The sequence below is a fragment of the Misgurnus anguillicaudatus genome, chromosome 18 (assembly GCF_027580225.2).
Source record: "Misgurnus anguillicaudatus chromosome 18, ASM2758022v2, whole genome shotgun sequence".
Taxonomy (NCBI): domain Eukaryota; kingdom Metazoa; phylum Chordata; class Actinopteri; order Cypriniformes; family Cobitidae; genus Misgurnus; species Misgurnus anguillicaudatus.
Window position 1 is genome coordinate 34,441,536 of NC_073354.2, and position 288,358 is coordinate 34,729,893.

The 288,358-nt window shown below is 37.5% G+C and overlaps 10 protein-coding genes and 4 long non-coding RNA genes across 19 annotated transcripts; 6 read left to right on the forward strand and 8 right to left on the reverse strand.

Annotated features, from left to right (window-relative positions):
• Window positions 1-447: 447 nt before the first annotated feature.
• LOC141349236 (uncharacterized) lies at window positions 448-11,318 on the forward strand. Of its 2 annotated transcripts, XM_073856375.1 has the most exons (6): window positions 448-552; window positions 823-910; window positions 2,688-4,891; window positions 9,408-9,551; window positions 10,231-10,401; window positions 10,756-11,318. In XM_073856375.1, exons 3-6 carry the CDS (start codon window positions 4,663-4,665, stop codon window positions 10,950-10,952), a joined length of 741 nt encoding a protein of 246 aa, XP_073712476.1. In that variant the 5' UTR covers window positions 448-552; window positions 823-910; window positions 2,688-4,662; the 3' UTR covers window positions 10,953-11,318. The 2 variants fall into 2 exon arrangements, with proteins under 2 accessions (XP_073712476.1, XP_073712475.1); XM_073856374.1 differs by having other exon boundaries at window positions 823-4,891.
• A 16-nt stretch (window positions 11,319-11,334) lies between these two features.
• On the forward strand, window positions 11,335-16,816 carry LOC129429263 (serine/threonine-protein kinase pim-3). 2 transcript variants are annotated; one of them, XM_073856373.1, is made up of 8 exons: window positions 11,352-12,764; window positions 12,931-13,031; window positions 13,191-13,241; window positions 13,362-13,752; window positions 13,836-14,012; window positions 14,340-14,469; window positions 14,576-14,683; window positions 15,051-16,816. In XM_073856373.1, exons 4-6 carry the CDS (start codon window positions 13,446-13,448, stop codon window positions 14,441-14,443), a joined length of 588 nt encoding a protein of 195 aa, XP_073712474.1. In that variant the 5' UTR covers window positions 11,352-12,764; window positions 12,931-13,031; window positions 13,191-13,241; window positions 13,362-13,445; the 3' UTR covers window positions 14,444-14,469; window positions 14,576-14,683; window positions 15,051-16,816. The 2 variants fall into 2 exon arrangements, with proteins under 2 accessions (XP_073712473.1, XP_073712474.1); XM_073856372.1 differs by lacking the exons at window positions 13,836-14,012; window positions 14,340-14,469; window positions 14,576-14,683; window positions 15,051-16,816 and having other exon boundaries at window positions 11,335-12,764; window positions 13,362-13,593.
• Window positions 16,817-18,995: 2,179 nt separating this feature from the next.
• On the reverse strand, window positions 18,996-28,927 carry napbb (N-ethylmaleimide-sensitive factor attachment protein, beta b). Of its 2 annotated transcripts, XM_055186528.2 has the most exons (11): window positions 28,722-28,927; window positions 27,618-27,697; window positions 26,497-26,613; window positions 25,295-25,341; window positions 24,154-24,231; window positions 22,368-22,423; window positions 21,834-21,918; window positions 21,627-21,731; window positions 21,481-21,549; window positions 20,135-20,185; window positions 18,996-20,053 (listed from the first exon to the last, which is right to left on the reverse strand). In XM_055186528.2, the coding sequence occupies exons 1-11, from the start codon at window positions 28,817-28,819 to the stop codon at window positions 19,952-19,954; spliced, it is 888 nt and encodes a 295-aa protein (XP_055042503.1). In that variant the 5' UTR covers window positions 28,820-28,927; the 3' UTR covers window positions 18,996-19,951. The 2 variants fall into 2 exon arrangements, with proteins under 2 accessions (XP_055042503.1, XP_055042504.1); XM_055186529.2 differs by lacking the exon at window positions 25,295-25,341 and having other exon boundaries at window positions 28,722-28,782.
• A 2,330-nt stretch (window positions 28,928-31,257) lies between these two features.
• gpcpd1 (glycerophosphocholine phosphodiesterase 1) lies at window positions 31,258-58,329 on the reverse strand. 2 transcript variants are annotated; one of them, XM_055186087.2, is made up of 20 exons: window positions 58,152-58,329; window positions 57,426-57,500; window positions 55,652-55,742; window positions 55,465-55,549; window positions 53,626-53,701; window positions 52,911-52,952; window positions 52,635-52,758; window positions 45,496-45,727; window positions 44,912-45,074; window positions 44,517-44,646; window positions 42,408-42,462; window positions 42,226-42,318; window positions 41,966-42,043; window positions 41,841-41,880; window positions 38,004-38,062; window positions 37,844-37,909; window positions 37,621-37,757; window positions 37,362-37,497; window positions 37,043-37,203; window positions 31,258-32,423 (listed from the first exon to the last, which is right to left on the reverse strand). In XM_055186087.2, the coding sequence occupies exons 2-20, from the start codon at window positions 57,472-57,474 to the stop codon at window positions 32,228-32,230; spliced, it is 2,013 nt and encodes a 670-aa protein (XP_055042062.2). In that variant the 5' UTR covers window positions 57,475-57,500; window positions 58,152-58,329; the 3' UTR covers window positions 31,258-32,227. The 2 variants fall into 2 exon arrangements, with proteins under 2 accessions (XP_055042062.2, XP_055042061.2); XM_055186086.2 differs by lacking the exon at window positions 58,152-58,329 and adding an exon at window positions 57,624-58,089.
• Window positions 58,330-66,593: 8,264 nt separating this feature from the next.
• LOC129420884 (uncharacterized) lies at window positions 66,594-69,551 on the reverse strand. Of its 2 annotated transcripts, XM_055176040.2 has the most exons (3): window positions 69,455-69,550; window positions 68,981-69,290; window positions 66,594-68,400 (listed from the first exon to the last, which is right to left on the reverse strand). In XM_055176040.2, exons 1-3 carry the CDS (start codon window positions 69,455-69,457, stop codon window positions 67,355-67,357), a joined length of 1,359 nt encoding a protein of 452 aa, XP_055032015.1. In that variant the 5' UTR covers window positions 69,458-69,550; the 3' UTR covers window positions 66,594-67,354. The 2 variants fall into 2 exon arrangements, with proteins under 2 accessions (XP_055032015.1, XP_055032014.1); XM_055176039.2 differs by having other exon boundaries at window positions 68,981-69,551.
• A 765-nt stretch (window positions 69,552-70,316) lies between these two features.
• LOC141350349 (uncharacterized) lies at window positions 70,317-71,387 on the forward strand. The gene is made up of 2 exons (XR_012358460.1): window positions 70,317-70,639; window positions 71,092-71,387. It is a non-coding gene; the product is annotated as an uncharacterized lncRNA (long non-coding RNA).
• A 5,671-nt stretch (window positions 71,388-77,058) lies between these two features.
• chgb (chromogranin B) lies at window positions 77,059-84,642 on the forward strand. Its single transcript, XM_055186526.2, has 5 exons — window positions 77,059-77,235; window positions 77,440-77,486; window positions 77,622-77,715; window positions 78,250-79,508; window positions 84,013-84,642. The coding sequence occupies exons 1-5, from the start codon at window positions 77,190-77,192 to the stop codon at window positions 84,070-84,072; spliced, it is 1,506 nt and encodes a 501-aa protein (XP_055042501.2). The 5' UTR covers window positions 77,059-77,189; the 3' UTR covers window positions 84,073-84,642.
• Window positions 84,378-92,443, reverse strand: trmt6 (tRNA methyltransferase 6 non-catalytic subunit). The gene is made up of 11 exons (XM_055186527.2): window positions 92,010-92,443; window positions 91,081-91,220; window positions 90,888-90,997; window positions 89,805-89,896; window positions 89,645-89,728; window positions 89,431-89,555; window positions 89,011-89,336; window positions 87,229-87,314; window positions 86,392-86,494; window positions 85,820-85,906; window positions 84,378-85,027 (listed from the first exon to the last, which is right to left on the reverse strand). Exons 1-11 carry the CDS (start codon window positions 92,117-92,119, stop codon window positions 84,860-84,862), a joined length of 1,431 nt encoding a protein of 476 aa, XP_055042502.2. The 5' UTR covers window positions 92,120-92,443; the 3' UTR covers window positions 84,378-84,859.
• A 1,093-nt stretch (window positions 92,444-93,536) lies between these two features.
• On the reverse strand, window positions 93,537-142,741 carry fermt1 (FERM domain containing kindlin 1). Its single transcript, XM_073856377.1, has 15 exons — window positions 142,596-142,741; window positions 140,627-140,785; window positions 106,935-107,168; window positions 104,295-104,426; window positions 104,002-104,191; window positions 103,792-103,894; window positions 99,750-99,857; window positions 98,640-98,771; window positions 96,763-96,812; window positions 96,391-96,515; window positions 96,200-96,307; window positions 95,855-96,078; window positions 95,632-95,756; window positions 95,232-95,373; window positions 93,537-95,084 (listed from the first exon to the last, which is right to left on the reverse strand). The coding sequence occupies exons 2-15, from the start codon at window positions 140,775-140,777 to the stop codon at window positions 94,911-94,913; spliced, it is 1,998 nt and encodes a 665-aa protein (XP_073712478.1). The 5' UTR covers window positions 140,778-140,785; window positions 142,596-142,741; the 3' UTR covers window positions 93,537-94,910.
• A 38,864-nt stretch (window positions 142,742-181,605) lies between these two features.
• bmp2b (bone morphogenetic protein 2b) lies at window positions 181,606-186,731 on the forward strand. Its single transcript, XM_055186858.2, has 3 exons — window positions 181,606-182,029; window positions 183,037-183,410; window positions 185,496-186,731. The coding sequence occupies exons 2-3, from the start codon at window positions 183,050-183,052 to the stop codon at window positions 186,368-186,370; spliced, it is 1,236 nt and encodes a 411-aa protein (XP_055042833.2). The 5' UTR covers window positions 181,606-182,029; window positions 183,037-183,049; the 3' UTR covers window positions 186,371-186,731.
• A 20,432-nt stretch (window positions 186,732-207,163) lies between these two features.
• LOC141350350 (uncharacterized) lies at window positions 207,164-215,637 on the forward strand. Its single transcript, XR_012358461.1, has 3 exons — window positions 207,164-207,293; window positions 208,802-208,962; window positions 214,405-215,637. It is a non-coding gene; the product is annotated as an uncharacterized lncRNA (long non-coding RNA).
• Window positions 215,638-230,366: 14,729 nt separating this feature from the next.
• Window positions 230,367-245,973, reverse strand: LOC141350616 (uncharacterized). Its single transcript, XR_012358733.1, has 4 exons — window positions 245,937-245,973; window positions 241,643-244,180; window positions 241,456-241,537; window positions 230,367-230,645 (listed from the first exon to the last, which is right to left on the reverse strand). It is a non-coding gene; the product is annotated as an uncharacterized lncRNA (long non-coding RNA).
• An 11,358-nt stretch (window positions 245,974-257,331) lies between these two features.
• LOC141350617 (uncharacterized) lies at window positions 257,332-260,949 on the reverse strand. Its single transcript, XR_012358734.1, has 4 exons — window positions 260,870-260,949; window positions 257,994-260,351; window positions 257,790-257,879; window positions 257,332-257,706 (listed from the first exon to the last, which is right to left on the reverse strand). It is a non-coding gene; the product is annotated as an uncharacterized lncRNA (long non-coding RNA).
• A 12,891-nt stretch (window positions 260,950-273,840) lies between these two features.
• LOC129429440 (trace amine-associated receptor 4-like) lies at window positions 273,841-274,787 on the reverse strand. Its single transcript, XM_055186142.2, has one exon. It carries the CDS (start codon window positions 274,770-274,772, stop codon window positions 273,858-273,860), a length of 915 nt encoding a protein of 304 aa, XP_055042117.2. The 5' UTR covers window positions 274,773-274,787; the 3' UTR covers window positions 273,841-273,857.
• Window positions 274,788-288,358: the final 13,571 nt, after the last annotated feature.

Genomic DNA, 288,358 nt, shown 5'->3' on the forward strand with positions numbered 1-288,358 from the left:
CTACTAGGAGCAACAGAAAGCGGCAAAGCTCCGCGTTTCTTATGGTTTTCTTCACTTTTGGGTAAGTTTTGTCCCTCAAATTACAAAAATAATACACACAACTGTGGTTGACACCTAATTGATACGCTTTTGTTGAATATTTACCTCATTGAAATTGCTTGTGTCTTGGAGAAAAGTCCGTTAGCATCTCCGTTAGCATGGCGCTAACGCTTAGCGCTTGTTTATGAGCGAAAGGTTGGGCGATTGAGAACATCTAAACGTGTCTTTGGGAGGTTTTAAAAGTGTTGTAAATGGTGTCAATGCATTATTGGAAGTAGGTTAATTTGTTTATCCTAAAAATATGCGATGTACTCACACAGTCTATGGATGTACTAACATGGGACGTCAAAATTAGCTGAAAGAATTACAATCAATGTTGTATCGTAAACCAATATTGATAAAAGTTGTTCTCTGAATTCAGGAGTGACAAAATAACCCCTCTATAATAAAAAAAGAAGCTCAAGATTTCAGCATTTTCGAAGGGAGCTGCTGACAGAGATGTTGAAAACTCAGGTGAGTTGAAAAAGCTACGTAACCTTGCATCTTGTTATTTTCCTTTAAAAATTGTATTACAGTTTTTTAAAGAAGGTTTTGACAAACATGAGTGACACTGCACAATATTAAATGAATAAGTCAACCTAAAACACAAAATTCAGCTATTTTTGTATATTCTATTTTTTATACCATCCTTTTTAACGTTTCAACTCTACTCTTGCTTGGTTCCTTTTGTACTGCATCCTAAATAATGTTTGCTCTGTGACAAGTTGCATGTTATGTTTGTAGATTTGTCCATGCTGATGGCCATGCAGCAGAGTTCAAGCAAACCTGTCAGAAAGCATCTCTAAGGGGCTATGTGTGAACCATATGGCTAGTAAGTAAGACCTCAAACTTAAACACTACTGTTCAAAAGGCTGTGATTTATTTATTTGACAAAAATACAGTGAAAACAGAAATGTTGTGAAATTATCACAATTTAGATGAGCTGTTTTCTTTGTGAATATGCAGTTAAGTGTAATTTCTGTGATGCAAAACAGAATCTTTACTCTCACTTATAACAAACAGAAGTCCAACTTACCATTTTAAGGTAACACTAAAATAACACTAAAATATTTCTTAACACAACAATCAACTTTGATAATAATTGGAAATGTTTCTTGAGCAGCAAATCAGCGTATTAGAATGAACTTTGATTGATTATGAGACACTGAAGACTGGAATAATGATGATGAAAATTCAACATTAATCACGCCTATAAATAAATTACAACTTACAATATATTCATATAATAAAAGACGTAAAAAAAATCTGAACCTAAACCTTTGAATGGTATTGTAAATTATAGTTATGATGGCTTGTTCCTCCAACTTAAAGGCGCAAAAGAGGATGTTTCCACCGACTGAGAATGCAAAGACCGTTACTGAGTTTTTTAAATAAGCGCATGCGCAAGAACACCCTCCCTCCTTCACAGCTCATTTCTAGGGAACACCTTCCAAAAGTCGTGCACGAGTATTTGAACACAAGTGTTTGTTTACCACTGGCATATTGTGTCGGGACTCGCGTCAGTGGATTCATTATGTGAAATGATATGATAATAAACACATAAGACGTAACGTTAGATCGGTCAACACTACTCCCATTTCAACTAGCATGTAGCAGACTGGTCACTTACAACTACAGTACAAGAACAACTTCGATATACCGGAATAACAGTACAACAATAATTAATCCCACAAAGAAAGATTAATCACTGTTACCTGTCAAAGAGAATTTTTGCGATATGTGCGTCTGTCTTGATACCTCTCTGTTCCTTCATTGCTCTCTCTAACGTTGAAATGTTTCTCCAATAACGACTCTGGTTTGTTTACGTTATTCTGACAACTTTCTCCTCTTCTCAGCGACTTAAAAACTCTTTCTTTTATGTCCTCCTTCGGCAAATTCGAGGAGGAAAGCAGGAGCAACAATGAAAACAAACCGAAACTAAAGACGGAGTTTCATGCGCATGCGTCACTCGTGTAAAGTTACTGGAGCTTGCACGTTTCTCACAAGGAACGTAATGGCAGTGATTGACAAGCCAGAGGGCCAATCGTTGATGTGATGATTGCATCAACGATTGGCTGATGTTTTTAAGGCCCTACCTTATGCACAGATGACATATATTAATTTTATTACTTTCAGTGCACCTAATAAATAGCCTTTTAGTAAAGACATTTTTAAGTAATATTGCAAAAATGTATTAAACAAACATCCTCTTTTCCACCTTTAACGATACTATTGCATATGCAGTTTGTTCCATATAGACTGTCTCGGTTCCCCAAATGATGAGGCCAAATTTACTAAGGGATCCAGAAAAATCTGATTGTGATTTGAACCAGATAATTGCTTAATAATGTCACAAAATTCTTGGTAGTACCCAGGATGTCAAAGTCCACAAAAGGAGGCAGAGCTTTTTCACCTTTTACTCCCAAACTCTTCCAGTGTAAATCTAGAAAAAGTCCTACCTTTTTAGCTAAGCATTCACATAACACTTTTTATAACCTTGTTCTTAAGTAATGAAAAGTATTAAACAAGTGCACATGATCATCTTTTGCTTGAAATAATATGAACAGCAGCTATGGTAATTCTTTTGCTTTCCTGTTTTTATCCATCAGGATACCCATACAGGTTACAGAAGCTCCAGTATGGATCCAGCCTCACTTGTAAAGACATCAGATGACACCTACACTCTCAGAGACTTCACTGAATTTTCTTAAGATAGACACTAGTAACAATTTTTTCTAAGGCATGTTTATTAAATATATTTAAACATCTTAATTTAAGGCATAGTCTAGCTTTAGCTAAGCCTTGTGTGTTATAAATACGTATTTTTACAACGTTGCAAAAACGTTTAGATTACGTTATCAAAACGTTTTTGCAACATTGTGAAAATACGTATTTATAACGTTCAAAAAACCCGACATTTGGTCATATTAAGTACATCGGAAAATAACGTTATCACAATCTTTTCACAACGTGAAAAAAGTTTTTATAACGTTTTTGTGTTTGCTGGGATGGTACAGTGCTTTATATAGATTAATGGTATATGGTACAGTCGTCTTTGCTTAAAGGTAAATATAACAGTGAATGAAGATAATTCTTAAACTGTGTTTAGATGTAGTTTAATATCTTTTAGAGTATCAGTGAAGCAAGTTTGAGAGATATCTACATAAAATCTATAATGTAAAAAATATAATCTTGATATCTTTAATAAGGTAACATTTTTAAATAAGGTCTATCTCTATTTACAGTTGTATTATGCCACATTTAACCTCCTAAGATCTGGATGTCACATATGTGGACATCAATGTTTTTGTTGTTTGCACCTTAATACTTAATTCTGTGTAACTGGAACCTGTTATACACAAACATGGACAAATACACTGCTTCATGTTCAAAGAAAAATATTTGGTTATTATATTTATTGGTTCCCAAAAATAGCTGGTGGAAATCTGAAAAAAAAAGACAAATCAAAGCTCGGGTTCAGGAGGTTAATTTAGGCTTTATGATATCTAACCAAAGATAGGAGATTGTTGCATAAAATTGGTTTGGGGCAGACAAAATAATTTTGGTAGTGGAAACATTTTTTAAGATCTTTTCCTCTCATCTCATACAGTATTTTTGTCCACCACCATGACCCTTTAGTGTCTGTGGTGGTTCTTCATGTCAAATGTCCTTTAATGTGTTTGGGAATTAATATTAAGTAGTGTTTAGTGAATTTAACCCTGCAGTAAACCCAGCAATATGTAACTAGGTTGATGCTTTAACTGCTGTAAGGGATGAGGGATTATTATCTAACCTAATGTCTGTTTTTGACTGACTGCCTGTGTTTAAATATTTGATATGTGTGAAGGATTTTGAACAATGAAAAAAACGTTCGTATGTATCATGCATATATGACATTTGATGCTTTTTGATGATTTAAATAAAATCTCCATACAATCTGAGCTTGTCTGTGTTTTACTCTCGACTAATACTCTCTTCTTTTAACATTACTGGTAATTGACATAGCGCCATCTAGTGGTTGTATATGAATAACACAATAGGTCTAAATATATGAATACAAAATAGCATCTATACATACTGTAAAATACATTTTAAAAAGTAGTAATAAGCTAAATAAGACATGTTAAAGAGTTTTGATATGATATTCATATATATCTACAATAAAAAGTCCAAAAGTTGTTAATAGTTTTAATTAAACATCACAGGGGACATAAAAAATCAATAAAAAAAAACTCATCAGAGTTGAGCAGTAATCACAGAACAATCACTGAACTCAATGACATCTATATAGAACGCGCCGTTGTCATGGAACCATTATGACATCACATAACATTATGACATCACATAATGGTTATAAAAGGGCTCAGCCAGATGAGACCGGTATCATTTGACTGATCTGAACGCTTGCCTTTGGTTGACTCCGAACGCTACTGTACAGATTACCAAGTGAATTTGCAGACTTTGCATAAGTTCGCAACTTTAAACTGCTCGACGCACTGTGTACGGACAGACAGTTTACTTAGATTTCAACTATCTGTGAACCGAGTCTAAGCACAGTTAAGTCTGCAGTTATCTTTTCACATCATGTTTCGTCCTGTAACACCATTGTCCGACAAGGACATGGAAGGAACAGATGTCGAGAATATGGATTTTATTCTGCCGAATGCTGTGCTGAACTTTGACTATGTCCTTGATATCGGACTTTCGTCACAAGTCGGGCGCGCTGCCGGTGGTTTAAATCCATTTGAAGGAGAAGAGGAGGAGGAGGAGATGGTGGATGTTTATCCAACACATGAGGCGAAACGCCAAAGAGGTAAGATGCGAGTTAAAGCAAAAAGTCTGACTTTCATGCTGATAAATTTACATACAGCAGGGGTCTTCAACTGCTTTTCTTCGGGGGCCAGATTTTAAAAATCGTAAATATGACGCGGGCCAAACTTTTACCCCTATTTTTACTTTTGATATATTTTTTACTTTTACCATATATGTGTGTGTGTGTGTTGTTGTCGTTTTTGTTACTTTTGTTGTAGTATATTTGAAAAAAAAAAACATATTAAAAACATGCATTTTCAAAAAAATTGAATTTTAAAAGCCTTTTAATTACTGAAAACTCATATTTTGTTTATTAATATTTTAAAACAATTGCAGTTTAACATGTAAGAGCCAAATGTTAATAGTAAAGGTGTAAAAGATCAACACTCCTTAACATATTTTGTTTATAACTGTTTACTTTCATTAATTGTTACATGTCAACTACTCACAACATATAGCCAGTCTTCTCCTAATGACTAAAATTGCACTAGATGTTTTCTTTTTTAATATTTTATAGATATATAGGCTAAACAGCCTTTCCATTGTACATTACATACAGATATAACTGTCGGGAGTGCGCCCCCTAGTGGCGTAATGAAAATGTAGTTTAATCGTAAATCTGTCATGGGAGAGAACCTTTAATCTACGAAAATATGCATAGTTAATAATTTACTTACCAGTAATTAAAAGATTCAAGTGTTACTTATAAAGTAAAACAAACAATAATTAATAATTTTAACTTTGCACACAGTTTTGATTGGAACACACTGAAATACATCACTTCCGGTTGCCGCGTCACATGCGGTGTAGTCGCACAAGTTTATTTTCTTGAATGCATCCAAAGCTCGAATTGGATCAGATAATTACGCACCCGCAGATGGTTGGCACCCCACACAGCCCCTTTCTGTGTTGTCTTGTACAGTGGGAAGGTAAAAGTAACCACGCTGAATTTATATCAGACTATAGTCGTTTCTCAATAAGGCTGCAGCCTCCGGAGGTCGCATTTCCAGGCTGCATACGTCATTAAGTCTTATTTCAGAATTTTAACAATTATAAAGTTGACTATTATTCTTAGTTAATCGTAAATTGTTGTAATATGCTTATGATTTGTGAATGTAATGCTCAGTTAACTTAATCTTGATGACGTATATGCAGTCTGCATATGCGAACTCCGGAGGCTGCAGCCTTCTGATTGAGAAACGGCCAAAGGTGACCGGCGGGCCGGATAAAGATGATTGGCGGGCCGCACTTGGCCCGCGGGCCGCCAGTTGACTAGTCCTGACATACAGTTATTGTGTTGTTAATGCACGTGTACATGTAGACACACCAGGTGGTGCTCGTGTACTTGACATTTTACCCGCCGTTTTTCTTGACCGGCAGAATACGCAGACAAATTTTGACTGCATTAATTTAACAAAAACCGATCAAAATGAATAAAACATCCCCGCAATTTAAGATAAGAATTACGCCTAATGAGGCATTGTTTTTTAATATCCCTCACGAAAATTAACTATGGTTTTATGTGGTAAAAGTACCATGTTTATTGGTGTATTGAGTACTATTATTATTTTGTGGTAACAATGGTTTTACTACAGTACAGTTAACCATGTTTTGTTAGATGTAACTGTAGTAAAACCATGTTAAATTTTCATAAGTGATGTATAACATAATAAATAGTTAGCAGTGCATACGACTGTTGTTATCCAGACTGTTTTGTTCATTTACGGAAGCCGAGGTTGTGTACTATTTTTATTTTTGCTTGCTTGTTTTCTCATGATCACAACTTTATTTCTCGTTATCTCAAGTTAAAAAAGTTGTATTTTTTGTGATGTGATGAAAGCTGTGTGTACTTTATATGTATGTACATGAACGGGTTGTATTGTTTGAAGACAGCAGAGGTATATTTTGTTAAATAAGTGGATGAACAAATTACGTTTTATTTGGATCAGGGATTCGTTTAAGATGAAATCGATTCGACAGTATGTAGTTGAAAATTTGATAGTGGTGAATTTAGGGACCGTCTCTAAAGTTACTCCTTAATATACACGTTTCTACTTTATACAGCATTTAAATGGAATGACTTTTAGTCAACAAACAGTCACAAACCCAGCCGTGTTCATATGGTTGTCGGCTATAATGTACACTTTTACTTTTTTTATATATTTGTTAATATAAACTCTTAAATACTATTGAAGATAGAAACGTGTACATTATTACTTTAAAGATGGTCCCGAAATTCACGCACATTATGGGGTGGTTTTCCAGGAAGAGATTATCTTAAACCAGGATAATCTTCACCAAATAATTATTGATGTGACTTGAGAACTATCCAGAATCAATCAATGGTTTGACCGAAATAAATGATTTTTTAATCCAAGTAAAACTAAGTATATTATATTCGGTAATCGACAAATTGAAACTAGCATGAGCTTAAAGATTGATGATGTGGCACTAGAAAGGGTGAATGAAAACAAATTTCTTGGAATAATATTAGATCCTAAATTATCCTGGAAACCACACATCGCTCATGTTCAATCAAAACTGTCCAAAACAATTGCTATATTACATAAAACCAAGTATCTTCTAAATACATTTTCTTTGTATATCCTGTATTGTTCTCTTTTTGTTCCATATTTGTCTTACTGTGTTAAAATATGGGGGCATGCTTACATCACAAACACAGAGCCTATTTTTATTTTACAAAAAAAGCCATAAGGATAGTCAATCACTCACCGTATAATGAACCGACAAACCCAATATTCTGCAAATTTAAAGCAATAAAATTCCCTGATTTAGTTAGTCTGAATACTGTTGTTTTTATGTTCAAAGTTAATAGGAAAGTAGTGCCTGAAAATATACTATACTAAATAAAAAGTTGACTTAACTTAAATTTTCAAGGCAACTTGCTGCACAGCTTTTTGAGTTTACTCAACTCTTGGATGATGTAGTTCACCTAACTCAATTTACTGAGTAATGTCAACTTACACCAAAAAGTTGAACCAACTTAAACTGATTAGGTAATAAGCAAATTTTTATGTTTACTCAACTAGTGGCTAAGTTGGGTAAAGAGTAATTTAATATATCCAAATTTAACTAATCTACATGTTTTGGACTGTGGGAGTGTACACAGAAAGGTCTCATTAACTAAGTCTTTGACTTAAACCAGAGACCTTTTTGCTGTTAGGCAACAATGATGCGCGCTAACTCATTGTGCTGCCCTCTACACTGAACACACACTTCTCAATCATGGTAACAATGAACAAACATAATTCTTTAAAAATTACTCTAAATACAACATATAACTAATATTAACAACATAACAACATAAATAAATCCAGCAAACATTAAAACAGTCATCTTTTTTTAGTAAATATTAACCAAAGAAGTGAACATGTTGCAATGCATGCTGGGAAACATTCCGACTATTGTTTTTTATAAATTGCTTGTTCAGAATACTCAGTTTGGCAAGTTGGGTGAACGAATTGGACAAAAACTTATACATCTAAGTCCAGTCAAAAAAATAATATTTGTTAGCTGAATGATTATTCTCTTTTCATTCAGTGAACACAAAATAATCAATTGACGCCCTTCAACAAAGAAATCTTTGTTCAAGTTACTTAATGTTCTTTGTTGAATGAACATTTTAAAGTTGGATTTTTTACAGTGTATGTTTGTTTGAAAATAGGGACCTGAAATATAACCTAAGAGGGAGAACATGTTTAAAAAACAAATGGTCAGAACAAATCTTATAAGAAATACTATTTCGGTAAAAGGGGTCAACTTGTGGAATGGTCTCACCGATAAACTCAAGAGGAGCAATTCCATTCATTATTTAAAAAAACAATTTAAAATCATATCATTTTTGATAAATATATGAATACTTAAGAAAATTTTTATGTATAATTGTTGTGCATAAATTAAAACAATGCAAGCAATGTATGTGTATGTAAATGAATATCTGTATAAATGTATGTATATACAGGTATATATATATATATATATATATATATATATATATATATATATATATATATATATATATATATATATATATATACACGTGTATGTATGTGTGTATGTACGTATATGTTTATGCAGGTATTGTTTATGTTTAATTTTGATGGGTAGATGTTGTTTTGTAAATAGGGTAGGCGCAATAAGCCGCGGCTTCAGCCTACACCTGTTCGGTTGCCATATTTGTCTGTCTGTAATGAATTTTCTGTACATATATTTTGTTTAGTAACCGAATAAACAAACATTCATTCATTCAGGACTAGACCTTCATTTATTTAGGAAATATAACTTGCCTTACTAAAAGCATTACTTGTGTGCATTTTGAGGCAAAACAAAGGGCACTGATGTATTTTAAGATATGTCAGTGCAAGTCATGATCATGAGAAAACAAGCAAGCAAAAATAATAGTAATGCATGGTCTCTCTCGGCTTCAATACAATTTAGACAAAAAGAAAAATGATCATTTCAAATGAAGGCATTAATTTATTGAATTGTAATTGCAGTGTTTGGAGGAAAAATGGATTCATTCCTACCGAATGCTGTGTTGACCTGTGACTTTGTCTCTGAAATCGGACTTTCGTCAGAGGTCGGATGCGCTGCCGGGGGTTTGAATCCAAGTGGAGGAGGAAAGGAGAAAATCCCAACAAGTAAGATGAAAATGAAAGCAAAATGTGGCTTTACTGCTGATAGGTTTACATACATTATTCTTAATGCACGTGCACATATAGACACTGGGTGGTGCTCGTGTACTTTTTACCTCATTTTACTTTTCCTTTGGCACATGACATCACTTCTCACCTAAACAGAAAGCCAAATTTTGACAAAGCCTCAATATAAAAACAAATCCAATCTTTATCTTATGTTTAGTATGCTAAAACAGCTTTATTATTGTTATTGTTTCATCAGATTTACAATAACACAATACACAACATCATGTCATTGTTTGCATGCCTTTATGTTACTGTCTGATGTTTATCATTTCTGCTATCTAAGAGATTTTCTATATTTTGAAAATGCAAAAGTACTAAACTAAAATACAGATTTTAAATACATCAGCTTCATAACAAGACGTTAACATGAATAAATTGTCCCCAAATTAAAAATAAGAATTGCCACTGTATGAGGTCTTGTTAGGTCTGTATGAGGTCTTGTTTTATATATATATATATATATATATATATATATATATATCAGCATGATTGCAAATGTGATATTTATTTTATACAGTTAAATAAATAATACATTAAAATAAGTGACAAGTTTTAGACATATATTGATCAATTCAGTTAAAGCATTCATTTCATAACATTATTTATTGAATTGCAGTGTTGGGATGGAGATGTGATGATGGAGGAATGGATTTTGTCCTTCCTAGTGCTGTCCCTGACATTGTCGCGAACAACGGACATTTGTTAGACAGACGCGCCGGGAGTTCACATCCACGAGGAGGAGTAAAGGAGTTTACTCCTGCATTTGAGGAGGCGAACAGCCCCACAGGTCAGATGGAAATTTTGTGTTCTTGACAATCTTTAAATCTGTACCATCTTTGTTCCTCAATAGTTGTGTTGGCCCTTGCAGATACTGATATCTTATTACATTAAAGTCAGTAAAATAAAGCATCTTACAATAAGAAATTAAGTTTAGACCATTTTTCTAGTGTGTTTTAAATTCTTATTTTAACAGCATTATTAATGCAAAAATCATTGATGTATTTTTAGGAATTTGATAAAATAGTATCTGGGTGGACTGGTTGTTAAATGTGTTTATTAAGGATTATTACTGACCACGGTTTTTTGTCATTCTCTTTTGTCATAATGAATCATTTGTTTTTGTTTTTATTTTTTGGTGTAGAAAAATGCAAGAATAAAATATTGAAATCATTAATGAAGGGATGGAATAAAGTAAAGCAGCCATTCCTTCATAATGATAAAGTGGAAACACTGATTCCTTCAGAGGTTTGTTACATCATTACATTTTCTACAACTATTTCTCCATTTATAGACATGTTTCCATCTAGGTTTTGTTATCGACCAAGTGAATATGCGTAAAAAAGGTTTTCTATTCAAACAGTGCTAAAATGGTGTCCGTGGTGATGTCACGAATGATGAAAGCAAATTGTCACATACGTTTTGGTGTATCGCAAAAAAATCTGACCTTGAGCAAATTATTTACCTAACTTCACTAATGCTCTTAGAATAAAAGCTTAGCGAGGTTGAGTCTGATGTTTGTGGTCTCTGTAATTTAAAATAAATGTGCTTTCACCAAAGAGACACGATTATGAGGAGAAAAAATTGAATATTTTGGAGAATAAACATGAATCATTTTATGGATAAGTGATTGACATTTCAGCGCTTCATGAAGTAAGTTCAGTGCAGCTTGCGTACCCTCTGTGTATATGGAGGATCGACTCTGCAAATCAAAACAGAAAGTCTCAGGTTGCAATAAGAGCGCCTATTCTTTGCTCTTATGCCCTTCAGAGGTTGCGCGTGATGAAGATCTATCATGTGACATCACATTTGTTTGCGTTAAAGCTTTTTTTTTTGAGGTATTGACATTGCGTTTATGTGCTAAAGCTTTTTTTTTGCTAAAAAGCCTTGGATGGAAACATGGCTTCTAAACATGGCTGGAAACATTTATCTGTCTGTCTGTCTGTCTGACCCACCTCTGGTCTTCTCCACAGCTTAATGCGGATTCAGCTAATCCTAATCTAAAGGATGATGCTGGTCTGGCCAGCTCTGAATTAAACAATAAGATAAAACCGGAAAAACAACGAATGGCATTCTTTGACTGTCTCTGGAGGGGCAAGGTGGAGTCAGTGCCGACTCCCCTGCTTAAAGCAGATCCAGCTATCCCTGATGTTAGGGAAGTTGTTGATCTTGCATCACAGTCAAAGACCTACGTTGGTCCGAAGAAACAGAAACAAAAGGCTTTAAAGAGCCGCAAATCTAACCTCCAGGGAGAAAAAGTGACTGTTGTGCCAACTCAACAGCCCAAGGCTATTTCAGATATTCCTGTTGGCATGGATGTTCCTGCTCTGGCCGGCCCCCAATCAAAACCAAAGATTCGTCCGGATAAACGCAAGACACTGAAGCAATGCATCTTTGGATGCACCCGGAGGGGCAAAGTGGAGTCAATGCCGACTTCACAGATTGAGGCCGATCCAGCTATCCCTGATGCCAGGGAAGTTGTTGATCTGGCAGATTCTCAATCGAATAGTGTTGGCTTAAAGAAACAAAAACAAAAGGCTTCAAAGAGCCGCTCATTTCACAACCCTTGGGGAAAAAAAGGGAAGAGTAAAGTGAAAAAAGATGCCGATCCAGCCATTCCTGATGCCATGGAAGGTGCGGATCTGGCCAGTTTTGGTGGCATCGCTGTAGCTAATGCCAGGCTACAGATGTTAGGTGCCATTCCAGAGAATATTGGGTTAAAAGGTGGTGGAAATCCTGCCCCAAATAAAGCAAAAAATCCTGAGTCAAGAGATGTTGGAAATCCTGAGGCAAAAGCTTTTGAAAATCCCAGAGATCCCTCGCCAGAAGATAAAAAAGTTGTCAGGCCAAAAGCTTTTGAAAATCCCAGAGATCTGTCGCCAGAAGATGAAAAAGTTGTTAGGCCAAAAGCTTTTGAAAATCCCAGAGATCCCTCGCCAGAAGATGAAAAAGTTGTCAGGCCAAAAGCTTTTGAAAATCCAAGAGATCCGTCGCCAGAAGAATAAAATGATCTCAGGCCAAAAGCTTTTGAAAATCCCAGAGATCCCTCGCCAGAAGATGATAAAGATGTCAGGCCAAAAGTTATAAATGTTGTTCAACAAGCTTTTGAATCTCCAAGCGAGAAGAAACCAGCTGATCCCTCAGTGCCTAAAGGTGAGTGTACTGACTTCATTACTCCTACGGTGGGTTGCACCAATATGTGAAATGGTTTCTTCATCATATTCTTCTGTATCTGGAAATGTATGCTGTACCTTTCATCTGTGAGTATATGAGTGTTAACATGTACTGTCACCTCATGATTTGTCTGTGTGTTTTTCAGAGCCTTTTGATTCTAAATATGAACTATTGGAGGATGAATTGCTTGGGCAAGGTTACTGTGGCAAAGTGTACAAAGGGTTCCTTATATCGGATGGCACTCCGGTAATGCACTCGTATTTTTATCAAACACAGTGTTTGCTAAAATTTGTATGTTCACTTGATCTAAACCATGTTTTAAAGTTTGTAGATTCTGTGCAGTGTCAGGTGAACCGCTTTAGTCAGCTCAAGAGAAATGAACTTTTCTTGTTTTTCTCTTTACAGGTTGCCATCAAGCGAATAATCAAACGAAAGAATGAATGCAGTCTTCAGATTGTAAGTTGTCATAAAATTTGATGAAGTGAACTAAACAGAAAATAGACAGTATAGCGATTACGCACCAATACAAGATATTGGTTTTATCTAATTGTAATTTGTTGACCATTTTTTCTCCAGCCTGGATACCCCAAACAACCTATTACAGAAGTGGTGCTGCTGCTTAAGTTAGGAGATGCGCCCTTTTGCCCCAATGTCATACAGATGTATGACTGGTACGAGACTAAACACTGTTACATGCTCGTGTTGGAGTACCCACTGCACAGCGAATCCTTGTTGAAATTTGTTCTTCGGGAAGAAAAACTAAGTGAAAATACAGCAAGACATCTCATGCGTCAGGCAGTACTGGCAGTGCAACACTGTCTGGATAATGGAGTTTTCCATAGCGACATCAAACCCGGAAACTTCTTGGTACAAGAGTCAACAATGACACTGAAGTTAATTGACTTTGGGGTTGGATATACTCTGTCGCATGACGCCTATAATTCCTATGATTCCTATTACTTTATGGGTGAGCTGCATTTTTTATATAGTGGAGTATTGAAATCTGTTGTTTCTTTTACAAAATGACTCAACATGATGTTTTGTGTACAGGAGCTCCATGTCGCACACCTCTTGAGATCGAAACGGCTAAGAAATTGGACATCGTGCCAGCAAGCGTCAGGGACTTAGCTACTGTGCTGTACTTCATGGTGGTTGGATGTTTTCCCAGTCTTTTAGACGACTTTAATTCCGGGTATCTGAATACAACTGAGAAGGATTTATCAAAGGGTGGGTGAAAATGACTGATCAACATGCACACACAAAGCCTCTGATCAAATCCACAATAAATATTATCAGAGGATACGGTCTGTCTGGCAAGATGTTAGATTTTATTGTGTTTAGCTAATCAGTCATTTAGTGGCTCGCCGATGTATTACATCACTGTGCCATCATCTTAACCTGAGGTACTGTCTGTCTGTGACCCTTTAGATGATAGACAGACAGACTTTTTTGCAGTATTACTAAATGACAACAAAAGCGTCTCTTTATGCCCTGATCATTATTGCCATTTGTGTGTCATGATGACTAACAAGCTCCCTCCTATATCTTGTACAGAAATCTGCGATCTGTTAAGATGGTGCCTGGCTCTGAATCCAAGTGATCGTCCGACGCTCAAGCAGATCTTAGATCATGATTGGTTTAAAACTGAGTCTGACTAAGAAGAGATACTCGTATACTAAATGAGGTAACAGACCAAGTAGGAAACTACATTTTACAGATTACATGCTTTTTATTTTGTGAAGTTAGTTGTATAGTAAGATTGTTTTAAATGTACATTTTCATCACTACAGGGCACTATCCACACAAATATAAAAAGGATGAAGCTGAATGACTGAAGGAGAGGGGAATGATTGGAGATGCTGTTTTCATCATCCTGAGACATATGGAGTTTGAAGGAGGTATGAATGAATGCTTTTTTAACTATAATCGCAAAATCTCGTTCATAATCAAAGTTTATTGTTAATGGAGTGTCTTGCTTGTATTTTGTGAACATGAGCGTCTCTTTTATCATAAATGGTTTAGACACCTGTGCAGCAGCTTATTTTGGCAAAACACGTGATGCACATGGTTCACATGACGCAACAAACAAATATTTTAAAAACGCAAGCAACACACATGACACTCCGATCACTTATTTTGAATTAGCGTCCCTCGGATGAGCAGTCACGAGCCGGCACTGATATTGTGGCTTTAAGGTTCTAGATATACTATAAATATGATGACTAAAATTAAATGTTGACATTTCCTTTTTTTTGTCATCTTCAGGTTTTATTTCAGCCTCAGACTTCATGAACACAGACCGCTGGCTGAACGTCTGATGCAGATCCTGTCTCATCCTTGAACACATTAAAAAAAAATTTAATTCTTAATGTTTTTATATTTTAAAGTTGTATAATATAGTTTCTAATACATAGTAAGTCCTCTATAGAATTAGCTATGTCTGGCTCTCTCTTTAGGGTTTTTTTTGTCCTAGGAGTTTAGAGAGTCAGGTTTAACTTAGATCTCTCTTCTATACATTACATTATCACAACGCTCGCTAGTTTAGTTTAATCTGTACTTTGCAACTTTTGTTGTCCCTTGATTTTTCTGTTTTTTTTTATTAATGTAAAGCTGCTTTGAAATAATTAAACAATTCTGAAAAGTGCTACAGTATATAAATGTAATTGAATTGAATATGGAAGACTTTTCTTTAGCAGATGTTTTAATTTGCTTTTTTACATTTTTTTATTTGATCAAACTGATTAACTTGGGTTGCTTGTGTAAATGTTTTTCATATGCAATATCAAACCTTTGACCTTGGTATAAAATACTGGGAGTTAACATAGTACATCCAATCAGACACAATGTTTAACCTGATGCTGTTTTAACCCAAATAAATTAGTACACTTGACCTAAACCTTAAAATATACTCTTCATTACTCTGTGTTTTAGTTTAATTTGCATGATTTCTCTCAATCATCAAGACATTTTGATTAATTTATTTAATTTGTTCCCACAGCAAATTTGGAGTCTCTGTGTCTAACCCGCTAGCGCCACCAACAGTCCAAAGTTGCACTTATGTTTTTACTTATAACTTCTGATCCGTAAGTCCTAGAAACAAAATTCTTGCTGATTCCTTGGCTCAAGACGATTCGATTAGACCCTATGACGTCAGTTTCCGTCATGAAAATGTTTCCGCCATTTTGAATTATTTGTAAAACATACTTTTTCGAACTCGTCCTAGAGCTTTTGGCCGATTTCTATGAAAATTGGTAAAGAATTTCAATAAACCAATCCGTTGTCGTATAGCGCCTTAACAAATTTTACGTAGAGCGCAAAAAAACTGATTTTAGACTGTACCTTCGTCAAACTTAGGCCTATTGACACGACACTTGGTACTTGTGATGCCAATCAGGAACCTAGTGGCCAGACAAATATTTCATACACCTATAACTTCGGCTGCGATCAACGTATTTTGGCGGGACTTGATTTTTAGGAGTCCTGAGTAGTCGCCGAGTCCAACGATACCAAACATGCCAGATTTCGACTTACGGTTAGCCCTGCGCAGCAAAACAGCACTTAAAAAACACACGCGAATATCTCCGCGTGCGTTATTCTGATCGACTCGAAAATGCAATAGGAAGACCAATGCATTACCTTCTGAACAAAAAACTCCATTGACTCTATATTAAAATTTTGATCAGAAATGGCCGAAATTTGCGAAAAACGAAAAATGACCTTTAAATTTTGTGTTTTTTACACATGAATGGTTAGAACTCCGCAACGAAATTGAATTTTTTCACCAGATTTGATACGCTGATGTATGAGCAGAGTCTGAGGCCACACAAAAAAATGGTATGCCTGCACCACTAGTTGGCCTTATAATTGAGCAAAACCTTTCATATCAAGCAAGCCCTATGGTCATACAACTATATCTTTGTTAAACTAAAGTGTATAGTCATGAAACTAGCTAGATGTAACACAGTCATGACCTGATGTTGCATGCACAATTTTGTCATTGCCCCACCTACTGGTTTTGAGATAGAATATGGTATTTTTGCCTAAAACTACTGCAACTACACATCTAAAACCATAAGTCATCATGGATTATTCCTTTCATGGCTTGAAGTATAATCACTGGTGGATATCAATTCACGCCCTAGCAACCAATGAGAATACTATATCAACCGTTTTTGCAAGAGCTTTATCTGCATCAGAACATAGTAGAGACATGGGGATGGTCTCTTTTGACTCATTTAACTTGTTGTAACATGTTGTGACACATGTTTTGCCACTCACATGTTCTTCAGTGCTCTAATGTTCCATGATTGTCAATAACAGAAGGACGATTGCAGTAGACAAGAACATAGATTTTTTTGTTGATTACTTTTGCATTTTTTCATCTAAAATCATTAAGTATACCTAAGTTCTCTAGTCTGCTTATCCAAACTCAACTTTACACCCTTCTGTGCCCTTTTCGGCTTGCAGCTATATTTTAAATTATTAGCTTGATGGGGAGACATTCTGGAAGGAGGCTGATGAGTTGGTTCAGGTGTTGTAAATAAGGAGACATCTAAAACTTTCTGGAAGGGGGTCCTTAAGGACCAGGGTTGAGAAACACTGATCTAGTCTATATTCCGATTGGTTGCTGGCATCTTGCTGCTGCACTGCGTCATAGCTCATTACCATATAGTTGAGCTTCTTTCAACTTTCTGATTGACGCTTGGTCGTTCAAAACGCGACACAGATGGATTTAATGCTCCTTGCAGCTGAGAGAAGCCAGCTTTGGAAGCTCAAGTCTGCGGCGGTGTGAACTTAGTTATTTTGTAAAGACTGGAGTGGTAGTTTTGCATACTCATTGCGTGACCTTTCAACTTGGAGCTGGAGCATCACAACTGCTAATGCAAGATGAGATGATTTCTTTTCTTGGCAAAAATGAGAAGTGTTTTGTTAGAAAAGAGCCTTATGTCTCAGTTGGGATAGTTTTGAGCCCTTTGAAGCTGCATTGAAACTGTAAACTATATAAAGTCCACTATATGGAGAAAAATCCTGGAATGTTTCCCTCAAAAAACTAAATTTCTTCTGACTGAACAAAGAAAGACAAAACATCTTGGATTACATGAAGGTGAGTAAATGATCAGATTTTGTTTATGAAAGTGGAATATTCCTTTAGTCCATTTTCTTTAAAAAATCCAGATAATTTACTCACCACCATGTCATCCAAAATGTTGATGTCTTTCTTTGTTCAGTCCAGAAGGAATTATGTTTTTTGAGGAAAACATTCCAGGATTTTTCTCATTTTAATGGACCCCAACACGTAACCGTTTTAATGCAGTTTAAAATTGCAGTTTCAAAGGCCTCTAAACGATCCCAAACGAGGTGTAAGGGTCTTATCTAGCAAAACGATTGTCATTTTTGACAAGAAAAATAAAAAATATGCACTTTTAAACCACAACTTCTCGTCTTCCTCCTGCTGTGTGACGAGTCAGCGCGACCTCACGTAATTGCGTAATGCCGTGGAAAGGTCACGTGTTACATATGAAACACACATTTGCGGATCATTTTAAACAATAAACTGACACAAAAACATTAATTAGTTTCATTTGACATAAAATAACATCATAACTCTCCTCTTTCTCCACACTGGGGCGTAGTTTCGCATGTGACCTCTTGACGTGATGACGTATTACGTGAGGTCGCACTGGCACGTCACAGGACCACAGATAGACGAGAAGTTGTGGTTAAAAAGTGCATATTTTTTATTTTTGTCAAAAAATGACAATCGATTCACTAGATAAGACCCTTATGCCTCGTTTGGGATCATTTAAAGTCCTTTGAAACTGCCATTTTAAACTGCATTAAAACTAAAACTAATAAGTGTTGGGGTCCATTAAAATGAGAAAAATCCTGAAAGGTTTCCCTTAAAAAAACATAATTTCTTCTCCACTGAACAAAGCAAGACATCAACATTTTGGATGACATGGTGGCGAGTTAATTATCTGGATTTTTTTAAGAAAATTGACTAATCCTTTAAGTGCCTTGGAACGCACAGCATTATTCAATGTGGTGACATAATTTCCACTGAAACAGGAAGTCAGTGCGGAACTATCAAGTAGACCCTCCCACTTTTTAAAATAACAAATCGCATTTTGTTTATGGCACAGTCTAGCAAAGCTGCATGACAGCTAGAGAGCACCAGTTTTATATAAAAAAAAAATTAATACTTCAACGCGTTTTGAGTGTAGTTTTTTATTATTTCTGTACATTCTCACAGACATATACAAAGAAGACAGCAGTTGCTCTGTGTGAAAGTACATTGTTTGGTAAGTCTTAATGGCTTCTTAAAAATTCTAGAATATGATAAAACACAGACAATCACACAACAGTTAAACACACATAATGACATGCGCTGCTAAAGATCACATGAGTGAAGAATATGAGCTACGCATTCATAACATTACAAACATATATAGAGCATAGCATTAAAGGTTACATATGGATTTTGTAAACGCCTTCATTTCAGTGCCGATGAAGTGATGGTTTGTCTTCAATAGTGTATTAAAAATTTTTTTGGGACTACTAATAATTATTAAATAAGAAAACAACACCCTAAAACAACAGAGTTATTCAAAAATAATCATCTTGGGGTTCGGCACACAAGACATTTCAGAATTTACATCGCATGTGGACATTTTGGATGTTTGGTTAACATCTTGTAGAACAAAACAGCTTCATGTAGAGGCCTGCATGCCCAACGCACGAACACAAATTAAACAACTTATAGTCTTAAATAATAACAATACACAATTCTCTTGCACTCGATTACATCTGTACATTTCATGCGTCTTTAGCATGTCGCAATCCAATGACTATTACAAAAGAAACGAGGACTAAATCCTTATCGCATCTTTAAACGTTTCTCTCTGCTGAACCTCCTAAAAAGTTTTCGAGGTTCCAAAGCAAAGCACATCTTTGAACTGGAGTGCTAAATTTTGATATGTGCTATATTACTTAATATATCAATGAAGTACAGGCTTATATATATTTATATTGTCTAGAAATATCTGCAGCAATACATTTGGACATACTGTATTGGGAAACCTGGACTTGGCCATTGCACAAAACTGAAGTGAAATGGGAGGGGGGAGAAAGGTGCCATGCAGTGGGTGATGATCCCACTGTGTGGATCATTTCAGGTCACCCTCATCTCCCTGAATAGTTTTCTTGATACGCAGAAGCATGGTGGTGTGCCATTGGTCCAAACGCGAGATGGAGTCAAACTCCTTCACCTAAGAGACACAGTAACAACTGAAAGACACGTCGAAACCATGATAGCATTAAATGGATGTTGCTGATGATAAAGGACTTACTGCTTCTGTAAAAGCCTCTGCATTCTGCTCCTCGTGAGCCTCGAGAAGTTTCTGTGTGAACAAAACCGTTTTGAGTATAAAGCAACAAATTAACTCTTTCCCCGCCATTCACTAATTAAGAGAAACGCTTTCCTGCTAATGACGAGTTTTTACAGCAATCTATATTTCCGCTATTATCCACTAGGTGGGGCTATTACCCAACTTGTAAAACATAAAATTATCTACGAATCCAAAATCAGTAAATACTCGGGTGTATGTTTTGAATATTGCTCCGAATCTGATCTCTAACAAAAGTCTTTTACATAAATGCAATTATCTCAGCTTTTTGTTCAACACAGGTTCCCTTATTTGGAAGTCGCCTTAATGTTTCTACAGCAATTCCTCCCTACGTTGTCTTATGCCGAGTTTACACCAAACGCGTTTTGGGCGTCAAAATCGCGTCTACCGCGCCTAGTTTGACGCTTGAACACTTTGAATGCATTCGCGCGTGTAGAGCGGAGTAGACGCGCGGAAAAAGCAAGCATTTGACGCGCGTCCGAGGCAAACTCCGCTTCCTGTGGGAGGGGCAACTGCTGTGCGAGTGTCTGTTTGCAAGATGACTGATGTTGATTGTGCATTTATCAAGAGAGTTACCAGTTTGTATTGGGTAACCTTACTATAGGGGGAAAATAAACGGCGCGGGTCGATAAACGTCACGTGACTCAAAAGTGAAGTGTGTATTACAACTTAGCAGGTTGCCCAAAGTCCTTACTGACACTTTTCAAAGCGAGGTCCTTTTTATTCCTGTATCCTATAGAAATAAGAACTTGTGTCATATAGCTCCGAGTGACTGCTTGAGTGAGTGACTCCGGGCGGGGCTGCCACCACAGCAGCAGGCAGGCTCCTGATTGGTTAACGCGGCGCAAAATTCCGCCAAAGTTCAAATTTTTCAACTCGCGCATCAGCCGCAAATTCGCGTGAACCGCAAAATCCACAAAAGCATCATTCGCGCATACAACGCTCAATTCGCGCGAGCTTCACGCGCGAATGAGGCGGAAACGCGTCTTCTGCTCCGCGCCGAACGCCTCTTCCGGGCCGCGGGACCTCCTGACGCGCGTCAACGCGTCTGCACATAGACTTAACATTGAAATCACTCGCGCTTCACGCCTCTATCGTGGTTGGTTTAAACGTACCATAAGACAATGACATGTTTGTCCTGGAGCGGCTACCGTAGCTTCTCTTTGCGTTTTGAAATTGAGGGGTGAGCTGTTGACGGAGATGTTGGTTGCAATTCGCAATCTCACCACTAAGAAACCCACACTGGACCTTTAAATGATAAAACATGATTTATAAGTCACATGACAAACCTTCAGAAGTTTGCACTCTCTTGAATCCGAGTAGGCTGGAAACATCTCTTCATACTTTGCGATAGCGAGCTACAAGAGAAAGAAAAGTCGGTGTCATTTACAGCAACTCCTCACATCGGTCCAAACATCCAGACCATCCGACTGACCTTTGCGTTTAGCTCATCGACGATAAAGTGACACAATGAAGCTTTAAAGAAATATTCCTTGGCGCTGTATTTCAGCAGGGGGTTGTCCATGGTGTTGGTTCCGACCTGTTTACGGACAGTAATTTCAGTGTGACTTGGTGACCGTGGATGAGGAAGTTATGCTGAAACAAGGTTATAAAGTCTGCTGGAGATCAACAGATGGTATACCTGCTCATAAATCTCTATTGCCTTCTGGTACTGTTCTAACTGAGCGCTGTATGACGCCACCTTCAGAAGACACTTGTTTGCAGAGCTATAAATTAAACGAACCGTGTCAAAACATAAACCATCATTTAATGTGCTACAAGTAAACTGTCATCGGGACCAAATGGGGAATTTTCCATTGCATAGTACCCCACGGGTCAGATCATGCCAGCTCACCTTACTTTGGCAGCACATGCACAAAGGTAAAGCTAATCTTGCGTTAGCAATGACGCTGGCAGTGACGATTCTCTCAGACCAATCAGTGATCTATAATGTTTTCACATCACGTTTTAGTATCAGCTCAGCTCGCTTAGAATCGAGGTGATACTAAGAAAAAGTATTGGTACTACGTACTGTACCCATTGAAAAAGCCCCCAAAAATTTGCTTACTTGACCCAAACCTAACCGTGGGGTGCTATGCAATTAAAAAGCGCTGAAAGAGGATAAACGTTGTAAAGGCAAAAGCAATGGGAGAAATCATTGGTTGAGAAAGTTTACCTGTTCGATTCCTCTCCTTTGTAATAGTCAGCAGCTTGTTCGTAATGTGCGATCGCCTGTAGGTGACCAAACACAGAATAATCATAACCGGCCGAATGATATTCTGTTCTCATGTGCAGTACAACAGAACAATATGCTCATAGCCATCAAACTTCAACTATAGCAGCAGTTTAATAAGTATTAAGAGCATGTATAAGCTAATGTATAAACCAACAAGAGAATTTTTGTTGGTATTTAATTTATATATGTCGCACACCTGAAGTCCAAATATAGACTCAAACAAATATAAAAATCCCGCACACCATCTGTTTGCAAAAAACGTATCAAAATATCTTTATTGGCTTGATCTTCACCTGCAGGTGTTGATGCCTGATAAAGATCATACTGTACAGTCGAAACATTGCCAATAAAGATATTTTGATACGTTTTTTGCAAGCAGATAGTGTGTGGGATTTTCCTTTGTTTGCTTTTAGATACAAAAAAGTGTTTTTGTTTGGTCTTTACATTTCCATGTCGAACTAAGTTTTATTAACTTTATAGTTATTTATCACCTTAAGCAAGCAAGAACGTACGAGAGGCTGTGCTGTATTGTAAATAAGTCAACGCTAAATGCTATTGTTTTTAGGCACGACAAAAAGCATAAAAGATCAATGCAACCCCTTCAGTTGTGGTTTATATATATATATATATATATATATATATATATATATATATATATAGCACAACCTCGAGTACTTTATTGCTTTTATAAAATAGTTAACACACAATACAAATATTAAGTAAGGAATCATTGACGACGGGCCATTGAATTATAAGAAAATAATGCACATCCAAGGTGGTATTTTCAAATGATTCAAAGGACCGGAGTCAATTATTACGCTTAGCCACGGTTACCACAAACATTGCTCTGGTGGCTATTTTTAAGACATTTGACAAGTTGGTTGTGCCACTTCATAATTCATACTCATGATTATTTCTCAACCAATCTGAATACAGCATTCAACAGACCCGTGGTATAAAGCAAAATAAATATGTATCAATATATCTTTCATGACACAAAATCACTAAAAGTCTTCCTTTCACTGAAAAAAATAGTCCCTGACCGACTTTGAACACGGTGTTTATAAATGAAGGCTGCTCAAACTTGCATTTTAGTCTGGGACTAGGATATAATGTTTCACATATGTTTATTTTGCTAAGGGCAGTGTTCAAATTGAGGGGAGCTGGGGTGGTCTCAGCCAGGGGTCCCCTGGTTTTTATTTAAATTAAAATGCTACATAAATTTAATATCCTTGTGCTGCGCTGCCACAAAGCGATACTGTACATTTGTCCCAATTTTGCAATTAACTAATCCAAAAGATTTCGGTTTTCTAGAGGAATTAACAGATTGTTAGATTTAGGATTGGGTTGGGGCTTTTAAAAAATTATTCTCAAACTATTATTATTTTACACTAATTTGGGGGTAAAAATGGTTAGGGTTTGAGTTAAGGGTAATTTGGGATTCTTTGATTAAAACGTGGATCCAGGACCAACCAAAAATTTTATCCAGGATCACATCGTACTTTGTAAAATCCCGGCGACCCTATAATGACGGGAGGGAGGCTTGGCTAGGGGACCCCCATAATCTTTGAAATAATTCGAACACTGGCTAAGGGTGCTGTGATAAACTGAATCATTAGGTGCAGGGGACTTATAAATAAAACACAATATTCACCAATCAGAATCAAGAACTAAAACTAACTATTTCATAAGTATGAATAATTTAACATATTGTGCGGTTTTATACCTTCTCAATATCCACCAGCTCTGACTCGTACACCTCTGCGATTGTGATATGATGCTTGGCTGCGATGGTGAATCTTCCCTATAGTCAAAACAAAAGAAACATAAAACAACAATATTTAATTGTGTATGTATAACACATACAGCAATGATTTAATATGAATGAATATATGATTGTGGCTGGCTGAGCTCTCAATTCAGCAGGGCCCTTACGAAAATTACCATGCTTTTTGTGGTAAAAGTGTAGTAACCATGCTTTTTTGGTGTATTGATTACTATAAGCAAACCATGGTATTACTACACTAACCATGGTTGTCAACAAAACTATGGTATTTTCGTGGTTAACCATGGATACTGTAGTAAAACCATGGTTAATTTTCCTACCCGAGCTCGGTCCTGGAGGGCCGGTGTCCTGCAGAGTTTGGCACTGTCCCAAATGGCTCACTTCATGTGGACTTTCGGTCTCTAGGCCATCAATTGCACGTGCTCGCTTAGTTTACGAGTCCATAGGCTGTCCCATCTGTTATTTTTACGCTCCGAAGTGTGCTCATCAGTGCCCCCTTTGCACCCTTGATGTGGTCTTTGGCAAAGCCCGCACTGCTGCAGAAGTCAACCCAGAAGTCCTTGCAAAAGACCAATCAGACGAAGGATGGGAGGAGTTCACACTGATGGGCAACTTCTTTTCATATTTCCGGCGTGACGCTCGAGTCTGTCCCAAAATTCGACTCCAGTGGACTCGCATCAAGGGTCCCTAAAGTCTGCACTACATTATGTCATCAAAGCGTGGACTATAAGGAAGTCCACAAGTCCGAAGTGTGCCATTTGGGACAGGGCCATTATCTCCAACCCGAATTAAACACACTTGGAGCAGCTGATTAAGGTCTTGCTGAGCATACTAGAAACTTCCAGTCAGTTGTGCTGAGTCAAGTTTAAGCTAAACTCTGCAGGACACCGGCCCCTCAAGACCTAGTTTAGGCACCCCGGAATACAGATTTCTGCACATACTCATTTCTGCACATTTTGTTTTACTGCCTGGTGAGAGGATCTGCTATAACAGCTGGTGAAGTCCCGGAGGTCTCGCAGAGCGCAAATACAACACTTCCAGATGAAAAAGTACAGAAACCAAACCTGCAAAAGCATCTTACCATATCTGTGTAAATATCAATGGCTGCGTTTAAGCACTTGATAGCCTCTAATCGCAAGCGTTAAAGAGAAGAGGGAGGAGAGAGTTAGACAGATGTAATGCTTAGAAACCTGCAGGGTTACACATGTACTTTCTGACACAGACATAAAGCGGCATGTTAACCATCATATCTTTGAGAAACGGTATATTTTAGATTTCTGTTTTTTGCAAAAAAATTCTGAGTGCCCAATGGCATCATTATTAACCCTCTATCAGTATAATCTGACTAACCTTGGCAAAACCGACACAATATTATGTGCAATACAGTATTCTTCTGTGACTCTGGACCACAAAACCAGTCATAAGTCACACGATTATATTTGTTATTAGGGATGCATAACCATTAATCGTGATTAATCTATAGCAGAATAAAATTTTTTGTTTACATCATATTAGTGTGTAAACTGTGTATAATAATTATGTATATATAAATATGCACACATGCATGTATAATGTAAAGAAAAAAATATATTTTATTATTAAGTATTTATATTTATATATAATATAAATTATACATAAATGTATATACACATGTAAACATATCTTAACTATATACATGCATGTGTGTGCTTTTATTTATACAAAGTTATTATACACAGTTCATATATGATGTAAACAAAAACCTTTATTCTGCTATAGATTAATCGTTATGCATCCCAATTTGTTATTGTTATAGTAGCCAATAATATATTGTGTGGGTCAAAATGAACTTTATTTATCTTTAATTTTCTTTATATTTCCTACCGTAAACATATTAAAATGTATCTAAATGTACTAATTATTAGTAATATGTGTTGCTAAGGTCTTCATTTGGACAACTTTAAAGGCGATTTTCTCAATATTTTGATTTTTTGCAGCCTCAGATTCTAGATATTCAAATAGTTGTATCTCTGTCAAATATTGTCCTATCCTAACAAACCATACATTATTTATTCAGCTGGTATATACATTTTAATTTCACAAGGACCCTTATGACTGTTTTTGTGGTCCAAGGTCATATATCACACACAGCATTATCTCCACTGCTTTCACATTTTTTAAACATCTGCTATAGTTCACAGTCATGTAATCGAGTAGTAGCCTACAACACATTGTGTAATTAGAATCAAGAACCCGTTTACATGACAGCATCAAAAAATTTATAAAAAAAATTGGTCGTCTCACCATGTGGATCTGCTTTTTTGAAGGCATTTCCCGCATCAACGTAGCTTGTGGCCGAGTCGTGTTTATTTTGGAGTTGCATGTGAAGTCTGGCCGCCTGACAGAAAGCATTTCCTGCAGCTATATACAAACACAACAGTACATCAATTCATCCCTTACAAACAAAGCTCATTTATTATTCCAGGAAGCATTTGACAATAACTTTCATTAAAGGTAAAGCGTGTCCTTCTGCATAATGACAGGGTTTAAAAAAGGTTTCCTGGACACTCCTCTAGTATATATTATTGATCAGTCCAACAGACAGTCCCGCCCTAAACTCACCCCGTTTGGACCAGTTGAGAAGCTCTGACTCTGTATATTAAAATAATAACCACTGAAATGTCTTGAAACATGCCGTGTTGTTTAATGCGTTGATATGGGTGAATTTCAAATGGCTATTTTGCACCCTTGGAGGGCACATCGAAATAGGAACACAAACAAAAAGTCATTACAGATAAAGAAAAAAAACATTGTCTGACTTTTTTTATCATTGCTTCATTCACCAAGTGTATTTTAACTCTTTCCCCGCCAGCGTTTTTTTTAAAAAAATTGCCAGCCACAGCGCCAGCATTTTTAAGATTTTCACAAAAGTTTAATGCCTTACAGAAAATGTTCTTCTTTAAAAATATTAAATATATTCATAATTTAATGAAAGAACAGACATCTGCTTTAAAAAAACAAACGTTTTTAACCCTGGAAACCTTTAGATTCAAATGCTTTTATCTTCTACATGCAAACTTGGTCAATGTTTTTGAGCAAACTGGTTTTGAGATGTTATCAAGTCTGCAAGTTACAGTATTCAATCATTGTTTTTTATTCCCAGTGAGCATCTTGATATCTATTTGATGTCAAATATTGGACTTAATCAAGATGCAATAAAATCATTTTAAGATCAGAATGGGTAAAAACAGGAAGTTAATCCCACACTGAAATTTGGTTTAATGTATGTAGGTCAATATGTGATTTACATTAAATCAATGTTTTGACTCTCCACCAATAAAACTCATTCTGATTTGCATATTTGACCTGTATTTGATCAACTTCCCACTGGGTTTTGTGTTATTTTGTGTGAAGTAAGTACATACCACTCCAGTTTTTAGCCATTTTGAACATGTTGGCCGCTCTGGCGTACATCTCACACGCCTCTTCCACTTTCTGATTTCCCCTGAAAGACGTGAAAACAGTCATTAGATTTAAAATGATAATTATTGTGCACCCTTGTTTACATAATGCTACATATTATCAGGGTTTTAATATCACAGTTATGCTGCAAAATATAATGGTTGCATAAATTTGATATCTTTTGGCAGATGACACTGGCGTATATAGGATATCGGGTTAAATTATGAACACTTTTAGCTGGTGTTTCACACAAAAGTCCCAACTGAGTCCTGGTGGTCTATTTTATTGGGTCAGTGTCTCATGTAATTTTAATCAAACCTATTTACATACATTTTATTTTGCAGCATACTACTAGGTCAGATAAAGATTGACTAATAATCTGTTGGATGGAAATTTACTAATTACTACTAATTTACTAATTTACTAATTATTTACTAATCTGTTAAAAAGTGAATTGTTGTGCAAGCATAAAGCAGTAATGTTTTTCAATTACTTCCTTATAAATGTTTATAACGTTACATTCAAATTAAAAGTGGTCCTTGAGATTTTATTCATGTGTCTGATTTCCATCCAGCTGTTGGATGCAACAGGGAATTTACTGACATACTTATAAGAAATTATTCATGTTTAATTATTATTGACTGCATGCATTACACGTGGATTTTACCAAAGAGGAATAAAATAAGATTTAAACAAGACAAGCCGGTGTAAATACCGCAGCGCTCCTGCGCCACTAATGCACCAAACACCCTTTCACAGATCCAACACCGTAACATAAGATAGAAAAAATATTATTTAACTATTATAACCTTATATACAGATATCTAAACAACTAACCAATGCAATACGATTTCATCAAGACATGTTTATATATAGGCCTTCTCTATGGTCTAATGCGCAAATCGGCCTGTCACAGTTTGGGTCCGGACAGCAAATAAGTGCTTTCTCTTTATGAATGGAAAGGACGACATGGAAAATCTAAAATTAAAGTTTGCAATGTTTTATCCTGCTAAATTGTTTAATATAAAAGCATTAGCATTGATCAAATCAATAAGAGAACATCTTACCCAAACATTCCTCCTAAAAAGGAGCCCGATGACTTCACTTTCTTGTCAGCTTCAGCCATAAGTTGAATCGCCTCTTTTTCCTTTCCTGAACTGTCCATTTTTATAGCGATAAATGAAGCAAAAGCGCACTAAAATATATATTTCGTTTATTTGCTCGCTTCTCTCGCCGTTTATGGCAGCGGGATTACTGTCAGACGGTTTATTAAGCGTAGGCGTTCGAAACACTAACGCATTGCATCATGGGATTTGGAGTTTAAAGTCCGCGCTGGGACAAGCGCTTTTCAGAGAAATCAGAAACAAATAAACTACAACTCCCATATATACACAAACACAAAACCTCTTACGTAAAACTGCGATGTTTACATCGCAAGAGCATTAAAATTATTATATTTGGAAAGTGATTTACAATATATTATACAGTTATTCATTGTATTGATAAAGTAACATATACACAAAACAAAATTTGCCCTTTGTAAACCAAACCTGTCACATTTTGTGAATGATTTCAAATTATACAATACCCATTTCGAAAAAATAAAAACAAAAAAGCTCTGAAAACATATTTTATAGGTACTCATTTTTTTATTCTCTCTCTTCTTTCTTTTCTGGTATCATATGTGACTAATACCTCATGTTCATGTGGCATTCATGTGTTTTATAGCCTACTTGATGTTGTTATTTAATAAAAAAAAGCATTGACATTATGATGACTTTGAATGGATTACACTATTCACTGTAATCTGCCTTTTTTAATTATGTCACAAAAATAACAACAGAAAATGTATTATTATATTTACTTTAATATTTTATAATAAATCTAAATACATTTTTAGCTGTGGTGCAGTGTGCTTTGCTTTATTTAAATGCTTAACTATTTATTTGTTTAGATTTAATTTTACTTTAATTGTATTTATTTATTTCATATCACGAGACACATCAACACTGTATTAAAGGAAGTATTGTATAAAAATCTGAGTGTGATCAAATAACTTTATAATCAATTGTATTTATATTAAAAATAAACACAGAATTTATATAATCTGCAACAATTACCTGCACTGTAGGAAACGACCAAAATAAATAAATAGTGGGCATAAAGTGTATATTTCTCTTTCAACACTAGATGGCGTCATACTTTACCACCTAATATACCGTCTGTGATTGACTGTGTAATGCAGTGGTTCTTAAACTGCAGGGCCCTGAGATGGTGCAAGGGGGGCCCCAGTTTTATAACATTTTATCAAATAAATGAATGTGTCATAAATTCTGTGTAATTGAATAAAAAAATGTAAGGCTACTAACCAACATCACTACATTTAATTCAGATATTAAGTTTAGGAATGTTTTATCTCATATATATTTTCTTTGGGCGGGAGGCACGTAGGGTTGCACCATATACAAGGAGGGCTGCACGCCGAAAAAGTTTGAGAACCACTGGTGTAATGTATGCATACAGGTGCAGTATAAAAAACTATAGCTAATAAAATAGAAATAATAAAAATGACATTCACTGAGCTTCAAGAAATATTTCATAGCACGTGTCACTTAATTTAACCTGAAAAATCTCAATTTTTTTAGTTCTAGTTCTAAAGACACAACAGTAAAATAAATTGTGTTGATGGTAAGATGATCTACGAAAACTTAAATTGTTTCCAAAGTACAATAAAAGCATCACATTTTCCTTTGTATATTTAAAACATTTCATTTCAGGAAAGGGTGGCTTGCTTTGTTTCCTTTGTTCTCGCCTTTGTTGCATTGTGTGGAAAACAATTACAGGTGCCTTTAATGTAGGCTGTGTCTCAAAACCTTATGACCTGCCTACCTTGCATTATGGGGCAGTTATCCAAACAGGGGTTAAGACCAAAATGCATTTTTTTTGAGCTGCCTTAACTAAAAACATCATGCACTGACAAATCATAAAATATATCAATTCCATTGTTTTGTCTCAAGATGCACACTGGTCAAAATTGTATAAGTTATGTAAAAACTACTTAAAAGTCATAATATTAAGGCCTATAGTCCTGGCTTATGGGCAGTTTCCTGCACAGGGTTTAGATTAATCAATCAGGACTATGTCTTTTAAGTATGCATTTAAGTAGTTTTTAAAAATATAGTGAAAAATATAGTGATGTTCTGAAATTAAAGCAGCTTAAATATTCATTTTAGTCTGGGAAACCGCCCCATACGTCCAGAATGTTCATAGCTTAGTGTGTTATGTAAAAGGGAGTTTTTGTTGGTTAATTTCCATTGATGCGTATGTATAAAGTGGGAAAACAAACATGAGCTGCTCGAATGCTGCAAGAGGAAAACGTTAAATAGTAAAGACCATGTCACAGCTGCAGAATCACATTAACCATTGAAGACCACTTCAGCTGTTTAAGATAAAAGTGTTAAAATTTTGAAGATCAGCAATCTACTGCCCTTCATTAATTTGCAACTAGTGTCACAACACCTAAAAGTTTTAAAGCATTCTTTTCATGAAATGTTTGTACCCGAAAAGCATTTTAGTTCACACACTTATGAAAGACAACCAGAATTTGTATTAAATACGTTTATTATGGCTCTCTGTTTTCTATATTGGCACAGTGATGTATGCCTATTGTGAGTTTGGTTGAATTCATGCAGCAAGTTGCTTGGTCCAGTGTGGTGCTTGCCAGCAAATATGAATGATTTCGATTTCTCTGCATTGAGGAAAGCAAGATTAATGCATGCACAATGCGCATACAGTCACACTGAAGCTTAGTAGATACATGTACAGATTACAGGCACATTCATTTAATTTAAACAGACACCATATATTCAGTATACAGTTTGTCAACTGCACTGGTTAAATTTTGTTCTGATGAAACCATCGTTTCATTTACAAACGTGCGTCTGCATTTTTAGTTTTTATAATGCCACAAAAACCAACTTCACTGTAAGCTATTGAAAATTGCCAAATTATAGCATTAATACATAAAACAAGTTCTTGTAAATCAATGTTTAAATATTAATATTTATGTTTCTTTTTGAAAACATTTCAGTCAGATTTGTATTCAAGCATAGCATGTAAATATTAATACCCGTATATAACGTATTTGTTTTCTTGTTATTTTAATACTACTTGCATAATTGATGGTCAATACAAATTTTGCAAATAAAATGAAGAGAAATGAATAAATATCCACAGATAAGAAACTGGTGGGTGTTTTCAAGACACATCAGAATATTAAGAGTTTTTGAAATAAAATTAAATTATATATACGGTGTATATATAAAAAACAGATTATTTATATATACACACACACACAGCATTTCTGCATTCAAATATCCAGCAATATGTATAAAATGTTGCAAAAAATGTTACCGGTTGTGAAAGCTAGTGTATGTCTACTTCTCAATGTCATTTAGTCATCTATCTTTTACCATAAAAAAAGATTCAAGTAAAATCTGGCTAAATGATGGAGTGTATTGGTGCATTGGTTAAGTTGCATTGTCGGAAAGAAAGTGGATGAGATGAGTGATTCTCAACAGGAACTGAGGCTTGAGTCCGACTCCCCGTTTGCGTCCCGGCTTTTTCCCGCACAAGGTGAAGAGGAGCAGGGAATGCTGTAGGTGGAGCAGGCACACGTTTGTAGCGTCTCCTCAGAGATGACGTCCTTTATAGAACTCTGTTCCTCTACTTTGAAAATGTTTGCCTGCTCGGTTTTGTCTTCGCAGATTCTGTGGATACAGAAAAAAACTGATTAATTAAACTCTTGATAACTGGGAGGACAGAATGACCATGATGACGCATCCCATAACAGCATTGCTTTATTGCACTCAGTGTGAAAGGGCTTTAATAATAATGTTATAAAATCTAAAATGATAAATAAACCATATAAATTAAGTTTCACTGTCACTGCAATAAAGTTTACAGCAAAATCATTCATATCAGATAAATGCATTCCAAAGGAAATAACTCTTTTCTGTCATGCCGTTATAAGGAAACTCAATCATGCTGATTTTGAAAGCAGAAGTGATTTATTTCATTCATTCTTCAATGATTAAATAATTGAGGCCCATCAAGGGGACATTTCACAAGACTTTTTTAAGATGTCCAATAAATCTTTGGTGTCTCCAGAGTACGTATGTTAAGTTCAAGCTTAAAATACCATAAATAATTTATTATAACATGTTAAAATTGCCACGTTGTACATGTGAGCAAAAATGTGCCGTTTGGGTGTGTCCTTTAAAATGCAAATGAGCAGATCTCTGCATTAAATGCCAGTGCCGTGGCTGGATAGTGCAGTTAAGGGGCGGGACTATCCCCTTTTGACATCACACAGGGAGCCAAATTACAATGAGCTATTTTTTACATGCTTGGGAAGAATGGTTTACCAAAACTAAGTTACATGTTTTTTTCTTTTTCACTTTTTCCAAGGTTGATAGAAGCACTGGAGACCTAATAGCAGCACTTAAACATGGAAAAGTCTGTCCCCTTTAACGGTGACATAGAATGATTAAACGGAGTATTTATCCTTGTTCTGTGATGTGACATGTAGACAAAAACATTTTTGTTTGGGTCTGTAATGCCTTAGAAGCTTCCTAAAAACCTCTCCCAGATAGCTCTATTAGGGTGGGGGATTTTAAACAAGTGGTTTTGCACCTATTTGGCTCCCCCTACTGGCTTAACTTGCAATCTCATTACTGATTGGCTGACTTTGCTGCCACTCAAAAAAATGTAGCCAATTATTTTAAAATGGAAGGGCAGTTAGATGCCTGTGATGTCATAAGCATCAGTTTTTCAGATTGGGCCGTTTTCTGGCTGACATTTCTAAAAGAGGAATTTCTATGAGACTGAGATGTTTAGCATGTTTAGCACTTTTTGTATGTTTGTGAATGCGGGTAGACTACCATTATTCAACAAAGACAAGATAAAAATGTTTTTTCATTCTCTGTCCCCTTTAAGTGATTTAATGCACTTTAATACCCGGATATACGCGTCCATCTAGCCCGCACAGCTATAATTAACCAGTACAAATGATTTTTTTACACTATAAATAATTTACAGGACATTTGTAAATTTAGAATAGATAAAGAAAAGTAGCAGATCATCCACCATTGCAAAAAAGTTAGTAACAAACAACAGGAAAACAAGGAAATGGGATCAAACATTACAGAAAAAGAAAATGCTTTTTAGCTTTCTGTCCCGGCAGGAAATAAAAATTAAAGAAAGAAAAGATGATGATGTGTGCCACCTCTATGTATTGTGTATGTGTATAGTGGACTCATCATTTTTCACTTCTACCTTGAATATTTGGGCAACCACAGACCCTCCTGATGATGACAAAAAATCACATCATGTGGGTGGCACGCCAAGGCGGACGGACGAAGTATACTTTGGGCTTTAAACTCAGCAAATACTGACAAAATTAGCATACAAATGGACATAAAAATACATGTTCCTGAGAATTTGAGTTTTGGCAGGAAAAATAGGTCACCCAGACAAAGAGGAAATGATGCAACGAGCAGCTGAACAGTAAATACAGGCCTGAAAGCTTACAGCCATTAAAAAAAGGCATGACGCTCATGTATTTTAGCTCCACTGCACTGTTTTCACAGTTTTACTGCCTCACATCATTTCTGTTAAAAACTATAACATTTTCTCCCTGCTAGCTTGTGAGTGAAATCTGTCGGGCAGCAGCCAAATGACAAAGACCAAAGACAACAGGAAGACATTACTGGGATCAGAGGAAGCTGAAGCATTGAATTTGGGCACCAAGCATTCATCTATTCTGAAAAAAAAAAATGACCAGAAAATGACATGACAATGTAAATGAAGCTTGTAAATATTTGGTGACTTATAGATAGGAGTGAAAGGTTGCTTGGTGTTAATATCATCATAACCTGTGCACATTTAGAAAAAACTAATAATTAAAGGTGCAGTGTGTAACTTTTAGAAGTTCTATCTTTTGACAGAAATGCAATATAATATACATACTATATAACTATATATCAGAGGTGTATAAAGACCTTTCATAATGAACCGTTATGTTTTTATTACCTTAATCAGTTTTTATCTACACCACTATACCGCGGGTCCCCTTACATGGAAGTCGCCATTTTGTGCCGTCATGTTTCTACAACAGGACAAACTTTCTTTACTAAGTTGTCTGTGGCGGCTACAGTAGCTTCTCTATGCGTTTCGGTGAACGGTGGACTGAGCCGTTTGTTGCAATTCGCAAACTCACCACAAGACATCGCTAAAAATTACACACTGAACCTTTAAAGTAAAAAAATAAAAAAATCAATGAAGTTCATGAACCTCACCACAAGCCACCACACAGAACTGAGTGCTTAAATGACTCATGGGTAATTTACATTTAAGGTTAAGCAACCTGTGCTTAGACACACAAAACATTCGCAGCTCTGAAATAAGCGAATATAAATCTTATCTGCTAACACAGCATGACTAAAAAGATAAGTAAATAATAACCACCAATTTTATCACTGTTTAATGGTTTTCCAGATTGATTTGTTGAACAATGACCCTTGAACCAATGATGTATTCATCTCAGCAAACTTTTGCTTCGTAGCATTATCATTATCATCACTATTAAGTAGGTCTAAAATATTTTAAAATAGACATTATGAAATCTAAACATATGATTAGTATTACACATTTTTAATATAGTAATAAGAAATTATCATAGGTAACATGCCAATATTTGGGCAGTCTTAATCAATAGTCATATTAGTTGATCTTAACATAACATTAAAAAGATTTTATAATTAACTCTGCTGCACATCCTGACTACATAAAAATATTTGGTTACACTTTATTTTAAGGTGTCACTGTTACATTGTAATTATATATTTAAGTACCAAGTAATAATCATCAACAACATGTACTTACTGTAGGGTTTGGTTTAGGATTAGTTGCATGTAATTATGCATAATTAACTGTTATTACTATAATGATTACATGTAACATGTGTAACAAAGACACCGTAAAATAAAGTGTTACCAAATATTTCTTACAGTACTGAATGTAAGTTATTGAAATGTGAATACATGGTATCTGTTGTCTTCCTCGAATGCAGACCATCATTGATCAGTTTAACCTTTAGCCAGGCTTCACATTAAAATGTGCTGATACGCCAGTGTACCCACAGCATTTAATGGCAGTGTCAATTACCCAGAAATCCACATGAACTGAATAACATGAGCACTCGTGATGTTTAAAGAGTCAACAACTATAAGACGTCACCCGTAATAATGCATTATGGTTTAAAAATATAACCATACCACAATACCATAGTCACATGTCATTACTTTAAATGTTTTTGCCCTAATATTGACAAAGATTTACTAGACATCAGACTGAAGCCTTTTGCCATTTGCCTTGCATAGGGACCCACACCTTAGTTAACTCCAAATTCAAGGACCTTTCAAAGACTTTCCAGGTGCAATACTTTCAAAATCAAGGACGTAATGTGGGGGCACATTTCAAGTGAGAGCAAGGTTACATTGTGTTACCTTTTAAGATACATTGTTACAGTTCCCTTTCGAGGGAACTCGCGCTGCGTCACTGTGGTGACACTTTGGGGACGCCTCCAGGGGTAAGTGCGTCTGAATGTCTATATCAAATTCAACCAATGTGAGGCTTAACGACAAAGACAGGGTGACGCAGGAACCAGGAAGTATGTCGCTATCTAAAATATTGCCAAAGACGGCGTTACAGGGATGTAGGAAGTATGGCAAGGGAGACACAGTGTCTCGTTCCCTTCTCAGGGAACAACAGTTACATACGTAACCTGAGACGTTAACACATCTATGCAAAAAAGCATTGTGGTATGAATCAACATTCGCATACAGAAGATAAAAGCATTAAAAACAAACAGTTTAGCACATGTGCTTAAAAAGTCTAGAATTTTTATGATATTATCCTACACTACACAGGGAATAATATGGATTTTTTTCCAGAAAACTCCTTGCATAAGATTCAAGCACTTTCAATGACCAGTATCTATGTATGTATATTTTCACAAACTTCCCAGGGCCTTGAATTCCTCCCCAGATTTACAAACTTTCAAATATTTAAAGTACCCGTGGGAACCCTGTACAAAAGCAGCTCCAATGCAATAAAACTCGCATTTCAGCAAACTCCCTTTCTCAGAAGCACTGACACTATCGATCTAAGTTTAATCTCGTAAACATGACTTTGTCTCCAGGCAAACTGATAAAGTCCTGCGCACATTGACTCCTGGAAATGTGCAAAGCAAAACAATCAGATCTGACATTGGCAGATTGTCAAAGCTGCTGTCACGCTTGTTTGCAAAAAGCTGTTTGACACTAACCTGTCATATATGAGCCCATCAATGCCATGTTCCCTTAAGTTCCTTCTGTTTTCGTGGTCATTGTTATCATCACCCCAGCAGAAGACAACCAGCCCTTTGCACTGAGCTTCTCTGATAATCTCCATGTGTCGTAGGAGGTCATCTGTGTGGGCGCTGATTCCCTGTGAGAAGATGCAAAAACTCATCTATTAACAGAATAAAGAAACTCATACCGGTTTTAAGCAACATTTTTCAGTAGAAAAACAATTTCACAGCTTTGTTCTGTTATATTAGCTACCACAGATGTGTTACTACACCATCTCGCCGTGTGTGATCTCACCAGAATGTTCTCGCTTTGAGCAAAGCTGATGGCAATCTTTGTGTTCTGACAGCGGATGTCCATAAACTCGGGGTAGATGTCCGTCACTCCCTGGGTCAGAAACAGGATGGGATATTTGTTCTGCTTTAGCCTGACCCTGCAGAAGAAAGTATAAACGCGTACCCTCTTTAGACATACCACATTTAAAGGTATATTATAATGTTATAACAATGTTTTCCTTAGCAAGACCCAAGATGTTTATTTATCATGGTAGACTTACATCGTGCAAACATCAGGATCGAAACAGGAGAAGACTATCCTCCTGTTGTCAGCGTTCTGTAGCACACATGTCAGGATGATGTCCAGGAACTGATTCATGTTGAAGTAGGATGAGAGATTAGCATCCCAGGAGCCGTTCTGTTGAGAAGACATCAAAAACAAGGAGGTTTACTTCTCCATTGAAACTGAGATCAAACCAATGCACACATTGCTTGCAAACAAACCTTGAACTGAGTGATCCACTTTAGCTCAATGTTGAATCCCACATGTTCTGGAAGAGCCTGAAATATCTTGAAACAGATAAAAGAGAGGTTTATATAATCAGTTTCTGTTTATTTGCTATTATAACAATTTGAACAATTGATAAAGGAAAGGTTGGGATACCTGTGAAAGTGACGGGAAAGGCTGGTGTTCATATATGTACTCCTCTTCATCCTGCAAGTCTGGACAAAGAAACACCGGAAAAAAAACATGTTTAAACATACTCCTTTATTAGGAATGCATTTCTGATACAGCTCGACATTTGATTCTAAAAGTAACTTCATAACTTAGGTTAAAAAAAAATGCTAGCTAAACAACACCTAGATATGTTCCATTAACCTGTAGAAAGTGAATCCTTTGGAGATTTTTAAAGTAAGGCTAGAAGTATAGTTCAGTTTTTACGCATACCCAATGTCCGCATGATGCACATTTCATCATCAGAATAGTATGCGCGTACTGTACACGCCCTGCCAAACCTACTTTGTACGCGTAGGTCACATATGTACAGGAGAAAGTAATATGTAGCCCTGGATAGGGCTGCTTAATTATGGGAAAAATCCCAATTATTTTTGGCAAAAATTATAATCCCGATTAGTTTGGTAAAAATCATAATCCCGATTATTTTGGTAAAAATAATAATCTCAATTATTTTTTTGTAAAAAAAAATCCCGATTATTTTGTTACAAATCATAATCACGATTATTTTGGTAAAAATCATAATCACGATTGTTTTTTTTATTATTTTTTTAATCATAATCACGATTATTTTTTTAAACATCTTGATCCCGATTATTTCGGTAAAAATCATAATCCCGATTAATTTTTGTAAAAATTATAATCACGATTATTTTATTTTTTTGTAAAAATTATAATCCCGATTATTATTATTTTTTAAAAATCATAATCCAGAATTTTTTTTGTAAAAATCATAATCCTGATTATTATTTTTTTGTAAAAATCATAAAACCGATTATTATTTTTTTTTGTAAAAATCACAATCCCGATTATTATTTTTTTTTTTTGTAAAAGTCACAATCCCGATTATTTTTTTGTGTAAAAATCACAATCCCGATTATAATTTTTTTGTTAAAATCACAATCCCAATTATTTATTTATTTTTGTAAAAATCACAATCCTGGTTATTATTTTTTTTTAAATCACAATCCCGATTATTTTTTGTAAAAATTATAATCCCGAATATTTTTGTAAAAATCATAATCCCAATTATTTTTGGTAAAAATCATAATCCCAATTATTTTTGTAAAAAAAAATAATCTAGATTATTTTTGTATTAATCACAATCCCGATTATTTTTGTAAAAATCCCAATCCCAATTATTTTTGTAAAAATAATAATCCCAATTATTTTTGTATTAATCTTAATCACGATTATTTAACACGATTACTCAATGACTTTGAAAACAAGCATTTATTTTACCTTTTGTGTAGGGGATATATATATATATTTTTTTTTTTTAATAGCTTGATGACTAGAGGGATTTATGAAGTTCAGGGGGGACTTAAAGAAAAAGGTTATCTCTGTGCTACTAGTACTTGTTCACTCTAAGAAAGGATGTGTTAATTTTTTACATTTTTTTGTGTTATGCTAATACATTATGTGTAATTTTGTGTTAAAATAAAACACAAGTTGTGTTAAAAGTTCCAAAAATAACACAGATACTGTATGTATGGACTCTGGGACATTGCATTTAGTGTGTTGTCCCCAAACCAACACTGATTGTGTTGCTTTTAACACATCCGTTATAAATGTGTATAGTGTTGTTGCAATAGGCTACATGTGTCAAAGCAGTGGTGCCTTTAGAAGTGCCTCACAAACACATCGGTCATAGGGATAGTTTTGCCTCAGCTTGCTAAAACTTTACAAATATAAATAGGTTACTTAGCAATCTGACTTCGGAGAAATGCTAGAGCGCAGCTGCTGTATGTGTGAAGTGATAGAGAGAGAGAGAGAGAGAGAGAGGGAGACAGAGAGAGAGAGTGCAAGGGAAAATTCCAATTGGAAGTGATCATCCCTATTCCCTTGACAGGTAAAAATACACTTGGCAAACAAAGTAATAAAAAACAACATCATTTTCTCTTTATCCGGAGTGACTGTTTATGTGCCATCTCCTTCTCGAAGTGCACTTTGGAGGGGAAAATATCCTGTTTTGAACGCACTGGTCAACGCACTGCATTTATAATAAAAGCTTAACAACAAAAACAGCTGTTTCTCAATTCCAAGAACGCAAAGAACGGACTTGCGTTCTCGTGGAGATCGGTTTTGCCAGGCGACCTTAAAAGAATGAACTCAGAAGGTCGCGAGAACACAGAACGCACTTGGCAGAATTGAGATGTGTGCAATATCCTGTTGGACCTCCCCAGATTCAACATCGCAACATTCATAAAGTGACAAACATACCATTATCTGCATTATTATGTACATTATTTTATATTTTATTGTGTCATTTTGTAATGGGAAATACGTAAATATTTCAGATACCTTAATAATAATATAATCTAAAATAAGAAACTCAATTAAGATTAGTTGTTCTTTGCAATTAAAACATACATTTAAATATCAAATTTGCGTTTTTTTATGTATTTAATACTTAAAATGTTTACAAACAAACATTTACAGTTGTGCGTGGCACTTTCTTCCTCCGCCATTGTTTTGCCGCAATGACTTCTGGGGCGTAAAGCGATTTCAGTGCACAAGTCTGCACTCAATGCATCCTTGATAACACATCCGGGTATTTTCATGCATCCTCTGTACTTGCGTTCTTGAGAATTGAACTTTGAAGGTTAATGATGACGTAAAGCAAGAACAAAAGGCCGCAATATCGCTGAAGAACGCATATTGAGAAACAGCCAAAATGAGCGACATTAATCGTTTCCCTCGATTATCTTGTTTTTGTAATCATTTGAATAAAAAAAATCGATAGCCCAGAAGAGGTTTTGCGCATGTGCCAAACATCTGTGTACACAAATGGGTCAAATCAACTATGCTTCGCGTTCGACCGTGCACATACGTTTACATACACGTAAAAAAAACTATACTTCGGGCTTAAGAGTCAATTCTCTAGATTGGTTAATAATGCAAAACGTCAGCATTCAACACAATTTTGATGATCTGTGACCCTGTCTGTGAAATCCAGGTTAAAGTTTCATAATCTAATGATGAGATTAGAAGCATTAAAGTTTTATTTCTATCTTTGACATGATCTTAAGCCCAGTACACACTGTGCGATTTTAAATAGTCCCTCAGGATTGTTTGCTTGCCACAATGTGCGATCAAGATCGTAGTTATGTCCATGTCACACTGTATGATCTCAGTTTCAGACTGTACGAGTTTAAAGATTTTTAAAAATCGAACACACGCAAACAGGCGTGTCCGAAGTTTTACGTCATCGTTCGACGACAGCTGGGCAAACACACGCTTTTCTACCGTTCATATTGAATCATAAAAAGAAAAAAAAAACGAAGGAGACGAGTACCTGGAATTTGTCTTTCCAGCGCGATTTCTCTCCAGGCTGCTTAATTTTTATCCTATCATGGTACAGTGGCGATGACACAAACACTCTTTATCTTTCCATAACTCCAAAAGTTTCTCCTCCTCCTGTACAGTCTACCTGGCTCTTTTTGACATTTGTTTGCGTTGATTTGTTGTTGTGGCACTTATTGCGTCGAGTTCTGTGCTTCTATTGATTCTTGATCTGCCGGTTGTCGTAGGGAGATGTCACACAGGATTGTGTCTCAAAATCGTCGGAGGATATTTTTTATCGCAACGGTCATTAATCGGTTGTCTGTGAACAAGTTAAACTAGAAATCTTTTAGGATTTCAAAATTTGTCCCAGACAGCTAAATCGTGGCTGAAATCTCACAGTGTGCACTGGGCTTTAGTCAGTCAATATTAAATATGTATCATGGTTAGTTTGATGGATATGAAAATTAAGCATGTTACCATTATGGTCATCAACTACCATGGCAGCTGTATGGGCCAGCTGAGAAAGACAAACAAATTCACACACAGAATACCAAATTGTATATAATTCATCATTTACTCAATCAATCCAAAAGGTGTCTTACTTTCAGCAGCTGAAGTTGATTAAAAGTCAGATCCTTGACGGGAACTTCAAACAATTCCATTGAATTCTTGTCATTTTTCTAGAAAAGTACACAGGGAATGCAAAGCATTTGTTCATTTTAATCAGTGTTTACCACAATTTATGTGGAACATTCAATCTCTGATCTGAGCCAAAACAACTGAAGTAGACTGAAAAATTGCCTGTTAGAGGAAATGAAATAAAATTTTAACATTTGGTCTTATTATTAGGTGATGTTGTTACCTTCTTAGTAGAAATACAGCAGGTGAGATCGTGGTAAATGATAGGAACTAAATCCTTGGAGAGATGAACGTCAAACTCTACATAAGCGGCTCCCTGCAATAAAAAAACGAGGATGTGTTTGAGTCTTCATATCTTGTAAAAATAGTAATGTACCAAGATTAAGTGATTTTATTTATACTAACATGGCTGGCTGCACTTAGAAATGAGGCAATTGTATTTTCCCTGATCTTGTGATGTCTGAAACAAAAGAAAACATTTATGACCAAACTCAAAAGAAACACATTTGTTTTTGTTCAACACATGCAATGTTTTTTTTATACAGTACACATCTGTCTTTACTGTATAAACAGTGTGTTATACAATGTGCACAAACAGGTTCAGGCAAAGCCAGCTAAAATAAATCCACAAGCCTTTACATCACCATACTTGCCATGTTTTGAAACATCCTTAAAGGAATAGTCTACTCATTTTCGATATTAAAATATGTTATTACCTTAACTAAGAACTGTTGATACATCCCTCTATCATCTGTGTGCGTGCACGTAAGCGCTGGAGCGCGCTGCGACGCTTCGATAGCATTTAGCTTAGCCCCATTCATTCAATTGTACCAATCAGAGATAAAGTTAGAAGTGACCAAACACATCAACGCTTTTCCCATTCAAGACGAGTAGTTATACGAGCAAGTTTGGTGGTACAAAATAAAACGTAGCGCTTTTCTAAGCGGATTTAAAAGAGGAACTATATTTTATGGCGTAATAGCACTTTTGGGAGTACTTCGACTCGCCTGAAAAGTCCGCTCCCCTTCTCACTCTCATCATGGGAGAGGGAGGGTGTTACTGCCCCGAGTCGAGGTGCTCACAAAGGTGCTGTTGCGCCATAGAATGTGGTTCCTCTTTTAAGTCCGCTTAGAGAAGCGCTACGTTTTGTTTTGTGCCACCAAACTTGCTCGTATAACTACTCGTCTTAAATAGGAAAAACGTTGATGTGTTTGGTCATTTCTAACTTTATCTGTAAATGGTACCATTGAATGAATGGGGCTAAGCTAAATGCTATCGAAGCGTCGCAGCGCGCTCCAGCGCTTACGTGCACGCACACAGATGATAGAGGGATGTATCAACAATTCTTAGTTAAGGTAATAACATATTTTAATATTGAAAATGAGTAGACTATTCCTTTAAGTCCTCCATACTGCAAAAAGTACACGTGACCCTAGACCACAAAACCACTTAAGGGCAGAGTGCACAATGTTTGAAAGCCAATGTTGATATTTGAAATCACCTAAACAAACACGCCCCAACCCCAATAGAATCTGGACCTTCTTTTAAAAGACCCGCCCCACACATATGCAACCCGGCAAGTATGTCGGTTAGTAGACACGCTCCTTACTGCTGATTGGCTATAAGTGTGTTATGGTAGTCGGCCCGTCTCCTTTTCCAAAGCGTTTTTCAAACATTGTGCACTCCGCCTTTAAAGGAGCATTTCACCCATACAAACATTAATCTTTATTGAAAGTGTGTCATATTTGTAGTCGAAATGTAACATACATTTAGAATTTGGTGGCTATTTGACCGAGAAAAGGGGTGTTTGTAGTCTCACTCCCTCAACAAAGATATTGGACTTCCTTCTTTCAATGATGCAAAATGATGATTTTTGCATCATGGAAAGAATGAAGTGCAACACTGAAATCTATATTTCTCCTGTCTCAGCGGCAACTGAGAAAATTATGCATGACCATTCAAACACATGACTGGGGTTCTAACTATACACAGCTTAATGCAAATGGGTGAAGTGTCCCTTTAAGGGTCGCTTTTTTGAAATTGCGATTAAAAAAAGCTGAATAATTAAGCTTTCCATTGATGTATTGTATGATAGAATAGGACAATATTTGGCAGAGATACAACTATTTAAAAATCTGGAATTTAAGGGTGCAGAAAAATCTAAATATTGAGAAAATCACCTTTAAAAATGTCCAAAGAAACCCCTTAGCAACATATACATATTACTAATGAAAAATACATCTTAAATACATCCAACTTTACTTAATATCCCAATGATTTTTTTTGCATAAAACCCATAAAATGTAGTTTTTGCTATTGCTACAAATATACCCGTGCTACATATGATTAGTTTTGTGGTCCATGGTCACATATGTACTTCTGTAGGCGCTTTTGTTGAAATTAATTACATTTATGCTTATTCTAACATTGACAATAAGATTTGCATGACACCAAGTTATTTTTGCATGACATTGATTGATTTCTTTTTCTTTTTACTATGCTTTCCGTACTTACTTGGCGGCATGTGTGCTGCCTGCTCCTCTATGTCCAACATCAAGTGCACTTCTCTTCTTCCAGTACTTTGAGAAAGATCGGCTCATGTCACACTGAAGGCCCCGGATTGGCCGTATCACCAGATAATCCACTTGAAATCCAATCAAGAATAAAAGCATTTACATTACTAAACACATCAATGAAAATCACATTATCTAGCTACCAGGCAACAATGCAGACATTAACTATTTACTGTGGCGAGTAACTTCACCTTTATTTACACAGCCAGCCTGTAACAGGTTTACAGAAGCAAATGCAGCAGAAAGGACATAACATCATAGGCGGAAGGAACCCATGAGGTAAAACTAATGAAAGGTTTCGACTCTAAACAGCAGGACATTAAGATTTTATGATACCTTGAAATTTTCCAAGGGTCTGTCTGGAGTTACGGCTCATGATGGGAAGGTTAAGTGCACCAAAATCTTTTCCGTTATCCCTGAATGAAGATGACAGGAGACACGCTGTGCCCACGTGGCCTGGGTGGACGTCTCCCTGAACCACGGTCTCACTCAGGTCCTCCTAAACCACAAAGACATGCCACCATTAACTTTAATGAATAACCAGCAATATTCATGAAGAGATTGTGTCATTTTAGAGCTTTAAACTTGTTGATTTTAAAAGGGCATTTCACCAACATCTATCATAATTTATTCTCCTCAAAAATACAAAGAAGCACCACTGCAATGTAGATGTCTATGTAGATTTTCAATACTACTGCAATATATATTATATTCAATACTATACATAGCATTCTTAAGCCATGTAATAGCTGTGTGTAAGCAACAGACATGAAAATCTCTCTCTTCAATATTATTCAAAGTCACATTTAGGACACATGCATCATAATTACTAAATTTCACCTTATTAAGAGGTTCAGAACAACATTAAGATAAGATGATTAATTATTTCTCTTTTTTGTAAAACAAAGACATTCACACACTTCAAAGAACTCAAAAACAAGCTCCAGGTTGTCAGGGTCCATGGTGTGAATGATGTACTCGGTCCAATGTGAAGGGTCCAGGGCGTAGCCACATTCCGGCTGGGAATGACGAGACTTGTATCCGTCACTGCTGATCATACTGATCTCTAATGTAGTGGCCATTTTATGCCATGGTGAAGGGCTCTCCTCCTCCTCTTCTTCTTCTTCAATACCTTCAATCATCAATTTCAACCTAAAAATCACCATTAATCAATAAGAAATCTTTTTGCACACAATAATCAAAATTGTACAGTCAAAGGGTCTCTAACCACCACCACCATATGGTTCAAGGCTGTGAAACACCTAAAGCCTTCTATACATTTTACCCAAATGTAAATAAATTATTCAATATAAAATAAACAGTAAACTGTCAGGTGATTTCATGCGGTTTGTTAAAGGGACACTCCACTTTTTTGAAAATAGGCTCACTTTCCAGCTCCCCTACAGTTAAACACTTGCTTTTTACCGTTTTGGAATCCATTAAGCTGATCTCTGGGTCTGGCGCTAGCACTTTTAGCATAGCTTAGCATAATCCATTTAATCTGATTAGACCATTAGCATTGCGCTCAAAAATGACCAAAGAGTTTTAATATTTTTCAAATTTAAAACTTGACTCTTCTGTAGTTACATTGTGTACTAAGACCAACGGAAAATTAAAAGTTGTGATTTTCTAGGCAGATGTGGCTAGGAACTATACTCTCATTCTGCCGTTATAATAAAGGACTTTGCTGCCGTAACATGACTGCAGTAGGCGTAGTGATATTACGCAGTGCCTGGAAATAGTACTCTGCTATTGAAAGTTACCAAGGGGACTATTTCTATTTCATCCCTACTGACCGCCAGAGGCGGTGCTTAAGCACTGAATGATCCATCTCGCGCATGCGCAGGTCGAGTGTTTATACCAACAAAGTCACCCGTGACCCCTGATGCCTACGGAGAGTCTATAACTTCCGGTGACATCAGAGGATCTGTTCCTTTTCATCTTCTCGCTTCGCAGGTTGTTTTTTCCGCGCTAGCAAAAGACTACAGGATATTGTGTTTCATTCGTTGCTGGTGGCCTTGTGACATTTTATTGTCGGAACAGCGAGTTGCTCGCCCTCCAAAGGCCGCAACGAAATCTACCGACAGGTGAGTTACAAACTTTTTATATAACTGCTCGTTTGGTGCATTTGTTGGTGACGGCTGTGTTTTCGCTCCCTCTCCCGACATTTGTAATCTAACGTTAACAGTTACCTTTATATTATTGATTCATCTGCGATTTATTGTTGTAACACGGACGAGTTTTTTGGTTGATTGTTCAACTGCGCTCGTGTAGTTACTTTGTGCCAACTCGGTTGTGCCGGTTTATTTTGTTAAACGTCTTTTTGCGCTTTAACTGCACTTTTTGTATTTAGTACCAACTCGGTTGTGTCGGTTTTTTGTTAAACGTTCGGCGCTTAACTGCGCTTGTGTATTCGTGCCAACTCGGTTGTGCCAGCTTTTTGTTAATCGTTCGGCGCTTAACTGCGCTTTGTGTATTTTGCAACAACTCGGTTGTGCCAGTTTTTTGTTAATCGTTTCGGCGCTTAACGGCGCTTTGTGTATTCGTGCCAACTCGGTTGTGCGGGTTTTTGTTAATAGCGCTTACCCTTAACTGGCTTCACAACGTTTGCGGTGACGGTTGTGCTTTCGCTCCCGGCACCGGTACTGCGTTTAGTGTCTTATTTTTTCGTTACCCTAAGCTGGTGAAGGCAGTGCTTTCGCTCCCGTTACCAGCATATTTGTACCTCAGTGACTAGATTGGTGGCAGTGTTCCCGCTGAAGCTAATCTTTTTTCTTTTTTGCTACATTTGTTGGTGAAGGTTGTGCTTTCGCTCCCTCTCCTGGCATCTGTACTGCATTCTGTGTCTATTTTTTCGTTGGGATAGTTTACCCTTAGCTGGTGAAGGTAGTGTTTTCGCTCCCGCTCCCAGCATAGGTGTGCCCCTGTGACTAATTGGTGGCAGCGTTTCCGCAGAGGCTACCTTTTTTCTCAGTTGCCAGCATGGTTGGCAACCACTCCTGCTCGGCCTGTATGGCTCCTCTGCAGCTTGAGGATGGCCATGATTTATGTCCCTCATGTCTTGGCTTCGAACATTTAAAGGAGGGTCTTTCTGACGACCCCTGCATGAACTGCGGTATCATGCCTCGGGCAGTGAGGGTAGCTAGACTGGCTGAGGTGGAGCAACTGTTGGGCTCTACTTTGTCGATTGGACATTTGACCCCAGCCCAGCGACTGGTTCCAGATCAGTCTGGGCAGTCTAAACGTCGGGCTGCTGAGGCTGCAGGCCCCACTCCTGCAAAAAAGGCTAAGGGACCCCGGCTTGCCTCTAAAGTGGACCAACTAACAGCGGAGCTCAATACTATGAAGTCCCTCTTCCTGGCTTTCCAGTCCGGTACTGGAGCAGAGCCGCCAGATGATTTTGTCCCCTCGGCAGCCTCCTTGGAGTCGGAGGACGATGTGCTTTCCATGGCAGCGTCAGCTGGCCAGTTTAATGAATATGAGCCAGAGGTACTTCCACAGATGGAAGCCTCCCAACCTTCTGGGGCCTGCTCCCGTTCTTCAACCCATAGCTCTACTGGTGGTGTTGAGGACTGCTCTATGGGAGCCATCATTCGTATGGCTCTTGCTCGTCTCCAGTTGGACGTCCCGCAAACTCAGCCGGCTCCGGCCAGTGCTTTTTTCAGGCGTGTCCCAGCCTCCATCAGCTTTACTGCGCCCCCATCGGAGGAGTATTTGAGGGAGTTGCAGGCATGTTGGAGGGATTCTAGGGCCCTCTCTCATGCAACGTCCGATGGCCGGACCCTGGCAGCCATGCAGGACGCCCAGAAGTTCGGATTGGACCGCATGCCAGCAGTTGAGCGACAATAGCGGCTCTTATCATCTCACCTGATGAGGCTTTGAGGCCGGATGCTAGGTGCCCTCGTCCCCAGTGCCGGGTTACAGATGACCTGCTCTGTAAGGCCTATGATGCAGCGGCCCGCATGGGACGCATCGGTAACTCCATGTCCCACCTGATGCTCGCTTTGTCAACTTCCCTGCAGGAGACTGAGTTGGATGCCTCTGTCCACAATTTTAGCGATGCTTCACTACAGGCATTTGCATTGATGTCTAGGGACTTGGGGCGGTTGATGTCTACTCTTGTGCAGGCTCGCCGCCAGGTATGGTTGGCACAATCTCCTCTCACTGAGGCCTGTAGGAGAACCCTCCGCAGTGTTCCGGTGGAACCAGGGGAGCTGTTTGGTTCCGCAGCTCTGGAAGCGCTTGAGCGCACGGTCCAAGCCGGACGGACTCGACAGCAGCTGTCCGGGCTTCAAAGAAGCGTTCCGCCTCCTAGCAGGCCTAGAGGTCCTCCAGCTGCCCCACAGCGCAGCTCTCGTCCACAGGCTCACCCTAGGGGCTACCTAAGGTCTCTGCGCCCACGTCCACAGCCTGCTCAGCAGCAGGCACCGACCTTTCGGGTGCCTGACCGGCTGCCCTCAGGACAACCTCAGTCCTTTCCAACCCGTCGTGCCTCTGGAACCTTTAGAGGCCGGGGACCCCGGCGCTGAAGCCCGGGGGTCGGCCGTCGGCTGTTTTTCCCAGCAGCAGCTCAGCTATGGGGCTGCTTCCATCAGGGACCCATGGGTGCTCTCAACCTTAACCCACGGGTACAAACTTCAGTTCCGACGCCGGCCCCCAGCCCATGGCCGGGTCAAGATGACCATCATAAGCGACCCGGCAAAAGCCCAAGCCCTCACCCAGGAGTTGTCCGCCCTCCTGGACAAGGGCGCCATCGAGCCAGTAGATCCCCTATTGCACCCCGGGGGGTTCTACTCAACTTACTTTCTGGTAGCAAAGAAAGATGGCGGACTCCGTCCTATCCTCGACCTAAGGGGTCTCAACAGGTTCCTGAAGGTTCTGAGGTTCCACATGCTGACCACTGCAGAGGTTCTACGTACAATTGCCAAAGGAGAGTGGTTTACGTCAGTAGACCTGAAGGATGCCTACTTCCACATCCCTATAGCTCCACACCATCGGCAGTTTCTGCGGTTTGCCTTTCAAGGGCGTCATTTCCAGTTCCGAGTGCTCCCATTCGGTCTCTCCCTTTCCCCTCGGGTGTTCACCAGGTGTGTGACGGCAGCCCTCTCGCACTTGCAGTCGCGGGGCATGAAGATTCTCCCATATCTGGACGACTGGCTCATCTGTGCGCCATCCCAGTTTCAGGTGGCACTGGACACGTCGTGTCTTCTCTCTCATGTGGCCCGCCTGGGCCTCCGGGTGAATTTTACAAAGAGTTGCCTGGTTCCATCGCAGGGCACGCTTTTTCTCGGGATGACTCTCGATGCAATCACCATGAAGGCTCGCCCATCACCACAGCGGGTGGACGACATCCTCCGCCGCCTCCTCCTGTTTCGGGGGGGCAGGCAGTTATGCTATGTGGAGTTTTTGCGCCTCCTAGGGAAACTCACAGCTGCCGCTACCGTGATTCCTCTAGGACTGCTGTCGCTGCGTCCCCTCCAGAGGTGGTTGCACGGCTTTCACCTAGATGTCAAGTGGCACCGGCACAGGAAACTCAAGGTGTCACGTCATTGCCTTCTTGCTCTGGCCCCATGGAGAGTAAGGTCATTTCTCCTGCAGGGCATGCCCTTGGGTTCCATCGCATCTCGTCGGGAAATCCTCACAACAGATGCTTCCCTCTCGGGATGGGGTGCTGTGTGGCAGAATCGAACAGCTCAGGGGCTGTGGTCTGTGCAGGAGCGCTCACAGCACATCAAAGTCCTGGAACTGCGGGCTGTGCACAAGGCATTGCAGGTTTTCCTTCCCTTCCTGGGAGGCCGGCATGTGCTTGTGCGATCAGACAATGTCTCGACTGTGTCTCACATAAACCACCAAGGAGGCACCAAGTCTGCACCACTGCTGCAGGCATCCCAGGATCTCCTGCTGTGGGCAGGGCCACACCTGGCCAGCCTGAGGGCGATGTATTTGCCTGGGGAGCAGAATCAGGCGGCAGACTTACTCTCCCGTTGCAAGCCTCCGCCGGGGGAGTGGCGGCTTCATCCGGATGTGGTCCTCAGCATCTGGGACATCTTCGGCAGGGCAGGGGTGGATCTCTTTGCCTCAGAGGAATCGACCCATTGCCCCCTTTGGTTCTCCTGGACGGAGAAGAGCAGCCCTCTGGGCCAGGATGCTCTCGCACACGATTGGCCAGAGGTTCTCCTCTATGCTTTTCCACCAATCCCTCTGATTCTTCCAACACTGCAGAGAGTCCTCCAACACGGTCACAGGCTACTGTTGGTAGCCCCCTTCTGGCCGGGAAGAACATGGTTTCCACTGTTGTACAGTCTCTGCAACGGTTCACCGTGGCGCCTCCCAGACAGGAGGGATCTCCTGTCTCAGTTACGGGGCCAAATCTGGCATCCCGATCCTCACCGCCTGCAGCTGTGGGTCTGGTCGCTGCAGGGCCCGACCCGCTGCTGACTGAGTGTTCAGATGGCGTCTGCAATACCATATTGAATGCAAGGGCGCCTTCTACCCGGGCGCAGTATGAGAACAGGTGGCGGCTGTTTACTACATGGTGCTCAGACAGGAATGTGGACCCTGTGCACTGTTCAGTTCCAAAGATTCTAGAGTTTCTCCAGTCACTCTTGGATGGCGGCCGGTCCCCGGCTACCTTGAGGGTATATGTGGCAGCCATTTCCTCTCGACATGCTCGGGTGGACAACGACACGGTGGGGTGTCACAGATTGGTGTCCCTTTTTCTGAAGGGTGCATGGCGGTTACGCCCCCCCACGAGCACAACGCGCTCCAGCCTACGATCTACACCTGGTGCTTGATTCCCTATGTTCACCTCCCTTTGAACCCCTGGCTCAGGCAGAGCTGAAGTGGGTCTCTATTAAGACTGCCTTTCTCCTTGCTATCACGTCAGCGAAGCTTGTTGGGGACCTTCATGCGCTCTCTGTGAGTGACTCATGTTTGAGGTGGAACTCCGATGGCTCGGGGGTTACCCTTTGGCCGAATTCAGCTTTTCTTCCGAAGGTTTTGTCATCAACCAACCTTAACCAACCTATCCACCTGGCACAATTTACTCCCCCAGAAGGGGAGGACAGATTACAGCTACTGTGTCCCGTACGGGCTCTCAGAGCCTACGTTGTCGCGACTGCAAGTATAAGGCAGTCAGACCAGCTCTTCCTCTGCTATGGTGGTCCTAGGAGGGGCTGTGCTCTCTCCAAACAGCGGTTGCCTCATTGGGTGGTGGATGTAATCACCCAGGCATATAAACGAGGTGGTCACCCCCTGCCATCCGGGGTGAGGTGCCACTCTACCAGGGCAGTCTCAACTTCATGGGCGGCCCTGCGCGGCGTGCCCCTGGAGCGCATCTGTGAGGCGGCATCATGGGCATCCCCGAGTACCTTCTCCAGGTTCTACCGGGTGAATGTCGCCACCCCCCATCCACTGGAGGTGGTCCTGTTGCCAGACTCTGCGCTGTCCTCTCAATAAGGTACGTGCTAAATTCCTCGTGACTTTTCTGGTATGTGTCATCCAGTGCTTAAGCACCGCCTCTGGCGGTCAGTAGGGATGAAATAGAACGAGAGTTACGTATGTAACTACGGTTCTATGAATCCCGGATGACCGCCAGAGCGTTCTGTCACTCAGAATTCCCGTGTACTCGCGAGAAGATTCTGTAGGAACAGATCCTCTGATGTCACCGGAAGTTATAGACTCTCCGTAGGCATCAGGGGTCACGGGTGACTTTGTTGGTATAAACACTCGACCTGCGCATGCGCGAGATGGATCATTCAGTGCTTAAGCACCGCCTCTGGCGGTCATCCGGGATTCATAGAACCGTAGTTACATACGTAACTCTCGTTTCGGGCACTCTTTTTAATATCGAAACTCTGGTTATTTTTTAGCGCGATGCTAATGGTCTAATCAGATTATGGATTATGCTAAGCTATGCTAAAAGTGGTACTGCCGGACCTGGAGATCGACAGAATGGATTCCAAAACGGTATAAATAAATTTTTAACTGTAGGGGAGCTGGAAAATAAGCCAATTTTTAAAAGTGGAGTGTCCCTTTAATTAGTTTTTTGTGAAATTACCTGAATCGAGCCTTCTTAAACTTCTTTTTAGTAATAGATACTGGAGCCTTCATAGAGAAATGCAACCTGAGACGAATTTCTGTCTGGCACGTCAACCAGCCAGAGTCCAAACATTCAACACCATCTGCAGATCACAGACATGCACAATTGCTTTAACTGCAAGTTTAATCGAAAAGATATGACATTTTATCTTCAGTTCGGGATAGAAGAACATAACAGTACAGATAAGCTTTCAGAGAATGAAAATGCAAAACAACATCATCCTATTTAACTTACTATGAAATCCAAAATTTCCATCGTCAATCACAAATTCTGGCTCTGCAAGACAAAACCACAATTTAGTATGAAAGGTCATTGATACAGAGCAATTGTCACTTACTCCTATACTTTGAGATTTTTTCTGTAAGAGATCTCAACAGCACTGAAACATGCTGGTTTATCAAATCAAATAAAGCAAAATTTTGCTCTGTACTTGATGGTGCAATCATCAAGAACATGCAATATTTTTTTTTTTACAATTTACAATAACAAAGTTGCCAAAAATAAAATGTTAAAGTTTTCAAAGCACACACACACAAAAAATAAATTTTAAAAAAACTTTTTGCAAACAAGCTTAAAAAGATAAATTGTATAAAACCTGCCTAACAAAAAAAAAGCGAAATAGCCTGATACATTTTTGCTTTTATTAATAAAAATGTGAAGTTTTGAAATAGCTTAACTGTTCAAATAAATGAGTGCATAAAAGATGTAAGAGGTTTGCAACACAACAGAAACTTAGCTAAACTGAAGAGGGGTAATAGCACACTAAATGAAACTAGTTATTTTGGGTTATTTTGAGTCCTTTATGTCTTTCAAATAAAGCAAAACCATAAATAAAGTAATAACTGCATGTATTAAACATATAATCCTGGAGTTAAGTGGGCGCACTGATCTGAAAGCAGGGCCTCTATGAGGTGTACTCAAACGTGTGCACTATTCCGGGGTAAGATACCTGAGGGGCTCATTGAGCGTGGCAGTTGATGGGTCTCCCATCTATTGACTACGACTTGACATGGCCCACCTGCGCTCTGTAATTCCAAATGGGGGTTAAGATTTTGGACAAATTTGCAAAAAACAAAACCAATTTTGGTCACTTAAACCAAAGTTTCACTTCTGAAAAGAGAATACGAGTTGGTATAGTCACCACTTTTCTGCCAGCAATCTGTAAATTGGATTGGTTAGTCAGGACAACATTGGCATTACATTTTTGACAGTGTTTAACTAGAGCTCTCCAGGTGGTTTACAAGCTTAGGAAGTTATGAGATTTAAATTATAACTAAAAAGAAACTGGTTCTAAATTCTTATAAACATGTTGGCTAATGCAAACACGTAAACAATTATTATTTCTGACCATGATATAACACTGCATGCCTGGGTGAGGCCCTGCTGGGTGGCTTGTAGAAAACTACATTTTCTAGAAAAACAAGCTAAGCTGAGTTCAAATAGAGATTTACTCCCAAATCCCATAACCTAATATCCTTAAGGACCAACATCAAATAAAAAAACTAACCTTTAAAAGACAATAATACATATCCCACACAATCACATCCCTTAAGCTAGTATTGTTTCGTTTTTACATGTTGTTACACGAGGGCTGGCGTACCGCAGAACTTTGTACCAGGGCTTTGAACCAAAATTTTCCCCAATTAATTCGTTCCGAACAGAAACAGTATTTTAACGTTTCCGGTTTTCGGTTCAACCCTAAAATTGATGTTCCTGAACCGGTTAGAGCAAAAAATAAATAAAGTTCCCGAACCGGTTAATAACGTTCAATGTCAGCTGTGGGACATACAAATAAGTAGGCTGATCATTAGTCTACATAATTTTCCTTAAATCTCTATCTTGTAATCTAAAATTAAAAAAGGCTACATTATGTGAGCGACATAACTGTAATTCTGACATGCCTATATTTGTTTCAGCATTATACATGAATTAAGACAAGGACAATTTCTGCCATGTCGTATATTGGCAAACAACTTAAACAAATGTTTTTATTGGAAAAAAAATACTGTGGTATTTCTAGATCATTTTGTTTGTATATGTCCTGTCAAGAACAGAAAAATAGTTTGCTTGCTATTTGAAACGCGTCTCTCCATGTATGCACTTTTGAGTGCACTTAAACACGTGCACACACAGACGGAGGACGAATTCCAAACGGCGCATCGGGAAGAAGACGCAGCATAAACAGTCGCTCCACATAAAGTGAAAATCATGCTGTTTTATTCGCCAAATGTATTTTAATGAACTACAGTATAAGACACTGTAGCTCAACTCTCTCTCAAGTTTATACATCAAGAGTTCTGATCTTTGAAGGGCATAGGGATAATCACGTTTGATTGGAGTTGGAGCGGACACATTTAACCACATGTGCGTCTGTGCATACAGAAAATTGCTCACTTTAGCGCCTTTTTGTGGTTAAATAGTTTAAAATCAATAGTTTAAAAAGTGTTAACATTTGCCTTTGAAACACGTGCAAATTATCAACTTTCACCTTATTTAAATTTGTGTACTGATCCGCGAATCGCATGCGAGCCACCGAGTCATATTGCACAAAATCTTGTCAAAGACCAAAAAAATAACGGTATTAACCGGTTACCATCATTTTAAATAAACGATTCTGTTCCGGAACATATATTTGTTGAAAGTTTCTGGTTTCGTTTCTGTTTCTTGCAATATATCAAAAGTTTCTGGTTTTCGTTTCGTGAACCGTTTCAAAGCCGTAAAGATCAATTTATGTGAACCCTCACTAGCTTTCTCCTAAATGTTAACTTGGAAAAACATCCGATCTCACCTTAGCCTCTAAAAAGTAGCCTTTGAAATAGCGATATTTGATTTCAGCTCCTCGTGGAACTTGAATGGTAGTTCTCCAAAGGGTGCTGACAAGACAAAACAAGCAAAACAACAACATTTAAAGGACTGTGTCAAAGGTGAATGTGATGGGGTAGGAAGCCAAATATAAAATGGCATGCAATATATACCCATCTTCCTCTGCTGGATGTAAGGTTACTGCTTTTTGATGACACCAGTTTCCCAGGGCTTCGCAACTGCCAACTACTGCTATCACCTCACCTGATCCAAAAATAATAATACATCGCTTAATGTTAAGAAAGTATGGATACATGGTGTACACACTGATATTGTTGATGCTGTATTATAGGCAGATATTATAGTTTAAAGAAATACTGATTTTACAGGACATTTTATAGGTTATTTTTGGCCAATGATTGAGGATGTATATATGTAAAGGAGATAACTCCGTTTTTAACATTTTTTGTCAAAACATGTTTATTATTTTGTTTTATGGTGCCAGTTATAGTAAGGATGGACCGATGTATCGTCCGCCGATATTTATCGGCCGATTTTTGATGAATTTGAAACCATCGGCATATCGGCAATAGCACGAAAAAGGCCGATACCGATTGTTTATTAATTAACCGCATAAAGGCAATGAGTTGCATGTCTGTTGTTCATTTAAAATGATTTAATGTTCTGGTGTGCACTATACTTAAGCACCGACAGAATACCTTTGTTGAGCTGGCTCAAATGTCTGGGACAATAAAAGAAAAACTGCACTTTAGTGGGGGAAAAGAAGTACTTTTTTTGAAGTAGCAATATTTATATGGTCAGTTGAATGTTAATTAGATCCAATCCATGTTCAGTAAAAATAATTTGATGCAGATATAAACAAGCTAATTGGCCAACTGTATAGTATTGTACACAAGTGTTTAATATCGGTATCGGCCAGAAGTTGTTTGTTTAAATCGGTATCATCCCAAAAAAATCCTATCGGTGCATCCCTAAGTTATAGTTGTATTTTTTAAGTTATGAAGGTTTTACATTAAAACAAACCAACAGTTGAATTGATATTAATTGGAATCCACAACCAAAAAACAAGATTTCTGAAAAATTTAAAAAACTAAGTTATTTCGTTTTGCAACAAAACTCTTCATATATATATTAGAGCTGGGAATAGATTAATCTCATAAAAAATAAAAGTATTTTTTTGCATAACATATAAGTTTGTGCTGTGTGTAATTATTATGTATATATAAATACACACACATTCATGTATGTATTTAAGAAACATTTACATGTGTATATACATTTACTTACAACCGGGGTAAAACAAGAGTATAGGTTAACAACGCTTCATTTGTTGCTGTAGCTGGTAGAGCATTGTACAAGCACTGTCAAGGTCATGGGTTTAAGTCCCAGTTAACACATATATTGATCAAATGTATATATTCCTAAATGAACTGTCGACTTATTTAAAACTAAATAACTTATTTTAACACTATTTTTTACAAAAAATAACATATTTGATTTTGGTGCAACTTTACTGCTGACCTAACCTAGGGCACACAAAAAAGTAAAATAATAATAACTAACAATAACAACTGTCCACCATTTATTTAAATCATAACTTAAATGAAGTCCGGACTGTACTGCATGAAATTATTAATCAATAAATGCATGCAATAAATGAATTGCATTACACTACAAAAGTCGAATGCTGTTTCTGTTGTTTAATTATTGATAAGTCCAGCATATAGGTATAATAAATAGTAGGGCCGTGTGTATTTGATACAATTAATAAAGATTTTGGCAATTACTCCTATTTAAATAACAACCAATTATTTACATGGTCCATTACATGGTTCGATCACATAAAATGAGCACTTTTTAATACTATATAAAACACACTTTTAACAGAATTACTTTATCCAAAACTATCTATCCAAGTGCACTCACCCAATGCTGTCGTCCCTCTCACAGTCAGAGTGACTTTAGTGCACTCCATGACCGACACTGAGGGGTATGATGAACCTACAGACAGATGAACACAAACTCATTTGAACCCAAAGCAAAATTCAACAAAACAAATCATGTAAATCCGCATCATGGGATCTGCAAAGAGTGTTTGGATCTCGTGTGTTCCGCTAACGTTACCTGCTGATCTGACGTGTACGTTACGTTAAACCTTCTCCTTCATTAACAATCCAGTACACATCTGTAGTAACGTAACAAATTCAATCTTGCTTCAAATATCAACACGCGTAACGGACCCTAGCCGATCCGGACTGCACTGCGAGAACAATGTGTCCAGAGTGTTTAGGCTGCCAGCGATCTGAGACGTCAACCGGTTTCTTTTAACACATGATGAGAAACCCGTCGGAATGGAGGAAGCGATGTCAACATGACCAAAACCGGCTGTAGCCGGTTACTGTCAGTGACAACAAACCACTCACACCCGGTGAAAACAAAATACGCTGGCTGTGTCTCAAAACCCTGGTTATCTGTCTTTCCAGACAGCACTGTTACGTTTGAAATTAAAAGTTCCTAGAAATGTTTTTTTAGTTGGCTTATGACACGCGGCCACTGCCCGCGCGAATGTAATGTAACGATAAGGGTACGCGTGCTAAAGCACACGACTGCTAAAATAACTAAACAAAACAGCAGTACAAAGTAATTTATTACCTGAGTTTAAAATTAATCGCTCATCTTTTGTCGTTAAAGCTTTAAACGCGCTGACGTGACCATGTTTACATGGAAGCGCGTGCCCGCCTCAGTAATGCGACACCGTTAACCGGTGGACGAAACCATTGTGAGACGTAAACTTAGACATGTTTTTTGAGCTTTGAGGCTTTAAAGTGTTACGAAAATACATCTGTATTGTGTATGCTAGAAAAAAATAAATATATTTACGAATTGAGATAAACTGAGAAAAAAACTGTTTTTTGTTATTGTCGGTAAAGGTGGGGCAGAGTAGTGGAACATGCGGCTCCGCCTCTTTGCGCTTTCTGTAGGAATGTGATTGGACAATGAGGCGATCGGCGTGTAGTGGGCGGGTTCTCGTCACGTACATAGGTAACAGCGTGCATTGCAAGTCTGATAGTACAAAACGGTAAATAAGTTTTAACACATTTTTTATTGTTTAATTATATATTAATAAATAATTTATTAAGAAAAGTATACAGACTACAGGGGCACAGTGACTGAAGTGAAGTATATAAACTTTAAAGATTTAGTTAAAAAATATTGAATACGTTCTGTATCTTTTTTACTTTATTGATTCATAGTTTTTGACACTTTTATGATGACTGAACATAGATTAATTTGTTAATTATTATTAAACAGAAAAAATATAAATACATAGTAAATACATAAAATCAGCGAATCTGATTAACTATTTTTAATAATTATTTTATAAATTAACAGACCCAAACAGAGAAGCAAAATAAAGCTATTTATATTTTACAGTTTTTACCAAAATATTCTAAAAAAAGTCAAAGGTCAGAAAGCTCAAATGACCATGAAATGATGAAAGTGGGGGCATCGATTTTTCCAGTGAACTAACTTTCACTATTGGTTTTGAACTAGTTGCATAATGGTTTATCGCACACAACACCTTCTAAAACAGATTGCATAACAGAGATACGTGCTTCAGAAAAAGTTTAGGGAATATATAGTGATAATGAGGAAACAACACAACACATTAGCATAGACAAATCTTTGTTTTATTTGGTTTGGATTTGTGTTGCCCTTAATTTCTTTAAGATGGATGTTTACTGCCATGGTCTTCCTGTTGCCTGGGTGAGCCATTGAATGGTATAAAACAATGGATCTTTTGAACTGAATCCTATTGCTCCCAGAATGGTGAATGCTGGGTATTTGGAAAGTGATTAGCACATCTGAATGAATGAGAATGCGGTATAATACATATTTAATGAGGCAGTTTGTTGCTGAATCTTCCTCATGCTGGTTTATCCTTGTCTTGATGTGTCTAGAACAGCTTTTAGTACATTACACCCCCACACCCAAATCAACACTTAAGAAAACACAAACCTTTTCAAAAACACTTGGTGGTTTTCCTTGCTTATTTGTATTTTGCAAAAAGAGAAGTAAAATAGAAACCTTATGTTTTCTCTGTAAAAGAAGCTTTGTGTGATAAAGAATTTTGACTAGTTGTGTGCAATTTTCTTTTCTTCAACAATCTTCAGCAATCTTCAGAAAGCTGATAGATTATCTTTTTTTACTATTAGCTAACTTCTGTATTTCGAAATTAAATGCATACAATAAAACTTAAAACCTTAGAGTGTGACTTGACAATACACATTTTGTATGTAGCAAGTGGAAAATTAAAAAATTGGTGTGAACATGAAAGAGTTGCATTTGTTTAAAATCATTTAACAATGCATGCAAAATCATTTTAATATTTGTATTTAATTTTAAATACATTTTCTCTGAATGTTCAAAACCATCATTTGCAATTCAACAAATATAAATTTGACCATTGGCCTATGCATTTCATGCACTGGTAAAAACAGTGAAACAGCTCCGCCTAGTGGCCTGATGTGAATGTCACTAATTCCATTAAATCTCTGCTGTTTAAAAATATCAAATGAGATGGTAAAAATATGATTTAACTATTTGAGTCAACTATTTGAGTCATTCTAATAACGCAGATTTTTTTCAATATATAAGAGAGTAAGCACATATCCTCATTTTGGGGATAAGCAAATTTGGATAGACTTTCAGTTCTCAAATGTAAAGAAAAAAATGCTGAAACAGTCAAAAAGCTCTTAGACATTGTGTGTGTTTGTGTGTGTCTGCGTGTGTTAGGCCATTTTTCAACAGATAAACAATAACAGTACGATTAAAGCGATTCTTCAAGTGAACTATTGTGTGTTTAAGCTCTTTAGATTTATTTGGTGTGTTACAATGCAGAGAAATCTTATGGGAGCAATTAAAGCCCATGCATTTAGTTATATCAAAGATTCCCTTAAGGCCAATGTAAACAAACAATCTAAGTATATTCGGTGTAAGACAATATTATGCGTGATTGATCTTGAACTTCACTGCTTAATTAGGGGTTGCCAAGCAATCATTAATAATTCTATTATTATTGCTATTAGTTTTCTAAGCAATTATACATGCAATTTTTCCTGACGCACATTTAAAATGAACCAGATCATTCTAGTGCAGTCTAAGCTACAAATATCCAAAACCACTTTATAACTCTTAACAGGCTATTCATAGATGAGACTGATGGACCGATGTGCATAATAACATCAGGGGCTCCACCCGTGTGAACAGCAGCATAAGAGTTTAATGTAAATCAGACTGCAACAATTATAATGAATCTGACATCATTTGTGGGCCATTTGCATTTGAAAATGTCCAGGGCCGCATACGGTTCCATTCATTTGCACATCAGACGCTGGGCCTTGTTGAGCCTTTGTACATATGAGACCTTCACATTTCGATTATTTTGAGCGGAGAGGAGGCTTTAAACTATGCTTGCGAACAAACAAACATGTTCGCCCTACACAGAATAACACAGAACCGAAATAAAAGCACAGGTGCTTTGCTCTTCTTATAGGTGGCCAATATAAAGAAGAACTACAAAAACAGATATGCGAGATTTAATGAAAGATCTTATTATATACAGTTTACTTTAATTTACATCAACAAGTGATGTGATTCATTCTGAATGTTTTCATTTACATGTTTAGGACTAACTGATGCTCTGAATTACATGAAAATCAGTTGTATACATGTAATGAAATCAATAAGAAAAGCCAGCAGGGCTAAATTCAATCTTAATTTTGTTTTGGTAGGTTAGGTTGAATAGGCAAGAGTCGTTTTATTTGGGTCAGTGTTAAACATTGACTTTAAGAAATGATATCTGTGTTATAGTATTTGAGTCCCAGACTTGAATGATCCTTGTATTAAAAGTTTAATGTTTACCTGATGGTATAGCATTGTTGACTTTAAATCCTTTTCTCTTTTTAAAGAAACCACAGCACATTGGATCAGACTCACTGACAATCCTCATCTTCACCAAAAGATCTTGGCACATGACTGAATGATGAAGTCTAACATTTTCTTCTGTCCTCATTTAGTTTTCCACAGTGCTGTAGGTCACCCGAATGTTTATACCACCATCAGACCATATTATCCAAACTGGAGACTTATGCTTCATGCATCGCCCTGTGGGTTCGGTCTGCTGAACAGTTCAACTCCTTTGTCACAGTGAATTCTCATTGTGATCCATTGAGAACAGAGGTACCTGTGATGTCTGATTGATTTCAGATAGGGCAGCTGGGTACGATCAGTTGACAAACATGGCCCATGGGCTCATTAATGAATTAAAGTGGATCAGTAGGTCATTTTGATGTGGAAACATTTGGGAACGATTGAATTAAGTCAAATCATTGGCTGATATTGTCTGTCAAGGCAGACAACAGGTATCAACTTTACTTTTCCTTGATTGTGTCTCTAGAGAACTGAATTCATCAGATTATCTGAATGACCGGAGGCGGAGGACATCAGATGTCTGATATCAGTCAGTTAGCTTGTCAATTCTCACATGGTTCTTTACAAGTCTTTGACCTTTGCATCAGAGGTTTGCTTATACAACGTTTTCTTTAAACCTGTAGGTTAAGCAGTAATGTATTCATGGATTAGATCTCTATTAAGCATACATTTTTATATAACTTCAATTATATAGCTTCCCTTTTATATACAACTTCACTTGAAGTGCTCAAAATGCTTAAACATAAAAAGGGACAAACCCATGCCATTGGGTTAAATAATTAACCCAGAATTTTTTTACATTTGACCCAACAATAGGTTAAAACAACACTGCATTTTGATTACACAACCCACACTGTTAATTCACAATTGATAACACCTAAAAAAATTGACATTTTTTCAACTTAAATTTCTCAATTTATGTGAAAATTTTAATTTGATAAATCTCAAATATTTTAGGTGTTACCAATTGAAAATGTTTTGTAAAGTAGATCCAAAATTCACTTTTAATAGTGTGGTTTCAATTACAAGCTGGCAGGTTGCACTGTAAAAAAAATCCGTAGAAATTGCAGCTGAGTTGCCGGTAATTTACCGTAGATTTAAATTTATGTTATTTACTGGCAACATTTTGTTCAAAGTTAAATGAACATTAAACATTTACAAGTCTTTGTCTTTACAGAGTAAAACTAAAAAACAGCATCAAGCAAAACATTCTGGGAAACAAAATCTGAAGCAAAAAACAGAAAAAGGTTGATGATGATTTCTGGTTCCCAGAATGCTTTGCATGAGGCTGTTATTGTATAGTTTTATTCTGTAAAGATAAAGACTTGTTAATATTTAAAATTTATTTAACTTTGAACAAACTCTTGCCAGTAAATAACATAAATGTAAATCTATGGTAAATTACCGGCAACCCAGCTGCAATAACATTGAAATTTTTACGGACTTTTTTTACAGTATGGGTTCATCCCTTTTTGATCCAAAGCTGGGTTGATAAAATGAAGAGTTTAGTTTCAAAACGCAATAAATTCATTTTGACCAATTTGGGGAAAAATGTGTTTTCTATACCAAGAAAGTGACATGATGAAAACCACTATTTGTTACAAACTTTCTCATAGCATCTTTAGGTTATAATAACATTAAAAATTCAAATCCATAATTTGATTTTCAAAGATTTATTATAAAAACTGATTATTTTTTTTCCCGCAAAATGCAATAAATTCATGATGTTTTTTCCAAAATGCTATAAATTTATTGAATCAATATAAATGTGCATTCATCTTTGCCATGTTATATTCATTTAGTTGACTAGTGGTATACACTGATTAAAAAAAATAACATTAATGGCATTAATCAAAACACTTACTTTGTCATATTAAAAACACTGTCATTGCTGCTGTAATCCTTGGGACGTCGTCGATGAACTTTGACAGCGATCAGCTGTAAAATGTTTTGGTTCTGCTCGATTTTTGTTGACTTCACGTAAAATAATGTAAAGTTTTTCATAAGATCCCCTGAGGTCAATGTGTTAGCATGACAGAAGCTTGATGCTGTCGGGAGAACAAGCGACAGCCGGCATTTTCCTTTGCCTGAGTGCCTCTCATGTAAATTATTTGATTTTGATGGCTTACGTTTTTTCTGCACCACAGAAAACCACCACAGGTTTATCAACGCCATCAAAAGTATTATTTTGTTTTTGTTTGTTTGTTGATCATGAAGTTAAAAGTAGATAAGAAGAACTAGGATTCAGTGTGTATTCAAAGCGCAGCTATTATTGTTTACAATGCATGAAATGGTGCGCTGTGATTTGTTAAGCAGATTTATTGCATTCTGCAGAGAAGGAGGACTTCCATTTATTGCGGTTTGGAAAAAATGGAAAAAAGATGACAGAATAAGGCGGCGGATATTGGATTTTGCGTAAAATGAAGAATTGGCGTTTTAATACTGACCTGATACAATATCGATTTTGGCGGTTATTTTTTTTTTTAGTGCCGTTTATCGTGGTTTGGAACCAAATTCTTTAAGTTGAATTTATGTTTCTTAAGCATAGTTTCAAAAATATTTACCTTATGATACATCTAAGCATAAAATTGTATTCAAAACAAAGATAATAAGACTACTGTCATACACTAAAGTAAAAACTAGGGTACAGATATATTTTACTGCACTTCTTAGTATTTGGTGATAAATTGCCTTGTCATACAGTAGTCTGATAACATATGTTTAATCTACTCTGCATAAGAAAAATAACAAACGTCAAACATTCAATTCTTCATGATAGATTGTGACTTTAGAGATAGTTTCTGCTGTATTTCAAAAAGTATAATAACATGATACAGATCTAACAAAAACAAATTATAAATGTTATAAAATCCATAAAAATGTAATTCCCAAAGTAATAGATATTTTTGTTTTGGAGAAAAACAAAACAAAAAACATAACATTAAAACTTTTCTTTATGATTGAAAAGTTGATTAAAAGTTTTTTTATCATCAAAATATTTTACTCGTATATTCCTCATTATTTTTGTTGCAGAAGTGCTAAATTATATCTGCCACCATTTCTTTCATACCCTTTTATCCACAGTATTCCTACGCCCCATGACGCTTTGCGCGAATTGTGGGTGCGACTTCCGGCGCGTTCTGTCACTTAACCGGAACCGGCGTTTTTCATGGTCACGGTCACAAGCGTTAACCTAAAAATGTGGGAACATAGCTTGTTACACCTCAAAAATAATAATATTATTATACCTCTACCTTCTTCTGTTGAGGGTTGGGAGGACGACCTGAAGAAGTGGCCTCAGATAACATACACTAGTATATTTAGCTACTTTATTGACTCCGTTGCTACGGACGGTGAAGCAATGAACAATCTGAAAAGCTCCGAGGCTTATCAGTACTTACACAGCAATAAAGTCGGTCGCGTTTTGTTAAAGGAGTTAGGACATAATCTTGTCTATCTTAAAGCAGACATAGTGCCTAGTCAGAGCCTTAAAGTTCCACATCACCAGGCCTGGGTTTTAGTTTCATCGTCAGGTGAAATACAAACGGCAGGGTGTTCATGTGTTGCGGGACGAGGGCGATCTTGCAGCCACGCAGCTGCAATACTTTGGAAGGTAAAATGTTGACACTTCTGATAGTTTTGTAATGTCAGTTTGCCTGTTAAATCTTAATAATGTTAACAATTAAAAAATAATTTTATCAACAAACATGTATTCATTACTTAAGTGAGCTCAGTTTCTGCATTAAATATGTATATGCACATTTATGAAAGACATTACTTGTACACAGTCACCTTTGATAAAAGCTCACTCTAAATTGTAATGCAGGCATGCATTTTCTGTAAAGCTGCTTTTAAATGATTTGTATTGTGAAAGGCAAATAAATAAATAAATGTGGATTTTACATACAAATAAATGTGAATTTAATTGAATCAGCTTGCAACTGCTGAGTGTATTTTGTAATGTAACATTTGCTAATGTAGGTTAAAATGCAGTTAGACAGGGAAAGACAGGGATATCATGTACTGATGTGCAGAGGAAGTGGAATGCAGGCACAAGGAAGAATGTAGAGCAGAAAAAAGTGAAGCACATTAATTTCAAACGTCATAAAACAGACCACATTCATCCAGGCTCATCAGCACCAGATCCTTTAAGTGTGTCATCCACAGAAGCAGCCCCCAAACTTTTCAAGAATCACTCAGAATTTAAAACTTATGTCAGTTCTTCTGTGATGGCCCCACTTTTTAATCTACAGACAAATGGTCTCCTTCAGCTGTGTTATAGATTAGATGTAGAGAATAATGACTCTTCTCAGAGCCAGTGTGATCTACAGATACCACATACAGAACATGAAACAGCACTAACCTGTAAGAAGTGTCTCACTTTTTATGAAACCTATATTCAACTAAGCCCTGCTCAGATGGAAAAGTTGACCGAAGAGACACAGGTCCAGAGTGCATCACAACTTTGGCATGATGCAAGGAAACTGCGATTAACTGCGAGCACAGCAAAGAGAGCCCCTAAACGAAGCACTACTAACCCACAAAAATTCCTGAATGAACACTTGCATCCCACCTTCACTGGCAATACTGCAACTAAATATGGAAAAGAAAATGAGGATATAGCCATACAGCTCATGGAGGCTCATGGGCACACTGTGGAGAGGAAAGGCCTGGTGGTGTGTCCTGACCATCCCTGGTTTGCAGCCAGCCCAGATGGAATTTTGGACTCCACACAGCTTCTTGAGATAAAGTGTCCCCTAAAGAGTGCCACGTCACTTGCAGAATTTCTTAGTCGGCCAAATGGTGACATCAGATGCTTAAGTGATGGGAAGTATCTCATCCTTCCCAATGGGCAAAGTGGATACTACCTCCAGGTGGCTGAAATTATTATTATTTTTTAAAGATTTAAAATACTGGGAGAAATACTTGTTGATACTCATAACAAAATGTAAGCTATTTTATTTTACATTTATTCTTCCAGATCCAGCTGACAATGATGTGCCTGGGGCTGCAGAGCTGCAAGCTGGTTATCTGGACATCAACTGAGCACCTGGAGTTAGACATTTCATTTGACAAAAAATATACAGATGCACACATGAAACACCTCCAGAATTTTTATTTTTTACACATGCTTCCAAGATTAGTGGATGATTTTGTTGCAAAGAAATTGAAGCTCTGCCCCAAATACCTGGATCTTTTGAAAATACAGTAAGCAGATACCAGGTGTTATAACTAGTATACATCACAAACATTAAGAGTACTGAATGAAAGCATCAATATGAAAACAAAAATGTAGTTAAAGGGATAGTTCACCCAATAATTAAAGTTCTGTCATCATTTACTCATCCTCATGTTGTTCCAAACCTGCATGAATTTCTTTTTTCTGATGAACACAAAAGAAGATAGTATGAGAAATGATGGTAAACGCACAGCATATAGTGTCCATTGACTTCCAATAGTAGTAATTAAAAAAATATGATGAAGTACATCAAGTGTGTGCTTACCTTCATTTTTAATGTTATCCTTTATTACAATATTTACAAAATAGTTTTTCCTACTATGGAAGTCGTTGACACTATATGATGTGCGTTTACTTTTGTGTTCATCAGAAAAAAGAAATTCATACAGATTAAAACAACCCAAGGATGAGTAAATGACAACAGAACTTTCATTTTTGGGTGAATTATCCCTTTAAAATAAAAATTAGTATTACAAAAATAAGTATTAAAAATGCAAGGCATTAGAAAGGTATATTAATTACATATGTAAGATACAAAAGTTATACATTGTGTCATAAAAAATTAAATGAATGTGTGTGTGTGTGTGTGTGTTGAAATGCAATAATAAATATCTTCTCGTTCTCACTTTTCACTTGAAATAAGCTCACTTCTTAAATTCACTAGACCAGCACAGATCTTGAGAATTTTATCAATTTTTGGGATCAAGCTAATTGGCACTGTTTGTGAAAGAATCTTGTACACCTTCAGACGCCTTATTGCCCGTTCAACATGAATGCGGGCATGAGCAATGCGCCGTGTATGTGTTACCTCCTCGTTGGTCAGCTGGCATCCTTTGCGTGTAAATGCTGGAATGATTAAGTTCACTCTACGCTCCTCCAGCAAATCCCTGATTGTGAAACCCCGATCCCCCATAACCTCATTTCCAGGACGCAAATAGTCCAAAAACCCTGAGTTCTGTGTTATGTACCGGTCACTGCATTTGCCACCATATGCATCTGAAATAAACATGATTATTCCAGAGGGAGAAATTGCCACTAAATATTTCACAGTGTTGTTGGCATAGTAGTGGCTGTATGATTCACTTCTAGAGTCCAGGTTTTTGGCTTTCTGTAAAACAGTCTCCGAGCAGTCAATTACACAGGTTGTGTTGGAAAAGTGTTCTTTAAAAGCTTCCGGCAACATAGCTTTGATTGTTTCACAAGGCAACCAGATAACAAGATCCTTGGTGTGTTCAGCCATTATGTCTATCCAGATTCCAACAGTCTTGCTTACCTGACCTTGCGATGTTTTAAATCTGCGTGCTAAATCAGCCATGACAAGGTTTAGCCTAAGTTTCATTAAGGTCATTAGGATTTGGTCCACAACAGGCATGGATGAAGAAGAAGGAGCAAATGGTTGTAGGCAGGTTACAAGGGTTTGAAACGCAATGTGTGGAATCCCTGTATACAAGAGGGAGTCTGCATCACTCTTCAAAATACTATCTGCGACAGGGCATGATAATCTTGGAATTGGTGTAGTGCTTGCTCTGCAGATGATGGTTTGCCTTTTTGAATAGGTGTGGTCCTCCATCTCTGGGTCTAACCACTGTGTTTGGACATCACAAGAGGGCTTTAATGTAGTGCACGACTCCTCATCTCCATTCATCTCTTCCGACCCATCACGCTCATCTGAGGGTAACAATACAGTTTACAGTTTTAGGGTATTACAGATATTTTTAATTCATCATTATTGGATTGTGCTTTATGATATGCAGTTTAGCTTTAGTTTTTGAGAAGGGTCATTCTGTATCAAATCAACCAAATTTCAGAAACTTCCCCGGCTCAATTTTTTATTTTGTTAATATTTTTTTCTGAAGAAAACAAAAACATAAATAGTGATTAAAGTAAAAATATTAAATGTCACAGATGTATATTTTCTGAATAATCTACTATTTTGTACAGGGGGTCATTTTTTTAAAATCTGAGAATAGGAGCAAATTTACAGGGGTGTAAAAACGACTATATAAAGATGGCAGCATCATATTATTTTTACACAGAGATTAGTAGGTCGATCAATTTTATAAATAACAGTGAAACTAGAATTGTTTCTTGTTTCTTTCTCTATTAAAACTCCATCAGCGTTTTTTCTACATTCTAAAAACTGTCCACTGTAAACATACTGCCCTGCAAACTGTATCAATCAGTCAAACTAACTGGTTGCCATTTACTGACAAGCACTACTGTGTTCTCCCTACATATGAAATCATACCTGATGTTCTCGTGGGACTGCTGTAAATCCTTTTGAGAACCCGGCGTTTCTTCTCTGGTGGTCTTTCGTAGCCCAACCACAAAGTAGGATGCGGGTTTTCCTCCGTTGGTTTTTTGTCGACAAAATGAAATGAACACACATACAGTGTTTTGGGCGGTTTCTTCAAGTTTAGGTTTTTCAGCCAGATTCTTTTGAATTCCTCGTCTGTTGGTAGGCGATGGAAACTGTACCGTTTGTCACAAGGACAATCTCTTTTTGTTTTTGGTACATGTTCAACACACTGTTGTTGAAGCCACATATTTAGCTTAGTCTGGTTGTTCGTACAGCCGCGAACAGCGCAACAGGTACCAGAGGAACGCAACGCCATCGAAAATAATAAAAACAAAATAAAACAGAAATTGTCAAATTGCAGTACTTTTCAATCTAGAAACACTTACTTCAGAAAATAACGGCTTATAACAGTTAGCTACGCACCATACACCTGTGACTAACTCGCTTACTTCTGCTTCCGCTCTCTAACCGGAAGTTCCACCCATAATCATTTCTACAGCAGCGCCCCCAGGAATAGTGTGGATAATCAAATAAACTTTTTATCACTACAAATAAACACAAAGTCTTTGTTTGTTAAAACTTGTTAACACGCACCGGCCCGGCGACGGGCCCTAGGGGGCGTTTTTACGTGTTTTTGTACTTTGTTTAACATCAAATATTCAATCAACAATCATAAACTTTGCATTATTTGAAAGTTTAAACACTCCAAATTCATGTTCTGAGCTTATTTTTGCAATCAATACACTGGTGTGGAAAAAATTAAATGAAATGCAGACGGAATGCATATAAAAAAATTTGTGGGTACTCACATGGCTTGCCATATGGTTCTGACAATTTCTGACAATTCCCAAAAACTTCAACGTACATTGCAAGGTAAGGGTCCACTCTTCAAAAAGCATCCCACGTTTAAATCCAAAACAATGAAAAATAGTGAGAAATCCAGCAATATCCTCCTTTGTTTACATCCGCGCGTCCGCTAAGTATGATCGATCATGTTTATTTTCTATCAAATATCGATTTTTATCAGTGAAAATCCATCTCTTCCTGCTTCGTTAGACTGTTCAGATAAATATCCCGCCCTATTTTTCTGTTTTGTCCTATCAGAAAAGGTTTGACAACTCAAAATCTCATGCGATCAATGATTTGCCTAGATAGATGTCCTTCAGTTTACCATAGGCTTTTGACTGGATTACACCAAAACAAAGCCAGCCAATGCATAGTGAGCAAAGCTTTGATTGACAGAGGAAGTAACCAATCATGAAACGATTACAAGGATTCCACTTACGTCAGTAAAGTGTACTTCTGCGCAAATCTACAGAAGCGCATGGAGAGAAATGCCCACGCCCCCTCCGTGCGCGTTTGTTTGTTTGGGTAGCATAGCAGCCGGCTAAGCTCTCCGGAGCCGCTGAGAAACCTCTTCAAATGTTAGATATAACATCTCCATTGTGGATCGTGGACTACAGATGACTTTTTTGTGTTGAAAGTGTTTTGGAGAAGTTGATAAAGAGCATGATCGCGGATCAACAATGCAAGACTGGATGTAAACAAAGCGCGTCGTCGAGGAGAGATGGACCGGATTATGAGCTCAGCTGCGCTCGCTTGGATAAAGTAAGTGGATTCTTTTGTTGATTTACGTTACATTTCTTGTTTCATGTTAGCTGTTTCGATTATAAAGTAACACTGGAGATGACTAATATACGAGTTTTACATGGTTTCGTTTTTGTATGACATGTTATATAAATGCATCATATTTATAGCTATATGAATCAAATGCACAGAATATACAAACTAAAAACTAGAAAATAAGATATGTGGTGGAAAATATGAGTATTACCAGCTGAGAAATATAGGTTATTTGGCAAACATAAGACATTTGTAATTATAAATAAATATATTCATGTAATGTGTGTGTGTTTGTGTATATGTATTATGTTCATGTATATTACATCATAGTTTCTCATACAAATAGTTGTATGTCTCTAACTTTTGACTCAAACTAAAATCCTCTCTTGCTTTGTGTGTGTGTGTGTGTGTGTGTGATGTGATGTGATGTAAAACAGGACTTCAGCTGATACAGGAGGACTGGAATCTGGAGTGCATTCATGAGCGACCATATTCAAAATAGCAAGTATTTTGATATAATGTGCAAATGTTTTTTTCTGAAATAGTTTTTTCTATGTGCTTTGGTGGGCAGAGAAGTTCTGAATTGATATACATAATGTAATATGTAGTCCTGACTCATTTTCTTTTTATAATCATGTCATATTGTTATCATGTGTATATTTGGAGTTTCCAAGTGCACTTTTTCTGAAAGGACGCCTGGACTTTTTTGAAATAAAAGCTCACAGAAACAACATTTTTTGGAGTATCATTCTCAAATTTGAATCACAGCATGGTCAGACATTCAGTTCACCTATATGGTGTCCCCAGGTGTCTCACATGACCATTTCATACCTTTTTTGCTAAGTGAATGTTATTTAAAGAAAAACGGAAGTAATTTAATGTATATTTTACCTTGTTTTACTCTGTTTCTTTACTACTCTGAGTTGTTATGACTATTAGGCAACAATATGTCAAGTGTCTAGTTTCAAACAAGACCAGAATTATGAATATAGACCATAGGGTTTAAGAGCTGCAGATGTTTTAGTTTGGAGTTGTCGTTTTTCAGAAAATGCTCAAAAATATAAGTGCTAGCTAACACTTCTTTAAGGAACCGTTCCTCTAGATACAGCAGAAATTCACATCATTGTATTAAAGAGATATTCACCCGAAAATTAAAATTCTGTCATAATTTTCTCATGTATAAATATATATTTTTTGATGAACACAAAAGAAGATATTTTAATTGTAACCAAACCAATTATGAGCCTCATTCACTTCCATAGTAGGAAAAAAGAATACGGTGGAAGTGAATGGGGCTCATGAACACAAACATTCCTCAAAATATCTTGTGTTCATCAAAACAACGAAATTTATACAGTTTTGTAACAACATGAGAGTGAGAAAATGATAACACAATTTAGAATTTTGGGTGAACTATCCTTTTAACGTAAAACTGTCTATTTCTCACAATCTCTCGGTTACATCTGTGCCAAAGTGCATGCAATGTATAAAAACTTGCAATCGGTCTTACATAACACCTACAGTCAGCTAAAGATTTGTGATGTACTGCGTCAAAAGACTTTTTGGTTGGCCTGAAACATGCTTTGATGAATTATAAAGCTGTTTCATTGAATGAAGTGAGAAAGAACTGAACATTTCAGTCTCTATTACAGTCTCTGTTATCTATTCTGTCTGAAATTTTTTATTTTCACACATACAGTACAGTATAAGCATCTCTAGAGCTTTCCCAATGAGAGCAGAACTCAAGTACTGAAGTCTTTGTTAAATTAGGGTCCAAGAAAACTATTTTAATGACTCTCTATTCTTCATTTTATGAAGCATTATCATGCCCCAATTTTCATTACGCTAATGCAAAACCATCTCATACTTTTTATTAGTAATTGCTAGGATGGACAGACCTTTATTCCAGCTTTAATTCAGATGATGGGTTTGTTTGGAAACACGTAGCATTAGTCCCGACTATATTTGTGCATCAGACAGCTCATCCAACGGCACACAAAGAGCGAGTCATTCACAGCAGCCTTTCTTATGCATAAACTGTAATGAAAAGCAGAACGCTTTCAATGCACACCTGCAGGAACACTTGTGAGCGATATAATAGGCTGCAGTCGTGTGTCTTTGTAGTGCACCCTTTTAAGAGACCTTAAAAGAGTGCACTGCTTTTTAACACCTTTATTTTTTAAAGTTGTATGTTGTTCATTTTCCCCTAACTTCAGCTATATATACCTAATTGTAAACATAGTGTTAGACTCTGCTTTTGTCGTCTTCTTTTATGTTTTCTCATTTTTAAGTGCTTTGGTTAAAAGCATCTGCTAAATGCATAAATGTAAATGTACATAGTGCTTACCCATATTCTTTCCATTGTTTATGTGTCTACATATGCACAGTGACAGTCTAAAGCTTCAACACCCGTTGACTGAATAAATTATGAGCAGGGATTTAGAGGAAAGATGCCTTTATAATTCATTGGATTCATGCTTTACAAGTTTCACAGCAGAGGAGAAACATGATGGATACGCTATGCACCACAGCGTGACAGAGTCCGGTTGATAATAACCATGATAAAATATACTGAGACGCTGCAGAAACTAATCTGGTTTAAATATTAATCGTGGGGTAAACCGGCATCATGTAGCAGCAAACAAGTGGATGTTTCTATTTGGTGAGAATAGTCAGGGCTATGCATACTGTATGATTCAAAAGATTTATGATGTTGTCTTTTAATTAAATGCATTTATCATTGCTTGGTCTGACAATATCATAGATTATTTTTCAATAGAAGATTTTATTACAACGCATTGAGCGATTACAGAAGAACAAATTATGCAAGATTTTATTTGCAAATCATTTATCATACATGAAAAGGAAATGTAGTCACATATTCCTCTGTTTGATTTTGAACATGTTGGCCAATTCCCTCTTTGCTTTTCATAGTACAGTAAATCTTTTCTTCTAACGTTCTGCAGCATCCAGTTACCACAGCAACTACAACATCCCAGGTGCAGTACTTTTGCTGAAATTTGCAACACCTGTTGTCTACAGTTTCACTGTAATTGCACAAAGTAAAATTCATCTTTCGATTCATTTTTGTAAACAAATAAACAAACTTTAGTGAACTGAATGAATAATATTGTATTGCACCGTAATAAAATCTTTCCCAGTTATGAATATTTAAATGTTATACTGTACTTCCATTACATAAGTCAATTTTATTCACACAGCGCATTACATGCACTGTAAAAAAAATCTGTAGAAATTACAATGTTATTGCAGCTGGGTTGCCAGTAATTTTCCGTCGATTTAAATTTATGTTATTTATTTGCAAGAGTTTGTTCAAAGTTAAATACATTTTAAATAGTAACAAGTCTTTATCCCTACAGAATAAAACCATACAATAACAGCCTCATGCAAAGCACTCCGGAAACCAGAAATCATCATCAACCTTTTTCTGTTTTTTGCTTCAGATTTTGTTTCCCAGAATGCTTTGCTTGATGCTGTTTTTTTAGTTTTACTCTGTAAAGACAAATACTTGTAAATGTTAAATGTTCATTTAACTTTGAACAAAATGTTGCCAGTAAATAACATAAATTAAAATCTACGGTAAGTTACCGACAACCCATCTGCAATTTCTACGATTTTTTTTACAGTGTGATGTTACAAAGCAGTCTTACAGTGTGGCAATGAAAAAGGTGCATTGTGTAACTTTTAGAAGGATCTCTTGACAGAAATGCAATATAATATAAATAACTAAATTATTAGTGGTGACCTTATATAATGAACTGTAATGTTTTTATTACCTTAAAATGAGACGATTTTATCTACATACACCACGCGTCCCCTTACATGGAAGTCTCCGTCATGTTTCTACAGTAGCCCTAAACGGACAAACTGATCTAGAAAGCGCGTTTCGTCCTTACGTCGTCTTAGACGAAGACATGTTTGTCCTATGGCAGCTACCATATGTGTTTTGAAATTGAGGTTAGCTGTTGGTTGCAATTTGCAATGTCACCACTAGATGCCGCTCAAATTTACACACACCACCTTTAAAAAAACCCACAATACATTTAAATGTATTTACTGGGCATGCACCGCTACAAAATTTCAGAATCAATTATTCAGAATCTTCTACCGATAGTTTTGCTTTTTACGAGCGTACGAATTTCTAATTTTTGTTATCTAGGGCTGGGTAAAAATATCGATTCATCAATGCATTGCAATTATTTGTTTCTCAATTCAATATCGATTCATCAAATCCTATGAATCGATTTAGCCCCCCTGGCCAGTGGCGGCGCTGTGCGCAACACTCTAGTGAGAGCGTTCAGCGTTGTACAAGACGTACTTTTTCAAAACAGAAAGATCAAAGATGGCCATCAAGCCTGCATCATCAACGTGATCAAACATTAGTAATACTACACACATTATTTAAAAATATACTCAGATACTTAATTGCTTGTGCATCTACTTATTATTGAATCGATATCGAAGCAAACGAATCAATATCGAATTGAATCGAAGCCTCAAGAATCGAAATTGAATCGAATTGTGAAATTCCTAACAATACCCAGCCCTAATTGTCACTCAATTCAAAATAATAACATGAGTTCTGATGCCCAGATATAATCTGCCCTGATCATCGCAGCTGTTTAAAAAAATCAGCCAATGTCCGTTAGTGGGCCGATACTAATTATAGGCTGATATATCAGTGCATCCCTGCACTGTAAAAAATGCATAATTTTTGTCAAGTCAACATATATTTTTATGTTACTTTAACTTAACAAGTTATGTCAACTTTTTTAAGTGAAAACCCAAAATAGTAGGTTAAATTGACTTGAAAAACAAGTTGTTTTAACTTCATGCTGCATTTAATTTTTTTTTATTGCCACATTGTAAAACTGCTATAGCTTTAATGAAATATCACAACACTAGACTCTTACATTACAAATTTGGTTTGTCTTTAGTATTTAGCCAACTATAGGACTATATATTGTATTGTATTGCAATAATTACTAAACTTTGTTTATGTATACTATAGCTAATATTCTGTAGTATTAACTGTAATGAATTGATAAAACTGTAGTGAAAGTATATTTATCATGGTAAGGTTCAAAATCAGTGTAGTATCTATGAATATTTTAAAGAATACTATAGTAAATAAAAGGGGACATTTCACAAGAGTTTTTAAAGCTGTCAAATAAATCTTTGGTGTCTCCAGAGTACGTAGGTGAAGTTCTAGCTCAAAATATAAAATATAATTTATTATAGCATGTTAAAATTGCCACTTTGTGTCCTTTTAAATACAAATGAGCTGATATCTTCACTAAATGGCAGTGCTGTGGTTGGATAGTGCAGATTAAGGGGCAGTATTATCCCCTTCTGACATCACAAGGGGAGCCAAATTTCAATGACCTATTTTGCAGAGAATGGTTTACCAAATATTAAGTTACTGGGTTGTTCTTTTTCATGTGTTCTAGCCTAGGTTGATAAAAGCACTGGGGACTCAATTATACCACTTAAACATTTTTTGTTTAATTTGTAAACTATAGTAACCACATATAAACAATGGTTTTACTACAGTAACCATGATATTTGTAATAAAAACGACTTTTATAAAAATGGTAATCAATATAAAAAGAATATTTTTGATATTACTACACTCACTGTCAAAAATGTGCTGTAGTTATGCAGCTGTTTGCCAGCAACTTACTGTAGATTTAAATGTACGTTATTTACTGCCAACAGTTTGTTCAAAGTTAAATAAACATTAAACATTAACCAGTCTTTGTCTTTACAGAATAAAATAACAGCCCTTATGCAAAGCATTCTGGGAACCAGAAATCATCATAAACCCTTTTCAGTTTTTTCCGTCAGATTTTGGTTCCCAGAATGCTTTGCATGAGGTTGTTATTTTATAGTTTTATTCTGTAAATACACAGAATTGTTGTTAATGTTTAATGTAACTTTAAACATAATGTTGCCAGTAAATAACAAACATTTAAATCTACAGTATAGTTACTGGCAAACAGCTGGTCTACAATTTTTAACAGTGTACAGCATGGTTAAATTTCCTAACTTTTAAAGGATATTAACATTGCAAAATATTATGATACACGACATAAAATAAAAATTTATGCAATAGGCTACATTTCGTTTTATGTAAAAGATGCCTAAACAACGTTAGCCTAGTAAAGCACGGTGACAACTTGCCCCATTCTCCGTTTACTGTTTTATGTAACTAAACACATTAAATCACACATAACATGAAGGTTAAATCCATTAAAGGCTAATGTTTCGTCTTCAACCTAATCACGCGTAGGTTAAGTGGCAAATCAAAAACAATTTGGTCATTCAATTCACATGGGCTGTGACGTAAGCAGCCCACGAACTCACGAGCTCAAGTCCTGCGTGTCCCAGGGATCGCACAAAACAGACGCAGCGCACGCTCGGAGCAGCAGTACGCGGAGATCCTCTCTTCTGCTCGAGACTACAAAGAAAACCGAAACCCATCTGGACAACATTGAAAACATCGGTGTGCACCATGAAGTTGGTGGTTTTGGTCTCTTTGGTCGTTTTTCTCTCTGCAGGTAAGCGAGACTCGTGCACATTAATCATTATTTAACCATCATTTCAGCACCATGGTCAGCAGCGCGCGCGCGCCAGTTTGCTGCAGAAGAAATACAATAGTAGCTTATTATGGAAAATTATTATTGACTTGAAAATATATTGATGATAAACGATAAAAATTAAATATATGGCATTAACCTTTCCACACATTCGTACTATTTTAGATGGAGAGTCCGTACCAGTTGAGCAGGACGTCAGGAGAGATGACCTGGTATGCTGGAGTATAGTATGCTTTGGCAATGTTTTTACTATGCCAATAAAGCTAAATTAAATCTATATATTTTTTTTTAACTATACAATGCATTTCTCTTTCCAGTTGTAAAAGTTTATTATAATTTCATTTCAGCTTACCAAGTGTTTGGTTCAGATCCTTTCTACGGCATTGTATAAAACAGACACTACTCCACTGCATCCAGAATGTAATAACATCCTTAAGACAGGTATGTTGTGGGTACTTTGCTCAGTTTGCGGTGTATTGCTTACTGTAAAAAAAGATATTTTAAATACTTGAACACATTTGAGACTTTCTTTTTGCTTATCAACATTATTTTGCCATAAAAGTGCAGTCAGACTACAATAAGTTTTTATTTATTTATTTTGGTTAGAATGCATCTCACTTTTATGCAACATTGCACGTCTTTGCATCCTTTGTAGGTCAATCTGTGAATCTGGATGTTTTTAAATGAAACGTAACTCAAAATCCTATCTGACTGCACCTTTACATTCTTTGTAGTGTAATCTTGCATGTAAATGTATTTCAATTTTCATTAGGACATATAGTGTTTGAACAGTCAGACTTCATTATCGTCATCATTACTAAACTCAGTACACCATTCTTGCTGGCTGGGTCAGTGGTTTGACTCTAAGTCGAATAAGTGCCAAGCACAAGCAATGGAAAAAAATTGGGTCATGACTCGAGGTATCTGAATATGCATGTGTGTTTTGTTCCCATTGCTTTTTCTTTTTGATTTTAGGTTCAGGTCGTTCCTCAGCTGTAAAAATGAGTGAGGATAAAACTGTTGAATCATCTCAGGGGGAGCAGATCAAACCAAGAGGAGAGTCTAAAGGCAAGGAGGAAGATATAATTGAGGATCTTCTCAAAGCTCACGCATACAAACGGGAGGACATGCATGAAGAACGAAGCCAGGAAGAATTTCCAAGTTTTCTTAAAAGAAATATCCAACGTGAGGAAGCGGATGACGAACGAAGCCAGGAAGAGTTTCCGAGTTTTGTCAAGAGACGAATCAGAGAAAAGCTTGACGAACCAGAAGATGAACGAAGCCAGGAAGAGTTTCCGAGCATGTACAAAAGAACCAGCAAATATAAAAAAGATACAGAGTATGACAGAAGCCAAGAGGAGTTTCCTCAGAAAAGACATTTCCCCATCTTCCACCTCGAAAAGCGCGATAACCCTGATGACGAGCGCAGTCAGGAGGACTTCCCCTCATACCCATACAAAAGAAGTCACCTGACAGCCAAAGAAAAGCGTGAAGATCCGGACTATGACAGAAGCCAAGAAGACTTCCCAAGCTACAACCACAAAAGAAACCCTGAGGGGGAGGAAGAGGAGGAGGAAAGCAGAGAGAAGCGCATCTGGAAACCATCCCACAGATACCACTACAAGAAAAAGCACCACAAACGAAGCGATGACTTACAGAACCAGGATTTACAAGATGAAGACTATGAAAGAAGTCAAGAAGACTTCCCAAGCTACCCCCACAAAAGAAACCATGGCACATCCGACTTTCTGGAAAAGAGGTCTGAGGAGGTGGATGAGGACATTGAGAAAAGATACTGGAAACCCACGCACAGATACCATTATAAGAAGCACCACAAACGCAGTGGAGACTCATCTGAAGACGATTATGAAAAACCGTATGAGAGCAGAGAGGAGAACGAAGGAGCGGACAAACGGATCTGGAGGCCGGAGGAAGACGAGCTGAGGAATCACCAGAGCTCTGCGGAGGAGAAGGAGAGGGAGGAAGCGTTGAAGTATCTCACTGAGAAAAAGAAAGAGCTTGAAGAACGTCTACTCGACAAGGGTGACGTTTACGACAAACGCTCGCCCTGGATTTACAGAGGATATTATCATCCGGCCTGGTACAAGAGAAACCAGGAGGAGAGCGACCAGCATCCCTATCGTAAATTAGAGGAGCTCGCCGAGACCCTTCGGTACAAAAGGAGCATGCACTCTCAGGAGTCACCTGACCAGAGGCTTCCCACACCCGAAGAGGTACAGTATCAAATACATTTATTTATTTAGCATACACTATTTTAAAGCAACTTACTCCATCAATGAGAGACCCTGATTGCAGATTTTGACACGTGCTTGTAGTGATAGCATTATGTTAAGCTTAATGCCTTGCTCCAAAATTTACTAGGAATCCACATGTGACCCTGGACCACAAAACCAATCATAAGAGTCAATTTTTTGGACATCATCTGAAAAGGTGAATAAATAAGCTTTCCATTCATGGTTTGTTACAATATTTGGCAGAGAGGCAACAAAAACAGGAATCTGTGGGTACAAAAAATTAAAAATACTGAGAAAATCACATTTAAAGTTGTCCATATTACTAAGAATAAATAATTTTTTGATCTATTTACAGTAGGAATTTATAAAATATCTTCATGCACATGATCTTTATTTAATATAATGATTTTTGGGATTAAAAAATCTACAATTTAAAGGCAATATACCCATGCTACTTGTAACTGGTTTTGTGGTCCAGGGTCACATACATTCGCGGACAGTGCTTATCCTTGTCCCAGGCTAAAATGCATGTTTGAGATTCCTAATTTAAAAACATCTTGCACTGACGTACCCTAACACAGTGTTTCTCAACCCTGGTCCTCAAGGACCCCCTTCCAGAAAGTTTTAGATGTCTCCTTATTTAAAACACCTGAACCAACTCATTAGCCTCCTTCCAGAATGTCTCCCTCCCAAGTTAATAATTTAAATCAGGTGTGTTAATTAAGGAAACATCTAAAACATTCTGGAAGGGGTCCTTGAGGACCAGGGTTGAGAAACACTGCCCTAACATATATGGGCGATTCTCACGAAATCCAGACTTAAAAGGTGTCCTGCATCAGATTTTTTTAAAAGCCTATGAAGCCAATTTTTTGAACATATAAGATTAAGTTCTGAACTTACCATAACCATTATTTTTAGAGGATTTAAAAAATATTTCCTATAGAATTATTTACATTTTTTAGATTATTATTATACAAAATGCTCATTACCGCAACATGATATTGCATTAAATATATGAGTTTCGGTAATGAGAACTAAAAAGTTGTCTAGGTACTATGACAAACAAACTTTCAACTTTTATCTGGAGAGAAAAAATAAGAACTGCTTACCTGGTAGCCTTCTTGAGTGTCACAGTCAATTATGTCCCTTCCAACTATTTTTGTTGAAAATGTTAGTTCCCTTGAGGGCTTAAACAATGATTGAAAATTGTTGTGGAGGATGAGAAAATTGGTCTTGGACACATTTATATTCCTTATTATTGTCTCTACATTTACTAATGATCACCAAATACCATGTTTCTTTATTGTAAATGTTTATATTATAACATGCACTGAAGCGTTTTTTTTTTTTAAAGATTTTTTAATTATAAATATTTCCATGTCAAAGAACCCAAATCCAGTCATAGACACATTGCGGTAATGAAAATTTTACCCTTAAATGAGGAAAAAACAACAAAATTGGTTTGTATGATGTCATTTGAAATCATGTGCAAAATAGTACGTGAAGAGATGTTTATAACTGTATGCTTCTTATTTTTAATACTCTTACTTTGCATTTACGTTATTTAATCACAATGTTATGACACATCATAAGTCTAATTTTGTGAGAATCACCCATATCAGTGCCATTGTTTTGTCCCAAGATGCACATCAGTATTGTTTTTTGTAAGGTTTGTTTTTGAAAACTACTTAAATGTCCTTATATAACTAAGGTCTAGTCCTGTCCCCATAGTCTTTCAAAGTCATATGGCTTTCTTTGTGTAAAGCATTCAAACATCTGCATTTGACGTGTTGTGATCACAGGACAAAAAAATCCATGATTTGCTTCACTGACGTCAAACCTGATGTGACTTCAAAATAATTGGAAATATGGAACCATGGGTGAGAAAATGATATGATCAATGGATATTGACTCAGACCTTTGTTCATCCCTTACACAAAAGCACTGCATTGTGTAGTTTTTGGTCATTTCTAAAGCAGTTTGCTCTTAATGAATGAAAAAGAAAAGCAGAACAAAGCTAAACATCTTCCACACAAGAAAGAAAACCATTAAAAGACAATCATATAGCGAAACATCAATATCCTACTACATCGAGCAGTTAAAAAAACAAGCAATAGTCGGGACTAGACATGAATTATAAATGTAATGCATGCTATAACTGCAAATAACTGTAACCATTAGACAGAAAATCAAGGGCAGATTTGCTGCCTGAAGTAGTTTATGTATCTCTGCGTGGATGTGGATAGGCTGTAACTCTCCATCTCCTTTAGCGGTGATTACCTTCTCACATCAATATCTCTCCGATGACTACTTCTGCCAAATGCTCCCCTGATGCAAGGACATTTAAGTACCTCGATAAGTCTTTATAACAAACTATGCAGAAATCACAATTATATAAAAGTATAGACTAGAGAGACAGTTTAACTCCACGGCACGCAAAGAGAATCATTTCACATCGTGGCAAGGAAATTGCATAATTTTCAGCAATTCTCTACTGAGAACTGCGGTAACAGTATATTCATGGCCTAAATGTTCTCACATTTCACAATAAAACAAACTGTTCTGTAGTTTCTGTTACTAGATAGCAAATATACAAATGCAGGGATTGTACTTGTGTTTGGTATTAAACTATTTCGTACGTGAATAAAGAAAGTATGCAGGGACAAGTCAACCAATGCAAAAGAAATGAAGCGCTCAAATGCAAAACCCTCTAAGTGCGTCTGACATTTAGCACTTTTTTATGAGACTCCTAATGAATTCGACCAACAAACTGGTATTTCTGAACGACCTGAGGCTGAGATTAAGCGGATTTGATGCTATAGTGAATTTAAAGGCAGGGTGCATGATTTTTGAAAAACACTTTTGAAAAGGGAGTAGGGTCTGGTACCAAAACACACTTGTAGCCAATCAGCAGTAAGGGGCGTGTTTAATAACCGACATCGTTACCTGGGTTGCGTATGTGTGGGGTGTGTTTGTTTAGGTGATTTCAAATGTCAATTCAATTTTATTTATATAGCGCTTTTCACAAGTGTTAATTGTTGCAAAGCAGCTTTACATGAGAAGATGTAGAGGAGGACACAGAAAATCAATAGATAATATAAGAAGTAGAGATAGCGGCTAAGGTTAAACCATACAAGCGAGCATATTAATAATGTAACGTATACAGTAAAGTGCTAAGTTAAGCCAAAGTTGGCTGACTCTCCCTGGGACGAAAAAACCCAATGGGAAAAACTCCTAGAAGAACAAAAACCCTTGGGAGGAATTAATATATATTTATATATAGATACGGTAGGGATAGGAGGCGGGTAAGCGGATTAAACTGGTTTAGCTGGTGGTCGTTGGTCGGGCATCGGCTGGTCATCACATTGAAGGACAGCCAGAAATGTCAGAGATCATGCACCCCACCTTTAAAGGGACACTCCACTTATTATTGAAAATATGCTTATTTTCCAGCTCCCCTAGAGTTAAACTCTAGGGGAGCTTTGATTCTTACCATTTTGGAATCCATTCACATGATCTCCGGGTCTGGCGCTAGCACTTTTAGCATAGCTTAGCACAATCCATTGAATCTGATTAGACCATTAGCATCGCGCTAAAAAATAACCAAGAAGTTTCAATATTTTTCCTATTTTAAACTTGACTCTTCTGTAGTTACATCATGTACTAAAACTGACGGAAAATTAAAAGTTGCGATTTTCTAGACAGATATGGCTAGGAACTATACTCTCATTCTGGCGTAATAATCAAGGACTTTGCTATTACGCACTGCCTGAAAATAGTCCCCTTGGTTACTTTCAATAGCAGGGGACTATTTTCGGGCACTGCGTAATATCACTACGCCTGCTGCCGCCATGTTACATCAGCAAAGTCCTTGATTATTACGCCAGTTTGAGAGCACAGTTCCCAGCCATATCTGTCTAAAAAAAAAAAAAATCGCAACTTTTAATTGTTCGTCGGTTTTAGTACACAATGTAACTACAGAAGAGGCAAGTTTTAAATAGGAAGAATATCGAAACTCTTTGGTTATTTTTAGCGCGATGCTAATGGTCTAATCAGATTCAATGGATTGTGCTAAGCTATGCTAAAAGTGCCAGCGCCAGATCTGGAGATCAGATGAATGGATTCCAAAACGTTAAGAATCAAATGTTTAACTCTAGGGGAGCTGGAAAATGAGCATATTTAAAAAAAAAGTGGAATGTCCCTTTAACATCATCATCTGATTTTTAACTCTTCATTTATATTCACGCATTTGGCAGACATTTTCATTCAAAGTTTGTAATCTCTGATAGTCGAGCCTAAAAAACCTTTGCGCTGCTAACGTAATGCTATACTAAGCTACAGGAACATCCTGATCCATCTCTAAATCTACCACAGAGATGTTGAGAAAGGTCACCAATTTCAAGGGATGTTTTCTATTGAAAAGAGCTGTTAAGATTAAAGTTACGAGACAAAGCATCACAAAATTTCTCTTTTGTTCCTTTAGTTGAAAGAACTGGAGAAACTTGCCTCTGTGGATCAACAGATGAAGGAGAACCAGGCATGAACCTTCAACACCATCATCTTTCTCCGTTGCTCGTTTTACTTCCTATCAGCTTGACATGTGCCGCCATGGGCTACTTTAGATATTAAAAAGATCGTTCACCCAAAAATGTAATCATTTTCAGTGCAATTGCCTTTAGGGTGAATAGAGGGGAACTAAACTTTTTTGGGCGACTTTCCTTTCAATGCATTATTTTACATCATATCTGTATTAGATTTTAACTATTGATGCAAGTCAGTGTATGTTTACTGTGAAAGTCTGAGAAACAAAGAAAAGTCTGAGAATAAAAGACAACATCCTACAGACACTTAATGCTTGATAATATATTTTCTCTCTTTATTGCATAACCTAAAAGAACATAGAAAACAAATTGCTTGCTTATTATAAATTGCAATCTGAAATGATGCATTTGATAGCATGCTTCTCGATGTTAAAGTTACAGTACGTGTTTTACGGTTGCTGTTGTTCTTAATGACTGTTTGCATTTAATAAAATCTGTTATTATGGGACCAAAGCTGATGTATGTGATGTTGGCATGCTTTCAAACACATTATTAAAAACACATATACTGTGTTTACAGGTGCTTCATCTTTTTGTGAACAAAACTTGATGTTTCTGAAAAAGTAATATCCTGTTAAAAAATAAATAAGATGAGGGGGAAATCCCTTTAGCTCAAATCTTGGAAAATATAAAAAGAAATGACGACTTTAAATAAAGTCTTAAACCTATGAAGCCTGAATGTGTGATTCAACACCAATTTGGTTTCTTCTCACTTAAATAAGTTAAGCCGCTAAACTGAGCTGTCACATGATGGACTGCTCTCATCCAGTTTCATCCTCTTGGCAGCGGGCTCCTCCGATTTCTGCCGATTCCCAGATTTGTCCACAGTGGTTCCGGATAGGAGATATCCTCCACCTCCGCTCATCAGCAGCACTGGATGAGTTCTGTTCGGCAGCACCTGAAACATTCATTCAGCATGAAATAATGGGCATAATACTATACGTTTTTTTAACATAAGTCTGTAAATGACATGAAGCAGACACTGGCAGCCATGTAGATATACAGTATTTACCACCGTCACGGTTCCCACACCTTAGTTAACTTCAAATTCAAGGACCTTTTAAGGACTTTCCAGGTCCAATACCCTCAAATTCAAGGACTAAATGTGGGGACACATTTCAAGTGAGAGCAAGGTTACATCGTGTTACCCTTTAAGATACATTGTTACAGTTCCCTTTCAAGGGACACTTTGGGGACGCCTCCAGGGGTAAGTGCATCTGAATGTGTATATCAAATTCAACCAATGGTGAGGCTTAACGAAAAAGATGTTTAAGAAGTATATCGCTATCTGAAATATTGCCAAAGATGGCATTACACGGACTCAAAACGTATGGCAAGGGAGACGCAGCGTCTCGTTCCTTTCTCATGGAACAAAAGTTACATTTGTAACCCGAGACGTTTTCATGTCTCAAACACAACTATGCCAAAAAGCATTTGCATACAGAAGATATAAGCATTTAAAGCGAACAGTTTAGCACGTGTGCTTAAAAAGTCTAGAATTTGTATGATATTATTCTACACTACACAGGGAATAATATGGATTTTTTTCCAGAAACTTTTTGCATAAAATTGATTCAAGCACTTTCAAAAACTTTCCAGAGCCTTGAATTTCTTCCCACATATTCACAAACTTTCAAGGGTTTAAAGGACTTGTGGGAACCCTGCACCACATAAATGTATGTGATATTACCTGATAATGTCTGAGCCAGGAATCTGTTAATCTGAGGTTAATCGCTCCTCCTTGTTCCCTGAGTTTTGTATAGCACTCAATCAAAGGCTGTGAAAGACAGATCACATACTAAATACAGCAGGAATCCAAACTTCAGATTCATTTTATTAAAAAACCTTTTAAAGGGACTTCTTGTAGAACGGCAGCTCCTGCTCACAATATGCTTTGTTTTTTAGGTAAAAAAAGACAATTCATTTTATTCCTATAGCAGAATTCCTAAAATGGGGTTCGGGAACCCCTAGTGGTTTGCAAGAGAATTGCAGGGGGTTCGTGAGTTGATAAAAAACATAAATATCAATCACAAACTAACAAAGCATATATGAGGCTGACAAAAAGTCTAAAAACCAAAAACTAATAAATGTTACAATACATGATAAGGGATGGATATTGTAAGAATGGCGTCTTAAACAGGACAACATGTTAAAGCAGATAAAGAAAAAACCTGAGAAGGAACATCATCTTAATTTTATATAAAGCATACACGCACAACTGTCTTCGTTTTACAATCAAAGATTATAAGACTCGGTTTTTACCTCTCTGTACTGGCAGTAGACAATGAACGGTCGTGATGGTGCTACAAACTTCAGCAAACGCATTAATACAGGACATGGATGGAAGCGACTTGCAATAACCAACCTGAAACAAACAGTCCAATCACAATATAAACCAGTGGGTCAAAGCTCCTGTCAATCACTAGAAGCAAAGACGGCTTAAAGGATTAGTCTTAAAAAATAAATAAATAAATAAACAGATAATTTACTCAGCCCATGTCATTTCTTTGTTCAGTCGAGAAGAAATTATGTTTTTTGAGGAAAACATTCCAGTTTTTTTCTAATTTTAATGGACGTTAATGGACCCCAACACTTAACAGTTCCAATGCAGTTTAAAATTACAGTTTCAAAGGACTCTAAATGATCCCAAACGAAGCATAAGGGTCTTATCTAGCAAAAAGATTGTCATTTTTGGCAAGAAAAATAAATAATATGCACTTTTAAACCACAACTTCTCTTCTTCCTCCAGTTGTGTGACGCACCTGCGCGACCTTACGTAATTGCGTAATGCCGTGGAAAGGTCACGTGTTACATATATGAAATGCACATTTGCGGACCATTTTAAACAATAAACTGACACAAAGACATTAATTAGTATTTTAATATTAAACTGTTAAGTGTTGGGGTCCATTAAAGTCCATTAAAATGAGAAAAATCCTGGAATGTTTTCCTCGAAAAACATAATTTCTTCTCGACTAAACAAAGACAGAAATCAACATTTTGGATGACATGGTGGTGAGTAAATATCTGGATTTTTGGACTAATCCTTTAGTATATAAATAAGTATATTAAAATGAGTATAATGTTAAAGTAACATACCCATCTGCATTTTGACCCTGCAGTAGAGCTGAAGCTGAGGTTAATTTTCTCCTCTTCTCCTCCAACTTCACTTTCTTCTCTTGAGCCTGTAAGATTCAAAAACACCAATTAAACAAAAGCTTTGAATCTTATTCATATGCTTTGGGTCAGATCTCATGACATTGGCCCTTTGGAATTAATTAAAACTCCCTTTTAACACTTTTAACTAGTTTATCTGCTTACTTATCTCCAATAGTGTGTACAGTAAGCATGCACCACCAGAGATCAGTGTCATGCAAAGCTGCACAATTATGACAAAAATCGTTACAAATATCATTGATATTGTGATTATTAGTGTCGATTAATAGATTTTACATTGAAGTTTTGAATGTTTTATAACTTTTTGTGACACAGCTGCATGGGAAATTCTTAAACATCCAAAGCTAAATAATATATTGTAAATAACAAATAATTATGGGAGTTATGTGGTTAGTAAAAATCCAAAACAAAATGGCTAAAGGACACGTCAACTTTTCAATTTTAAAATCTCTTATTCACCACTGTACTCGGTGCACAAACATACTGGTGAAACGCATAGAAATAAGCACAAATGAGCAGCTGTAATTGAGGCTTTTGGCCAATATGTAATTGTTTCACCAGTAATTGAATTTCGGATTAGTTTTTCGATCAATTGTGCAGCCCTAGTGTCATGTCTGGTTGTTTTTCCCCACTGAAATATTAAGCACAAATTTTAAAAATACATCTCATATGATGTATTTTACTAGAAATAAATTGCTGCCTCAATTTATTTTACAATCACACTGATCCTCACTAAATTTGTTTAAAATGTCTAGTGTTTACTTCTCTTTATTTTTTTAGATTATCACAGTTTTTTTATTTGTTTTATTTAGATTATCATAGTATTCATTTATTATTTCACAATTACATTTTTTTTGTTAAGATTATCATAGTTTTTTGTGTTTTTTTGCATTTCATTTCTTTAGTTTAGATATCGTTTTTTTGTTGTTTAGATATCGTAGTTTTTTGTTTTCATTTATACTCTCATTTATTTTTTATTAACATTTTTTGTTCAGATTATATATTTTTTAATATATCTTTTTTGTTTAGGTTATAGCTTTTCATTTGTTATTTTTCATTACATTTTTTGGTTTATCATAGTTTTCATTTATTTTTTATAATTTTTTTGCTTAGATTATCATAATTTTCGTTTTGTAAATTTTGTTCAGATTAACATCAAACAATTTTTTTTATTTTTTTATTTGATTTGTTTGTTTAGATTATTATAGTTGTCGTTTTTTTCTTAATTTTTTGTTAAGATTATCATATTTTTCGTTTTTTTCCTTACACTTTTGTTTAGATTATTGGATTTTCATATTTTAAGATAGGTCAAAGTTGAAATAATAAAATATATAAAAATAAGCAGAACTATATAACTAAACATAAAATGGTAATGATAAAATAGTTTTAGTGGCAACTTTTTTAAATAAAGAGAAAAATCAGTTCTTGGGACACAAAAGTGTCAGAAGTTCACGTTGTGATAAAAATACAATAAAGTTCAACTGACATATATCAAAACAAATATCATAAATGGACTGTATGTTACACAATTATTTCTATATCATTATTCTGACCAATCGTTTTTTGTATATTAAATTTTGTGATTTCTAGACATTTCTTTTAAGCTGCTTTGCAACAATGCACATTTTAAAAATAAGCTATATAAATAACATTTTATTGGATAGAAATACACAGATATCTTAAAAAAAAAAAAAAAACTCATACCCGCTGTTGTCGCAGTTGTTCTCTCTCTGTTCTCTTTATTTCCTCCTCTGGATCAATGCTGACTTCCATGCTGTGAGTTTCTGAGTTCCTCTCCTCCAAAACACCTGAAGTTTCCTGAGAAGACTCCACCTGTCCATTCCTGCCTCCATCAGCCTGAGAGTCTGTGTCCTTCTCGGATAAATCCAAAGTTCCCGCCAGCAGAGCGTTAACCTTACACATAGGAAACTCATGCAGCGTCTCATGAAAGTGTGACGGAAAACCAAAACTCTCCATGCCGGCTCTTGTCGGCCCACCACCGGGATACATCTGAATAACTGAGCCATAACCTGAGAGAATGAAACACGGTCACGTTCACTGGTTCCAATAAATGCTATGACATCTAGATAACACAGAAAGATGAATGAATACTAGGTTGAATACCTCCCATCCTCTCCATTACAGAGCCTAGAACAAGTCCAGCACAGGTCTCAAAAACAATGATCTTACTGCCAGCGTGAATGTTACCCAACGTGAGCATCTGAGCCAAAGTATCATAGCGCAGATGACTAGAAGTGGTGTGTAGAAGAAACTATTTATTAAATTAATTTAATTTGCATATACAGTGTGTTCAGTTTGGTTTCATCAAACTACATACCAGATTTTCCCAGGTTCTCTGCCGTGGTACATCAAGGCCAGGAGTCGAGTGGAAGGTTTGAGGATTGTGATATCGCTTTCATACCTGCACAAATGAAGGAAAACCAATTATGTTTTACTGTAATTATACAATCATCAAATATTTCAGTTTTTAAACTCACTTTTTCTTTTTTTTCTTGATGTATTTTGCTTGAGCAAATTCAGTCTTGTCCTTAAATGTCGTGCTGTTGTCTATTAGTTGCTGAACAATCTCCTTAAAACACATGAATGAACATATAAACACAGGGTACGAGTAGGGCACAAATGGTTCTCACAACGCCCCTGTCCCAAATGCCACCATGCGGTCTTCCTACAAGTTTGCACTTCCGTTACGTAACGTCGCTTTGACTGTTGGGAAAAAGTTTGCGGCGACGCTTGCACAAATGAGGGCTAAAAGACATATCATGAAAATTTGACTTTTTTAGGTGCTATATTTGGTTCCCCAGTGCTTCTATCAACCTAGAAATTGTGTAAAAGATCAACCCAGTAACTTAGTTTTGGTAAACCATTCTCTGCAAGCATGTCAAAAAATAGATCATTGAAATTTGGCACCCCTTGTGATGTCAGAAAGGGATAATAATGCCCCTTAATCTGCACTATTCAACCATGGCACTGCAATTTAGTGCAGAGATCAGCTCATTTGCATTTAAAAGGACACACCCAAAAATGGCATAAATAAATTATCTATATGATATTTCGAGCTTAAAATACATACGTACTCTGGCGACACCAAAGATGTATTCAACATCTTTAAAAGCCTTGTGAAATGTCCCCTTTAAGAAAGGATGGATATGAAAAAAATGAAGAATTTTTTTCTAAAATTTACACATTTTTTTGGGATGTGAATCTTCACTGGCGTGTGAATCTCATTGAATTTGTGTGTGGACACATGATTGACGATTTGTACATTCAAACTGCATGATAAACTTGTAAATTTCAAAATGTTTGTGCATAGTTGTACATCTATATTTAGTGTTTATGAAACATAATTAATGAGAATATAATTGTATTTTTTTTGCATGTGAATTGTTTTTGGTGAATGTATATATATACTCTGTACATGTGAATTAGGTCTTAAGCATATAAAACTGGCTATGCATGTGTGCATCGTGTGCAACACTGTGCTATTAATATTTGGATATTTTAATGCAAAAATCGTACATATTGTACTTTTAATGATTTTGAGATATTTGTACGAAACACACCTGGCCCTTTAACCCTTGCTCTTTTAGTGTTTCAATATCATCTCTGGTCAGTTTTTGAGATCGGCCATCATCCACTATATGCCGGTTATCTTGGCCCGCTTCCTTAGAATCTAAAACATACAAAAAGACAAACATCATCTCATCTCATCAAGAAAAAATGAAATTAAAAGATCACAGCAACAAAAAACCTTACCGTCATTACTCAAAGAGCTTCCGGCGCGTTTCACTGTCTTCAGTTTGAGCGAACCACCGGACTCAATCTCAAATATCGACCCGTACACATGTCCGACTGCATTGTCCAAGAAGAACCACTGCTTCTCAAATATCATTTTCCTGAAAAACACAGAATAATGCCAACAGGCACTTAAAGGGATAGTTCACCCAAAAATTTTGATTCTGTCAATATATACATAAAGGAAGATATTTGTAATCAAGCAGGAAACAGAAGCACCATTGACTTTTATAGCAGGAAGAATGAATAATATGGAAGTCAATGATGCTAATAAATGGTTTGGTTACAAACATTGCTCAAAATATCTTGTAAATTACGACAGAAATTACTTTTTTTGGGGGTAAATTATCCCTTTAAGAGTAATATTATTTAGTACTTTATTTCATCAATGACAAATATAATACCCTCAATCTTTTGTGCTTGATTACATTTAGTGTTATAATTTATTACATACAGTATTTGCATTATAAACATCCCAACAATAAAACCACTTTTCAAATCACAATTTAAATATTTATGTTACAGTTTTAGTAAAAAGATTTTAAGAAACGTTCAGCAAAAGGTTGACAGCAAATACTTTTATAGGTATAATCTTATAATAATGACAGCTGAACGTGAGCTGGTACCGACATTTGTTAAAAGCTTTAAATGTCACAAATTTCCTCCTTCTGGTTAGTGACATAAAAACCTGAATATTTTCTAATACTTATTCATCTTTTTTGCGTCATAGCGCTTCGTTTTCAAAATCAAATGAGATTTTCAACGTGACTTTTGGAGTCCAGTGCATTTATAACATCAAAGCCTTGTCTGTCTGTACAATGAATGTGGCAAAGCTAAATTTATGAGAGTGACAATAATTACGTTGTGAACAGGTCACCAGTCACACTCACTTTTTCTTCTCGATCTGCACAGATTTGAAGACCTCTCCTTTCTTTAGCATAACATAATCTCCATAACTGATCTTGCTCTCCGCATCGTTGTCTTCTACGCACTCCGCCATTTACAATAAATAACGGGGCTGAGAGGATTTTTGAAAATATCTGGCACGATGTTTTCACACTAATGTAGTAAATTTAAAGAGGGGCAACAAAACAATAATTTCATACAAGCGCTGCTCCCGTCTGCACGTGTGTACAGTCACTTCCTGCTCGAATAGGCCGATTAATCGATCGCTGAAGAGCCACAGCCAGGAAGATCAATCGATAACAACAACAACAACAAAAAACATATAATTAAAACGCAAAAATAAACAAAGAATTACACTTAATGAAAAATTATAAACTGTACACTGGGTTTACACAAACATGATGTGGCAAAGCATAGCTACCATGTTGCCAACGGTACCTTTTTTAACATACATAATAAAAGTCACTTTAAGTACAGAATTCATACTCGGTAGGATATTTGCACCGCGCGCTGGGCAGCAATTTTAGTCATACGTCCACTTGAACAGGGAAAAAAGTTTTTTTTTCCAAAAGCTTGCTAGTGTTACAATATACCAGTACTGTTTTCACCAGCTGTTTAACTTGATATCAGCTGTACCATTAATATTGTTTCTTAAGCTCAAATTGCCCAAAACACTTCTCCCCAAGGTCACTATAGTTACTGCGCATGCGCACATTTTGGCAAATACCACACATCCATAGACATAATAGGCTACATATGGTTATATTTTAATGCAATGCCATTAAGTACTATATGATTTCAACTCAACTTCAACTTAACTAATTATAAATTATATGGTAAACAGACTAATATGTTTACATTTACAACTAAATAATGCAAAACATTAAAGTACATAATCTTTATTGAGCCCGTAGGCTCTCCTGATTTTGCCTAGTGGTTGATGTCCTCAGGGCAACATTATCTTGACCCTGGAAAACATTTCAATCAACCAATCAGATTTTAGTAATAAGTTCACAGTTTGTTTCAAGTTTAAGCTTAGAACCAGGATTAGCTGCTTCAGGGATCTCCAATTTTTTGTGAGCAAGGGCTACCACGATGGATAAAACAATTTGGAGACCTATATAGTCTACTCAAAACTTTTTTATTTTACTTGTTGATATGTTTTAGTATTGTTTAAAATGTGAACATACGTAAAAAGAAGCTAAGCTAATAAAAAATATGCTATAAATAAATATTACAATTGAGATTATTAATAAAATGTGTTTTGGCGCGGGCACCACGTTGAGACCTATGTTCTAGACCATTATTCTTCACTTATCATTTCCCTCTGATTTTAAGGTTTAGTTATTTAGTTTTTTTTTTTTTTTTTTTAAATATTGTCCTTGGGTCAACACAATATATTGCCCTGAGGACATCAACCACTTGGCAAAATCAGGTCGATCTATCCTAAATGCTTACTGCCTGACTATGAAATGAAAAATAAAACAAAAGCGGTCCTACACATGAAATATTTATTTAATTTTCATGTCAACATAGGCAATAAACAAAAAATTACATTAAACAGAACAAAAAATTACAATGTGACACATTGTTGTTGTGAATAAAGTAGACATCAAACTGTTAAAAGCACTTGGTCTTAGAAAAATCTTTAAAGAAATTTACTAAAGTTTCACCTGAACCCCACTGTATATCATATCAAAAACATCACTGATCTACAAATTTTGGGAAACTATCGACCTCTGAGATAAAAGTATTAATTTTTACATATTTCGATTAGAAATATTATGAAATCTTCATCAAGATGACGATTTATAATGATCTATACACAGGTGAGTATTTGTCTACAAGGGAGGGGAGTGTCTGATCATCATGATGCATCCTAACTTCTCGACAAATGTTAGAACGATGAAAATGGTACCATATGAAAGATTTATTGAAGATAAAACACTAAAGATGAATAACTTATTGTAATTTACTGCTCTTTTATTGCAGAGGACATTTGTCTTAGCCAGATACTCATTATACAGTTACATTTGGAGGCTTGTGAAATAAGTATCATCTTACATGAAATAAAACCAATAAATTAATAGACAATTATATTTTTGGGCCGATACCGATTTAAACAGACAACTTCTGGCCGATACCGATATTAAACACTACTAATACAATACTATACAGTTGGTCTATTAGCTAGTTTATTTCTGCATCAAATTATTTTTACTAAAAATGGATTTGATCTAATTAACATTCAACTGACCAACATAATAAGAGAGGCACAAATTAAGCTAAAACAAATATAATAAGACTGCATGACAACCTTCAAAGGTGGTTTTTGCTCTTCAGCATTTATTTTATTAACAACATTAGCTCGGTTTTTTTTTTACATATAATGGATTTCTTTATGCAGTTAAGTAATAAACAATCGGTATCGGTCTTTCTCGTGCTATTGCCGATATGCCGATGGTTTCAAATTCATCAAAAATCGGCCGATAAATATCGGCGGCCGATACATCGGTGCATCACAAGTTTTTGGTATCAATAAAAAGATACATTTATAATGACTGGTGTGGTACCATTCTCATTGCTCATCTTATGGAGCATAATTGCACAAAATAAATTATTTTGGTGCAATTTGACCTGAAGCTGTATTTTGAAAATTTGAGCCAATTAACACTCAGGACTTAATTTTCCTTCATTACTGATGCAATTCTGGCCAAATGTAGCTACTCTTTTTTTGTTTGTACATCAATGTTGGTGTATGGCAGTGTACAATGTTTAAACGTCAAACAAATCATAAAAGGGTCAGTCACTGAAACAAATAATAATCACGAAATCCTACATCCATTTAGATTAATTACATTTCAAATACAGTGGTGATAATGCGGTCAGTCTTGTCCTCCCGTAAGTTTGTGGAAGAGTTCTTCATCTAAGGTTTCATTTTGGTCTTTTGAGCGCGTCGAAAGGAAAATGTAGCCTCCGATGTACTCGTGAACCACTTTGCAGTCACAGCTTTGGCAGGAAAAAGCCACCGAAACATTCTGATCAAATTCGATGGCCACCTGTTACAAATCCCCCCCAAAAAAGAAGCGGTCACGGATTGTATTTGATTTGCAGACACAAATCAAGTTTTTCTTAACAGCTGCTGACAGTAAAATAGTCACAGACAGACACTTTATAAAGTTGTAATTCACAAGGGATTATTTTACCTGTCGGATTTCCCAGTTGACGTTCCATTGTTTCATGTTGGCAAACCTCCAGGTGGTCACCGGCAGACGAGTGGACATGTCAATGCGGATCAGCCTGGTAGAGGAGATTCCCAGTATTTCATCTTTCCTGCTCCCTCTGAATCTGTGGCACATAAAAACAAAGATAAATGACATTAATGATTTTCTGACCAAACCCAGATGGAACCTGCAGACATTTCTAGAATTTTGGAAATAATGGGTTTTTATATTCCCATGACCTGGATAAGAATTAACTGCCATTTGCCAAGGTTATAGTCAGGACAACCAGGAACACTGTGTAATAATGAAGGATGCCCTATTATAAAAAAAGTTACCCAATGCTGAGCAATGGCAAGAACTTTACATTTTTCAGCAAAAGTACCTGACAATATAATACTTGATGCCAAATTCTGGCAGGGACTGCCATGCTTGGATGAAACGCAGTTTGGCCTCCATAAGTGAGAGCTGGGAAATGTTGTGATGTGCCTCTAAGATTCGTGATGTCAGCTGAAATTAGATGAATATGAGGATAATACAAATTATTTTTTGTATGAATAATACTAGTACAGATACACAAGGGTGGTGCACCAAAACTGTAATTGTACCTGTTTCGGCTTGTACTTCTTTGCGTATCGAGGAGAAACAAAACACTCCGCGTTCATCTCCATGGACTCCACGTCAGGTGCTGCTTGGCCAGGAGGGGGCGCTAAACTCTTCATCTGCAGGAATGACTGGATGTTCTTCACCTCTGTGCGGTACGAACTGTAGGCCATCGTCTTTCCTTTAGAGGCCAACATGCAGGCAGCTTTCCATCTGGCGTACTGCGTTTCGTTTTGAGGTGAAATTTCCTAATAATCAGGAGCCGCGAAATGCAACTACAAATCCTAAAAACTCATATTTTTTTTCTATTGGATATGCATATAAAACATTAAAAGTTTAAGGCCAACTCACGTTTTCACAGCGAATGTAAACCTCGTTCATTCCGTCGGCCACCGGGAGCAGAAGCTTCATGCCGAACTTCCTCTCAGTCACGTTGACATCGGGGATGACCTCACATCCTGTATAATTTGTAAGGTGTGTTATCACCCTAATAGCTCATCTGTAATAAAATGGATTATCTTCTCTCTGATTGGTCGCTCACCTCGTAGATGAAGTTGCTCAATGGGTTCTTTACAAGCGGCCTGTTTGTTTTTGTAATAAGAAATGGTGGTGTCTTTAAAAACAAACCAGTACTCCTTATACGGCTTTAACGTCAATCGTTTGGGCCTGTAGTAGGGAAAAAAAATGGATACGAAAAAAGTTGTTCAAATGCAGCTTAACATGAAAGAAGAAAACAACCCACAGAAAATGGGAAAAGCGCTAAATAAATAAATAAAATATAAATGCACTTCTTCAGGAACGCACGTCGGGCGTTACCGGAAACTACTGTATTGATATTTTTCTTACAAAATCACATTGATTGCCCTCAGACGGCCTTTTTTAACACACAAATTTTATACAATTTCAAACCTACCTAAACAATTTAAGTGTATCCTCCAGCTTTGGAATGTCTGTGATATCTTCCTGGGAAAAGAAAAGCTAAAGTTAATAAATAAATACTGATGTCATGGATGTTCTCCTAGCAAGTTTACCTGTTTTTACCACTTAAAATATGAATGTATGAAGAAAATTAAATTGCATAGAGATTGAGCTACATCATGCCTGGGTAGTACTTATAGTTTCAATTTGAAATACATAAGAACTGCATTTATTCAAAGTCGAATAAAATGAAACACTGAGCCGAATACTATCGAGCCCCTAAGGTGACATTTGAGTAAAAACAATCTAAAGTTTGGTTTCATGTGCTCATGTGAAACTTTTATGTGCAGAATTTTTTTAATTTAGTTTTGCGTGCTCACGTGAAACTTTCGTGCGCCCACGTAAAAGCGAAAGTTTCACGTGCGCACGCGAAACTAAACGCGATAGTTTCACGTGTGCATGCGATAGTTTCACGAGCGCATGCGATAGTTTCACGTGCGCACGCGAAACTAAACTTAAATTAAATTTTTTCTCCATGGGCTCTTTAGAATACCAAACAACCACAATGTATTTTTTTCTTATTCCTAATTATTTTGCCAATTTTCTTACCACTGCATAAGTACAGTAACACTTTCAGAATGTCATTTTTACTGTATTTATTTCACATTTTATTTAAAAATTATAAGGGCATTTTTACACTTGGTCACTTCTCTGATTGGATAGCTATCTGATTTGTTCAAACTGTTCAATTTACATTCAACCACATAAGAGAGTCTTGACTTAAATCATATTAATTTGATCTTTTATTCCCGCACAAAACGCAATAACACTATGGCGCGATAACAGGAGATGACAGAGGAAAAAGTCCAACAAAATGCTTTTGTTAATAAATGTTTTATTTTTTCATTTAATATAAGCGTCTTTGTCATTGTAGGACGTTACTCGTTCTAAAAAGTTTTTTACATACTGCCTTCACTCTTTGTCATTCCTCTTCTCATCTATAAACAGTCTCTCGCTCTCAAGTACCCAGAATCGCCATCGTGCCTTTCTCATATGTTGCATGTTGTTCAGGATGTTTTGTTAATGATTAATAAAACTTGTAATGCTGCGTGCTGTATGTTTGCTGCATTTATGAAGCGTGCGCGCCTCTCACTCGGCCCTGGTTGCTATTTAACTGTGTCATCAAAGACCTCATTGTAAAATTTCGGTAAAATAGGTCAAATTCATTCGTCTTTTCACGTGCTCGGGACGAACATAACATAACTAAAAATGTGTTTTTAGCTATTTTCGGCCAAATAATTTTGGTTGCCAAACATTCAGTGCATACCGGGTATTTACCCTAAATCTCAGCCAAACTTACTCTGTTAATAAAAAACTACATGTAGTACTGACCCCAAAACAAGCTGGATATTAAAGGCGACATTTCACAAGACTTTTTTTAAGATGTAAAATAAATCTTTGGTGTCTCCAGAGTACATATTTGAAGTTTTAGCTCAAAATATCATATATATAATTTATTATATCATGTTAAAATTGCCACTTTGTAGGTATGAGCAAAAGTGCCGTTTTGGGTGTGTCCTTTCAAATGGAAATGAGCTGATCTCTGCACTTAATGGCAGTGCCGTGGTTGCATAGTGCAGATTAAGGGATAGTATTATCCCCTTCTGACATCACAGAGGGAGCAAATATTTTTTTCACATTTTCTAGGATGATAGAAGCACTGATGAACCTAATTATAGCACTAAATCATGGAAAAGGTCAGATTTTCATGATATGTCACCTTTAATACAATGCAAGTACTTTTGTAAAACTGTCATCTTTATGTAAAACTATCCTTTGAAAACTGTCATAATATCATAAAATTATAGATACCAGGATCTTCTCAGCGTTCCGCCCCTCCAGTGTAAATTCCAAATTTGATAGGGCGGCTTCCACTTCGTCAATCTCTGGTTCGTCAGATTGTGCTAGTGGCTCAGCTGTCAATGTCAATTTACAGATGTGATACTGAAAAAGATTCACATTAGAAGCACAACGTTTACATTTAGGCATTCAGCAGGCGATTTCACCAAAAGCAACTTACAAACGTGAGAAAAACGGAATATATTTGTCGTTGAGAGAGAATAATATGAGATGTGCTAAACGAAGAAATCCCATAATATTTTGCACATCCACTTTGTAAAGTCCAACACTTTATGCTTTCCACAAGGATTGTTTAGTTTTAATTCTGTGTTCAGACATGCATCCGCTCATCCAGCATTCCAGACAGGTTTTCCCTGCTGAGAGGATGCCTGAGCCTGCAGCCGACCAGGATTCCCATCTCATACTGCATGCACATACATTCATTTGCACTATTCACTACCTCACAACAGATCCTTTACATAATGCCAAACAAGTTGCACAAATTCAAAATCACTTATCTTACTGCAGCTGTACGTTAATAGACTGCATATTCTGTTTAATTTTGTCTGTACATACTCGTATATGCCTACAAGGTATGCACATTGTCCATAGTCTGTACTTTCCATCTATTTATTGGTGTATAGATTTGTATAGATAGTTGTATCTTGGCCAAATATTGTCCTATTCTAACAAACAATATATATTTTTTCAGTTTTCAGATGATGTAAAAATCTCTGCCCTGCCACTAAACCTCACTTTGACTTTGATTTTTACCTGCATGTATACCACAATTGAAAACTAGTAGGTGTGGAATGTTACTGCCTTTGTCCTCAAAGTAATTTATCTCATAGCTTCGGGTGACAAAAGACAGTGACTTCACCGTAATTTAACACCATTTAAAATATGTCATGACACTAAATACTATTATGACTACAGCAGTGCTCAAACCAGTTGAGAATCGCTGTATTTAGCACAGCATAATTGTTGGAGTGCCAATGACTTTTTGGATTTCTGCAGCTCGTAAATGAATAAATAAATGTAAGTACTGTATAATGTATAAGATAGTAAGCAGATGTTATGTACCTGTAGAGAAGCAAACATTAGCATCTCTTCATCAGTGCAGTCGATTTCCTCCAGCAGTATGGCCCAGCGGGCCTGCTCATATAACTGAGTTATTCTCACCGCATCGTACTAGAAAGACAAACACATGGTTACCGATGAGGTCATACAGCAGACTGCTATTGCTTTTATATACAGTACTGTGCAAAAGTCTAAGGCCACAATTAGATTTGTTGTTTTTGCAATGTAATAGTGATCATATATAATTGTTTCTCAGTATTTTTAATAAAATACAACCAGAATACAGGAAATGTGTATATAGTATTAAAAACTGTATAAAAATGTAAACTGATGTGTCAAGTTTTTATTAGGGCTGTCCTCGACTAAGGATTTACATATTCGAATCAGAATTGTCGAATCTTTTCATAGTCGACCGATAGTCGAATCATCTATGTGTGTGTGCATGGGTTGGGAGGGGGTCAGACCAGGTACAAATTGATAATTTTTATTTTCTTTCACAAGCAGCACACATAAACAAGTTTCTGATAAAGTGACCAAAACTGTCTTTCAAGTGATGAACGAAGACAAAACTGACGATGCATTTATATATTTTTAAGGTAAAATGTAAGGCAACATTTGTTAAATTATTCCTCATAACATTTTAAAGCCACGATCTACAGAACATCACACAAAAAAACATTTTGATAACTAAACCTAAAAATATAACAAAGGTGATCCTGCCTTGGAAACCTCGGCTAATTCAGTGTTTTTATTTAATTTGGAGATTAAGCGCTTCAAAGCAGTCATGACCAAAAAAAACGACAAATGAGAAATGACAAATGATTTGTGATTGTTACTGCAAATTATAAAAACAAAGCTTTATGTACAATTCATAAAAACACTGAAATTAATGATTTTATAGACACTGCGCGTTATTATTTAGCACAGAAATACCTGCTTGCTTTCACTTTGATTATCTCCATTCACTTTAGATACAGAAACAACTGATGATATTATTTATTTCAGGAATCTCTTTTCTATCATTTGAAAGTGAACACCGACCCTAATATTAAATCACAAGAAAGACGTGTCAGGCATAAATATAGGTTCGGTGCAGATATTTTCCGTTTCATCACCGAAATTTGAAGAAACGGCTTACCTGTTTTGTAGTTTAACTTTTGACAAGATAACCACTATGTTTTAAATACATTTTAAAAACTTATACCCATCGAAAACATCCGTTTTTAAACATCTGATGAACTTCTAAATATGAGACGAAGAGCACCTAGCACGTTCGGCTAAATTGCATGCGCAAGCATGGCCAGCACGCAATAGTGCAAAATCTATACAACGAAAAGCAATCCAAAATGTACAGACTTAAATTAGATCAGAATTTACGTTTATAATAAATAAATTTTTTTAATAAAATAAGGTCAGAAGTAACAAAGTGCAGAACAAATGTGCAAAATGCCTCAAGTGCACGGAAACAAAACACAAGCCAAATAGACAAATCAGATAACCCAGAGTGATTTATAAATAAAATAAAATAAAATAAAATAAAGAAATTATTAAAAGAATGAAAGTATAGCCAGAATTGCCAGCTTTTTCTTTTAAATGTAGAAACAAAGAGGCAATGGTTTATTAACATAGGAACCTCTTATGGACGTGTAGCCCGGTCACATTGGTTGCTGGATTTATTAACGCATTTTAAAAATATTTATTGAAAGCTGATACTTCACATATTATTTGCAGAATTATAATAATATGCTGTATATTAATATATTGGGAGAAAGCTGTTATATGTGAAATCAGATTTGTGCACAGTGCACCCATATACGGCCAAAATTAAAGGATCCTCCTTTCATAACACATCTGCGACGATTCGACTGTGAGATTGGTAGTCGAATCAGGCTTCTCCTATCGATGCATCGAATCTTTGACTATTCGGGGTCACCCCTAGTTTTTATTGTAAACTCCCCTTCCACTTGAGCAAACTGCAGGATCTCTTAAACGTAAATAAAATTAAATCCTAATTTCTAATTTTAAAGAAATTTGTCTTTTTACTTCATTCTGCTCAAAAACGCTCAAGATGTGTTTAGTGCCAAGAGAGGTCACACTAAACACTGACGATGCCTAAAAAAGACATTTAGTCCTGAAAATTTTATTTTTTATTTTTTTGTACATATTTCCTGTTTTTTCTGTTTGTATCTTAATAAAATAAATTATAAAATAAATCTGAATGGACATTAAAACTTCTAAAACAACAAGTGAAGAGTTTCGTTGCAAAACGAGATAACCACCATTTTTTTAATTGTTCAGAAATCTCGTTTTTTGGTTGTGCATTCCAATTAATTTCAAGGCAACTGCAGTTGGTTTGTTTTGATTTAAACCTTCATAACTTAAAAAATACAGCTAAGTAGCACCATAAAACAAAATAATAACATGATAACATAATAATAAACATGTTTTGACAAAAATGTTAAAAAATTGATTTATTTTTTGCAACGAAACTCTTCAAGTCTTTTGGTGGTGGCCTAAGACTTTTGCACAGTACTGTACCTCTCTTTTTAATTATTTGTGGACTAACTTTAAATAGAAACCACTATTAATATTTTACTCTTTTAAATTTTGTCTACATTTGAACTTTTATCAGATTTGAGGTGTTTCTTAATGTCAAGGAAGGATCCCCGGTAGCCAGAATTTCGAGGATGCTACGTCATCGACATCCAATGTCGAGGATCCTCGGAATTTCAACCAAGGACTGAGTCCTTCTTTCGAAAAATATCCCATATCCAGGAAAGGATGCATATGTGTATTGGCGCTCCTCACGCTCTAAAATCACCCACAATCCTATGCAAGCAGCGCCAAAAGCAGACCTTTTTAATGACGCAATGATGTGTACTTGCTAGCCAGTTCCATTTACGTGTTCTCCGAATGCAAAAGAAGGACCCTCCGAATGACTTGGAAGGACCAATCCTGCCAAGGAAGTATCCTTGACATTGGGAAACACCTCATATTAAAGGCACAATATGTAAGATTATCCCCACTAGAGGTTGCTATTTCACAATAACAATAACAAAGCTTGATGACGTTATGAGGAGAAGTGGAATTTCTCTGGATTTACAAATCCTTGGGAAATTTTGGGATAATGTAACTCCATTAAATATGTCACAATGTGCAAGTGATTTTTAAATATTTTATTAGATTGGATATTATATAATATTGCGGATTTAAGCAATTTCAACTTATTTTCATGCTGTAACTAATAAAAACTATTTGAACCGAATCTGATACATTAACGCAGGGGCTTAAAACTTGAAAGTTTAAAACTTTTTGTCAGCCAAACCCCCTTGACTTAATTATTTACTTGAAATACCCCCTGAGGTTTAAAGTTAATATTTCAATACTTTAATAGCACGATTGCATGTTTAACTTTCTCCGTTTTCTGAAAATATTGTATTGTTCACAATGGATACATGACATTTAGATTAAACAAATAAAATATATATATTTATTAGTAAGGGGCTGTCTTCATTTAAAAACATCTGGCACTGACATATCTTAAAATACATCAGTCACTGTTTTGTCTCAAGTGCACATCATTATTGTTTTTTGTAAGGTATGTTTGTAAAAAATGATGTCCTAATATAACTAAGGCCTAGTCCTGAATTTATTTATATCCTGTCCAGGATTTTGCCCCGTGTGTTTTTTAAAAGTTTTTTTTATTATGAATTTACATTTTTATGATTTGATTCTAATTGATTAATTTTTTCATCAGCTCACGAACCCCCTTCAATTCCCCCGCAAACCACCAGGGGTTTGGAAAACCGGGAGTAAAATAGTATGGGTTAATTTGATTAAACCTAAAAACATAAGGCAGCTAAAAATTTCTTACAGTGAAAATAAAGTACACACACACACGCACGCGCACGCACGCACGCACGCACATACACACACACACACAGGCCCATCAATGCTAATCTATCAACACCTCCACATTTTTGAATAACAATTATATGTTACACATTAAACATTTCAAACATTTCACACGTCGTTTATCTCTGACCTTTGGATTGAGGTCAAAGAAGCAGTGGTACTTAAATCGCAGCAAGAGTCTGTCATTTTCTTGGATTCCCTGTTCCATCAATGAGCGAGATGAATCGAGCCACCTGAAGACATCAGTTTAGTTACAGTCAGTGAAAGATTCGTGACAGATACATTTGTTTCTGTGTTGAAATGAAAAGAAATCAGATGCTAAAATATGTTCATGTATTACCCAGAGTAAATGGCTGCTTTGTCCTCCAGCGTAAGAGGTTTGTATAACTTGGCCAGTTCCTCAGGTGGCAGGTTCGGCTGGCTGGCTGTAAGAGGACTATCTCCAAACCAAAGACTGGTGGCAGACGCAGGCGACCCGCTGTCTGGGTCGTAGGTCGGAGTCATGGTTTTACTGTACAGACCGAGGGCTCCTACAGCAAGTAAAATTGCAAACTTGTAAATGATCGTTCGTTCTTGACGCACACGTTTATTCAAACGAAACTGCCCCATCATAAACAAAGAGCGTATAAATACCTCTGTTCATGCCGCTGGTTATGTCCATGTTTAAGATTTCATCTATGTTTGACTCTGTACCCTTGTCTTTTTTCTTTTTCTTTTGATCATCTTGTGGTTTTAATAGAGAAAGTTCTTCAGATCTTCTAATGTCTGTGAACAACAGAGACACCAAAGATAAACAGTTTAGTAACATTTTACAACTTTGTACATTTACGGTTCAGGGATAAATCTAACATTTAAAGGTGGCATGTGCCATTATTGTGCGTTTCAAGTATTGTCTCCTGTCGCACTTTAAATTTGTCATAGTAATGGTGTCAGTTTGGGTCGGGACTAGTTGTTCATCTATTTTTTTCCAAATCTGCTTAGTGACACAAGTGGTGCAGATATTATACATTTTCAAAGCTACCTATTTAAAGTTAAAGCTCCCATAACTCAAGCTGTTTCTGCATATCTGATGTTAATCTGGAGTACCTATAGAGTGGTGTTACATCCTTCATATCTCTGAAGAGTCTTTAGTTTTATCAGATTTATAAGACAGATCAACTTTACAGATTATTTCCGATAACGTATGAAAAAATTTGGAAGGAGTTACGAGCTGCGGGAGGAGCGAGTCATGCAACACTTTATACAACATTGACTGAATAACTGATTATTCACTACATGTTCATGTTGTTTATAATATGCACTTATATTTCCAACAGTCTTGCTTACAGCATGCAACTCATTACCTGGTTGAGACTTTTCAATGAAATCCAGCGTTAAACAAAAACACACGCAAAAGTTCGCTACTACCCCAGATAAACAAATTATATCCACTGTTTCTATAATGCTGACTTTCTTTATCTTACATCAAAAAACACACTTCTTCTTTCGTGCCATTGTTGAGTCTTGATATAAAAAACAAAGCTGTCGCGTGAAGTGATGCCTGTAACTTAGCATCCTCGGTTCTCGCTCTCCCGCTGATTGACGTGTGGCGTGCTTTTCCAGGGGAAGTGCCCAAAAATAAATGATACATATGGCTAACCACTGAAACGTCAGCTGGACTCCTATTCGAAAAAAACTTTCCGAAACTTGTACGAACCCTGGCGAAGTGCATTCGGCACAGAAATACCCTGTAACACGTCTAACTGTTTAGGAAACCAACTCTTAAACTGTGTTAATAAGTCAAGATGCGGTAGAGGTGACAAGTGCGCTATTTGTACGTACTTGGATGCTTAAACATTTTGATTCGCTTCCTGTAATCACGTCACTACTAGAGCAAGCTCCTGATTGGTTAATGCGACACGAATATCCGCCAAAGTTAAACATTTTAAACTCATGTTTCCCGTGGCAACGCTAAATTCGTACGAGACGCCCCATCCGCACCATTAGCGCCCTGCGTCGCAGGATGCCATTTCAATCTTTGCATTGACTTAACACGTCTTCTTTCGTGCCATTGTTGAGTCTTGATATAAAAAACAAAGCTGTCGCATGAAGTGATGCCTGTAACTTAGAGTCCTCGGTTCTCGCTCTCCCGCTGATTGACGTGTGGCGTGCTTTTCCAGGGGAAGTGCCCAAGAATAAATGATACATATGGCTAACCACTGAAACGTCAGCTGGACTCCTATTCGAAAAAAACTTTCCGAAACTTGTACGAACCTTGGCGAAGTGCATTCGGCACAGAAATACCCTGTAACACGTCTAACTGTTTAGGAAACCAACTCTTAAACTGTGTTAATAAGTCAAGATGCGGTAGAGGTGACAAGTGCGCTATTTGTACGTACTTGGATGCTTAAACATTTTGATTCGCTTCCTGTAATCACGTCACTACTAGAGCAAGCTCCTGATTGGTTAATGCGACACGAATATCCGCCAAAGTTAAAAATGTTCAACTCATGTTTCCCGTGGCAACGCTAAATTCGTACGAGACGCCCCATCCGCACCATTAGCGCCCTGCGTCGCAGGATGCCATTTCAATCTTTGCATTGACTTAACACGTAAATCACTCGCGCTTGCCGCTAGGGATGCACGATATATCGGCCGACATATCGTTATCGGCCGATAACTGCTTATTTTAATATTATCGGTTATCGGTCTGATAGCAAAATTAGGCCGATAAATGAAAGCCGATAAATGATGGATTATTTTGGTTTGTTGAACCACTTCACTTGCTCATTGCTGGCCATGTGAAGTTTTGATTGGTGCTTTCTGTGACATAGCACAAAGATGACACGTGTTGCGGGCTTAAGAAGAATATACTAGTCTAGCGCAAAGACAAGATGTCCGCGGTCTGGGAGTTTTTCATTGTGAAAATAATATGAATATTTATCGGCCTATATATATATATATCGGTTATCGGCCCCCAAATATAAAGAGTTAGCGGTTATCGGTATCGGCCAAAATTTCCATATCGGTGCATCCCTACTTGCCGCCTCTTCCCCGTCTGGTGTGAACGCACAGTTAAACATCTACTTCAAAAAGTTTGCTTTTATTTTTATACCCCTTAATACCCATAATATGTACAAATTAGGTACTGATGTGTATGCATTTGGCTCTAATATGTACCTCTGAGGTACTATTATGATCTCTTTAGGTGCAAATGTGTACTTTTTGAAAGGGTACCATCCCAGTGACACCTAGGAACCATTTCAAATAGAAATATTTTCTAGATGAACTTACTGAGTGTTTTGCAAATCTCCGCTACAGCCTTGAAAACCACGACAGAGAAGCTAACAGGGAGTTTGATGGTCTTCATGTTGGGTAGCTGTAGACAGAGGGGTTTGTGTTGTGGGGTGTAACGCAGGTCAGCATCTGCCTGGACTCCATATTTGTCAAGAGTCCAGTGGGTCTTAAGCAGCCAGCAGTTCCTCTGTTCCCACCAGATGGCGTGATCGGACCAATCCTGAGGAGCCTTGATACACAGAACATCATAGTATGAGAACATTAGTCTGACAAACACACATCATGTCATACAACAATCAGTCTGCACAACAATGCATCATATCGAACACAGCGATTAGATTTAATTAGACGGATTAAAATATTCAAGTTCATTTTTGTTGTTCTTAAAATCTGCATATTTAAAGATGAAAAACTATATGGTGCATGCATTTTTAGGGGTCAAGCCCCGAAGGGGCGTAGAACCCTATTGTTATTGTTAGTTTTCTTATTATTATTATTAGGGGTCAAGCCCCGAAGGGGCGTAGAACCCTATTGTTAGGGGTCAAGCCCCGAAGGGGCGTAGAACCCTATTGTTATTGTTAGTTTTCTTATTATTAGGGGTCAAGCCCCGAAGGGGCGTAGAACCCTATTGGTATTGTTAGTTTTCTTATTATTATTCCGCTTCTTGTTCTTCCGCCATTGAAGTCAATGGCAGCCCATAGAACCGTACGTAGGAAAGTTATGAAATTTGGCACACATGTAGAGGACAGTCTCAGAAGTTACTATAGCAACATTGGTGTGTCTGACTCAAACCCTCTAGCGCCACCAACAGTCCAAAAATCCACTTATGTTCATGCTCATAACTTCTGACCCGTGAGTCCTAGAAACTAAATTCCTGTTTCTTCTGAATCCTTGGCTCATGATGATTCAATTGCATACGTTGATGTCATTTGTGTCATGCAAATCTTTCCGCCATTTTGAATTTTCCGTAAAACCTACTTTTTCGAACTCCTCCTAGAGCGTCCGTCCGATTTGCATGTCCTTTGATATATAGCATCTAGAGACACCCCAGACAAAAAGTTATCAAAAGCTTTTTGATAGACCAATGCGTTCTCGTATAAATTGACAACATATATGGCGGCGAGCACGCCAAAACGGACGTGAGGCCGTATCTTCGCAAAACTTTTGTGTATCGACACGAAACTTGGTATATGTCATAACAGTCATGACCTGAGGGTGCCTGCAACGTTTCGTCACAGCGCCACCTAGTGGTCACGAGATTCGAAAAATGCCTATTTTCGCTTATAACTACTTCAAACTTGAGTCTAAAATCATGAAGGAGGTCTTGTTAGATTCCTTGAGGCATGACGAGTCAAACGATACCAAACCGTTTTCGGTCGGCCATTTTGGGTGTCGGCCATTTTGAATTTTCTCATTAAGTTCAGTATTTCACAAACAGAATGGCGTATCGCTACGAAATTTGGCATGGTTCATCAGTGACATGTTCTGAGCGCACCTATAAATCTTTAGGACAGCGCCACCTAGTGGTCAGGATATGTAAAGAAATTGTTTAAAATCTTTATATCATTTGATTAAATTGCCACTATGACATAAAACTTCACTCTATTGATTCCTTAGCTCATGCTGAGTCCGACTGTACCAAATATGTCTGAGTCAAACCTACTTCCTGTCGGCCATTTTGAATTATATTGAACATTTACTTTTTCGAACTCCTCCTAGAGCGCTCGTGTGATTGGCTTGATTTTTGGTATGCATCATCTAGAGACACTCTAGACAAAAAGTTATCAAAAGCTTTTCCGTAGACCTATCCGTTGTCGTATAACGTATCAAAGAGTGCGAGGGCGAGCACGCCAAAATGTGTTTGAGCCTGTATCTTCGCAAAACTTTTGCGTATTAATATGAGACTTGGGATATGTCATAACGGTGATGACCTGAGGGTGCATGCACCATTTCGTCACACTGCCCCCTACTGGTCACGAGATATAAAAAATGTTTATTTTTGCTTATAACTACTGCAAATTTGAATGTAAAATTATGAAACTGGTCTTGTTAGATTTCGTGAGGCATGCCGAGTCAAACGATATCAAATGGTTTTTGGTCGGCCATTTTGTGTGTCTGCCATTTTGAATTTTTCTTTAAGTTCAAGTATTTCAGAAACGCAGTTGCGTATTGTTATGAAACTTGGTATGGTTCATTAGCAACATGTTCTGGGAGGACTTGTAAACTTTCCGGTGCCCCCTAGTGGTCAAGAGATTTGAAGCTATATCTCTGCATCTCTTTATCGTATTTACACCAAATTTAGTGGGTGTCATCACAATCAAGACCTGAGTCACAATTTATTTTTTGGTCAGTGCCCCCTAGTGGTCAAGTCATTTAAGGCTATATCTCTGCATCTCTTTATTGTATTTACACCAAATTTGGTGGGTGTCATCACAATCAAGACCTGAGTCACAATTTATTGTTTGGTCAGTGCCCCCTAGTGGTCAAGTCATTTAAGGCTATATCTCCGTATCGCTTTATTGTATTTACACTAAATTTGGTATGTGTCATCACAGTCATGCCCTGAGGCACCATCTATTGTTTCGGCATAGCGCCACCTAGTGGTCTCAAGATACGAAAAAAATGCAATTTTTTTCATAAAACTAATTCAAACTTAGATCTTAAATCATGACAGTCATCACGTATGAATCATTTTTTGCCGTGTTTGGCTTGACCCCGGTATCGCTGCTTGCAGCTATATTTATTATTATTATTTTTCTTCCTCGTTCTTCCGCCGAAAGTCAATGGCAGCCCATAGAACCGTACATAGGAAAGTTATGAAATTTGGCACACATGTAGAGGACAGTCTCAGAAGTTACTATAGCAACATTGGTGTGTCTGACTCAAACCCTCTAGCGCCACCAACAGTCCAAAAATCCACTTATGTTCATGATCACAACTTCTGACCCGTGAGTCCTAGAAACTAAATTCTTGTTTCCTCTGAATCCTTGGCTCTTGTTGATTCAAATGCACACATTGATGTCATTTGTGTCATGCACATCTTTCCGCCATTTTGAATTTTCCGTAAAACCTACTTTTTCGAACTCCTCCTAGACCGTCCGTCCGATTTGCATGTCCTTTGGTATGTAGCATCTAGAGACACCCCAGACAAAAAGTTATCAAAAGCTTTTTGATAGACCAATGCGTTCTCGTATAAATTCACAACATATATGGCGGCGAGCACGCCAAAACGGACTTGTGGCCGTATCTTCGCAAAACTTTATTGTATCGACACGAAACCCGGTATATGTCATTACAGTCATGACCTGAGGGTGCCTGCAACGTTTCGTCACAGCGCCACCTAGTGGTCACGAGATTCGAAAAATGCTTATTTTCGCTTATAACTACTTCAAACTTGAGTCTAAAATCATGAAGGTGGTCTTGTAAGATTCCTTGAGGCATGCCGAGTCAAACGATACCAAACGGTTTTCGGTCGGCCATTTTGGGTGTCGGCCATTTTGAATTTTCTCATTAAGTTCAGTATTTCACAAACAGAATGGCGTATCGCTACGAAATTTGGCATGGTTCATCAGTGACATGTTCTGAGCTCACCTATAAATCTTTAGGACAGCGCCACCTACTGGTCAGGATATGTAAATAAATTGTTTAAAATCTTTATATCATTTGATTAAATTGCCACTATGACATAAGACTTCACTCTATTGATTCCTTGGCTCATGCTGAGTCCAACTGTACCAAATATGTCTGAGTCAAACCTACTTCCTGTCGGCCATTTTGAATTATATTGAACACCTACTTTTTCGAACTCCTCCTGGAGCGCTCGTCTGATTGGCTTGATTTTTGGTATGCATCATCTAGAGACACTCTAGACAAAAAGTTATCAAAAGCTTTTCGGTAGACCTATCCGTTGTCGTATAACGCATCAAAGAATGCGAGGGCGAGCACGCCAAAATGTGTTTGAGCCTGTATCTTCGCAAAACTTTTGCGTATTAATATGAGACTTGGTATATGTCATAACAGTGATGACCTGAGGGTGCATGCACCATTTCGTCACACTGCCCCCTACTGGTCATAAGATATTAAACATTTCTAATTTTGCTTATAACTACTGCAAACTTGAATGTAAAATTATGAGACTGGTCTTGTTAGATTTCGTGAGGCATGCCGAGTCAAACGATACCAAATGGTTTTTGGTCGGCCATTTTGTGTGTCGGCCATTTTGAATGTTTTCTTTAAGTTCAAGAATTTCAGAAACGCAATTGCGTATTGTTATGAAACTTGGTATGGTTCATCAGCAACATGTTCTGGGAGGACTTGTAAACTTTTCGGCGCCCCCTAGTGGTCAAGAGATTTGAAGCTATATCTCTGCATCTCTTTATCGTATTTACACCAAATTTGGTGGGTGTCATCACAATCAAGACCTGAGTCACAATTTATTGTTTGGTCAGTGCCCCCTAGTGGTCAAGCCATTTAAGGCTATATCTCTGTATCGCTTTATCGTATTTACACTAAATTTGGTATGTGTCATCACAGTCATGACCTGAGGCACCATCTATTGTTTCGGCACAGCGCCACCTAGTGGTCTCAAGATACAAAAAAAATGCTATTTTTTCATAAAACTAATGCAAACTTAGATCTTAAATCATGACAGTCATCACGTATGAATCATTTTTTGCCATGTTTGGCTTGACCCCGGTATCGCTGCTTGCAGCTATATTTATTGTTAGTTTTCTTATTAGGGGTCAAGCCCCGAAGGGGCGTAGAACCCTATTGTTATTGTTAGTTTTCTTATTATTAGTTAGGGGTCAAGCCCCGAAGGGGCGAAGACCCCTATTGTATTTGTTAGTTTTCTTTTTACAATTATTATTAGTTATTCTTCTTCCGCCATTGCGGTCTATGGCAGCCCATAGAACCGTACGTAGGAAAGTTATGAAATTTGGCACACTGATAAAGGACACTCCAGTGTGTCCCCACAGCAAATTTGGAGTCTCGATGTCTAACCCGCTAGCGCCACCAACAGTCCAAAGTTGCACTTATGTTTTTGCTTATAACTTCTGGTCCGTATGTCCTAGAAACACAATTTTTGTTTCCTCTGATTCCTTGGCTCAAGACGATTCGAAAGGACCCTATGACCTAATTTTCCGTCATGAAAATTTTTCCACTATTTTGAATTATTCGTAAAACCTACTTTTTCGAACTTGTCCTAGAGCTTTTGTCCGATTGCCACGAAAATCGGCACGTAGCATCTAGAGACACTCATGGCAAAAAGTTATCAAAAGAATTTCAATACACCAATCCGTTGTCGTATACCGCCTTAACAAATTTTACGTAGAGTGCAAAAAAACTGATTTTAGGCTGTATCTTCGTCAAACTTAGGCCTATTGACATGACACTTGGTACTTGTGATGCCAGTCAGGAACTGAGGGTGCATGCACAGTTTCGTTGCAGCGCCACCTAGTGGCCAGACGAATGTTTTATAGGCCTATAACTTTGGCTATGATCATCGTATTTACAAGGGACCTATTTCCTTGGAGTTTTGAATAGTTGCAGAGTCCAACGATACCAAACATGCCAGGATTTGCCTTACGGTTAACCCTGTGTGGCAAAATAGCGCTTAAAAAACACGCGCGAATATCTCCGCGAGCGTAATTCTGATCGACTCAAAAACACCATAGGAAGAAACTAACCTTACCTTCTGAACAAAAAGTTCTATTGGCGTTATATTAAAATTTTCATCAGAAATGGCCGAAAAATGCAAAAAAACGAAAAATTACCTTTAAATTTTGTATTTTTTACACATAAATGGTTATAACTTCGCAACGAAAAGAGATTTTTTCACCAGATTTGATACGCTGATGTACGACCACAGTCTGAGGCTACACAAAAAAAATTGCTTGCTTGCACCACTAGTTTGCGTTATAATTGAACAAAACCTGTGATATCAAGCCAGCCCTATGGTCATACAACTGTTTCTTCACTAAAGTAAAGTGTATAGACATAAAACTAGCTCAATGTAACGTAATCATGACCTGAAGTTGCATGTACAATTTTGTCACAGCGCCACCTAGTGGTTTTGAGATAAAAAATGGTAATTTTTGCCTAAAACTACTGCAACAAACACATCTAAAACCATAAATCATCATGGATTATTAATTTCATGGCTTGGATTATAATCACTGGTGGATGTCAATTTACTGTCTAGCAACCAATGAGAATACCTTATCAACTGTTTTTGCAACAGCTTTTTCTCTGCATCAGAACAGCATAGAGACATGGGGATGGTCTCTTTTGACTCATTTAACTTGCTGTAACATGTTGTGACCCATGTTTTGCCACTGCAAACATCACATACATGTCTTTCAGTGCTCTAATGTTCCATGATTGTCAATAACAGAAGGACGATTGCAGTAGACAAGAACATAGATTATTTTTGTTGATTACTTTTGCGTTTTTTTCATCTGAAATCATAAGGTTTCCCTAGGTTCTTTAGTCTGCTTATCCAAACGCAACTTTACATCTTTCTGTGCCCTTTTCGGCTTGACCCCGGCATTGCTGCTTGCAGCTATATTTAGGGGTCAAGCCCCGAAGGGGCGTAGAACCCTATTGTATTTGTTAGTTTTCTTTTTATAATAATTATTATTATTATTAGTTATTCTTCTTCCGCCATTGCGGTCTATGGCAGCCCATAGAACCGTACGTAGGAAAGTTATGAAATTTGGCACACTGATAAAGGACAGTCCAATGTGTCCCCACAGCAAATTTGGAGTCTCTATGTCTAACCCACTAGCGCCACCAACAGTCCAAAGTTGCACTTATGTTTTTGCTTATAACTTCTGATCAGTAAGCCCTAGAAACAAAATTCTTACTTCCTCTGATTCCTTGGCTCAAGACGATTCGATTGGACCCTATGTCGTTATTTTCCGTCATAAAAATTGTTCCGCCATTTTGAATTATTCGTAAAACCTACTTTTTCGAACTCGTCCTAGGGCTTTTCTCCGATTGCCACGAAAATTGGTATGTATCATCTTGAGACACTCATGGCAAAAAGTTATCAAAAGAATTTCGATACAGCAATCCGTTGTCGTATACCGCCTTAACAAATTTTACGTAGAGCGCAAAAAAACTGATTTTAGGCTGTATCTTCGTCAAACTTAGGCCTATTGACACGACACTTGGTACTTCTGATGCCAGTCAGGAACCGAGGGTGCATGCACAGTTTCGTTGCAGCGCCACCTAGTGGCCAGAGAAATGTTTTATACACCTATAACTTTGGCTCCGATTGACGTATTTTCACAGGACTTGTTTCTTTGGAGTTCTGAATAGTTGCCGAGTCCAACGATACCAAACATGCCAGATTTCGCCTTACGGTTAACCCTGGGCAGCAAAATAGCGCTTAAAAAACACGCGTGAATATCTCCGCGAGCGTTATTCCGATCGTCTCGAAAACACCATAGGAAGAAACTAACCTTACCTTCTGAACAAAAAGTTCTATTGGCGTTATATTAAAATTTTCATCAGAAATTGCCGAAAATTGCAAAAAACGAAAAATTACATTCAAATTTTGTGTTTTTTACACATAAATGGTTGTAACTTCGTAACGAAAATATATTTTTACACCAGATTTGATACGCTGATGCATGAGCACATTCTGAGGCAACACAAAAAAAATTGTGTGCTTGCACCACTAGATGGCCTTATAATTGAACAAAACCTTTGATAACAAGCCAGCCTTATGGTCATACAACTGTTTCTTAACTAAACTAAAGTGTATTGTCATAAAACTAGCTAGATGTAACACAATCATGACCTGATGTTGCATGCACAATTTTTTCATTGCGCCACCTACTGGTTTTGAGATAGAATATAGTATTTTTGCCTAAAACTACTGCAACAACACATCTAAAACCATGAGTCATCATGGATTATTCCTTTCATGGCTTTGACTATAATCACTGGTGGTTGCCAAGTTACTCCCTAGCAACCATTGAGAATACCTTATCGACCGTTTTTGCAAAAGCTATATCTCAGCATCAAAACATCGTAGAGACACGGGGATGGTCTCTTTTGAGTTATTAAACTTGTTGTAACATGATGTGACCCATGTTTTGCCACTGCAAACACCACTCACATGTCCTTCAGTGCTCTAATGTTCCATGATTGTCAATAACAGAAGAACGATTGCAGTAGACAAGAACTTAAATTATTTTTGTTTATAACTTTTTTGTTTTTTTTATCTAAAATTATTAGGTTTATCTAGGTTCTTCAATCTGCTTATCCAATTCAACTTTACTTTCTTCTGTGCCCTTTTTGGCTTGACCCCGGCATTGCTGCTTGCAGCTATATTTAGGGGTCAAGCCCCGAAGGGGCGTAGAACCCTATTGTATTTGTTAGTTTTCTTATTATTATTAGGGGTCAAGCCCCGAAGGGGCGTAGAACCCTATTGTTATTGTTAGTTTTCTTATTATTATTATTATTATTAGGGGTCAAGCCCAGAATGGGCGAAGACCCCTATTGTATCTGTTAGTTTTCTTATTATAATTATTAGTTATTCTTCTTCCGTTTCTTCTTCCGCCATTGCGGTCTATGGCAGCCCATAGAACCGTACGTAGGAAAGTTATGAAATTTGGCACACTGATAAAGGACAGTCCAATGTGTCTCCACAGCAAATTTGGAGTCTCTATCTCCAACCCTCTAGCGCCACCAACAGTCCAAAGTTGCACTTACGTTTTCACTTATAACTTCTGACCCGTAAGTCCTAGAAACGAAATTCTTGATTCTTCTGATTCCTTGGCTCAAGCCGATTCGACTGGACCCTATGACATCATTTTCCGTCATGAAAATTTTTCCGCCATTTTGAATTATTCGTAAAACCTACTTTTGCGAACTCGTCCTAGAGCTTTTGCCCGATTGCCAAGAAAATCGGTATGTAGCATCTACAGACACTCACGGCAAAAAGTTATCAAAAGAATTTTGATAAACCAATCCGTTGTCGTATAGCGCGTCAACGAATTTTAGGTAGAGCGCAAAAAAACAGATTTTAGGCTGTATCTTCGCCAAACTTAGGCCTATTGACACGAAACTTGGTAATTGAGATGCCAGTCAGGAACTGAGTGTGCATGCACCGTTTCGTCGCAGCGCCACCTAGTGGTCAGACTTATGCTTTACATGCCTATAACTTTGGACATGATCGACGTTTTTTCACGGGACTTGTTTCATTGAAGTCCTGAATAGTTGCCGAGTCCAACGATACCAAACATGCCAGATTTCGCCTTACGGTTAACCCTGCGCAGCAAAACAGCACTTAAAAAACACATGCGAATATCTCCGCGAGCGTAATTCCAATCGACTCGAAAACACCATAGGAAGAAACTAACCTTACCTTCTGAACAAAAAGTTCTATTGGCGTTATATTAAAATTTTCATCAGAAATGGCCGAAAAATGCAAAAAACGAAAAATTACCTTTACATTTTGTATTTTTTACACATAAATGGTTATAACTTCGCAACGAAAAGAGATTTTTTCACCATATTTGATACGCTGATGTATGACCACAGTATGAGGCCACACAAAAAAAATTGTATGCTTCCACCACTAGATGGCGTTATAATTGAACAAAACCTGTGATATCAAGCCAATCCTATGGTCATACAACTGTTTCTTCACTAAACTAAAGTGTATAGTCATTAAACTAGCTAGATACAACACAGTTATGATTTGAGGTTGCATGCATAATTTTGTCAGTGTGCCACCTAGTAGTTTTGAGATAGAAAATGGTAATTTTTGCCTAAAACTACTGCAACAACACATCTAAAACCATAAGTCATCATGAATTATTCATTTCATGGCTTGGATTATAATCACTGGTGGATGTCAATTTACTCTCTAGCAACCAATGAGAATACCTTATCAACCGTTTTTGCAAGAGCTATATCTCTGCATCAGATTATCGTAGAGACATGGGGATGGGCTCTTTTGACTCATTAACACCACTGTAACATTTTGTAAGCTGAGTATTACCACTGCAAGCACCACTCACATTTCCTTCAGTGTTCTAGTTATCAATGCTAGTTGAGAAGAGAGGGGGAGATTTCACTAAATGAGAACACAGCTCTTTTGCTGATAACTGTTATATTGTTTTGTCTGAAATCAAAAAATGTTCCTAGGTTCTTTAAACTGCTCATCCGAACTCAACTTTACTTTCTTCTGTGCCCTTTTTGGCTTGACCCCGGTAATTGCTGCTTGCAGCTATATTTATTATTATTATTATGTTTCCTCTTCCGCCATTGAAGTCAATGGCAGCCCATAGAACCGTACATAGGAAAGTTATGAAATTTGGCACACATGTAGAGGACAGTCTCGGAAGTTACTATAGCAACTTTGGTGTGTCTGACTCAAACCCTCTAGCGCCACCAACAGTCCAAAAATCCACTTATGTTCATGCTCATAACTTCTGACCCATGAGTCCTAGAAACTAAATTCTTGTTTCATCTGAATCCTTGGCTCATGATGATTCAAATGCACACATTGATGTCATTGGTGTCATGCAAATCTTTCCGCCATTTTGAATTTTTTGTAAAACCTACTTTTTCGAACTCCTCCTAGACCGTTTGTCCGATTTGCATGTCCTTTGGTATGTAGCATCTAGAGACACCCACGACAAAAAGTTATCAAAAGCTTTTTGATAGACCAATGCGTTCTCATATAAATTGACAACATATATAGCGGCGAGCACGCCAAAACGGACGTGAGGCCTTATCTTCGCAAAACTTTATTGTATCGACACGAAACTTGGTATATGTCATTACAGTCATGACCTGAGGGTGCCTGCAACGTTTCGTCACAGCGCCACCTAGTGGTCACGAGATTCGAAAAATGCCTATTTTCGCTTATAACTACTTCAAACTTTGGCCTAAAATCACAAAGGTGGTCTTGTTAGATTCCTTGAGGCATGCCGAGTCAAACGATATCAAACGGTTTTCGGTCGGCCATGTTGTGTGTCGGCCATTTTGAATTTTCTCCTTAAGTTCAGTATTTCACAAACAGAATAACGTATCGCTACGAAATTTGGCATGGTTCATCAGTGACATGTTCTGAGCGCACCTATAAATCTTTAGGACAGCGCCACCTAGTGGTCAGGATATGTAAATACATTTTTTAAAATCTTTATGTCATTTGATTAAATTGCCACTATGACATAAGACTTCACTCTATTGATTCCTTGGCTCATGCTGAGTCCGACTGTACCAAATATGTCTGAGTCAAACCTACTTCCTATCGGCCATTTTGAATTATATTGAACACCCACTTTTTCGAACTCCTCCTAGAGCGCTTGTGTGATTGGCTTGATTTTTGGTATGCATCATCTAGAGACACTCTAGACAAAAAGTTATCAAAAGATTTTCGGTAGACCTATCCGTTGTCGTATAACGTATCAAAGAATGCGAGGGCGAGCACGCCAAAATGTGTTTGAGCCTGTATCTTCGCAAAACTTTTGCGTATTAATATGAGACTTGGGCTATGTCATAACAGTGATGACCTGAGGGTGCATGCACCATTTCGTCACACTGCCCCCTACTGGTCACGAGATATAAAAAATGTCTATTTTTGCTTATAACTACTGCAAACTTGAATGTAAAATTATGAGACTGGTCTTGTTAGATTTCGTGAGGCATGGCGAGTCAAACGATACCAAATGGTTTTTGGTCGGCCATTTTGTGTGTCGGCCATTTTGAATTTTTCTTTAAGTTCAAGTATTTCAGAAACGCAATTGCGTATTGTTATGAAACTTGGTATGGTTCATCAGCAACATGTTCTGGGAGGACTTGTAAACTTTCCGGTGCCCCCTAGTGGTCAAGAGATTTGAAGCTATATCTCTGCATCTCTTTATCGTATTTACACCAAATTTGGTGGGTGTCATCACAATCAAGACCTGAGTCACAATTTATTTTTTGGTCAGTGCCCCCTAGTGGTCAAGTCATTTAAGGCTATATCTCTGCATCTCTTTATTGTATTTACACCAAATTTGGTGGGTGTCATCACAATCAAGACCTGAGTCACAATTTATTTTTTGGTCAGTGCCCCCTAGTGGTCAAGTCATTTAAGGCTATATCTCCGTATCGCTTTATTGTATTTACACTAAATTTGGTATGTGTCATCACAGTCATGACCTGAGGCACCATCTATTCTTTCAGCACAGTGCCACCTAGTGGTCTCAAGATACAAAAAAATTGCTTTTTTTCATAAAACTAATGCAAACTTAGATCTTAAATCATGACAGTCATCACGTATGAATCATTTTTTGCCATGTTTGGCTTGACCCCGGTATCGCTGCTTGCAGCTATATTTATTAGTTATTCTTCTTCTTCTTCCGCCATTGCGGTCTATGGCAGCCCATAGAACCGTACGTAGGAAAGTTATGAAATTTGGCACACTGATAGAGGACAGTCCAATGTGTCCCCACAGCAAATTTGGAGTCTCTATGTCTAACCCGCTAGCGCCACCAACAGTCCAAAGTTGCACTTATGTTTTTGCTTATAACTTCTGATCCGTAAGCCCTAGAAACAAAATTATTGCTTTCTCTTATTCATTGGCTCAAGACGATTCGATTGGACCCTATGGCGTCTTTTTTCGACATGAAAATTTTCCGCCATTTTGAATTATTCGTAAAACCTACTTTTTCGAACTCGTCCTAGAGCTTTTGTCCAATTGCCACGAAAATTGGTATGTATCATCTTGAGACACTTAAGGCAAAAAGTTATCAAAAGAATTTCGATACACCAATCCGTTGTCGTATACCGCCTTAACGAATTTTACGTAGAGCGCAAAAAAACAGATTTTAGGCTGTATCTTCGTCAAACTTAGGCCTATTGACATGACACTTGGTACTTGAGATGCCAGTCAGGAACCGAGGGTGCATGCATAGTTTCGTTGCAGCGCCACCTAGTGGCCAGAGAAATGTTTTATACACCTATAACTTTGGCTCCGATTGACGTATTTTCATGGGACTTGCTTCTTTGGAGTTCTGAATAGTTGCCGAGTCAAACGATACCAAACATGCCAGAATTCGCCTTACGATTAACCCTGCGCAGCAAAATAGCGCTTAAAAAACACGCGTGAATATCTCTGCGAACGTTTTTCCGATCGACTCGAAAACACCATAGGAAGAAACTAACCTTACCTTCTGAACAAAAAGTTCTATTGGTGTTATATTAAAATTTTCATCAGAAATGGCCGAAAATTGCAAAAAACGAAAAATTACCTTCAAATTTTGTGTTTTTTACACATAAATGGTTGTAACTTCGTAACGAAAAGAGATTTTTTCACCAGATTTGATACGCTGATGCATGAGCACATTCTGAGGCTACACAAAAAAAATTGTATGCTTGCACCACTAGATGGCCTTATAATTGAACAAAACCTTTGATAACAAGCCAGCCCTATGGTCATACAACTGTTTCTTCACTAAACTAAAGTGTATAGACATAAAACTAGCTAGATGTAAAACAATCATGACCTGATGTTGCATGCACAATTTTGTCATTGCGCGACCTACTGGTTTTGAGATAGAATATGGTATTTTTGCCTAAAACTATTGCAACAACACATCTAAAACCACGAGTCATCATGGATTATTCCTTTCATGGCTTTGACTATAATCACTGGTGTTTGCCAATTCACTCCCCAGCAACCATTGAGAATACCTTATCAACCGTTTTTGCAAAAGCTATATCTCTGCATCAGAACATCGTAGAGACACGGGGATGGTCTCGTTTGATTAATTAAACTTGTTGTAACATGATGTGACCCATGTTTTGCAACTGCAAACACCACGCACATGCCCTTCAGTGCTCTAATGTTCCATGATTGTCAATAACAGAAGGACGATTGCAGTAGTCAAGAACTTAAATTATTTTTGTTGATTACTTTTTTGTTTTTTCATCTAAAATTATTAGGTTTACCTAGGTTCTTCAATCTGCTTATCCAATCTCAATTTTACATCCTTTTGTGCCCTTTTCGGCTTGACCCCGGCATTGCTGCTTGCAGCTATATTTATTCTTCCGTTTCTTCTTCCGCCATTGCGGTCTATGGCAGCCCATAGAACCGTACGTAGGAAAGTTATGAAATTTGGCACACTGATAAAGGACACTCCAATGTGTCCCCACAGCAAATTTGGAGTCTCTATGTCTAACCCACTAGCGCCACCAACAGTCCAAAGTTGCACTTATGTTTTTGCTTATAACTTCTGATCCGTAAGCCCTAGAAACAAACTTCTTGCTTCATCTGATTCCTTGGCTCAAGACGATTCGAATAGACACTATGACCTCATTTTCCGTCATGAAAAATCTCCCGCCATTTTGAATTATTCAAAAAAACTACTTTTTCGAACTCGTCCTAGAGCTTTTGTCCGATTGCCACAAAAATTGGTATGTATCATCTTGAGACACTCATGGCAAAAAGTTATCAAAAGAATTTCGATACAGCAATCCGTTGTCGTATACCACCTTAACGATGTTTACGTAGAGCGTAAAAAAACAGATTTTAGGCTGTATCTTCGTCAAACTTAGGCCTATTGACACAACACTTGGTACTTGTGATGCCAGTTAGGAACTGAGGGTGCATGCACAGTTTCGTCACAGCGCCACCTAGTGGCCAGACAAATAATTTATACACCTATAACTTTGGCTGCGATCAACGTATTTTCACGGGACTTGTTTCATTGGAGTTCTGAATAGTTGCTGAGTCCAACGATACCAAACATGCCAGAATTCGCCTTACGATTAACCCTGCGCAGCAAAATAGCGCTTAAAAAACACGCGTGAATATCTCCGCCAACGTTTTTCCGATCGATTCGAAAACACCATAGGAAGAAACTAACCTTACCTTCTGAACAAAAAGTTCTATTGGCGTTATATTAAAATTTTCATCAGAAATGGCCGAAAATTGCAAAAAACGAAAAATTACCTTCAAATTTTGTGTTTTTTACACATAAATGGTTGTAACTTCGTCACGAAAATATATTTTTTCACCAGATTTGATACGCTGATGCATGAGCACATTCTGAGGCTACACAAAAAAAATTGTATGCTTGCACCACTAGATGGCCTTATAATTGAACAAAAGCTTTGATAACAAGCCAGCCCTATGGTCATACAACTGTTTCTTCACTAAACTAAAGTGTATTGTCATAAAACTAGCTAGATGTAACACAATCATGACCTGATGTTGCATGCACAATTTTGTCATTCCGCCACCTACTGGTTTTGAGATAGAAATATGGTATTTTTGCCTAAAACTACTGCAATAACACATCTAAAACCGTGAGTCATCATGGATGATTCCTTTCATGGCTTTGACTATGATCACTGGTGGTTGCCCATTCACTCCTTAGCAACCATTGAGAATACCTTATTAACCGTTTTTGCAAAAGCTATATCTCTGCATCAGAACATTGTAGAGACACGGGGATGGTCTCTTTTGACTAATTAAACTTGTTGTAACATGATGTGACCCATGTTTGGCCACTGCAAACACCACTCACATGTCCTTCAGTGCTCTAATGTTCCATGATTGTCAATAACAGAAGGACGATTGCAGTAGACAAGAACTTAGATTATTTTTGTTAATAACTTTTTTGTTTTTTAATCTAAAATTATTAGGTTTATCTAGGTTCTTCCATCTGCTTATCCAATTCAACTTTACTTTCTTCTGTGCCCTTTTTGGCTTGACCCCGGCATTGCTGCTTGCAGCTATATTTATTATTAGGGGTCAAGCCCCGAAGGGGCGTAGAACCCTATTGTATTTGTTAGTTTTCTTATTATTAGGGGTCAAGCCCCGAAGGGGCGTAGAACCCTATTGTTATTGTTAGTTTTCTTATTATTATTATTATTTATCTTCCTCGTTCTTCCGCCGAAAGTCAATGGCAGCCCATAGAACCGTACATAGGAAAGTTATGAAATTTGGCACACATGTAGAGGACAGTCTCAGAAGTTACTATAGCAAAATTGGTGTGTCTGACCCAAACCCTCTAGCGCCACCAACAGTCCAAAAATCCAATTATGTTCATGCTCATAACTTCTGACCCATGAGTCCTAGAAACTAAATTCTTGTTTCCTCTGAATCCTTGCCTCATGATGATTCAAATGCACACATTGATGTCATTTGTGTCATGCACATCTTTCCGCCATTTTGAATTTTCGTAAAACCTACTTTTTCGAACTCCTCCTAGACCGTTTGTCCGATTTGCATGTCCTTTGGTATGTAGCATCTAGAGACATCCAAGACAAAAAGTTATCAAAAGCTTTTTGATAGGCCAATGCGTTCTCGTATACAGTGACAACATACAAGGCGGCGAGCACGCCAAAACAGACGTGAGGCCGTATCTTCGCAAAACTTTATTGTATCGACATGAAACTTGGTATATGTCATTACAGTCATGACCTGAGGGTGCCTGCAACGTTTCGTCACAGCGCCACCTAGTGGTCACGAGATTCGAAAAATGCCTATTTTCGCTTATAACTACTTAAAACTTAAGTCTAAAATCATGAAGGTGGTCTTGTTAGATTCCTTGAGGCATGCCAAGTCAAACGATACCAAACGGTTTTCGGTCGGCCATTTTGGGTGTCGGCCATTTTGAATTTTCTCATTAAGTTCAGTATTTCACAAACAGATTGGCGTATCGCTACGAAATTTGTCATGGTTCATCAGTGACATGTTCTGAGCGCACCTATAAATCTTTAGGACGGCGCCACCTAGTGGTCAGGATATGTAAATAAATTGTTTAATATCTTTATATCATTTGATTAAATTGCCACACTGACATAAGACTTCACTCTATTGATTCCTTGGCTCATGTTGAGTCTGACTGTACCAAATATGTCCGAGTCAAACCTACTTCCTGTCGGCCATTTTGAATTATATTGAACACCTACTTTTTCGAACTCCTCCTAGAGCGCTCGTGTGATTGGCTTGATTTTTGGTATGCATCATCTAGAGACACTCTAGACAAAAAGTTATCAAAAGCTTTTCGGTAGACCTATCCGTTGTCGTATAACGCATCAAAGAATGCGAGGGCGAGCACGCCAAAATGTGTTTGAGCCTGTATCTTCGCAAAACGTTTGCGTATTAATATGAGATTTGGTATATGTCATAACAGTGATGACTTGAGGGTACATGCACCATTTCGTCACACTGCCCCCTACTGGTCACGAGATATAAAAAATGTCTATTTTTGCTTATAACTACTCCAAACTTGAATGTAAAATTATGAGACTGGTCTTGTTAGTTTTCGTGAGGCATGCCGAGTCAAACGATACCACAGGGTTTTTGGTCGGCCATTTTGTGTGTCGGCCATTTTGAATTTTTTCTTTAAGTTCAAGTATTTCATAAACGCAATTGCGTATTGTTATGAAACTAGGTATGGTTCATCAGCAACATGTTCTGAGAGGGCTTGTAAACTTTTCGGCGCCCCCTAGTGGTCAAGAAATTTGAAGCTATATCTCTGCATCTCTTTATCGTATATACACCAAATTTGGTGGGTGTCATCACAATCAAGACCTGAGTCACAATTTATTGTTTGGTCAGTGCCCCGTAGTGGTCAAGTTTTTAAGGCTATATCTCTGTATCGCTTTATCGTATTTACACTAAATTTGGTATGTGTCATCACAGTCATGACCTGAAGCACCATCTATTGTTTCGGCACAGCGCCACCTAGTGGTCTCAAGATACGAAAAAATTGCTATTTTTTTCATAAAACTAATGCAAACTTAGATCTTAAATCATGACAGTCATCATGTATGAATCATTTTTTGCCATGTTTGGCTTGACCCCGGTATCGCTGCTTGCAGCTATATTTATTATTAGGGGTCAAGCCCCGACGGGGCGTAGAACCCTATAGTTATTGTTAGTTTTCTTATTATTATTATTATTATACTTGTTCCGCGTTCTTCCACCCAAAAGTCAATGGCAGCCCATAGAACCGTACGTAGGAAAGTTATGAAATTTGGCACACATGTAGAGGACAGTCTCAGAAGTTACTATAGCAACATTGGTGTGTCTGACTCAAACCCTCTAGCGCCACCAACAGTCCAAAAATCCACTTATGTTCATGCTCATAACTTCTGACCCGTGAGACCTAGAAACTAAATTCTTGTTTCCTCTGAATCCTTGGCTCATGTTGATTCAATTGCACACATTGATGTCATTTGTGTCATGCAAATCTTTCCGCCATTTTGAATTTTCCGTAAAACCTACTTTTTTGAACTCCTCCTAGAGCGTTCGTCCGATTTGCATGTCCTTTGGTATGTAGCATCTAGAGACACCCCAGACAAAAAGTTATCAAAAGCTTTTTGATAGACCAATGCGTTCTCGTATAAATTGACAACATATATGGCGGCGAGCACGCCAAAACGGACGTGAGGCCGTATCTTCGCAAAACTTTTGTGTATCGATACAAAACTTGGTATCTGTCATTACAGTCATGACCTGAGGGTGCCTGCAACGTTTCGTCACAGCGCCACCTAGTGGTCACGAGATTCGAAAAATGCTTATTTTCGCTTATAACTACTTCAAACTTAAGTCTAAAATCATGAAGGTGGTCTTGTTAGATTCCTTGAGGCATGCCGAGTCAAACGATACCAAACGGTTTTCGGTCGGCCATTTTGTGTGTCGGCCATTTTGAATTTTCTCATTAAGTTCAGTATTTCACAAACAGAATGGCGTATCGCTATGAAATTTGGCATGGTTCATCAGTGACATGTTCTGAGCGGACCTATAAATCTTTAGGACGGCGCCACCTAGTGGTCAGGATATGTAAATAAATTGTTTAAAATCTTTATATCATTTGATTAAATTGCCACTATGACATAAGACTTCACTCTATTGATTCCTTGGCTCATGCTGAGTCCGACTGTACCAAATATGTCTGAGTCAAACCTACTTCCTGTCGGCCATTTTGAATTATATTGAACACCTACTTTTTCGAACTCCTCCTAGAGCGCTCGTGTGATTGGCTTGATTTTTGGTATGCATCATCTAGAGACACTCTAGACAAAAAGTTATCAAAAGATTTTCGGTAGACCTATCCGTTGTCGTATAACGCATCAAAGAATGCGAGGGCGAGCACGCCAAAATGTGTTTGAGCCTGTATCTTCGCAAAACTTTTGCGTATTAATATGAGACTTGGTATATGTCAAAACAGTGATGACCTGAGGGTGCATGCACCATTTCGTCACACTGCCCCCTACTGGTCATGAGATATAAAAATGTCTATTTTTGCTTATAACTACTGCAAATTTGAATGTAAAATTATGAGACTGGTCTTGTAAGATTTCGTGAGGCATGGCGAGTCAAACGATACCAAATGGTTTTTGGTCGGCCATTTTGTGTGTCGGCCATTTTGAATTTTTCTTTAAGTTCAAGTATTTCAGAAACGCAATTACGTATTGTTATGAAACTTGGTATAGTTCATCAGCAACATGTTCTGGGAGGACTTGTAAACTTTCCGGTGCCCCCTAGTGGTCAAGAGATTTGAAGCTATATCTCTGCATCTCTTCATCGTATTTACACCAAATTTGGTGGGTGTCATCACAATCAAGACCTGAGTCACAATTAATTTTTTGGTCAGTGCCCCCTAGTGGTCAAGTCATTTAAGGCTATATCTCTGCATCTCTTTATTGTATTTACACCAAATTTGGTGGGTGTCATCACAATCAAGACCTGAGTCACAATTTATTTTTTGGTCAGTGCCCCCTAGTGGTCAAGTCATTTAAGGATATATCTTTGCATCTCTTTATTGTATTCACACCAAATTTGGTGGGTGTCATCACAATCAAGACCTGAGTCACAATTTATTTTTTGGTCAGTGACCCCTAGTGGTCAATGCAATTAAAGGTTATATCTCCGTATCGCTTTATTGTATTTACACTAAATTTGGTATGTGTCATCACAGTCATGACCTGAGGCACCATCTATTCTTTCGGCACAGTGCCACCTAGTGGTCTCAAGATACAAAAAAATTGCTTTTTTTCATAAAACTAATGCAAACTTAGATGTTAAATCATGGCAGTCATTACGTATGAATCATTTTTTGCCATGTTTGGCTTGACCCCGGTATCGCTGCTTGCAGCTATATTTAGTTATTCTTCTTCTTCTTCTTCCGCCATTGCGGTCTATGGCAGCCCATAGAACCGTACGTAGGAAAGTTATGAAATTTGGCACACTGATAGAGGACAGTCCAATGTGTCCCCACAGCAAATTTGGAGTCTCTATGTCTAACCCGCTAGCGCCACCAACAGTCCAAAGTTGCACTTATGTTTTTGCTTATAACTTCTGATCCGTAAGCCCTAGAAACAAAATTATTGCTTTCTCTTATTCATTGGCTCAAGACGATTCGATTGGACCCTATGGCGTCTTTTTTCGACATGAAAATTTTCCGCCATTTTGAATTATTCGTAAAACCTACTTTTTCGAACTCGTCCTAGAGCTTTTGTCCAATTGCCACGAAAATTGGTATGTATCATCTTGAGACACTTAAGGCAAAAAGTTATCAAAAGAATTTCGATACACCAATCCGTTGTCGTATACCGCCTTAACGAATTTTACGTAGAGCGCAAAAAAACAGATTTTAGGCTGTATCTTCGTCAAACTTAGGCCTATTGACACGACACTTGGTACTTGAGATGCCAGTCAGGAACCGAGGGTGCATGCATAGTTTCGTTGCAGCGCCACCTAGTGGCCAGAGAAATGATTTATACACCTATAACTTTGGCTCCGATTGACGTATTTTCATGGGACTTGCTTCTTTGGAGTTCTGAATAGTTGCCGAGTCAAACGATACCAAACATGCCAGAATTCGCCTTACGATTAACCCTGCGCAGCAAAATAGCGCTTAAAAAACACGCGTGAATATCTCCGCGAACGTTTTTCCGATCGACTCGAAAACACCATAGGAAGAAACTAACCTTACCTTCTGAACAAAAAGTTTTATTGGTGTTATATTAAAATTTTCATCAGAAATGGCCGAAAATTGCAAAAAACGAAAAATTACCTTCAAATTTTGTGTTTTTTACACATAAATGGTTGTAACTTCGTAACGAAAAGAGATTTTTTCACCAGATTTGATACGCTGATGCATGAGCACATTCTGAGGCTACACAAAAAAAAATTGTATGCTTGCACCACTAGATGGCCTTATAATTGAACAAAACCTTTGATAACAAGCCAGCCCTATGGTCATACAACTGTTTCTTCACTAAACTAAAGTGTATAGACATAAAACTAGCTAGATGTAAAACAATCATGACCTGATGTTGCATGCACAATTTTGTCATTGCGCGACCTACTGGTTTTGAGATAGAATATGGTATTTTTGCCTAAAACTATTGCAACAACACATCTAAAACCACGAGTCATCATGGATTATTCCTTTCATGGCTTTGACTATAATCACTGGTGTTTGCCAATTCACTCCCCAGCAACCATTGAGAATACCTTATCAACCGTTTTTGTAAAAGCTATATCTCTGCATCACAACATCGTAGAGACACGGGGATGGTCTCGTTTGATTAATTAAACTTGTTGTAACATGATGTGACCCATGTTTTGCAACTGCAAACACCACGCACATGCCCTTCAGTGCTCTAATGTTCCATGATTGTCAATAACAGAAGGACGATTGCAGTAGTCAAGAACTTAAATTATTTTTGTTGATTACTTTTTTGTTTTTTCATCTAAAATTATTAGGTTTACCTAGGTTCTTCAATCTGCTTATCCAATCTCAATTTTACATCCTTTTGTGCCCTTTTCGGCTTGACCCCGGTTTGCTGCTTGCAGCTATATTTCTGTTTCTTGTTCTTCCGCCATTGAAGTCAATGGCAGCCCATAGAACCGTACGTAGGAAAGTTATGAAATTTGGCACACATGTAGAGGACAGTCTAAGAAGTTACTATAGCAACATTGGTGTGTCTGACTCAAACCCTCTAGCGCCACCAACAGTCCAAAAATCCACTTATGTTCATGCTCACAACTTCTGACCCGTGAGTCCTAGAAACTAAATTCTTGTTTCCTCTGAATCCTTGGCTCATGATGATTCAATTGCACACATTGATGTCATTTGTGTCATGCACATCTTTCCGCCATTTTGAATTTTTCGTAAAACCTACTTTTTCGAACTCCTCCTAGACCGTTTGTCCGATTTGCATGTCCTTTGGTATGTAGCATCAAGAGACACCCAAGACAAAAAGTTATCAAAAGCTTTTTGATAGACCAATGCGTTCTCATATAAATTGACAACATATATGGCGGCGAGTACGCCAAAATGGACGTGAGGCCGTATCTTCGCAAAACTTTTGTGTATCGACACGAAACTTGGTATATGTCATAACAGTCATGACCTGAGGGTGCCTGCAACATTTCGTCACAGCGCCACCTAGTGGTCACGAGATTCGAAAAATGCCTATTTTCGCTTATAACTACTTCAAACTTGAGTCTAAAATCATGAAGGAGGTCTTGTTAGATTCCTTGAGGCATGCCGAGTCAAACGATACCAAACCGTTTTCGGTCGGCCATTTTGGGTGTCGGCCATTTTGAATTTTCTCATTAAGTTCAGTATTTCACAAACCGAATGGCGTATCGCTACGAAATTTGGCATGGTTCATCGGTGACATGTTCTGAGCGCACCTATAAATCTTTAGGACGGCGCCACCTAGTGGTCAGGATATGTAAATAAATTGTTTAAAATCTTTATATCATTTGATTAAATTGCCACTATGACATAAGACTTCACTCAATTGATTCCTTGGCTCATGCTGAGTCCGACGGTATAAAATATGTCTGAGTCAAACCTACTTCCTGTCGGCCATTTTGAATTATATTGAACACCTACTTTTTCGAACTCCTCCTAGAGCGCTCGTGTGATTGGCTTGATTTTTGGTATGCATCATCTAGAGACACTCTAGACAAAAAGTTATCAAAAGATTTTCGGTAGACCTATCCGTTGTCGTATAACGCATCAAAGAATGCGAGGGCGAGCACGCCAAAATGTGTTTGAGCCTGTATCTTCGCAAAACTTTTGCGTATTAATATGAGACTTGGTATATGTCATAACAGTGATGACCTGAGGGTGCATGCACCATTTCGTCACACTGCCCCCTACTGGTCACGATATATAAAATATGTCTATTTTTGCTTATAACTACTGCAAACTTGAATGTAAAATTATGAGACTAGTCTTTTTAGATTTCGTGAGGCATGCCGAGTCAAACGATACCAAATGGTGTTTGGTCGGCCATTTTGTGTGTCGGCCATTTTGAATTTTTCTTTAAGTTCAAGTATTTCAGAAACGCAATTGCGTATTGTTATGAAACTTGGTATGGTTCATCAGCAACATGTTCTGGGATAACTTGTAAACTTTTCGGTGCCCCCTAGTGGTCAAGAGATTTGAAGCTATATCTCTGCATCTCTTTATCGTATTTACACCAAATTTGGTGGGTGTCATCACAATCAAGACCTGAGTCACAATTTATTTTTTGGTCAGTGCCCCCTAGTGGTCAAGTCATTTAAGGCTATATCTCTGCATCTCTTTATTGTATTTACACCAAATTTGGTGGGTGTCATCACAATCAAGACCTGAGTCATAATTTATTGTTTGGTTAGTGCCCCCTAGTGGTCAAGTCATTTAAGGCTATATCTCCGTATCGCTTTATTGTATTTACACTAAATTTGGTATGTGTCATCACAGTCATGCCCTGAGGCACCATCTTTTGTTTCGGCACAGCACCACCTAGTGGTCTCAAGATACGAAAAAAATGCTATTTTTTTCATAAAACTAATGCAAACTTAGATCTTAAATCATGACAGTCATCACGTATGAATCATTTTTTGCCATGTTTGGCTTGACCCCGGTATCGCTGCTTGCAGCTATATTTATTAGGGGTCAAGCCACGAAGTGGCGTAGAACCCTATTGTTATTGTTAGTTTTCTTATTAGGGGTCAAGCCCCGAAGGGGCGTAGAACCCTATTGTTATTGTTAGTTTTCTTATTATTATTATTATTATTATATATTATTCTTCTTCTTGTTCTTCCGCCATTGAAGTCAATGGCAGCCCATAGAACCGTACATAGGAAAGTTATGAAATTTGGCACACATGTAGAGGACGGTCTCAGAAGTTACTGTAGCAACATTGGTGTGTCTGACTCAAACCCTCTAGCGCCACCAACAGTCCAAAAATCCACTTATGTTCATGCTCATAGCTTCTGACCAGTGAGTCCTAGAAACTAAATTCTTGTTTCCTCTGAATCCTTGGCTCATGATGATTCAAATGCACACATTGATGTCATTTGTGTCATGCACATCTTTCCGCCATTTTGAATTTTTCGTAAAACCTACTTTTTCGAACTCCTTTTAGACCGTTTGTCCGATTTGCATGTCCTTTGGTATGTAGCATCTAGAGACACCCAAGACAAAAAGTTATCAAAAGCTTTTTGATAGACCAATGCGTTCTCGTATAAATTGACAACATATACGGCGGCGAGCACGCCAAAACAGACGTGAGGCCTTATCTTCGCAAAACTTTATTGTATCGACACGAAAGTTGGTATATGTCATAACAGTCATGACCTGAGGGTGCCTGCAACGTTTCGTCACAGCGCCACCTAGTGGTCACGAGATTCGAAAAATGCCTATTTTCGCTTATAACTACTTCAAACTTGAGTCTAAAATCATGAAGGTGGTCTTGTTAGATTCCTTGAGGCATGCCGAGTCAAACGGTTTTCGGTCGGCCATTTTGGGTGTCGGCCATTTTGAATTTTCTCTTAAGTTTAGTATTTCACAAACAGAATGGCGTATCGCTGCGAAATTTGGCATGGTTCATCAGTGACATGTTCTGAGCGCACCTATAAATCTTTAGGACGGCGCCACCTAGTGGTCAGGATATGTAAAAATTTTTTTTAAATCTTTATGTCATTTGATTAAATTGCCAGTATGACATACAACTTCAGTCTATTGATCCCTTGGCTCATGCTGAGTCCGACTGTACCAAATATGTCTGAGTCAAACCTACTTCCTGTCGGCCATTTTGAATTATATTGAACACCTACTTTTTCGAACTCCTCCTAGAGCGCTCGTGTGATTGGCTTGATTTTTGGTATGCATCATGTAGAGACACTCTAGACAAAAAGTTATCAAAAGATTTTCGGTAGACCTATCCGTTGTCGTATAACGCATCAAAGAATGCGAGGGCGAGCACGCCAAAATGTGTTTGTGCCTGTATCTTCGCAAAACTTTTGCGTATTAATATGAGACTTGGTATATGTCATAACAGTGATGACTTGAGGGTGCATGCACCATTTCGTCACACTGCCCCCTACTGGTCACGAGATATAAAAATGTCTATTTTTGCTTATAACTACTGCAAATTTGAATGTAAAATTATGAGACAGGTCTTGTTAGATTTCGTGAGGCATGGTGAGTCAAACGATACCAAATGGTTTTTGGTCGGCCATTTTGTGTGTCGGCCATTTTGAATTTTTCTTTAAGTTCAAGTATTTCAGAAACGCAATTGCGTATTGTTATGAAACTTGGTATGGTTCATCAGCAACGTGTTCTAGGAGGACTTGTAAATTTTCCGGTGCCCCCTAGTGGTCAAGAGATTTGAAGCTATATCTCTGCATCTCTTTGTCGTATTAACACCAAATTTGGTGGGTGTCATCACAATCAAGACCTGAGTCACAATTTATTTTTGGTCAGTGCCCCCTAGTGGTCAAGTCATTTAAGGCTATATCTCTGCATCTCTTTATTGTATTTACACCAAATTTGGTGGGTGTCATCACAGTCATGACCTGAGGCACCATCTATTGTTTCGGCACAGCGCCACCTAGTGGTCTCAAGATACGAAAAAATTCATAAAACTAATGCAAACTTAGATCTTAAATCATGACAGTCATCACGTATGAATCATTTTTTGCCATGTTTGGCTTGACCCCGGTATCGCTGCTTGCAGCTATATTTATTATTATTATTCATCTTCTTGTTCTTCCGCCATTGAAGTCAATGGCAGCCCATAGAACCGTACATAGGAAAGTTATGAAATTTGGCACACATGTAGAGGACAGTCTCAGAAGTTACTATAGCAACATTGGTGTGTCTGACTCAAACCCTCTAGCGCCACCAACAGTCCAAAAATCCACTTATGTTCATGCTCATAACTTCTGACCCGTGAGTCCTAGAAACTAAATTCTTGTTTCCTCTGAATCCTTGGCTCATGATGATTCAAATGCACACATTGATGTCATTTGTGTCATGCAAATCTTTCCGCCATTTTGAATTTTTCGTAAAACCTACTTTTTCGAACTCCTCCTAGAGCGTTCGTCCGATTTGCATGTCCTTTGGTATATAGCATCTAGAGACACCCCAGACAAAAAGTTATCAAAAGCTTTTTGATAGACCAATGCGTTCTCGTATAAATTGACAACATATATGGCGGCGAGCACGCCAAAACGGACGTGAGGCCGTGTCTTCGCAAAACTTTATTGTATCGACACGAAACTTGGTATATGTCATTACAGTCATGACCTGAGGGTGCCTGCAACGTTTCGTCACAGCGCCACCTAGTGGTCACGAGATTCGAAAAATGCTTATTTTCACTTATAACTACTTCAAAGTTGAGTCTAAAATTATGAAGATGGTCTTGTTAGATTCCTTGAGGCATGCCGAGTCAAACGATACCAAACGGTTTTCGGTCGGCCATTTTGGGTGTCGGCCATTTTGAATTTTCTCATTAAGGTCAGTATTTCACAAACCGAATGGCGTATGGCTACGAAATTTGGCATGGTTCATGGGTGACATGTTCTGAGCGCACCTATAAATCTTTAGGACGGCGCCACCTAGTGGTCAGGATATGTAAATAAATTGTTTAAAATATTTATATCATTTGATTAAATTGCCACACTGACATAAGACTTCACTCTATTGATTCCTTGGCTCATGCTGAGTCCGACTGTACCAAATATGTCTGAGTCAAACCTACTTCCTGTCGGCCATTTTGAATTATATTGAACACCTACTTTTTCGAACTCCTCCTAGAGCGCTCGTGTGATTGGCTTGATTTTTGGTATGCATCATCTAGAGACACTCTAGACAAAAAGTTATCAAAAGCTTTTCGGTAGACCTATCCGTTGTCGTATAACGCATCAAAGAATGCGAGGGCGAGCACGCCAAAATGTGTTTGAGCCTGTATCTTCGCAAAACTTTTGCGTATTAATATGAGACTTGGTATATGTCATAACAGTGATGACCTGAGGGTGCATGCACCATTTCGTCACACTGCCCCCTACTGGTCACGAGATATAAAAAAAATATATTTTTGCTTATAACTACTGCTAATTTGAATGTAAAATTATGAGACTGGTCTTCTTAGATTTCGTGAGGCATGCCGAGTCCAACGATACCAAATGGTTTTTGGTCGGCCATTTTGTGTGTCGGCCATTTTGAATTTTTCTTTAAGTTCAAGTATTTCAGAAACGCAATTGCGTATTGTTATGAAACTTGGTATGGTTCATCGCAACATGTTCTGGGAGGACTTGTAAACTTTTCGGTGCCCCCTAGTGGTCAAGAGATTTGAAGCTATATCTCTGCATCTCTTTATCGTATTTACACCAAATTTGGTGGGTGTCATCACAATCAAGACCTGAGTCACAATTTATTATTTGGTCAGTGCCCCCTAGTGGTCAAGTCATTTAAGGCTATATCTCCGTATCGCTTTATTGTATTTACACTAAATTTGGTATGTGTCATCACAGTCATGACCTGAGGCACCATCTATTCTTTCGGCACAGTGCCACCTAGTGGTCTCAAGATACGAAAAAATTGTTTTTTTTCATAAAACTAATGCAAACTTAGATCTTAAATCATGACAGTCATCACGTATGAATCATTTTTTGCCATGTTTGGCTTGACCCCGGTATCGCTGCTTGCAGCTATATTTCATCTTCTTGTTCTTCCGCCATTGAAGTCAATGGCAGCCCATAGAACCGTACGTAGGAAAGTTATGAAATTTGGCACACATGTAGAGGACAGTCTCAGAAGTTACTATAGCAACATTGGTGTGTCTGACTCAAACCCTCTAGCGCCACCAACAGTCCAAAAATCCACTTATGTTCATGCTCATAACTTCTGACCCGTGAGACCTAGAAACTAAATTCTTCTTTCCTCTGAATCCTTTGCTCATGATGATTCAATTGCACACATTGATGTCATTTGTGTCATGCACATCTTTCCGCCATTTTGAATTTTCCGTAAAACCTACTTTTTCGAACTCCTCCTAGACCGTTCGTCCGATTTGCATGTCCTTTGGTATGTAGCATCTAGAGACACCCCAGACAAAAAGTTATCAAAAGCTTTTTGATAGACCAATGCGTTCTCGTATACAGTGACAACATATATGGCGGCGAGCACGCCAAAACGGACGTGAGGCCGTATCTTCGCAAAACTTTATTGTATCGACACGAAACTTGGTATATGTCATTACAGTCATGACCTGAGGGTGCCTGCAACGTTTCGTCACAGCGCCACCTAGTGGTCACGAGATTCGAAAAATGCCTATTTTCGCTTATAACTACTTCAAACTTGAGTCTAAAATCATGAAGGTGGTCTTGTAAGATTCCTTGAGGCATGCCGAGTCAAACGATAACAAACGGTTTTCGGTCGGCCATTTTGGGTGTCGGCCATTTTGAATTTTCTCATTAAGTTCAGTATTTCACAAACAGAATGACGTATCGCTACGAAATTTGGCATGGTTCATCAGTGACATGTTCTGAGCGCACCTATAAATCTTTAGGACAGCGCCACCTAGTGGTCAGGATATATAAATAAATTGTTTAAAATCTTTATATCATTTGATTAAATTGCCACTATGACATAAGAATTCACTCTATTGATTCCTTGGCTCGTGCTGAGTCCGACTGTACCAAATATGTCTGAGTCAAACCTACTTCCTGTCGGCCATTTTGAATTATATTGAACACCTACTTTTTCGAACTCCTCCTAGAGCGCTCGTGTGATTGGCTAGATTTTTGGTATGCATCATCTAGAGACACTCTAGACAAAAAGTTATCAAAAGCTTTTCGGTAGACCTATTTGTTGTCTTATAACGCATCAAAGAATGCGAGGGCGAGCACGCCAAAATGTGTTTGAGCCTGTATCTTCGCAAAACTTTTGTGTATTAATATGAGACTTGGTATATGTCATTACAGTGATGACCTGAGGGTGCATGCACCATTTCGTCACACTGCCCCCTACTGGTCACGAGATATAAAAAAATGTCTATTTTTGCTGATAACTACTGCAAACTTGAATGTAAAATTATGAGAGTGGTCTTGTTAGATTTCGTGAGGCATGCCGAGTCAAACGATACCAAATGGTTTTTGGTCGGCCATTTTGTGTGTCGGCCATTTTGAATTTTTCTTTAAGTTCAAGTATTTCAGAAACGCAATTACGTATTGTTATGAAACTTGGTATGGTTCATCAGCAACATGTTCTGGGAGGACTTGTAAACTTTCCGGTGCCCCCTAGTGGTCAAGAGATTTGAAGCTATATCTCTGCATCTCTTTATCGTATTTACACCAAATTTGGTGGGTGTCATTACAATCAAGACCTGAGTCACAATTTATTTTTTGGTCAGTGCCCCCTAGTGGTCAAGTTATTTAAGGCTATATCTCTGCATCTCTTTATTGTATTTACACCAAATTTGGTGGGTGTCATCACAATCAAGACCTAAGTCACAATTTATTTTTTGGTCAGTGCCCCCTAGTGGTCAAGTCATTTAAGGCTATATCTCTGCATCTCTTTATTGTATTTACACCAAATTTGGCGGGTGTCATCACAATCAAGACCTGAGTCATAATTTATTATTTGGTCAGTGCCCCCTAGTGGTCAAGTCATTTAAGGCTATATCTCCGTATCGCTTTATTGTATTTACACCAAATTTGGTGGGTGTCATCACAATCAAGACCTGAGTCACAATTTATTGTTTGGTCAGTGCCCCCTAGTGGTCAAGTCATTTAAGGCTATATCTCCGTATCGCTTTATTGTATTTACACTAAATTTGGTATGTGTCATCACAGTCATGACCTGAGGCACCATCTATTGTTTCGGCAAAGCGCCACCTAGTGGTCTCAAGATACAAAAAAATGCTATTTTTTCATAAAACTAATGCAAACTTAGATCTTAAATTATGACAGTCATCACGTATGAATCATTTTTTGCCATGTTTGGCTTGACCCCGGTATCGCTGCTTGCAGCTATATTTTTCTTTTTTTTTATGTTTACTAAACGTTTCCTCTTTTGTTCTGTTTTCTTCTGAAGCTTCTTACTTGTAAACTTTTTATAAGCTGCCACACTGTAAAAAAAAATGCACTTGAATTTATAAGCTATGTCAACTTTTCACAAGCCAAAACCTAAAATAGTAGTTTGAATTGCATTGCAAAACCAAGTTGTTTTAACTTCATGCTGCATCTTTTTAACAGCGTTTATTGTTGACTGCAAAAGCAAAATGTTTTATTCTTATTTTCACTTTGAATTAAACAGTCCCCTTAATGAATACATGCACATTTTTGTTTATTATCCTTTTTGTATGAAGAACATGTATTTTAATTTTGCTCAAAGTTTAAACTAGTCAACATTTATAATTCAGTTTCACTGAGAGTGTTTTAATGTATTAGTCCCTTCAATACGTCAATATTATACGTTTAAGTGTGTATGAAAACATAAGTAAATGTACGTGTGGTACAACTACCCTTTACGTAAAGATACACATGTATTCTCATGAGATCACGCTGGTTTTGAACCAGCTAACTGTTATGCTTTTTATTTTTAATAGTTCATGATTTTAATAAACTGATTTGGGTAGGACTGTATTAGCGGCTTAAAATATCTTTTAAATGCTATATTGTTAATATTCTTACAAAATTTTTCATGTCTCTCCATTACGTTGCAGAATATAAAAATAATATATTATGTATTTTAAAATTGTTGTTTAAAAAGGGTTTAGGGTAAGGTTTGGGGTAGGGTGGCAACATTATCGATGAAATGGTTAAAGATAAATTCTACAGCAATCTTTATGGTATAAAAGATTTAAAATATTTTACATTTTTTTTAGCTGTAAAATGCTACGATTAAATGTTGCAAATACGTCTACATTGTACGCTTCAGCCTCTATTTAAACATACAAATTTTTTTGTGTTTTTGAAAGTTACGTATTATTTACTACGTATTAACATTGAGACCAGGTTGTCAAAACAGTCACCGCTGAGTAGTACAAATATTATGAAACAGAGGAAATGGGAGTGGAGTATGCCATCACGTTTATTCATCACGTCATCTTGATGAGTAGCTTTTACTCATACTCACCCTAGAAATTTCGTAGTGCTCATATAATATAACACATTTTTAAAGTTAATTATCAACAAATTGAGTCATTTCGATTTGTGTATGACCATATGCACGTTCTTCAGAAAAACAACCATAATAATTAGTAACTGGGTCAATGGATTGACTAAACCAGGATGTTTCTCTCTGGGTGACACTTAACAGTGAACTTCAGACTTTGTGTCAGCAAACAACACCTGTGATAAATACAATAGCACTGAGCTCGAGGCCATACAAACGAAGGTATGCCAGGCAAACATGGGTGTACCTGTGCAGTTAAATCTGAGTTTAAGACTCTAGACTGAGATCTAGTACACACAGGAACGAATAAAGACTTTTAGCTTTTCGTGTGGGATGAAGTACCTTCCTCTTTGTTGTTGTTGTTTTTTTTTACTGCCGTTTCCCATAACCTTAAACTCTGGTGTTTTTTTAACCAGTTTGAACCTTACCAAACTTTGGTTGGTTTTAAAGAGTATTATACGGGTTTTTAGGGATAGTGCACCCAAAAATGAAAATGATCCCATGATTTACTCATCTTCAAGGCATCCTTTATGTATTTGGTTACCTTTTTTTAGACAAACACAATCATGTAATATTAGAAAATGTCCTGGCTGTTCCAAGCTTTATAATGGTAGTAAATGGTGCTTCTGATTTGAAGCCCATACGTAGGACGTAGCATACAAGACGTAGTGGCAGAGTCTCATTTTTAGGTATAGTTCATCCAAAAACATTATCCCATGATTTACTCATCTTCAAGCCATCATCGATGTATTTGATTATCTTCTTTTTCCAAATGAACACAATCATAGTAATATTAGAAAATGTCCTGGCTGTTCCAAGCTTTATAATGGTAGTAAATGGTGCTTCTGCTTTGAAGCCAATAGGTAGGACGTAGCATACAAGACGTAGGGACGTAGTCTCATTTTTAGGAATAGTTCATCAAAAAAAAATATCCCATGATTTACTCATCTTCAAGCCATCCTCAATGTATTTGATTATCCTTTTTTCAGACTAACACAATCATAGTAATATTAGAAAATGTCCTGGCTGTTCCAAGCTTCATAATTGTAGCAAATGCTTCTGACCTGAATTGTTAGCATACAAGACGTAGTGGCGTAGTGATGAATGCGAAACGCATCCCGGATCAATGGAAAAGCGAACAATTTTAAGCCCAATAAAAATATACAGTATAGCTAAAACAATTAACTTTTCGGGGATTTCCTGACTGGTGTTTTGCTTTTCTCTCTACGCTTTCACATTTGTCACTACACGACTTTCAGGGCAGTTTCCCAGACAGGGCCTTTCCTACTCACAGACTAAAATGCATGTTTGAACTGTTTTAATTTAAGAACATCTGAACATACAGTATATCAGTGCCATTGTTTTTATTGGAAGCCATGTTTGTAAAAACTGCTTAAAGTCTTAATAATCTAAACCCTGTCCGGGAAACTTTCCTCAATGAACGAATTTTAATGAATTACGGTGAAATCCCGGCACATCCCAAAGCCAAGGGGCGCTCTCGTGCAGAAATTCCCTTTGTGCCACAGAAGAAGTAGCATTACAAACACTATTCCAGGAAATGTCTATAAGGATATATTTATCTTGCTGTTCTTTAAATTGTTTCAGGTATTTTCATGATAATAAAGAATATTTTGAATGATTTTGTTTAACGAGTGTTGCTTTTTTAAATGCACGTTATAAACAACTCTTACTCATAATGATTTTAGATTGATAAGGACTTCCTACTGACCAAATGCCGTAGTACACACACAAGCTGTGCATAAAACATAGAATTGCAGCCTTGCGATTCAGAATCTATTTCAGACAGGCATTTTAATGGGACACACGATTAATTGTTACAGCTCTACCATTAAGTACCGGAAGCAAGTTATTTTAGGCTGTAAAGTTTTAAATATTGATATTTTTCTTACAAAATCATATCGATTGTCCTTAGAAGGCCTTTATTAACCCCTGGAAGTGAAGGATGTATGTACTTTTTTGTGCATCAAATCAAAAGCACCATTTGCTACCATTATAAAGCTTAGAACAGCCATGACATTTTCTAACATAACTCTGATGTTATTTTGTGTATGTGTGTGTGTTTTTTTTTTAAATATATACATATACATCGAGGATGGCTTGAGGGTGAATAAATGATGGGGTTTTATTAATTTTTGGGTGAACCATCCCTTTAACAAATAAGGGCATTTCTTAAATTCAGAGGGTTTGCCAACCCTGATTAATTTACAGAAAATATCAACAACTACTTACTGATCTTCTCCACGAGTTTCAGCATGAGACCTCCGACGTGTAGATCCCCTTTCACCCGTAACTTAAACTTCATGCCCTCATCTCCCTCACGCTGGTCCACCTGAATGGTGAGCTCCCAGGAGTTGTGTCCGTATTCTGCTGCTGTGACCATGATTCAGCCTGCAATCACAAACAAATACAAGACAATACTGACAGCCTGAAGCCTCTGTAAATGTGTCAATGTGAAACAATCTTTCAGGAGACATTTGTGGCTCTAATGTAATATTACAGTGTCAGAAAAAAAGGTACAAAAGCCGTCAATGGGAGGGAAAACGGCCTTAATATGTACCATTTAGTACAGTTACATTTGAGGTACTAATATGCACTTTTTAAAAGGGTACTGCCCAAGTGACACATTTTCTGAGGGTGTATTATAGTGGTACCTAAAAAGTTTCTATGTCACTTTTAATGTTACTCTTATAATCTATTCATCTTATTTTAATGGATGTAAGTCTATTACCTTTAAGTTCACAAAGGTGTCCTAGCAGACTACACGTGTAGTTCAGTACATTACCTATAGACATCCCACTTTACATTTAAATTTGATGCATTTGGCAGATGCTTTAATCCAAAGTAAATTTCAGTAATGCATATAGATATTCTTAAAGGAGTAGTCCACTTTAAAGATGGGCTCCATTGACTTTTTATAGTAAGAAAAAAAATACTATGGTAAGTCAATGGGCCCCATAAAGTGGACTACTCCTTTAAGTTTAGATGTCTAAATGCATTTTAAGACCTCTGTATTTTTATAGCATATATTTAATCATGTCCCTCACACAAATGGTTTATCATATAACATTGCAAGTTGCAAGACTTTGAGTGCTTTGCACAAACTAATTTTTTTTGTGCTTTTTTGTCCAACACAGATGACAAAAAGTGAGTTTTTTTATGACAATGGCCTCTGAGTATGCATTCACCAGACAAAGATACAGAGAGGAGGAGGGCTGTGATTTGAGAACAAGAGCCATTTTAGCTTTTAACATTCCTGACAAGCAGAGACAAGACCAAAGGCACTAAAGACCAACAGTATGACTCAAACAAACTCATCATGCTATTGTTTTGATTGCACAATAAACAATATAGCCAAGGTCTATGGAAAAACAACATCACAGTCAACTTCTTTGTTCATTCTGAGATGTTGAGAATCTTTCGTTGAGTTTTAAAAAACTGCTTCGTCTGATCTAAGATGATAGGCACAAAGCGTGACATTTACATTGATACATTTGCTATTAAATCCCCAGGAGTACTATTTACAAATCAGGTTCATCCACATTCACTGTTAAGTGTGAAGGAGTAACAGTGGTTTGGCTTTAAGAGATAACAGCTATTGAACTAACAATACAAACTATGCAGCCTTAAGGCAAACCTAGATAAGCAGGTTAACGTGTCCGCGGGGAACAGAAAAAATACCACCAAACATTTGGTGTGTAAGATACTTCAACTGAATTTAGATGTAGCTATAAGATAAAAACCTTTTATAAAATAAAATATCCAAAACAAGCAAGGTTTACACATTTGACTAAGCGAAAGGATATAACTGCTAACATGCAAAAAATAAGATTTAACCAAAATGTATTCCAACCTAAGAAAAATATGTATATATAATCTGTAAAAGCAGGTTTAAAAAAAGACTAATAATATATATATGTTTTTATAGCAGGCAAAACATGGAATAAGTTAATGTATGTGATCCAAAACATTTTCAAAGGAAGGTTATTTATATGCGATCAAACTTTACTTTTCATTTTATTTACTTATGTGCGACTAAAGACAGTAACATGTCATTGTCTAACGTCTGTTATTACATTATGCTACTCGCATTGCATTGCTGACCTTAACGGATCTAAAAGTACAAAGACACTAAAGCAAACGAAACAGTTATAAAAGTTTAATCTGAGTAAAAACTATAAATATATATGATAACACTCACCAGAATGCGCTCCGTAAATTTTTCCCTTGGGAAAGCGAAACGGACCTATGTCCAGGTGTGCAGGCTAAAGAAACCCCCGCCCAGTCTGCCAATTTTACGAATCTTACTACCGCAAAGGCGCGCGTCATGAATATTAATTTAGTTACGGGTTGTGCTTTACAGTTAGCCACTAGCCTGAGTCATGAATATTAATTGAGCGCGCATGACGTCTTGTTCTACGTTATAGGAAAAGGCGCATCTCATAAATATTAATTAAGGTACGGATTGTGCTTTCCAGTTAGCAACTAGCTTGAGTTATGAATATTAATTGAGCGTGTATGACGTCTTGTTCTACGTTAAAGGAAAAGGCGCGTCTCATGAATATTAAGTATATCGTACTGATGTTGAGCTGATGCTGTTCAGACGCGAGGTCTTTGGTTATAAATATTAACAACAACCTTTACCGTAGTAATTTCGCGCTGTGTCTGGACAGGTAGGCCCCGTAACGGAAGTGACACATAAATACCTGAACATTAACCAGGTTGTAATTGTTGCTCAAGCTGTTATGAGTACGTAATGACTAACTTGTAGGTATAGTGCAGAAACTGTTGACTAGTTTCAACCAGCATAATTAAAGGTTAAAACCAGATTGAAAGTATTTAAGAAAATGTGAAAATATATGGGCTATGGTTAGACAAATGTATGTATGTAATTTCTCATTAGATTAACACTTTACCAACCAGAATCTACAATATTTATAATTCAGGACATAACACGCCATAATAATATTAATAATCATATTATATTATGGAATAATATAATTCTTTTTGGCATAATAATAGTGAAGTGTGGTTTTGTTTTTCTATTCTTTTAAAGTTTACCATGATATAGAAAGGATGTGTTCATTTTTACACATTGTTTTGTGTTATCCTATTTAACACATTATGTGTTATTTCATTTTGATTTTGTGTTCAAATAAATAAAAGGGACAACACAAAGTGTGTTGTTCGAATAATAACACTACAACATGTGTTGTTTCAACACATTCGTTTTAAGAGTGACATTTTATTGTATGGTGTAACAGTGGCTATTGATATTGAGAAATTCCAGCATTATGTATGTAACATTTGCAGTCAAATCTTGAAATATAAATTTTCAGAGAATGTATTTATTACCAATATATTGAACTATCTGTTTATATTTTGCTAAACCCCTTATGATCCAGATGATAGAGTCTATACACATGTTTTCTCATATAGATGAGGGAAATACACGTGTTATGGATCTGACAAAAAGAACACAAGTTTTTGGGGACAACACATTTAGTTAACATTCTAATTAAAATGCACAAAGTAGAAGCAATAACACCCCAAAAATTGAGAAGGTGCGGCTCTTCAAAGAACATAAAATAGCCTAATGACTTCATTTTAACAACAACAACAACAACAACAATAAAAACAAGTTAATTTAAAATCAAATACATTTTTTAAACATTTTATTTTTTAAATTATGTATGCATTTTGAAGAAACATTGTTATGGATGTGACATTTCTCCATTATGGACATACAAATTCTGAAACCTAACTATGGGGCATAACTAAAATGATTTAAAATCTGTAAAGAGACCCTGCATGGGTATTTAAACTATGAAATATTGATATCTGAGATATCAGTATGGATAAAAACTTTTGGTAAAAAAAGCTTGACATCTGCATAGAATTATAGACATATATAGACCACCTTATTATTATTAACACACATTTTATTCACACCAAAATAATAAATGTAATGACACAGCAAGACCATTTAGCCAAAAATTAACCAAAAGGTATATAATAATTAGGGCTGGGAAAAGACTAATTGCGATTAATGGCATACAAAATAAAAGTGATTTTTGGCATTAGTGTGTGCTGTGTGTAATTATTATGTACATATAAATACACACACATTCATGTATGTATTTAAGAAACATTTACATGTGTATATATATATATATATATATTTATTTATATTTTTATATATTCTATATTATATATAAATAAAAAAATATATAAATAAAAACGAATATATGTACGTGTGTGTAGTTAAATATACACAATAATTACACACAGTACACACATATTTTGAAAAAAATAACTTTTATTTTGTATGTGATTAATCTTTTCCCAGCCCTCATAATAATATATAATTGTTTAAAATATCGATAATGTTGAGGTGGATCGTCCGTCCAGCAGAGGTCAGGCTTGAGTCACCAGGGTACTAAATAACCCTACACTCTCTGTCATAGCTTTTTAGTAATTTACATGAACATGTAGGCCTACACATGTAGTATTCTTAAATTTATTTCTTACTGGAGTATATGAAGTAAATACTATGGTACCTAAATTATGTCAGTACCATCTGATAATATTTACACAGTTTTTTATTGCCCCATACCAGCTTAATATGTTGATTAATTCTGTATCTGGTTTCTGTTAAATTATCTGTAGAAACATGGATTGACAGCATTTTGTCAGTGAAGATTGATAAAGACATTTATTTACATTAGATACATACACACATATATGTTGTGTTTTTGCAGTGCAACAGTAGATGGCGCTGTACATCTGATGTACTGTCACAGTTTAGCCACAATTTCATTTAAAGACTTGCATAGTTTCTGTCTCCCAGTGGACATTGTTTTATGGTTTGGTAAACCTAACACGGAATGTGGACTTGACCAAAGTATCAAATGTCAAGGCTCAGCCTAAAGACCTTAAATATGCGCCGTTAAAGCAGACACCCGTGGGAGAAGCGGCCTTTTACATTTATACTAATTCAAACCATGTCCATTCTATTGGAAAACACCAAAAATTACACTCGAACGCTTGTGTGCTCATTCCTACAGCGACACACAGCGTTAAACCAGCGACGCTTTCTTTGGACTTAACCAATTATTTATTGTTTGTCATAGTTTGATCCCTGTGTCAAATAGAGAGTCCATTGTGCGGACTATTGGATCACTGTTAAAACTCAGGTCGGGTCCGATTGCCATCTAAAACCTAAATCCCAGCACGAAATCCACACACGTAGGCCGGTGGGATCAAGCTCTGCTTGCGGTGCACTCTTTCGCTAAGTGGATCAGTCCATTAAGAAAAAAGAAAAGAAAACGTTGTTGTTTACATCCTCCGTGTGACCTCATTTGACCTCTCCGCTCCAGCATTCCTGCCATAGTTTTGACATTTAAGCACAAGTACACGAGGCGGACAGGGAAAACAAGGCTTAATCACACCCAAAGGGCGAGCGGGACGTAACAAAACAACTTCTTAACCTGAGAGTTCAGGGGGTGATGGATGCCTCTCCATCTCCACATCGGCCTTTTAATTTTCTCTTGTCGCCTTTAAAGAGACTTCTCTTCCTGTGAACCTGGCGGAGGATTCTTTGAAAATGTTATTTTAATAATTATAAACGCTAGGAGGGCCTCACGGGGAGGTTGGTTCGGATGAATTAGATGGTCGTGCAGGCCTCCATTTAACAACGGGATGAATCAGTGCTGTCAGTTTCGGTGAAGGGATGACGCAGAGCCAGAGGAAACGGAGAGGATATTAAGACAAGACATGAACTGCATTCAACCTGTTGGTTATGTTAACCAAATTCTTAATTGGACTTGCTTCTCTTCTGACCAAAGCGGATGATGACCAGATAGTATAGATAGAATCTAAACCAATTAAAAACATTAAATTACCTCCTGAAAAAACATTTATTGTGCTTATCTTTTTGTAAACTTTCTGTTGTTGTCTGTCGCCTTTGGCCATGTCTCACATAACCAAACCTTGACTAAAACTAAAACGTCATAGGGTTTTTCCTTACTATAAGACATCGCCCCTTTGTTTAAAAACATCTGATGGTCAACAGAATTATAGTTTGTACAAAGTTGTAGTTTACTCTCCACTTCTAGGATTTCGCAACATAATAATTTGAAACAATGAGTAAAAAAAAAACTATTGCTAACTGTTGGTATTTATTGGTATCGGTAGATGTCATTAAGTAATCGAATAAGAAATGTTTTATCTGTGCAACCCTACTTAAAATAAATCTATCTTTATAATTAAAGTTAACAGAAAGCAGTATTATTACTAAAGTTTAAACAAAATATCGGTATCTGCAAAGAAATGTTGTATCGGTGCATGCCTATTTAAAATAAATATTTTTTGATAGTTAAAGTTTTACCAACGTTATCTTATGCCAATTTGTACATATTTTATAAGGTGGCTAATTTGTATTAATTGGTATGACCACATTTGTAAATGTTTGTACCTATATTTTTGCCTTGACCCTTGTGGCGTTGGGGTTAGGGTTTCAGTTTTTATGATAATCGTACGTTTTTGAACGATTAACTTTGTACGAATTCATACGAAACAGCCAATTTGTAAAATATGTAAAAAAAAATTATATATATATATATATATATAAATAATATATATATAATATATTTCAAACCAACAGAAATGTTTTATCGGTACAACTCTACTTAAAATAAATACTTTTCGATAGTTAAAGTTTTACCAAGGTTATCTCATGACAATTCTTACATATTTAATTAGGTGGCTAATTCGTATTTATTGGTACGACCACATTTGTAAATTTTTGTACAATTTGCCTTGACCCTTGTGACGTTGGGGTAAGAGGTGGAGTTTCGTTATTGTTTTTATGATAATCATTCGTTTTTGCACAATTAACTTTGTACGAATTCATACAAATTAGCCAATTTGTAAAATATGTACGAATTCTCGTGAGATCAGGCTGAGTTTTACAGAAAGCAGTATTATTACTATATTTTAAACCAAATATCGGTATCGGCACAGAAATGCTTTATTGGTGCATGTAAATACTGTAAATACTTTCAATAGTTAAAGTTTTACCAATGCTATCTCATGACAAATACGTACATATTTTACCAGGTAGCTAATTCGTATGAATTGACAGCATCTGTAATTTTTTGTATGATTTGCCTTGACCCTTGTGACGTTGGGGCTAGGAATGGGGTTTCGTTATTGTTTTTTACGATAATGGTTAGTTCCCTTTCAGTCGGTCACTACGACGTCACGTCGTGACCGACGAATTGGGAACCGCTTCGCGGGTGACCTATCTACTTCGAGAACTATCAGAAACGCCAATGAACTTGGCATGCAGGTATTTGCATAATGCCGGCGCCGCCCCGCCAGGTGCGTATATAAGGCACAGGTGCATAATACCAAATCAGCTTTATTGCTTCGAAGCCGGCAGACATCTGCTCTCGAGAAGCTGTTACTGATCTTCGTAGATCCTGTGCTGTGTGGGAAAAGATATCTCAGCTTGCTGAAGTTGGTTGGGCAAAGACACCTCAGTGGAGGCTCGCAGTGTTTTTTCCACCCTTTCTCTCTCTCTCTGTCTCTTTAATTTAGGACTTGAGTTCGAGTGAGTGCGTTTGCCTCTCCCTGTGTGTTTCACCAGCTCGCACAAAAGAGTGATTTCCCTAAAAGAGCAGCACGTTTGAGCTTTGTGTCTTTTTAAAGACAGCCACTCATTCGTGTCACGGTCGGGGTCGTCTTTTTAAAGATGGATTTCCGTCCGTGCTCCGTTTCTGGATGCGGTGTGTTTATCGCCCCCCAGGATGGCCACAAGCGTTGTCTCTCGTGTCTGGGGCTCCAGCACGCAGAGGCAGCGTTGCGTGATAGTTCATGCCCCGTCTGCGAGGGCATGACTATAGCGGATTTGCGGAGACGGGTGTCGTTCCTCCGGCAACGGCCCCCGCCTTCCCAGTCTGGTGCTGCTAAGGGCGCAGCTACCAGATTGGCGAAGAATGACCTCCGTATAACGGTGCTGGGTCGGTCTGCTGGTTCGTCCAGTAGCTCCCAGCGCCCTGATCCGTTGCCAGCGGAGGTCCCGATGGAGACGAGCGGCCCGTGTTCTACGGTGTCCTCGCGCTCTGTCGAGCCTCCACCTGACGCGATATCCACCGTAACGTCGGAGGGGGGGTTGTCAGCCTCGGACGTCGATCCGGATCCGCTCCCGCCTTCGGGCCAGGTTGCGGCTTCTGCGTTCGACCCTGAGATGGCAGCCATGCTCGCTCGGGCGGCGGAGGCGGTCGGCTTGGAGTGGACTAAACCTCCCCCACCTGAACCGTCCCGCCTCGATGATTGGTTCTTCGGGGGTGCCAGGGCTTCTCAGTCCTCGCCCCCGGTGCCTTTCTTCCCCGAGGTGCATGAAGAGCTGACGCGGTCGTGGAAAACCCCGTTTTCCGCCCGGAACCGGCCGTATCAGCCTTCACCTCTCACCTCTCTCGAGGGTGGAGATGCCCAGGGGTACACTGGTATCCCGTCAGTGGAGCGCCCGGTCGCGATGCAGTTGTGTCCGGCCGGTGTCGCTTCCTCCTGGCGGGACCAGCCTACTCTCCCCTCACGGGCCTGTAAGCAGTCTTCGGCGCTGTCCGGTGCTGCTTACAAGGCTTGTGGGGAGGCAGCCTCTGCCCTGCATGCCATGGCATTGCTGCAGGTTCATCAGGCTAAGGCTCTGAGGGATCTGCACGCGGGAGGTCACGACTCGGCGGAGTTCTCTGAACTACGTGCGGCTACAGATCTGGCGCTTCGTGCGACCAAGGTCACCGCACGCGCCGTCGGGCGTGCGATGTCTACCCTGGTAGTCCAGGAACGCCATCTCTGGCTGTGTCTGGCGGACATGAAGGACGCTGATAAAACCCGGCTCCTGAATGCTCCGGTTTCCCAGACCGGCCTGTTCGGCGAGACGGTCGAGGAGTTTGCCCAGCAATTCTCCGCGGCCAAGAAGCAGACTGAGGCCATCGCTCAGATCATGCCACGTCGGAAGCGTCCTGCGCCTGCCCCATCCACGTCGGCGCCTCAGCCTGCTCCTCGCCGAGGGCGTCCTGCGGCGGCCGCCTCCGTTCCTCCCCGGGGCTCTTCTAAGAAGCGAGGAACCGGTCGTCAGCAGCCCGCCCCGCCCGCTCAGCCCGCTGCAAAGGGTGGTAAAAGAACATCAACGCGGCCCTGAGACGGGCGACCTAGAGATGGAGGGGATCGCTCTTCGGGAGATGGTGAAGGCACCACTCCCCCCACCGGAGGAGGGCCGGTTGGGGAATCTTTTGTTTCATTTTTCTGTTCCGCCGACTTTTCAGTCGGCACCCACAAATCCACAAAAAGAGCGAATTCCACTTCCATCTCTAGGTCTTCAGATGAGCTCCGGAGATACGAGAGGGCTCATAACCCCTCCTCGTTCTCCGACTCATCAGAGGAGAACGAGAGCGACACACGGGCTCATAACCCCACCGCGCTCTCAGCCGGTAGGAGACAGCTACGGGCTCATAACCCATCGTCTCCCTCCTCCTTCGCCAGAGGGTGCATCGAGTGGTGTGAGGTGTCTTCAGCAGAGCCTCCCTTACTCAACCACCCAGCAACGGACTCAGGTGAGTGTTATCACACACAACACTGCTGTCGGTGCGGCCGTTACGCACACACCGGCGATCACCTCCGTTGCGCCCGCCGCGGGTACACCGATCGTGCCTTTAGTCCCTCTCGCACGGTATCTGGGGGCGTGGGAACAGCTTCCCAGCCCGTCGCGTTGGCTTTTACGCACGATTCGTCTCGGCTATGCGATCCAATTTGCCCGGCGTCCCCCCAAATTCTCCGGCGTTCGTTTCACTACAGTGAGAGCTGCCGATGCGCATGTCCTCCGTGCGGAGATCGCTGTCTTATTGGCGAAAGACGCGATTCAGCCGGTCCCTCCAGCCGAGATGAGGTCGGGGTTTTACAGCCCTTACTTTATTGTACCCAAGAAAAGCGGCGGCTTGCGACCGATCCTGGACCTGCGTTCGCTGAACCGTGCACTTCACAGAATGCCGTTCAAAATGCTGACGCCCAAACGCATATTTCCATGCATTCGTCCAAACGATTGGTTCGCATCTATCGACCTGAAGGACGCGTACTTTCATGTATCGATTCTCCCCCGGCACAGGCCGTTTCTCCGCTTTGCGTTCGAGGGGCGAGCATACCAGTACAAAGTCCTCCCATTCGGGCTCTCTCTGTCGCCCCGTGTATTCACCAAAGTAGTGGAGGGGGCTTTAAAACCCCTGAGAGAGAGAGGTGTGCGCATTCTCGCGTATCTGGATGATTGGCTAATAATAGCTCAAACACGTCAGACGCTGTGCGATCACAGAGATTTAACTTTAAAACACCTCGCTCGTTTGGGTCTTCGGGTCAACTGGGAAAAGAGCAAGCTTTGCCCCGTGCAGAGAATCTCTTTTCTCGGTATGGAACTGGACTCGATCGATTTGACAGCTCGTCTAACAGAAGCGCGTGTACAGTCGATTCTGACTTGCCTGAATACATTCAAGAGCAAGAGCGCGGTCCCGCTGAAACAGTTTCAGAAGCTTTTGGGGCATATGGCAGCAGCCGCAGCTGTAACTCCGCTCGGACTGCTTCATATGCGACCGCTTCAGCATTGGCTTCACGATCGAGTCCCGAGGAGAGCGTGGTTGCGCGGCATTCACCGTGTTATCATTACACCTGCGTGTCGTCGCACTTTCACTCCGTGGTCAGACCGTGCGTTTCTCCGAGCCGGTGTGCCTCTGAGACAGGTCTCCAGGCACGCGATAGTATGCACAGATGCGTCAGACACGGGGTGGGGGGCCACGTACGATGGGCTTGCGGCTTCGGGGGTCTGGACGACACCCCAGCTGCATTGGCACATAAACTGCCGGGAAATGTGGGCTGTATATCTTGCGCTCGTCCGTTTCAGCAACGAGTTACGGGGCAAAGATGTATTAGTTCGTACAGACAACACTGCGACCGTGGCGTACATCAATCGTCAAGGCGGTTTACGCTCGCGTCACCTGTCGCATCTCGCCCGTCACCTCCTCACTTGGAGTCAGAAGAATTTGAGGTCTCTTCGTGCCATTTACATCCCGGGCACGCTCAATGTAGAGGCGGATGCGCTCTCCCGGGCTGCGCGTCCCGGCGAATGGCGACTCCACCCCATTGCGGTTCAGCAAATTTGGAGACGTTTCGGCAAAGCGCAGATAGATCTGTTTGCTTCCCCAGAGACGACCCATTGTCGCCTGTTCTATTCACTAGCCGACGACTCGCTCGGCGTGGATGCATTGGCACACAGCTGGCCGCGAAACATGCGCAAATACGCGTTCCCTCCGGTGAGCCTCATTGCGCAAACCTTATGCAAAATCCGGAAGGACGAGGAGAGCGTGCTGTTGGTGGCACCGTATTGGACAACCAGGAGTTGGTTTCCAGAACTCTCTCTCCTCGCGACAGCCCCTCCGTGGAAGATTCCCCTGAGGAAGGACCTTCTTTCTCAACAAGAGGGCACATTATGGCACCCGCGCCCCGACCTGTGGAACCTCCATGTGTGGTCTCTGGACGGGGCACGGAGGATATGAGTGATTTACCGCAAGAGGTATCTAACACTATTGCTGCTGCGCGAGCGCCGTCTACGAGACAGGCTTACGCGCTTAAATGGAACCTGTTTGTCGACTGGTGTTCTTCCCGAAGTGAAAACCCACGAGAATGCCCGATTAGTGTTGTGCTTTTATATCTCCAGCGTCGCTTGGAGAATAGGCTGTCACCATCCACTATTAAAGTCGATATCGCTGCGATATCAGCTCACCATTCACCCGTAAACGGTAGAACAGTGGGTCAGCACGACCTAGTCATTAGATTTCTCAGAGGCGCTCGAAGACTGAATCCTTCGCGTCCCCCCTCTATTCCTCCTTGGGACCTGTCCTTGGTGCTGAAATCACTCCAGGAAGCCCCATTCGAGCCTCTGCATAGTGTGAGTGTTAAATTTCTTACAATGAAAACTTTAACTCTCCTTGCTTTGGCTTCTGTTAAGAGGATAGGGGATATTCATGCATTTTCGGTCGATGAATCGTGCCTTCAGTTCGGGCCGGCTGCATCCAGCGTAACACTGAGACCCCGGCCCGGCTTTGTGCCCAAAGTTCCCACTACTCCTTTTAGAGATCAAGTGGTGAATCTCCAAGCACTGCCTTTGGAGGAGGCAGAACCAGCCATGGCTTTGTTATGTCCTGTTCGTGCACTACGTGTGTATATAGACAGGACGCAAAGTTTTAGGACCTCAGATCAGCTCTTTGTTTGTTACGGTGGTCAGCAGAAAGGAAAAGCTGTCACCAAGCAGAGGATGTCCCATTGGATTGTGGATACTATAGCCCTTGCATATCAAAAGCAGAATGTGCCTTGTCCATTTAATTTACGTGCCCACTCTACACGCAGTGTGGCATCATCTTGGGCACTGGCTCGCGGTTCCTCGCTAACAGATATTTGTAGAGCTGCAGGCTGGGCGACACCTAATACGTTCACAAGATTCTATAGTGTTCGTGTCGAACCGGTTTCCACTCGGGTTCTTTCTACTAACTAGTTAAGAATGCCGAGGGTCGGCTCGTGTGTCGGCTTGGAGCCTCTATTTTGGTGCTGCACATCTGCACCATTATGGAAGGCCATCGGGGCAAAAACGTCTAAAAAACTGTTTTTGCCTCTCCTCCACCGCCCTGATAGCTGGTGTTGCGGAGCATCCGCTGTCAACCTATCACTGATGTATTCTCTGTAAACCTGTGTAGGCTAGGCGTCCACATTTGTCCCCTACGTGGGGTTCATTTGTGTGTATAGTCCGTGGGGTTCTAATCCTCCACGTTTTTCCTTAGCAGAGCCTGCTCTGTATCTCTCAACATACCATGTATTGTTCAGAGACTTTATTTTGAGCAACCTGTCGGTTTTTTCATATATTTTTATGTCATCCATTTAACCTTCTTAGGGGATGGCTTCCGCAGTGTTCTAGCTCCGCTCAGTTTAGACGCTTCTCCCAGTTCGCTGCTTCACTATCGTGGGTTAAGGAACAGGTAGTGACCGGCCTTCTGCATTTCGCCTTAGGTTCCGCCCCTTATGTGGAGGGCGGAGGGCTTTGCAGGCACTGGAAGGGTTCAGCTGCAGTGGCGTTTTGGTAGGGATTCCCAATTCGTCGGTCACGACGTGACGTCGTAGTGACCGACTGAAAGGGAACGTCTCGGTTACGTATGTAACCCTCGTTCCCTGAAGGAAGGGAACGGAGACGTCACGTCCCGTCGCCACAGTTTGCTGTTCCATTGCTGTCCAGGCCGGGCACTGTTGCTCGGCTTCTCAGCAATAATATAGCTGATTTGGTATTATGCACCTGTGCCTTATATACGCACCTGGCGGGGCGGCGCCGGCATTATGCAAATACCTGCATGCCAAGTTCATTGGCGTTTCTGATAGTTCTCGAAGTAGATAGGTCACCCGCGAAGCGGTTCCCAATTCGTCGGTCACGACGTGACGTCTCCGTTCCCTTCCTTCAGGGAACGAGGGTTACATACGTAACCGAGACGTTTTTGCACGATAAACTTTGTACGAATTCATACAAATTAGCCAACTCATAAAATATGTACAAATTCTCATGAGATCAGGCTGAGTTTTACAGAAAGCAGTATCATTACTATATTTTAAACCAAACATCGGTATTGGCACAGAATTGTTTTATCAGTGCATGTCTAATTAAAATACATATTTTTCGGTAGTTAAAGTTTTCTTTCTTTACAAGAAGACAATTCGAACATATTTTACGAGGTGGCTGATTCGTATTAATTGGTACGACCACATTGTACATTTTTGTACGATTTGCCTTGACCTTTGTGACGTTGGGGTTAGGAATGGGGTTTCGTTATTGTTTTTTATGATAATGGTTAGTTTTTGCACGATTAACTTTGTACAAATTCATACGAATTCGCCAACTCGTAAAATATGTACAAATTCTCATGAGATCAGACTGAGTTTAGAGAAAGCAGTATTATTACTGTATTTTAAACCGATAAAGTTTTCTTTCTTTTCAAGAAGACAATTTAAACATATTTTTGTACGAACATTTTTGCCTTGACCCCTGTGACGTTGGGGTTAGGGGTGGGGTTTTCTTATTGTTTTTTTTTATACTAATCATATGTTTTTTTCCAACTCATACGAATTAGCAAACTCGTAAAATATACCTAGAAATTCCCACTAACCTGTCATAACTTTGATGCCACTGATAAACCTTGACGAATGTAATGATTATTGCATAATCATTAAGCACCTGTTATTATCAACCTGTTACTTTGTATCTTTTTTAACAGGTACTAATATAAAAGACAGCTTTGACTATACACATGCATGTATTGTAAAACATGTATACAGATAAAACTGACTTATTATTAACCAAGAAGATTTAGTTTAGCATATTATTTTCAGGAATGTCTGACAGTAAATGCATAGTGTGTGAATTATCTGAGCTTGGATGCAAAGAATTATGTTTAACAGACTCTGAGCAGCACAGCACTTTCTAGTTAAAACTGATTTATACTGTCCTGACATTCCCGCACTCATTATTTGTGTATAACTAAGTTTTACTACATGCCCCTGCTCTCCATTAGGGATGAACCGCAGTAGATTTCTTATTTACAACCACAGATTTAATTCAAGTCAAACATGGCTTAGGAAACATTGTATGCAAAGATCAGGCTCGGCTAAGTAAATATTACTGGCCTGTAATGAAAATAAAGCCTGGCTCAGGTTACGATGGAATTAAACGACTAAATGTTTACCGTAGTGACGTTGGCATGAGCTTGCTTATACCGTACAATTACTTCACAGACCACACCGAGTGAGCTAAACTGTCTTTATTTGGTACACAACTGCAAATTACATTGTACGTCTGCGCTTATGATGTTCACGTACTTTACTGTAATGTACTAAAGTTAAAAGACAGCCTTAATTAGGTCGACCGGTTAGGTTAAAATGCTAATTTAGATAAATAACAGAAACCTTTACTTCCTTATCTGCATGTTCCTTCAGAGACGGATGCTAAAGGCAATAAAATCCCATACGTGTGACGGCCTGATTTAGGAAAACCGTCTACCCACGCGGGATCCAGTCCTATACCCGCTAAAGTGTTCGACAGTAAAACAATTCTTCAATGCCTCTCTGCAGACCTCTGCCATGTTTCTGAAACCTTATGAAATGAAAGCCAACAGGGGGTAGTGTGCAATCATTCGGCTACATCTGGTCTGTCCGCTCAAATTAGCCGGGCCTTGCATCCAACGGCATCTGTTTCCAATATGGTGCAAAGACGGAAGGGTGGGTGCTTGGCTTTGCAGCGGAAAATACAGCCTACTGTACTTTTAAATAGCCCATGGGAGAAACGGGACGGATGTGGTTCGTATCGCCTTATCCCGAGATTCCTTGTTTCTGGACTGCCACTTCTTACCCTTTGAAAGATGTCAGATGTACAATTAGGAAGGAATTCGTGTAATGCCGTGCGTGCACGTGAGTGATGCTCCTGTGGCGCACCGTCCTGAGTCCCACGTTCCTCTGGATGGGGTTTGTTTTAATATTAGTCTCAACATAATATAACATACAGTTACTCTAATTCACACTTTACAACTGTATTTCATAACAACCCTATCACATTCATGCCATGCTTTAACCTGCAAACTCGTATTTCATAAAATATTTTTCTGTACCGTCAATTGTGTTGAATACTATATACTGAAGAATCATGTTACAGATGTGAATATATAAAGCTCACACATCATTTTACTGCCATGCTCGAGCATAAATATTCTTGTTTTTACACATGTGCACATTCTCATGTGTGCTAAATCATAAAACCGTTTTCCTTTCTTCCCAGAGCTGTTTTCCTTTTTTTCTTTTTTAGGCTGTTGTGAACTTAGTGAGGAAAGGCAATGAAGAGAGTCTGTACTTCTGCTTAGACCAGCAGGTTCGAACCCTGATCCAGTGATGCTAAAACATTTCCTGTCCCAAAACAGTCAAGCTAAAACCACAACTACGGCAAAAATCTGTGATGACTGTGGTAACAATCGGTAAAAGGCTTCATACAGTAGCAGAAAAACCAACAATGCATCTTGCCACTAAAGATTTTTCTAGGCACCAAACATTTGTAATACAAAGCCCAATATTTAAAGGCCCTTGTAGTCATAGCCACTGGGTTTGTTTAAACTACTGACAAATGAGTTATATATATCAGCGACAAGCATGCACTACACAAGACATCTTTGTAAGAAATGAATTGTTATTGCAGAACGTCACTCAAAGAGTGCCACGTCGAGCCACGATCTCAGATGCAGGGTTGAGGCTGCAAAGCGAGGTGTTGTGTGCAACCATCTGGAAGAGATCTGGCATTTTTCAAAACCCATTTTTGTTTAGCTAGAGTCGAAGACACACGTACATGTCGCTGCCAAACAGTTTCTAAGGCTGAATGAATGAATTCCATTTTTCCATTCACACTCAGGAAGGAGATGCTCTGCTTAATCTGATAAGACTGATGACAAATCAGAAGAATTGCTGACAAGCCCCTGACATTTTTTGGCTGATCCCTTCATGCATGCTGAAATGTAAATCACTTATAAAGTCTCCTCTCAGCACCGAGATACACGAGATATGTGGTAAACAGGGTTTGATGTGGACGGTGCTGTAGGGCTACACAAAAAACACCACCACTAAAAATCTAAAAAACAAAAAATTATTAAGTAATTGGTTAGTTATCAGGAGAATTTGTACGTATTTTATGAGTTGGCTAATTTGTATGAATTTGTACAAATTGAATCATACAAAGTCATATGATTTTTAGATGTAAAACAATACCCCTAACTCCGCCCCTAACCCCAACGGTACGGGGCAAAACATACAAAAACATACGAATACAGTCGTACAAAATAAACAATACATAAAATACACTCAAATTCCCTAACCCCAATGGGACGGAGTGAATGCAAAATGCAAAACGTACAAATGAAAAAATATGTAAAATAAGTCCAAATTCCCTAACCCCAACAGTACGAGGCATAAGAAAACTGTACACAAGCGTACGAATACGTTCATACAAAATAAAAAATACATACAAAGTACGTTCAAATTCCCTAACCCCAACAGCACGGGCAAAATGTTCAAAAATGTACAAATATGTTTTTACAAAATAAAAAAATATACATTTAAATTCCCTAACCCCAATGGGATGGGGTGAAAGCAAACTGTAAAAAGCATACAAAAATACAGTCGTAGAAATAAAAAAATACGTAAAATAAGTCCAAATTCTCTAACCCCAATGGCATGGGGCATAAGCAAAATGTACAAAAACGTACGAATATGGTCGTAATAAAATAAAAATATACTTAAAATACATTCAAATTCCCTAACCCCAATGGGATGGGGCATTACCAAAATGAACAAAAACTTATGAATACGGTCGTACAAAATAAAAAATACGTAAAATAAGTCCAAATTCTCTAACCCCAATGGCACGGGGCAGAAGCAAACTACAAAAAAGCATACAAATACAGTTGTAAAAATGAAAAAAAAAAAAAAATACATAAAATAAGTCCAAATTCCCTAAACAGCACGAGGCATAAGCAAAATGTACAAAAACGTACAAATACGTTGTACAAAATAAAAAAATATGTAAAATAAGTCCAAATTCCCCAACCCCAATGGCACGAGGCATAAAGAAAATGTACAAAAACGTACGAATATGGTTGTACAAAATAAAAAAATACGTAAAACAAGTCCAAATTTCCTAACCCCAATGGCACGGGGCATTAACAAAATGAACAAAAACATCCGAATACGTTTGTACAAAATAAAAAATACATAAAATAAGTCCAGATTCTCTAACCCCAATGGCCTGGGGGAGAAGCAAAATGTACAAAAACGTAGAATATGGTCGTAATAAAAAAAATATACTTAAAATACATTCAAATTCCCTAACCCCAATGGGATGGGGTGAAAGCAAACTACAAAAAAGCATACAAATACAGTTGTAAAAATGAAAAAAAAAAAAATACATAAAATAAGTCCAAATTCCCTAAACAGCACGGGGCATAAGCAAAATGTACAAAAACGTACAAATACGTTGTACAAAATAAAAAAATATGTAAAATAAGTCCAAATTCCCCAACCCCAATGGCACGAGGCATAAAGAAAATGTACAAAAACGTACGAATATGGTTGTACAAAATAAAAAATACGTAAAACAAGTCCAAATTTCCTAACCCCAATGGCACGGGGCATTAACAAAATGAACAAAAACATCCGAATACGTTTGTACAAAATAAAAAATACATAAAATAAGTCCAGATTCTCTAACCCCAATGGCCTGGGGGAGAAGCAAAATGTACAAAAACGTAGAATATGGTCGTAATAAAATAAAAATATACTTAAAATACATTCAAATTCCCTAACCCCAATGGGATGGGGCATTACCAAAATGAACAAAAACTTATTAATACGGTCGTACAAAATAAAAAATACATAAAATAAGTCCAAATTCTCTAACCCCAATGGCACGGGGCATAAGCAAAATGTACAAAACGTACGAATATGGTCGTAATAAAATAAAAATATACTTAAAATACATTCAAATTCCCTAACCCCAATGGGATGGGGTGAAAGCAAACTACAAAAAAGCATACAAATACAGTTGTAAAAATGAAAAAAAAAAAAATACATAAAATAAGTCCAAATTCCCTAAACAGCAAGGGGCATAAGCAAAATGTACAAAAACGTACAAATACGTTGTACAAAATAAAAAAATATGTAAAATAAGTCAAAAATCCCCAACCCTTATGGCACAAGGCATAAGCAAAATGTACAAAAACGTACGAATACGTTTGTACAAAATAAAAAATACATAAAATAAGTCCAAATTCTCTAACCCCAATGGCATGGGGCAGAAGCAAAATGTACAAAAACGTAGAATATGGTCGTAATAAAATAAAAATATACTTAAAATACATTCAAATTCCCTAACCCCAATGGGATGGGGTGAAAGCAAACTACAAAAACATACAAAAACAGTTGTAAAAATGAAGAAAAAAAAATACATAAAATAAGTCCAAATTCCCTAAACAGCACGGGGCATAAGCAAAATGTACAAAAACTTACAAATACATTGTACAAAAAAATATATATATTTATGTAAAATAAATCCAAATTCCCTAACCCCAATGGCACGAGGCATAAGCAAAATGTACAAAAACGTACGAATATGGTCGTACAAAATAAAAAAATACGTAAAACAAGTCCAAATTCCCTAACCCCAACGGCACGGGGCATTAACAAAATGAACAAAAACATCCGAATACGTTCGTACAAAATAAAAAATACATAAAATAAGTCAAAATTTCCTAAACCCAACGGCACCAGGCATAAGCAAAATGTACAAAAACATACAAATACAAATTAAAAAATAATCAAAATACGTTAAAATTCCCTAACCACAATGGGACGGGGCGAAAGCAAACTGTATAAAAACATACAAATGCCGTCATACAAAATAAAAATATGTAATGTTGTATGCATGTTCAAATTGCCATGAGTAGACAAATCTTTTTATTGAATTTTTCAAACATTTGAACAATAATCAAACCAAACTAAATGGTTATAAAACATCACCAGCAATATAATAAAGAGAAAAAAATAAAACTGAGTGGGGGGGGGGGGGGCTTGCAATTAGTGTTTGGGATAAATTTATCCTAAAAATACAACAGAAACAGGAAGTCTCCAAACTTAAAAAAATCTGTTGCCAGAGCCATGAGATTGTGTTGGAAAACTTGCATCATTGTGGTGTATTAAAAAAAAAAAAAAAAAATTAGTGACCATTTCTATGAAAAACATAGCTAAATATATATTTTGTGACCTAATGTTTTTTTTTTTTTTTACATAAAATTATACTCATAAAAATATATTTTGTGAAAATATAACCTTGATATCTGTAATATTGAGTTGAATAAGGTCATGTCAAAGATTAAAATCAATGTGAAATCAAACTTTGATTCTACTTATCTCAAAATTAATGATAGTACATTAGTCCGGATTTCACTGACTGGGTCACATGCTTTTCAACACAATTCTAGATTGAAAAAATAGTTATTGAAAAAAAAAAAAACAAATAAAGGCCTAATATATACAGAATAATACATTTTTGTCAGATGCAGCCCCAAAACATCTGCTAAGATGTTCCAAATGGTGTTAAGCATATTTCTTAGGTGTTGCTCAGGTGTTGTTAGGGTGCTCTGGCACACTTTTTAGGGTGTTTGGACCCAATACATTTAGGGCATTATTTATGTCTGTGGTACAAACAGTCCAGTATTGAGTAACTTGACAGTTTTTCAGATCTCAACCCAAAGTTTGATCAACAGTAACACTGATGCTTGTTTTTAACTGGAGATAAGGATTTCAGCTGTAGTCTCAAAGATGCAAAAACTCTGGTGTTCAATATTTTTTAAATAGCAAATAAGCTTTATGGATCACAATTGAAATTTCGGACAAATTTGTGTTATGTAAATATAAATCTTTTCATGGTAAGTATCATCTGCAGTTCTGCTTTGCTTTGCTCTTTGAGTTTCTTCCTGTACCTATAGTCATAGTTACGGCCTATTAATCCACAGAAATTTGTTATAGTTTTAAATTGCAGGTTGCGGAGAGCAGATTTCTTACACATGGAAAAGGAATCCAGACCATTGAAAGATCCACGTCCCACGTTGTTTTGAGATTAAATACTCGGATATATATATTCAAGTGTTTCCCACATGCTTTTGGCCGACCTGTAGCAAAACTCCCCACATATTTCTATCGCATGGCAAGTCATCTTCAAAAGAACCGAACGCCTCCGGCAACACCTCCTTCGTGTTTACGCCCCTTAAAGGTTTCATTTCAAATTTCAGGATCTTGTCAGTAAGATCCTCGCTCTAGCTCATATCTGGCGGTCAAAGGTCAAGAGGATCCGTCCGCAGCAACATGAGGATTATCCCGTTGACATTCCGACTTCGGAGTCTTTTCTCTCTGACTCACGGGAGAAAGGTCTCGCTCTGCGCTGGCAGGCCAGGCATCAAGGAGCAATTACTGTCGCATTAGAGATCATGACATGTTGCTCAAATGCACAGAGAAGCTACTGTTTTCTTCTGTTCCTCGAACACACGTCCATCAGGTAGACACATTTAGTCTGCCTAAAGCCCGCCTGGAAAACTTTGAAGTGCAGTCGTGAGGAACAAAACCTACAGGTGTCCTCTAGCTGAACCTGTCAAAAAACGATTTAGCGCCTCTTGGCGCAATTTCACTTCATTATTCAAGTACCCTTCCACTGTCCTTTTAAGTAGAAATATGGTTACGGTATATTGAGTCGATGGGATGTTTTCTTTGGCTTGCGGAGAGGAAATGATTTTATCTTCCCCCCTTTCCATATATGCTGAAATGTTCACTACAAAGCATTTGCTAATGATTACTGCTCAATTACTATGACAAGCAGCGTAACGTGATGCGATAATTCAGAAACGTTCGTAGATGGTTACTGCCACTAAATGCACGAAAACGAAATCGTAACCATTTGCTCGAAATAGTCACTACAAAGGATTTGCTCATATTTACTTCCTTATGTATGTAAAGGTTTCAACCTGTAACGATTAAATAATCAGTTTGTTACTTTTTTAAATAATGAAAGAGCATCGGAATTCTTCACATTCCCGTCGGAGCTGGGACTGGTAATGGATCCTAACTTGGCAGGTCGATATTGTAACTAGTTTTTGGATAGCTCTCGGCTTACAGGAACCTCCCTAAAAATGGCTTCAGGTGCAGGGATTACCATCCTTCTGTGCGGCGAACAAAACCAAGGCTGAGTTTCCCTCTCGGGCCAAATCTCACAATGGGAGTTTACATCATAACCACAAGAAAGGAATGATGTCTCGCCAAACAATGCGAGACAATGCGTGTTTATCTGACCCTGGACCTCGCGGGATGGCGCACAAAGTGACTTCGTTAGCTGAGCGATTAAATGATCCTCTCAGGGGTTGAATGCATCAGATGTGTTTTTGTTGTGAAATAAATGTCGCACTGTCGTATCTTCCTCACAACGACGAGAGCAAAACCAGTCGCACCGAGCGCTAAAGTTAACGTTTAAAGCTTGCTTTAACTTCAAACACATAGATCTACAATTTCGTGAGTGCTTTATTTCCGCCTGCTTTAGGGCTGGGTAATATTACACAGAAACCGGAACCCGATGTCATATTTGTGTAATGGCGTTGGAATGAGCTTTTAAACTGTACAGTGTTTCAACGTTTAGTCAGTGGTCATTTTACCACAGTAGGCCTTGAAACCATTTTTGCGAACACATGGCATCAAGGCTCTCTATGGTAACAATTAAGCCTTTAAAGATGCCCGGACACCCTGAAAAGACAAATTAAAGCCCATCTCTCTTTTTTGCACCATCCAGCCCACGATGTCTGGAGACCCCGTCCCAAAGCTTTTATCCCCTCATCTAGCAGAAATTGATTAAAGGCCCTCCAGATTACTTCCTTTTTACAAAGCTATTATTTTCCAATAACGTGAGTCCAGATTGAGAACTGTTTAACCCTTGTTTCCTTCGGCTCTTTCTTGTTTGTGTTTTTGTCGGAGGTAAATGAAGCGGCTTCGCCGTTTGTCTCGCGCGTCAACAGGCTGTAATACCGGGTAACATTAGAAGCTTCAGCGTCTCAGAGCAGCAGACCTGTCAGGACTCTGAGTGAAACCAGTCACCCGCCAGACCTCTGCACAAAGGGCCCGGGTCACAAAAGCTTCTCTGAGACTCTACTGTTGTATTTAAATGCTTTTGAAGTCGCAAACAACAGGGTTCATCTGGATAATAGTCCTCCCTCATGACTTTGACCTTTCTGTGACAAGATTCCCCTCGTGACTGTAAGGCTCTTTCTCTCTCTGCCGCTCCAATCATCACCTGAGAGTCATGCTATCCCTTCCGGAGGTCATTGGTGGGGTTAGCGGGGTTAAAGGATCAATGCGGTTACTGCCGTTTTTAACAATGGTTGCAGACTTGACGTTTGTGGATTAAAAACGTGGAAGTGAAACAGACCGACTAGATTATTAGCACTATACGTAAGACTGGGAAGAATGAAGCAGCGATGAGGAAACAACTCAGTTGTTGTTTTTTTAAATAAGGGAAGTCGGAGTAGATTTGAAATGGCGATATATCATCCCGATAGAAAAATTTATTGCCGTTTCGTAGCTCGGGAGAATTTATTGCCTTCACAGTTATGTTTCTTTTAAGTATCGACTTTGTCTCAGATGTTGCTCTTAAAATTCTTTGGGTGGAATAAAAATAGACACAAATGGGGCGTATAGTAAGAATACAGAGCTGTAAAGTTATTGTGGTTAGCATAGGTCAGATCATTTTTCTTTGAGAAATTCGTATATTACAATTCCTGCCTTTTGATATCATGAGCACGGTTTCAGACATCATGTTAAGATCTCATCTGAAGGTATTGAGCACACACATGAGATTACTACGAAATGATAAAAATCATTGATGTCTAGGTGACACATTAAAGAGATCTCATATGTGGTTTTCCGGACGGTAAAAAACATCTGCCAGACTCAAAGCAGAATAAACGTAATAGATAAAGATAAATAAGACTCTTTGAATCATAGAGGAACCTTAGAAGAACATCAAGCCTTTCCGAATCTGCTCGGCAAACAGGATGTATCATAGCTTCAAATACAGTAGTTATCCCAAACACCTGCTTTTATCTGAGTTTGCTATCAGAACAGCAACATACTTTTCATTCTTATTCACTTGTGTACAGCGACCTCGCCTTCACGCCTCGCATCGGCAAACACCTACATACGAAGCGTCGACTTCAAAGGAGGGGGAAGTCCTCGGAAAAAAACAACATGCCTACAAACGTCTCCGGGCTTTGCCAAGAAAGCATTACTGTATGTACACGCAGGTGGTCCCAGATGTGCTATACAAACAGGTGCGTTTGATCGGACACCGGCTCGCCTGGTGGCTTTAGCGACTTTTATCTGGAGTCACTTTGCTCTTTGGAGGCAAGTAAGAACAGGTGCTGTTATGTCTCACGTTGAAGGGCTCTGTTCTCTCCAGCATTGTGGAATATGGTAGGGGTCAGTGAAGATGTTTTGAAAAACAAAGAAATTGTGTACGGAAAAGAATGAGTAATGCTGTAAACACACAAGTACCGCACTCGAGTGCGATAATCTGATTTTGCTGTCACAACACTGAATGTGTTTGGTTCCTCCAGGGTTCGAGCAACGCTTCAAACAGACTTCAAAGTAAAGTTCACTCCCTTATCTTTAGCTCCCCAACGTTGGTGCCAGAACGGTGGCTGGTAGAGCGAACGCGAGCGTAAACTGTGGCTTCCTGAGGCAGGAGATATGATTTTGAGTCCGAGCGGACCTTTCATCATTGATCGGAGCGTCAAAGAACGAGCGTAATTTAACTAGGGACCGCAGTGTACTTTTTGACGAAGGGGAACAAAGCTGGCTTTTGTGTGCCTGTTCTGGGAGGCCGGTAGCTCTTGTCATGTACATGTGAAATTAATTATGAGGAAATACTAAAACACTGGGGTGGAAATTGCTTTTCACCAGATGTTCCGCATGTGAGGATCAATTTAGTATTCTTAGCGAAGCGAAATGACTCGGTGCGTTCGACGCTGGGCCTTTTGATGAAAGCCAATCTGTCACTCAAAAAGAAGCTGAACTTCTATGCTACTGTTTGTTCCACTTTATGGAGCCTGAGGTAATATGATTACTTAACCAGGTTAGGAAAATAAAATGTTTCGTTCTTAGGTCGAATTTGACATAATGACAAGGGAGCCCAGTGTTCTCAATGATCCATACATAAACCCACTGAAAGGGCTTTTTCTCATTCGGGAGCGGAAAAACGAAATTAATCAAAGATGAATTACTGTCTAATATGAGATAGCTGTGTGGCCCGAGATCTAAGAATGAATCACCTGTGTTGTGTTTACATTCTTGTTTCATAAAGCAGATCAAACTAAATTTGGAGACCTGTCACTTCTCATTGACTATTCACGTTAGCATGTTTAGAGCCGGTTCTGGTCTGTTAAAATATTAAATTAAGGAAACACTGAATGTGAGCCTGATTTAGATTATCACGAATCAAGTCATGCTGTACTTCGCTCTGATATGCTTTTAGAGACTTTTATTTGATTTGCGGTGTAGTCACAATGAAGGGAAATGAGGAGGTGATTATTGTAAGTGGGTCTGAATCTTTTATAAATGTGCATTTAATGAGCACAATTGTCGTTTTTTTACAAAGTTACACAGAACATTGAGCAATCTGTTTAAATTTGAATAAAAACTTGCACGTAATGTCACACTTGTGTTTCCTTTTGAGGTTCAGAAAAGATCTCAATAATGATTTGCCATATTTACCATATGGAGATACTGGAGCAAAGTCCAACCACAGAAGATTAGTTGGTAAGACATAACCAGATGTTCACCCAGCTAGAGTTGACTAGTAACACATTCTGACTAAGGTAAAAATAAGCACTGTTCAAAAACACCATAAAATTATCAGACACTTCTGCCACTATTGGCAAAACCATTGGTTAACTACAGTAACCTTGATTTATTTGTGGTATTTTTAACAAAACCATAGTTTTACTACAGTAGCCTTGCTTTATTAATGGTATTTTTAACCAAACCATGACATTACCACAGTAGCCTTGGTTATTCATAGTATTTTTAATCAACCATGGTTTTACTACAGTAGCCTTGGTATATTCATGGTATTTTTAACCAAACCATGACTTTACCACAGTAGCCTTGGTTAATTCATGGTATTTTTAACCAAACCATGGTTTTACTACAGTAGCCTTGGTATATTCATGGTATTTTTAACCAAACCATGGTTTTACTACAGTAGCCTTGGTTAATTCATGGTATTTTTAACCAAACCATGGTTTTACTACAGTAGCCTTGGTTTATTCATGGTATTTTTAACCAAACCATGGTTTTACTACAGTAGCCTTGGTATATTCATGGTATTTTTAACCAAACCATGGTTTTACTACAGTAGCCTTGGTTAATTCATTGTATTTTTAACCAAACCATGGTTGTACTACAGTAACCTTGGTTTATTCATGGTATTTTTAACCAAACCATGGTTTTACTACAGTAGCCTTGGTATATTCATGGTATTTTTAACCAAACCATAATTTCACTACAGTAGCCATGGTATTTTTAACCAAACCATGGTTTTACTACAGTAGCCTTGGTTTATTCGTGGTATTTTTAACCAAACCATAATTTCACTACAGTAGCCATGGTATTTTTAACCAAACCATGGTTTTACTACAGTAGCCTTGGTTTATTCGTGGTATTTTTAACCAAACCATAATTTCACTACAGTAGCCATGGTATTTTTAACCAAACCATGGTTTTACTACAGTACCCTTGGTTTATTCATGGTATTTTTAACCAAACCATAATTCTACTACAGTAACCTTGATTTATTCATGGTACTTTTAATCAAACCAAGATTTTACTACAGTAACCTTGGTATATTTGTGGTATTTCTTTGGTTTATTGGGATTTGTAACAAAACCATGGCTTTACCAGAGTAACCTTGACTAATCTGTGGTATTTGTAACAAAACCATTGCTTTACTGCAGTGACCTTGGTATATTCATGGTATTTGTAACAAAACCATGGCTTTACCACAGTAGCCTGTGGTATTTCCTTGGTTTATTTGTGGTATTTGTAACAAAGCAGTTTTTACTAACATAGTTTTTTTTACGGTATTTGTAATCAAAATATGGTTTTACTAGAGTAAGGTTGGTTTATTCATGGTATTTGTAACAAAACCATGGTTTTAGTAGAGTAACCTTGGTTTATTTTTGGTATTTGTAACAACCTATGGTTTTACTACAATAACTTTAATTTATCTGTGGTATTTGTAACAAACCATGGTTGTTTTCTAGTAATTATGGTTAAACTATAGTAACCATGTTTTTTTACTGTAGTAAAACCATGGTTCAGTTACATAAGGGTTAAACCCTACGGTCTTAAATATTATACTTTAAACATGTTTTTTGTTCATTTTTTTAATAAACCGACGAAGAAGTTGAAATTCTGTGGAAATCAAAAGCATGCCACAAATGCTATTCGTACGCATTAAGTTGTAAATAACCCAGAATGTTCTTTTAGGAGGTTTATTGCTATTTTTTCAAAACTGCAGTTGCATTATCAGAACAGATGTTAAAATATTTCCACATGAGTCTGTTTAGTGCATATTACTGCACAGTATTCATTTATTTATTCCTGTTTTGACTTGGATTTTGATTAGACTGCGAAAAGTTTCAGACAAAATAACTTGTTAAAGCAAAATAACCATTTATCTTTCCCGTGCAACTAGACGGCACTAAATGCCTTGTGGTCGTGTGTCAACAACGTAGCACTTTCAACGTTCAATGGCGTAATGCCTACAACTCCACTTGCTATTTATAAGAAGTAGTAGGCAGTATACAAAATTAGGCTTGTATACTGCACACAATTAAGCTTCCAAACATCACTTCTCTGTTTTTCTGCAGGTGAATCTGAGATGGAGAAAGGGTACCAGCAGATTCAGGGAGGTCTCTGAACGTGAATGAAAGAGGTGTGCACTTCAGCATCTGGGGTTTGTTTACGACAGTCTTAGTGGCAGATCACGGTAATGGAGTTTGTGGAAGGAGAGAGAGAGAGAATTACAGTGAATTACAGTGTTTACTCATGCGGATGAATGGGCATCAGTCGCTATTTGATTCTCGGCTGTAATTTAAGGCAGTGTTTGATTCACTTGATTATTCTCTACACTCTGTGAACCTGAAGCAGTTTTTCACAGAGATAAATACAGCAAACAGGCAATTAAGTCACAAGACTGCAGAGGGCTGGAAACTCACTGCAGACTGAGTCTTACTCAATGACCTGTGTTATACTGAACTCTACCGAGTTATATTTACTCGCTTTCATATTGTTGCGATACCTTTATGCTTGGAAAGTGGTTTAGTTGCTGCAGCTCTCATTTATATTTATAATATATTATATATTTACATTTGTATTTACATTTATGCATTTAGCAGATGCTTTTATTCAAAGTGACTTATTACAAGTCATAAATTTTTTTGTATATTTTTTTCATCAGTAGGCTATGTGTGTTCCCTGGGTCCAAACCCATGACCTTTTGTGCTGCTAATGCAATGCTCTACTAGTGAGCTATTTTATATTTACATTTATGCATTTGGCAAATGCTTTTACCCAAACTATACAATTTTATCAACAGAATATTTGTGATCCTGGACCACAAAATGGTTATATTAAAGGTGTAGCGGAGGATTTTCTCGAATTTTAGAAAAGAACCACCTTCTCCACTTTTTAAAAAAAAAATGCAATTGCGCAACACTCCTGATTGACAACTAAGAGGACCAATAGTCTTGATGATCCACCTACCACATTACCTTTAAGTAGCACAGGTATATTCACAATAGCCAATTAAGGATTGTATGGGTCAAAATTATAGATTTTTGTTTTATGCCCCAAAATATTTTTTTTTATAAATAGGATATTAAAGAGCACCTATTGTCCGATTCACAATTTTACATTTTCTTTGATGTGTAATAGTGATGCGCGGGTCGTCTCATAACCCACGGGTTGGGTTGGGGCGGGTGAAGAAATTGTCACTTTATTGCGGGGCGGGTCATTAAAACCACAATAAAAAACATGTATGTTGCGTCCAAATTATCGATTTTTGTTTTATGCCCTAAAATCATTTATATTTTTATATAAATGGGATATTAAAGAGCACCTATTGTCCGATTCACAATTTAAAATTTCCTTTGGTGTGTAATAGTGATGCGCGGGTTATTTCGTAACACGCGAGTCGGGTTGGGTGAAGAAATTGTCACTTTATTGCGGGGCGGGTCATTAAAACCACAATAAAAAACATGTATTTTGCGTCCAAATTATCGATTTTTGTTTTATGCCCAAAATAATTTATATTTTATATAAATAGGATATAAAAGAGCACTTATTGTCCGATTCACAATTTTAAATTTCCTTTGGTTTGTAATAGTGATGCGCGGGTCGTCTCATAACCCACGGGTTGGATTGGGGCGGGTAAAGCAATTGTCACTTTATTGTGGGGCGGGTCATTAAAACCACAATACAAAACATGTTTGTTGCGTCCAATTCCCTACAGCATATATTAAATATTTGGGAATATATATATATATATATATATATATATATATATATATATATATATATATATATATATATATATATATATATATATATATATATATATATTAGGGCTGTCAAAAGATTAATCGCGATTAATCGCATCCAAAATAAAAGTTTGTGTTAACATAACCAATGTGTGTGTACGGTGTATAATTATTATTTATATATAAAAACACACCCAATTATGTATATATTTAAGAAAATTGTATTATATTTATATATAAAATATTTATATTCATATATAATATAAATTATATAAATGTATATACAGTATTTAAATGCAAATATTTCTTAAATATATACCTGAATGGGTCTGTATTTATATATACATAATATTTAGACACAGTACACACACATATGTTATGTAAACACAAACTTTTATTTTGGATGCGATTAATCGCGATTAATCTTTTGACAGCCCTAATATATATATATATATATATATATATATATATATATATATATATATATATATATATATATATATATATATATAATATTTTATTAGGTTCTTTGATAAGATTAAATTACGTAGGCCTATGCAGCAACGTAACTTGCGCAACGTAACTTGATATCCCCAAACCTTTGACGTCACGTCATGGAAGCACCAAGTAGCTCCCGCTGCCAGCCAAAACATCGCAAAAGGTACATACCCCAAAGTAAACAATGATGTGAGTTATTGTTTCCAACGTAAATCTCTTTTCTTGGACTACAACAAACACACGGATTGTAGGCAACAGTTTACTTTCTGGGATTGGTGATGTAGAGAGGACCAACATTATCATAATTCCTCCCGCTTCGGACTCCTGTTAGCAGTGTATTGTGAGCGAATCTTTCAAACATGGTAAGGAGGGTCACATTTCCGGCTGACGTCAGAGGTATTCAGGCCAATCACAATGTACAGATTAGCTGGCCAATCAGGGACACAGAACTTTTCAAATCCATGCGTTTCATGAAGAGAAAATGTATAGTATGTGGAAAATAATGTTTTTTAACCATAAACCACGCAAACACAGTGTATTATACCAAATATACAAAATAATGTTGTTTTTTAGCAATAAAATAGGTGCTCTTTAAGAAAAATCATGTTCCATGAAGATATTTTGTAAATTTCCTATTTATCATTATTGCTAAGACTTCATTTGGATCACTGTAAAGGCAATTTTGTCAATATTTTGATTTTTTTTTGCATCTCGGCCAAATATTGTCCTAATAAACCAAACATCAATAGAAAGCTTATTTATTAAGCTTTTAAATCTCAATTAAAAAAATATTTCCTTATGACTGGTTTTATGGTCCATGGTCACATTTTTATTCCTTTGGATTTGGATCCCCAACCTTTTGCGCTGCCAACGCAATGCTCTACCAATTGAGCTACAGGAACACTGAATCATAGGAATTTAAAGGGATAGTTTACCCAAAACATGAAAACATTTCTCAAAATATTTTCCTTTGTGTTCCTCAGAATTTTCATTTTTGGGTGAACTATGCCTTTAAGTGTGATGCCGTTAGATGGCACATCTCAACTTGGTTCCTGCAAGCCTCTTTAGTTGATCCTGGAAGAACAATCCTGTCAAGAAATCCAATTCCCCTAACCATAACTTACCCCTTATACCATGGGAGGTAGTTGGTAAACATAAAGATGCTATACAATGCAATAGAAGATTTAAGCTTTAGCATGCGAAGAAGCTTTCTGTTAGATTATAAAAAGGTAAAAAAAGCATCTCTATTTTTTAAGGGTGTAACTGCAGTCCAAAACCAAACCCAGCAAATCTGATTGGCTGTTCCAGAACTAATAAGAATCATCCAAGAACATCCTTGTGGACAGTCAGGTTCAGGTGCGAGTTATGTTGTGCCATGCTAAATATAAATGCTCAAATTTACGCCTGTTTCTCAACACAAAGCTGTCAGAAGATGGAATATGACACATGATTTTTCTGAATATCTCATTTTGTGTTCTTTCCAGAGAAGGCAAAAAGCCAAATGGGTTTGGACCTACAGGAGGGCGAGTAAATAATGACACCATTTTTGTTATTGGGTAAAGTGTCCCTTCAGTGGTAGACCGTTGTAAATCATGGATTTAAGACTTTTATGAAAAGCCAAAGTTTTTGCAACCCAAGATAGCTCCTTACTGGGAATGCAGTTACATAATATTTGGAAGTAAAGATACACTTTCATAAAGCGGATTAAATCAGATTGTTAAATTCCTAAAGCCAGTCGCTATGAAAACATCACGGCCTGGGGTTATGTCAATAACAGGCAGAATGCAGAAAAGACAAGCGCAGGCATTTAGATAAGTGTTGATAAGTGCACAATCGCATCCACTAAAATACACAGTCGAACACGAGGATCCTGTACCGTGCCACGAGAGGCGTGCTCAGTTAAATGTTTACACAGCTGCTTTCAAGATTATTATTATTGTGAAACCACACAGTTTTAATGTTGCTGTGCGAATGCCAAGATGTGTCTGCTTTTTACTTCCCTTCTGAACACTTACGACTCTCAATCTCGCTCCATATCGCTTTAAGCAAAAGTGATAGAATTATAGATCATAGTGTTAATGCTCAGCCATGATGTATTTAACGTATTGTATATACCGCTATGCTTTACAACAAAGTGTAGTTAAATAAAGAGCTTGTCCCTTGCGGTCAAAGTCTCTCGTTATAACCTTTATACAAATACTCTGCACGCCACAATAGTGAAAATTATTTTATTTAAAAAATCATAATAAAAATCTAGAATTAATTATTCGTCATCATGTTGTTTCAAAAAGGAAATTGTTCCTGTGACACATGAACAGAGCAAAATTCAAGTCTTGATATATAAAAAATTATGCAAAAGTTAATATGTTAAAGGAGACATTTCACAAGACTTTTTTTAAGATGCAAAATAAATCTTTGGTGTCTCCAGACAACCCAGTCTCACCCCATGGCGTCAATACTTGACGACACCCGACCATGCGTCAACATGCTGACGCGGAGGGTATACCTTTCGCGTCATTTTTTGACGAACTGGGGACTTCAATACTATTAAGTCCGTTGCATTCTCTTTCCTATTTTCTTACCATTTTCTACCATTCGTCGGTTTAGGGTTAGATTTACATAATGACATCCCTACCCAAACCTAACCCTAACCCCAATGCCAGGCGACAACTGTTTAATTTCGCGTACCTAGTGGTGTTGAGGTCCCCGGTTCGTCGGGGAATGGCGCGAGGGGTGTGCCCTCCGCGTCGGCATGTTGACGCATGGTCGGGTGTCGTCAAGTGTTGACGCCATGGGTGTGAGACTGTGTTACTCCAGACTTTGTATGTGAAGTTTTAGCTAAAACGCCATATAAATAATTTATTATAACATGATAAAATTGCCACTTTGTAGGTGTGAGCAACAATTTGCCATTTTGGGTGTGTCCTTATAAATGCAAATGAGCTGATCTCTGCACCAAATGGCATTGTCGTGGTTGGATAGTGCAGATTAAGGGGCGATATTATCCCCTTCTGACATCACAAGGGGAGCCAAATTTCAAATACTTATTTTTTCACATGCTTGCAGAGAATGGTTAACCAAAACTAAGTTACTGGGTTGATATTTTTCACATTTTCTAGTTTTATACAAGCACCGGGGGCCCAATTATAGCACTTAAACATTTTCATGATATGTCCCCTTTAACATCTAGTCACATGTCTATTAAAGCTATACAATCTTCACTGTGGTGCCATAGACACATTTTTGGTTCCCCAAAGAACATTTAAGTAATAGTTTCTTTAAATTCATTTTCATCTTCTCATAGTATGACATACCTTCTTTACTACAATTTTATTTTTTACAAAGAGTCGCATAAGTTATGAGGACTACTTTGCATCTTTTGCATCTTTTTACAAGTGTTTGCCCCATTATTTTTAATAGCTTGGAAGTAAATAAATATGCCCATATGTATCCGTTTGTACTTCGTTGAAGAAAGTCCAATAAAAGAATTTATTTTATACATGCATATGAGCTGCTATAAGTCAGGACTGCCGTAGGCTTGGTATTTGTATTTATGCCCTTTAGCCCAAAAATGCTGCTATGTTAAACGCGTACCATCAGGGGTAAGCGGAAGGGCAAAAATAGATTTGGCCGAAACAAAACCATCTAAACCGGGAAGCACTCGACAATCATCCCTTTAACCAGCTCATCCGAAGTATAAGACGCTCTTGTACGGATCTGATGTAAATTGTGTATCTTTCCATGAAATAACACAAGCCTCTCACACGAACTCTCCCTTATTTGTTTGACGTGTACCCAAACGCAATGTTTAGGTTTGTCTATCTTTGGTATGTGCACTTAAGTTTGCCTCAAGTGTAAACCTGCAGACCAGGAGACACAGCCCCACCGTCACATGCTTCCAAATACCCCTCTGTACACGCGCTGTCAGTCAGTCCAAGTGGCTGTTCGAGATCGGAGGGGAAAGATTAATGTCTTGTTTTCTCTACTTGTCAAATGATATATGTGGAATAGGTAAGACGCAGACTGCCCATTTCGAGGTCACGTCTAACCCTAAGCAGAAAATTATATTTGTGGGAAAACGGAACGTTGGGCTTTTTCCTGAGAAACTCGAGCGGACGGGCCGCGCTAAACACCGTCATTAGGCCACGTTTCCGTAGACTGCCGATTTGATGAATGCTAAACATCGTAGCGGGTGATCGGTAGCAGTGTTTGCCGTAATTGACGTTTAATTTGACATTGCATCCATTTATCTAAATGAGCCCCTGGAGATGGGAGTTTTAAAGGTTTTTTTTTTTGCTGCTATGTATAGACAGAGCTTCTCATGTCTGCGGAGGAGTCTATAAACAGCTGCATGCGCTTAAGCGGAGAAATGTAAATCTTGACACGGGATGTTTATGCAGCCCAAGCTTCTAATCATGCGAACGTATAATTCTGTGACATGTGGTGTCTTTACGAGGCCAGTTTGATTCAAAGGGCAGATCCCTGTATTTACCAATCTCTCTGAACCCTGAGCGTGTAATATCTCTCATCTCGACTCTTCAGATCTGCTGCTGTCGAGCGTTTTCAAAGACCGCGCTCTCTTCAAATCTAAAATGTTTCAAAGAGAAAAGCCCGAGCGCAAGAGCTAGGAAAACCCTTTTTGGTTTCGATAAAACGTGCTAACTGTCTTGGAAAGGAAGAACGACCGTATAATGGACATCTGTGCCTAATCTGTACCCGTTTAATAATTGGCTTAAACTTTACTTCTCTCAGTCTTTCATTAGTAGACTGTCACTATTCACGTCAACATTTTTATTAATGCTCTTTTGTCATAAAACTGGAAATCATTTTACATATGTGACCCTGGACCACAAAACAAGTCTTAAAGGGATAGTCGCCCAAAAATAAAAGTTCTGTCATCATTTTCTCATTCTAATTTTTTCTGATGAACACAAAAGAAGATATTTTGATAAACTATGGTAAGCACACAGCTGATTGTAACCATGGACTCCCATAGTAGGAAAACAAATATTATGGAAGTATTGGGATAAATGATGAAAAAATATTTTGATAAATGATATTTTGATAAACAGCTGAAGAGCCCCATTGAATTCCATTGTATTTGTTTTTCCTACTATGGAAGTCAATGGTTACAATCAGCTGTGTGCTTACCATCCACCATTTAGCAAAATATCTTCTTTTGTGTTTATAAAAGGTTTCGAAAAACATAAGAATGAGAAAGTGATGACAGAATGTTCATTTTTGGGTAAACTATCCCTTTAAGTAGCACAGGTATATTGTATGGATCAAAATTATAGATTTTTATGTCAAAAATCATTAGGATATTAAGTAAAGATCATGTTCCTTTAAGTGATAAATATCATGAAATCGGACTTTTTCCATGTTTAAATACTATAATTGGGTCCCCAGTGCTTCAATCAACCTAGAAATTGTGAAAAAGATCAACCCAGTAACTTAGTTTTGGTAAACCATTCTCTGCAAGCATGTTAAAAAGAAAATTGAAATTGGGCTCCCCTTGTGATGTCAGAAGGGGATAATAACGCCTCCTAATCTGCACTATTCAACCACAGCACTGCTATTTAGTGCAGAGATCAGCTCATTTGCATTTTAAAAGGACACACCCAAAAATGACACATTTTGCTCACACCTACAACTTGTTATATGTTTATAACATGTTTATGTTATAAATTATCTAGCTAAAACTTCACATACGTACTCTGGAGACACCAAAGATTTATTTTACATCTTAAAGAAGTCTTGTGAAATGTCCCCTCTGCGATATGTTGTACATTTTTTTACCATAAATATCAAAAATGTATTTACCATTAGTAATATGTGTAGCTAAAGACTTAATTTGGACAACTTTAAAGTTGATTTTCTCAATATTTTGGTTTTATTGCCTCCTCAGATTCCAGATTTTCAGTAATAGTTGTATCTCAGCCATTTATTGTCCTATCCTAACAAACCAAAATCAATTAAATCAATGAAAAGCTTATTTATTCTGATTTCATATGATGTCTCAGTTTTTTTTTTTTACACTTATATGAACGTAAATCTCTAAATCACAGGTGGTATAACAGGTGACATCAGCTGGTGTGAAAACTTGTTTCAGATGCGTGGTGTTTACATTTTAATTATAAAAAAACAAACATTCATGCTTTGATGCATTGTTTCCAAAATGCAAGGATCAAGCGTGATCCTGTCTGTGAAATCCAGGCTAAAGTCTCATAATATAATGATGAGATTAGGAGCATCAAAGTTTGACTTCAACCATCAATTTCACATTGTTTTGGCCTACTCAGTAAAGGTTATATTTTCACAGAATAGTCTTGGATTATAAATAAATGACTTATAAATAGCTGGGTTGTATACGGCATATTGAGAAATACAAGAATAAAAGGAATATATACTAAGTACAGCTAAACTTTCTTAAAAATGACCAGTGAGAATAGTTAATGCTCAAGGGGGTGGTCTGGGTCATGGTTTAAGGGAACTGAAGACAAGCTTGCCCAATGACCGGAGGAATGCACATCATTTTGCCAAACAACTGTTAGCACGATGTAAGGGGCAAAATCTCTCCAAAAGTCCTCTCCACGTCTTTTCCCAGACAGACCCGTGGAATGTAGGCGATGACAGAATCTGCAGTCAGCTCCGTCAGACGACACGAGAGAGAAGCTCTGGCACTTTGATGCTCCTAATGATGGCTGCTCTTCATCGGTTAGCCGGACCGCTCAATAACATGCTGCTTGATTCGTCCATGCAGACAGATGACTGACAAAACGCATGTTCTACGTTCACGGAGGTTTGGGATGGAGTCAAACGGATTTGTGGGCTGAATTCTCAGATTTCGTGCTGCATGCAGCTTTGCGCTTATTGAAATAGCTGTGACCGTCACAGGAAACCAACATTCTTTTACTGTTGTTCTGTGTTTTGGGTTGCCAAGTTTAAATTGCCTGGGCTTTCTTTCACGTTCACACTAGGGTCTATAAACACATAGCTTGTGTCCAGGGCTGGACGGCGGGCTTGTTTCTACTTTTACACGGATGTTTTTTCAAATAAGTGTAGTTAGGGAGTAGTGCGTTGTTTAATGTTTCTTCAAAAAACATTATTTGCTAAATATTTTCTTGGACCACAAAAGCAGTCATAAGCAAAAGCATAGACAAGTAACAATATTTTATAGTAATAGCCAATAATACATTGTATGGGTCAAAATAATCAAATTTTCTTTTATGCCAAAAATTATTACAATATTATAAATATCCTGAAATATCTGAATATATCAGATATTTTGTACATATATTATCATAAATATATCAAACATTTATTGGATGTGGATGTGGTTGCTATAAGGAATTCATTTGGACATCTTTAAAGGAAAACACCACCACTTAGATGAATTAATACATCTCTATCTTTTTTCAATCCGTGCACTTTTAATCTTTGTACAGCGCTTTTTGAATGTGTTAGCATTTAGCCTAGCCCCATTCATTCCTATGGCTCCAAACAAAAGTTTTATTTTGTGCCACCATACTTACTAGTGTAACTACTCATGTAACAGTCTTTAAATAGGGAAAACATGGAAGTGTTTGGTGGCTTCTACATTCATCCCTGTTTGGAGCCATAGGAATGAGTGGGGCTAGGCTAAATGCTAACTCATTCACGAGACGCTGTACAAAGATTAAAAGTGCACGCATTGAGTGAGGATAGGTATGTATTAATTCGTCTACGTTGAGGAAAGAACAGTAAAATATTAAAAAACGGTGGTGTTTTCCTTTAAAGTCGACTTTCTCAATATTTTGATTTTTTGCACCCTCAGATTACAGATTTTCAAATAGTTGTATCTCAATATTGTTTTATCCTAACAAACCATCCATCAATTTAAAAAATTACCCATATGGTTTGTGGTCCTGGCTCACAAGTGCTTCTGGTTGGCACTAAATGCACTGTATTTCCTTGTAGATATGCAGTGCTGTATTGCTTATGCATGCATTGAAAATGTTGTAGATAATATGCACTCTCAGAAATAAATGCTCAAAAGCTGTCAATGGGGCAGTACCCTTTAAAAAGATCCTAAAATGTATAATTTAAGTACATATATCTCAATACATTGGTACCACTATGTACCTGTGAGGTATAATTCATTTCTATATCAGTATAATTATTTCGAGATGAATAGCACATACGGTCAAGTCAGAGCCACACGTGAGATGCCGCAATCACTTTTATTAAATAATATGATATTTTTGGAAAATATACAGCTGCACAACATGCAAGCTGGTTGGAAAACTTACGTCTGACCTTGGGGTAGATTTCTGGAAAAGCTTCTCTTGCAAAGGAGGGTCATATTAGACCATAACGATATAGACAGTATTGCCTCATCCCGTATCCTGCTGGAGAAAATACAGATATATTACCAAAACTTGATATAAGGTACCAATATTAAGGTACTTTTTATCCCAGTAACAGTTTTTGTATCTTTCTACTGAGGAGTGGGTACCGAAATATGTTATGGTGAGTTATGGTGACCTTCAGAGCATTACTAAATTAGACCAAATATTTTTTTCTATTTTCTCATTTACATTTTGTTTCTTTAGCCAAAATGTTAAATGCTTTCTCATTTGAAATGAACTTAAATAAAATCATCACATAAAGGTAAATTCACTCGGGCCGATTAGACAAACCCAATAATCTGATCCGAAGCACACGGCTCTAAACATGATGATCTTTACGAATTGTTAAGGGTCAATGCTTTCCTCGGCTACGGAACAAAGATTTTACAGAGAGTTTGATACAAGTCAAAACTTTAATAAGTAGACCCATGACATTAAACACAACATGAGACCAAAATATCCCCCTCGGGTCTGCTGTGATGTATCATTTGGAGACAGATAACTTTGAGCAAATAATGGGATAGAATGTAAAAGATAACATTTTATCCAATCAGAGCATAATTAGATCAACAATCAATTCATCAGATAATGACTTTAGGTTTTAATGGGGCACTGGGGTAAAATTGAAGCACAAACGCCTTTCTCTACACTCTTGCACACACTAGTATACCATATGGACACAATCGCCTTGAATAGGTTTAGCCCACACTGGTAGACAATAAGGCAAAGATAAACATTCTTTTCACTCCACGCAGTCCTCTTGTTGTGAGTAATTAAGGCTACTTAACATGCATTGTGATGTGTTATCCCTGAATCTAAAGCACCTTTGGCCGATGGAAAGCTTAGAGCACTATGTTCATGACCTACTGTTTAGTCAACAAAGTTAGGGGAGTGGCAAATACGAACAACATGAAAAGAGAAACCGGTACTGCTGAAAGTTACCTCGCAGTTTGCACCCCAATAATACAGCGAGCTGATCATTTAATACGCTGCATACCTCATTAAACAATTAAGTGATAATCTGATATCTATAACCATACACACTTTTACTGGCCGGGACTGGTAGAGACCAGTATCACCTGAGGAATGGAATGCATTGGCGTATTTTAATTGCTCAGTGGATGATCCAGGGATTATCCCTCATAAGATGTTATTGTCTTGGAAGCACACAAAGATATCTTTTGATCTCAATGGAGTTTAATCTACTGCTGTCTCTCCCATCTCAATAGCCTGGTTGCTTTTGTCTAAACAAACTTGCCATCAACACATAATTGAAATGAATACCTGTACCAATAAGAGGTTTTCATATGCGGATTCCTTCTACATACAGCGTGCTGTTGACTAAGCAGACGTCTGTGGATTTGTCTAACAGTAATGGTTTCAGTCTGACCTCATTTATCGCTGACATTTGACCTTTATGGCTACAAGTTTATATTTATGTCTTTGTTTTACTATCATATTTGTTTTTTTCTTTAAAGGGATAGTTCACTTTAAAATGAAAATTCTGTCATCAATTACTCATCTACTCATTCTAAACCTATATGAATTTTTTTTCCTGATGAACACAAATAAAGATATTTTGAGAAATGATGGTAAACACACAGCGGTAAGTGATCATAGACATCCATAGTATGAATAAAAAAATGATGGAATTTAATGGGTAGCCCTACTGTCAACTGTGTGCTTACCATCATTTATCAAAATATTTCTTCATCATTTATCACAATACTTCCAAAATATTTTTTTCCTACTATGGAAGTCAATGGTCACTATCTGTTATGTGTTTACCATCATTTCTCAAAATATCTTCTTTTGTGTTCATCAGAAAAAAAAGAAATTCATACAGGTTTACAACAACATGAGAATGAGTAAATAATAACAGAATTTTCATTTTAAAGTGAACTATCCCTTTAATGCACATGTGACATACTTTATTATAAAGCCAAACGCCTTTTGTATATTATAACTAGCCTATATTAAACTAGGATGATGCTCAATACCTTTACTCATTTGTGAGTAAGGTAAACCCTGTCTTATCATTGATCAAGATGTGTTAATGGCTGGATTAAATCTTGTTTTACAACTGGATTATACTCATTAACAAAGAATTTGCAAATGTGATGGCCCTCTCCCCCCCTGACCAGGGGGTTTAAAAGTGACCGTGTCTTCTGGTATTGTCTGGTAAATTTATTCAGAGGTTCTGTTTAAGGAACTAAGTTATCCAACCTAGAAGTACACTCAATAAGTAATATTTATATAACATATATTACTTATTAAGTGTACTTTGAAGCTGGATGCCCCCATCTTTAGCATCCTCTGGATGTCTTGGTGGTGTTGCTTAAGGTTGGACTTTTTATTGGGCATTAGATTTTTTTACCTGTGTTACCTGAAAGTTTGTTACCTGTGGTTTAAAGTGAAAAGCAGTACAACATGCTTATGCAAACAAACACACTGTTGCGTTATAGAAACCTTTTAACCCTCACCAGTCGACACGAAAGACACAAAGGATATTGTTATTCAAATAAGAGAAAAACAAGTCTTCAGAATCTTGTCTGCTCGGGATCTAATTGTAAATCCCGCCTTGATCTCGTGAACTATACTAAGTTTATGAGGCAAAAAGTCTCCTAAGGTCTTCTAACACGCTCGCGCAACAGATAGATAGATAGATAGATAGATAGATAGATAGATAGATAGATAGATAGATAGATAGATAGATAGATAGATAGATAGATAGATAGATAGATTCGAGACGTTTCCACCTACTCCTTAATACGTAAAAAACACAATAATGATACATTTTGTTGTTGTTATTTAAAGTTTTTGATTTCTTAAAATATCATTTTAAATTTAAAATATTATAGGATAATCTTACCAGAATGTTGTGGGCATTTTTGAGTGGGATAAAGCCCACAGATTTAATATCAGTAATGACCCAAAACAAATCCGACCCATTAACACAATCGTAACGTTGACACGTTTAGAAGTTTGACTGGAGAAACCCGGCGCGCTTCAATGGACTCGCACATGACAGGCGTTGTGACATCACCAGGCAACAAAAAGCCTCGCGCACGGACAGCGCAACTCTCCAATCAATTGCACAGACGCGGCGCGCGACGCACTCGGAGATGACGCTCCCATACAGCGACTGCTCAAGCAGCGACAGAAAACTTCGCAAAGTTAGAAAATGACAAATCCAGGAACCTCTGCTGTTTCGCTGTCGGGTTTGGGATTGCTGCCGTTGACCTGAGCTTTTTCCCATTTTATTTTAAAGTTGTGCCAAAGTTGCGTTTGAAGTGTTGCACGAGTATGAACAAGAAGAGGCGAGCAGAGTTGCTGCGACTCTCTGTCGTGGGATAAAAAATCGTTTGTGGATTAAAACGCGAATTCATGAGGAATTTAAGAGACGACGAGAACGAAGACCGGGCACAGCGCTTGCACCCTCGGTAACTATGTAACATTTTACTTGTCATAATGTATATCAGTGCAATGTCTAGTGTTTTAAAACAAATGTTTAATTGCAAGCTTGCCTAAATGTGTTTTACAACCTCTGTATACAACTTGTACATAACTTATTTTTTTTATTTATAAAGTCTGTACAACAAGATCTGCAAATGATTTATAAGCAAACACTTCTCGCCGCTTCCTTATCATCCGATCTCTTTGTCGTCTTTGTTGCATGGGTTGTTTTGCGTAAGATCTACCACCTGTAGCCTCACAAGTCGCCCTCTCCTCGCCAAAATTTCTCGTTCCAGACCTTTTGAAGACTTTCCTTTCATGCCTAGCATTGCGCGATCTAAAGGCAGACCCGTGCACCCCCACCCAGACGCTGCTCTCTTATCTCCCTTTAATTGCAGACTCCATGTCTGCTGTCTTCTTGACTCCCTTCTTTCGATTTCTTTTGATTCCCCCCTTTCCTGTTTCATCCCGTTTGTCTGACATCCGCTTTGGAGTCTCTCACGCCGAGATCGCGCACGGATCAATCTGTTATATAGCCCGAGGCGGAGATAGTCTTTAACTTTATTCGTTCATTACCTCAAAGTAAAACATGAGTAAAACGTCTCTAAAAATACAGATCTCTGGATAGCTTTGATGCAGCCTCAGGTTGACTGCGCACTGAGATTTTTTTCTCCATTCCAGGTAGTTGTTACAGTTTTAAGCTGCGATGTTGTGAGCGCGCACAGTTTTGCTTACTCAGAAGTGTTTATAGGATTTAAATGAATGGATCATCCCTATTAAGCAAACATCAGATAATAAACTCCCATGAGTGCTTGAAGGTTCAAACCTGTCCATGAACCATTGCGCCCCTAAACCAGACACTTAATCCAAGGTCTCTCCAGGGTCTCTTAGTTGTACCGTAAATCGCCTAGGATGAAACGCATGAGTTAAATGGCAACTTTGTAAGTTTGCAGTGTTGGTAATGGGAGGACTAATTCATGTTCCCTGTTTACAGGAACTGACTGATCATGGTCGCCGTGGTCCGCGCTTTCACGGTGCTGTTGCTCGGTCAGGTGTTGCTGGGAGGTGCCGCTGGACTCATTCCGGAGATCGACCGACGGAAATACGGTGATTCGGGGAGACACGCGACGGAGCGCACCGACACAACCTTCCTGAACGAGTTCGAGCTTCGTCTGCTAAATATGTTTGGACTCAAGCGAAAACCCACACCGAGTAAATCGGCCGTGGTCCCTCAATACATGCTGGACTTGTATCATATGCACTCTGAAAGCGATGACCCGCACGCCCGGCGCCCGAGGAGCGCAATGGGGAAGCACGCGGAGCGCGCGGCGAGCAGGGCGAACACAATACGAAGTTTTCATCACGAAGGTGAGGGTTCATTTTTCACCAGCAAATCAGTGCTTTTCTCTGTGTATTTGTTTGATGTATAGATTACAGCTTTATTTCGAGTGTATTACTATTCGAGTTTGCGGTTTTCCTTTGATCTCTATTTAACCTCAATCTATAATTTACGTGGAATGATGTGACGCAACCGCTGGAAAACTATTGACATTCCGCAAGCAGCTCCCACTGTTATTAAAGAGGCAAAAAACTGGCGACATTACACAAAATAATTGATAGTGTTCGAGTCGTTTTCCAGACAAGCGTGGAGATGCGTTCACGTGCTTGTTATTTACCAAGAATCTGCAGATTACAGTAGCAAACCTCATGGAGACATCCGGGATGATGATTGCACAGAAATGATTTGTTGCATGCCCGTTTGCTAGCTGAAGAAATTAAATATGTTGTTTTTGCATCTCAGTGTTTAGACACACGCACGCACGCGCACTCTCTCTCTCTCTCTCTCTCTCTCTCTCTCTCTCTCTCTCTCTCTCTCTCTCTCTCTCTCTCTCTCTCCTTGTGTGTGTGTCCAGTTTTGCTCAGGTCTTTATCACACACCCAGGTAATTCTAGCCAAACTACTTGAGACAGTTTATGATTGTGGGTGGCCTTGTTGAACGGGCAAATTTAAATTAACTGGAAAGACCTTTTTTTCTTTTTTCTGACGAAATCCAAACAAACCAAGTGTGATCAGGTGTTGTGTCAATTAAGTTTATTGGGTGTGTTATGTGATTTAAATGATCCAAGCAACATGTCCTCTCTTGCTCTGGATGAATTGTGCGTGTGAAAATGACTTGTTTCTTAAGGTCAACCTAACCTGTGCCACAGAGACACTTTTCTAAGGCCGCGTGTCTTCATTACTTTGATGCTGTCATAGGTATTGTTTCTAAAGGATTTCTAGCACAGTCCCATTTGCACGCTATCATGCTGTTTTGTGGCAAAGAGTGCTTTTTAAGAGGAGGGATCCATACACGAGTGATTACGGGTTTTTTGTTGGGGGCGGTCCTGTGAAACGGCACAGATTTGAATGGATGACATCCAGTGGTTGAGTTGACACATTGCAAACAGCACTTGTGATGTTTACGTTTAGACAAACAAATTAAGGGTTTCTCCATTGACACCCATGCTATCTATGCTCATGCCCTCTGTAGTAATTTAGCACCTCCCATGCCTCAGGTTTGAAATCTAAATTTTCATCACATTTTTTCGCAGTGCGTGTTTTAATATTACGTAATGATTTCACTTTTACACATGGCATCAAGTAGTGGCAAAACCTGTTAACTTTGCTGTGGTGTCGGCCCCATAGTTTGAAGTGTGGAGTGATGCTTAGGCGTGATATGCGAGGCAGGTAGGTGTCAAAAATGTTCGATTTGCCATTTGTTGTTGCCTCCTCGTTTTAGCGTAACGTACAAACAGAAATTAGGAATGTCAATACGCTCATAACTGTGGCTGGCTGCGTTAGACAAGCCCGAGCAAGTACAGTCACTCCCCCTCAAGACGGATCGACTGAGGGAATGAAAGGAAAGGTGAAGAAAGGCTCACGAAAAGAGGGAAAGAGAGCACCGGGCTTTCCCACATCAAATAAAGCGTGCTTATCTTCCACAGGCTCTTTGTGATTATGAAGCAGATAGGTTGGATTATTGGGAATGGAATTTCCAAAACGTCTCTTTTCAAAAGAGATTAAGGTGTAAGTCGTTTTATTTTAAGGCATTGAGTTGTAGGAGTAGCTGTTCCTACCCTGATTGCAACCTTTATCGAATAAAGACTTTGGAAACAAGAGAATGCTGTCACTCCACGGCAGCACAAACAGCCTCCCGCTCGCAGCTAGCCTTTCATTTTAAGAGCGTTTTAACACCTGGTCCTAACGTATACTCTCTCACTCAGACCAGACAAGAAAATGCTGAGTGGAAAATCCTATTCAAAAAGTCAGGTTTCAGCCTGAAGTGTAAAGCTAATCGCGTTAAGCTCGGATTCACCTCTCTTCAGTGAACAATATTCTTTTGTTAAAGCCAAACTGCTGCTACGGTGTGATATGTGTGTAACGGTGTGTTTCTTTTTCTTGTCATTTCACCAGAAGCTTTGGAGGCACTGTCCAGTCTGAAGGGAAAAACGACACAACAGTTTTTCTTCAACCTGACCTCCGTTCCCATCGAGGAACTTATCGCGGCCGCGGAGCTGCGGATTTTCAGGGACCAGGTCCTCGGCGACGCCTCCCCGAGCAACGGCACCAGCGCGGGGGGCTTCCACCGTATAAACATTTACGAGGTGTTCAGGCCAGCACTAGACCCCTCCAAAGAACCCCTTACTAGACTTCTTGACACCCGCATGGTGCAGGACTCTCACACGCGCTGGGAAAGCTTCGACGTGGGCTCCGCCGTGGCGCGCTGGGCGAGTGACTCCCGGCACAACCACGGGCTGCTGGTGGAGGTGCTCCATCCGGAGGAGACGGACAGCAACCGGAGGAGACACGTGAGGGTGAGCAGATCCCTTCACGCTGATGAGGACTCATGGGCGCAGGCCCGGCCCCTGCTAGTGACCTACAGTCACGACGGTCAGGGTACCGCCGTCCTGCATTCGAACAGAGAGAAGCGACAGGCGCGGCGAGGGCCAAAGCAGCGTCGGAAACAGAACCAGCGGACAAACTGCAGACGGCACGCCTTGTACGTGGACTTTAGCGACGTGGGCTGGAACGAGTGGATCGTTGCACCGCCCGGCTACCACGCTTTCTACTGCCACGGCGAGTGCCCCTTTCCGCTGTCGGACCACCTCAACTCCACCAATCACGCCATCGTACAGACGCTGGTGAACTCGGTCAATTCCAACATACCCCGAGCCTGCTGCGTACCCACAGAACTCAGCCCAATATCTCTTCTCTACCTGGATGAATACGAGAAAGTCATCCTAAAAAACTATCAGGACATGGTGGTAGAGGGCTGCGGGTGCAGATGAGAGCTAATTCTCCCCAATGAAGACTTTTATTTATGCAACAGAACTTATAAAGAGCTATTTTGGAGGAAGAAAAATATATATGAATATATTTATGTTGACCGAGAGAAATGGGAAAATAAATATTTTAATGAGATCACTTTTTCCAGTGGTTTTGAAGATGTTTTTTTTCCCATGTACATTTCAAAACAAGTGCAATGGCACATGAAGTATAATGCTAAGATTTTTACGACGTATTTATTGCATAACCACTTTATTTGTAAATGATGTGTATTTATCTTGAAAAAATCTATGATCTTCATTCAGCGAGCATCTGGAAATACATTATTTGAAACAAAAAAATAAACATGAATGATGAAGCTCACTTCAAAAGTCATGATATAACAAATATTCAGTCGTTTAGATATTCTGTTACGGTGCATTTTTTCTCCTGGTGTTATGTCTGGATTTCAGATATAATCATGCATACTTAAGAAGTTGATAAGCTGATTCATTAAGTACAGAATTGGTGATGCCATAAATAAGCATGTTGTACGTAATCTTAAAATGCCACAAAGACGGAAATTGAACTCATCTCGGCAGCATAACTGCACATTAACATGTTTGGCACCATCAGCCTTGGGATAAAGTATGGGTCACTTAAAGGGGTCATATTATGAGATTTTTTTAAAGATGTAAAATAAATATTTGGTGTCCCCAGAGTGCGTATGGGAAGTTTTAGCTGAAAATATCCCACAGATAATTTATTATAGCATGCTAAAATTGCCACTTTGTAGGTGTGAGCAAAAAGCCGTTTTTGGGTGTGTCCTTTAAAATGCAAATGAGCTGGTGAAATGCAAATACTGATCGCAATGATGGTGGTTTGTTGAAATTGAAACGTAATTGTGCTGTCAATTATTTTCTCTCTCTCTTTCTCTCTAAACTAAACGGCAGTGACGTGGTTGGATAGTGCAGATTTAGGGGCGATATTATTCTAATTTCACTTGCTACCTACGTCACAAAACAGGCAAAATCCGAACGACCTGATTTTTCTAATTCTTGCAAAGAAAGGTTTACCAAAACAAATATTCTGTGTGTTTCTTTTTAAGTTAATGTAGGTTGATAGAAGCATTGGGTGCCCAATTAAAGCACCTTAAAATAGAAAAAGTCAGATTTTCATGATATGACCCCTTTAAAAGTGACTGATCCAAATGGCACCAAACACAGCATTTTACAAGACAGACGAAACATGTATGCATTTTATCTAAAACGACTTGCAGTGCATTTTAAGGTATATGTTTTATGTGTGTTTTTTGGGTTCGAACCAACAACCTTTTGCATTGCTAATGCAATGTGTTACTAAAGAATGTTTATAGTTTTTTTTACATAAATTTTAGTTCATCAATCACAAAATGCATTGGTACGTATGGAAAATGAAAACAATTCAGTTTCCATAAAGCCTGTTAAGGGCTGAGCATCTTTAACATATTTAGAGTAAATATGAATGTTTTACATTCTGTGTTAGTTTGTCATTGTTTTAACCAAACCACAGTATTGGTATGGAAAACTCGACAGCCTCTGCGGTTTCCATTCAGCAGCATTTCAAGCAACCCCAGAAGGAACCGTTTCCATGCACAGAATGAATGCTTTTAATGAAAATTACATTTCATGCAACAGTAAAAGCTTACTTCCTCCATCCAGTGCTCTTGCTGAATGGGAAAACTTTCTCAGGGAGTGTTAGATTTAATGGTTTGTCTTTAAAGAGTCCATAAAGCTTTAATTGAGTTGTATGCCACTGCCGTGTTTCACGTTCAGCACACATTTCCCCTGAGTCTACAGCTCTGTCAGTCTATAAGTCATGACCCTTTGACTCTTTACTACTCAATAGATCAGAGGGAGACTATAGAAAGGTCAGGGTCACCTCAGACAGTCCCAGAAGACAGCCATAAAACATTTTAGTTTTCAGTTAGGCCAAATAACTACACTAGTGGCTGTACCTCGGCTGGTGGGTCATTTACCAGATTTGTATGCATGTTCGGACGTGTAAGTCCTACATTGGAGTATGCTTACAATTTCAATGAAAATCATATACATTTTATAATCAAAATAATACAACTAAGTCAATAAAGGGGATTTAAAATTATTTTAATAATTAGGTTTGAACAGAAGTTGCCCGTATCTCAATCCAAAGGCTGCAGCCTGTGGAGGACACATATGCAGGCTGCATAAGTCATCAAGTCTGGTTTATTTAAGTTAACTGAGCATTACATTCGCAAGTGATAAGGATATTATAACAATTTACAATTAACTAAGAATAATAATAACTTGATAATTGTTAATATTCTGAAATAAGACGTATGCAGCCTAGAAATGTGACCTCCAGAGGCTGCAGCCTTCGGATTGAGAAACGTCTGTACTCTTTACTGAAACATCAAGTGCTATAAACTCACATTAAAATGTGGCAATTTATTAAGAACGATTTCATGTATATCTTTATTTATTCATTTCTCTCACTGAAACGTTTTAAACAAATATGTTTTCTTTTGGGGATATTCTTTAAAGGAAAACACCACCGTTTTTCAATATTTTACTATGTTCTTACCTCAACTTAGATGAATTAATACATCCCTATCTTTTTTCTATGCCTGCACTTCATCTTTGCACAGTGCGTCGTGAATGTGTTAGCATTTAGCCTAGCCCCATTCATTCCTTAGGATCCAAACAGGGTTGATTTTAGAAGCCACCAAACACTTCCATGTTTTCCCTATTTAAAGACTGTTACATGAGTAGTTACACAAGTAAATATGGTGGCACAAAATAAAACGTGGGGATTTTTTAAGTGAATAAAATGAGAACTAACCAACTTAGTTTGCAGCACTCCGACCTCTGGTGCATTAACATCATCACTCCTGTGAACTCAATGAGAGGGGGAGTGATGATGTTACTGCACGCCGAGTTCGAAGTGCTGCAAACTAAGACCCCATCCCATTTCTACCCCCTTAAAATTTCCACTCTGTTTTGAGTGCCCTCAACAGTAAAGTCCCCTCAACGAGGGAAGTGGAGGTTAAAATCTTTCCCTTTGAAATGGGACACCACTATATGGAAAGTAGCATAGCGAACGTGCTCACCTACATCACGTGCAACGTGATTATTATTAATATGATTGAACTCTCGATAAGCCTGAGTTATACGTGTTCTTGTGAATGCCGGAACACACATCCTGAATATTGACAAAACTTCCCAGATCAGATGTATATATGAAGAGTTTCATTGCAAAACGAGATAAATCCATTTTTTAACATTTTTGTCAAAACATGTTTATTTATTATTTATTTATCATGTTATTATTTTGTTTTATGGTGCTACTTGGCTGTATTTTTTAGGTTATGAAGGTTTTAAATCAAAACAAGCCAACTGCAGTTGCATTGAAATTAATTGGAATGCACAACCAAAAAACGCGATTTCTGAACAATTAAAACAATTTTTGCAACGAAACTCTTCATATGATGGACAGACTCTCTCGAAGTAGTCGGGTGACGTCGTCAGATAGCTCCGTGAAATATTTTCTAACATTAGTGTTCAAAACATCACAAACACAAAACTTGTGTTCAAACTAACATATTCCAACAATTTTCAGAATTTTAACATGCTTATTTGCGAAAATATAGTTGTTGCGCAAAAGCGAGGGTTATGGCAAAAATGTAGGGAAAGGGGAGGTATTGGGACGGGCCCTAAGTGCTCTTCTGCCATACAATATAGTTCTCATTTTTATCCACTTAAAAAAATCGCCAAGTTTTATTTTGTGCCACCAAACTTACTCGTGTAACTACTCATGTAAATCTTGTCTTTCAATAAAGAAAACATGGAAGTGTTTGGTAGCTTCTAAATTCATCGCTGTTTGGATCCTAAGGAATGAATGGGGCTAGGCTAAATGCTAACATATTCACAACCTGCTGTGCATAGATGAAGTGCACGCATTGAAAAAGATAGGGATGTAGTTATTCGTTATTAATTCGTTAATAAGTTGATGTAAGAACATAGTAAAATATTGAAAAACTGTGGTTTTCCTTTAAATTGGTTATATTCATCATGATCATTGACACCATCATTTAGGAAGTGAAGTCAGATTAGTGGGAAAACAACAATCACTATTTGGAATTGATTTTGTGATTTTAGTTTGTCTTTAACTCAGTGCTGCAGTCTCAGTGCTAAAAAAAGGTAAAATTACCTGCAGGTTAATGACGTGTTCACATTTTACATTGGAATGACTTATCAGCTGGAAACTCAATCTTTTTTAAAAGCCCTTAAGTTTTGAAATCGGACAGTTAAAAATACAAACGTTTTTATTTATACGAAGTTGTAATTGTGAATGGTGATGGCACATATGTGGTTTGTTAGTTTGGTTACTGTAAACAAAAATTGACAGGCGTAAGCTAGCAAACTTCCCATAATTCTCTGCACAAGGGTAATTATGCGCTCTTCATTTTTTTCACTTTTAAAGTGGTCATAGCATGAAATTTTTTAAAAACTCAAAATATTTCGGTGTTTGCAAAACGTGATAAAAATAAGAGTTATTAAAAATCTCAGTGCATCATTTTACTTGATCAAAACCACGTGAGCAAGCATCATGTCTCCAAACCCTTTTTAACTTCCCATAAGGAATAGGTGTTTTTGAACGCATTAGCTCTTTATTTAAATCATATTTTTTTCTTTGTTAGAATTTTTTTTAAATAATGTGATTTACATGCCTGAGCTTGCTTAAAACTATTTCTGAAAATATAGCCCACATAAAAAATACGGTTGCATTTACTATAGTAAACTATAGTATACTGTAGTATATTAAAGCAATTATTCTAGAATTGTATGCTATAGTATTAATAGTAACTGTGGGTCATTTGCATTTAACGCATTTCAAAGAAGGAAATGAGATTACTTGTTTAATACACCAGAAAATAAAATCATGCTGCACACTAACTAGCTATCTTAAAAGCACAGCGTGAACTCAGGTTCCACGTTAAAAGCCTTTTAACAATGAGGATATCCACAGAGGACACACCTTAGTGACTCTAATTCAAACAGAACAGACAGTTTGACCAATTTTCTTTTTAAAGCTTCAAAGGTTGAGAAATACAACCATATGGCTCTCCAAGCACCAGCCTGCACGGCCATTGGTTGGGAGGGATCCACTTTGGCAGGGAACAATAATTTGATTGGTCTCACTTTGTGCAAACCACACCGAAAGTATCTGTAGTTCCTCTGACCAGATTCATACGGCATCAGAATCAGATTTCCAGATTTCTGGCGGTCGGCATTTGGAAACTATGCAGCGTGCACCTTTGATGAGGGGAACCCGACCGAGCTGGGATACGACTGCTGGCCTCGTGCCAGAGGGACGCTGAAGTTCGGACTGAAGGGTCTGCGGCCGATCGGAAAGCCTTTGTTATGCCACAGCGGCTCCCTAATTTGAGAGGAGGTTCACTACGCCTTTTTGAGAAGCGTCCGTGAAATGACGTCCAGCACACTTGGAAACCGAGCGTGTGTGGAGGAGTTCAAAAACATTTAAAAGCCACGAATCCACATGATGGTGAAGGACGAAAGAAACATACAGAAATGACTTTTCCAGAGTGAAACCCAAAAATGATGGGTCTAATTTTTTATGTTCTTTTTAAGAACACGTTATTCTATTGCGTTATTAAAATTTATTGTGTGTGCCTGGGGGTTGGGTTTGTGGAAAGGGGGAAAGAATAAAGGCCCTATGTCTGTTTGTGAAGGCCAGGCCAGCTGAATGTTAGGAAATGACTCAGTTGTATTTATGAAGTCTTGTGTTTGTTTGTGATTTTTTCCACTTCTGCTCCTGGAAAAGCCGATTATTTGCACATCCACCGGTTAAAGCGGCAGAAGATCTTTGAAATGGATTCATTTCTACAGGCAGCCGGTGGACGGGAGCCACGTTCCTTGCTTGGTTAAGTTAACCCAAGGTGTCATCGGAAAGTTTTGTTGCCACCTGTGTTTTCCTTCTGAAACCCTTATAGGTTGTGGTGTTTGCTTAAGCAAGCATCACTAATGCTCAAACTTAGAGCTTGGGATTTGAACAAACCCATCACTCTAAATATTAAACTTTGGTGTATAACACATCCCACACTGTTTGTGCTACAAGCATAAATGATGCCTCAAATCATGCGGGTGATGAGGAGTGTTAGTACTTTTCTAAGCAACACGTTGTTTCATTTTTAACTGGCGGATGATTAATTATTCCCATAGGCTTACATTAAAGCGTAAACCAGAGACCACCAGGGGCAATATTTATATTTTTTTACATGAACATTTTATGCATTTGCCAGGCGCTTTTATCTAAAGTGACTTACAAGCTATAGATTTTTATCAGCATTGAGAACACTATAACAATATATATAATGCAGAAAATGTAGACAAAAGTAAACAAATATATGATATACACTATCGTTTAAAACGTTTTAGATCACTTACAGTGTATTCATTATTTCTTTATATGTTTTCCACATTTTAGAGTACTAGTAAACACATCTAAACTATGGAATAACACAAATACACAAATATGACCATTGTGTTGTGACTTAAAGCATTAAAAAAAAAAAAAAAAAATCTGTTATATTTGATAATTTTCAATGTAGTGACCCTGTGTATAGAATTTACAAAATCTTAATCATGGCATTTTATCAAGCAGCTTCTTGAGGCAGGGTTGCCAGGTTTTCACAGAAAACCTGCCAAATTACTACTAAATACTAGTTTTGAGGGGGTCCTCTGGTAAAAATCTGAATCTGGGGGTAAAATCTGCATTTTTGGCAGGGTTCATGTGATAAAATTTGTATTCACTGGGCTAAAAGTAACACTTTTGGGATCGCTTTATCCTGTGACAACAGCGTTAAGTAGCCCGCAGACTTGGCAACCCTGTCTTTAGGTTTATTCTGTGCTCATATTGGCAGCTTTTTCTCCATTATTCAGTCAAAACAATCATGGTTTTCTGATGATAGAACTTAATATGTTGGCACAAGTATTTTATATATATATAAAATGATTTTCAAGAAAATATGTTTTTTCTTGATGAGCGAAACGACCCAAGAAAATAAGAAAATTTTGTTTTTTTTAGACCAAAAATATCAAATTTAAGTGATTTTGTGCATAAAACAAGCAAAAAAATCCTCCAATGGGGTAAGCTAATTTTTCTTGAATTTACTGTTTAAGAAAAATGTTCAAGATTTTTTGCTTACCCCATTGGCAGATTTTTAAGCTTGTTTCATGCACAAAATCACTTAAATTTGATATTTTTGGTCTAAAAACTAGACTTATTTTCTTGGGTCGTTTTGCTCATCAAGAAAATACATCTTAATTTAAGAATTTTTAGATATTTTTACTGAAAACAAGACAAAAATACTATTTTTTTTCTTGAAAATCATTTTTTGCAGTGTAAGTGCTATAATTGGGTCCCCAGTGCTCCTATCAACTTAAAACATTTTCAAAGATCAACCCAGTAACTTTTTGGTAAACCATGCTTTGAAATGTGAAAAAATTGTTTATTGAAATTTGGCTCCCCTTGTGATGTCAGAAGGGGGTAATACCTCTCCTTAATCTGCACTTTTCAACCATGGCACTGCCATTTAGTGCAAATTTAATCTCATTTGCATTTTAAAGGACACACAAAAAATGGCAAATTTTTGCTCACACCTGCAAAGTGTCAAATTTAATTTGCTATAATAAATTATCTATATGGCATTTTGAGCTAGAACTTCACATACGTACTCCCGGAACACCAAAGATTTATTTTACATCTTAAAAAAGTCTTGTGAAATGTCCCCTTTTAAACTTACAAAAATGATTTGTTTAATGTGGCTAAACAAACCCGATATTGTATTTTATCTCCCCAAACCCACGGCCCATTTGTTGTGTTCACTAACCACCATAGTATCCACCCAGAATAGAGTCGAGTCATTTTGCTGGCTGCGTGCGCCAACACACAAAGCCACAAGCAAACACATAAACACATACACCCACAGAACAGGTGCCTTAAACCGAATGAGTCAGAACGCTCTCTCATGCCCTCATGTCAAATCCGCTGTGTGCTCTGTGATTCGGTGCCAGTACGCTAGGACTCATACCTTGGCCATTTGTTGTTGAGACGTGGGCCACTTTTCCCTCAGTAAACCACATCTCTCATGTTCCCCGTAGTAAACTTGGGTCATTTTTCTTGACATTTATTGGCTGACGGTAACCATGGCAGCGCAGTGATTGGGTGTATGAAAGCATTTTGATGTTTCTCATAAAAGCTTTGCGTGGAGGATGTTTCGGTTTGAAGTGCTCCAGCGAGCAAGCATGTAAACAGATGGTCGGAGGAGATATTCGGGGTGTTTGTTTCTGAAGGGCAGCTGTAGTGTAGCGCTAAACGCAGTTGGTGGTCTATCTGTTCTCTATCTTTACAAGAATTTCGGTGATGTGTGCACTCGAGTGCACATTTAGGTAAGGCTTAAGTAATGGACTGAAGTGAATTTCACGAAGAAAGGCCTGGATCACGTTTCAATCCAATTTCAAAGGTTAAACAAAGCCTTTTAGGGGCCCTTAAGATTATTTGCATTGTTACGTTATTTTCGTAACCGTTCAACATGCAAATAATAAAACAATTAGGTCCAAACACAACTATAAAATTATTGTTGTACTTCACAATTTAATAGGGATGCACTGATTGTTTGACAACCGAAACCATACAGTCTTTCTCAGAAATAATGCTTCCACACTGCCGACATGTTTGCCGCATTTATAAAGCGTGCGTGCTTCTCACTTTACGTTGATTGCCATTTGATCTCATCATCAAAAGCGTTAAGCCTGGATTATTCTCCCTTGTTTCTTGACGTAAACGTGGGCGCCGCCATCTTTGAGGTTTCCTGTTTATGACTTCCGGTAAACCACTAAAGCTTATGGTAGTCTATTGCGAAGGACACAAGTGTGCCGTTTTGACTGGCTGTTTAATGTTTATTATGAAATCCAGGAAGACCGCCATAATTTGTGCAGTTAGGGTTTGCCATAATAGCTAATACAAACGCAGTAAATCTCTACAAAACGTTTGTTTTAACCATAATCCATGTAGAAGAACTGAATGTGTATGTGGCGCACATGCATTCATGATCTGTATTTACAAATCAATCCAGTAAAACCTTTCATAGAAACTACCAGTAAACAATAAATACAATAATTGTTTAAAAACAACTAATATTATGCTGATAAAATATGCTGATTTAGCTAATTTTTTATTATGCTACTAACGTTATATATAATTAAAAAAATGTGATTACAGTACTATTAATGTTTATAATATGTGCGCGTACTTTCGTTATGTTTTAAATGAAAAAGCAAATACTTTAAAAAGTAAGCAAATAATTTCATAAGTTCATGTCTCCACCTAGTGTGTAAGAAGCAATGTAATACTATTTTTATAAAATAAAAACAATACTCAATACCTGTAGTAGTTTAATATGTTTATTATGGTTTGTTCAAATAACTTACAATGTGTTGAATGAGAAAGATACGTCTGACAGATTGTGTCGAACCGCGTGAAGCTTGACGTGTCGCCATAAACAAGTCCATTAAAAATTGCAGTTTAAAAAAAACTTGAAAATAGTTCTAGATCTAGATCCAACTCGATGTGCCATTCAAATACTAAGAGGTCAGAAACTGTGCCGTCTTTGCCCACACCAGGAAGGCTATAGTGAGGGAGAGTTGTGACATTTTAAACCATCCCCTGAAAAGTTAAAAACACGAAGTCTTGGTAAATTCCATGTACAAACTCTCAACTGACTTTCCCATTGTAAAAATACTGGTACGTCTCCGTGCTTTTATATTTGCACATTGAAAACCCGTCACCCCCGATCAACAACACGAAATGATTGAATATATCTTCATAGATCAAGCCACTTCTTAATTTCATCCTCACACTGGTTCATACATGGCAGATATAGTAAATATTAACTGTTTAAATCATGATTTATGCGTGCTCCCACTACACTGTTTTCTACCGGCTGGCTATTGAACCGAAAGTCTCGGACCGGAAAGGAAATACGTCACATCACTTCCGCGTTCAAGAAAAAGGTGAATAGTTTGTTTTTTACACATACGCAACTGTATATGCACAGTTGAACGCACAGCCTTGCAAAACATTGTTCATTTGACTCGTATTCATACACTGTAAAAAAACCTTGTTGCCTTAATTTTTTTGTTGAATCAACTCAGATTTACAAGTCATGTCAACTTACTATTTTTTATCTTGACAAAAGATGAGTTGCTACAACTTAAAAAATGAAGTTGACTTTTTTCAACTACATTTTATAAGTTATGACAACCCATCTGTAGTTATAAAAACTCATCTATAGTCAAGATAAATAATACATTTAAATGACTTTAAGGCAGCAGAGAATTTTTTACAGTGTAGGCAAATGTTCGACACATGCGCATTGCAACAAATTAAGCATAGTCCTACAAAGGACACGCTGTTGCAAAAATCCGGCAGTAATATTCTGATAATGAAATTTGCGTCATGTGCACTACACACAGTCCCTCGCGTACATGTAAAAACGTAACTATACTTCATTGTCGGTAAAATGTATTAGATTTTTTCACTTATTCGAAAATGCTTTTTTGAAATTTTAAGCCAAATAGTTTTGGTTGCCGAACCTTTGGTGCATCCCAACATTTTAAATAATCTTGTTTTGCTTTCGCAACATATACAAGTATGTTTCTTGTTGTAGCTAAGTAGAGCATTGCGTGAGCAGCGCAAAAGGTTGTGGATTCAATCCTAGCAAACACATATGTAATACCTTAAAATGTATACCTTTACATCTCTTTGGAAATGGACACTCGATCTTATTCTTAATATTCCTAAAAATTCTCGAATTCCCTTATGAAGAACAGAAAAGCGAAGAATGGAGAACGTACATCATGCCAAACAACACATACACCTGTGTCTATAAATGTAAACGACTCATTCCAGAGAGAAATATTTACAGTCATGTGCACGACACTACAGAAGGTCTCAGATTCACATGAATCATTTACCTGCACATGTTAAAGCTCAAAGGATTACAAGATCCTCCATAACCATCTATCTTTATACAGTCACTCCTCTGTCAACTTTTCACAGATGTTAGCATCCTAAAATCCCAGCAGCAGATGGCATTGATCTTTCACTTTACATTCAGCTCTATCTCAGTGCCCAGCTGATTCACTCGCCCCGCTGTACATATGGAATTGCTGATATACAATCCGCTATATTGTCGAAAAAATGTTTTTGAAGACTTTTTCGGATACATCTGCTCCGGTTTTGCCTCTAAATGAGTTAGGTTCAAGGACTGTATCAATGTCATGTCGGTTCTCTCTAAAAAGTAAATGCGTTTAGTGTACACTCAAAGTAATCAGGCCAGTTTGTGTTGAAAAAGGCCGGCTAGGAACGCACACACACCTCGCTGTTGGTGGCCTAGCTGCAAAGCCTAGTTTTGAACCTGCTGCTTAGAATGGATTAACATGGGGTAGCAGCCAGCTGCAGGGCCTTGGAGCTTGATGGAGGGGGGCGCAAGTAAGAGAGTGGGTCGCTTCCCTGGGTGGTATGGCATTAATTCCCTCCTCACACGTTTCCCATTAGCGTAACAGGCCTCGTATGAAGCACAAGGCAACATCGGTTGGGGACACAAACCATCCCAGCCCAGTTTGATTCATGGCATCAGTCACACTTGATCAGTTTAAGCTTAATTCTGCGATTCACTTCAGAGAATGAGTAATGTTGTGCCATACTAACCAATTAGCATGACGCTTCTAGCTTGGACGTCATGCGGACGAACGTCCAGCTGTGCGGTGGAAGTTGTGTGAATGGAAATGAATGATTCGAGCTGTAAATTCCATGTTTACTACCAGACATGGTGACTGTATTAAGTGTGTAATTGCGTTGAGGGGTATTGTTTGTTTTACTGGAGCGTCATACTGTTTTCATTTTTTAGTGGTGGTCCTGGCTCATTTTGTGTATCCAGGTGAGATAATAAAACACACTTTTAAACAACATTTCAGTTTATTACATACGTTAATGATGAGAGTCCAAAATGACTTTGGTTCGACTCAAAAGACAAAAATGTATAGCCATTTAACATGATTTTTTTACGTTGATTATAAAGAGCAATATCTATACTTAGTATAGTTTTATTAAAGGGATAGTTCACCCAAAAATGAAAATAATGTCATTAATGACTCACCCTCATGTCGTTCCAAACTCGTAAGACCTCTGTTCATCTTCTGAACACAGTTCAAGATGTTCTAGATCTAGTCCGAGAGCCTGCCGACCCTTCATTGAAAACCCACGTACGGTTTACTATCCATGTCCAGAAAGGTAATAAAAACATCATCAAAGTAGTCCATGTGACATCGTGGGTCAGTTAGAATGTGTTGAAGCATCGAAAATACATTTTGGTCCAAAAATAACAAAAATTACCACTTTATTCAGCATTGTCTTCTCATCCGTGTCTGTTGTGAAGCGCATGCGTAAGATTAAAGTCAAGACTGCAGTGATGCGGATGATGTACTGCGCGGCTGACATGTTATCTGGTGCGCCCCAGCTGTTTATAACACGTCATCTGCGTTCCTTCAAAAAAGGGTCAACAACCTCTCGGACTAAATCTAAAACATCTTAAACTGTGTTCTGAAGATGAACGGAGGTCTTATGAGTTTGGAATGACATGAGGGTGAGTCAATAATAACATTATTTTCATTTTTGGGTGAACTATCCCTTTAGGTTTTCCTTAAAGGTGCAATTTGTAACTTTTGCCATCTCTGTTTGTAACACAAAACTACTTTACATACATATTTCCATGTATCAAAAAACATCTGATGTTGCTCTCAACTTTTAATTATTATTTTTAGTTTACTAATGTGAATCTTGGTAAGGTAAGTATACAGAATTAATATCATATACTAAGAATAGTTTTATTAAGTTTTCCTCCTTAAAGGCGGGGTGCATGATTTCTTGACATTTGAAATGTCCTAAACAAACACTCCCCTACCCCAATAGAATCTGAACCTTCGGTTGATAGACACCCGCCCCCATATACGAAACCCAGGCAACGATGTTGGTTAATAGACATGCCCCTTACTGCTGATTGGCTACAAGTGTGTTTTGATACTCGGCCCAACTCTCTTTTCCAAAGTGTTTTTCAAAAATCATGCACCCCCCCTTTAAAGGAGCATTTTGTAATTTTTGCTTCTCTATTGCCATTTCAGTTTGTAACATAAAATTGCAGGTTACGTTACGTGTATATTTTATACCCATATAAATCTTGATAATGTGAGGACACAGATTTAAACACTTAGTGTAAACATTAAACTGATGTGTGTATATTATTAACCAAAATCATCTGTTTTTAAAAATGTTTACAGACAATGCAAGATAACACTGCTACTGTATTAAAGGGCAACTATTATGGCATTTTTACAAGATGTAATATAAGTCTCAGTTGTGCCCAGAATAAATCTGTGAAGTTTCAGCTCTAAATACTCCACAGATCTTTTATTATAGCATGTCCAAAATGCCCATATTTGGGTGAGAGCAAAAATGCGTTTTAATGTCTGTACCTTTAAATGCAAATGAGCCACAGCTCCTCATTCGCTTACAAACAGACTTTCAGTTCAGATAGATCTGATTAATACAATCTGAGACAATAGTATCTAGTGGACAGGGTACAACTCGCTGAGGGTGGACACTATGGTAATGCAAGACGGTTAGTGGGCGGGGCTTTATCAATGTGACCTCACATTGATAAGAGAATCAAAATGGCATGTTTAATGCGACTGCTTTGGTTTAATGGGGATTTAAAAACAAGGAGCGGATGTAAAACAACTTGTAAAAGTGGATTTTGGATAACAGGTGACCTTTAAAATATAAATGTTTTTGCATGGATGGTTGTGTTCAGTTTGAAAGGTCGTCACCTTGTGTCATGAGAGGAGAACTGTGATGCTGAAGATGCATGAAGTCTTCTTCATCATCAGGTTTTAAAACGGTTGTATTCGACTGCCTTTTATATTACATGTGGCCGTGATGCATTTACTCGTGTGTGCGTGTGTGTGCACAAGAGATGGATTGCCTTCGGCCTGCCTCACCTCACCTCACTTCCTGTGAGTCACTTCCTGTCCCAGGCCCAGGATCCTGCTGTCCTCTGACTGATGTCATGGCAGCTTTCCACTCCAGCCTATGGAACATAAACATCTGGCCATAAGATCATAAACTGAGCCGAGTGCCAGTATTTTCCTGCAGCCCACCCCATCGGCCCTGTTACGATCGACTGTGACTGCGTCCCTGCCTTGTACAGTGAGTCAAATACTGCTTCATTGCCAAAAATAAAACTCTTTATGTTTAACACTGCGTAGCGTAGCATCAAAAGGACAGTTCATTCCAAATAAAAGCTGTTATTATTTACTCATGTTTTTGCAAGTTAAAGTCATGCATTTTGCCAGACACTACATCTAAAGTGACTTGCATTGCATTCAAGCTTTACATTTTATCAATATTTGTGTTTCCTGATATCGAACCCATGACCGTTGCACTGCTAACGCAATGCTTTACTAGTTTAAAAAAGGTGTATTGTAAAGAATGCATATGATTTTTTTATGAACACAGCCATGCAATATCATTACAAGCGTTATCATTCATTGATAACCTTATTCTTTTAGTGACTGCTTTTTATTAAGCATTAATTTAGCAAGTTTGAAGTTTTATATAATTGAAGGCTCTTAGTTCTGTTATTAATTTTCTAGCATCCTAAAGATGTGATAATTCATTCCAATGCCATGGCGCTCTGGCTCGACATCTCCGAGTCGACACCTCACGGGTGTATGTTCGCAAAAGGGCAGGAAATGCCGAAGTGAGGTCGTCAGGCAAAGAGGAGGAAAGTATCGGGGGGTTAAAGGTCAAAGTTGAAAGCACAAGGGCAATGGGCATATTTCAACATTCATTTCCACCCTAATTCATCCTCTGAGCTTTCGTTGCACGGCTTTTCTTCATGTCTCTTCTTTCATTCGGTTCCGCCCCATTTGTTCCCGTCGGCCGCCTGTTGACAGCGAGTGCAGCTCTAATAGTCTGCTGTGGGAAAGTTAGTGCTGCGTCCGAACACCAGAATCTGTCCGACAGAACCGTTGAAAGATCGCCGATCCGTACAGATGTGTGAGAATGGGATGGGAATGTTTGGTTAGGGCGAAACATTGGCACTCTCTCTTTTTTTGGACTAAAACATTTAAGGGCTCCCCAGAGCCTTTAATGCACATCAATGCTCTGCTACAAAATCTACTGAGGTGCCTTTTAAGGCATCATTTGTTGCTGCCTTTTAAAATACCTAATTTTAGTCAGATTCGATATGTATCACTTACAGTATACTCATAATGAGCGTATGTTTATACAGATACAGTGCACTATTACCATGTTAACATTAAACTGTTGTTCTTGTAGCTCAGTTGATAGAGCATTTGAAGTGCAAAAGATGGTTTGATGGGAACACATATACTTATAATAAATGTATGGCTTAAATTTAGTTGCTTTGGATAACAAATTCTGCCAAATGTATAACAATAATGTCTAGCCATTTAGCATGATTTTTAAAAAGTTTTATTAAAGTTTTTTTCTTAAAGATGCAGTTCACAACTTTTGCCTCTCTATCGCTATCTTTGTTTGAAACATAAAATTGCTGTTTACTCTACATACTAAAGGGGTGTGTGTGCACACCAAAGCGTTTACGCTGGCGGCTGGTGTTTGTTTTTAATTGTTTCCAATAGACGCACCTTGCTTTTCAAAAACCCCAGCAGCTGGCTTTTTTTTCCAGCGCTGTGCGCCTGCACTCAACATTTTTTCCATGGTTAACGTTGAGCGCATAAAATTTTCAACTTTGCTTAAAACACTCAGCTTGTCAATGTCACTTCTCACTTAGCCGTCCAATTAGCTAAAAAAATGCTGGCAAGTGCTCACAACAACCGGCATCCACCTGGTGTTTTCAGACGCCTTTAAAGAGCACCGATTTCATGGCTAAAAACAATGTTATTTTGTGTATTTAGTAAGGGTGTCCTGTTTTCGATTTTAAATCGAAATCGATCAAAACTAAGTCACAACCTCGAACTTCGAATTAAAAAATGGGATCGTCGATGCTGCCACGCCCCCAATGTCACGTGCGGTCGGCTTGCCAAGCAGGAGAAAAAAACCTCTCAGAGATTTATATTTTAAACACGAGGGATGTAATGCTAAAACTCCTTAAAATGCATATCATAAACAGGATTATTCCCTAGTGCTCTGACTTCGGACAGAACGCAGCTCTCTGCACCTGCGCAACAGTGAAAGAGGCGCCAAGATGCAGCGGGTTATATTTTAAACAAAAGGGATAGGTTGTCTCAGCTCGCATGAAACGCATAAAACTGAACAAATATGTAAGGATTACTACTTTAGTTTATGTTTAGACTTCGGACAGATGCGAGATGTGAGCATGCATGTGAGACAGAGAGAAGCGCAGCTGCTTATGACGCGCTGGATTTATTTTAGATGCTAGGAGTCCAAGACGTGCGCGTTAAGTCCATGTGCGTGCAAGAAGAAATCCTCTCTCTACAAGCTCTCTCGCGTAAAGTGAAGCCCACAAACCCCCCATGCGAGAAAAAGCATGCAATCTGCATGTTAATGTGAAACTATAATAGTAATAAATAATAATGGCATAGCATTTTTTGTCTTTCAAAAATAAAGTAAAAATCGATAACCGAATTGAATTGTGACATTAGAATAAAAAAAAATGTAATCGAATCGAGGATTTTGAGAATCGTGACACCCCTACATCGCAAAAAATGATTTTCAAGAAAAAAATTTTCTTAGTATTTTTGTCTTGTTTTCAGTAAAAATATCAAAAAATTCTTAAATTAAGATGCTTTTTCTTGAGCAAAACAACCCAAGAAAATAAGTCTAGTTTTTACACAAAAAAAAAAATCAAATTTAAGTCATTTTGTGCATAAAACATGCAAAATCTGCCAATGGGGTAAGCAAAAAAATCAAGAAAATTTCAAGAAAAATTAGCTTACCCCATTGGCAGATTTTTTTGCTTGTTTTATGCACCAAATCACTTAAATGTGATATTTTTGGTCTAAAAACTAGACTTTTTTATTTAAGAATAATTTAATAAATTTAATAATTTAATAATTTTTAGATATTTATACTGAAAATAAGACAAAAATACTAAGAATATTTTTTCTTGAAAATAATTTTTTGCAGTGTAGTATTTAGTATAATACAATGTGTTTGCGTGGTTTATGGTATAAAAACCCACATTATTTTCCACTGTATGTTTCATTTTTGTAGCTCCAGATTTTACTCTCTTCCTGTGATTGGTCTGAATACCATCAGCTGAAAATGTGACACTCCTTACCATGTTTAAAAGATTTGCGCCAATGCAATGATAACAGGAGTTAACTTACAGGCTGTGAGTCCGAAGCAGGAGGAAGTATGATAATGTCGGTCTTGTCTACATCACCAAATCCCAGGAAGTGTTGCCTACAATCCGTGAGTTTGTTGTAGTCCAAGAATAGAGATTTATGTTGGAGACGATAACTCGCGTCATCGTTTACTTTGGAGTTTGTACCTTTTGCGTATCGTTAACATGTACTAATACACTCTTACACATGCACCAAAGGAAATGTAAAATCATGAATCGGACCATTGGTGCTCTTAAAACGCTTTGGTGTACATGCCCGTTGACACTGTAAAAAGTGAAAAGTTGGATTAACAAATACTTTAAAATTGGTAACATACACTGTAAAAAAAGTCCGTAAAAATTTCAATGTTATTGCAGCTGGGTTGCCGGTAATTTACCGTAGATTTAAATTTATGTTATTTACTGGCAAGAGTTTGTTCAAAGTTAAATAAATTTTAAATATTAACAAGTCTTTATCTTTACAGAATAAAACTATACCATAACAGCCTCATGCAAAGCATTCTGGGAACCAGAAATCATCATCAACCTTTTTCTGTATTTTGCTTCAGATTTTGTTTCCCAGAATGTTTTGCTTGATGCAGTTTTTCTAGTTTTACTCTGTAAAGACAAAGACTTGTGAATGTTTAATGTTCATTTTGAACTTTGAACAAAATGTTGCCGGTGAGGAACATAGATTTGGGTCTGCGGTAAGTTGCCGGCAACCCAGCTGCAATTTCTACGGAATTGTTTTACAGTGTATATTTTTTTTTATTTAAAGTGTTTTTCATTTATATACGTTGAAAAAACATATTTTTAGGTGTTACCAATTGCAGTAATTTTTAAAGTTGATCCAACTTTAAAATTTTTACAATGTATATTTGACGCGATAACGTTTTTCAAAACATGTTTTTATTATTATGGTATCATGTTTTTATTGTGTTTTATTGTGCTACTTTGTTGTATTTTTTTGTTGTTGTGAAGGCTTAAATTAAAACAAACCTACTGCAGATTGATTGATATTAATTGGAGTGCACAAACCAAAAATAAGATTTTTGAAACATTTTAAAAACAAAGTTTGGAACCAATGTGTATCAAAAAACAACTGATGTTGCTTAACTTAAAAATCATTATTCATCTTAAAAAATGTAAATGAAATCAATTGCTGCATTTGTGTGGTGTGCACAGTTGCTACCCACATAGGGAGGGAGGTCACAGGTTTTTGAGTTCTTGTGTGTGCCTGTCATCATATACATGAAACCTATCCGTCTGTGGAAAGCATGTTCCGGAAGCTTTTAGAAAGAACAAGGCCAATGAATTCCATAAATGTGCACTGAACGTTCCTGGTCCTTCAGGGCCTCCTCATAGATGCCATCAGATAAGAAGAGATGAAACACAAAACGAACAGTTAAAATGCTTCTTCTGGTCACTAAATGTGGGCAGGACACTTACAAGAAGTCTTAGTTAACCAGCTGAGACTAATACATGCCGGGACATCCCTCGCAGTAAAAACGTTTTCTGAGACATTTCAACAAATATTTAGAGCGGAGCGAAAAGGCAGCGATGGCAAAGGAAAGCATAAATCATAAAGCTCAACCGGCAAACAGCAGTCATCTATAAGCGTACCGAATATTTGTAGAGTTTACAAACAACGCTGACCATCTCGGCACAAGGCAATGCTGTTGCCGTTCGAATGCGGTATGTTTGTTGACTGCGATATAAAATAGTGCTGTTGGGTTTTGGGTTTCCAGAGAGGGAGCCGAGCCCGAGTATATTGAGTCCATGTGGGGAATACGGTTTTAATCGGAGCGTTACCCACATTTCTTCCTGTTTCTAATTTGGAGCTGCAGTGGTTTTTGTCCTTTGGCCAGCAGCCTCTCATCCACCAAGCGTCCATTTCCTCTGATGTGAGTAGTAGCAGGTGTGTTGGCATGACTTTACGAGAACAGCCTCCATATTCTCTCTCTCCCCCCACATGCATTTTTCCTGGCTGTTTCTTTATTCCGTCTGCCATTCATTTATCTTTCTTTCAAAGTAAGTTAACATTCTGTTACTGTGTCATTTTCTTCAGTAGAGATTAGGGTGAACAGGATGACATATACAAGTGTCCATTAATAATAAATAAAAGAAAAGAAATATATAAACTGGTTTATAAACTCATTTTTACAAACGTTAAGGTGATAATTTTTTTGCATTTCTCATTTGACAACCTGAATTATATCATATGATATTTTAAAGTAAAACACAGCACGGTGATCTGCAGGAATCGTGTTTGTGATGTCATTTCCTGTTTATGGTTTGCTTGTCAAATAATAACAAAATGGCTTCCTGCATGTTGCCACAAAATAATTTTATTGGGCAGATATTAATAATATTAAAAGTTGCACCGATATCAGATATTACCACTGATACCTAAGGGTGTCACAATTTCGAAATTAAGTCACAACCTCGAACTTCGACTCAAAAAATGGAATCGTCGATGCTGCCACGACCCCATGTCACGTCCGGTCGGCTTGCCAAGTGGGAAAAAACACACGTGTTGAGTGCTGCAAGTCAAGATCTGTTTAAGTTTCACAACAACTTATTTCAGTTGCTTAAAGGAATAGTCTACTCATTTTCAATATTAAAATATGTTATTACCTTAACTAAGAATTGTTGATACATCCCTCTATCATCTGTGTGTGTGCACGTAAGCGCTGGAGCGCGCTGCGACGCTTCGATAGCATTTAGCTTAGCCCCATTCATTCAATGGTACCATTTAGAGCTAAAGTTAGAAGTGACCAAACACATCAACGTTTTTCCTATTTAAGACGAGTAGTTATACGAGCAAGTTTGGTGGTACAAAATAAAACGTAGCGAATTTCTAAGCAGATTTAAAAGAGGAACTATATTTTATGGCGTAATAGCACTTTTGGGAGTACTTCGACTCGGCGCAGTAACACCCTCCCTCTCCCATTATGAGAGTGAGAAGGGGAGCGGACTTTTCAGGCGAGTTGAAGTACTCCCAAAAGTGCTATTACGCCATAAAATATAGTTCCTCTTTTAAATCCGCTTAGAAAAGCGCTACGTTTTATTTTGTACCACCAAACCTGCTCGTATAACTACTTGTCTTAAATAGGAAAAACGTTGATGTGTTTGGTCACTTCTAACTTTATCTCTAAATGGTACCATTGAATGAATGGGGCTAAGCTAAATGCTATCGAAGCGTCGCAGAGCGCTCCAGCGCTTACGTGCACGCACACAGATGATAGAGGGATGTATCAACAATTCTTAGTTAAGGTAATGACGTGTTTTAATATTGAAAATGAGTAGACTATTCCTTTAAGAGTTATGAAAACAGCATTTAAACATGACTTATTAGGGGTATAGTCTCACAATCTCGTCTGACGGTAATAAAAGCGCGTTTCTAAGGTGCAGAGTACTGACAGATGTTCATCTGACAGGAAGTTTCGTTTTATCAGGTATGTGTGTACCATATTTTTCCACTGGCAGCACGACTAACATGGCATCTCCGGGTTCAAGGTCAGATATTATATTTCATAAAAAGCTAGTCTAGAAATGGCATAGCATTTTTTTGTGCTTTCCAAAAAAAAGAGAATCGAATCGTGGCCTTAGAACCGGGAAAATGTAATCGAACCGAGGATTTGGAGAACCGTGACACCCCTACCAATACCGTTAGCCGATTATTCAGAGTGATATCTACCGATACAGATGCCGATAGTTTGGTGGTCATATTAAGTTGCATTTACTCTTTTTTTTATTTACTCTTTCACATAATGCCCATTAATATTGAACATTAAACTAGTGATGTTTATTTACATTTCCTATACACAGAGCCGATAGTGAGAAAAATAGCTTTTTATCAACGATACCGATTAGTGGCCAATATATCGGTGCATCTCTATTAAAAGTAAGTCTGCAAAACGATTAATCTCGACTAATCGTTTGCAGAATAAAAGTTTTTGTTTACATCATATATATGTGTGTACTGTGTATAATAACTATATATATATATATATATATATATATATATATATATATATATACCCACGCATGCATGTATATAATTAAAAAAGTATTATATTATAATTATATAAATACACATAGATGCAAGTACTATATATTTAATAAATATAAATATTTTACACTATATATATATATATATATATATATATATATATATATATATATATATATATATATATATATATATATATATATATATATATATATATATATATATATATATATACCCACGCATGCATGTATATAATTAAAAAAGTATTATATTATAATTATATAAATACACATAGATGCAAGTACTATATATTTAATAAATATAAATATTTTTTATATTTAAATATGATTGATATTATATATAATTATAAATACTTTATATATACTCACACATATATTATACATGCATGTGTGAGTATTTATATATATATATATATATATATATATATATATATATATATATATATATATATATATATATATATATATATATATATATATATAATTATTATACACAGTACACACACATATATGATGTAAACAAAAACTTTTATTATGAAAAAAACGATGTGTCACAATTAATTATTTTGAGTCCTAATTAAAAGTACATCTTGATGATTTATTTTTAAGATGAAATTACAATACATTTCCAAACTGCTTAATGTTTCTATTTAATGTTTTATAAAGTAATATACAATTTTTTTTATTTTTTGTGAACCAACCTGTAAAAACCCAGGTTGGTTGAAATCAAACTTTGATGCTCCTAATCTACTAATTAGATAATAAATCTTTAGTCTGGATTTCACAACCAGGGTCACATATATGAAATTCACATGTGCCATCTTTAAATCTTAAGTTCACATCATTACTTCCTTATAATTAGGCCAAAGCGAATAAGCACCTATGTTTTCATTATGAGCTCATTCTGACTGATTCTGTTTTGTATTGACAGACATAATTAAAATGTCACCGTGTTGCCCGTCTCCTCCACCTTTCCATGCATGACTTCAGAGCTGAACCCACCCGCTGTGACTCATCAGCCCTCCGTGTCCAAGCGAGAGGAAACGTCAGCTTCCGGGACACGAGGGATCTCCTGGTTGGCAGAGGGGAAAGGTGAAAGTCAAAATCTGTTAAATCTCATTAGGTCTCATTCAATCATTATCTGCTGTCATGACACTTAAAGCAAGCACCAGGATCGGCGTTCACCTCCATGACCCCATCTGTTAACTTTCATAGCTGCTGTTTCAGAACAGCTCCGGCCAAATGAAGGTTTGCCTTAAAGGGGCATCGCTGTTCACAATCAACGCAGATTAAACAAATCCGGTTTGGCCGTTGCATTCGGTTCCAGCGTTTTATCCCTAAGGGATTAGATAATAAGGCTGTATTTATGGTCTGAATGATCCGTGTTGTCTCATTAATTTGAGAAGGACGCACGTTGTCTTGATGATGAATTGCACAGGTTAATACTCTCAGCCCCGCAAAGTAAACAACAACAACAACGCAACGGTTGTTTCCTCTGAACCGTGAACTGCCTCCACGCTTAGACCAGAAGTGATTTAATCTCCCTGTGATTAGTGGCTTGCATTATTCGAAAATCTGATAACGCTTTCATTTTGCATGTGAAAACCGCATCCAGTTGAGCTGTAAACATAGCCGAAAATCTTTTCATCTCTGAGAGGTTCCAGGTTTTCCTTAATGTGGTGGAGCTTAAATCAATAGAGGATACAGTCCCACATTAATCTTTACACTGCGTGTTTCGCAGCTTTGAAATACGAGCCACAACCACGAAGGAGACCTTGTTATGAAGTACGTTTCAGGCGAGTCTCGAGTAGGGCGGCTTAAATGTTTAACGGCCCTAAAACTCGCATCGCTCGCACGTCCCTTTTTTTCAATTTACTTCGCCCTAATGCGCTTCCTCTGTTTGCGGTCTTGCACAATCGTACTCGAGCGTGCATTGCCTTAAGGTCCGACTGACGTGAACTTTACGGTCTCTTCAAATGACTCCCTGCTGTTAGATGTTCGCTACACCCGATCGGACAGGCATGTCCCATCCCCTTCCCGGCTCGCCGGCTTTGATCTAAGATCAAATTAGACCCAGTAGCCGTCCGACTAATTGTATCACGTTATCTCCTCATTGTTCTCCGCATCCTTCATCGCGGAAAGATGGCTAAAACCTCATCTGTCACTTCATAGGGCCCCTATTAACCTCTGACCCGTCTTCCGTGTGTATGGACCCGGTTGCTCCTCACACCCAACCCTGAGCCCATTAACACATCGCTGCGGCCCAGAAAAAAACTATTTTGACGGGCTGTAATTGCAGCTAAGTGACAGTAAAGAAAAGCCGCCTTTGTGTGCGAGGCATGCCGGGCAAACCTGTCCACTTTGGGCTGAGATTTGTTTCGGATGAGATGCGAGACCCCCGTCGGGTGCACTTTCACTCGTTTGAAAGTGTGAGATAATGAGGAATGGTTTTTAGAGGACGACGACCCAATTACATGCTCCGATCAAGGATCGTATCCCTTCGAACCGACCTTTCGAAGGCCAGGGGTGCGTAATGAGTTTACATTAGCTACAGAAGGTCAAGGGCCACTAGAGGTCGTGGCATTTCCTTTAAGGCACCACACAAAGCGGCAGGTGCTGGTATGAGGTCACTCCAAATGCGAAGTGCCAGGATCCTTCATGCCTTTTGAAAATTTCCAGAAACAAGGTTGCGTTTGTTATGACAGTACGTCAAGGCAAATCGATTTTACGTGTGCCTTCCTCCAGAGAAAATAAAGCAGGTACGTTCAAGCACAGCTAAATATATACTTGCGTATATAATCGCCTCTGTTGGTTTTATTTTGCGGCCTGGGCTAAATTCAATTCCGAGGTAAAGCTCGGTTTCCTGAGGTCGCAGAGGTATGGGATACAGGATGCGTTCGTTTAAAACACGTCTTTCAAAATTTCAAGGCTTATTTATGTTTAAAAGAGTTTCCCATTTCACAGAATCCATAGTTATACGGTGATGTTACTAATAAAAGTCATCTTGTGTTTTATGTGCCGGCTGTACTTTATGACGGTTAAGATGTAAACGATAAAGTGGGCATCCCCTTCGCTTCAGTTGGAAATTCGCATTATGCGGACGGAGTCTCCCAGTAAAATGTTGTCACCGTAGTATTTTAAGGCCTGACGTCAGTCAAAGAGTCAAAGTAGCATGAGAGCCTTTTAATACAAGTCTCATAGTCTGTCATTATGAAACTGGAAACCACCTATCAGAGACGGAGCGACTGATGTGGAGAACTCTGCCTCTGTCGTCTCATTTACTTCTGCCAGCCATTTCCAAAACTACACACAGCCATAGCAATGGGTGGCCAGAGACGACGTCACCACACATCCTAGACATATGTACATGTGTATAGAGAGAGAGAGAGAGAGAGAGAGAGAGAGAGAGAGAGAGAGAGATTTTAGGGACTAATTAATGTATACCGAATTGTGCAAAAAATGTTTTTTGTGCAGTCTTTTTATTAAGACACAAAAGTAAGTGTTAAATGTTGACTTCTCTTGGCATTAAACACATCTTGAACTCTTTTGAGGAGGTTGAAGTCATCAAATAGCTATAAATGATCACTATAGCGTTACAAAAACAACAAATCTAATGGTAACATGGTGGCCTAAGTATTGCAAAGTAGTATAGATTAAATTTCAAGCAGATATGTACACATTTGTTCAAGTCTATTGCACTGGCAATTGTAGTTTCCTGACATTCACATGTCTTATATCACATTATTATATCATGTGTGACAGATTCTTATCATATCGCCATGTAAGAGGAAATAATGTATAATTTAGATAACTTAAATATCTTCTCCAAAATTGCAATGGAGGATTGGATGTTTCAGAATAAATGACTGTGATGTTTTGCATCGTGACATTATTTTGATAGTAATGAAAAACACATTTTTTAAACTCTTGCTGTAATGCATTATTATAATATAAATAATTCAGATATGATGTAAAAAAAAACTATATGTAAAGTGTAAAGCAATTAAAGGTGCAGTGTGTACATTCTAGCGGCATCTAGTGGTGATGTTGTGAATTGCAACCAACGGCTCGGTTCACTGCTCACCCCTCGCTTTTGAAACACATAGAGAAGCTACGGTAGCCGTCACCGGACAAACTTGTCATCGTCGGAGACAACTTAATAAAAAAAGTTTGTCCGTTAAGGGCTTCTGTAGAAACATGGCGGCACAAAATGGCAACTTCCATATAAGGGGACCCTCGTGTGTGTAGATAAAAACGTCTCATTCTAAGGTAATAAACACATAACGGTTCATTATGAAAGGTCTTTATACACCCCTGATAATATAGTTTGTATATTATTTTGCATTTCTGTCAAGAGATCCTTCTAAAAATTACACACTGCACCTTTTAACTAAACCTTTATAATCTACAAAAAATAACTGTATTGCTTTGCTGTATTACTGTAGCAATATAATGACAATCATAAAACATTTTGGGTAGTAATCTCACATTGAGGTCCTACAGTTTCTAAAATGTTTGAAATTGTGCTTATGCAGATTTATGATATCATTTATCAGACTCCGTTCAATTAAAAATTCTTCAAGACCAAATTAACTGACTGCTATCCACATTCATGACCTTATGCTTATATTCGGGTTCCTAAAATGTTCTTAAAAGGTTCAATAAAAAACCTTTCACATCCTAATTGCACAAAAGGTTCAAAGTAGTGGAAAAAAGATACCAACTATTAAAAAATAAAAAGAAATGCTTTTTAAGATCTAACATAAATAGATAGATACATAAATAATTTTCTTGAAGTACCACCTGAGATTTTAGGTAAATATTTGCTACGTTTGCATGTTTAACTTCAAAAGCATTTTTTTAATACGATTTAAAGTTTTTTATCAGTAGCAGTGGGGGCTGGTGACTTCTTTTTTGAGGGCGCTCGATGCGAAGTTCATGTGTGGTTCCTTATTTCAAAATATGTGTTCTGCGTGTCGAGAGATCCTGTGTGCATCACGTGTCTTGTCAAAATAAGTGCCTGCTGCAGACGCATCTAAAGGGTTTATGATAAAAGCGATGATTCATTGAATTTAATCAATTGTTTTAAGGTAAGTGGTTGCAATAAATTTATTTAAGCTACATTTAAACAAAAAAGATGAGTAACGTAAAATGAAATATAAAACTTTTGTTTAAATGTAGCTTAAATAAATTGATTGCAACCACTTACCTTAAAAAAATTTATTAAATTCAATTAATCATTTTTTTCAGTGTGCCAGATACTCGCATAATCTCATGCGTAATCAGAGTTTACAGTTAAGGGAGTGTCTTGCATGTATTTTGTAAACGTGAGCGTCTCTTTTATCATAAACGGTTTTGACGCGTGTGCAGCAGGCACTTGATGCACATGGTTCACATAACTCAACAAACACATATTTTGAAAACACAAGCAACACACATGACACTCCGAACACTTATTTTGAATTTGCGCCCCTCGGATGAGCAGTCATGAGCCGCCACTGATCAGTATTATTTTACATAATTATTATTATTTATACCTGTTATTAGACCTTCATCTGGTAATATTATTTAAAGGGACACAAGGCAAGTCTGAGTATTATTTCTCTACTTGCTCCCCCTAGTGTCTGGGAGTAAATGCTTTCTATATCTGAGACTTTACGAGACTGAAGGACACCGGGTCGGATACAGCGAACTTGCAAGTGGGGTATTCTTCCTACAGACGGTAGGGGCGGGCGAGAGAGTCTTCATTCGTCATGTAATGAGTCATTTAACCATATACCGACTTACGAAGATGATTTATTAACATAAAAATGCTGCCTTGTGTCCCTTTAATTGGTACATAAAACGTAACTGAGTTTTTTGCATGAGTTTTCAGTTTTTCTATATATTGTGTAATGTATTCCATTATAAAAAGTGAAAAGTTTTTAAAAATTACTTTAGTTGGTAACATCTAAAAAAATAAGTTGTTTCAACATAAATCTTTCTTCTAAAGTGAAATTTTAAGTTGAAAAAAAAAACCTTTTGAGGTGTTACCAATTGTAGTATATAGATTTTAATTGTAGTTGATTCAACTTTTCACTTTTTACAGTGTGTGTAATGGTCACATGACATGCAGATTAAACAAATTAAATATACATTTCCAAATACATTTAGTTTTTTATTTTAAAATAATGAACATTTTATAATTTATTAGTAATCAATAATTTTTTATCAACTCACGAACCCCCTGCAATACCCTGGTGAACCACCAGGGGTCCAAGAACTCCAAGAACTCCTGTTCTAGGGCATCACTGCGAAGAACCATTATTTTAATAAATTATTTTAGCGCATATGGCCATATAGAGATTAAAATATCTGAAACAAAGTTAATAACTCGTACACAAATGAAAACGTCATGAAGTCTCCCTAAACAGGACAAAGCAATGTCCACAAAATTTCCTTTGGGGGTTTATTTAAACAAAATAATTTCCAGTTGTTTCACAATTATGCCTGTCTGCACTCTGACAGCTCTTTTGTTTTGCTTTGTTTTGACAGAAAGCTGAAGTCCACAGGGGACGTAATGAGCGTCGTAATGAATCCTCCGGTGTTTCGTAACCTCGATAAACTCCAGTCGCTCTGTTAGGAACAGTTTAACCTCTCCCAGCATCATCTATGTTTATGAACACCTGCATGACACAGTGAGACTGTTGGCCAGTAAAAGACCTCTGACCTTTTCAAAGAGAACAGAACCAGGTCCCGGTTTGGCCCTGTTAGGAGTGGTATCACCCTATTCAATAGGCCTGTTTCTGGCCTCGCTTGCTTACTGTTCCATAAAATGTGTCTGTGAAAGGCTGCACACTTCACTGAAACAGACTGGATACTGTTAGACAACAGTGCTGTCTTTGTGAAGAAATCGTCAAAGCTGGCTCTTTCCTAACGGTCCTCCCTTTATTCTCAGTTGACAAAGCAAAGCCCCAAAGACATGTGGCTCTACGCAGGCGGCCATGTTGAAATTTCTGTGCGCTAGTACAAGTGTTTCTGGTTTTATTTTGCTTATTGTCGGGAAGTCGAATCTTGTTTTGGAACGATCTGGAGTGAGGTGATTGTTTTGTTGGCAACTTAAATACAAACTGGGTTATAGAGACAAAATATAATACAGATATACACTGACAAAAAATAGTTATTTACCAGTTTTCCAGTTTACAGGCTAAAGCTGTAATGTATAACTTTTTTGGTTAAAAATAAACAAAGTAAATGCATAAACGATGTGTGTTCAAAAACATCTTTTCCACAACTCACAGCGTTATGCTTATAATAATGATTTACAAGTTAAGATGTCTGGTCAGAATTAGGAAATGTTCATTGTTTTTTAATACATGTAAATACAGTGTTAGTACATCATTATATTTACATTAGCATTAGTCACCTGCAATTTCATGTTTCAAACAGAGATGGCGATAAAGAGGCTAACGTTAGTGGGACACTGGTTCCCTCAACAAAAAGCCTATTAATTTTCCCCATAGACTTTTGGATTATGACAAAAAATAAGCTCAACCTTTTACATGTTTTGCCCAACAAGATCTTCACAGATAAGAAGAACTTTTTGAAATCTAAATGCATTTACTATAAAAAGCTAACCTCAGGCTACAAGCAAACTACATCACAGTCTTTTGACATCAATGTCATCTCCACCAAGCTTCTGACAACTCTTTCAAACTTTATTAAAAATATTTAAAAACATGTTTCCTGATTACGAAATTGTTTTTGGGAGTTGTGCCCATGTTGCTTGTTTTTGAGATCTTCATGCATGAAGACATTCAAAGTCCCCGACAACGTCTGTCATCCCTTGTAGCAACTTGTTACCAATCTCCCTTTTCATGACATGCAAAAGCTTTTAGTTGTCCCGAGTGGGAGTATTACTGATGTGTTATATGTCATAGAATAAAACGTGAAAATATCTTGTGCTTATGTTAACCCAAGATCTTATTTAAAGCATTTAACCAAAACCACAGTAAAAACAACCCATTGATTTTGGGACAATGTAACCAGAAGTGCTAAAATGCTAACTTAATTCTGGGTTTTGCCTACAAAAATACATTAAGAGGTTATGGTTGTGCTGATGTGTAGATCGTTTGCTCGTAGATCGAGTACTCCCCCCTTTTTAACTGGGATAAATGAAACTAGATTAGAGTGAGGTGATGGGGTGGAGGATGGTGCAAAAAACTATCATGGGATAGTTGAGGTGAGGGATTGCTATTTAAAGGCACCTCTTCCTGCTGATTGGTTGGATCACATGACCATGCTCCTCTCAAACTCAATTTATTAAGACCTTGTATTTTAACATAATGTTAAAATAAAAATACAAAATGTAATTAGTAGTTGTTTATTGACAATCCCAAGTTGAGATATTAAACATCAATAAACATCAAATGAAATATATTTTTTCCGAAACACAGAGAGGTGTTTTCTCTTTTTAGAAGTCAACCTTTTGCCTCTGTATTCCACTGCAGTGTAGCGTAGACTTGCTTTGTAGATTTGCTGTGTGATTTATTACAGCACCTCTGTACGTTCTGTTCTGTTCTGTTCTGTTCAGTACATGCTGGCATTTCAAAATCCATATGACCCCGCGGAGATGTTAAGCCCACCAGCGCATAAACTTGACTTTAAATTGCTCCCATTTGCTAGGTTCGGATTAAAGTAAGTTAATTTTAGACCAATTCTGTACAAATTATTTTCATTTTTAATAGCTTTTATGTTTTGTTACCTGTAATGGACCATCACATGAGCATGATGACATGTTGTTTCTGTCTGAAGTTCAACCATAACTGTACATGGACCAGTGGCAAAAAAGCTAAGAAAATGCAGATGAAATCTATAGATGTCTGACCAGAGCTGCAGCAATTCAACATGAACTACCCCTGACACTCACAACCCAGTAACTCTCTCCCGGGGCTAAGATAGATTTGGTAGAAGAGTTTATTTAGGCAATAGAGGGATTTTTTCCTGTCCAAATGAAAACCAGTAGCAGTTAGTTTGAAGCCCTCATTCACTTTGCATAATGGCTCCCAAGGATGCTCTTTTTACTCCTGACTTTCCATGCCAGCAATTTAACAATCCAAGCCAAATATTTGCTATGTGGCCTACATTTCCACACTGAGCCCAGCGCAGGTTGCCGGCATGGGCAATTGGGGATTCCTGACATACAAAGCTATGGCCTGAGGAGATGACTGACAGCTGGACTTTGCCATACATCTTGTGACTCTCGTCTATAATGTTTGCTCTTGTATTTACCTAATGCTGTGGAGTTGACTGTGAAATGCATTTAAATGCATAATGCACTCCTAAAAGAAAAGTTTTTATTTTTAAAAATTTGATAATAATATTAACTGAATGCTCTTGGCACGTATAATGCCTTCATCCAATACTTTCACTTAAAATCTGCTTGATCTTGGCCTCCGACTATAAAGAAATACCGCTTTGTTGGCAAAATCTATAGACCCCTTCAAGGTTTGTAAACATTGAATGACTATCGGGTGCGCGCGCAGCACGGGGTCGAACTGTTCATACCATTTAGGCTTTATAATTTAATCTAACAGTGCTGAAAAATGATGACTTACCTCAAATGAAGTGAGCACTACAAACACAAGCCTCTTTGATCTTTGCATTGTCCCAGTCTGCACGTTAATTGCTTGCAGACGGAAATGCTGTATTTTTTTGTTTTTGAGTTTCTGCATGAATCGCGAAAACTTAACGGAAGACCTGGTGCGATTTTCACAGCCCACGACGTAAGTAGGCGTTTTTGACGATACAGAATAATACGCAACTCAATTTGCTGTAATGACTTTTCTGACCCCGACATGCGCAGTGGGAACAGCCTGTGACGTGAACCGTGAAGGGGTCTATTAAGAGTCCGTTAAGTAAAAAAAAAAAAATGCTTATTTACGTCTAAGAGGGTTTTAAATCTGAGCTCTTCATATGTTTTTCATATAAAGAAAATTGACAATATATTGTAAAGCTTAAAAAGCAATAAAAGCATACCAACACAATTTCATGGTAATTTATTTCACAAAGTGGCTAATTTGTATTCATTTGTATTTCATTTATATGGTTTAGTATGATCTGATTTCATACTAGCAGTGCTGGCATCAGGCTTTCATTTTGCTTTTTTGTAATAGGTTAATTTCAACCAAACATTGGATCAAAATTAACCCCAAATATTTTTATATTACACCCAACAATGGGATGACATAATAGCTTAGGGTTTGTCGTTTTTGACCCAACGCTGGGTTGAAAAAAACAACATTTTTTCTTGAGTTCTTGTTGTAACTTTTTGTAACTTCAAGGCGGAGTTTGGGGGGACAGGGGGGCATTGCCCCCCCCCCAGACCAGAGCCAATTATGATTTTGTCTGAGCAATTAATGAAAATTCATATTTTATTCATCTAATCTTAATATTTTAATGTGTATACTTTAGGCTAAAATAGTTTTAATTCTTTTAAACCATATTTAAAAACCACAACGCCGCATGATCTCATCATAAAGTATTGCCTTGTTTGCCAGTAGGTGCCCCCTAAGCACAAACGTTTTTGCCTTTATTCAACAGTGAGGTTAGGAGAGGACAGGAAAGTACAGGGAGGAGAGAGGGGTATGGGATCGGCAAATGACCACAAGCCGGGAATCGAACTCGGGTTGCCGAAAGTGCAAAAGCGCCACGTGTCGGAGCACTGCCCACTATACCATCATCTTCGACATGTTTTTACTATTCTAATAAAGTCATCAAAATAGTAAGAATTAAAAATGCTAAGGTGAAATGACTTGTAAAGCCAATTTACTTAAAAATTTACATTTTACAGTTCATGAGATCAGGTTGAGCAGGACCATATTAGGTAGGACCATATTTTGTTTGAAAAAACATTAGTGCTGGTCTATTACTCTGGATATATGATGTTAAGCATGTTTTTATTTAAATGTCTGTCTTGCTTTTCTATGTATTTTGTAAGAATACAAATGTATGATTCTCCATCAAGTTTACTAATCAGAATAAAACCTGCTTTCTAGCAGCCCCGCAGGATATTTTCCATCCTGAAGTAGGTCATGCGACAGGTGAAAGGCACTCTGTTTGTTTGTTGGCGGTCGTTGCCCATCTTTTCCACGTAATTACATGACATGTATTCCAGACACACAGCTGGCCCTCACAGAGACCGCCTGTGTCTTCGTGTTGATGTGGACCCGCTGTATCTTTACCACGGCCCAAAACGGCCTTCCTGTGTTGAGAGAGTTTGTCCTGGCGAGAACAGCGTCAATCTGGAAATATTGAGGAAGGTTCGGGGAACACCTCAGTCGACGCCCTGGCAGGCTGATTCATGCACCTGCGTCATAAACGCTGCGTGAAAACCATCACGCCACTTGCAGATGATCCTGTACGGCTAAAAACAGTTTGACACACTCATTGTTAGCTGGCACAAACTTCTCTTATAGATTATGATTGAGGTCATTTCCTTTACGTGTGCACAGGCATCTGTGTTGCGCTATTATATCTAAGGAAATACAAAAAAACCCATCTGCAATTCAACAGGTGCCTCTTGGCATCCAGCATGTTCCATGTCTGGAAAACATCTGCATAGGTGGTCTCTCTCTCTCTCTCTTATGCTCTCAAGGGTCCGAGTATAGAGAAGGCTGATTGTAAATACAGCGAGAAACAGTCGAGTATTTCTGGAGAAGAGAGGCTGGCTTTTACCAGAGCATATTTTTATCGCAGAAAGCCAAGACGGATAGCGAGTCGCACAGCTGCACCTCTAATTTGTTTAAGCGTGTACAAATAGGTCGGCCCACACAGGCCAAAAAAAGTGAGAGTTGGTTTTGCTCAACATGGCATTTTTGTCTGACCAGAAGAGCGAGGCGATGTCGCAAAAACAAACACGCTACTGCAACACCGAAAGCGAACGTTGAAGAATTTTAAAATCATTTGCAGCAGGTTTCTGAGTCTTCCAGCTCAGGTCATGCACTCCAAATTCGTCAACATTAAAATGAAATGCAATACCCAGATTTGGGAAGCCTTGCATGTTTTGAAGCGTACGAAAAAGGATAATCTCAATTTCAGAAGATCTTTGGATGGAACACACAGGGCCTGCTGAATGATTCAAGTCATGGAAAAGATATTTATAACAAAGCCGTTCTGTGTTCCTGCTCCTAAAAAGGATTAGAGCGCAAATCTGATTTGGCTTTACCTATAAGCAGCGGCAATGAAACTTTATGGATGATAAGAGTATCTCTCTCAGGTTCTTCCTTGTTTTAATTAGCTTTAAAAACTTTGCGGTGCATTCGTTCGTAGGCGTTTGATACATTGTAACATTAACCCGCATTACAGTTGCTTTTTGGAAATGTACACCCATCGAGGGACTCCAGAACTCTCATACACATAATTACGCTTGTTTAAAAGCAGATTATAGGATTCGCGCGTAACTACGAGGTTGGTTGTGACGTCTGTCAAACTCGGCTTTCGGGTAAACTTGGAAATGAAAAAGTCAAAGTGGAAACTCTAAACATTTGCTCTTCAGAAGTCGGAAAACAGGTGCTAACTAGCTTCCCTTTAATCTGAACCGAACAGAGCGCTCTTTTTTTACCTGCCATTTCTGTGAGGGTATCCCCTCTGTTTTGCCAATTTACTTATTGAGACAGAGCAGAAGGACATTGTGTGTGTGAGAGAGAGGAAAACATACGTGTCACGTCATGAGAACGTCCTAGCACTTCATATTCACCAAATGACGTCTCAGCTATTGATACCGAGCAGCGTGCCAGGAGTTCATTGAGAGAATCGGTCACCGGAGCAATTTGCTGTGGAAATCCCCCTGTAGGGTTCAGAGCGTCTGGAACATACATATATATGTATATATAAGCCTGAGCGGGGTTTCCCCGTAAGCCTTGTCTAAACAATACGCGTTAAACACTAAACTAGGTGCTAATGAACTGGGTACTGACAAAGTTTACTTTCCTGGGTTGAGTCCCATAGTACAATGGTCTCATTCAGCGCCTCTCAGCCGTGGAAAGTGTCTGTAAGTTAATCCCGTAAGAGTTTTGCGGGACATTTTCAATATGTCTTTCTGCCGCGCTGCCTTTCGGCCCGCGCCAACTACAACACTAATATGCCGCAGCTGATACCAGCCATCGACTCTGAAATTTGCATAGGGCAAAATGACATCCATTCACGAATAGCTGGCATATTCACCGGTTCGAGGAAACAAATGCTTTCCCTTTTCTGCCCTATTACTCACCTTGTGCTCTCACAGCTTAAATATCCAACCCGGGCCCGGGACCTTAAAGAGAATGAGGCACACTTTTACTTTACCTAAATACATCAGGGCTTTGGCACAGGTCACAACCTGCTGCTGTTGTTAAACATGGGCACTTACTACACAAGAACAAGCTGAAATACTCATTTGCTTTATACTGTGCCATTCATGAGTGGGTTTATCTGAAACAATAGACAGGTGAGGATAGATTACATTTAAATAAATATGCTACAGTATAGCTTCAAGACCGGCTGTACAGAAAACACTTATTAAATTCATGGAGATTAATGTAGATTTTCATGCTTTAAATTGTTAACCTTGGGTCATTTTAATTTAGGGTTATCTTGTGCTATATTTTACAGTGTTAATGCTTTGCCATAAATTAATAGTTGTGACCCAGGACCGCAAAGACTTGAGGGTCATTTAAAAAAAGAGATTTATACATCATCTGAAATGGTTTGATAGGATACAACTATTTGAAAATCTGGAATCTGAGGGTGCATAAAAATCTAAATATTGAGAAAATCACCTTTATTACTAATGATAAATAATGTTTTTATATATTTCTGGTAGGAAACTTTATATTCTAATCATTTTTTGGCAAAAAATTATAATTTTGAACCATATAATGTTTTTTTTTTTTTTGCCATTGGTGCAAATATACCTGTGCTACTTATGACTGGGTTTGTGGTCCAGGGTAACAATTTACATTTATATATTTATGCATTTGGCAGACATTTTTATCCAAAGCATCTTACAGTGCATTACAGGTTATACATCTTTATCGGTATGTGTTTCCCTGGGTTCAAACCCATGAAGTTGTGCACTGATAACGCAATGTTACATGTTTACATTACATGCATTTGGTAGATGCTTTTACTCAAAGCGACTTGCATTCTTTTTATAAACATGTGGGCTGCCTGGGATCAAAGTTGACTTCCTAAATTTTTATTTCAATCTTTGACAGCCTTACTCAGTCAGTATTAAAGATATTAAGATTTTATTTTTTACAGTGTTCTTGACCTTATGTGGGATAATTTTATGTATAACGCAATAAATTGTTGCTTAAAAGTGAGTTTTCAAAAGTAGGGTTACATTTATGAAATCGATTTGGCAAACAATGCAAAATTCGCTTCTGTATATTATTTGTGGTCAAGCTCCTGCCACACCCCCGCCTATCCCACAATGAAGTAGGGTTTAATTAACCAGGATTAAAATCAGCACTAAACCCCCTGTAGATTGTGTGATTTTGGGGCGGTTTCCCGGAAAGGGATTAGACTAGTCCTAGACTAAAACATTTTTAAGAGCCGTCCAAACTGACTACAACTTGCACTGATATATCTTAAAATACATCAGAGCCCTTTCTTTTGCCTCAAAATGCACACAGGTAATGTTTTTAGTAAGGCATGTTTGTTAAAACGAGTTATATTTCCTAATTAAACTAAGGCCTAGTCCTGGATTAAGCTAATCCATGTCCGGGAAACCGCCCCATACTGTTTAAGACTTGTGACTAAGTTTTGTGCGTGGTAGGCAGTGTTGGGAAAGGTTACTTTTAAAAGTAATGCATTACAATTTTAAGTTACTCCCCCAAAAAGTAACTAATTGCGCTACTTAGTTTACTTTTCATGGAAAGTACTTACATTACTTTTAAGCTACTTATGCGTTACTTTTTCTTACTGGGCTGAGGTTTGATCTCTTTCAGGCCTTGCAGGTGTTTTTTATGACTGAGAAGTTCTTCATTCAGAAATTGCATATTTCTATCTGAAACATTTCAAGCTCTGGCCTGCCATCTTCGTTTCTGACTCAAACGGTTCCTCCTCAGGCGCGCACACATAAAGTGCGTAATTCTTCGTGACTACGTTCAGTTTTAGTACATTATTTTTATCTAGTTAATTAAACTGAAAAGTAACTCAAATATTAATGTGTACATTTATAAAGTAATGCATTACTTTACTCGTTACTTCAGAAAGTAATATAATTACGTAATGCACGTTACTTGTAATGCTGCGTTTACACCAGCCGCAGTAGAGGCGTCAAGCGCGAGTGATTTTAATGTTAAGTCAATGTGAAGACCGTTGATGTGCGTCTGGAGGTCTTGCGGCACGAATGAGGTGTTTAGCGCGGCGTGGTAGATGGGATTCCGGTCCTTTTGTGCATTTTGCGTTTGATGCGAATTTGCGGCTGACGCCTGAGTTGAAAAATTTTCACGCCGCATTAACCAATCAGGAGCCTGCTTGCTGCTGTGGCGGTCACGTAACGTATATCGACCTGCCGTATTGCCGCCGTTTTTTAAACTATTTTCCCCCTATAGTAAGGTGACCAAAAACAAACCAGTAAGTCTCTTGATAAATGCACAATCAACATCAGCCATCTTGCAAACAGACAACCGCATAGCACTTGCCCCTCCCGCAAGAAGCGGATTTCGCCTCTAAAGCGCGTCAAAGGCTTTCTTTTTCCACACGTCTACTTCGCCCTAGATGCGCGAATGTATTCAAACTGTTGAAGCTGCAAACTAGGCGCGGTAAACGCAATTTTGACGCCTCAAACGCGGCTGGTGTAAACGCAGCATAATGCATTATAATGCGTTTTAATAATATTACTCCCTAATAAACTGCTTTTAAAATATAATAAATATAAAGAACCAGATTACACATGGACAAAAATCCCTTCCTCACATGTGAGCACATCCGATCATCTAAAATATTCACTTTAATTTATCTTTAGTATGCTGGTAATGTATGTTTCTTACAGGATGGAGGCAGGCTACAAAATAAAAGAACCTGTTCATCCATCATAACATTTTTCTGAAGTACAAAAATCTAAACATTACCTGTCCTGTACTCTAAACTGTTATACAGTAGCCGTCTCTCGATATCCATTGTGTGATATCTTATTCCACAGCTACTCTATATTTTTAGTAGCGATGAGAAAAGTAAGGTCTTTGCGTACAACCAGTCGTATTTATGGCTTTCTAACCCGACAAGCTGCAAAGTTATATTTATATCAGATGGTTTCATGCGAGCAGAGGCTATGGGACTTGGCTGATTTTTATGGAAAGTTGAGATCTGCAAGCGGACGGAGATAATTGAAAATGCATGCGGCCCTTGGATTTTTCTTACATATGCTTTTATTCTGAATGTGTGTGTGTGTGTGTGTGTGTGTGTGTGTTTATGTTGTGCCTTTTTTTTAGATACACCTGGTCCCAGTAAAGTTTTCGTAAGCTCCAATGGAAAGACCTACAAGCAGAGACACCGGTTTGTCTTTAAAACCCGACAAAAGTACCACCCAATACAAATAAACAATTAATTATAGAAACAGAGAGGCCATTTATAAAGAGGTCAAAGCTCTGACACACACATCAACCTGACCGACAACCATTAGAAAAAGTTTTTATCAACGATTTTTGTAGCATTTAGTTTGCGGTCTGGTAAAAAAGCAATTATGAATTTAGAAAATGCTTTTATCCAAGGTATACATCCTTAACTAGACCCCCATGTTGTGTTTTGTGGCCGGGAAACATCATCACTGACAAAATGGCCAGATCGTAGTATCTCAGGTACGAAACCATTGTGAACTACACCAGCGCCAAGTGTGAATCCGCTCCAAACTCTGACTCATAAAGCCGCCGTAAGCTGCGTGCGAGAGAAAGGTCAGCTTCTAGTGCCGTTCACAAAAAAAGAAAGAAAGAAAAAAGCAAGAAAGGGAGGAAAAAGTCAGCAGCCCGGAATTTCATGAATGGGCCATTGTGATGCGCCGCAGTACCGTCAGTGAATGTTTTCAATTCCATTTGATCCTGTAGTAAGACTGCTAATTGGTGAAGCGTGTTGCGTGGGTCAGCGTAAGGTTTCTCTCTTCAAAAACTCACACTGGGCCTTCTGTAGATGCCCATGAGACCAAAGGGTCTTACAAACACCAACAGAGAACCGTGTGGACACCAAGAGTGATTTATCGTCTCGCATCGGTCAGAAATAGCTCTGAATCAGGTTGGAGTAGATTTTGTGGTTTTCACAAAACTTGGCAGAAATGATGCTGTTGTGAACAGCAGGTGATGTGAGAAGGGTGCAGCTGTACTCTGGCACACTTCCCTTTATATTACACACTACTGGATTATTATTTCCCTGTGGGTTATGTCTGATTGTTTCTTAAACTTCAACCTGTGCTGTCATTGAGAGGAATGCATTAGTTTGTCTTGAATGAATTAGATTGTGATGTGGTCTTTAAACAAAAACACACTTAACTGAATATGAGCCACAAAATAAGTTTGCATCCTTTGACTATAGAGCAATCAGTCATCACTTCACCTCTGTCTGTCCTCCACTTCCTTAAAAGAGACTAGAGTTGGATTACGGATCAGATTAAAAACAGGTGTTTTCATAAGCGTCAGTTGCACGCACATGTGGACTAAATGCAGAGATGCTGCAGTCATAAAGCAGCTGTGGAGGTAAGGCTCCATGGTTCTGATTTATTTACAGATATTTAGCGCCATCATGTGGTTATTTTATGGCCTGCACTCTTAAACTAAAGGTTTTTCACAGCGATGCCATAGTTAGAAAAAACTATTTTGGTTCCTCAAAGAACCATTTAGTCAAATGTTTTTAGCAAAACCGTTACTTTCATACCTTTATATAATCTGAAAAAAACTTTTATTACTGCAAAGAATCTTTAAAGCTACTCTCAGTGCTTGAAGTGGGGGAAAAGTTTTGGTACTCTCTTGTGCACCATTGACATTAGAGATCTAAAGCCCTTATAAATGCAGATTAACCACCCAAATTAAGACTACAAATTACGGTATATCTGGTAAAAGACTACAGATCCTATAATATATTTAGCTGCATGAAAAACATGCAGTTTAGTAAGATTTTTTAAATGAAAACCGGGGACTTCTTAGTTAAATGGTCAAAATATCATTAACATCTCATTTGTTGTTATCTATGAATTAAAAAATGGGGTCAACATTTTTTATGAAAGATTTCTTCTTTTTATTGTTGTGGGTTCACTGCAAAAAATGACTTACTTTTTTTTCTAGAGTATTTTTGTCTTGTTTTCAGTACAAACATCTAAAAATCCTTAAATCAAGATGCTTTTTCTTGATAAGCAAAATCCCCTAAGAAAAATCTAGCTTTGAGACAAAAAAATTTAATTGAAGTGAATTTGTGCTTAAAACATGCAAATAATCTTTTGAATTAAGTGTTGGTAGATTTTTTTTGTTTGTTTAAGAACAAATTTGATATTTTGGTTTAAAAACTAGACTTATTTTAAGTCTGTTTGCCCATCAAAAAAATGCATCTTGTTTGAACTGAAAACAAGAGAAAAACACTAATAATAAAGTCATTTTTTGCAGTGTTTCTAATTCAATTAATTAAACAATTTCTGTAGCCTAAATCTATTTTTTCCCTTTTTTTAACAAGAGACATACCTCATCAAAAATGACTTCTAAGGTACTATTTCAGCTGATTTCATAGCATTGTAAACGCGAAGAATGACGCTTTTTTATGTGTTTGGTCTCGTAGTAAATTCTTCCTCGCTGAATCAGTGGCACGCGGCCCCTCTGCTGGTGAAAAAAATCATTACATAATTGCTTCGGTCTGGTAAAATGCTACATGTTGATTGGGGTTTTCAGTGTATTTGCTGGTTGTTTTGGGCCATAGATATATACACTAGATGTCGCCTTGGGGCTCTGAGCATGCGTCAAAACCGCCGCCATCTTAGAACAGGGGTCTTGTCATAGGAAGTATCTAGGTAAAGCAGCTATCTCCGCCTGTATTTCGAATTCATGAACGATGCCGGACTTTTGTGCTGCGCATGGATGAAAGGGATACTAGCACTATGCATTACAGTTAGAAAAAGTACATTTTTTTTGTACTAAATGCTAAATACATGTCTGACTGTTGAAACGAACCAAAAGAAAACCAAGAAAATCGTGTTCATGACGATTTATGGTGATTTTATTTCTGTTACACCATTGCCTACAATGATGCTGATGCGGGATTCCCCTGTTTCAAGATGGCGGATCTGTTTGACGCATTCGGTCCAATGAACTGCCGTAGCCAAGGCGACATCTAGGCTGCGTCCGAAACCGCATACTGTATAGTAGGTATTGAATTAGATGAAGTACCTACTTACTTGGCGTTAAAACAGTAGGCACTGTATAGTATGAATCCTGGTAGTATGAATGAGATTCGGACGTACTACATCCGCCATGTTGCTACATCACGTGACATACGTCGTCATCACATCGTGTCATTTCAGCGCGAAAACAGCCGCGTGCCTCTTCTTCGTTGGATAACTCCTCGTCCGGGGCATCATGGGATAGTGTAGCGTTCATCGTATGCACACTGCAAAATCTAACCGGAAGTAATAGGTCATCCGGGTACTTTTCGCATACTGATTTTCGAATACTATGTATTCGGACATACTACTCGCTTCGCCTACTGCTTTTCGCGTACTATATAGTATGTAGTAGGCGGTTTCGGACGCAGCACTAGTGTACATATCTATGGTTTTGGGCGTGCTGTAAAACGGGGACATTTCCGGGGACAGCTCCAGTCGGGGACAGAACACCAAAAAGGGGACTATCCCCAGAAAACCGGGACGTCTGGTCAACGTACTTTAGGCTAGCTTCTAAAGAATCTAATAAAAGTGGTGCAGGAGTGTATAAGATTAAATAAAAAGTAAAAAAAAAACCTATACAAACACTTTAGATTTATTAAAAACATCAGTAAACACTGCTCGGTCAAGACATGTAATGTTACATTAATTTTACTGCTTTTTTATGCAGATTGTATAAGCTTGTTCATGGTTTGTGTATAAAGATATATTTATGGTACTGACAACTATTGAGATAGCATTATTATTGGGCAAAAGTAAAAATGCACATGATGATGAACAAACCTCTCTCTCTCTCAGTTTCATTAAATGAAACTGAGAGAGAGAGAGGTTTGTTCATCATCATGTGCATTTTTACTTTTGCGCAATTATAATTTTGCTTTTGGCTTTGCACAAAACTGGACACGCGCTCTCTGATACTGTACGTCATTGTAGTTTCGCACCTCGCATTGTTTATTATTTCTCATGGCTTTTAAGAAAACTACAGTCACAAAATTATTTAACCCGCCAAAGTGGCTAGAAGGAGTAGATGTCTTACCCGCCAACACTGAAATACCGGCCTTTGTAGAAGAGTGTTGATGACAGTGTTTACTTCATCTGGGGGTTCTGACTGACACATTCTCTTTTGGTTCCTTTCTGAAGACAAAGGTTATTAGCTTCCGATAAACTGCTTTTATTCGCGTGATTTGTCGAGAAGAAGATAAATAGGCTACTACACATCATTCACTTAGTGCCCCCTCCCTGTAGTGTGATGCCATTACTATTAATCACTCATTCACTGACGCTTTGACCGTACAGGCGACATGTGAGGAGTGGAGAAAGTGAAGGTATGCTAAAGATTAAAAAAATAGCTCCCACTTCAAGCACTATAGCATCGGGAAACACCTTTATTTTACAAATTATTAAATGATTACAACCCTCGTTTGAGTGCTATAGGTCAGTGGTTCCCAAAATTTTTCAGCTTGCGGCCCCCCTTGTGTACCGTGCTTTCCTTCGCGCCCCCCCCCCCCCCCCAAAGAAAATGTGACAAAAAACTGTCTAAAACTCAACATTTTAATAAAAAAAACATTAAATTATACAAAAAAGTAGTGCTTTGTTTAGTAGCCTTATTTTTTAGGTTTAATTACACAGAATTCATGATAAATTAATGTATTTCATAAAACGTCATAAAACTGGGGCCGCCCTGGCACCATCTCGCGGCCCCCAGTTTGAAAACCACTGCTATAGGTCATAAAGTAAGTAACCACATGATGACTAATATATATACTAGTCATGTGATTAGTAATGTGATTATCATTATATGATAATCACATTTATCATTTGCAATATAAGTTGAATATATTTAGAAGATATTTCTCATTTATTATCAAAGAGTTATCTATGTAGGAAACTGTAAAATTGACTTTTTTCAATTAAGGGGAAAGTTTGCTTTATTTTGGGACATGATGGCTTAATGGAGGTGGTCTGATCAAGGACGGTTCTAGATATTTGCAGGCCCTATGCAAAATATATGTTGGAGACCCCTCGCACCCCTCTAATTTTCAGAATAATGTGAGAAAGTGTCATAAAGTGTTTTTGTAGCACTGCACTGCAGTTATCAAACATGTTTTCCCCATTACTTTTCTTTTTAATCAAGTTAAACAAAGGATTAAATTTATGTTAAAATGTAATTAGAAATTATGCAAAATCACATGTGTTAAACATTTTAATGCAGGCAAATTTTGTTGTTGTTGTGGAGGCAGTAATTTATTAAAAAACCCGCAGTTTTTTGGGAACAGTTTTGCTTTCTTCAAAGAGTAAAATTAAAAAGACTGCAAAAACCCTAACCCTAAAACATACAGCTGAACACCACCTAGACATTATTTCAGTAAATGAACATCAGTAACCTTTTCTTGCTTTTTTAAATATTTTAGTTGGGTATGAACAGGTTTTCCCTCTTACTGAACCAATATACGGTATACAGTTATTTATTATAAACTATGGATATATTCATATTATGTATTGCAATACATTATATATACCTTAAATATCATTAAGGTACCTTAATGATATTTAAGGTACCTAAACTTACCACGAGAGCAACTAAGCAGACTCCTCTGTGATTTCTCGCAGATGAATTTAGTGGTTATAGAGGCCCCAAGTCTGAGGCCCTAGGCATTTGCCTACTTTGCCTATAGGTAGTGCCGGCCCTGGGTCCAACAATGAAGCAACTACAGCGAAGGACCTTAGTAAGAAATAATGCAAGAACAGCAAAAAAAAAAAAACAAAAAAAAAACACAAACACATTTCTAGTAAATATGTTGCCTATCCATTTGAGGAGGATAAAAGACTATATCATAATGAAAAAAAGTGTGGCATATACTCTTTATGTAGAATGAGCCCAAACTGTTTTTTTCGGCTACATTTTTGTGATTGGGACAGCACATCTTATTAATCATATTAATGCTTTGACTAATGAAAGCATATTTATTGCAGAAGTTTTGACAAGAGATTGTGTTTTCTGTTCATCATGACTTCTGATATCTGCTATTTGGGAATTTACTTTACCTTCATGCATTTGGCAAACAAACAAGCAATTTCATCATTAGGCTGTTGAACAAAACGGACACACAACTCTTTTTTATATATATTTTGTATTTATTATCTTTTCTCGAATTACCAATTGTATAATTTTTTAAAGGAGCAATATTAGAATTACAGAATTTTGTTATTTACTGTTTTAATGAAATTAATGCTTTTCAATTGACAAATTTTGTTATATTATACGACGAGAGAGTGAGACTGTCTGCTTGACTCGTAGTGCTATCCAGTGTGCAGTGTGGAGCAGAAGATGAAGATGTTTTTCAATAAGATGGAGAGATGAAGTGAGAGGTGCTTAGGGTATCAAGGTCCTGAAAAGACACTAAACACAATATATATTGATACAAATACTCATTTACTTCTATCAAAACCACAAAAAGACATGAATGTCAGGGACGTGCACAGGAATTTTTAGGGGCAGTTGCTCTGACCTAAAAAAGGGCACCCCCCCCTAAATGTTTTTTTAAAAAAATTCATGGCCAGGGTCGTTATTAAAATCAGCAAACATGTTTGCCTAATGCATACCCAAAACATAGTAGCCTAGGCTGCTTGTCTGCACGCTACAGTGTAAAACAATTCTGGATAAATTTGCAGCTGGGTTGCCGGTAACTTGCCTTAGATTTAAATTTATGTTATTACTGGCAACATTTTGTTCAAAGTTAAATGAACATCAAGCACTCACAAGTCTCTGTTTTCACAGAACAAAACTAGAAAAACAGCATCAAGCAAAACGTTCTAGGAAACAAAATCTGAAGCAAAAAACAGAAAAAGGTTGATGATGATTTCTGGTTCCCAGAATGCCTTGCATGAGGCTGCTATTGTGTAGTTTTATTCTGTAAAGATAAAAACTTGTTAATATTTCAAATTTATTCAACTTTGAACAAACTCTTGCCATTAAATAACATTAATTTAAATCTACGGTAATTTACCGGCAACCCAGCTGCAATACCATTGTAATTTCTACGGATTTTTTTACAGTGTATGATAGCTAGCTGCTATCTGTCTGACATGGCAAACTCAGCCTGGATTTATGAAGATTTTAACAGAGGTGGAAAGAGTAGCCAAAAATTTTACTTAAGTAAAAGTACAAGTGAGTAAAAAAATAATTACTAAAGTAGAAGTAAAAAATATGCAATGAAAATAATAGTCAAGTAGCAAGTTATTAGGTACTCATGAAAAAATAAATCTAGCGCGCGCACACACACACACATACACACACACACACACACACACACACACACACACACACACACACACACACACACACACACACACATAAACAATACAGTGCCCTCCATAAGAATCAGAATAGTAAAGAGAAGATTTTTCTGTTTGCTGTGGAGACCAGAATTTGGTAAGATGAATATCAGTATGCCAGAAGTTTAGAATGTCACATTTTATTAACCTTTGTTTATGTTTCAACACATACATTCTTTACCGACAAAGAACAACAGCATTTAATGCTGATTTATGTGTGTTGTAACCAAATGCACATAAGTGAATCAAACTGATCCTACACATTTTATGCTTTTCATGTGTAAACAATCTGAACACAGCTCAGTGCCTATTAAACAAGAATAATGTGACAGATTCTGTACTTTTGTCTCATGTTCATCTTTTAATGTATAGGCATTTCTTGACTCCACAGCAAACAGAGGAATACTTATGAAGGGCACTTTTACAGCATGTAAAACTGCAACATACACAAACAGTACAGAAAAAAGAAAACAAACACATAGCCAAACATTACAAATTAACTCTAGTCTCAATGTTGACATAGCTTATAGCAGAAATATCAGAAAAGTAAACTGAAAAGAGTTTTGCATTCACTATGTATAAAGTTAGCATCTCCTAAGATGGTCTGAGGACATTGACAGTTTACACTTAAATAAAAATGATTTTAGACAAAACTCATGTTTTCTTATGTGGTCATGTCACGTGTGTTTTGTGAGAAGCACTTACATCATACAGTACAGCGAATCAGACGTCAATCATCGATGGATTTTCTTCAATCTGTGCTACAGTGTTTCTGGAGGTTGCACGCGTTTAACTGTGTTTGACGACGAACAGGACGCGCGTATGTAATGGCGGGTACATGTGTGAAGTTTTGCTTTTAGTTAAAAGATTGGTAATGGTAAATTCATTTCCACGTCACCCAAATGGTTATATTCTGTGTGTTTCTACATAGGTTACGAGTAAAACAGCTTCAGAGGGGCGTCGCTAGACCCCTTTTACTGGGGCACGTGCCCCAGTGTAAATCTTTTGTGCCCCTGTGTAAATCTCACGTTTACATTTTAGCAGTTAACTAGTTTATTCCTTTACAAAGACAATCGCGGCAAAACGGATCTATATGCAATGTAGTTACCCAATTCACGTTTGAAAAAGCAACGCACCAGTCGCACTGACGCGTGCACGCCTCAATTCATGTCCGCGTCGGCGCACGGACATGAACTTATTATTTTTTATTTACGTTTATTTTAGTAGGGACAGATACAAAGAAGAGACATAAATACACTGTAAACAGTCATTTGATGTATGTATCATAGTGTTTTTAGCCGAGGCTAGTTTACAACACTTGTCCCTAGAGGGGCTTTTAGTTAAAAAAGAAGAAAAAAAAAAGAAAAGAAAAAAAGAAATACAGAACAACATTATTAAAAGTGAAGTAAGAACCAGTTTAAATTAAATACAAAAAGAGCAGTATAAAAACTAAATATGAGAGCAATTTTGTTCCTGAATTAGCCACAATTTAGTATGTTTTTTAAAAGAGAAAAACGTTGGAATACATTTCAAGTGGCCTGGCAGAGAATTCCATAATTTCACCCCTTTTATGGAAAAGGCAGTTTGGGCAAATGATGTTCTACAGTAAGGGATAATGCAATTGCCATTTAATGCTGCTCGGGTGGATCTTGTGCAATTTTGTAATTTTGTTATTAGTTTGCAAAGAGGTGGGGGAGCAGTGTTATTTAGGCATTTGAAAAGAGATAAAATTAGCAAAACTTAAAACCTTATATTTGCTCAAGATTTTGCAATGATGGTACCTTATTCTCTTCTCGTCTAGGATTTTCAAAGCTCGGTTATAAAGACACTCTATAGAATTAACTGATGACTGGTGAGCTTGGGACCATGTAGTCAAGCCATATGATATATGTGAAAAAAATCATAGAGTTTATAAAAATAAAAGCACAATCAAGAGTCAAGCAATTTCGTATCATACTAAAACAGCCCAAGTTTGCCCTAATGGTTTTACTAATTTTCTTGATATGACTTTTAAAATTCAATTGATAGTCTATAATTATTCCCAGGTACTTCACTTCAGATACTTGCTCAACAAGCTCCCCATTAATTTGTACATTCAATAGTTGTGTTACAGGTCGTTTTTAATGGAAAAGCAGACCGAGTTTGTTTTTTTAGCATTTAAAACTAAACAAGATGAGGCCAGCCAGGATGATATTTTGTCTAGGTTGGCATTCAATTTATCAGCCACAATATTAAAAGTATTACCAGATGCATACCCCTCTGTGTCATCTGCATACATCTGCAGACCTAAATCTGGACATACATTTGGCAAATCATTAATGTAGAGACTAAAAAGTATTGGTCCCAAAACCGTGCCCTGAGGGATCCCCGTTTCAATTTTGAGAAAGGTGGATCTCACATTATTAATTGTAGCACATTGTTCACGGTTTTTTAAATATGATTCAAACCAAAATAATGACTTTTTAGATAAATTAAACTTAGCTAATTTAGAAATTAAGGTCTTGTGATTGACTGTATCAAATGCCTTTTTTAAATCTAGAAATACTGCACCTACTACATTTCCCTTGTCAAGTGATTGTTTGATATTTTCAGTTAATAAACAAATAGCAGATTCTGTAGAATGGTTTTGCCTGAATCCAAATTGTAGAGGACTTAAATAATGGTTTATCTCAAGATAGTGCATCAGTTGTTCTGAGACAATCTTCTCCAAGACTTTAGAAAAAACAGGAAGAAGACTAATAGGTCTATAATTACCAGATATTTTATTATCTCCAGATTTAAAAAGGGGTACTACCAAAGCATTTTTCCACCCATCTGGAAATTGCCCAGATTTAATGGAAATATTAATAAGATTAGTAAGAGGCTGGACCAAAATACTACTATATTTTTTTAGAAAAGCTGTGTCTAGATTATAAATATCTTTTGAGAAGGTGATATTTAAGTCCTGTATAACTTTCAGAACAACTGTCTGATCAACCTCCCTGAACTGAAATGAATTGTCTTGATCTTCAAGCAGGTCTATTGTTGTAAGGCCTGTATCGTTCCTGCTTGGAAAGCTTGATGCAAGCTTATTAACAGATTGTATTAAAAAATTATTAAATTCCTCTGCAACTTGTGCACTATCAGTAATGATGTTTTCACCAATTCTAAGTTCATATTTGGTTTGTGTGACAGTACCCTTTGGATTTAATAAACTATTTAAATGCTTCCAAATTATTTTACCATTCCCTTTGGCCTCTGATAAAGTTTGGATATAATAATTTGATTTCGCCATTTTGAGTTCTCTGACAACTTGGTTACGCAGACCTTTAAATAATTTCAAATCAATGTCCCTTCGAGTATTGATAAAAAATTTCAGAGCATGGTCCCGCTTTTTCATTAATTTTCTAATATTATCATTCATCCATGGTAGCTGAAATTTTCTCTGGGATTTTTTTCGCTTTTTAATGAATTTATCCACAATACACCCGATAGTGGACATAAATTTATCACAAGAGTCGTTTACTTGGTCATATTGTTGGAACTCAACCCAGTTAACACCAGCTAGCTCGGTCTCGAATTCAGTTAATTTATTATGAGGGATTTCAAATTTAAAAGAATTACGATTTCGATTTATAAACTTATTCAGTCTTTTCTTTGTCAATTTTCTTGCAATTAAAATCATATTATGGTCAGATAGACCAGTGACTAGATTATATGCTTTTATGATTCGCTCAGGTTTATTCGTGAAAATTAGATCTATCAGTGTTTGAGTATTCTTGGTGATACGTGTAGGTGCTTCAATCATTTGACAAAAGTCATGTTTGGATGTAAGGTTTTTCAGATTTTTCCTACATTGTTTGTCTAACCAATTTATATTAAAATCTCCAAAGACAAGCACCTCGCTACTGTGCTTAAAGTTTTTAAACAGCACATCCAGGTTTTCATATAATGATGCAGTGCATGATGAGGGAGGGTTATATATAACTAAAATATAAAATTGCATATTTTGTGACAATGTTACAATAAGACATAAACATTCGGTAGATATATCAGCAGTAGGATAAATTTCCTTTGCATTAAACGTATCCTTAATAAATATCAGTACCCCCCCCACCCCTGCCCACAGTTCTATCCCTTCTAAAACATGTATATCCCGGAACATCAATTATGCTAGTTGGAATTTTATCATGTAACCATGTTTCACTAATACAGAGAAAATCAATATTGGATTCAGACAACAATATCCTGATCTCATCTCGTTTGGGAAATAAGCTTCGTATGTTTAAATGACCTCCCAAAATACCTTTAGGCTTTACCATAGGGTCCCAAACCACTTTGGCATGATTAACAGTCTGAAAAAATAAAGTCTGTCTCTGTTTGGTCACTGCTTGTGTTTGGTGTGGTCTTACTTTGGCGTGGACAGCAGTACTTCGCGAGCCAGCACCGCCAATTGAATGACCCAGTTTGTTTTTGTCCATTGCCATCCCGACCTCCATCAGCCCCTCAACCACGCAGGCACGTTTCTCTACATACTCCGTCGTTCTCGCGTCATCGTGAAGCTGTGTACTCAAATCCCCGTTCCAGGCCCCGTCCTCGCCGGTCGATAGTGTCCGAAAACCCACGGGCACTCCGGGCGGCGCAGAGCCAATCTGACCGATAACCAGGGCAGGAAACTCCACTTGTTGGTTCGGGAGGAGGTCTGTCGTGTTGTCAACAGGTGTATCCACAAGGCATGGGCCCGGATTGAGCTGCACATCTCCCGCGAGCAAGACCAGTAGAAAGAGGTACGATACCGCATAAAATTTGTTTACTTTGATGCGGTTGGAAAGACGTATTGTCGCGCATACAATGCGCCTTGGACCAATGGTTAGAAATGAACGATAAATAGTAAATTGCCCATATCCAAAGTTATACAGATGAAGTTTGTTAGGAACATAGTTTATAGTTTGGACATTTTTCACAAGCTTTGGTCGGGCTCTGGGTATTAATGATCCAACTATAGTGGCAGAAAGTACCGCTGTAATACAAATAAACAGCAAGTAGAAACGCAGATGGTATTGTTTGTTTGTGTGCTGTCTTTGATGTCGGAGTTCAAAACGTGCACACATGCTTTGGTTTTTGCCAAACGATTGCCTCAATGTTAAAAGATTGATTAGCCAATGTTTAAGCTGCGTAAAAAAGTAAGTTAATTCGATAAAAAGTCTAATGAACACAGTAAACTAGTGATGTTAAGTTCTTGAACGAATCGTTCTTTTGAGCCGGTTCTCAGGAAGTAACCGGTCGAGCCGGTTCGCAAATCGAACTGAATCGAACTTTAGTTTTGGGCATAGGTTCCGGGTTGATGACGCAGGACGCACAGCCGAAATAGCACGTCGGACTCATAAAGAACCACCGAACGAAGTTTGTCGATGATTGCCGAGGCGAGGATTGCCGACGATTTTGACGGATGAGTTGCTGACACTGCGTGTGAATCAATTTGATCCCTAGTGTTATTTTTTCAAAACTTGGTGGTTTAAAGTTTATTTTAACCTGTAATTATAGCATTATGAAAATCCCTATCAAATTATCCCTTTTTCATAGACAAATTTTATTAGCTTGGTCCCTAATTTTTAAACACAATTTTACACCTCATTCATATATAATTTGGAATAATAAGGATCTTCTGTATAAACGTAAATCTCTTTTCTTTGACAGTTGGTTTAAAAATGGAATTATTTTCGTATCTCAGCTTTTCAATCAGAATGGTTCAATCTGTAATTATTCAGAATTTTTAGTAAAGCATGGAATTCCTATTACTCCAAAAGAATTTGCGATAGTGGCTGATGCAGTGCCACAAGGCGTTCTTATGCTTTTTAAAGGGTTTTCTTTTTCATCTTTATGTCACCCAATGGATCTATGTGAAACATTTGTAGGTAAACAGTGCTTTTCTTTATCGAAGACAAAAAACAATAAGAAAATCAGAGTTTTGTTTCAAGAGCAATCTGTTTCTACGCCATATGTAATTTCTTATTGGAATGGACTTGTAAGTGACATTCCCTGGAAAAAGGTTTGGACTTTACCTCACAAGTATTTAATCATTAACAAAGTGAGAGAAATTACCTTTAAGTTAATTCATAGGGTCTACCCAGATAAATGCTCTCTCAAAAGACTTAAGAATGATATTAATAACCTCTGTTCTTTCTGTTTAAAGAAACCTGAAACTACTCTACATTTATTTTGGAATTGCTCTTATACAATGACATTCTGGTGTGACTTGTGTGATTATATTAAATGTTATATTTATCCAACTTTTAAGTTTTCATACAGAAATGTAATTTTTGGCTTTCATGAGAATGAACAGAAAAATGATATTTATTTTATAAACCTTTTGTTTCTGCTAGCAAAATATCATATTCATAAGTGTAAATTCTCAAAGTGCAAACCCCTTTTCTTAAGATTTAAACATGAAATGAAAATATATTTTGATACACTTGAATCCTCTAAAAACCTGAAAGCTATGAGAACAATTGCTGTGTTTAAGGACTTGGCACTTGGTTTGGACTGAAAGACTGGACTCTGGCATATTATTTTATTGTAACATGGCAATGATAACAATTGTTGTTATTTTTTTTTCTGTTTAATAAAAAAAAAAAAAAAAAAAAACTGCGTGTGAATCACCGAGGATTTGAATGAGCCTGATGCGTAAAGTTTTTTGTTTTATTAGTTTCTTGATATGCTTGTTTTATTAGAAAGCTTTAGTTATGATACGATTTATTTTGCATGCAAATCATATTGTAGTTGTTTAAGGAAGACCAATGAGTTTAACACACAAGTTTATTTATTATTTATACTTACACATATCCGGAATTGTGCATCAGTGTCTTTTAGGAATCTTATTCAAGTTGTAGGTTTGTCAAATTTTTTTTACGATTTATTAATTATTTATGATCCGCGACTTAAACTGTGACCACAAACATTACTAACTTGTGAATGCAAGGCAATAAATCAGCTATGCCTTCACAAAAACAACTTTTTATCTAAATGTTTTAATGTGTTGACACAAACGACTTTATTTGAATGTTTCATTGATACAATAAATGCGTATAGTAATGTCATTTCATGATGACGTCAGGAACCGGTGAATCGGCTTTTTGAACCGGTTCAATGAGCCGAACTGTCCGAAAAGAGCCGGTTCGCGAAAATGAATCGGACTTTGCATCACTACAGTAAACACGGAGCCCCACAAACCGTGTACGTGTGCCAACGCCATCATATATATATGGGTGCGCGGACGCGGACATAAATTGAGGCGTGCACGCGACTCAGGGCCGGCGCCACGAGGGGGCGTAAGGGGGCGTCGCCCCCTCATCGGCACTCTCTCGCCCCCTCAGATCACCATTAATGTTGAATGGGATTTTAATGATAATATTTTATTGAAAAATCACATTTGCCTTGTGTATTGTCTTCCTAAAGTGAATTTTACGGTCTAATTATTTAACAAAACAAAAAAATGAAGTGTGCATGTATTCTACCGTGACATTAATAAACACACGCCCACTCCATGGCTTGTTACACTTCAAGCGGCGCCACTAGAACTGTGAGGCGATGACGTCAAAGCACCGCGAGAGCGAGACGAAATTACACTTTGCATGATTTCTCGAATCGTTCTCGCGGTACTTTGACGTCATCCGGCTGTCGGTTCTTGCAGCGCCGCATGGAGTTGAACAAGCCTATTGTGTTGACGGCTTGACGCACGTCGACAATGAGCGTTCTCAGTCTCAGCGGTAAATCAAGATGTCGAAGTGCGAAAGTATATCAAAAGTTACAGAAAGGAGTGGGAGAGTTACCCGGGCCTGCCCTGTAGCAATGGATATATATGTAAAATAGCGCTGCAAAATCTGAAAACCGGACTCCGGATTACCACACATCATTTAATGCCGTGGCGTGGATTATTATCGGAGCATTTCAGGTGCACAGAACCTAATGTTCGGCTGTCATGTCAATTCTGGCACCATGAACAGCCAGACTGTTTTGAAAAGTTCAGATGTTTATGTTCTTCAGCATCCTTGCAAGTTAAAGTACAACCTATTATTGTTCTGCATTTAACGTTAAAGGTAAGCATACGATCTCCCTCTCACACACACATCTGTTTATCAGAAGTAAAATACGTGTATTATTATTAATATTAATAGATAAAAAACAGACATTGAATTTATAATTAACGAATAGGTATTTGAATTAGCCTATCCTTAAGCATAGCTAAATGTGTAAACGAGTTATTGTCATTTTGCTATTGTGGTTCTCTATCTGCTGGTGTTTAATCTCTAGTTTATGGTGCATTACTTGTGGCAGTTAAAATAACTACGTTAAATGATCAAATTGAACCAAAATTTTGATAAAATGTTGCGTTTGGACCGTTTTTGAGCTAGAAACCATTTGCAAACACTGTCCCCCACCATTACGTAAAAATTATTTGCACTACGGACTACGTCTGGGTCTGAACTTCAAATGAGCAGTGTTGTGCTGTTAAGTAACGTTATGTATGCTTTTTTGTTGTTGTATATAGTAAAAGTGTTCAGATCATGTACGTTGCTCACTATAGCTGTAGTTTTTGTGGTTGTATTACAGAGATGTTTGTTTATAACACCTTAAAGCTTAAGGGACGTACCAAAGCTATATGTATTTTCTAGCTTGGGGAATTAAATGCATTTTGTGTGACCGCCCCCTCTGGTATTTAAGACGCCCCCTCATCAGCGCTCGGCTGGCGCCGGCACTGACGCGACTGTTTTGCCGTGCGCAGCCGCATACAAAGTACACGCGATTGAGTTGGTTTATGAAAACATGACGAGACTTAAGTAAGTTTCTAAATAATAATGGAAATCTTATTTTCACCCGATCGTTGACGCATGTGATGGACATCAGAAATGTTTTGTGCAAAGCAGGAAAAGGAAAGGAAAAATGAGAGATGATGAATTTAAGGGAGTAAAGACACATAACATCATACCCTGTCAGGGCTCAAACATTAGAGGAAAAATCTCAGGAAAACCTCTGTCAATGGTCTATAAAATTGCATTGTTCACATACAAAAACTGTGTTATACTGTTCTGTATTTTCAGATATGAAATTAATATTTAGTTCACGAGCTCTAGGTCATTACATAAACAGTTAGCAGTAACTAAGATAGATTTTTTAGTAGCAGTCATAAAATGAAAATATTCTTAAAAATAAAAAAATAAGTTATTAATCATTGTTATGTAAAATGCAAATGTGCATAAAAGAATTTCTCTCCACCCATTATTTCCAAACATTTTATGCCTTTAAACATGTTAATAATGTTGTATATATGTTTATATGAAGATGATACTTAAATATTTTTAAATAAATGTTTGTCTTTCCCGGTACTTGTTGCAATGTTGGAATAGTGGGTTAAGCAAAGGAAATTGTATGGCTTTCAAGAAAAAGTAAAAAAAAAATGGGGGGCCTGTGCCCCAGTAGAGCTTTATGTCTAGCAACGCCCCTGCTTCAGACGATTCCGTTTTTGCAGCGATCTGAACAATTCATTCAAACTAATTCGCAAACCAATTTAAAACGTTTGGCCCATTTGATTTGTAAAGAATCGACTCAAAGGACTCATTTATTTGCAACACTTTGTAAGGAACTGTCTAAAACGAGTCATTAATTCGTGAATGCTCCAGAAACACAAGACAGGAATTTAAAAATAAAATACAAATTTCGTAATTAATTAAAATACAGTAACGAAGGAACGCTGCACAGTGTAAATGAAGTAAAAGTACAATTTATTTTTTTCCACCTCGGAAGGGCAACTTGAGTCGAGAAGGGCATATGGGCAGTTGCCCGGGCAACCTGAGCAACCCCCCTGTGCATGTCCCTGAATGCGATTGTTATGTTACTACCTTGACATTGATGTTTTTGTCCAAGATTTCCGAACTTCTTTGCAAAGTTTAAGATGTCTGCTTCAGACCAACACATAGACACCTGTGAGTAACATATCAAATCATGTAATTAATAAAACGAATATTTAAACATGAAATATCATATAAAATGTATGCACATTTAAAAACAAGGTTAAAAAGGACTTACAAGTTGTTGTTCTGGATAAGTCACCAGGTCTCTCTTCGGGAAGCTGCCGAACAATGGACATTTTCACAAGTACACACTCGCATGAGAATAGCATCTTCCCCTTTGTCAAATCTTACAATTTTGTTCATGGTCCTCATTTTACATTTTAGTTAAGATGTCTTATCTGACATTTCAGGTCTTGATGTACACTCTCAGAAAAAAAGGTACAAAAGTTGTGACTGGGACAGGTTCCTTTCAAAAAGGTACATCACTGAAAAAACGAACTTTTTGGTGTAGTAATATTTATTAGATTAACTCTCATAATTTCTACATAATAATATTAACATTTATTGAGAACTAGATTTTTCTAAGTAAAATGATGATAAATACTCAATTAATTCATGTAAAAAATGAACTGTGTGGGAATAGTAAGTCTTATTAGATATTTTCTTGTATTATTTAACTGTTTTATAGTCACTGCACATAGTCCTAAAATAATCAAGTAAATTTTAAATCCATTTAACTAAAAAATGTAAGTAAAATTTACTTGCATTTATTTGCACATGTTGTAAGGAATACCCACAATTCTTTGCGCCTGAATATTTTTATTTTTTAAGCTTTATCACATAATAAGAACTGATAAGAACTTTAACTACTTAAATATTTGTTAGCAAAATGTCATAAAGGTTTAAGCTCTTATATTATTGATGTTGTTTTGTTGTAAATAATAATTTTGTGAAGTCACCGTTCAGGTGATCAGTGTTTCTTTACATGAACCCTGTTCAGAACAGTGTATTGTAATTCTTTCCACAGTGCTGATAATGCATGTCAGAAACACAGTTTGTGTGCGTTTCTGTTCCGAATCAAGTTTATTCAATGACTGACTTGTTGTCAGTCATGAATTGTGTGTTATAATGCCATTTATAACACTTAAAAGAACTATGTCCATATTAATATGTTAAAGAAAATAACAAACAGAAAATACGATTTATTTAATATTATTAGGACAGCAATGCTTCAATTTAAAAAAAAAAACCTAATGGACTTTACCTAAACGATTAAAATAAATCTAACTTCTAAATAAAATAATTAAGTAACATTTAATTAATTATTTAACATATGTTTTATCATGCAATTTTAAGTAAATTTTATTTGATTTTAGTAGGTAAGTTTTACTTATAAAAAAGCAGTAAATTTTACTTAAAAAAAAGTTCGTGCAAATTGTTACGAGGATTTTTTTAAGTAAATTTTACTAGTTGTTTTTTTCAGTGACAAAGAAATATGCAAAGAATGCATATTAGTACTTAAATGGTACATGCTGGCAGTTCAAAGATACATATTTGTACATAAATGGTACATATTGTTACCTTTTTATAGAGTACTGCCCCAGTGATAGCTTTGTACATTTATTTTTGACCCTACACTCCAAAAAATGCTGAGTTCTTTTAACTTTACCAAAGACGCTAATAAACACCTTTTTCCGGGGTAATTTCAGTTATTAAGCGCTTGGTTAAAAATTAAAAATGTTTTGTATTTACCAAGGGTTAAAAACAACCTAGTATTTTTAGAGTATAATATTGAGTGTAATAATTGAATCAAGGGGTTTTTATTGAGCATTGGGATAAAGGGTTGGGAAACATTTTTCAAACAAGGTGTGGTGTGGGCCATTGGGTTAGTGTTCTGAAGTAAAATTTGTTTCTTACATTGGTTCTCAAATCTGGTCCTCGGAATTGGAATCTAAAATGGGATTTTAACATGATGTAAGCCATACTTAATTAAGGCTTTTTATTCATTCCTTCTCCTCTTTTTTTTATATTTGAATGAGTGCCTGGTAGCTGTTTTTTTGTATTTTAATATTTTTAAATGATTGATTATTGTGGATTAATCTAAACAATCAATCTTTTTAAAAGATTCTTCAATTTTCATGACAATGCCATATTCTTCTTCAGGCCTGGCAATGGATGTAGCAGCCCCACGGTATATCCCAATCAATTTACCACATTCTGAAAAAACAGGACCTCCACTGTCCCCTTCAACCCCTTGTACAGAAATTAAAAAATCGTTTTCTAGTAATCCCTCTACAGTAGTTCCAGGCCTAGGGATCCAAGTAATCTTGCCCTCCTTCTTTTGGAAGCCACCACACTCCTTGATGAAAAAATAAATCATATCATTTTTCTTAATTTCTTTTTTAAATGGGATTTTTTCGAATGGTAGAAAATCTAAAGATCTTTGCAAATGAATTAAAGCCAAATCATGGCTTTCATCTGTCTTTATACATAGAGCCTCGTACGTTAAATCAGGTGCAAAAGGAAAAATTACAAAGATTTTATTATGAGCAGGATTTTCTAAAACATGATACGCTGTCACCACATTTCCAGATTCTAAGTAACAACCAAGACCTTTACTTATACATTTTTTTTCATTTTCTGAACAAACAAAAATTTCACAAAGAGTACTCTCTTGAAGAACATTGAAATAAAAGTAATCAATTAGAAATTTTATTGAAAATGATGCTTTCACAAATCTCATGCAAGTGTTAATTGTAAAATTGCCCATTGCCTGAATAAAAAATGAATCACAGAAAACAAATAGATTGAACAATGATTGATAAATGATTGACATTATTAGTACTACCAAGAACTATTTACAATTGTGTACAAAATTATTAGCCCCCTTGGTAAATATAAGCAAATAAAGCTGTAAAAAAAATCCACGTTTCTTATTTTGAGCTTAAAAAAGATGTTTCATTGAAGTAAAACAATTGAAAGTCTGTGTGTGGGGGTGGATTACACTATGAAATAAATGTTTTTCTGTAATACACACACTGGACACAATTACTTGTCTCCCTAAATGTTTAAGAGTAAATATCTTTGAAGTATATTCCTGTTGATATTAAAACAACACTATGTAGTTTCCATGTAAAAATGACTTACAGCTCCCCCATGTGGTTGAAAAGTGCAACAGTGCCTGGTATCAGACACTCTTCTGCAGGCAGAGGGAGGGGCGGGGCTGTGTGCTCTACCCACCACCGCCACTTTTAGAGTGTGCTTGCAGCGGCTATAAGGAGGCTGCTCAGGTTGCAGCAACAGTACAATTTGTCCAGTTAAAAGTTGTTCTATCACTGAAATAATTTTAGAGACATTATTTAAAGGTAAAAAAAAAAACTACTTAGTGTTGCTTTAACATTTTTTGGAAGTAACACAATGCCCAAATCCCCTTAATCCTTCATAACAAAGGGTAACACTTAAGACTTTAGTTCGGATGTGCAGCAAAAGATTGTTAAGCTACATAAAATAGAAAGTGTCTTTAAGGAAATAGTTAAAGCGGAATTGAACCCTAGAAATTCTAGCCTGTTATCACAGGTAATTTATTTCCAATTTGCATTTTACTTGAGAAAGTTTTCGCGGTATCCGGCTGTCGATTCTTGTGTCAAACAAGCCTTATAGCTTCTTTTACTGCTCAACCTGCTCTCAAATAAACTTATGTCAACTTGAAGTTAGCCTGCAGACAAACCCAAGCAAAGAGTATGGGGCCAGTCACACCAAAAGCGTTTATGGCAGTTGCAGGCGCCTTTTTTGAATGATATTCTATGGGCAGGGTGCGATTCACAAAATCACCACATGATTGTATTGATGATTTTTTTACTGTATTTGGCTCAAGTAAAATATAAACTTGCTAAGATAAGTTAATATTATCTAAATTTAAATATTATAATCTTATCTAAAACCTTGACTAAAAAGCAGAATTTTTTGCACGCAGCTTTAAAAAAAAGTTTGTTCAGTAGTCATTGAACAAACTAAACTAATTAATGTTGTGTATGTGATAAAAGCAGTTGCAAATGTTTAAGAAATCTTTACATTTACTACCAAAATATTTATTATCTATTCATAAACTTACACTTGAAAGTTTTATGCTACCTCTTATGAGGTCTGGGCAAAAATTCTCAAGATTTACATTCAGAACATGATGAATAATGGGATTCGCTTAGCCCTGTATACCGCTCCGAAGCACTGGCCTTTGGCATTTTTAAGACATGGCACAGTCTTGTACACTTACAGTACTTCCTGTCATGTACTTACATGTATTCACACGTATACTCTTAAGTGGCCATGACTGCAAGTGTAGGTATTTGACCTGCTTGCCTGCTTGTCATTACAGAAAACTAGGCCTAGTCTCTTCTTTATATTTAAGTAATTATGTATAATAATTGTTTATCCACCACTGGTCATCAAAAATGCACATTGTATAAAGATATAACATATTCTTCCTAATAACCAATGAGCTAAAAACACAATAAAATAACATAAAGCCTTACCTCTCGAAAGAGTCAAAGATTTCGGCAGCTCCAAAGCAGGTGTGGAAGTCAGAGCAATTTATAGACACTTTAAACCACTCCCTCTGTAGGTGTGGTATGAGGAAGGTGCTGTTACAGAGAAATAAAACCTTTGTGCTTAAGTAGATTTAAATATTTGTGCCTTTAAAGTATGAAAATTACAGGTTGGACCTGTTTGGACATGTTTAAATGTTGCTGCTGTTTTATGACACATCTATATCAACTTAAATCAACTGATTAGACAGGTTTCAATATAGAGCCTAACAGCCATGGACATTTTACTCTTAATATTATTTAAGTTTTATATTCTATAATCTTAAAACTACTTTGAGACTGAAAATAATAATTTTACAACATTGCTCTAATATGATCCCTACAGTACAGAAAAGAAAGCATCATAAAAGGTCAAATTGTAGATATAATCTAAATACAACAAATTTTAAATATTTGGTCATTTTTATGTTATGTTATGTTATGTTATGTTGCTAGTGTGAGATTTTTGTTCCCATGTAAACACTTTATTGATACAGTTTGTGTCTCATATTATATGATCTCAATTACAAAAAATCAGCCAAAAAACAGCTAAAACTAGCATAAGCTGGTGAGCTGGTATTAGCTGCAGTATAGGTTTAGATGCGTTTTGGTCAATTTTTAAGATGGTCTGGTTTAAATATATATATATATATATATATATATATATTATTTTTTATTTTTTTTGAAAAAGTGTACTGTCAGAAAATGTGGATCATTAAAAACAGTAGATGTGATCAGATACAAATAATCGCATCTAACCAACGCACAAATGCTTGTAATCTCTGTTGGACTATGCAATTTTCTGCATAGTTGGTTTAAAAATTTGCATGTAAATGCATGAAAACATCTTTCTATAATAAGCAGGTTTTTGATAGTTATCCACTTATTTTGTGCATATAAACGCACTTATTGTCTGAGGAAAACGTTGCTGACGTTAGCTAATAACCACTATGATAACAAGTTTGTGCATTTCATTATGCTTTGGGATGATGGGGTGTTGCCAGTTTAAAGTCTGTAAAATATACTGGACTGTGTTCATGTGTTCCTATGTAGAATCGGACATCATTAATGCACTGCGGTTCTAATTAACAAAGAAGGAAAGAGAGAAAGAGATAAGTTATTATCTCAGCTATCTGGTGTCGTCCATTGGGACTGAGCTCGATGAATCTGACTCAAGTCAGAGCAGAATATGGGTCATCAGAGAATCGCAGGAGTGTGAAATTAATCTTCACCTGGACACAAGACTGCTGTGCGTCTTCATTCAGCTCATTAACACAGAAATAAATGAACTAACCACAGAGGACAAACTGTTTATTTACACGACCATAAAGGAACAGCTGCCAGAATACGTGCTGACTTTAATGAAACAAAGTAGAGGTTTGACAGGTTAAAACGTGAGGGTTTCTTGTAAAACCCGCCGGCATGACTATCAAAAGGGTGATTCGTGAATCTGTCAATCTGTTTCGTTCATTTGTATTTATGGGTAATAGATACTAAATGGGGAAAATGCATATAAAAAGATACAAAAAATTTACTTTTATGAAGATACACAAGCCCAACATGTTTGGATGTATGTTTATATTTGACATCTATGTGGGGTTTTGGATCTGGTGTTTAGTTGGGTTTATTGTGTAGGCCTATGCTTCCTGATGATTGTGATGTGGTCAGGTTCATGTGTGTCAATTTTTTTTTACCTAAATTGTGCTGCCCACCTAGGTGGATTCGTAAATTGATATCCATATACTAAATGCATACATACACTGTGCTCTGTCTGAAACTGTTCACTCATTTCCTCCTTAACTATTTTCTATTATATTTGAGTCCAATGTATAGGGATGAAGTGAACAAAAAATGAGTGAGCGATTTTATACTCTGATGTAAATATCATGTGTCAGAGACTTCTGTTGTGGACAAATACCTAACCCCTGTATGGATCACTATGTGAAACAGTAAAGTTTATTTTATTTTCTTTATTTAAGCTGATTATAAAAAGAACAAAAATTACTACTTGGCTTGTTTACTAGGCTTTGAGCCGGTTCACGGAACAAATACGAAAACCAGAAACTTTTGCTTTGCAAGGAACAGAAATGAAACCAGAAACTTTCAAAAAAATATACGTTCCGGAACAGAATTGTTTATTTAAAATAATGGTAACTGGTTAATACCGTATTTTTTTTGTTCTTTGACAAGATTTTCTTGTCAAGATTTTTCCTTTTTGTGGACAATAAAAGTTGAATTGATTGATTTCTGTGCAATATGACTCGGTGAAGTTCACTTCCGGTCGTCGTTGACTCGTTGGAGAAATGTAAAGCTTGCCACCGGCAAGTAACCTACTCAAGCATAAGTTTCTAATGCTCACTCATAAGAGGTAACTATTGTAGGCTACCAAGTATCTCAAGATGTTTTTTTTTAATACTAATTGTGTAATGGATTGCAGTTGATCCGTGATCCGTAAAGGTCACACCCCACGGTTAGGCTCGTATGCGATTCGCAGATTAATACGCAAATTTAAATAGGGTTAAAGTTGATCATTTGCACCTGTTTCAAAGGCTTGCAAATGTTAACACGTAAGTATTTTTAAACAATTTACCTGCAAAAGGCGCTAAAGTGAGCAATTTTCTGTGCGCACAGACGCACATGCAGTTGAATGTGTCCAGTTCAACTCCAATCAAACGTGATTATCCCGATGCAGTGTGTAATTTTTGAAGGATCTCTTGACAGAATTGCAAAATTATATACAAAACTATATTATCAAGTGTGTATAAATACATTTTATAATGAACCGTTATGTGTTTATTACCTTAGAATGTAAGGGTGGATTCACTACAGTGGTTCAATCTGTAGGAACGCCGAAATGACTGAGAAATGTTAACAGCAAGATATTATAAAACTGTGTATTTCTGGTCAATTATCACCCTTCTGCAACCTATACCAATGACAGAAATAAGTGCAGTTATAATTGCAAAATATGTGGGAGAGCATTGCTGAATATAAATATATTGAATTGCAATATGTAGCGTTTAGGTATTAACACTAAATCAAAACTAAACAACAGATTTGTAAATGAAAAGGTTTAATAACAGTACTGACTTAAAGTTACAATTGAAATGGTTACACTATAAATGGATGAAATGGTACTTAATACAAACAATTGACTGTTTCCAATGTATGTGAGATATTACCTGATAAGATAGAGAAAGAAAGAAAGTTTAGAAGAAAGAGAATCACCATTAAGAACTGGAATCTATGCCAAAAGGCCTAAACCCAAGAACTCAGGTAAAGAAGAAAAGCAGAGGGCAGAAAGCAAATGGCCAATGCCAAAAGGCAAAAAGCCCAGAGCTCATGAAAATCAAGACCTTTATTCCCTATCCCTTGACCATGTGACTAAACCTAACATCATACATTCAAACTGACCAATCAGAAGACCACACCTTTAACCCCCACTGTATTGAATAAACAGCTGTGACAATAGTCTGTGATCACCATCAGTAGGCACAGGAATCCAGATGGTACAGTATGGAAATGGGGGTTGTGACAAAGTAATAAATTCCTATATTTTTAATCCTACAGAATGAGATGTTTTTTTCTACATACACAGAGGGTCCCCTTAAATGGAAGTCGCCATTTTGGCCCACCATGTTTCTACAGAAGCCCTTAACTGACAAACTTTTTTTACTAAGTTGTCTTAGATGATGACCTGTTTGTCCGGTGGTGGCTACTGTAGCTTCTCTGTGTTTCAAAAGCCAGGGGTGAGCAGTGGACTGAGTCGTTGGTTGCAATTCACAACCTCACCACTAGATGCCGCTAAAATTTACACACTGCACCTTCAAAGTTTTTGTTTCACTTTAACTTAACAAATTAAGTTTAATAATATCAACCTGTTTATAAGTTGTGACAACTAAATACAAGTCAAAAACTTAAAATAGCCCTACTTATGTGCTGAGGTGCTAACAGTGTGTATTTACCTGCAATTATTGGGTGCAGGACACTGAGACTCTTCTCTGGGACCACAGATAAAACAATACGTCAAATAATTTCAGTTTCTGATAATGCAGACACCATAAAGGCATTGACCAGTTGCTGCCTTTAAAAGATGAGCATGGAGGTGGAAATTGAACAATTGGAAAAAATACAAGTAGTGTAAAACTGTCATAATCAAGAGAGTGACACATGATTTCATTGTATGCTTTTTCTCTCAGCAGGCACCTTTAACCAAAGTCCTTTTTAGGGAAGTCACGCCACTAGGCAGTTATTTTAGTCATGCAAGACTAAGTCATATCTCCTTGAATGGGTAAAGGCATGGTATATCTAAAATCACATATTAAAGTCACAGATAAACATATTTCTGACAACCCAAAAGAGGCCATGTCACCCTCTTCTGATCTCACTCTATTGGCTACCTGTACCTGCCTGAAATAAATTTAAATCTCTGACACCGGCCTACAGGACAATAACAAAAACTGCACCTTATAGATAAACATACCTTACCACAGTTTACGCACAGTTAATGACCGTCCGTCATCAAGTTGATACATCACAAAATCAATTACTCACAAAAATATTTACCCATTCAGTTCCTCTTTGGTGGAATGAACTGCCATAAAGTTAAAGAGCACCTATTACATTACTAAAAACAATGTTATTTTGTGTATTTGGTATAATACAATGTGTTCGCGTGGTTTATGGTTCAAAAACACATTATTTTCCACATACTGTACATTATTGTTGCTCTTCTATACCCTGCCTCCCTGAAACACGTTGATTTTGTACAAAGCTCATTGTTCTGAAATGTGCTGTGTCCTCAGATTGCCCAGCTAAGCTGGGGTGCGTTTCCCGAAAGCATCGTTAGCCAACTATTGTCATAAGTTTCGTCGTTACTGACAAAGTTCAACGATTTGGTGTTTCCCGAAACCATAGTTCAAACGAACATTCGCAAGTTGCATTGCAAACTTGTGTGGTTTGATCGACAGTTCTTTACCTGTCGGTAGAAGCATCGTTCCTTGTTATTATAATATGTAGACTTACGTTGCTTTTGAACAAAATAAGCAAAAAACATGTAGTGCAGTCTATATCCATCATTCTAAATATATAAAAAATTTATTTTACGTCTTTAAGTTTGTAAACAGAGTTAAAGGGCTGCATTTGAAAACTGCGCATGTGTGCAGAACTACACGCTTTACGACCCTGGGGAATCCCTGGGAGGAGTGACATAAGAGGGAACTTGCACATGAATTAAATATCTTGAAAAAATGAACAACAGATAACTAAATCACGATAACAAAATCAGTCTTCCGATGCAATATTTGTTATTTACAGCAATAATCTGACATTAAATCGATTTGCACAGATTAATTAGTACTTTCACCTCCCACGTCGCATCATCAACTATGTTGTTAAACCAACATGGTTCAAACGACGAATGTGCAACAAAGTTACTATGCTTTCGGGAAACAGTCGTGAAAAGGTAGTTTGTTTCTTCAACTATGCATTGTACTATGGTGGTTCAGCAGCGAGTTAAGTGGTTGTTCGGGAAACGCACCCCTGTACATTGTGATTGGCCTGAATATCTCTCATGTCAGCTGGAAATGTGACACTCCTTACAATGTTTGGAAGATTATCTCACAATGGGGTGCTGACAGGAGTAAAAATAGCCTTTACTACTAACATGTATTTCCTTTTTAGACTGATAGTGGTTAATGAAAAATAAAAATAAAATTGCAGAATGTCAGTGGTAATATTATTACATTTCCAGAGGTGTTAATGTACTCTGGCTATAGGCTTATGTCACGGCCGGGGCGGACCCAAGATAACTAAAGGGTCACGCCCCTCTCTAGTTCCCACCTCGAGGAGGTTCCCAAGACCACCCCAATGACCAGACAGACACATAAATTATCATAAACGAGGTTTTTATTAAATAGTTAAGACATAAGGGGAACGGGGAAGGGCAGTTTAAAACAGTCTTCTTCTCGCCTCCAGGGCATACGTCGGGGCAGAGGTAGGAGGTTTCTCACTACTGACACTGTTCGGTCCTCTTCGAGGCGTTGCTGCAAACACAGGTAAGTGATATACTGCACAGGTAGGTTCCTCACAACCCTGGGGCCTTTAATACACTCCAAAGCATTCGTGGAGACAGAGGTAAAGGGTTTCTCACTGCTGACACTGCTTCAAGATTCAAGATTCAAGAACTTTATTTGCCATTTGTGCTTGCACACATAGGAACTCTTGTGCGGTTGTTGCTCAGAGAGTCAAATCAAGTTTAAAAAGACACACAAGGAAAACCTAAATCTACAGTATCCATAACACATATACATTATAAATGACAAAAAACCCTTAAAAATGTAGATTTTCATCTGAAATTGCACTAGTATATTACCTGTTGCACAAGCCCCATAAATAACAATAATAAATTACGTGATAAATAACTAAATAAAATACACCGGTATATTACACAGGCCCCTAAAATAACAATAATATTATAATGCAAAAGATACGTTATAAATAAGTACATCAAATACGCAGGCTTATTTCACAGACCCTATAGACAGTAGTTCATTTTGTTTTGGCCAAGAGTCTCACTGTGGCTGGGAAAAAGCTCTTATAAAAACGTGATTTATTTGTGATAATGCTGTCCGCTCGTCTGTGCCTGAGATTGTATGTACAGTTTTTGTGAATGAGCAGGGAGTGAGCTGGATGTAGTGTGTCTCTAATAATTCTCTCTGCTCTTTTCTGACAGCGCTGTGTGTAAATTGTGTCCATGGAGGGGAGTTCTGTTCCAATAATCCTCTCTGCAGTCTTTATGACTCTTTGCAGAGCCTTCCTCTCTGTCTGTGTGGTGTTTCCATACCATACAGTGATGCCTGTGGTGAGGATGCTCTCTATCAGTCCTTTATAGACCTGGGTGAGAGGATGACAGTGCAGACCAGCTTTTCTAAGCAGCCTGATGAAATACAGTCTCTGCTGGGCTTTTTTCACTGTGGCAGCAGTGTTCAAAGTCCAGTTCAGATCTGATGTTACTTGCAGTCCCAGGAATCTGTAACTGTCGGCCCTCTCCACCTCAGTCCCCTTGATGATGAGGGGCTGCAGGGGGGGTGGGTGCTTGGTCCTCTTCGAGGCGTTGCTGCAAACACAGGTAAGTGATATACTGCACAGGTAGGTTACTCACAACACTGGGGCCTTTAATACACTCCAAAGCATTCGTGGAGACAGAGGTAAAGGGTTTCTCACTGCTGACACTGTTTGGTCCTCTTCGAGGCGTTACTGCAAACACAGGTAAGTGATACACTGCTCAGGTAATGTTACTCACAACACTGGGGCCTTTGGTTCCTTCCAAGCATTCGTGGAGACAGAGGTAATGGGTTCTCACTACTGACACTGTTTGATCCTCTTCGAGGCGTTACTGCGAACATAGGTAATGGTTGGGTTCTCTCCTCTGGCTCGGGCCTCAACGTGCTATTTCTTCGCACAATCTGCACGGGGCCCGGGCGGCTTCAGTTACTGTCAATACAGCACACACACAGCAAGCTTAGTGAAACACACGGTAAAAGTCACACTCACCACAGCACTCTGCACACGCACTCCACGTGAAGTTAAGGCTTGGCCGCCTAGGTCTTGGCTGCTTGAGAGGCGGGTTGGGCGTTGTACACGACAGAGAAAGAGAAAAGATTTCACAAATAAAATGTTCCACAACGCCCCTCTATATCTCCTAGTTACCTCTTCGGCTCACCTACACATTCAATCTCCGCAGGGCCAGTAACGCTTGGTTGTCCAACCGATTTCCCAATATACCTCCACCAGCGTCGTGTTTGCTTCTCCACATCCAAATCACTCGATAACTTCCTTGCTCCAACGTCTTCAACCTCTCGTCTTCCCACACGCTCCGGTGTAGTGCTCCTTTAATTTCCACCGCTCCGTCCTTCTCGTTTTTCTGGGCTGCCGCACTCTTTCCTCGCGCTATAAGCGCTTCCGTGGATCAACGGCACCCTCCGGCTCTCCTCTAAGGACGGAGCGTGTGAACAGATCTGCCCTAGGCAGTAACAGGAGCTCGTGCCCCCAACAACTCTCCCCTTCGTGCATCTTTTGGCCTCTTTATATGTCTTGCCTTTTCCCTCTCCTCCAATCATGGATTGCCAGCTTCATTCGCCACACCTGTTGCTCGTTTCCTCATAATCTGTGTTGCTAGGGAGACTAAAAAGTGAAAGGTGCTTTAAAAATCGGGCCCGGGCGGAAACCAATCTTCAGGCGGAACCCTTCTCCGCCACTTTTGGTTCCGCCCTGTCGTAGTCACCTGGTGACACTTATACTGACTGTTCACCTGGACCAGGTTAGTTTCCAAATGTACTGTAAGTTGCCAGAGTTGAGTTTCAACTATTCTGAGTTTGCTTTATGGAACATAATCAGATGACAATAAGCCAGACTTACCAGAATATGCCTGGTTTTTTATAATCTTCTTTCAATTTAAGGCTATGGAAAACTCTAGTTTTTATGCGGTTCGGCTGGTCATTTACGCGTCAAAGTTGAAGTTTATTTTTATCTTTTCAACACTGAATCTAATAGCACACATTTTTTGCTTTTCAAAATGAGTATGGGTCAGTTTCAGGTAACTAGTTTATTTTTTAACATGGTTTTTAATGGAGGATGGAGGCTTTTATAGTGTAATGGTTTTGTTCTGTGTTTTCTGTATTCTGTGCATTTTGGACTTCTATTTTGACATCCTGTTCTGTTCTGGCTTTTATTTTGATATACATCCTGCCATGTTTCACTTCACACTTCCTGTCTATTTTGTATATAAGTCACTTCCTGTTCACCTGTTAGCTGCTGATTAATGCTTAGCCCAACCACCCCTTTTCCTTGTAATCTGTTTCCTGTATTCTGTTATTTGTATTCTGCCTGTGTATCTGCCTGTGTTTGACCCGTGCCTGTTTGTTTGGATTTTTGATTGAACTCTGCCTGCCCCTGACCTTGTGCCTGTTTTGGATCACGTTTTTGGATCACCCTTAATGGATATGTTTGCTGGCCCTTTTTGGGATTTTTCAAATAAACACCTTTTGCAAATGGATTCACTTTCTTCATCGCTTTCTTCAAAGCAACACCCTTTACAGATTAATCCAATAGCATCCAGCTGCAGCCCCGCAGACTCACCTCCGGCTAGACACCAGTGGCTGGACACCAGTGGATAGACAGCCTACGTCATTTCCGTTTCGCCGCTAATTTCCGTTTTCACCACTGGATGAACAGCAATTTTATTTCATATTTTCACATCTGGATAGACAGCTTATTTATTTTATATGTTCACCTCTGGATAGACAGCATATTTATTTTATATTTTCACCTCTGGATAGACAGCATATTTATTTTATATTTTCATCTCTGGATAGACAGCATATTTATTTTCGTTTTTCACCAGTGGATATATTCTTTGCAGGCTTAATTGCACACGTCTTTTCCGTATTGTCATTTTACTTTAATGACTTAAAATATATAATATAAAATCTGTGTTCAAATTGAAATATGATCTTTATAATATCTCTTTACATAAAACAATTCTCAACAGTATGCCCAACACTATAACATCAACAATTCATGCAAACCGCATTCACAAGAACCACCTTGAAAATATATATTGTTCAGATCATTTCACTATTTTTTGTGACTTAAATTCAGCCTAGATCAATGGACTATAATGTTTTGTCATTACAACAGACTTGTACATGTTAATTGACCACAGGTTTTTTTTGCAAATGTAACCACTTCTGTTTACAAGATATACGTAGACTCACATGATCTCACATGATCAGACAATTTACCAAACAATCCAGATCAAATGAACACTTCGTGGTTTTGCAATATTTATTGGAAATTACACACATCTTAGTAAAATTAGACAAATCTGACCATCAGAATGAAGATGCAACAGTCAGGCCCGTGTGGGGGAAGTGCCGATTTCAAGAGAAAATAAAACATGAACCGTTCCAAATAAACTATTGCACACTGTGCACAACACACCTCATTCCTGCCCCCTAAAACTGTCTAGCTAGTTTGTGCATTTGAATTCTGACATGACCTATAAATAAAATCATCGACAGTTTATTATTTTTTCTTACCGCTGACATGTGCATGGTGCGTCAAATTTGAAAAGTGAATGACGATACGGAAATGACGTCAGCTGTCCATCCACTGGTGTCCAGCCACTGGTGTCTAGCAAGAAGTGAGTCTGTGGGGCTGCAGCTGGATGCCTCTCGATTAATCAGCCGCTGACAGGTGAACAGGAAGTGACTTATATACAAAACAGACAGGAAGTGTGAAGTGAAACATGGCAGGATGTATACCAAAATAAAAGCCAGAACAGAACAGGATGTCAAAATAAAAGTCCAAAATGCACAGAATACAGAAAACACAGAACAAAACCATTACATATAGGTAATAATATAATATTATTAATAAGTTTAAAAAATGTTGGAGCGTGTTGGAGTAACAAATGCTGTTTCCGTAATCTTTTATTAATTTTATTAATAGTTTTATTAATGTTTTTAGTTCAAATTTTGTGTTAGATTAACATGCAGGACACTTTGCTTAATAATAAAATGTATTTTTTAAGTTAGTTTTCTTGCATTTTCATACATATAATGTTGTAGGGACACAGATTCGGTGTAATGGCCTGCAAACTTTTGAAGACGTGTTTCAAAGTTTTTGATAATGATGCCGTTGTCATGTCTGTGTAAACTACAAAATCACCCACATTTATGTCAAAAATAAGGGAGATACGCATGCACGGGTATAACCAAAACAACAATGGCGGCCTACAGTACTGTGTCTCAAGATACTAAGTTTATTAACATTTCTCCAACAAAGTTTGCACAATTTTTGTGATCTATGTTCCAGGATCACTTGTATTTACAAAACTTTTTCAAAATCAAGTTTTTTTACAAAAGCCTTTATTTGCTCCCTATTTACAAGAACAGTGAAGATTAAAAATTCTTGTGTAAGCAAGTACCAGGGTGGAGTGCCTGATTATATCAACATTCCTGTTTAAATCTGATATATATCTATATCAACAAGTTTAATGGAGAACAACCATGGACATTTTTTTGTTTACAGATATTTATATACCAGGGATAGGCAATGTTGGTCCTGGAGAGCCACAGTCCTTCAGAGTTTAGCTCCAACCCTGATAAAAGCTCACCTACAGTACTTGTAGGTTTTTAATGACCCTTTAGACTTTAATAAGCTTGTTAAGGTGTTTGAAATAAACTGGAGCTAAACTCTACAGGACGGCTGTTATACATGCATGTGAATATCTGAACATTGTGAATATTTATCAATAAAGTACAAGTGAATAGACATAGAATGAAAGAGGAACATTTTTTTATTGTTAAATGTTTAGGAGTGTTACATGCCAACAAATGTCAAGACTTTAGTTATTTTTTACTGTTTTTTCTTTTTTGTTGTTACTGGTTTTTTGGTTTTACTGTTTTTTTTTTGTTTTTACTGATTTTTTAATTTTTTTTTACTTTGGTGAGATTTCAGTCGCAACCTGCTGGCATTCAGCCTCAAAGTGGAAACGATAGGTCACGACTGCCCGAGAAGAGAGATTGAATGTCTTCTTGATCCATAGTGTCCCGTCATGCACACATCGAGTGTGCGGTCATGGAGCAGATTCTGCTGAAGATGTTTTTCAGTATGGTGCAGAGATGATGTGAGAGGTGCAGAGAGTATCAAGGTCCTGAGAAGAAAGACAGTAAATACATTGAAACAAATTTATATAAAACTACAAAAAACCCATCAATGCGATCGTCATGTACCTACCTTGATGAAGATGTTTTGTTCAAGATTTCAACACCTTTTCTGCTTTTTTCTAGATACAGTATCTGCTTCAGACCAACAGAGAACGGACACCTGTAGATAACATTTTAAATGTCATTTATCCCACTATAAACAGTTCAAATATATATGTTAAGTACAAAATGTGTGCACATGGTGCTTTAATAATATAAATTTATTTAAACTTACAATGTGATGTTTCGGGTAAGACACATAATCTCTCTTCACGGCACTCCAGAACAGTGAGTAATTTTACCACTCTGCAAAACCATTGCTATGAGATTTGCAAGTTTGACGAACCCTGCAGGGACACACTACAACACTATGTTTTTCATGTGAATCTGTGCTGTTAGTGTGCTTCCAGGGTTGGCAAACTAATGGGGTGTCAGAGCTTGTGAATTATTACAAATCTGTTTTTTAATTGAATTTTTTTGCTATAATTTGTTTTATATATTTTTAATACAATGATTTTGAATAATTTTTTTGTATTTTTATTAATTTTTTTGTATTTTTTGTATTTTTTGTATTTTTTTGTATTTTTGTATTTTTTGTTGTATTTTGTTTATAGTATAACATTTAAATGGAAATTATTTTTTATTTTGTCCAAGCATCTATGAATTTTTTCAACATAATCTAAAGCAATTTTTAAGTAAGTTGTAATATTTGTCATAAACTCAATCACAACATCTAAAAATCTTACATTAAAACGACTTTTATTTAAGCAATATCTAACAATTTTTATAATCTTAATCAAAGTATTAAAAATATTGTATATATGTCTCATAAAAGTCGAAAAGTTTTTTAACCAATTTTCTTGTTCAAATTGGTTTAATATAAAATTGACTAGTGACTGTAGATGAGATAAAAATCCAAAATCCAAAGCAACAGAAATCCTAATTTGTTTACTATTTGACCAATTTATTTTATTCACCAACGTCTTTATTAAAAATTCTTCGACATCTAAAGCAGTTTTCAAGCTACTTCTAACATTTGTCATAAACTCATTCATATCATCTAAAAATTTTACGTGTAAACCAATTTGATCTAAGCAATATCTAATTATTGTCATAATCTCAATCAAATTATAAAGATTATTGTATAACCATTTTATGAAATTTGAAACAATTTTCCAGCAATTTTCTTGTTCAATTTGGTTTAATATAGAATTGACTACTGACCATGGATGACCTAAAATGAAATCCAGAGCCACAGAAATCCTAATTTGTTCACTATTCAACCAATTTATTTTATTCACCAACGTCTTTATTAAAAATTCTTCGACATCTAAAGCAGTTTTCAAGCTACTTCTAACATTTGTCATAAACTCATTCATATCATCTAAAAATTTTACGTGTAAACCAATTTGATCTAAGCAATATCTAATTATTGTCATAATCTCAATCAAATTATAAAGATTATTGTATAACCATTTTATGAAATTTGAAACAATTTTCCAGCAATTTTCTTGTTCAATTTGGTTTAATATAGAATTGACTACTGACCATGGATGACCTAAAATGAAATCCAGAGCCACAGAAATCCTACTATGTTCACTATTTTAAATATTTATTTTATTCACCATATCAGTCTTTATTAAAAATTTTTCGACATCTAAAGCAGTTTTCAAGCTACTTCTAACATTTGTCATAAACTCATTCATATCATCTAAAAATTTTACATGTAAACCAATTTTATTTAAGCAATATCTAAATATTGTCATAATCTCAATCAAATTATAAAAATTATTGTATAACCATTTTATGAAATTTGAAACAATTTTCCAGCAATTTTCTTGTTCAATTTGGTTTAATATAGAATTGACTACTGACCGTGGATGACCTAAAATGAAATCCAGAGCCAGAGAAATCCTACTTTGTTCACTATTTGACCTATTTATTTTATTCACCATATCAGTCTTTATTAAAAATTTTTCGACATCTAAAGCAGTTTTCAAGCTACTTCTAACATTTGTCATAAACTCATTCATATCATCTAAAAATTTTACATGTAAACCAATTTTATTTAAGCAATATCTAAATATTGTCATAATCTCAATCAAATTATAAAAATTATTGTATAACCATTTTATGAAATTTGAAACAATTTTCCAGCAATTTTCTTTTTCAATTTGGTTTATTATAGAATTGACTACTGACCGTGGATGACCTAAAATGAAATCCAGAGCCAGAGAAATCCTACTTTGTTCACTATTTGACCTATTTATTTTATCCATCAACTCAGTCTTTAGTAAAAATTTATTGACATCTAAAGCAATTTTCAAGCTATGTTCTTGCTCAAATTGGTTTAATATAAAATTGTCTGCTGCCATAGGATTCCAGTATTGATCATTACTTAACCAATTAATTCTATCCATTGAATAATTGAATGAACAATTTGTAATAATTTCCGCTTTAACATCTCCATTCGTAATAAAATAATAGTTATTATCTCCGCATTTTAAACCATCCTTCACAAGAATGATTGCGGTAGTACAAATGATAAACATTTTAAAAATTACAAATAGTTTCATAGGTGTAAAATTACTCACTGATTTAATATAAGGGATTAAGAGAAATTAGTAACATTATTAGTAAATTTTGCAGTACAACCAGAAATTATTTATATGGGAGACCAGGGCTACTTGTCACATGTTTTACACTGATTAACATTTCTTAGAATATAGTCAATTTCTGTATCCACATATCATAAAGTATTCACAAAATAGCTTAAATGTAAGCAATAAAATACACCATAAATTTGGGGATTTGAATTACTTAGACATAGCCCTTTCCCATGTGACAACTAGCCCCAGTCTCCTCTTAATATGTAAATACGGATAAAAACAAAACATTAAATTTTTCACTATTGGCAATAAAGAATAAGAATTTTCTACAACGAATATGTTATTGAATAATAATGAGTAATATAAAATATATTATTGAATAATCTAGTGATATATAACAACTAATCTAACTTATCTTGCTAGTAACAAAAATATGCTTTCTTCATAATAAAACAAATGAATATGAAATAAATTAATAAACAATAAAATAATATAGTCATACCTGTATCTGTAATAAATCTCATTTTTTAAACTCATCTATAAACTCAGAGTCATTTATAGAAGCTCTAAACCAATCCCTCTGTAGGTGTGGTGTGAGGGAGGTGGTGTTATAGAGAAATGAAACCTTACATTTGTCTCATTTACAAGAAAAGAATAGATTATGCAAGTGACTGGGTGGAGTACCTGTCTCTGTTCACATTCCTCTCCGGTGCATTTTCATTACATCTACACCATAGCCAGGGTTTGAAAATGAGTGAGGTCCTCGGGTGTTAAGAGGTTATTAATATCCCAGGGGGGAAGTGCACAAGAATAAACTTTAAATACACTTAGTAAATGTACTATTTTGTAGTTAATATACCACACTGGTACTTCTTAAGATAAACATCTAAGTGTACTTAACTGTGCTACTGTATTTTGAGACACCATTTATTTCAATAAACTAGAAATCTATTTAATTATTACTGGTTTTGGATACTTTTTCAGGTGCATTGAAATACTACTCAAGTAGACCTATATACTTTTCATTAGGATATTTGTGGTGCACAGCTTTTAAAAAATATTTATTTAACTGTAGTTTTAGTACATTAAAGCAGTGGTGAGTCATGCATTTCACACCTAGGCCTTCAGTGCCGTCTTACATGATTTAATCTATCTCATATGACGTCAGGACAATAGAAACATATCAATCGTTAAATTGCAAAGTCAAATAGAAATGATTGTATTTTAGACCTCAAGAAATATCTTTTCTACTTTATTAATAAAACACTACAAAATGAAAAGCATCGAATATTATACAGAAACCCGGTTAAAAGACATTTGAAATGAAGGCTTGCGATTTCTTTTTTGCTAAAGAAATCGCAAAAATGGTTCTTAAAAAAGATTACCAACTGTTTTATTAATTTGTTGACAGTCTATTGTTCAAGGATAATTCAAATAGTTTAATTCAATTTACATTTTCTATCGCCATGGAGGCTAATGCTGAAAGTTGAGACTGTCCAGTAGTATTTCTGGCATAAGTTTTAATTCATTTTAGGGCTGAGAGTCCGTTTGGCCGAAGCAGATGAAACAGGAATAATCACAGCAAAACACGTCAATGTTTACAGCTGCCAGATTTTAACGGGATTTTGCATTACAAAATAGTCATGGCATACACTACAGTCAGCCAACTCACAGTCAGCAGAAGACCCCACCGGGTACCACCCATCTCCATTACAAATAGGAAAAAGAGGCTACAATTTGCACTAGCTCACCAAAATTGGACAGTTGAAGACTGGAAAAATGTTGCCTGGTCTGATGAGTCTCGATTTCTGTTGAGACATTCAGATGGTAGAGTCAGAATTTGGCGTAAACAGAATAAGAACATGGAACCATCATGCCTTGTTACCACTGTGCAGGCTGGTGGTAGTGTTTTAATGGTGTGGGGAATGTTTTCTTGGCACACTTTAGGCCCCTTAGTGCCAATTGGGCATCGTTTAAATGCCACGGCCTACCTGAGCATTGTTTTTGACCATGTCCATCCCCTTATGACCACCATGTTCTCATCCTCTGATGGCTACTTTCAGCAGGATAATGCATCATGTCACAAAGCTCGAATCATTTCAAATTGGTTTCTTGAACATGACAATGAGTTCACTGTACTAAAAAGGCCCCCACAGTCACCAGATCTCAACCCAATAGAGCATCTTTGGGATGTGGTGGTGGAACGGAAGCTTCGTGCCCTGGATGTGCATCCCATAAATCTCCATCAACTGCAAGATGCTATCCTATCAATATGGGCCAACATTTCTAAAGAATGCTTTCAGCACCTTGTTGAATAAATGCCACGTAGAATTAAGGCAGTTCTGAAGGCAAAAGGGGGTCAAACACAGTATTAGTATGGTGTTCCTAATAATCCTTTAGGTGAGTGTATATAACAGCCACATATGTTCCTATTACTGTATAGGTGTGGTGTGAAGGGATGCTGTTATAGAGAAATGAAACCTTACATTTTTCCCATTCACAAGATCATAATAGATTAAAAAGTTTGTACCTTCAAAGCACGCAAGTGAAAGGGTGGAGGACCTGTCTTTGTCCACGTTCCTTTACAGGTGCGCTCATTTTTTTTCTGATAGTAAACATATCTAAACTATGGGATAACAATGAATCTATGGGAATTATTTTTTTCAGTATTTTCATCCTTTTCCTAGTATTTGAACAAAATTCCTGTTGTTTTATTGAGCAACTTCTGGAGGTCTCAGTCTGAGATGCTTTTAAACATGTAAGCTTACACCTTCAGATCAAAAAAGATCAAAACACATTATGTTAAATAGCATTATCTTTTTGAGAATGCGATTATGTTGCTACACTTTTTGCCTAATATAAAATATGTTTTATAAATGCAACAACGTGTTATACTGTGGAATCCTCTATTCATTCTTATCATATGGCTATATTCATGGCGAGAATTGGTTTTATACACACGTTGAGAAAAGAGCAATTTCACATTTCCAATTCACATGTTTTTGGATTGTGGGAGGAAACTGGAGTACCCGAGTAAACCCACACTGACACAGGGAAAACATGCATATCCACACAGAAACCTGACTCAGCCAGGGCTTTAACCAGGGACACAGTGGCAACAGTGCTACCCACTGAGCGACTGTGCCACTCGAGTCTTTATATGAGCTCAGTTACGAACAAAATAGTAAAATAATGACGCTTTTTCAATGTTGACTGACAGAAACCTGGATCATTAGAAAATTAAGGGGTATCTTTTTAACCAAACCACAACCTGAATGCTGGGAAATGTAATGCTGACCATCACGAGTCTTGTTTTCTCTTTAATACAGATAATGCTGAGTCATTAATAAATAAGCCATGACAGAAAAAGGATGATAAACAATGTATTTTTTTATGAGTTAGTTAGCTAACAGTCATTACGCTTAAAGTTACATTTCATTGGGGAAAAAGTGCTTAAAAAACTTTAGCAGACTTTGCATGGATATTTAAAGATATCAGATCTGAGATATCATTATGTTTAAAAACTTGGGGTAAAAACTTCACTTTTCATTTTAAGGATGACATTCGCATAGAAGTGCCCAAATACAATCTTATTGTAAAGAGTTACCAGTATTTGTTTAATTACTGATCCATTAATAGAAAATGAAACAGATTGACCGATCAATGAGTCAGCTTTATGATAAACATGCCAGCGTTGTTTATGAGAAATGCTTATGTTTCGATTTGTCGAATTTGATTCTAATACTTCTATAGTGAAGTTTTTCCTGTTTTTCCTGTATAGGTATTAACAAAAGAAGAGAAGAATCGCTTCATATAAAGTTTAAAGTGAATAAAATAGCCTATACAGACAACTTTTTGAAGAACTTTTTACAAACATTTTCATGAGTGCATCCCAGACTTACATTTCACTTAAACCCAACATCATAAGGAAAAAATGGTAAAGAAAAAATAATATATTGGAAATGACATCAGCCCTAAAATACCTCACATTAAATCTCGCCAAAAATGTACTGGTGAGGTTTCATAATATATTCATACTGTAATCATTATTGAAATTAATAATTATTATTTCTGTGATGAATCAGTAACATACTGTCAATCCACACAGGGCTTTCAAAACAAGTGAAATCCTTTGAAAAGCTTTAACATGAAAACCTTTAAAAGCTACAGCTAGTTTTGTAGTATTTAGAGATCTTTGCTATGATTAAATGTAATTGGGCTATTTGCATTAAATTATTGTCAGGCAGGCACCTCACGTGACTCTGAACAGAGCTCCACTCTCAAAGAAAACAGGACTGAGTTTATTAATGTTTCTCCAGTAAAGTTTGCACAACTTTGGTGCTTTATGTTCCAGGATCACTTGTATTTACAACATTTAGTAAAACTCTATTTATAAGATAAATACAATATTTTATGCTCCCAATTTACAAGTTGAATGTGGATTAAAAATATTTGTGCCTTTAAAGTATAAAAGGTAACAGGGTGGAGTGCCTGTTTCTATCCACATTCCTGTTTTACTATTTTCAATACATCTATATCAACTGAATAGACAAGTTAAATAAGGAGAACAACCATGGACATTTTTGTTTATACACTCTTAAAACAAATGTGTTAAAAACAACACAACATGTGTTATTTTTTACACATGTTCTGAGTGTGCGCAGGGACAACACATGTTGAGTTAAATTTAACACAGAATATGTGTTATAAAATGCAACACAAAAATGTGTTGCTTCAGTAAACACATTAATGTGTAACTTTCTATTAATCTAACACAACTGTGTGTTACCGAGTAATTGTTTAGTTTTAATATTAAAGAGAAAAAAAAACATATGATTTGTAAACTTTAAATTATGAAATCAAGCAGACAACTATTGAATATTGTTCACAAACTATTTATTTGTAAAATAACAAATATTTGACAATTAATGCTTGCATGAAAATATGCTAGTACTCTATGTTGCTAGATGTATGCTAATTTAAATAAATGTAAGTGCAAGTATAATAACTTCAAACATAGATTACATTGATACGTTTTAAAACACTATTTATAAAATAATTCATTGAATTTAAAAGCAACTGTGCTAAACATGTTGAATAGAACAATGTCTGAAATCGTTTCCAACATGCAAGTTATCAAAAAATTTTAACTTGTCCTGAAACATTAACATGTTATCTTACATTTAGAAAAATACTTAAAATAAACTTGACAAGTGTATTCAAAGAAATTTCCGTCACAAAACATTTAGGGGCGGTTTCCCGGACAGGGGATTAGCTTAATCCAGGACTAGGCCTTAGTTTAATTAGGAAATATAACTGGTTTCAACAAAAAACATTACTGGTGTGCATTTTGAGGCAAAACAAAGGGCACTGATATATTTTAAGATATGTCAGTGCAAGTGGTTTTCAGTACCGCACAGGTCAGATTGTCAACATCAGGTGGAAAGGCAAAAGAATAGTTCATTGCAACAGTTACGTAGTGGCCTCCATGTCCTGAAGAACCGTTGGAAACCAACTGTGGCTGAGCTGATTTCAGACACCCTTTGATCATTTAGTAAGCAAAGACGTCACACTGCTACCAGCCTACACAAATGAAACAATGAACATCATTAGAAAATGTTGTTGCATGAAATTTACTTATTTTATATAAAGTTTAGAGTCACAAAGCCTACCGGCATCAAGTCCCACAGGACTGACACAGCAGAATTCACACAGCAGAAGATGAACGAGTATAACACAGCTCTCATCTGGGTGTAGTAAACATGCAGGTCACATGCAAAATATAAATGAGAAAAAATTATTTAAAAAGGATTACTTTTATATCGTATTTTGAATGTTACATTTTAAACGTCATTTTCCAAATTAAACATTTGGAACAGAGACAGGAAATCATACCATTATGTTGACTGTCAGCTTTCTTCAATAAATGTCTGATGTCCATTTTCTTCTCTAAAGATGCTTTTTCCCTGAGTTTCTCAATAATTGTCACATTCCCATTTCTTCTTTCCCATCGGTAAGTCTGGAAAACTGGATGTCCCCCTTCAGTGAATTTAAAAAGAAATATTAATATTGGAATTATGAAACACTTTGTGTAAAGTTATCTCCATTTAAATGCGGAGTGCACAATGTTTGAAAAACGCTTTGGAAAAGGAGACGGGCCGACTACCAAAACACATTTATAGCCAATCAGCAGTAAGGAGCGTGTCTACTAACCGACATCCTTGCCGGGATGCGTATGTGTGGGGCGGGTCTTTTAAAAGAAGGTCCGGATTCTATTGGGGTAGGGGCGTGTTTGTTTAAGTGATTTCAAATATCAACATTGGCTTTCAAACATTGTGCACTCCGCCTTTAAGTATATTACAAACACTGGCATGTCCAGAAATTGGGGATATTCCTTAAAGATTTCACCAATAATTGGTGATTTTGTCATTACCTGTATCCATCTTCTTTGATGACTGAAGGTTTGGTCAATGGCATTCTTAATTGATGATGTCCTCCCACTTCAACTCTGTTGAAGCTACTGTCTGATGTTCTGTAATCTCATTTTTATAAATCCACTGTGTGATGGCCCATCAAAAAAAAAAAAAAAAAAAAAAAAAATGCTCCTATCATGATCAATGCAAAAATAGCACTTAGTTAGAGTCAAGTACAGTTTTTATACACATTGTCAAGTAAGTAATTTCATACACATAAATGAAGTATGTAAAAGCATCCTTACGGTACATGTCCCTCTTTTTGACCAAATGAGACCATAATCCAAAAACACAATCTCCTTTGAGAGTGCCAGCTTTTCTTTTTCAGATGGATAGCTGAAAAAGATTACAAACAAACATTGACACAAGAATTGTGATTTACATCTAGTTAAGTATTACTGGGCAGTATTTATAACTCAATAGTGCAAAAACACTTTACAGCTAGTAGCACAAAACTACACTAATCTTATTCACGTAGCACTTTAGCCTTACTGCAGTGAAAGGTTCGTGAAGTTCGACTCTTAACATTAGACCACTAACGTTACTCTCCCAGTAATTCATTGCGTCTTGTCTAACTTTATATTGAACGCGAGCGGCGCGACACGAAAATAAAAAACAGTATTATAAAATGTGGCTGTGCATCATCCAGAATGTACAGCATCACCGATTAATAATGAGTTTTACCGTCTTTTGTCTCGTCATGCCGCTCACAGGTGTACAGTACGTTAGGTACAGTGATGTGCATACTGTTCCACCATGTGCTTAACCAAACGCGACGAGGCGTTGCGATAATCGAAAGGCATAATTTATAATGACCCGTCCTATAACGTAAGGACATAAACTGAATAGAAACCCGTTACCGCGTGTCACGTCTATTTTAGGACACGGTGTTAACGATTTACTTTACAGTGCTGCAAGCAAGTGTCACACATATTACTAACACGTAGTCCAATGTGCCTTTCATTAAACAACAATGACTGTTAACATGAATCTCCAAACGTAACTTTGCAAAACGAGCGAGCATTTAACGTTACCATAATAAAGTTTAAATTAACAGTCTCCTGCACAATTAATACGAAAGTTTCTTACACTATATGAAAAATAGATATCATATTATAACTGTAATTTTTAATTTAATTTCTTACCTGATGCAGACAGGAACATTCTTCACGTCCTCTTGACTGGAAAGGCGGTTGGAAAAGAAAGTCACTGCGCAGGCGCAACACAATAAGCGTTGTGTGTTTGTTTTTTCAATAAAACAAATTCAAAACAGACTGCCAGCCAAGGCTCAATAATAATGACCATGATTTTTATAATAATTAAATAAAAATAACACACGCAAAAAATACAATTAAAAATACAATAATGCGTAGTTGTCTGTCCATGTGAAACGTCATCAGCAGATTCGTGTGAACTTATGACAGCCACCAATGGAAGAGAACGCCTGCATTATGTTTGAAATATTACTCTTATTGTGTCACAAAGTGTATGTTCAAAAGCTTTTTAGGCGAGAATGTATGTATAAAAAGTTCAAATTTGCGGTCGGTTTATAAAGAGAGCGTTTATTAAAAAATCTGCCCCGACTTTTTCGGATTTCTGATCCAGACAACCAACGGGTACTTAGCGCTCATGTACCCCGCCCAACGCAGCTTGATCTCGGCAAGTCCTTCTGAAAATCACCGCTGGCCGCTGGGTGTTATGTGTTAGTAGTGGTTAACAGTGTTATATATATTTTATTTTCGGTATGTCTTATGGACAATCTTTGGTCTCATAAATATATTATCTGTTCCTGGTCAAATCGTTTTGACTAAGGACAAAGTTGCATTGTAAAACTTTATATTTTTTATTTAACTTTGTGGTGAAGTGCAGACTTATTTGTGCTTTTGACCGAACTTGCTTGTATATTTCCTGTTGCACAAACATCTTATACTTGATAAAGGAATGTGTTATATATGATATTTGGTTTTTATAACAAACAAAAGTACAGGATAATCAGTGTCAGTGCACGCTGCCTAAATCACTTTTTTTATGAAAACGACAGGATATAGTGTTTTATATCACATTTTTTCATGTTAATTCGTTTAAATATAAATCGTCATTAAACTACAATAATTATGCATTTCATTTCATTTTGTACTGGTTAACGTGTTTTACACATTCATTGTGTAAGCAGTAAAGCATAATATTTACACATTATGTGTCAGTTCCAACACAAAAATGTGTTAGAATCCTTTTACACATATTTTGTGTTAATTTTTAACACATCAATTTTAAGAGTGTAGGCACAGTATATACCAGAGGTAAGCAACGTCGTTAGAGCCACAGTCCTTCAGAGTTCAGCTCCAACCCTGATAAAACCCAGAGCCGGACAGTAACGGAGTACATTTACTTGAGTACAGTACTCACAGTACTCAAGTACAATTTTGAGGGATCTGTACTTTACTCGAGTATTATTTTTGGGGAGTACTCATGACTTTACTCAAGTACATTTAAGAGGCAAATGTTGTACTCTTTACTCCACTACATTTCTATCCATAACCGTGAGTATCCGTTACTTCTTCTTCTAAAAAAAGAAAAATCTCAGAAACCCTCGATTTGTTGTTTCCCTTTTCTCAAACGTGATTGGATTGTGCAGGCGCCACTGAGCTATCACCTTCAGCTTTCTGCCAAAGTCCCAATAGTCAGATTTAGATAAGAGAAGAAACCATGGACGAAACAATGGATGAAGACGCAGCAGGTCCATCCGGGGAATGTGACAACCTGTGGCTCCACCTCGCCAGACTATTTTAATTTTTTAAACAAGTTAATGATAGTTTTCGCTTTAAGTGTTTGCTGTGTTTACCAAAACCGCTTACAAAAATTCAACCCCTTGAGAGCGGCAGGGATTACTGGTGATCCCGGATTATTGTTTTTCAAAATTAATTACTCGTCAAAACATCACACACTTACTTGATCTGGACAAACTCAGCATTACAAAAAAGGTTTAAGAGTCCAGCTTCGACATTTTACAACGGTTTATGATTAAACTGGTTTGCAGTGACATTAATTTCTTAATTTATGCCAGGAGTGCAAAATAATTAATCTGTAACGTTTGTTATTTTGAATAGAAATCATCACTCATAAAACATTCATTCTCGTCTTCTCTGGTTTATTTGTATTCAAATACATAAAATATACAGAATCCGCCAGGGCTATTAGTACAATGATGCGCATATTTGGAGAATAATGATTAATTATCACATGTTAGTAAAATATTTAGTCTTACAGAATGAGATTTCTATTCATTTTCCACTGAATTATGCGATCTGAAGAGCTCAAAGAGCGAACGGAGTGAGATGTGTGTCTCCTCTTCCTGATTCGTATCAGATTTGACCTCAGAGCTCTATCATTTGCTGTACAGCTGTCAATCATCTCACGTGGTTCAATGTGCACTGTGGCAGTAGTAATGCAAAATTTAAAAATGTACTCTTGTACTCTTGATACTCAACTACATTTAAAAACAAGTACCTTTTACTTTTACTTGAGTAGACATCTGACTGCAATACTTTTACTTGTACTTGACTAAAATTTAGCAAGGGGTAACTCTACTCTTACTCAAGTAATGAAGCTGTGTACTGTCCGCCTCTGATAAAACCTCACCCAAAGTACTTGTGTCTCTCTCATACCCTTTAGACTTTGATAAGCTTGTTTAGGTGTTTGATTAGAACTGAAGCTAAACTCTTCAGGACTGTGGTTATATATTACAGGACTGACAATGCCTACCTGATGTAGATTCTGCAGTAGATTGCTTTAATGTTCTTTTAATGCATTGAATCTCCAGATCAGTTGTTTTGCCAAAATGTGCTAATTTTAAACGAAAAAACTTTTAAACTGTCCCAAGGTGCAAAGTGCTAAAAACAACACTGTAAAAATTGCTTTGCTGCCTTGATTTTTTGTTAAATCAACAAAAAGGTCATTTTAACTTACTATTATTTACTATTTATCTTGAGATGAGTTGTTATAACTACAGATGAGTTAACTTCATTTATAGGTTGTAGCAATTCATCTCTTGTCAAGATAAATAATAGTAAGTTGACATTACTTTTTTGTTGATTCAATTTTTCAATGATTTTACAGTGTAGAGAAAGACTATAAAAACTACACATTTTACATGTAAATATCTCCCCATATTTTTATCAATGTTACAAAACTTGCTGTACACTGTAAAAACTTCTTTGCTGCCTTATTTTTTTTTAATCAAGTTAGATTTACAAGTTATATCAACTTACTATTATTTATCTTGACTAAAGATTAGTTGTTATAACTACAATTAAGTTGTTATAACATCTAAAATATAGTTGAAAAAGTCAACTTTTTGTAGCAAGTTGTTCAAGTTGTAGCAACTCATCTCTTGTCAAGATAAATAATAGTAAGTTGACATGACCTGTAAATCTGAGTTGATTTAACAAAAAAATGTAAGGCATAAAAGATTTTTTATTGTATTTACTGTTTTAAAGTACTGGATTAACAAGTAAAAGCGTGAGAATTTCTCACAAAAACAATTGTCCGTGTATACAGGCAGGCTTTGGTACTGACTTAAAGGGATAGTTTACTTTAAAATGTTTGTCATTATTTACTCATCCTCATGTTGTTGTAAACCTGTATGAATGTCTTTTTTTCTGATGAACACAAAAGAATATATTTTGAGAAATGATGGTTAACACACAGCAGTAAATGACCATAGACTTCCATAGTAGGAATAAAAAATGATGGAATTTAATGGGTACCGTCAACTGTGCTCTTACCATCATTTATCAAAATATTTATCATTTATCATTTATCACAATACTTTCAAAATATTTTCTACTACTATAGAAGTCAATGGTCACTTACTGCTGTGTGTTTACCATCATTTCTCAAAATATCTTCTTTTGTGTTCATCAGAAAAAAGAAATTCAAACAGGTTTAGAACAACATGAGGATGAGAAAATGATAACAGAATTTTCATTTTAAAGTGAACTATCCCTTTAAACATGGGTGGGGACAAGCAACAAAAACAAGAAAAAAGATATATACAAGACAATGTGGGATTGTTTGGGATTTATATTTTACGTAGTGAGGTTTTGCATGTAGTTTTTTTTTTTTTTTTTGGGGGGGGGTTGAGCAACTTCTGTATTCTGCAAAGCAGGTCACATCACTTCCGGTTTAAGTCTTTTGCATGCGCTTCATTAAATAAAGAGATGTGCAAAGAAATATAAGCATTACCGATGTTTATCACATACCTGTACAGATATTGATTTTTCTTCTTTTCACTGACATTTGGATACTAAAACAAAATAAATGCAACAAATAAAAATACCTAGGCTAGCTAAATACCTTAAAAAAGTGTACAGATATTGCCATCAGTCCATACTGCTGACAAGCGGAAGCAATGAGACATGTTTTCCAATTTGTTCAGAAGTTCGCTAAATTGTGAATGTTTGCTGATTTATGATGACTTTAATATCCCCTCGTGTATATTACATTTTCTCCCAAATTAACTGTCGTGTCCACTTAATAATAATATTTAAAGGTGCCTCTCATGGCACTCAAGGACACCTTACAGAAAGTAAAACATAGGACATAATAATAAAATACACAACAATAAAATAACATTGTCAAAAGCAAAAAGAAAACAAAATACAACATTAAAAATTTAAAAGTTATGTTTTTAACAGAGATTTGAAAGTTAAAGACACTATTTCAAATATAAGTGTCAGGAGGATGAAGGCAAGATGAAGACTGAGGTGATAAATGAAATGATACTTTTATTTTTTAACTAAGACTGGATTTGAACCAGAGCCATAAAATAGACATAAACAATGACCAACAAAGTGAGGAAGAAAAACAGAGTATATAAAGGGTGACTGATGAGGATTGCTGGCAGGTGTGCTGATAACAAATGAAGATCAGGTAAGAAGAGTGAAGGATCATGGGAAATGGAGTCCAGATGGTGATAAAGGGGAAAAACATGAGGGGACAAAGAATAGGGCCGTGACAATAAGGGAGCTTATTCCATAAAAAGGAGCAGCTTTACTTAACGCTCAGGAACCAATTTAAGACAGATTTCTATTACTGCACTGCAAAAAAATTATTTTCAAGAAAAAAAATCTTAGTATTTTTGTCTTGTTTTCAGTAAAAATATCTAAACATTCTTAAATTAAGATGCTTTTTCTTGATGAGCAAAACGACCCAAGAAAATAAGTCTAGTTTTTTTACCAAAAATATCAAATTTAAGTGATTTTGTGCATAAAACAAGCAAAAAAATCTTTAACAGTTTTTTTAAACACTAAATTCAAGAAAAATGTGCTTACCCCATTGGCAGATTTTTTTGCTTGTTGTATGCACAAAATCAATTAAATTTGATATTTTTGGTCTAAAAACTAGACTTATTTTCTTGGGTCGTTTTGCTCATCAAAAATAATTTTTAGATATTTTTACTGAAAACAAGACAAAAATCATTTTTTGCAGTGTGTATATACACACAGTTCACTATATACACACAATTGTTTTGCTATTAAAATTTCAACAGTTATTCCTCAGAAGAAGATTTTTCAATTATGATCCACTAGATGGAGACAAACACTTTCTCAAAAGTGCACTCCAGAATTACATTTTACTTATACCCAACATCACAAGGAGAAAATGGTAAAAAAAATATTGTGGAAATGACATCAGCCCTAAAACACCACAGTCACCTTTTGCCTTCATCAAATCTCACCAAAATGTATTAACTGGTATTATTGAAATTAATCAGTAACACACTGTCAATCAACCCATGAAAATGAAAGCTTTATAAGTTATTTTTTATTATGTTATTATCACATTTCTCACAGTCATACTTTAATTTAAGAGCTCATTCGAAAAGTTTACACAAAATGTTTCAATATTTTTTCTGATTCAGCTGTACATAGTTGAAACACTCATGTATGAAATTAATATGTAAATAAATCCAAGTTTAAATAATGTCTTGCATAAAGGCAATATATGACGTCATATTCATTCAAGTGTTGAGATGTTAAAGTTGTTGAATCCACAGATATAAGTGGATATGAGAATTTTAAAAGCTTTCTGGAAGCGAGGATAGAAAAATCCATATATCAAAGGATTACATGTTGAATTAAAATAGCCAAACCAAACCAAAGCATCAAAAACATCAGCTGGGGTCACAAAATTAATGAAAGGGTCGACAGCCGTGGCAGTAAAAAAAGGCAGCCAGCAGAGATAAAACACACCCATGACAATGGCCAAAGTTTTAGCTGCTTTTCTTTCTCTCTGTGCAGAGCTTCGACTCTTTAACTCTCCAGTCACTCTTTCTGACATAACTCTTGCGTGTTTTCTTGCCACATGAAAAATCTTCATATACAGACAGCTCATAATAGTCCCAGGAAGAAAGAATGTGAGAATAGGACAAATAAGACCCCATTGTCTGTTAAAAAACAAAACACAACTTCCCACACAATAAACTTGCACGATGAGTGTTTCCAATCCAACTTTGTTCACCCCTGAAAATACAATGCTAAAGCTGTACACAAATGAAAAGATCCATGTAAGGGTGATAAATACAGCCACGGTGTTGTTTGTGACCCTTATTTTGTATCTTAAAGGGTCATATATGGCCCAATATCTATCAATAGATATTAAGCTAAGATGCAGTATAGATGAGATACTGAAAGTCATGTCCAAGCTAGAATGAACTTTACAAATAACGTCTCCCAAAAACCAGCAGCCCTCGACAGATCGCACCATACTGTAGGGCATCACCAGTGAACCCAGCAGACAGTCACACACAGCCAATGACTGAACGATCAGATGAGTTGGAGACTGAAGCTGTTTGAAGTGAGAGATGGAGATGATGATCAGCAGATTCCCAAAAACTGTCATGAGGATCATAAGTAACATTACAGCGTACATTGTCACTTTAACAACAGTGAGCCGATGAGCTCTAGGACAAGAGTCTGGATATAAAGGATAACACAGGAAAATATTTTCAGTCTCATTGAAAGACATTGCAATTGCCTGAGTATCTGACTGATATACACACTTAAAACCCAATAAATATTGACCAAATATTGACCAAATTGTAAACAACAAACTTATTTCATAAATTATAATATGATAAAGACTAAGATCAAAAGAAAAATGAAGATATAAACAGTACATTCCTATTTAAAATAACATCTCAAATGGAGTCATCATTGTAGGTACGTCTCTTTATATATTCTCAGATTTAAAGTGCCTGCCCCTAATGCATGTAAATGTAACCTGTGGTAGCCTAATACATAATTATTTGTAGCTCTGTGTCTGTCAGGTTCATTTCCTGTGTTAACTCCAATTCTTTGTTTTTTTAAAGGCATTTCAAGACTTTCATTTATTTTTAATATGTATTATGCTTTAATTATATGTACAGTATATTTACTTTAAAATCAATCATTATTTTTTTTCAGATACAAGATTTTATTTACCTCAAATAAAGAAATTAAACGTTTATGAAAATATTTATGAATAGTATTATTTTATAAAAATAATTGAAATAATATTGAGATTCGACAAATAACATGGGCAACACAAATAAGGTAAATAAGGAAGAATTAGATTTAAAGGGCCAATAATCCACGGCTTAAAATCACATTATTTTGTGTATTTGGTGTAATAAAAAAACATTATTTTCCACATATACGTACAAGTGATGTAGTACTCGAGTCCGGTCTCAGACTCGAGACCGTTTTCTGCTTTCTCTGACTCGTCTCGAACTTGTTCCTTCAAAGACTCGTTCTTGATTCGGTCTCGGACCACAGTAGGAGGAGAAGGACACGTAATTTCAGACCGAGTCCTCAGGACCAATGCCTTTTTTATGTCCATATAAAAACACAGAACACATAACAGTAATAATAAAATGCAATGTTGATGGGCATTATTTGAAAATGACATTCCATGGTGCAATGCGTTTATTTATCTCTAGAAAAATAGGCAAAAGATGATGCATGTGATAGGGATTTTTTTTTTTTTGTAAAAGCATAGTCCATATTAAGAAGTTAAGACTTCCCCTCTAAACAATTCCCAATCTAGCTTAGTCTGTAGGCCTAACTGTTGATTATTAACTGGCGTGATATTAAATCATGAATATGAAAACTGACATATTTGTATGGTCTTGGTCTCGACTCCTAAAGGACTCAGTCTCGACTCAGACTTGCTTCCTCAAAGACTCGGTCTTGACTCGCACTCGACTGTATTTGAAAACCAACGGACTCTGTCTCAACCCTTCAAAGACTCGGCATAGGCGGTCTCGTCCCCATCACTAATACATACATTATTATAGATCCTCTATGTCTTGTCTTTCTGTAATTTGACGATTTGTACAAAGCTCATCGCTCTAAGAAAGTGTGGTGTGATCTGATTGGCCAGCTATCCAGTGCGTTGGGATTGGCCGAATACCTCAGTTGTGTAAATGGAAATTTTATGCTCCTTACCATGTTTACAAGATGAGCTTCCAAAGCACACAGAAACAGACAGAGGGGCACAGAAAATGCAGATAATAATATATTAACGAGAAGGTTGCAGAACTAGAGGCGTGCATCTGAAAGCTAGTTAAGGATAGTAAGACCGCTATTGCTAATGTTACAAACACTATTTCGGATGCACCTAGTGTTACGGGTAATGCACTAGGCTCAGTTTTAACATCAGAGTCAAGGCATCTGACTAACTGGGTGACTGTCAGGCGGCATAGTTGTCTTCGGCACCCACCACACCCTCCTGTGATTCTCCCCCCTCAGCAGCACACCAGCTGAGACGCCTGTTACAAGTGCCCTGGTTATAGGTAATTGTATTCTCAATAATGTGAAAATAGAGGCACCAGCCACCATAGTCGAATGTATACCAGGAGCGTCTGACATTAGATCCCAACTTAAAGTGCTGACTAATGCTAAGCGTAAGTTCTCTAAGATTGTTTTTCACATCAGCACAAATGACACCAGACTCCGCCAGTCAGAGGTCACCTAAAGAATTGTGTGAAATTACAAAAACAATGTCAGACAATGTAATATGCTCTGGTCCCCTCCCCGCCTACCAGGGTGATGAGAGGTATAGTAGATTAGTGTTACTTCACGGCTGGATGTCAAAGTGGTGGTCACAAAATAACACAGGGTTTATAGAAAATTGGAAGCATTTCTGGAGGAGACCTGACCTGCTAAAGAGAGATAGCCTCCATCCGCCCTGGGAAAGAAGTGCTGTAATCTAGAAATCTGACCAATTGTCTTATTTGTGATAATGTCTGACTTTCCAGGGCCCAGGTCAAGATACAGACAAATTGGCTTAACCGTCCATCTGTTAGCTGCTCTGACATGTCATGAACACATATATCTCAGCACATAGCATTTATATTAACAGAGTATCAACACATTTCGACTGTCGGTTCCTTGAAAAAGCAAAAACAGAGCACCCTTTACCTTGTCTCATACAAATCGTGTAAATATAAAATTAGAAAACTATACATCAACAGATGAAACTCAGATGTTGAAATACAATCTTACTCAATAGACTAGAAAACTATTTTCGCATCAGGGGTCAGGGGTTAGCCTGGTTTAGATTGTATCTAACCAATCGATATCACTTTGTTTATGTAAATGAGGAAAAGTCATATCACTCCTCAGTTAAATAGGGCATACCACAGGGATCAGTTCTAGGCCATAGCCTGTTGCCTCTAGGAGATGTTATCAGGAAACATAAAATACCTTTTCACTGCTATGCAGATGATACCCAGCTTTACAATTTCTCACATCTTAGCGAAAACCGCCAGTTTTGTAAGCTAACAGACTGTATTAGCGATATTGGTGACTGGATGGCACATAACTTCCTTATGCTAAACTCAAATAAGACAGAGATACTTATTATTGAACCAAATCGCTCCAAACAAAATATGTCCGATTACAGTTGCACATAGACTGTGGTGCCGTCTTCCACAGTCAAGAACCTAGGTGTGATGTTCGACAGCAATCTATCTTTCAATAGTCATATCTCCAACATCTGCGGCACAGCATTCTTCCATTTTAGAAATATCTCAAAAATATGCCATATGGTATCTGCATCAGATGCAGAGAAGCTTATCCATGCTTTCATTACCTCTAGAATAGACTATTGTAACTCGTTACTCGGGGGGTGTCATGCAAATCAGGTAAAGCTTCAGCTGGTTCAAAACACCGCTTACAAGAGTGCTTTCTCAATCTAAGAAGTATAACCACATAAGCCCAAATCTGGCATCTTTACACTGGTTACCTGTTAATATCGCATAGATTTTAAAATATTGCTAATCAACTATAAAGCCTTAAATGGCCTAGCACCCTCGTATCTTAAAGAATTACTATCAGAATACAATCCACCACGTACACTGCAGTTGCAAAATTCTGGTCACTTAATTATCCCTAAAATATCAAACGTATCTAAAGATGGTAGATCTTTTTTCTAAATAGCCCATAATCTCTGAATTAATTTACTAATAAATGTTCGAGAATCAGACACAGTCGATCACTTAAAGTCTAAACTTCCAATGTACACTAGTGTTTGAGATGCAAATGCAAATCAGATACCACAGTTGTCAGAGCACTCTAAAAATGGCTGGGCTATTTTTGACCCATAATGGGTAAATATTGGACAGAACATGTGCTGGGTTAAAAATTGACCCAATGCTGGGTTGTTTTGACCCAACTGCTGGGTTATTATACCCCATGGTTGCATAACAACAACCCCACATAATTTTGAAACCAGCATTGAGTCATTTTTAACCCAGCATGTGTTGTGTTCTGTCCAATATTTACCCATTATGGGTCAAAAATAACCCAGCCCTTGATAGAGTGAGATCTGCAGCATTTCTATCAAATCATTTCAGTCTAATCATTCATCAACTTTTAAAAACTGCTTATCCTATGAATGTCACAGGAGGGTTGAAGCCTACCCCATGATCTTGGGTGACAAGCAGGGTACACCCTACATCCCCGTGCTTAAACACACACACACACACACACACACACACACACACACACACACACACACACACACACACACACACACACACACACACACACACACACCTAAGGGCAATTTTGTGAATTAAATTGATCTCATCTGCATGTGATTAGACTTTGGGGTTAAACTGGAATACAGTACCAGATGGGCACAGACGCTGACTCTTGCAAACTCCACATAGAAAGACTCCCTGGCTTAGTCTAAGGAACCCATAACCAAAGAATTAAGGACTTTAAGAACTTTTTTTATTTGAAATAGATTCTTCTGAAATGCAGTACAAACAGATCTCTGCATTATAGCTGCTATGGTCTTCTTACCCCTAAAAAAGGACAATAAAGTAATGTTCATAATAATAACTGAAAATTCAGATTTACTTGCCCTTGTGTCATTCCATTACCTTTAATTATATGGGTTTATAAAAAATACCTCTTTGTTCATGTTCAACAGATAAAAGGAATGCATACAGAATTAAAACATTAGGTTGAAATAATATTGACAGAATGTTTATAAATGTGTACATGGTAAACATTACTTCTTTCAGAAGATGCATGATCACCCCGATCAAACAATTTATTAATTATCTTTTAACAGTAATTGATGCTAAATTGATCCTTTATTCATAAGTTTATTTAGGACATAAATATTTACAAAAATTCACTTAATAAATTACCATTTACTCAAATGTCAAACCATTTGAATTCTTTAAACCATATATATAAGTGAATATGAAAGTCTTAAAGGCCTTCTGAAAGCAAGGATAGAAAAATCCATAGATCAAAGGATTACATGCAGAGTTAAAATATCCCAACCAACCAAAAGCTTCAAAAACATCAGTTGGAGTTGAAAATTTTACATAAGGGTTGACCGCAATGGCAGTAAAACCAGGCAGCCAGCAGATAAAGAAAACGCCCATAACAAGAGCCAGAGTTTTAGCTGCTTTTCTTTCTCTGTGTGCAGAACTTTGACTGTTAACACCTTTGGAGGGCACAGACAAAACCTTTGCATGTTTTTTCACAACTTTAAATATGCTGATATACAGAGAGCTCATTATAGTTCCTGGAATAATAAATGCTAAAATGACAATAGTTACCCCCCACTCCTTGTTAAAAAAAACAACACAACCACCTAAACAAGACACCTGTAATACAAGAGCTTCCATACCAACAGCATACACCCCTGAAAACACAACAAAAAAACTGTACACAAATGAAAATATCCATGTTAAGGTTATAAATACAGTCACGGTGTTATTTGTGACCCTCCTTTTGTATTTTAAAGGGTGATATATGGCACAGTATCTATCAATAGATATTAAACTAAGGTGCAGTATAGAGGCGATACAGAGGGTCATGTCCAAACTAAAATACACTTTACAAATAATGTCTCCCAAAAACCAGCAACCCTCAACAAATCGCACCATACTGTAGGGCATCACCAGTAAACCCAGCAGAAAGTCACACACAGCCAATGACTGAACGATCAGATGAGTTGGAGACTGAAGCTGTTTGAAGTGAGAGATAGAGATGATGATCAGCAGATTCCCAAAAACTGTTATGAGGATCATGAGTGAAATGAAAGCGTATATTGCCAGTTTAACAACAGTGAGACGATGAGCTCTAGGACAAGAGTCTGGATGTAAAGGATAACACAGGAGAATATTTTCAGTCTCATTGAAAGACATCATGTCTTAGAGGACTTCCTTTGTAATTGTAAACAAACAGACAATTATAATCCAAAAACATAATTTTAGAAATTTCAACATTCAATCTATCTCCTAAATGAATGTGATATAGCTCGGATGTGTTCATATATACAGATCAGGTCATGTCTCAACTCCCCCAGCTGTATACGTAACTAACTGATACACAAACATTGTGACTCATGAGATTACAATAAAAAACTGAACTGTCTGTCCTGAATTAAAGGTCAATGAATGTATAATGGAGGGATTAAAGATAAAATGGTGTCTATTTACATATCAGGAAGTGCATGAAAAAACATGTAGGGCATAGGGGTATACGGGCAAAAAGTTCTGCTTTTTGTAATTTGGCTGATAAAGATAACAGATAATACTTTGTCTCCCTCAAAAAGTATTTTTGTGAAAGTCTTAAATTTTTCTTGTTCCCTTTGATAAATGTTAACAGGATTAATGTTAATAATGTACCTTATTTTTCGATCTATAAGCTGCGTTTTTTTCATAACTTGGCTGGTGCTGCGTCTTTGCGTGCATTGTAAGGCTACGTTTACACATGGGCGGCTATTTTCATAAACAGACATTTCAACCTCTCTGGTTTCAAAAATAATATCATGCACAAATGTCAGTTTTCAGAAAAGTGTTCAGTTACACGTACCCGTGCATATATGCCGTCCAGAGAAGCTCAAGCCCACGTAAGCCAATCACCGGCAGCGCTGGTGGTGACCCGGACTGGTTCTTCATGTTGGAGGGAGGAGTTGTTGCAGTAGGTGTTCGATGACGTCAGCGTACCGCGAGAGCGATTCGAAATTAGACCTCTACGTGTGATTTCTCAACTCACTCTCGCGGTACGTTGACATCACCCGTCTGTCGTTTCTTGCAGCGGCGCATGCAGTCGAACACGCGTAAAATTGCTCGACATAATGGAGCAGCTGTATTTGCAAATACAAACACACGAAACAAGTTTGCATGAACATAAATGTGATCATGGAAGTGTTCAGAGTAGTGTGAACATGTAAACATAGGTCACACTTTTGAGGTAGGCTCAACTGGCTCACCTGACAACCCTGAGTGAAGCACTGGAATTGGCCATTAAATGGGAGATATTAGGGGCTGTAATGGATATCGATGAAATGAATCCAATAGTGAAAGCTGCTCAAATGAATTGTACCCCAGGGCATCAGTGCAGAGGGATTACGCTTCAAATAATGTATTGCTCCACCGAGGCAATTCTGCCTTTGAACCCGCAACGCTGCCCTTCAATATGTTGGGGCTGTGGCCAGCCCGGTCAGTGCCCTAGGATTAATGGAATGCAGGGAAACATCCAGAGGCCCTGGTAGATGGGGGAACAGAGTAATTCAGAGTTTGTACCATCAGAGAGTGGCCAACCCCCACAGATGTGAAAGAATTTAAAAACTTTCTGGTTCTTAGCCTTCAACAGAAAAACCATGACTGTGTCTGGCAGATGAATACCAGAAGGCGTTTGATGCCCTCTGTCAGGGACTGATTATCCTCTTTCTGAGGACGAGACAGAAAGAGTAACAAAGTCCTATTAGTGTAGGGGCTGTTTGCATGTAATCCAAGTCTCATACTGTCAGGATCTCTTCCCCAGCACAATCCACGTCATCATTCACTCCTCCCACTTGTTCTCCCCTGAATACTAATCCCCATTACCTGTGTCTCATCACCATATTCCTTTAAAACCCTCACACTCCCATTCACTCATCATCTGGTGTCATCTCATATGGACAATCAGATTCACCCGTGCTCACTTGGAACTTACCTGTTGTCATCTTTTGTCACCCTCTGGGAATCCTCCATCTGCAATAGAGACTATATTCCTATTCAGCTACTGTAAGTGCATTCCAGAACTTCATACATCTACAGTATATACTCACCTGTTATCCCTCTACTTCAGTGTGTGTCTCAATAAAGTACTGTTGACTTACTTTCAGTCTACTTCCTGGTTTTATGCATGACACATACAGTATAGTGGTTGAATATCTGCTTGGTACCGGACAAGATAACTATGTAAGCATGTATGCCAAAGGCCACATATTCTCTGGGACTAAATCTTTGAGCCAGATTTGCAATGTGAAGAAGCCGTAAGTGACAAACTGAGGCAGCTGATGCCTTTAGACACAAACACCTCTGAAACTTCCTGAGTAGGACATATCGGCCAGCTCTTAAGCGGCGCAGGTACAGCGTTAATGTTTCTACACATTATTGCAAGAAATGAGCATGCATCAATCTAGAATCCATAAGAACACCCAGATAAGAAATAGTTTGACTCGGGATGACTTTGCTTTTCTATGTATTGACCTGCAGCTCTAATGACTCTAAATAGCGAAGTAATGCTTCATGAATGAGCCATAATCAGCCAGTCGTCCAGATAGTTCATAATGCGCATCCCGCTCGCTCTGGGGGGAGAGAGCTGTATCCATAAATTTCTGGAACGTGGGTGGGGCTAAAGCTAGTCCGAACGGAAGGACCGGGATTGGTAAGATATGCCCTTGAATGCAAACCTCAGAAAACACCTGTGACAAGAGGATATCTGAATTTGAAAGTACTTGTCCTTTACATCGATTGAGGCGAACCAGTCCCCAGAGTGAACTTGTGCTAGGATCTGTCTCATGGTCAGTAACAACACAAAACAATATCCCTCGGGGCTTTTGGTTCAAAGGTGTGCATGTTTGGAGAAATATTGATTGATGTTATATGTTTACTTCAAATTTCTAAATAGAGGAATTTTATTTATTTAATTTTTAGTCCAAATGTGGCGCCATTAGCCACTGATGTTGTTTTACAAATATTTCCAATAGTCTGTTTATTCATATGTGAAGCCTGAGGGCGCCCTCGTAGAGACAGTTCAGAGATTTGACACATGAACGAGAGGTTGAATTTGGTTGATCACTGTACCCTTATAAGGACATAGCCACACTGCTGCTAAAAACATTGAATGAACGATGTTTTGACGGATAAAACAAGAAGACAGTAAACTCGATTGGAATTATATATGGCATATCTGTGTTATTCCAGTCATGTCGGGTATTTTTAATAATCAATACAGTATATTTATTATAATGCAATGCTTATCAACATAGCCTTTAGCACTGTGAAAAATACAAAAATGTGTTTTATTTTGTTATTTGTAGCCACATCAGCTCACATAAGGTTATTCCCTGCTGAAAAAAACAGCATACCAGCAAGACCAGCATATGTTGTGTTTTGGTGCTGGTTTGATAGTGAACACCAGCTAAACCAGCATCAGCACCAGCACCAGCATTAGCACCAGCTAAACCAGCAACAAACCAGCATTAGCATTAGCACCAGCATCACATGCTGGTCATACCAGCATATGTTGTGTTTTGGTGCTGGTATGCTGTGACCACCAGCTAAACCAGCATAGACCAGAATAATTCCCAGGCTGGTCCATGCTGGTTTGATGCTGTTTTTTTCAGCAGGGTTATTCTGTTATAAAGTGAGTTTGTAGCAAAAACATGGTTTTAATCCCACTATTTGTCGTGTTTTGATGGTGTGCTAAGTTAACGTGCATCTACGTCATGTTATAGATTTGAAAATGGGTTTTAGGAATAATTTCAAATGGTTAAATTCATTGAAATGTTTCTCTTTGTAACAAAGGCATTTGAAACAAAGTCAAAGAAGGTGAAGTGAGAAATTTATTTTAAAAAAAAGGGATTAAAACAGTGTGAATAGATCGCTGTCAGCCCTGCTGAAAAACCCAGCATCAAACCGGCATGGACCAGTATGGGAATTATGCTGGTCTATGCTGGTTCAGCTGGTTGTCACCAGCATACCAGCACCAAAACACAACATATGCTGGTCTTTGCTGGTATGACCAGCATGGGATGCTGGTGCTAGTGCTGGTTTGTTGCTGGTTTAGCTGGTGCTGATGCTGGTTTGGTGCTGGTTTAGCTGGTGTTCACTAGCAAACCAGCACCAAAACACAAGATATGCTGGTCTACTGTTTTTTTTCAGCAGGGAGTAATTATATTAATTACAAAAGAATGGTATAGACGTCTGAAGAGGTGTTAATGTTTACTCCCCTTGACATTTTAAATGGGTCAGTCTGACACAGTAAATAATGGAACAATACATTCAAAGAATGCAATGCAAAGATGTGAGTAAACAAATGTTTAGATTCTGCAGATTCTTTTAGGGCCAATATCAATAAGTTTTTCATAAAGATGTATCAAATGTATTTTGTAAAGTTATTAGAATTTGTTTTCATTATCACAAAAAAATATGTCTTTGACAAAAATCCTCCAAGTGTCTGCTTTCGAATGAAAACAAACTTATGTTTTTAGTACCAAGGCTTCATGAACTGTACTTAATTTTAGTTTGGGTATGACTATTTTGGGGGTTTTCAAAAATAAGGTTTACAGTTAACTGGTTAAGAAAAACAAAATTGTGACTGCTTAATGTTATACTTTATATTGTCTGCTCATAGTACATAGCCTATAGATTATAGTTTACTGTTAGATAATGAAGCCTTTCTTTCATTTCGACCTCTCTCCAAAGAAATGGATTTACAGAGACCCTTTTAATACATTTTAAAAATTGTTTGCTCCTTGTAAACTGGTGTTTGTCACGGTAGGAAAATCCATTGTTTTCCTCCGTGTCATGTTTGTGTGTGTGTGTTGTTCACTTAACCCTGCCATGTGCTCGTTAGAGCAATCCCTGTCACCTGTGTGTTGATTGTCTCGCTCCAGCTGTTCATCATTACATCATCTCCATAAATACTCACCTGACTTTCTGTTCCCTGCCAGATTCTATTGTTTGCTCAGTCTCCGTGTTGCTTGGTTGTTCCGTGTGCATTGGATTACGTGTTTCAGTTTGGATGTGTATTGTCGTCGTCGTCTTCGTGTGGATGTTCCGTGTCAGCCTGGATTTCACCACTGCTCACCACTCCACCAACGTCGCACTCAAAACACCAACTTCCACCGTAGTCATCGTCACCATTGCCATCAACAACACCGGACTGGATTACTTCCGCATTGACACTGAATACTCTCTCTTTGTTTATATTTAATAAACATTGTTATATTTTTCACCTGCGTTTGCTTCCGTCTCTTACAAGTCATTACAGAAGAATCTGGCCAACATGGAAGCAGCAGGTGGTCAGCCAATCTCCGCGCTGGAGGAGTTTCTCCAACGATCACTGGCTCTCATGGATCATCAGGATAAGACCATTAAAGATATGCGGAAGGCCGTCCAGGTAATGGTGGCGAAGGTTTCCGAGCTCTCTCAGCGATCTCCGGACATCACGCCTCCCACTGCGCCACCCATGCCGCCCGCACCATCTTCACCTCCAGGGGGTAGTTTCATCCCGGAACCGAGACTTCCTAACCCGGAGAAATACGCCGGTGAGCCCAACTATTGCCGTACTTTTCTCTCTCACTGTTCTTTACATTTCGCCCAACAGCCCCGGTCATTCTTCCTTGAGGAGACCAAGGTAGCGTTTACGCTTTCGCTCCTCTCGGGCAAGGCTGCCCTCTGGGGGACGGCGGTATGGGAAAACAAGGACAGCTGTTGTTCCTCGTTCGCCTCGCTTTCAGAGGAGATGAAGAGGGTTTTCAACCGCTCCGTCGCCGGGAGGGAGGCCGCCCGGCTCCTCACGGATCTCCAGCAGGGGGAGCGGTCGGTCTCGGACTACGCCATCGAGTTCCGTACCCTGGCGGCGGAGCGCAGTGGGACCATTTCCTGCATGGGTTGGCGGATCGGATCCATCGAGAGATCATCACGGCGGAATTACCGAAGTCGCTCAACGGGTTGGTGGACTTGGCGATCCGGGTTGACGCACGCCTTTCCACCGTTGCCAGAAGGAAGACTCAAGGTCCGTCCCTACGTCAAGCGGAGTCCACGGATCCGCCCATCGAAGTTTCCGCCGGTGGTCTCTCAGATCCGGAACCCATGCAGGTGGGTCGAGCTCGGTTACCCCGGGAGGAGAGGAAGCGGCGGAGATCCCTGGGTCTCTGCATGTACTGTGGCGAGTCGGGTCACCAATGCCAGAGGTGCCCGGTAAAAGACCAAGCCCGATAGTAAGACAGAGGCTACTATCGGGCAGGATCTCCGCACAGAAGACCTCTACTACATCCACTCTCCTTCCGGTGAGACTACGGTGGTCCACTATGTCACACTCAGGGCACGCACTTCTAGATTCGGGGGCGGAGGGCAACTTCATCGACAGCTCACTAGCACGTAAGCTCAAGTTACCTTTCACTTCACTCACCCACCAGATTGCGCCCTTCGCCCTCAACGGACATCAGTTACCCACTATCAAGTACACCACAGCACCTATCACACTCATTACTTCCGGAAACCACACAGAGACTATTTCATTTTTTATTACTGACACTGCTCTCTCCCCTATAGTTCTTGGACATCCTTGGCTTCATTCCCATAACCCAAGAATTGACTGGAAACTGGGTTCTGTTACCAGCTGGAGCGAGGAGTGTCATAAGTCCTGTCTTGTCTCTGCTTGTGTTTCTGTGTCTGAGTCTGTGTTTCAGGGGAAAGCAGTGGATTTGTCTACCGTGCCCGCGGAGTACCACGACCTGAAGGAGGTGTTCAGTAAGTCGCGGGCTGATTCTCTTCCTCCTCATCGTCCCTATGACTGTGCGATAGACTTATTGCCAGGTACGTTTCCGCCTAAGGGCAAGTTATACTCTCTGTCCGTTCCGGAGATGGAGGCCATGGAGAAATATATTTCTGATTCTCTGGCAACGGGGTTCATTCGCCCTTCCTCATCTCCAGCGGGGGCGGGGTTCTTTTTTGTGGGGAAGAAGGACGGATCCTTGCGACCTTGTATTGACTACCGAGGGTTGAACAACATCACGGTAAAGAATACTTATCCTTTGCCGTTGATGTCTTCAGGTTTCGAGAGGTTGCAGGGAGCGTCCGTTTTCACTAAATTGGACTTACGTAATGCATATCATTTGGTTCGCATCAGGAAGGGGGATGAATGGAAGACTGCGTTTAACACCCCTCGTGGCCATTTTGAGTACTGCGTGATGCCTTTCGGTCTCACGAACTCGCCGGCAGTCTTCCAAGCACTCGTTAATGACGTGTTGCGAGACATGGTAGACCAGTTCATATATGTTTACCTGGATGACATATTGATTTTTTCTTCGTCTCTCCAGGAACATTTGCAACACGTACGACGAGTGCTTCTGCGGTTGTTAGAGAATGGGCTTTTTGTCAAGGCGGAAAAATGCGTTTTTCATGCACAGTCTGTTTCTTTTTTAGGACACATCATTTCGACTGAGGGTGTTCGCATGGATCCTGAGAAAGATTAAGGCTGTGGTAGATTGGCCATCCCCAGAGTCTCGCAAGGCCCTGCAGAGATTTCTGGGGTTCGCCAATTTTTACCGGCGTTTCATTCGCAATTTCAGCCAACTAGCCGCACCTCTGACCGCTTTGACTTCCCCTGGTTTGACGTTCAGGTGGTCAGACGCAGCTGAGGCTGCGTTTGCCAAACTGAAAAGCTGCTTTGTTTCAGCTCCCATTCTCGTTACCCCTGATCGTTCACGTCAATTCATAGTGGAGGTCGACGCGTCAGAGGTGGGGGTAGGAGCAGTGTTGTCCCAGCGCGCATCCTCAGACGGAAAGGTTCATCCTTGCGCGTATTATTCCCATCGTTTATCTCCTGCGGAAGTTAACTATGACATTGGCAATCGAGAGTTGTTGGCGGTCAAGCTAGCACTGGAAGAATGGCGTCACTGGCTGGAAGGGTCAGGTGTACCTTTCATTGTATGGACGGACCATA

Excerpts from the sequence above, each read along its gene's own strand:
- LOC141349236 (XM_073856374.1), top strand. The coding sequence starts at position 4,663 with ATGTTTCGTCCTGTAACACCATTGTCCGACAAGGACATGGAAGGAACA. Across the intron at positions 9,552-10,230 it reads AAAGGAGAAAATCCCAACAA|TGTTGGGATGGAGATGTGAT; the intron begins GTAAGATGAAAA and ends ATTGAATTGCAG. Across the intron at positions 10,402-10,755 it reads GGAGGCGAACAGCCCCACAG|AAAAATGCAAGAATAAAATA; the intron begins GTCAGATGGAAA and ends TTTTTGGTGTAG.
- trmt6 (XM_055186527.2), bottom strand. The coding sequence starts at position 92,119 with ATGGCGGAGTGCGTAGAAGACAACGATGCGGAGAGCAAGATCAGTTAT. Across the intron at positions 90,998-91,080 it reads AAGCTCTTTGAGTAATGACG|ATTCTAAGGAAGCGGGCCAA; the intron begins GTAAGGTTTTTT and ends TGTATGTTTTAG. Across the intron at positions 85,907-86,391 it reads TCTACTGCCAGTACAGAGAG|CCTTTGATTGAGTGCTATAC; the intron begins GTAAAAACCGAG and ends TGTCTTTCACAG.
- gpcpd1 (XM_055186087.2), bottom strand. The coding sequence starts at position 57,474 with ATGGAGTGCACTAAAGTCACTCTGACTGTGAGAGGGACGACAGCATTG. Across the intron at positions 37,758-37,843 it reads AGTGGATCACTCAGTTCAAG|AACGGCTCCTGGGATGCTAA; the intron begins GTTTGTTTGCAA and ends TCTTCTCAACAG. Across the intron at positions 37,204-37,361 it reads CTCAAAGCGAGAACATTCTG|GGAATCAGCGCCCACACAGA; the intron begins GTGAGATCACAC and ends ATCTTCTCACAG.
- bmp2b (XM_055186858.2), top strand. The coding sequence starts at position 183,050 with ATGGTCGCCGTGGTCCGCGCTTTCACGGTGCTGTTGCTCGGTCAGGTG. Across the intron at positions 183,411-185,495 it reads ACGAAGTTTTCATCACGAAG|AAGCTTTGGAGGCACTGTCC; the intron begins GTGAGGGTTCAT and ends TCATTTCACCAG.
- LOC129429263 (XM_073856372.1), top strand. The coding sequence starts at position 11,678 with ATGGCATTCTTTGACTGTCTCTGGAGGGGCAAGGTGGAGTCAGTGCCG.
- chgb (XM_055186526.2), top strand. The coding sequence starts at position 77,190 with ATGAAGTTGGTGGTTTTGGTCTCTTTGGTCGTTTTTCTCTCTGCAG. Across the intron at positions 77,716-78,249 it reads TAATAACATCCTTAAGACAG|GTTCAGGTCGTTCCTCAGCT; the intron begins GTATGTTGTGGG and ends TTTTGATTTTAG. Across the intron at positions 79,509-84,012 it reads GGCTTCCCACACCCGAAGAG|TTGAAAGAACTGGAGAAACT; the intron begins GTACAGTATCAA and ends TTGTTCCTTTAG.
- fermt1 (XM_073856377.1), bottom strand. The coding sequence starts at position 140,777 with ATGGTCACAGCAGCAGAATACGGACACAACTCCTGGGAGCTCACCATT. Across the intron at positions 96,308-96,390 it reads TGAGCAACTTCATCTACGAG|GATGTGAGGTCATCCCCGAT; the intron begins GTGAGCGACCAA and ends CAAATTATACAG. Across the intron at positions 96,079-96,199 it reads TTACATTCGCTGTGAAAACG|AAACGCAGTACGCCAGATGG; the intron begins TGAGTTGGCCTT and ends CACCTCAAAACG.
- LOC129429440 (XM_055186142.2), bottom strand. The coding sequence starts at position 274,772 with ATGTACGCTGTAATGTTACTTATGATCCTCATGACAGTTTTTGGGAAT.
- napbb (XM_055186528.2), bottom strand. The coding sequence starts at position 28,819 with ATGGACAGTTCAGGAAAGGAAAAAGAGGCGATTCAACTTATGGCTGAA. Across the intron at positions 21,919-22,367 it reads AAAGGAGAGGAATCGAACAG|CTCTGCAAACAAGTGTCTTC; the intron begins GTAAACTTTCTC and ends TTTAATTTATAG. Across the intron at positions 21,732-21,833 it reads CAATAGAGATTTATGAGCAG|GTCGGAACCAACACCATGGA; the intron begins GTATACCATCTG and ends GTCCGTAAACAG.
- LOC129420884 (XM_055176039.2), bottom strand. The coding sequence starts at position 69,347 with ATGGCGTTGCGTTCCTCTGGTACCTGTTGCGCTGTTCGCGGCTGTACG. Across the intron at positions 68,401-68,980 it reads CAGTCCCACGAGAACATCAG|ATGAGCGTGATGGGTCGGAA; the intron begins GTATGATTTCAT and ends TGTTACCCTCAG.